This window comes from Conger conger, chromosome 11, assembly GCF_963514075.1.
Source record: "Conger conger chromosome 11, fConCon1.1, whole genome shotgun sequence".
Lineage (NCBI taxonomy): Eukaryota > Metazoa > Chordata > Actinopteri > Anguilliformes > Congridae > Conger > Conger conger.
Genome location: NC_083770.1, coordinates 21,168,725 through 21,422,473, shown reverse-complemented (window position 1 = coordinate 21,422,473; position 253,749 = coordinate 21,168,725). Strand labels below are relative to the sequence as shown.

The window sequence follows — 253,749 nt, the reverse complement described above, 5'->3', positions numbered from 1 at the left end:
GAAATGTGCATTTCCTGTCTCTGAACTACCGTTGAGCGTGTCATCAGAAGTTACCAGGCTGACGTTGGATTGGTAGCTGGGGAGGCGAAAGGGGGTGTGTAAAATTATTTTCCTGTAACAATAGAGCTTGCAGGCAGCTTACAGCATGGATCAGTGCATTGGCCTCTAATCAACACAGACACATAGACCACTTACAGTATGTCCCGCTGCCTCAACTTATCTGCTGTTTGAGTCTGAAGAACTTTAGCAGACAAAAAAACGGTTTCATTCCTAGTGGAAAAAACACAGGGGGGAGACAAATATCTGCTGGCAAAATCAACTAATTGCACATTAATTGCATCAATCATATCAGTCTAATTTCTCCCTATTCATTAAGTTGTATTTTGGATTTGTGTGTGTCTGTGTGCATGCACGCTGTGTATCTGTGTGTGTGCTGTGTATGCTTGTGTGTGTGTGTGTGTGTGTGTGTGTGAGCACACAACAAGACCAGGCAACAAGTTTCATCATGTTCATGGTTTGAATCCACTGGATTCATGTGCATATGTACTTGTGGCCACTTTGTGCCCAACCCCCCCCCCCCCCCACCCCCAGGTTCTCAGCCGGCAGCTCCACCTGTATGTGTGTGTGTGTGTCTGTGTGAGTGTGTGTGTGTGACTGTGTGTGTGTTTGTCTGTGTATGTGTGCGTGTGCGTGCGTGTGTGTGTGTAAAGCAGGGATCTGTTTGCCTTCGCACTCGTACCCAGAGATTGCCACATCGTGTGTGAGCTTTAGCGTCAGGGGCTGGGTGGTCGCCCAGAGCCAGGCTGACAGCTCTCCGTGGTAGGGAGGGTTAAGGGGGGGGGGGGTGTACAGGGGAGATTTGGGGTGACGGCGCCTCTAAAGAAAGCCCCGGAGGGCGGCGGGGGCGGGGGGCGGGGGGGGGACGTGCCGGAGCCCTTCGCTAAGGTCAGCACATTCTCCACACTCGGAGCGTCAGCGGCAGACTCTGCCAGGAGAGACGAGCTCTATTACCCCTAATGAAGCTTCGCCCAGACCTGCTGAGAGCAGCTCCACTGCTGTTCCGCCAGATATACGGCCTCAGCCCGCGGCCGGCCGAGGAGCACCGCTGGCGTAATCAGCTGTGAAAGCGCTGCGCCGCATGAAGGTCAGCCAGCCACTCCCCGGGTCCTGCGCCGCCGTAGCCGTCCACACCGATTCCCGCTTAAAAAACAACATCTCATACAATAATCACGAAAACTGTTTCACATTTAAGAGCTCGTTTCAGCGTGCGACTCCCTCTCTTGCTATTCTGCGAGATATGCGGTACGACATGATGAATATTAATATTTAATTAATATTAAAAGTGCTGGTATCAATTATTAAAATGCCCATCGCTTTCAAATTAATTTCATTAATTATGTTTGAAATTGTAGGAATAATGCTGAGTTAACATTAAAAAAATGTTTGCATTACCTTCTGTGTAATGTCTTCGGGCCCATTAAAGAGGTAAATATTAATTGGATTAATGTCAGAACAAGGGCATGAGGGTAATTTCTATGATGCCCAGCATGTGTGTGTGTGTGCATGTCTCAGAAAAAGGTATGAAAAAATGCCTAAAAAGGTACAAACACTTGTCACTGGGGTACAATACATAATTAATTTGTACCTTTTTTGCTTGTAATAGGTACTTATTAGTGCCCAAATAGAACATTTTAAACTGTATGCTTTCAAGGTAGATTCGGGAAATTTGCTCCTTAAAGAACAAAAATGTACCTCCACTGTACTTTTATTTTATTAGTGGGTGTGTGTGTGTTCAAGTTGCAAATACAATGTGCAAAAAAAACAGTTAACCTTTACAATTCAGAGAGTGAGACTTTTCTCCACTCATTTCAGCTACAAAATGGAGGGAACTGTGCCCGGTGATCCAGCAGAGAGGACTCTGGTTGGGTCTCCACCCTGGTCCCTCAGCACCACGGCTAACATCTTGGGTGGGCCTCCCTGCCCCCAAAACCCGTCTGATTAGCCAATTACACTCCCTCTCCGATTAGTGCACGCAAAACGCGCTAGCTGTTTCACTGGCGTCCTACGACCTTGTCGGATTTCTGCGCTGATCTCCGGTTCCCGCCAACAGGTCGGAATACCCAAGAGGTTACCACGGTACAAGCCAACAAAAGTTGCGTGTGTCTTGGGGTGGGGATTGGGGGGAGGGGGTACTACTTCTAGTGGTCTCCTATGCCAACACATCAACTCTTTAAAATCATATTACACTTGCTAAAACCGAATATAAATTTCCCAGAGTCTCATCAAACCCTTGCGGTGCGGCCCCCTCTGCCCGATATTGGCTCATCATACTTAATCTAGGGTGAAATTTCCTGGTCTGTGGTAAATGACTTGCAGCCTTCGGCAGAGAAGAGGTATTTATTTTGCTCAGGGCTAATGACCTGTCCCTGGGACCCTCCCACTGATGGTTATTTACTAGGGCCCAGATGCTCGGGCTCAAAATGAGTGGTAATGTCAGCAGGGCCCATCCGTCACCGGGCCCCCTGATTGAATCCAAGCGCTCCCATTGACATTGACTCCGTGACTTTTAAGGCCATTACCTTTCCGCCAGAGATGATCACCTCATCATCGCGCCGGGCTGACAGCTGATTAGCAACAAATTACTGACAGGACCGGAGCTCTGACACCAGGGGGGTGGGTGGGTGTGTGTGTGTGGGGGGGTTAGCGGTTAGCCCCAGACGCTCTCCTTCAACGGCGGTAATAACCAGGGGTCTCGGCCAAGCCTTGGCGGTAATGTAATAACTCCATTACGGGCGAACTGAGTTCGCTCCTTCTGTAACGTTTAGGGTCGAGATGGTCTGCCCTACTCCCGATGCTAAGAGCAACGAGTTTCAACATTTTTTCCCAACTTGGAATCAATTTAGGACAGTTACTGTGACCGTTAACATGTTACCGTATGTACATTGGGCAGGTCGTGCAGTTATGGCCAGACTTGGGTCAAATACGTAATTGCTTTGGATTCAAATACTTAATTTCAATGCCTTAATGAGCTTGTCTGGCATATTGGAAACTAGGAAATACTCTCAAAAAGTGCAAACCCAACCGTCTGGTCATTAAATTACATTACATTAATTGCATTTGGCAGATGCTCTTATCCAGAGCGACGTACAATTGATTAGACTAAGCAGGAGACAATCCCCCCCTGGAGCAATGCAGGGTTAAGGGCCTTGCTCAAGGGTCCAATGGCTGTGCGGATCTTATTGTGGCTACACCGGGAATCGAACCGCCAACCTTGCGGGTCCCAGTCATGTACCTTAACCACTACACGACAGGCTGCCCCGTCCCCTTGGTTTGCTCAGTTGCACCATGCAAGATCAATCGAGCACAGAAAAGTATTTGAATCCAAAACAATTATGTATTTCACCAGGTCTGGTTATGACGTCGCTGTGGTATAACTTTTGAATCTGCTTGTATATAATTAGATGGATATAAGTCATCAAGATTCATCTATGGTGAGGAGATAAACCAGCCACACAAATCCCGTTGCACTTCTGAGGCTGTGATTACGGTAGCAGGAATGTTCTAGGGGTGGAACCGTGTCCCCAAAAAGTAAGTGTCTGCAGCCGGTAAGACGGTGACACTGAGTGTGAATAAAATATCTCTCAGCCTGACACATCAAGGGCTGCTCTTAAGCAAGGCTAGACCAGGTAGCGTACGCAGCACTGCCCATCACCATGACGACCCCCCCTTCCCCCTGCCGTGCTCCAAACATAAACGAGGAAACATAAAAGCAACTGGTGTCAGTTTTTGACAAGTCCTACTCTCTTGGACCCGCAGAGAATTCTGGGACATCATGTCTGAGCCCACTCTCTTTTTTGGGGTGGGGTGGTGGCTTGCCGACCCCTGTCCTAACAGCTGTCCGTGTCCCCCCTGGACTGACACGTCCTCCGACGGGCTGACGAGACGCTTCATTTCCTGTGCGGGATTCATTTTTAATGCTTTCGGGCCGATCTGAAGCCCTTTTAATTACAGGAGAGTCCCTCCTCAACAGCCGCACGCCACAGAGGCAGTGTGTTGACAGCTACGGATGCCAGACGATGACACCACTTCCTGCCTCAGCTAGAGGCGGCATGGAAGCGACAGGATGAAGAGGGAGGGGGCAGGTGAGCTCCTGGGGGGTGGGTGAATTTAGTGACTAAACTACACCAACCCCCCCACCCAAATTTTTTACTAATAAAACAGAGGCCTTATTTGTTGTCAGCCAGATACACAGTTGGACGAGGCACTGACATATGTATACTGTGTCTTTCAAACATTGTGCTTCATGTCCGAACTCAGGTGTATGGTAACTGTCTTATTTCCTTCTGTAGGGCAAAAAATAATCCATCAGAGCCTTGCAGAGTGAAGGGCTAAATTAAAAACCCAGTTGGACTCAATAGTATGCGATACAAATGCATTTTAAGCAAACTTACAGAAGTTGCGTAATGGGGCAGAGTAGTTCTGCTGGAGGTTTTGAACTGTTGCCCATGTAGCACAACGAGAGATGTGGCTTCTGCACAGGGTTAGAGACCCAGGTCCCCCAGCTAACTAACTTGCTGTCCTGGAACCAAACACACCTGAATTCTGACCCTAGGGGGACGCCATAACATTATGAGGCAGAAACTAATATACTAACTCATTCTTCAGTTCTGTTACAATTGAATTGTATGCAAGGAAGGCATCCTAACTGGCCAAACCCAGAAATTTAATTTCATGTGTCATTTAGCGGGAGAACCTGGAGGGGTTGGCCTAGACATGGCTCTCGTACGGCAGGTGGGAGAGGGGGAAAAGCCTCACCTGTGACCCCCCATGAAGCCATAAAACGGACTGTAAATCTTTAAACACATTTCTAGTAATGTTTGGAACCTTTTTTCCTCCCAATGTTGCATGTCCAGTCATACATTTACATTACATTTACATTTTAGTCATTTGGCAGACGCTTTTAATCCAAAGCGACTTACTGTACATGACCCGTCCCGCTGTGTTCCTCAGTCAGTTCAGAAGAGTGCACACTTGCACACACACATCCTGGGATGTAGGCAAGGCTGACTGCAGCTACTCAGCAGTTATTCAGACCAGTGGGACCGTATAGTCGAGGGGGATTCATTTGGATGACTCCAAGGGCCCTGACATACAGGGGCCCTCCAAAAACCATGTAATTGTGTAGGGATGGGGTGGCAGGGCCTAATGTGAGATCTGTTCATGGGGTCCAACATCCCTGGTGCATCCCTAATTGGAACCACACTGAATACACAGCCGCCCCATCGACCAGACCAGCTGCTAACATGCTGCGTACTGATTGAACTTTGGTGGTGTTGTCTCTATATGAGCAACCAGAGCACCTCACCACACCACACTAGACCAATCACAGCTCATCACCACACCAAACGTGACCAATCACAGCTCATCACACCAAACCTGACCAATCACAGCTCATCACCACTCCAAACCTGACCAATCACAGCTCATCACCACACCTAACCAATCACAGCTCATGGCCACACCAATCCAGACAAAGCACAGCTCATCACCTCACCACACCTAACCAATCACAGCTCATCACACCAAACCTGACCAATCACATCTCATCACCACAACTACATTACATTACATTATTGGCATTTTGGCAGACACTCTTACCCAGAGCGACGTACAATTGATTAGACTAAGCAGAAGACAATCCCCCCCTGGAGCAATGCAGGGTTAAGGGCCGTGATCAAGGGCCCAACGGCTGTGCAGATCTTATTGTGGCTACACCGGGACTAGAACCACCAACCTTGCGTGTCCCAGTCATTTACCTTAACCACTACGCTACAGGCCGCACCTAACCAATCACAGCTCATCACCACACCAAACCTGACCAATCCCATCTCATCACCACACCAAACCAAACCAAACCAGACCAGACCAGACCACAATCACAGCTGATCACTACACTAAACCAGACCAGTGCTTCCCTAGTCCTGTCTCTATGTTATCAGAGGACGTGGAAAAAGAGAGGCCCAAACATGCCCAAGCGAAACGAGCGATGAATCATTTCGGTTTACAAGAAAATTAATTTTCAGATGGCGCTGCATTTATAGAGTGTGATGTCACGGCGAGGAGCAGGAAGCGGCTTGGATCACTAGTGGATCTGCTATGCGCCAGCTACACAAAGTCCCCGCAGTCTCCATTACCGCCACACACTGGGGCCACTTTGCATCCCCACGGGGAGGGCACAGGAGAGGGCCCAGGGCTCTGCCGGCAGCTCTCTGAGGTGGGTCATGTTGAGGACCTCAGTGATCTGTCCCTCTGTCCAGTCACGCTGGCACGTTCACTGCTTGGCCGGAGCAGGATTGTCACTTTCCTTGAGATGGCAGCACGGCTGCCTTGGGACCAGGTCCACATGGTGAGCCTCCATTTTGTGCTTCTGGTCCAGCCTGTTTTTTTTTTGGGGGGGGGGGGGGGGGGGGTATTGCCTCCCTGTCCCCATTGTAGGATGCCATACCACGCCCCCAACCTCACCCCATCAATAAGTGCTCCTAAAACCAGATGGGTTCATCAATCTTTACTTCTGTGTTCATCTAACTATTATTACTTTTCATTGGATAACCACTTCACATGAGGATAAGCTGCAGCGTACCACTATCTACATTAATGTCTACTATCTACTATCTTACAGATAGTCTTACATTATTAGGCCTAAATTCTGTTCTGAATGGACATTCTCCACACAAAATTCACTAGTCTTAATTGATGTGAAACCGGCCCTATATGATATTACTTTCAGAAAATAAGCTGGCATTTGGTACATTACTACTGTCAGAATAACCAGCTTCATGACAATGGTAATAGTAGAAAGACCTGCTTTTTTGTGCCAGACATAATAATCATATCTGAGACATGACCATTTTACATATTCACTTACTCCTCTGGTGCTGGGATTTGGCTATTCCAACAAGGTGCCTCCACCTGTGGGTAATATGTAGTATGCCATGTAGTGGAGGCAGAACCTCTGGGGGTTTTCAAGACCTTGATACGGTGCTAGATACCATCTAGTTTTTAGGTAAACTAAGCAGTAGGTACTCATTAGTGGTAGGAAAAAGGCAAGCATTGCTGGGCTGAATGGCCTGTTCTTGTCATTATGTTATGTTATGTACCTGTCCCATACAATAACATACTGGAAAAGCCCCAACCGTACACTGTACCTGCTATAGCATCTACCTGTGGGCCCCCACTCTCCCCATTCTCTCCCCCGCCCTCGTTCTCCCCCCCCCCCCCCCCCAGCAGATCATGTGTGTGCTCTGTCCAGACTGATGTGTCAAGTGCGAGATTAACTGCACTCTCCACTTCCTTTTATTTCTCTGTTCCAGGGGCGATGCTCATTTACATAAACAGATAATCCCAGATAAAAATTTCCATTAGACAAAGGTGAAATGGATCAATTTTCTCTGCCAAGATAAATCTTACATTTTACACCGACAGGGTCATTACACAAGCCACATTTCAGAAATAATGTATTTAAAAATCAGCCGATAGCAGCCATTTCCAGCTTTCCAATTACCTTTAAGAAAAGCTTATTCTGTGGACAATAAAGCACATTACCGCACAATATGATACAGTCCATAAAGATCACAGTGTTTGATGAGAGGTTAGAGAAAGCTCAGCATATTTAGGGGAATGTCACAACCCCGTGGTTATCGCTGACGCGTTGCTGTGCCTGCCATGCAAATGTCCTATTACGCCCAGTCCACATAGATTAACAGTCCTGTTAAAAAATAAACAGGTTTTTTTCCTTTTTTAATTTTTTTTCTCTCTTTGCCAGAGAGGGCTGAGGGTGAGTAGATTGACAGCGCTGTAAGGTGCTGCCACTGGTGCGGGGCAGGCAGAATGGAAATCTCATTAGTTCCCTTCCACCCCAATTCACGAAGCCCACTCTGACCTTGAGACAGCCCCCCCCCCCCCCCCCCCTTTTAGGTGAATCAGTACGGGAGCCCTCACGGTACCACCCTGGGTCCGTTTGTACAGCAGACGCGGGCTCGGCTGCATTAGCGCCGCCCCCCGCAGACAGATCCGTACGGGGGCATTCCCGAGGCGGGGGTTCAGGGCCAGCTTGCGTTCCGTGAGACACGCTCCCCCACACCCCCACCGCGGGGCTGGCGGTCTGGAGCGACTGGCGGCGGCATCCAGGCGATCTCTTTCAATCACCGCGGCAACGAGAGGAGGCATCAAAACTTCAGAGATATTAATTCTGCGGCAAGTGAGCCGTAATTACCCATGGCATGTGTGCTGCCGTAGAGCTGGCTCTCATCACGAAGGGAAACAAACACACAGCACAGAGATACAGCACAGAGATATACAGCACAGAAATGTAGAACACAGTAAGATACGGCACAGAGATGTAGAGCACAGAGATACAGCACAGAGATATACAGCACAGAAATGTAGAACACAGTAAGATACGGCACAGAGATGTAGAGCACACAGATACAGCACAGAGATATACAGCACAGAAATGTAGAACACAGTAAGATACGGCACAGAGATGTAGAGCACACAGATACAGCACAGAGATATACAGCACAGAAATGTAGAACACAGTAAGATACGGCACAGAGATGTAGAGCACACAGATACAGCACAGAGATATACGACACAGAAATGTAGAACACAGAGATGTAGGGCACAGAGATATACAGCACAGAAATGTAGAGCACAGTGAGATATGGCACAGAAATGTAGAGCACAGAGAGACAGACAGCACAGAGATAAAGCACAGAGAAATATACAGCACAGATATATAGCACAGAGATATAGATCAGAGAAAGATACAGCAGGAAGATACAACACAGAGATACAGCACAGAAATGTAGAGCACAGTCAGATACGGCACAGAGATGTAGAGCACAGAGATACAGACAGTACAGAGATATACAGCACAGAAATGTAGGGCACAGAGATGTAGAGCACAGAGATACAGACAGCACAGATATACGGCACAGAAATGTAGAGCACAGAGATGTAGGGCACAGAGATATACAGCACAGAAAAGGTGTGCTGTCTGTTACACCTCATCTAGCTAGCCACAGCCTTAAATACATTCAATTATTTGAGTAATTACTGCCTGAAACAAATGCCAAAGATATTTTTTGGGTCTCTGGTACAATGCTATAGTGACAAACTATGACATAGGGGCATGATATATATGCTGCTTCACTGCACACCTTGTTACTTCAAATGGTGGTTACTTCACAGATTGAAAACCATCCATTTTCCATAAGTACTTGGCACTCATATTCTAATTTAAATCTAATCCCAATTCTTTTAGCTGTAAACTTGTAAAAATGAACTCAGATGCATCATTGACAATCCCAGCCCGACTGACTGTGACACGGCTCAAGTGATTTAAAAGGCAAAATACATGAAAAATAACTTGGCTGTGTAAAATGAGATATCATGAACGTTTTATAACCCTGAAACTGACAGAATGACCATCATTGGCTTCCGACGTAGTTTTACTTGAAAGAGTTGCAACAGCACCATCTAATGGACAGACATGGAATATATCGCACAGAACCGCACTGTCAGTCTGAAAAAACGTTTATTTATTGCCGTGCGAAAATATTTTGCTGATATTTTAACGGCCAAAATGAATGGATAAAAATAATGCCTTTTATTATTTTCCCTTTCTTGCTGTCCGTTGTTACTATTATAACACTATTTGATGTTTAAAAAAAGAGAAGCATTTAGGGTACAAAATACATGGAAAATTATTATACCACCCCCTCTTTCTCTCGTAAATTACTGTGTCTTAAAAATGCTGACTAGGTTCCAACTTCTTTGTATGCAGCGAGGAAAGGAAACCTTAGATTTTTTACTGTCTAGTTGTAATAAAAAACATTTCCTTTGCTGCAAAATTAATCAAGTCTAAAGCACAACTGAACTATGCGCTTTTCATTAGACTAAAGAAGGTGGGTAAAAGATGCAGGCCTACAACAAACCGGAATCTTAGAACAGCAAATAAATAAAGAGAACGGCTGGTGGTCCCTCGTGCTATTGAGGGTTTTCCAAACTGGGAGTAAATCACTACCGTAGATTCGTAGTAATCTATGTCTGGCGTAAATAGATGTACAGCGACATCTGCAGGGCCCATTTTCAGCTGCATGACCTACGCAACATTAGACGTTCCATACCGCGATGCGTAGCCTGTATGAACAAAGGGAAGAGCGTTTAATATGAACTACAGTGACCAGTAGAAATTTGTACCATTTTAGCAAATCACCACCATAACCTTGCTCATATTTAAAACATTGCTAAATGCAGCTGTTTTGGGTTTGTTGCAACATGTATGTTATAACTAATTTTTGCTACATACTGGTTTAAGGGCTTAACTAATTTGAAAACCTCTGATTTGGAGACGTAAAATTAGTTGTCTTATTTTGTCCTTTGAAGTAGGCTACACATTTATCACTGTTGTGTTAAAGTATGGTTAGATATTCCAGAAAAGCAATTTTGTGGAACATGATTTATTTGTTGGACTTTTATAAATATTGTAGGCCTATGATTTTGTTATATTTGAAAGAATATGTCTATGTTACTGTTAGCTGGTAGCTATAGTTTTTCCAAGAACAATAAGTACTTAAATACAACAATTGCAGGCACTGTATTTCATTGAAAGAAAGTACATCATAACCTTGTCTTATCATAAAGCTTCTTAAAAGAGCCACCAAAAATGAAAATAAATTAATTTGCAATACAGAACAGAAGAGGATAACTGAGAAGAGCAGGATGTAAGCACAATGTACAATCAGTTTATTATAAAGTGCTTTGTTTGGCATTGTTGGGGGATATGTGCAGTGCTCATACTGTACGTGTTTGCTGAGGTCTGCTGGTCAAGCTTATGATTCAACATATTATTCACAAATGGGGATTTACTTAACTTTGGGCTAGGAGCAAACGTAACATGCAGCAAACAAATATTAATACTGGACTGCACTAATCATGTTCCTGTAGATACCAAATATCATAAAACAATCTGTTTTAATCTCTTCCTTATTGTAAAAAAAAATGGTTTTCCCTTTCTTTTTTTATTCAGCCTCCGGGGAATTATAAAGCCCAAAATCCAGATTTATTTATTATTCACAAAATATATTCAACAGGAAAAAAGTCAAAGGAATGTATAAAGTAAACATGCTATGCTCCTTTCAATGTTGTTTTAAATAAATGGAGCTTCAAAAAAGTGCAAAACTAAAAAGGAAAGAAGAAAGAAATGTGAGCTAGTGTGAGTGGATCATACAAAGACAGGCCTAAATACATAAATAAATAACAGGAAATGAACAAAGCAAAAACATATTATGTAGGCTAATATTTTAAAAATACATTTTGGATAGCATTTTTCATTGGCCAAGCTTGCCTAACTTTTTAAATACGCTCAGATGAATCATCTCCTCGATAGGTTTAACAAGGAGTGAACAAGCGAATAAAAACCATAACCCCAGCCCTACAGTATATGCAATATGTATTCATTGTATGCAATGTGCGTTTATTTACTTTTTTAATTTACAATTTATTGTTCTACAGTATGTCTTCAGATATATCCTTTAGGCCTATGTACTTTAAAATGGTTTTCTCCTTTCTTATGAAAGAAGAAGCTACAACTGACCCTGCTGCCATTTCGTTTCAGCGGCATTGTGGCCAAGTTAGAGACCAACCAAGTGTGTTACTACCAAGAGGGGACGGAAACCGAAAGCAGGAGCTCTCTTGTCAAACGGCCGCTGCACTCACCCGAGTGTCAGCCGCGAAAATAGAACCGTGGCAGACTGCAGACACGATCCAAACAACGGCGCGTTCAGATCGAGTAAACATCGGCTCTCCCTGCGTCTACTTATTTCATTAATCAGGCCCAGGGACCGGAATCAAAGTCGACACCTATCCTATTGGAACAAACAACCGCGGCCTCGGAATGCATTCCCTCGGAAAGTTTGACACGCTCCTTCCACCCGAACGGACACCGGGGACGGAGTCAGTCGCATCTGCAGCAGATGTCGTGTGGCGGAGATTATATAAATAAAGCCAAAGAGACCGGGGGAACGCTGATGGGCCGCGGCGAGGTCGGTGACAGGCCCGCCGCATCATCGCTCGCTACCATATCCGGGGACGACACGGGCCTTGTCAGTTCCGTATTGGACGTATCCGATCGTGGCTGTACTGGACTTGTGTCTTTGCAGGGAAACAGACTGTGGAGGCGCCAGGCCGAGCGGGAGGCTCTTGGAAACATGCGGGCCTGACAGGCAGATAAACAGGCCGAAAGGAGAGCTGTCAGCAGCCAGTAACGCTATGGAAAGAGTCGAGAACGTGAAAGAAAAGCTGTGTTTCTGCATATGGGACTCCAGGAAACACACCACACGAACTGGTCCTGTGAAGGAATAAAAGTTCAGCTGGAAGCGAGCCAGATCAGCCATGACTTTTCTTCTGGGGGGAGGTGGGTGACCACTCCACACCCAGTCCACATGTGTGTGTGTTGTATAATGTGTAGCCCCTATTTTTTATTTATTAATCAAACTCTGGTCAGAGACCTGCTATTTCTCTCACTGTACTAAGCATTAATTATATATCTTGATATTACTCTTGACAGAAAAATAAGGGACAAAAAACAACTATGGGTTTAAAATAGAAATACAGCGTAGATTGTCAAAGTAAATCATATTTCACTGTCTATAAAAGTGGCTGGGCAAAGCATAGTCAACCTGTCCATATGAAAAGCACCATCAGAGTCACGATTTTCAGTCATTTTGATAGCTCTGTCTTTTGCATGAAAACAGTGGGGCCGATGTTTAATCCCTTTCAATTGGGTCCCAAGGCCAGATGGAAAGACTACTGAAGTTTGCACAGCTGAGACCTCTAATTCACAGAGACATACTTTCCTTTCTTTTGGAATGTTCATCATTTTTTCTGTTTATTTTCATAGGATTATCGTTTTGGCTTCCAGAAACATGGGACTACATTGTTGTCATACGCATTATTTGTCAAGCTGTTTCAGACCTACAAACCCTTAAAATTCCTATTTCATTAGACTAATAACTGATGTTGTACAGATGTAGGCTACTACACTCAATGTTTATATTATAGATTTAAAATAAGATGTCATTTTAGCCTTCAAGATTCTGAAAGTTAGTATTTAATGACGAACAGCCTATGTTATCACGCAGGATCATATTCTACATACAGGCTTGCGGGATAACATTAGCTAAATATTAGCCTACCTAAATGTATTTGAGGTAATGCCCAAAAAAACAGAAACACAACAACCTTCAAGTTTTATTCAGACTTGAAACATTGTTTTGATTGGAAGCAGCTAATTAAGATAAAATGTCACCACAGTTAATTTAATGGTGTGAATGGAGTGAGCCTACACTCTCCCCACTTAAAAAAAGAAGCAACTCCCTTTTGCATTAAGACCGAGGGCAGAACAAGTGTGACTGCAGTTCTGCGAGGCACGACAAATCACACCTGAAATATCTGTGAAATGGCTTCAGAAAAAATTGTGTTGACAGCAGTCTACTATACGTTATCCTCAAGTGCAGTACAAGCCCCTTCATTGTCTTCCTGGCAAAATACTGCCCACAGCATTGTTGGGTTGAAAATGGTTAAAATAATAATAAAAAACCACCTACTCAACTAGGGGATGTGGAAAGTCTGGAAACTAATGGAAGTCTACTGGTGGTGTGGGCAGACTCAGAAACTGCATTTACAAGTGTCCCAAATTACTGGAATTCACCCTATGTTGCTTTTTAAATAAATAAATACGTTTTTGAAACAAGCGCAGTCACATATTTGTGATGCTGCTGGCAAATCATGTACAATTGCAAGAGGCAGTACGTGTTCCATTAATATTCATTAAATTACAAATTTATTTGAAATGAATCCATTTTAAATAGGCTATGATGTAGGCCTATATTTACACAAAGCTAAACTTTAAGCTTTAGAGGCGCCCACATAAATATAAGTAACATACAGTATACATACAACACAGGCTAATGAACAAAACGTATTGAATTATGCTTGCTACCAAAAAACGATGTTTTAAGGAAAATATTTGATATTGCCATTCCATTCTGACTATTTGATTGTCAGAATGAACAAGTTGATATTTTTTTTAACCTATACTTATAGCCTACTGTGAATAGGGGCCAGGCGTAAACATTGAACATTTGAACATGTCCCACGTCCAACAGTATGATTTACAAACCGTTTTCTATAGATATGGTCATCCCTGCATCGCAATAGTTCATGATCATTGTGTCTATGCGTTCAAGCATTCAGTAATTTTACGGTTTATGTAGACCAGGGTCTGTCATAAAAGAAAATGTCTACTTTAACGTTACCTGTCCGTTAAAGCCGCGCATAAATCAGACACATCAGTGTTGTAATTGCGTAATCTTTCCAGGCACTCTTGCGAACACACTCAGCTAGAGGGCCTATCACCATGCGCGTCGCAGAAATGATATTAGCTGCCTATGACAACTTGGAGAGAAGCTTAGTAGAGGATTTCGCGATACGTGTAAGATAGACCGCATACTGTTTTGTAATAAGCTGATAGTTTGAAGAAAAATAAAAAGCCATTTACGTACACACAGCTATCCAAATGGCACAGTCGGTGCACATTATGTGCCTAGTATAATAGGAAGGTAAGTTTCTTCTTAGCTAGCTACATATCAAACGGTGGGTCGGTTTTACAGTACTTAGACTAGCTAACAAATTAAAGCTAATGTTAACTGACGTTGTGTACTAACCCAAAAGACGACTGTGGTGAGCTAGGTAAAATAACAAGTCCCAGCGCGAACAATAAGGCTTGCCCGTATAACGTTAGTTAAAGAAATGTCATCTCGTCAGCCGGGTGCTGTGTGTGTAGATGGAATCAGAGTTGTGTTTCTGGTCAACGTCATCAAGCAAGCCAACTAGTTCGAAAATTTACTAGGTAGCTAAGTATTAATTTACGGATCTAACCAGCCATAGGTTTGCGTTGCTGCATAATGTTTTAGATGGAGGTCTTTTGAGGACAAACGAGACTATGTCTGCTGATTTATGCCCAGATCTTCACGATAGCCTGTCAGCTAACATCAACGTTCGATTTGTGTGTACTTCCAGGCTGTCAAGATCCAGGTGTGAGGTCAGTCAGAGGATTTCACCATGCCGCACAAGATTTTAAAGAGTGCCCACTACATCGAGCTGGGAAGTTACCAGTATTGGCCAGTTCTAGTTCCAAGGGGCATCCGCTTGTACACATACGAACAGATTCCGTTGTTCCTGAGAGAAAACCCATACATAACAGACGGGTACAGGGCGTACCTACCGTCAAGATTGTGTATTAAAAGGTGAGTGTAAAAAAAACAAAAAAACACCCTGAATGCATGACAGGTATGTACTTGCCTTCCCTCAGTGATGTTAATCAATGCTAAGGATAGATATGCCTTTGTCAAAGTTACAGTATTAAAACCCTTTCATTAATATGTTGTATTTACGGATGAGGCTTACACATTTGAATAGGTTACTTACGTATCCTGTCTTCTAAGGTTTATAATAGCGGGCTGGGAAGGACAAATTAGTTCAACTTGAGGTATGGTTAAGAACTGTGTGTGTTAAGTATGACGTTAGCACCATCTAGGGCAGTTTTCATGGTTCTTCAGCACCTTCTATGAGGAGTGGAAAGGTTTTGCTTGTTGCAGGCAGAATTGTAATAAAAACAAATGGTAATAACTTCCCTCTTTTAGCCTGTTCATCCTGTCCAATGAAACGGTTAACATCTGGAGTCACCTGCTGGGGTTCTTCCTGTTCTTCTCCCTGGGGCTGTATGACATGACCACAGTGCTCCCAGCCTCAGGTGCCTCCAGAGAGGACTATGTCATCTACTCGATTGGGCTGTTCTGCTTCCAGGTATGTTCCTCCCATCTCCATAGACCCGGGCCAATCATCACGCGTTACTTATTTGGCAGGCAAAGAAGTATGTGGTTTGACCAGATTCACAAGGTTTTCATTTCCCTGATGGAACATTTTGGTGATGTACTACATAATGGTAGAATAGAACATACAGTGTGGTGCAGACATGGTTATGTCTGTTACAATTAATCTGTATGTGATCGAAAGCAAACCTGAACTCTAAATGGGAGTTAAACACGAGACCTTTCTGCAAATTTTAAAGCAAGATTGCTTTTTATTTTCATTTTATACTGTTTATAAATAAAAAACTAAAAAAAGGAAAAGGGCCCTGTGCAAAAGTTTGGAAACCTTTTTGGATTATTCTTTGTTACTTAAAAAAAAAAATACTAAGACCCAGACCCAGGTGATATACAACATACTTTAAACAACAAAGACCTATATGGTTGCCAGAAATAACAAACTCAACACAAAATTAAGTGTCTGAAGTATGCAAAAGAAAACATTGAGAAGTTTTCGAAGTCTTTTGGAACAATGTGCTTTGGGCTGACAAAACCAAAATGTTCAAAGGTCAGTCCAGACATTGAGGTTGAAGGGAGGATGGGTATTCCAGCAATACAATGATCCAAAGCATACCTCAAAATCAACCATTAAGTACTTCCAGGAAAGATGGATGAAGGTTTTGGAATGGCCACCACAGTCCCCAGACGTGAATATTATTGAAGATCTGTGGAGTGATCTCAAACAAGCCGTACGTGCAAGGAAGCCGAAGAATATTTCTGAGCAAGAGGTGTTCTGCCAGGAAGAATGTAGAAAAATTCCAGCGACTCTTAGTTGGCTACAGGAAGTGTTAACAAGCTGTTCTATTTGCCAGAAGAGGAGTTACAAAGTACTAACTGACTGGGTTCCCAAACTTATGGGACTTTATGTTTGTTTTCTAACTTTGCTCCCTTGCTAATGTTAATATACTGAACATTTCAATTTAGCTATTTTTAGCCACATCAGTGTTTGAATAAGGTTTTAAGTAGATCACACTACTTAAATATCTAATATAGCTAATATCACATGAAACCACATGAAACTTCAAATACTATTACAAAAACATGGTGTTGGACAATGTGTTATTTAAACCTTGTTTATGACTAGTTTGCATCTTTGTACGTTGTTTTAGATAAAAGCGTCTGCTAAATGTCATGTAATGACAGAATTCTGCAATTGGAGACAGATTGTGCCATTTTAAAGTGACTGGCGAATAATCTCTAATGGCAGTTGCTTTCCTTAAAAGTGTGTACATTCCTTTGGATTGGACTTTGTAGTAATGGAAAAGTCCTTTATTGACACCAGGCTTTCAGGTATAAAACGTGTTTAGCTCAGGGAAATTTCCCCCGGGTCCTGAAGGGCTGAAAGTTAAGGTAACGGACTGGAGATAAGAGGGGTTTGGATTGACGTGGGGTCTGTGGCACTTAAGCGGTGTGTGTGTGTGTTGGTTTTGGTTGTATGCGCAGGTGTGTATGCTGTGTTCGGTGGGATATCACCTGTTCTCCTGTCACCGCTCGGAGAAGACCAGCCGGCGCTGGGTGGCGCTTGACTACACGGGCATCTCCATCGGCATCCTGGGCTGCTATGTCCCTGGAGTCTTCTACGCCTTCTACTGCAACAACGTACGTTAAGGGCTTTTAAAAAAGAGTTTTACTGTTCTACTGCAACAACATGCGCTTAACAGAGAGTTTTAACGTTCGACTGCAACAATATACGGTTCTACTGCAACAACGTACGCTTAAGGGCTTTTGAAAAGAGTTTTAATGTTCTACTGCAACAACGTACGCTTCACAGAGAGTTTTAATGTTCTACTGCAACAATATACGTTTCTACTGCAACAACATACGCTTAAGGGCTTTGTAACAGAGAGTTTTAATGTTCTACTGCAACAATGTACGCTTAGATGCTTTTAAATAGAGTTTTAATGTTTGAGGTCTTTACATGCTTATTACTACAACAATGTACGCTTAAGGGCTTTTAATTTTGAGGTCAGATGGAACAGCTTTGGGGCATATGCTACCTGTGAGACTGAAGCATTTCTGGCTTCCATCTCCAAAAAGGAAAATGTTACGTGTGTGTGTGTGTGTGTGTGTGTGTGTGTGTGTGTGTCTGTGTCTGTGTCTGTGTCTGTCTGTCTGTCTGTCTGTCTGTGTCAGGTCATTATTGGAAATGAGAATTTGTTCTCAACTGACCATCCTGGTTAAAGAAGGGTTTAGTTTAGTGTGTGTGTGTGTGTGTGTGTGTGTGTGTGTGTGTGTGTGTGTTAAAGGTCCAGAAAGCTCTTTTGCTTTGAGGCCTTTTATAAATGTCTGAGTGCATATATCTGTAAATATCTATTCAAAAATATATTTGGCGGGTTCTCATATCTACCGAGCCTCTTAGTCATCCAATGAGCACAATCACAGCCAATGAATAAACTTGGAGTGGGAAGGTGCTGTAAGGTTTGTAGGAATGCCTTTTAAAAAAACAAACCCAAATAACAGAAGATTGGTATAGTGAGCGCGGTGCTGTGCGTTGTAGAGACTTGGATCTTGGAGGACGCGAGCAGGCGTAGCCTCTTTGCTTCCGCCGGTTCTGTGGAGCTTGGCTGGGCTCTCTCAGTCCCCCGCACGTTGGAACGCCTCCGGTATGGTGCCCCAGAATCCGTGGAAAGCTGCTCCAGTTAAAACCAGATGGCCGTGTTCATAGACCACTCCGCCACTCCTGTTCCCCACCATATGACATTCACACGTGGGTGAGCTGTCTCCACTCCCCCTGCCAAGCGTTTAGCATTGCATTTAGGTGACTACTTAATCAGCCAAGTCCCTCAAGAGAGGCTTTTGTCTGTTTTCATGAGACGCGCAGTGGAAGAGTACTTTCTTTCACGATTTGAAAAAAAAACAAAACAAAAAAAAAATCTATTTTTTTTTCTTTTTTCAACCGCACTCCTTTGTTTTCTCAATTTTGGGACGGGAACGTTAAAACAATTTGGCTTCCCGGCGCATTAGTGCTTCCCCTCCCTGTTTTGGAAATTAATAACGCAACACAGCAATAATAATAGTAGCAGGATATTAAAACAGCCAGCTCGCTGACTTGTACCATTATTATGAAAGAATAAAACTGGTTTAATTTTGTCATGGATCGTTACAGACGGATACGAGTTTTAGAAGTGTGTTTTAAATGAAGGCGACTAAGGAGATAATACTTCATATTGACAGGCCATTCAGAAATACTCATGTTTTTCCTACCACTGAAATGCAGTTATTACTTAGTTTACCTAAAAACTAGATGGTCTCTAGTACCATGTCAAGCCTGGTCTTGAGTTTCTGCCTCCACTACATGACCTGGCAAGATATTCCGTACCAATCTTACCAGTGTTTTCTTGAAGAGTGAAATTTTCTTACCCCATAGGCAAATCTTGAAATTAGTCAAACCCTCGCCCCATTGGCAATATTTTTGTCTTGTTTAACAGAATATTTTGAGAGATTGAGGTATGTTTTGGTTTCTGCAGTGTGCATTGTGTTGGACCCTGGTGCTCTGTGTGTCCCACAGTACTGGCGGCAGGTGTATCTGATCACGGTCCTGGCGATGATCCTGGCCGTCTTCTTCGCCCAGATCCACCCCAATTACCTCACCAAGCAGTGGCGGCGTCTGCGTTCGGCCATCTTCTGCTCCGTGGCCGCCTACGGGGTCATTCCCACAATCCACTGGGTCTGGCTCAGCGGCGGCTTTGGCGCCGAACTCATCCAGGTGAGACGTCCCGCGGTTCCCATGGTTGCCAGGGCAGCCTTCATTAACAGACCGGTTTGGGCGGCGTCCATCTTGTGATGTGTCCTCCAAGCATTGTGCCTACCAGACTGGGTTCAAATAGTGCTGGAACAAATTAAATGATCCCGGAAATGTGAACCCCGCCCATCTGCTTTGCAGGCTCAAATGCACCAGGCAAGATCAATAGAGCACAGAAAAATATTGATTCCAAAACAAATACTATTTGAACCCAGACCTGGCCTACAGAACACATCCCATACACTCTGCTCGGTCGTGCTGCTTCCTCTGTCCGTTTGTGATTCAGTACTTGTGAATCGGCTCTGGTTTTCTGCAGTCCTGGGCGTTCAGACTCTGTTTCCGTTGGCAGGCGTTTATCCCTCGCGTGTTGATGGTGTACCTGATAGCGGCTGCAGCCTTCGTCTTCTACATCTCCAAAGTTCCAGAGCGCTACTTTCCAGGTATGATGTTATTCTCTGGATTGTGTTGAGAAAGTTAGCGTACTGACTTCCTTCAAGAGCAGGGATCATCAGCGCTGGCTGATCCCTTTTCCCCCGCGTAATTAACAAAGTAATAACTAAATTAACATTTAGCGCTGCTGATTGGCCAGACAGTCTTCACGCCTGACTCCCAGGTAAAGAGAGGGTGGAAAAGCAGCAGTTCTCGGCCCTCGAGTGCCGCGATTTGCTGATCCCTGCTCTAGAGCCCCTTGTTGAATCGCCAACATTAATGTCTCACAGCTGTGAAATGTAAAATTCTGCATAGTTGGATATTCTACGTAGATTAATATTGAGGGTTGACGGGAAGTTTTTAATTAAAATGTGGTTATAGATGGAATTGATTAAGTTTCAAAGTTGACTGAATGACTGCGTAGAGTACGCTTTCCACTTGAGCGAGGGGATATGATTGAATTTGTACCACAAAAACTCTTCTGATGTTTACAGGCCAGCTGAACTACCTGGGTTCCAGTCACCAGCTCTGGCACGTACTGGTGGTGCTGGTGTTCTACTGCTGGCACCAGTCCATAGTGTACATCACAAACTACAGACACAGCCGGCCCTGTCCCGATCACTCTCTCCAGCCCTAAGGCTCTGGAGCCAGCCCTGCCCAGACCACCTGCTCCAGCTCCAAGGACTGCAGAGCTAGCCCTCTGTGGGTAGGGCTCGACACTACAGCCCTGTGTGGACTACTTGCTCTATCACCAGCCCAACTGGGACTGCTATTGCCACAACAAGGGCCCTACAGTTAGCCCTGTATTGGCTGTTTGTGCTACAACCAACCTTGCTGTCACCTGACTATGCCCTGCTGAGACAACACCACCATTGTGACATCACATCTCTCCTTTTTCCAGGACCTGAGACTCTGATCACACGACCTATGAGGAATAGGTCTGCACCAGGATTCTACTGGCTAAAGGACACTTTGACACTACATTTCTGAGAATCTAAACATTAAATGTAAATGGACTTCTAAACATCTGAAGAAGCGTGGCTTCAGTCAGTGCGTTTGCTTGAATGTCAGACCTGATGACACATCTATCCTCTCCCAAGTACACAATATACATGGCAGCGCACTGTTAATCCAGCTTTGCACGAATGCGACATTTACATATTCCCCCCCCCAGCCCCATGAACTTTGTTACAAAGCACGAAAACGATTTTTGCTCAAATCCCATTAATATTCAAATGATATTCAATAGCTGCTCTTTTTGTTTTGTTTTGCAAACCGATTTAACCGGTAGGGCTTCAATCAGACAATCATTAGTGAGGGGCATTGCTCTAATTGTAGGCTGCACGTCCGAGGTACGCGAGCGATCCGAAGTTTCTGCATCCCAGGCGGTACGGTACAGAATGTCTGAACATGCTTTGTGACAGTCAGCGTGGTGCTATATGGGCGATACGGTATAAGCGTCCAACACTGGCAGCCAGCCTTTGGATCGCCTGAGCTCTAACTACGGTACCAGGACGGTTCCAAGATTATTCATCACCCTTCTCACGCACTCGCACGCGTGTGCTAGTTCTGTCAGTGTTTTCAACGCCGAGTCCAAAACTGGGCATCTCATTTTTGAACAAGCGAACAGATTCAGAGAACCACTCGCTTGTGTTCATTAATGCGCGCGTTTTCGCATTATCTGTGATGTATGAGCATTATACGATCAAAACGTAAACCAAAGATATCGTCCGAAATTTAATCTACGACCGTGCTTTTAAGCCTGTGGAACAGGAAGCCAAGAAATGTTACATTTATTGCTGTCAATTAGTTTCTTTCTTCGGGTTTAAGGTGTTTTCTTACACTGCAGTAGTGTCAACATGTGGAGTAGTAGAATTGCACATTTCATTCAACATAATTTGTCAGATTATTATTATTTTTATTTTAAATGTCTTTTAGTGTTTTAGAGTATTTTAAATATGTTTGCATTGGTGTTTTCATCGGTTATTTGTAGTAGCGTGTATTAGCTGCACAGTACTGTATAGTAGGGACAGACTAGCTGTACAGTAGCCTATTTATTTCAACATTTGATTAGAAATGGTCCTTAAGGCACTTGCTCTTGTCTAATTTATTTAAAGGAAAAACATTTCTTTTGTTCATTCCTGCTGAATATAGGAAAGTGTTCAACAACAAAGGCTGTTTAGGCTCTTACTGTACAGAGCCTGTTTCATGCCTCGCACCTCACAGTGCAATCATCAGCACTGTTCAGTGTTTGATTTACAAATGGACCAATCATGTGTTGACACTTTTTTATTTTTTGCCTTGATTCAGAATTCATTTTCCAGGCAAAACATGCATGCACTCTGGAGTCGAAGTTAGAGAGAGACTGTTACCCCGGGGATCATCACATCAAGGTCCTAAAGGGCCGAGAACTGCTGGTTTCCACCCTCCCTTTACCTGGTAGTCAGGTGTGAAGACAGTCTGGCCAATCAGCAACACTTAACTGTTCAGTTAATGACAGATTTGAGGGCCAGATTTGAAGATCCCTGCTGTAGCCTTAGACGTTACGCAGTGTATAGAGCTGATCTCCTCAGTGAGAGCCATTGCACTGAGACTGCAGCGCTGGTAGGCTATTCTGTCACTGGTGAAATTATGCGGCTCATGCCTTAGATGGGAAAAGGTTGATTGTTTACAGGAATGTTTATGTTTCTCTCATTGTCCTTTATACATATTATACATATGTATAAAGGACTAAACTTTACACTGTAAAATAGCGCCCGGCTGTCTATCATTACTGTTACTGAAACTTTTTAATGAGCATGTGCAGTGTAAAAATAAACCACATATGATGTGTTATTACTAAGGAGACTTGGATGGTTGGCATTTATATAGTGCCTTTATCCAAAGCGCTGTACAATTGATGCTTTTCATTCACCCATTCATACACACATTCAGACAGGCGATTGGCTGCCATGCAAGGCACCGGCCAGCTCGTCAGGAGCATTTGGGGGTTAGGTGTCTTGCTCAGGGACACTTCGACACAGCGGGGGATCGAACCGGCAACCCTCCGACTGCCAGACGACTGCTCTTACTGCCTGAGCCATGTCACCCCTGGATGTGTTGCACACTGAAAGCAGCTGTACCCCTTTAAGGTGTAAGGTTCTTGACAATCACTACTGGTTCTAGAACATGGACTAGAAAAAAAAAGAAAAAAAAAAGCAGTTCAGCATTTTTAATTTTATATTTGGTGATGGGTCATTTTGTGAATATAACTCACTTATTGGCAAGGTTGGCAGAAATGTATTTTCCATGTAGTTATGGTCCACATTTATTACAGAATGACATTTACCTTGTGGACAGGGTTGTGCATGTGAATCTCGGTGTTGGAGGGAGGGAATAGTCGCTGGGATGGTGCTTGTTACAGTGCTCACTCAGAGCCTCTGGCTCCAGTCTGAGAGCTCCACCGTTGTGGGGACTTTACTTAACGTTTCAATAGTCGGGCATTATCTGCTTTCTACAGAACTGATAAGTATTAGGGAGTATGATTGGCCATTCCTAATTAGTAGGCTGTGAGATAATGCAGCAGGCCTACCCACCATCTAATTACAATTTGCAAAGTGCACATGGCTGCCTTTGTTTAAAAAAAAAAAAAAAGAAGAAAAAAACCTGCATGAAACCTAACTGCTATTATGATAAAAAAAAATTCTAAACCACATTCACAAATGTACAAAGTCCTTAAGTTCATCCGTGCAAACACATTTCTTTGCAGAATGGGATGGATGGCTAGCACCAGAGCTTTTACATACAGACACAGCACCGGTGTGCTGAAAGTACCCCTCAGACAGATGACGGTCCTTCTCTGATGATACTGAATGTGGATGTTTGTTTCGTAAAACCTTCTCCATATGCATTCCTCTGTGAGGAACTGGACTGTACCCAGCCCTATGACAGAAAACCTCCTTTTTTAACGAATCCATCCTCTTTATTGCATTTTTTGACAGCAGTACAACATAAATATAAACAAATGGGAAAAACATGTTACAAGTGTGTAAAAAAAGAAAAGTAAAGCTATCCCACTTCAAGACCCAGTAGGGCTCTGTTAGAAGGGCATAAAAGATAGGATTACTGTATTAGCGTTAATGCGCTAAAGGCTAGTAAATGTACGGTTGCACTGCCAAACCTGAAGATCCAGACAACCAGTAACAGTTTTTCTCCTTTCTTTCAAGTTGCGGAAGCGTAAAATGGGCAAAGTGCACTTGAGTGGCATTGTTTTAATCCAGGAGCTTTTCTCAGCCTCTCATACACCGGTCTGGTGTAAAGGGCGTAAATTAGGTCCTTCTCCCTTTCCGAATACATGCCTGTTCACAATGGTAGTCTGGTTAATCAGCATCAGCGCAAGACATTGGCAGTGTTTGTAGTCCCCTATAACGATGTGGATAACATTTTAATTCATATTGCTACATTAGAAAATTTCACATTTAATCTATGTTTTTGTAATACTGTGATTTTATTTGGTTTAAAAAAAAAAAAAAGATCACAGCAAAATTAGAACCGAGTAGTACTCTTTGCCCACGTTTTACAGCGGAACCATATTAAAATTACAGTTTGTAAAGATTCCGTATTAAAATGTCACTGGTGACCGCTCTAAATGTTTAAGGAATCAAACTAGAAAAATCCCTTTCATTCTAGTATTCAAGAAAAAAAGATGAAGTACAAATTTTCACCACAGCTATTATGTACTGAAATACAAGAGTGCATCTGACTTTCTAAAATGTAAAAATATACATAGAAAATGTTGAGTCTAAATGGGTGAAGTACAATGTTAAAGGCCTAGACTGGATAAATGCACAAGGTCAGCGTAACGGTTCAGAGGTACTGTACTGTGCAGCAGGGCGGGACTTTACCCATAAGGCATTGCGGTGAGAAATTCATCTTATTGGTAGATCACGTTAGGAAGCCGCAATCTACACACACGGAGCTTGGCAGCCACTCGAGCAGTTGACGACGGGGCAAGCTCGTTATCACAGTCCAATCCAAAGACGGCTCAGACACTTCCTTTTAGGTCTCTGATGAACATCTTCAGAACAAAATGAGAGTAAATGCAGCATACGAGGCTCTTTAGCAAACAGGTACAGGCTAAAGGTAATGCATATCCAATTTAGAATAGGTCATCTATCTGTACTCCACAGGATTCTTCCTCAGTCCGTTACGTATTAAAATATCTTTTAAAAAAAAGCATCTTTTAATGCGTCCTCTTCTGGTAAGCCTCAACAGTTGATTTGGATGCGGGCGGTTAGCAAATCACACAAGCCACTGGCCTAGAGGATTCCATCGAGGGGTAAACCGTAGGCTTTGCATAACACCACGATGCGTGCATGTTTGTGTGAAAGGGAGAGAGTGTGTGTGTGTGTGTGTGTGTGCTGGAAGACGGGACATTCACTGTTTGGAAGGGAAGGGTGCGGCTCCGAAAGGGTCTAGCTCCACCGGAGGCTGCTGCTGTTGCGTCCCTCCTTGGACCACCAGTTCTGTGAAGGGCACGGCACCAAAGTCGTCTATTTTATTCCCGTCGCCGAAGGCTCCGTGCAGGGAGCTGGTTCGGGGCCTCCCACTGGCCAGGGCCAGGTCCCCCTGGGGGTGCGGGTGGCGGCCCCCGTCCGGGGGGTGGAAGGGTTTGGCCCCAAACGGGTCCAGCAGGGCGTCTTCAGGGGCCAGGCAGGCCCCTTTGTCTTTGACGACGTCTCCCCGGGTCAGGCTGATGTTCTCCTTGGAGTCGGAGGCGCTGAGGAACTCGTTGCTGCTCTGCGAGTCCCTCCTGCCCACCTTTTTGTGGCGGCGGGCGCGTTCGGGGGTGCGGTAGCTGGGCTTGCCTGCTTTGCGGCCGCCCGTGGGGGTCCCGTGGTGCCGCTTCCCGTTGCCCCCCGCGCTCTCCTGCTTGGTGCGTCTCTGGCGGGACGAGAGCTTCTGGAGGCTGCGCTGCTTGTTCCTCTGCTGCTGGGGGCTGGGGGACTCCTCCTCGAAGGCCGCCGGGCCGAAAACGTCCTCCCTGCTCTGGGACAGGGGCGCCGGCGGGTGGCTGGGCTGGAAGGGGGAGCAGCCGAAGATGTCTACGCTGCCGGGGGAGACGGGAGGGGTCTGGCCCACGGGGGCGTCGCTGCCCCGGCTGGTCCGGGACAGGTTCCGGCTGAACGGGGCTTTGGTGAAGACGTCGAACTCGTCCATGGCCTGCTCTTGGCTCGCCTGCCGGAAGGGGGCCTTGGAGAAGATGTCGGCTCCCTCGGAGGGGCCCGCTTTCGGGGACTGGCCCCCACCCCCCAGGAAGGGTACAGCCCCGAACACGTCCACTTCCCCCCCGCCGACGGGCTCTGGAGCTGCCCCGGTGGGCGAGGCAGGGGGAATGGCCACGTTGGGTCCGGGTTCGGTCGCGATGGCGACTCTCGACGCGGCCGGTTTGCGGCCCGCTGGCTGGCCCGAACGCGTCTTGTCGGCCTTCCTCTGCTCGAGGTCGGAGTCGGAGCTGTGCTTCTCCTCTTCCTCCACCTCCGCCTCTTCCTCAGAGTCCATAAGCAGTGGCCGCTGGCCCAGGTTCTCGGGCTCCGTGTCGTCGGCAAAGTCGCCGTGCTCGCTGTTCAGACCCTCGTCTTCCTCCGGCTCGTCTTCCTCACTGCTCTTGGGCGAAGGCGGGTCCGACTCGAAGTCGCTGTCGGACTCCTCCCCCGTTTTCCGGGTTGGCGGTCCGGCAGACCCGCCCCTCTTGCTGGGTTTGGGCTCCTTGACGGCTGGAGGGAGGGGCTCCTCGAGGGCGAGGGTCGCCGGGGGCGGAGTGGGCTGCTCACCGGGCTGCTCACCGGGCTGCCCTGGACTCGTCACACTGCCACCTACTGGAGGAAACCAGAATTACATATTTATTTTTTATTGAAGTCTTCAGTGTATCATGGAATCTGTTGACAAATACACACGGACATCAGCAGTGTCTTTAAATCCTGCCCCCCAAACCTAGTGTTTTTTGCTGTCCATTTATTTTTCTCACAGAAACAGAAGTATTACAGTGCTGCCACCTTCCTTAATGTGCCCAGAAACATGATGCTTGTTGATTTCATGTTGCCCTTTCACCTGTACAACAGCTTTTGTACAAAGAGGACAAAGAAATACCTCGTAAATCTGACCCCCGCTGCACCCCAAACCCTCATAAAGCATTACTTTGAGCCGTCCAAAGGAATAAATACCCAACACAATCTGCACCAGATTCTCCTTCAGATAAAGAGATCACAACACTAACTCGCCCTTAACATGTTTCCATATGTAAATACGGTCTATAAGGGTCAGGTTCAGGTCAAGAGATCTAAAAATGATCATTCTTAAGATATACATTTTTTACCAGGAAAAAACATTTATTTTGCCTTATTTCAGAAAATCATACAGAAGTATATATTTTCACCATCACAAGCTAAACAATATGAACACAAACATAAAACTTAATGTTCATTTTAAACTGCAGCCCTGGTGATTAAATTTGAAGTTCCAGATTCAGAGCCACACAGATGGACGTTGTATTAACAGATAGAGGTTTAAGGATGACAATAAAGAGCCAGGACGGGACAGCATCGTTAAGACCAGAAACATGATTAATGCTTTGTCGTGAATTGTGTAATGACGCTCCTTAGCCCTTGTAAGTTCTGTAATATGACAGTGGTTTAGCATTAGTCCAATCTGGATTAATTTGACCGCCGATTATTGTACTCCCAGGGTACAACCTTGATGACATTCATGTCAGGAATTTTCAAACCAAACTAATCCCAACAGTTTGTGTGGCATTAAAACAGAAGGGCCAAAGAAGAGAATTACAGAACTCATATGGTCTCAAAGCTGCTCTTTTCCTGCCTTCTCCTGAACTGAGCAGACTCAGAAGCATTCAATGCAAGATGGCAGTTTAAAAAAAAGAAAAAGACAGCATTCTTTTTTTTTTTTTTATGAAGATCAAAGTTAAGAGGACGGCTGAGGTTTTCGCAAGATACAGTGCTCACCAGGCCAAATGCCACATTTAAGCACGATTTCAGGGAAGCAGAACAGTTGGACGATGAATTTCCCCGAATTTAAGTCTGCTCTTGCCAGTCATAAGAGGCGTTGGACCAAAATGCCGACTGTTTTACGGCACATTTCATTTTTTGAAATGAAGCGTAGAGTCATTTATTTTACGACTGCGCTGGACACCAGTAACACATTCCGGTGTGTTTACTGTAGGTGTGTGAGCATATTGTGGGGAATGCTTATTGTTCAGAAATCACACCGGGTTTTGATTTGGATCATTACAAGGCAGCTGCTTTGTATTTGCAAAAAACCCTCAGAACAGTCACTCGATATAACGAGGTGCACGGACTGATTCTAGTCATTACCCAGATGCTTTCACTCACCTACTTTTGTCCTCTGCTTGTGTCACTATCTCTACCCAATTGTTATTTAGCAGACACTTTTATCCAAAAGGACTTACAGTTGATTAGACTAAGCAGGGGCCATTCCCCCTGTAGTAATGTGGGGTTAAGGGCCTTGCTCAAGGGCCCAACAGCTGCACCTTCCAGGTCCCAGTTAAGCACCTTTACCACTAGGCAATAGGCTGCCCAAAATGTATTGATGAACAATTCAAACGAAGGAGAAATTCATTATAAGAACACGTATTGTGCATGTGTGTACGTGGATGGAACGTGTTGTAATGAGTAATTCTAATGGGTGAACTCCGTTTACCCTTTAGAAATGTCACTAAGATCCCTGCCCAATCAAAAGCACCCAGAATTAGAGTGCCACATGAGGGTGTTTATTTATTTATTTATTTTTTCAAAATCCAATGTTTCAATCTAGTAAAATCTGAAATCTGCAACCTGCCAGACCATGTCAAGGGCTTAGTTGCATACAAATATAACATTATTTATGAAAAATAAATAAAATTACTCGGAGGGTCTCGGGCAGAAAGGAGCCCTGCTTGAGCAGACAGTGTTCCACAGCATCTGTCTGGGCAAACCTGCCTAGATTAGTGCAGATAATTACACCCACCCTTCTGCGGGAAACAATCTCAAGCTCTACATGACGGAACATCTTTAATCATATAAGAAGGTCCCAACCTGGAGATGACAAATGTAGCGCGCAGTCCCGCCATGTTCTTGCGTGGCGCGTGATTAAAAGGCTGATGACGGCCTTGTAAGGTGGCGATAACGCGGCGTTCCCCGGCTTTGACATGTGGACACCGCGGCTGATTGGGTCCGCTCTGAATAAGGAGCATACTGACCACGTCCTGCTGTTACCGGCTAACAGATTAGCGACCGTGTGCCACGCTCCGTCCAGCAGCTGCTGTGCATGGTGGGTAGATTTGAACTTCATATGACAAGAGGAGGAAATTAAAGATTTACAGTGAATCAGGACACTGCAGGCTGGTACACATGTACATGAATCAATAATTCATCATATTTATGAACTGGGTTAAGCACCTTTCACTAGTTAAATCAGCAAAGGGCATTGCTTTTCTTGTTTCTCTTATTAATGGTCACAGAAATGGGGGCCATTTTGACCGCACTCCTATCTGCCATGATATGCAAATGAGTTGTGAGTTGAAGCACATCTTGATGGAAGGTCCCCTTTCATTGGGTGCAAGCACATTCTGAAATATAGCTCTTAATCTTTAGAAAAATCAAATGATCAAACAATAACATTTTCTTCCATTTTTCAGGGAAACATTAATTAGTTTTTGGTTGCTTTGCTTATTGTTAATGGGCACATTGCATGCTTCATGAAAATCATGCCATTGCTTAGTCAACCTTTAATAACAGGATTAAGTAAATAAAGTGTGGGAAAGCGCAGAAAGTGCCACATTAGTGCTCATCCTCCATATGCGTATTCTAGGTTTGTGCGTCACCCTGAAACAAAGAGAGTATCTATCTCCTCTCTCAGTATCTCCATTACACATTTATGATCATTACACATTTGGAGAAATGCATCATTACTGGGTGTACTCAAATTGCTTTGCATCAGAATGTATTGTATATATGAGATTTGAAATAGAAGACGGCAGTTATAAATGAGGGGGAATCTCAATCTTGCCTTTTTGCCAATTTCAGACAACCGTTAAGCCCAGGGAACTCTTAACACTCACAATATGGCTACGAAACAACATTAACTTTCTGTAACTTCAACTAACATTGAATAGGTTCAGCATTTCCAATGTGATACTCAACTAAGACACACGTGCAGCCTTTAAGACCATACATTCAAAATACAACCTTCTGTGGTTATTACACATTTCATCATTTATATGTGTATCAGAAACCAACACCAGGGAAAGGGTGAATTGAATCAACAAAGCCGATTACTGCAAGTATATTAAATCCAACTACTGAGTTGCACAGAAAGCGTCCATTTTTACATTGAATGCTTAAATCCCAAAACTCAAAAGCATAATATCCCAATCAATCTCATTTGGATTTCTGTGCATGGCATTCTGGTTTGTGGAGTTCTGAATTTTTTATATTTGTGTCAAATTATGCAGTAGAGGAAAAAGGACAGCCATGTTCACAAAACCATCTTGTAATCATGATATAGTGGTGGGCAGATCAAAATTAATGTTCCATTATGAACAAATCCCATAATTCCAGAGAAAGGGTTTAGCAATAAAATGAACAAAAAGATCTTTGCTTTTGAATATGTTTATTACCAGTTTTTAAAGAAACACATTCAAGATGTACATTATAATACAAGTTTATTTACATAGTGTGTGTCTGTTAAAAACAGAACATCTTATACAACTTATCAGCATCTATTGTCGTATGTACGAGTGGTCACAGCTGGAAAAGTTTTTATGCACTTATGACATTCTTATAGTTGATTCATTGTATACAGAAGCACACATGTGCACACATCTTTTCATATACATGTAGTTGACAGTCATCAACAGTATCTTCTGAAGCGGGTGCTAAGATATTTGGGGGAACTGAACAAGCTGTTGGTAACACACCTGAGGTGAGTGATGTGGTACAGTATGACTGCTCAGCTCCACGCCCATGAATGCAAATTAAACAAAAATGAAGACAATGCAAATGAAAACAAAGATAATAATCTCAAAAGTGTCTGTGTGTGGGTCTTAACCAATCACGCACAACATCTTGCATTAATACGCTGTGTATTAGTGCATTCATTGTCTTAACATTTGTCTTCTATTAATTATTTTTTGCATTTGCATCCAAAAACAAAACTAGGACGTTAGGGGTTCTCATCTATTGGCACAAATCTGCCCACCAGTCCACCATTTTAACAAGACCTTTCTCTATATGGCTGTTCTCCTTCTGTTGTCTTTAAATGTACAGCACATGAAAACAAACAGAACTACCAGGCCTGCAACGAGAGGCTTGTGATGTCACAACTCGAGTGGCCAATGAGATGAAAGAATGACAGAACTTCAGAATACCAGCACAGGAATTCTCCCTAGTTCACTGCCAACTTACCTTTTGTAAAAGGAAAAAAATAAAAATAAAATACATACAGTAATATCAACTGTAAAATCACATTTGATTGTAAAGCTTCTTTTCTGAGTGGAACACACACCCGTGAAAGAAGTGTAAATGAATAGAGGAGATCTGAGAATGCATGGATGATGAGAAATGATCTCCATGTTTGCGAACCCCTCTGCTCTACGTTTGCCTATTGCATGCGTGAGTGTGATATGAAGCTCAACGCCCTAGCTTTATATGAAGCTTGACACGCTAGTGTGATATGAAGCTCAATGTGCTAGCCTTATATGAAGCTTGACACGCTAGTGTGATATGAAGCTTGCCACGCAAGCTTGATATGAAGCTTGAAGCATTACTGTGATATAAAATTTGGCTAGCTAGTGTGATATGAAGCTCAACTAGCCGTGCGCGGATCTATGCGATTGTGCAGCATGCATTGCAATGGAGTGGGAAGCAAGAAGCAGCAGCCACAAACCTGGAGAAGCCTGCTACGGAATCTTCTGCCGTTTCCATGACACCACAGAACCTACTGGCCCCCACGTTACCCCAGTAACCGCAGTTACCCTGAGCCTGACAAAACTGCTTACCAACCACTCATAATAGTTTATCCTCCACACCTCCTTACCAACCACTCCTGATAGTTTATCCTCCATATCTGAACTGATAATAATGAGATTAGGGAGACTGAATCTGCCTGTTGGTTAAGCAGTTGTTTCTTAAACAAAAGCAAATAGAACAAACTGAAATCCGCTGTCTTCATGTCTGTCACGACCGAACAGGGCATTGTTGTGAACCTGGTCACCAGTCTTGATCATTACAATGTCAGTGGCAACAAAATACCTGACACCAATATTAATATAGCCCTTTAGTCCTGTCTGATTTGCTCCTGCAAGCCTTGGGCTCGTTATACCGGTTTGGGTGAGGTCCAATCACTGGTGACTGACATGAGCTGGCCCCTCCCCTGAGGTTGCAGACCCTGACCCAGGTCACATGATAGGGGAGAGGGGGCGTAACCCCCGTGCTGGCTCGCCGTTGAGCCACCTGCCCCGGTGCACAGCGCAAGCCCTTCCTGACTGTGGGTTTCAGCTGCGGCTTTTTAATCAGCATGACCAGCACATCTGTGTCTCCCTCAACACAACACTAATTAAGACTGCCCAGTCCTGCAGTTATACTCAACACAGACTGCAGGTTTCATATAAGAATGACATCTCTAATGTTAAGATGCTGTGTAAACATGTTCAAGTCAATCGGCAGGCGATAAAACACACTTGGAAAGGTTTGCTTTTTATACAGAACGATAAAATGTGAGACTCCCGCTCACATACCCATCAAACTGACTGTGGGTAAATTTAATTTACCATTAAAATAACTAAACTGAATTCTTCACTCATATGGCTCAGTCTATTAAAAGATGAGGAAGAGACAGAAAAGAAAGACAACATAATATTTTTTTTATACTCATGCAAACAACTTTTTAAAATGAAATGCAAGTGAGAGCCAAGCAAGCAAAAGAGCAAATTACCACTGAAAGATGAGCAGCAAATGGCATGAGGCAGAAAGCAGCAAGGACACGCCCCTAAGAGCAAGGCCACACCCTCCTAAGAGCAAGGTCATGCTCCCCTAAGAGCAAGGCCACACCCTCCTAAGAGCAAGGCCACACCCCTGTAGAGAGGTAGAAGCAGGGGCTTAATGAGTGAGGTCTAAGTGTGCACAGTCAGTACTGTACCTTCAAAGAAATGTGCATGGAAGGCAACAACTTCAAGATGGCTGCTGTAAGCACCCCTAGCTTCTTTGCTGTTAAGCTTGAAGTCTTTTGACAACAATGTAACGAGTAACCAAAAAAACATCCAAAAGGAAAGAACAAATTGCCTGAGACTCCAGGTTCTTAAAAATAATATGAAAAAAAGAACACATACATAATATATGAAAACATATACGTTCTATACTCCAAAGCAGGAATCTGCATTCCTAAGACCCATCTCGTTTTCTTCTTACATCCATAGACGCAAGAGCCACTCCCGAGATCAATGACCTGAGAGTGAAGCTCTGAAGATGAGCAAACTGTAACAATGCTATCGTGGACAACGCTAACTTACTGCTCAGTATCGTGTCCATATCGTGTAACATATTTTGGCAGAGAAGCATAATGTTTAACTAAATCTGCCATATTTAGTAACAGGCTCAGCCAGGCTACAGTGCAGAGAGCTCTATTAACGACTGTGAACAACCAATGACTTCCTGTTCTAATCCTGACCGCTGTTTGATACACAGTGTGGAGTTGTGATATTTATATACGGGTATATTTGGTCCGGGTGCTGGGGGTTACTTGGACGACGTCTCGGCCACAGTCTGCGTTTCCGGGAGACGTGGAGGGACAGAGGAATTGGGGAGGGAGGGGGCTGGTCCTTCAGGGGTTGGGGAGGTGAGGAGGCTCTAGAACTTGCCTGGGTTGGCCAGGAAGGGGACGGAGCCAAACGGGTCCTTGGGGGGGGTCTTGAGCGAGACCAGCCGGCCCACGCCCGTGTCCGCACTCGCTGCTCTCTCCACCGGATTCTCTGTGGCAGGGAGGAGAGGGGGTCATTAATTCACTACCCATGTCTGAGTTCTCTTCACACTGCGCCCCTACTCCTCTGCATGAGTACCCTGATCCATTGCCATTTGTTTGTTCACCGGTTTGTCCCTTGTTGTACTTATCTAGTTGTGCAGTTGAATTTGTCTTTATATTATATTTTGCATTTGTATTTGTAGACTGTAGTTAGTCCTAATTCCTTACTTGGCCTGTTTGCCCTGTGTACTGGAAATGGTGCTAATGGCTCTACAACGGTTTCTTTGTGAATTGTAGCTTATCCGACCTGCTCTGTATGTTCTAATGACCTTGATATGCACTACTTTGTACGTCGCTTTGGACAAAAGCGTCTGCTATATAAAATGTCAGCTGTGTGACGTTCCTTACCTTCACCTCTTCCCTTTATTTTTAAACTTGAAAAAGTACCAACAGCACCCCCCCCCCCCCTACTCTTTCTGTGTCGTATGTTCCCTTTATAAAGGCAGTGCGGCCATTTTAGGTTCATTTTATTCCCTGTGTTAATTTTGTGGTCTTTAACAGTGCACAAAATATAATAACCTTCTTATATTTTGTGCAGTATTAAAATGCAAAGAGGTACAATCGTTTGCAGTGTACTTGTAAATTTAAACATACAAATTTGGCTACTCAGATGGTGCACATGTACACACCACTTTAAACTAAAATACAGTACACAGGCATCTTGTGAGAAATAGGTTACACGTTGAGCAGCATAACAATGCAATTAGCAATACATTCTTTCAGTTAAAACTTTCCAAATTAATTAATAAAAATCATGCTGAAATGTGCTATATGGCAGAGAGCACTCATGTTGTTGAGAGGGTTGTAAAAGGTTAAGTGGCTTTCACATGATCAGCGTCAAAATGCTCGACACGGCATCAAGCCATTCAATTCCTATGGAGGGCCTAGTAGAGATCCATAAGGGTTCAAATTGTTTAAACTTTGACCTTGTTTGAAGCTGACCTTTCCATCAGACACAGCCGTGTATGAAGCCGGCAGATGTAGCCTCCCGCTAATTGCAACGCAGCCCAGTCATAGCAGTTTCAATCAGGCTATGCGGCTAACTGAGTTAGCATAGTTACTTTATCCCAAAACGTGAAGAAACTGAGTGGCGCCACAAAGCGGCATCCTGGAAGGATGACAAGTTTCAACATGAATTCCTCCCTTGAGTAGTCACCGCCTTACTTGGCGTTGAATGCAGCGTTTGAGTCTCATCGTGTGAAAGCAGCTTCGGGGTTCGGGGTCAGGGGGAGAGGAAGAGAACGGGGACACTTGCTTGCTCTGAGCAGGTCGAACTCTCGGTCCAGCAGCTCCTCCTCCGTCAGGGAGGAGAAGTTGTCCTCTCCAAACGGGTTCCAGCGGGACATGTCCGGGGGAAGGCTGGCGGGGGGGTGGGGAGGGGTGACCGCCTCTGTGCTCAGGAGGGGGTTTCTACTGCAGAGAGACACGCAACGCACGCACCCCGCACACGCAACGCACGCACCCCGGCACACGCACGCCGCACACGAGCAAACAAACAGACACACGCAGAGACGCATAGAGACACACACACAGAGACAAACGCACACACAAACACATGCAAGCAGACACACAACACACACAGGGACACACACAGAGACACAGACACAGAGACACGCATATCTTTGGTCACACACAGCTCACTGTGAGCGTCTCGTTGCTAAGTAAAAGGGCCTCCAAAGCGTGATGGTTATGAACAGAAACACTCAGATGTGCAGTTTTACTGGTACATGAGGGTGGCGCCAGGGCTGCATGTTTCTGCACTGGGGCACACTAAAGCCCACCTGGGGCAGTCTCAGTTTCCCTGAAGGGGTTAACACATACTGAATTCAACAGAAATGATCTGCGGTGTGAAGTTCTGTTGAACTTTACAGCAACGATTAAACCCTTGAATCTTTCCTGAAGAAAAGAAAACTTATAATAATCATAATTTAGTCGAGTCAATTTGGCAGGAGGTACGGTGGCAGTTCCGATAAGTTTACTTCAAAATTCATTAAGAATATTTGAAAACGCCTCTGTACATCCACGCACTTTTCCCAGGGTTGTGACCCCTGTGGTGCCCGGTAAAGCATGCATGCCCTGTCGCCGAGGTTACAGGATGGAGGGCAATGGGGGGGGGGGGGGGTGTGTGTGGTTACCTGGTGTTAGTGAATGGGGGCTCCGCGGGGGTGGGGGCCGCCTGGGGGGTCCCGGCCGGGCCGTAGGGCCCCGGGGGGGCCTGGTAGTCCAGGGGGGAGGGGAGAAAGGGCAGGGGCTGGGGGCTGAGGTGATGCTGTTGCTGCTGATGGTGGTTGAGATGCTGCTGTTGTTGGTGCTGTTGTTGTTGCTGTACAAACGCTTGTTGGTACTGGTGCATCTGGTAAGGGAGGTCAGAGTCGTTCAACAACAGGGAGACGATACGCCACACTGACAGACTGAAGGCCCATCCGCACGAAGAACTAGAACCATTAACGATAACCAAAACAGTAACAATGTGAGCATCCACACTGATTAAAGATAGCGTTCTGCAAACAGCCATTTTGAACGTGACACCCTGTTAATTTGGATGGATTTTGTTTGGCTTTCAAGTGTTTCATTCATGGAGCTGGAAAAAAATCACCCTGAAAGTGATTCCAATGATATCGTTCATCACTGTCCTTATAGCCGTGGTGTGGACCCGCTATACACTTCAGTTCGAATTTTTATTTTTTTTAAGGATGTATTTTTACAAATATCGTTATAGTTATCGTTCTAGGTGTGGACGGGCCCTTAAACATGATGCATGGGGGGTACGTGGGGTGCAGTTTATCAGAGGCTGCCTCATGATGCCATGGTAATCACTGACAAGGCTGTGGGGTTAGTATAGCGCCCAGCTGCTGCCTGCACCTTCATCTTCATCATCATTCCTGTACTGAGGAATCCATCTGATAACACACACGTTCTGCTCCGTGCTAATAAGAGATGCTAATGCTGCCATACCTAATATTTAACAACTAAGATGCTAATGCTGCTATTCCTAATGGGATATTTGACAGCCAAGATGCTGCTACTGCTATACCTAATATTTAACAGCTAAGATGCTAATGCTGCTATTCCTAATAGGATATTAACACCTAAGATGCTAATGTTCCTAATAGTTGACCACTCTTGGAACTGAAATGAAATTAAGGACAGTCGTAATCGGACTGAAAACATTTGAATGGCCTTCTTATTTACAAAAAGTAAATTAGCACACAAAAAAACAGTTTATTGAACTTATCACTGTTATCTTTGAGCTGCTAACACTGGGTAACGGTAAATGACCCAATTATAAAGCAGAAACAGGAGTAAATCGATAGGGCAGTCCCTGAGCCTTGTTTAACGCTCTCTGAGTAAATATCCACTGTGTGAATTTGAGGAAAAGGGACTGGCTTTTCCCCACAGCGTAATTGCTTCATATGTTGAGATTTAACGGAGAGAATTGGTCAATTTCACCCCCGTTCATACCCCCCCAGGGCTGGGAGCTGAGCAGATTGCAACTGAAATTAAACAGATGGTAACAGTTAGGTGGAAAATGGGCTAGAAACCACTCCGCCTCGACAGCACACAGAGTAGATCCACTCTCATGGTATACGCTGGAAATATCTCCGTATGGAGCTATAGGCAGATCCGAGAAGATGACCCCGCCGTGACCTTTGGAACAGACTGTCTCAGAGCTCTTCTGGTGCCGGAGGATGACCCCCTACTGGGTGCTGGGAAACGCACCTGAGAGAGATGCATTCTGGGTAGTCGCTGGCACGCAAACTGTGCATATGTACGCACGATATGGATGCATATAGCCAGGACATACACTAACGCACAGTTATAAGGCATCTAATATGAGAGAAGCTCCTGTCAGGTCTAAGAGCTTGTGTGCACGCCCAGTTTGTTACTATAAACATGTGTTACTATATTTTCAAGTCAAATGGGGTCAAGAGACAGAGACATATGGGAGAGAGAGAGAACAAGATAGTGTCAGAACAGGACAGTGAGAGTACACTGAAGTAAGAGATAGAAATAGAGATGGAGAGAGTGAGGTAGAGAGTGTGAGAACGAGAGGAAGTGAGACAGAATGAGAGGAAGGGAGCGAGAGAGGGACCGAGGTAGTGAGGGAGAGATAGGGGAAGAGAAAGAGACAGCAAGCGAGAGAACGAAACGGACAGAAAGTGAGACAGAGAGACAGAAAGTGAGAGAGCGAGAGGAACGGTACAGAGAGAGCACCAACTCCTCACAGGCAGAGTCCAGTTCTCACCATGGGAGAGTATGGTACAGAGACAGACATAGTGTAGTTCTCACCATGGGAGAGTATGGTACAGAGACAGACATAATGTAGTTCTCACCATGGGAGAGTATGGTACAGAGACAGACATAGTGTAGTTCTCACCATGGGAGAGTATGGTACAGAGACAGACATAGTGTAGTTCTCACCATGGGAGAATATGGTACAGAGACAGACATAGTGTAGTTCTCACCATGGGAGAGTATGGTACAGAGACAGACATAATGTAGTTCTCACCATGGGAGAGTATGGTACAGAGACAGACATAGTGTAGTTCTCACCATGGGAGAGTATGGTACAGAGACAGACATAGTGTAGTTCTCACCATGGGAGAATATGGTACAGAGACAGACATAGTGTAGTTCTCACCATGGGAGAGTATGGTACAGAGACAGACAGAAAGAGAGACAGACTCGGTGTAGTTCTCACCATGGGAGAGTATGGTAGAGACAGACAGAAGGAGAGACAGACTCAGTGTAGTTCTCACCATGGCAGCGTACTGGGCCTGCTGTTGCTGATAGACGGGCTGCATCATCATCTGCTGCTGCTGGAGCAACTGCTGCTGCTGCTGTATGTGGAGGGCCTGCTGATACTACACACACACACACACACACACACACACACACATAGCAGACACACACACACACACACACACACACACACACACACACACACACACACACACACACACACACACACAGCAGACACACACACACAGTGAGCACAAACTGTACCCCTAACCCTCCCCAAACCCAGATGATACTGCACAGAGAGAGCATACAGCAACATGACCCCAAATGTTCCACAAACACCACCAACAGCATGCCCTGTACAGTGACTATGACCTGCTCCCCGACCCCAAATACAAATGACTGCAGAGAGAGAGCACAACTCGCATCCCTCCAAAAAACAGCAGGAACGTCACACAGCGAGCAGGACCTGCACACAGTAAGCACACCCTGTTCCCCGACCACAAACAGCAGTGACCACAACTCCACCAGAAACTCCCTCACAGAGACTCCTGGGCCTCCGTGGACAAAATCCCACATCTATAAATAGGTACATCTATATCATACGTTCTATACTGCGGCCCAGATATCACACGCTATTTAGGTCACTGTCCCAGTCCCAGTCTCAGGCCACTGCTGTGCTATATTCAAAAAATGAAATAAATTAATTAAGTGTTGTGGCTGTTTAACAGCGTCTGAGTGTTGTGTGGGAATTAAAACGTGTGAGTTAAATATGTGGAGGATGGCACGTAGGTTCACACTGTGTATTCTCCAGGGACCCAATAATGGATTGTTTTTGTTTGTGCGCTCATTCCGCTAACACTGAGGCTATGACTGATTGTCTGAGACGCATCCGGAATAAAAAAAAAGGACTTACAGCCCCATCTGTTGGGCCAAACGGTATTAACCCAATTTCACACCCTAAGGGCCTGCACTCAGACACAACCTTGTTTAAAGCAAACACAGCTCTGTCATGGAGCAGTGGAGCTGTATCCAGGAGCACCAATGACAGACAGGGTCAGCGGTCGCAGGCAAACACAAAATAAACAATAATAAATAAGCACACAGGTTTCTATGTGGGCTCTGACGCACACAGAGGTTTATACTAAATAAGAACACAACGCACTGTGCAAATGAGCCTCGTCTATAACCTCGAGAGATAGGGGTGTGTGCGCGTCTCTGCCTGTTCATACATGTCTGCATGTGCGTGGGTTCGTATCTGTGTACGAATGCAAGTGTATGCATGTGTGCGTGCACGTGCGTCTGCACGACAGAGAGCAAGAAAGTGTGTGTGTCTACATAATAACATTTTATTTAAAGGGTTTTTCAAAACACTCAAAGACACTTTGCAGCAGAAGACAATTACAAAAAGAAAGTGTGCGTGCATGCGCATGTGTGCGTGTGTGTGTGGGTGTGTTTGTGCGCGCGCGCACGTTTAAACCCTTGGACAGTGAACACCCTGATTGTATGTTCTGGGTACACCGATATAGCCCGGCTATGTGAATTGTATCCTGTTGTGAGAATAGTGTATTGTATTGTGTGGTCTCTTGATAACTGCCTCTCCCTGGCTCCACAAGTATCCTCCACTGCCAGAACCTGCAGGTTCTTTCTGTTTAATATACGCCGCATCCGTCATCTCCTGACGGAGAAAGCCACCCAGCTCCTAGTCCAGGCGCTCGTCATTTCCCGCCTGGATTACTGCAACTCCCTCCTAGCCGGTCTCCCAGCGTGTGCCATCAAGCCCCTCCAGCTGGTCCAGAATGCTGCAGCCCGCTTGATCACCAGTCAGCCCAGGTCGGCTCATGTCACCCCGCTTCTCATTGGCCTCCACTGGCTTCCTATTGCCGCACGCATCCGATTCAAGGCCCTAGTGTTGGCATTTCAGGCTGCTAAGGGGACTGCCCCACATTACATACAATCCCTGATCACTCCCTACTCCCCAGCTAGACCACTCCGGTCTGCCAGCTCTGGTCGCCTTACGATTCCCTCTCTACGGGCACCTGGCGGTCGAGCTGCACGTTCACGCCTGTTTTCCGTTCTGGTTCCTCAGTGGTGGAATGACTTGCCTACCACTGTCAGGACAGCAGAATCCCTCCCCCTATTTCGACGCAGACTCAAAACACACCTCTTCAAACTCTACCTTAGTCCCCCCTCCTGATTTACCCCGCCCCCCCCTTCTGATACCCCTATCCCTGCCTAACCGCCCCCCCCCCCCCCCCCAAAAAAAAAAAAAAAAAAAAAAAAAAAAAAAAATTGCACTTATGATGACGACTATATGTTTAGAACAGCAGTCCAGGTGTATTTTTCTAGTTCGGGATGTGATGCTTTGACTTGTGGTAGAACCTATGCACTTGTAAGTCGCTTTGGATTAAAAGCGTCTGCCAAATGACTAAAATGTAAATGTAAATGTGGTGTGTATTGAGCGGTGTTGAGTATGGTATTGTATTGTGTTGTGTTGTGAGTATAGTGTATTTTGTTGTGTATTATATTGTGTCCGGTCATGAGTAGAGTGTATTGGGTTGTGTATTGTGTCGAGTATAGTGTTTTGTGTATTATATTGTGTCTTGTTGTGAGTAATGTATTGCATTACGTTGTGGATTGCATTGTGAGTATACTGTATTGTGTCGTGAGTATAGTGTATTGTATTGTTTGTCATGGTGCGAGTATAGCATATTGTGTTGTGAGTATAGTGTACTGTTTTCCATGTGTCATGTTGTGATTATAGTGTACTGTATTTTGTTGTGAGTATAGTGCACTCTATTGAGCTGGTCTGGCACTAACCTGCTGTAGGTACTGGAGGTGCTGCAGGTTGGACTGCTGTTGATGTGGGAGGTGATGATGCGGTGCTGGGTGATGTTGTTGCTGTTGCTGCTGCAGCTGTTGCAGTCTCAGATCTCCAGGCTGCAGCTGCTGCAGGACGCGGTGCTGCTGACTGCCTGCATGAGACTGCGACTGAGCAGGGAGGTGTCCGTTCCCAGCGGCTGGGCCTGCTTTATACACACGTATCACACACACACACACACACACACACACACACACACACACACACACACACACACACACAAAGAAAACAAAAACAAACGTACACCATGAGAACTGATGGCAAAGCAAATCCAAGAGCACCATGCTAATCAAGAGGCACCTTCAGTTAGTTCATCAGAATATGACAATGTGTGGACAAAATGACTGCTGGGTCCAACTACCCTACCACTTCATGAGTTCAGGTTAGAGCTTTCAGTATTCATTCCTCCATGTTTTTATGGATCAATTTATTTTTACTTATTTGACAGGGACAGTGTACAAATTTACACCATGGACGTTTCTCCGTGTATACCCGACATCAGTCAGGTCAGAACCTAAGGACCTATCTGTAGCCCTCAGGCAGGTTTGTTTAAAAGGAAAATAAAGAAACACAACCTACTGAAATTCTTGCTGAAAGCCCCTTCAGCAATGTGGGATTAAGGGTCTTGCTGAAGGGCCCAACAGCTGCACTAATTTCACTGTGGCTACACTGGGGCTTGAGCCAACAACCTTCCAGGTCCCGGTAAAGCACCTTAGCCACTGGGGTACAGGCTGAAAAAGGGCTGAAATCCTCGCTGAAGCCCTCTGGAGAGCCCCTCACCTCTCTGCCCGTTGCTCTCGGCCTCAGAGATTACATCCATGGTCACAGGGGTGACAGAGTTCGGTAAGGCCGTCACGGTCATCTTCACAGGGGTGACTGAGTTGGGGATGGGCAGCACGTTACTGTTGGCAGCCTTGGGCCTCTGCCTCGGAGCGATCGACGTCTCCGTGGGTCCCACAGAGTCCGTTATCCTGCAGGAACATTCACAGAGAGGCTCTATCTGAACAACCGCACTGCACGTGACGAAGTGAAATAAAACGACACAAGCAGCGAGGACTTTCTGAAACCAAAAACCACTGAGCGATATAACTCAAACCAACACATGTCCACATCCAATATCTAATCTGTAATTTAATGTTTTCTTAATTTTGAAATAAAACAATGAAAACATTTTCCCCCTTAACTTACTCAACTTGATTTTGGTTTGGTTTCCGTTTGAATTCCGTAACTACAAAGCTAATAACACATATTGATGCATGACTTGGGCCAAATCACAGTTCAAAGCACTACACGTGAATCATAGCAAAATATAGCATCATCTTTGACTCATCTGATTTGCCTATCATAACTAATACATTTTGAGCAGTGATGTTAAAACCAAGGTGACGGCTGTCCCAGTAAACAGCTCAGTCATAATGACATAATGACCGACCTGGCTTTTGTCATGTTCTTCTTAGCGGCGACTTCGCTGGCGGTCAGGGGCTCAGGCAGAGAGGTGGGAAGAGGGGAGTTCTGAAGAAAAATTCGAAAACACGAATAACTATCTCTCAGTGGCAGACAACATTGTCTCGTTTCACAATTGAACATTTCTATTTCATTACATTACACTGCAATTATTTTGCTGACACTTAACCAAAGCAACTTACAGTTGATTAGACTAAGCAGGGGACAATCCCCCCTGGATCAATGGGGTTAAGGGCCTTGCCCAAGAGTCCACAGCTGCACAGATATTATTGTAGTTACACTGGGGTTTGAAGCACCAACCTTCTGGGTCCCAGACAAGCAAATTAGCCACTAGGCTACAGGCTGCCCAAGGCACATTTGCAAATAAAGCAGATATTGTTGTTCCAACTGTGTGACTGCATGCTGGTTTCTGTGTTTGAGGATTAAATAAGGTCACCGGGGGAACAGACTTACAAACAGGTTTGGCACGGGACAATCTTTTCCTGCCAACTTGAAGGCAAAGTAGGAGACTTGATAGATGTCGGGCCTCTTCTCTTGATCGGGCTCAAGCATGTAGCCTACACAGCAAACGGGACAGAACAGGCTGAACAATCAGACCAGCAGAGGGTCGAACAAGCTGCAACATCAAGAATAAGCTGGAAACATTCAACAAAGGCTGACAATTGAGACGAAGTTAAACATTAATATGTTGGTTTTCTCTCGAAGAAAAGCTACAGTTTGATAGCTGAAGCAGTGCACGATACATAAAAATTCAACCTCGGTGTTTAACAAGACATGTAATCATAATGATGAACCACAAGGTGGTGCTATTGCTTAACTTTATTTGTAATCTTGGAGAGCCGGAAGCCGTTCTGAATTGAAAAAATACATTTTAGTCATCGAGACAAACTATAGATTTTAAGTTGGTTCCTTCACACCAACTGCAAGCAACCCTTTCTTCATTTTTGCATAGACTACTTGGCTGAGTGACATGTTTTTGAGGTGGAGAACTGTGCCCTCCCCGATTGTTCCAGAAATGCCACGTTTACTTACGGATTAAGCAGTGCAACTTGAAGGAGAATTTGGAATTATCCGGAACGATGAAAGTCCCGTCGCATATGGCAACCTGGCTCTCCCCGAACGGGAGGGAGAAGAAACACAGCTTGTACAACAAGCACCCAAGCGCCTAGGAGAAACACAACAGGAAAACATGAAACACGTCTCATTTCAAGCCATCACATTCACACAAGAACCAAAACGTACAACCTAAGTGCTCCGTTTTACTTGGCAGAGCAGTGCTCCTAAAATTATTATTTACAATGTCACATTAATCTCGGAATTTTTACAGAAGGAAGTTCATGCCACGTTCACGCACACACACCATTTATTTCTGCATTTTCAGATGTCAAAGGGAAACTGGAATTGTTTCAAAAATCCAAAACTTCTGTATTTTGAAAGAGATCGGCAGGAAATGTTACCCAAGCCGAGGCTGTGACCGTTCTGAAGCTGGTTAAGTATCTAAACCGTGCATGGCGGGTGTGGTTTGTGGTCAGCAGGGGGGCAGCCTGTATCCTAGAGCCTAAGGGGCAATAAGTGTAATGTCACCGCAGAGGGTGCGCACTCGGTCACAAGACGAGCAGCGGCCGCAGAGAGACGGTGCGTTATCGGCCTGACGAGGCCGTCTTCAGGGCCGAGCGACGCAGGACAGAGCGGACGACCGGCCGTACATTCCGCCGGGATCTCGTGATGAACCCGCTGTTCTGACTGCCCCTGCCCCGGATACACTCAACACTACAGCTCAGGAGGGTAGGGGGCAGGGGGGGGGAAAATGGTCTACACTGGCGATAAAACGGACTCCTAGCCAGGAAGAGTGAGCATGTGGTCTACACTGGCGATAAAACGGACTCCTAGCCAGGAAGAGTGAGCATGTGGTCTACACTGGCGATAAAACGGACTCCTAGCCAGGAAGAGTGAGCATGTGGTCTTCACTGGCGATAAAACGGACTCCTAGCCAGGAAGAGTGAGCATGTGGTCTTCACTGGCGATAAAACGGACTCCTAGCCAGGAAGAGTGAGCATGTGGCCCACACTGCTGATAAGAGGCCGCTGGCCCTGCTGTAGCACAAAAGGGTCTGCTGGCCGGAGACAGTGGATGACATCACAGCCCTTTCATAGGCTGCCAGCGGCTACATGGGGATTTCTCCTCCTGCTGTGGGGCGACGACAGGACAAAAGGACGGCTCTCCAGCCCGACTGAAACTGCTCTGGATTCACACACATCCAGGGCAGCCTGTAACCGACGGTACATGACCGTGACTCGGAAAGGTGGTGTTTCAAGCCCCGGTGTAGCCGCAATAAGATCAGTACAGCTTAACCCCACATCGCTCCAAGGGGGATCGTCTCCTGCTTACTCCAATCAACTGTAAGTTGCTTTGGAAAAGCATCTTAATAAGAAATTATAATTTATTCTTATCCGTATTTCCATCAGCAGCAGCTGGAACCGGTTTGGCAGGGGGGTCATGTGACCCTCGAGGGCTGCGATAGGTTGTTTCGGCACTGGCTGGAGCAGGCACTGCCAGCAGTCAGTCATGGGTCAGGGCGGGTGCGTTGATCTTACCCATAGATCAGCTTTAGTGGTGATGGCTTTCCCTCCGTACAGGTTGATCATCTCCGGGGCGCGGTAGGAGAGTGTTGTGTACCTGCGGGAAACAGGAAGGAGTCAGGATTAGAGGATTCACTCTTCAAACATTGCCCCACACTACATAATACCAGAGACTCAGGCAACCGAGCAACCACTGCCTAAACAACCACACATTCCTAACAGGGGACACCTTAGCAAACTTGGGCAACACTGCAGCAAAAGGCTATTTCAACAAGCATTTTAATCTTATTATTTGGACTTAAAATCGGATTTATATTCCTAATATTTCTAATGGCATGAGAAAGGTTGACTTATTTTACGATTTGCCAATGGGGTAAGAAAATCTTTGCCAAGAAAACAGAAACTTTTCTTAAATTTATTCAATCTTTTTATTAAAAGAATAAAACACTAGAAGACTTTTTTGCAATGAAACCACTGAAGCACACAGACAGCATGCTAACCAAAACCAATTTGCCATGGCAGAAACTACTCAAGTGATGACCAGTTCCCCCAATCTCCCTGCACTCGAGTCTGACAGTAACCGTGAGACCAGGTGATCTTACTTTTTGATTTCGTCCTCCACCGCAGTGACCCCATCCTTGTGAGGGAGCAGGACTTTGTGTGTGGCACTTCCGAAATCACACAAGACGTAGTTCCCCTGGTCATTCAGCAGAATATTCTCAACCTGGGAGAGACAGGGCCCTGTTACACTCTGCTCATAGGAAAAAGTTCTTACATTTGAAAATCTGAACCGAATGAAGGGTATATAAAGGGTTACACTTCTCAGAAGAAAAAAAGACCAAAAGAAACAAAAAGCTAGGGTTGCATTACTCAAAAGAAACACAGACCTTCTGCTTCAGTTTTCTGTGGAAACAGACTTAATATATTTCTATGGAAAAGTGTGTTTTTACAGTATAGTTTATCTAAAAAAAGAATCTTATCAAAATCTTGAATTTTTAAGTTGGCAATGTCCCTTTGATAGAGAAATCGGAAACCAAAATAGAAATGCTTTAAAAAAACAAACCCAACCGAGCATGAATATCTCAAACTGTCAGTAACACCAATAGCTCAAGAGAAGAGAGGGGTTCAGATTTACTAAAGCTCCCAAAACAGACAAATCCCTGATCTTCCTTTAGCACACTGTTTTAATCAAATACGCAGTGAGAGAAAGTGCTAGAAAGACAATCTCAGAAAAGCCTCCGCCTGAAAGAGACGGTAAGCTCACAGTCTCGTCAGGCTCAGTCCGGCAGTCTCACGTTACTCCAGAAAACATGGGCGAATAACACGCGTTGCTTTCAGGTGGTGAAGACCTTAGAGCACAGCCCTTTGCATTACGCAAGAACGAAAGGAAAAGGAGCGGAAGTCTGCGTACTTACGGCCCATTTCCATCAGCCTCAGAAAGAAGCCAAACTAGAAATTCAATCCCTGTTTGACCCTCGCTACTTTTTCCACATGAGACATGGGCTGACAAATTCATTGCAGTTGAATCCGCAAAAAGGTTAAAAAAAAAAAAAAAAAAAAAAAAAAAGGGGTCTCACCCAATGTCATTACTACAGTTTGGATTCAACAGCTTTCAAGAGTTTTATCATGTAAATACATGAAAATATTCAATCTTTATTTCAAAATCATTTTGGCAATATAGCACACTTTAGAATTACACTTTTATGAAAACATTTCATTGAGTTCTCTTTTCCCAAATTTTCCCAATTCTCAAACCCTATCACACAGGGCTTATGGGCAGACCAGTGAGGAACAGGAAAATGGGTGTTCTCTTCTCAGGAAAATACATTTGGAATATATTACTGAAAGGGATTCTCTATGGCCATGACTTAATATGGAATATGTTAACATTCCACTGTCAAGCACCAAATAATGCATTATTTTTTCCAAAAACACATCAATTTGACCTTTGTATTAAAGAAGAAAATAGAACAGCAGGGATGGCGGAATTGCGGAGAGGTGACAAGGGAAACAGGGTTGTGTGGGTTATTTGAGGCGACAGAGTCTGCCCTAAAGAAAGAATGAAAAGCGATCCATACCTTCAGGTCCCGGTGAATAACCGGAGTCTTGCACTGGTGTAACCTAGCAACCGCCTCGCACGCATCGCAGAAAATGTGCAGGACCTCGGCTTCTGTGAACCCCGTGTGCAGCCGCTGGTTCATCTGCTTCACCACCTGGCCAGCTGTCAGTCAGGGACACGGTCAGAAACGTGTTCTCACGCACACACGCAGACACGCAGACACACAAGTACACGCACACAGACGGACAGAGAGACAGACAGAGACACCAAGGCACACAGACAACACAGAAACAGACACACAGACATCGGGCATCACAGCCCAGTCCGATCCTGCAGGCCTACAGTGTGTGCTGGTTTTCGGTGTGTTTCAGCAGCAGTGATTCATTGATTGCCAAAAGCGTCCACACATCTTGTTCTCAAGGCTGTAATTGACTGCTGGTGGAAAGCCAATCGCAAATATCTGCAGTCACAGCAGCCAAGCAGGACATGTGTTCGACACCCCGGATCTAAAACATCTTTATACTAATATTAGCTGTACACTCAGCTTTAGCACTACTCTCATAAGGAACAATGTAAAATGCAGGCAGGTAGCATTTATGAGCTAGTCAACCAACACACGGTGAAATCTTGAGAACTGCACGAAGCTCATGTCTTTCTCCTTCTCCAATGTCTATGACGGCACGGATCCCTCCTCCCACTCAACGCCGCCGCACATCACGACCTCTGCACAGCTATGGAAACCCAGGCACATGTTCTCTGACAGGCCCAGCTCAAGTCTGGCAGGGTGGGGGGGGTTAGCAGGACTCCACCAGAGGAACAGGGTATGAGGTGCCTTAAGTTCTTCTGCTCCACCAACACGTCTTTCCATAAATGACACACCCTCCCCCTATCACCAAGCGGAGTAAGAACAGGGTATGAGCCGCCTCATGAGGGGTTCTCCTCAGGCTCTTAACTGCTCTATCAGGCCAATATTTTCCATAGCATAAATTACCCACAACCCCCCTATCTCCGTGCCGAGTTAAGCCTGCACACAGCGGAGTTAAACTGCCTCCTATCCCCCCGAGAATCCGTTCAGGCAGGAAATTCCCTTCCAGCTGGAAAAGGGATGTTGAAACGGTCTCCCTCTGGAAACGAGAGGAGCGGGTGAACGTATCTGCAGGCCCTGTGGAAAGCAGGTCGACTGGTTTAAGGCTGCTTACCTTTGCAGTACTCCATGAGGATGAGCACCTCCCAAACACTGTCCCCCACGGCGTTAATGGTAGAGTCCAGGTAGCTCACTATGTTCTTGTGACCCGATAGCTCCTTCTGCAGGGGAACACAGAACAGGACGGTGGAGACAATGCAGCTAACAGAACTGTTAGCCGTGTAGCTGCAATGTTATAACATTGGCAATACATTCCAGTAACATTGTGAGAGCATTTTATATGAGCTGGGTTAAGTTTCCAGCTCTTTTTACAAACTGAAACTGGTATTAAAGCGAAGCCTTTAAAACATTATTACTCGAAGATATATCACGATACCAAACTTTTCAATAAATGATAAATTGCGAATTTTGCAAGCCAGACAAAGACACCCAAAATTTGAAGCTGCCTCAATCATTCTTGGTGAGTCTACTTGTCACCTTAAATGTCCATTAAAGCCCTGCAGTGGGAGTGAGCCTTCACAGCACTGCACCAACTCCAGGGGTGCACTGCACAGACCATAAGGGAAGACCCAGCCTGACGGTCTCCAATGAAATAAATAATGTTAAAACAGCCAGAGTTGTACCGGAATTTCTGAGGTTGAAGAAAGGTCGGAAGCGACAGCGTTATAAAAAACAAAATAACAAAGGAAAGTTTGCCATTTCAGAGGCATGGGTGGCAAGCAGTTGAGATAATATCTCACCAGTTTCAGTTTTCTTTTTGGGCTTCAAACCTGCAATCAAACCTCTTATTGATTGATTACATACGGCCTGTAAAGACCACCATAAAGGTTCAGCAGGGGCTGCTGGTTTGGGGTAGACTCGTGAATGAGCACAATAACAGGGACAGAGGGAACGGAACAGTCCGGAGAGAGACACCATTGTAAAGCCAAGCGGCCGATGCCTCATCACACAGATGCGGAATGAAATGCGATCCCCAAAGGCACACTTCCGCAAACCGGTCCCAACCGCATTAAACAATGAACAGATAAGCAGCGGAAGGACACTTTTGTGGCAGCAGGGAGCCTCATTCATTTGAAGGCTTTATCATAGGGTATGCACTTTAGGGATGCACAAATAATAAATTATAATTTATCTGAAGTGACTTCTTACACTTGTTGTTGTTACAGTCATGTACCTTAACCACTAGGCTACAAGCAGAAATAGGCCACTACGATACATGCGGAAATAAAAAAGAAAGATGATCCCATTTCAAAATCCTCAGCTAGCATTAAAATGAATATTTAAGCGTTTCTCTTTCTTTAGCTTCTAGTTCTAGTTCCCGATTTCTCTCCAAATACGCATTTCACAATTAGCCAACCATATGTAAACAGTCTGTGTTATTCCCCCTATCAATTTCCAGTTAATACAAACATGTTTTTCTACATTTTACAAATACATTTCATCAAACTGGACTTCTGGTTGACGGCTGATGGGGGAATTTACACAGTGCTTGAGCTCACCATAATGGTTATCTCCCTTTTGTAGATGTTCAGGTCCGGGACGTTGTTGACGTACATCCTCTTCAGAGCACACCGGACCCCGCTGTGAGTTCGGGCGAGGAAAACCACGGAGAACCCCCCTAAAGAGGAGAAACACTGTTTACAGACGAGCTGAAATCACATTTCACTTTTCCCTCAGTTTGGTCAATTCTTTATAACAGTACACACATATGGTTTATAAAAATTGTAAATCCTCATTTGACGTTCCCCTCCTCATTTGACATCAGAAAAATCAACTCCCCACCCTTCAAAAGATCCGTTTCACTCGTGTATGTGTCATATCGTGGAAGCTAGGGCTGCTCTAACTTCTGTTTCAGCCAGTCTTTAACACACGCTACTTGCCACCAGGCTTTTTCCAATAATGCAGGGTTAATACCCTGCACTATGACAACAAGAGTTACACTCCTTTCACTTATGTGACATATACACATATAGCAAGGGCAGGTCTGAGGAATAATACTTTTCCCAAAGAGCCAGAGCCAGGTTAACATCATTTCCTATGCGTTCCTTTAACCAAGCAGTCCCAGTATACAGAAAAAAAGACCTTCAAAACAGATTAAATGCATTTTTCAGGAGAAACTGCATTCAGGAGGAATAGACGGCAAGCTATTTGAAAACACATTCCTGAAACATAAGTGTTGAAACTGGGAAGTTGAACTCAGCGATTACTGCACAACATCTGAGATGGTGTTCTGGAGTCTGAAAAGTGCCAGCTGCAGTTACACAACACTGAACTTTTAATGACCAAAATGGCGATAATAATAAGGTCCAGAGAGAAAGCAAGAGGAAAAGACTTGCAACACGCTGGGTTAAACAACTAAACAGGATGTGAGTTCAGAGTGCAGGATAACATGCATGTCCGCTTTTCAACACTCGAGTTCAGGGACTTTGAGAACGGGTCTTCAAAAATTATTCCAGCTACAGGAACCCTATCCGTTTCTGAATCACTGGCTTTACACGTAACCCTGCCCTGGGAGACATTGGGGGCGAGAGGAACCAGGAAGCGGAGGTGGGGTGGGGGGTGGTCAATGCTGGGAAAGATACAGTGCGGAGGGGTCTGCTTATCGTTATGCAAAAGGCCAATCTGCTCCCACCATTTTAATTCCACCCCAACGTCCCAGTCAGACTGCAAGTCCACCACCCGCTTTGTCCATTTGGAAGAAACCAGGTCTTCATTTTCCAATTCTCCGGTCTCTAACCCGCCCAGGAAAGACGGGGCTTCAGCAGATTCCTGTCATGTTTCTCCTGTTACATTTACATACGGCTTTAATGTGCTCCAGCACAGCCAGCTATACGGCTTTATCATGCAGGGTAGAAGCTAGCCTGGCTGAAGTGCTAATGTCAATCACTTGATGCTCATTTTAGGATGTGGAGCAGTGTGGAGATGCATGGAAGGGCTCGCAAATTTGATTTAGCCAAAAGTACAACTCTACTGCAAAGATTCAGGTTACAAAAATAACTCCTATTGATTGAAGGCAGTTAAATGAGCACAGTTCATCACACGGCCTACAATACATTGTACTTTTCTATCAGTGACAACAAGAAAGTGGGAATCCAAAGAAGAACCAGTTCTTCATGTTATGCAAGGCCAAGCATAACAAACACCGAGAGAATCGGAAGCAGCAATGGGATGGTTTCCCATCATGGCTAAAGGGTAAAATGTCCATGCAGCAAGAGACAGGATGAGGGGTAGAACCTTCTGGAAGCCTCTAAGCCAGCGTGACAGGGCGTTAGCCCGTTGACTGAATGAGTACCAGTGCCACTAATGTAACCGTCGCTCCCCGATAGCAGCACTCTGAGCCACAGAGCGACCCATAAAGAGCCAGCATGCACAAAAGGATGACTGTCAAACAATACCGCACTGTCTCCCCAACAAACACACACTCGCTTGGGTTCAGACTGAAAGGCAACAGGGAAGACCTTGAGCAGAGGCACAAAGTAATTCAGTCACAGAACACAAACCACTCTGTATGCCACAAATCGTATATTTATTTTTGCTGACTTAGCCTATTCATCACCAATTGACATACTGTTTAACCAAGCTCCTCATGAAGCTTTGAGAGTTGCAACAGGTACAGCAGAAGGAGAGAGTTGTTGGAATTACTTTGAGTAACATCGCCGCCTTCTTCAGCGACACTCAAGAGTTAAATTACTCTGCAGTCGACACAGCCAATTCTCACCGGGGTCAAAGGTCGGTCTGTAGAAAACTATGAAGAGGCGCTTAGACAGGCCAGTTGGCTTGTGACCATCCAGAACAGTGTGTTGTCACCCTTGGAGAAAGCGTTAAGTGTGAGATTACTCCCCTTGAGCAGGGACCTAGGGTTTAGCGAAGCAGGCTAATCCAGGTCAATAGTCAATCAAAATTGCACTTACAGTGGATTGTGACCGAACAAATCGCCATCCCGAGGAGAAAGCACACTACTTCCCTTGGCTGGAGACCCTCGGGTTTAAGATGCCTCATCAAGTTAAAGTGCAAGTTGGCATACAGTGGTTCATGAGAACTGAAAAAATATATATTCTAAAAGCTTCAGAGTGCTTGAGTGTATTGGCACATGATGAAACATTATGAAATAATCTCCAATCTGAAGGAAGGCCAGAAAGTATTAGATAACTAGACCAGTAACCACAACTATCAAGGGGACTGACATTTGACACATCATGCAGCAGATAATCAGGCTGTTCATCAGAATGAATATCACAGTGTTGCTGTGGGGTGGCTGGTGTGTTTGCATATGGCTTTAAGCGTATCAGTACTGAAAACCTTCTCACAATGATTTGAAGGCAGCCAAAATACCCAGGGGCTTCAAGAGCCACCACAGCACAGCAGCTCGCTAACCCTGTCGCTGTCCCGTGCTCCTCACGGTCCAATCAAATTAGCGTCAACTTCCGAGACGCAGGATCCGGCCCGAGGTACGCAATTTTCCCCATTAGCCGCAGGGAAGATGGCATGGCTTATTCCCCGGATCTCCACACAGAGACGCCTCTTATCAGGACGAGCAGCGACGCTAACAAGCTAAATCTGATCTGAGGTAACTGCGCTGGTTCCGATAATGGTCGGCTAAACCAGATGCAGTTTTACGGAGTCAGGAACATTAGATTTAAAACAGAAATTAATCCTCTTTGAGAGCTCCCCTTAAATGCAGTGCGTACAGACCTGGTCCTAAGAGCTCAAACAAAAGTAGCGACCCAAGAAATGTGAAATGACGCCAGCAAAAGAAATTCTCTACCACTTTCTGACTGACTGCAGTGCCCCGTTTCTTTTTTTTTTTTTTTTCAGATGTCGAGAGGACCATGCTGCACAGGCTAAGACGGACAAAAACTGACCTCCTTTTCCAGGTCCAGAACAGAAAAGAAAACACTGGAAACTGAGGAGAGGAACACATGCATACATGCCAGAAAGAAGTGCTCGAGTAAGAGGAAGTTATGACTTTATCCGTTAGTATCAGGGACTTCCCTCGAGTTACGGTACAGAGATGCTCAGCGACACCAGCTGAGCTGGTCCTGTGACTGTGTGCATATTACGCCATACTGTTTGCCTGAAAACATCTGACTGACACCACGGCCAAGAACCGGAAGAGAACGGCCTGTTGCAACAGTGAATTAGAGAATTCCTACTGTTGAGTTCTCTGCCCACACTACCAATGGTGTACCTGCCCAATCACCCCTACACCCCACCAAAAAATACAAACAAAATAAATCTTAACGTGCAATGTTAATACCTCAGCGCAGAACAAGAAAAGTAAATGATTACTCAGTAATGACTCCCAGGGATCAGCAGGGCTTTAATGTATTTAGCGGCATTAACAGGCTCAAATATGAAAGCTCAAACTTTACTTTCAAGGCACTTTTTCCCTTAATTCCAGGTTTCTTGTGTACTTGTTTTGTAGTTGCAGCTGAAACGTAACTTAAAAAGAAATGAACAGCTGTATCTTATCTTCTAAATCTATGGCCAACTTCGCTCAAAGCAAAAAAGTCCACTCATCTAACTATAAACAACACAAACGGTGGTTAACCTTCCCCTCCAAAAAGTAGCCTACATTTTGAAACTAGCTTTCCAGCTGCCCCACGACAGACTGGGGATTGTAATCTGTCCTGTACCCCAGGAGAGGCAGGAAGGCTTCCACAATATATGGAGCAAAGGGGTGATGAGGTGCATGCTGGGATACCGCCAGCTTTGTTTGAGTGGACGAGCTGCAGCCCTTCAGGCAGAAGTCGTGAGTGTGGACAAGCAGGGGAAAGGGGGGAGGGTCTCTCAGAGGGGCGAGGGGGGAAGAGAAATGATTTTGGGCGGCACCAGCTGTTACCTGCCTGTCTGTGGGATCGTGGCGGACGGGCAGGGGACGGAGAGTCATCGCCGTGCCCGCTGGCTCCCGATCGAGGCCATATGCTGCCAGCACGCATTCCTAATAAATCACCCTGCTGCTGTGGTATTCCCGCTTTTCTCCCGCCCACTCCGGCTGGGAAAAGGACGGGGGGCGTGGCCGAACAAGCCGCTCGTCGTCCACCCAGGGCCGGCGATTGGCCGGTTCATTGCAGGGCTTCGTCCAATCGGATGAATGGTGCTGAGTGAAAGGGAAAGTGTTCTCACCGCGCTCAGGGGCCAGCGGGACAGTCATGTGACCGGGAGACGTGGAGGATCGCTCGCGTGTGCTGATCTAATACAGAACGGCCTGTCCTGTTATGCCGGACTGGGACTCTCACATGACTGGGCAGTCGTTACAAGCTGAAGGCTGCCGTTATGGAGCTCGAAGCCTTCAGTCTTAAATACTTCTACACAAAGCTGCTCAGGGTCCAAGAGGACAGAGCTGAGCATCTTTTCAGCCACTTCATTTAATCAATCTATGAATGTCAGCTGGTCAATTGTTTCTGTGAAGAGGGGTTATCTGAATTAGTTAGCTTTAGGTATTAACCTAGATGGAATTTGCCCTCACGATGGTCATAATCGTAGCTCTGTTTCTCCCCCCTCAACAAACTGCCACATCCTTGTTCTTCAACCAGAGAATTCAGTTAGAATTCAGTTGTGTAGAAGCATACAGCGCTGGGTGTACACGTCCTTTATTGGTGCATATTTTGACTTGACATTTGACATTTGCCAAATGTGGAAAATACGTTTTTAAGATGTAATGAGTGCCGTCCCACTGAAGGAGGGGGGAAGAAATGAACATTTTAGTACTCAACCACCCGCAGTCAGTGAGCGAAGGGGCATTGCACTAATTCAAGCTCCTCCGATTTCATTGGCCTAGAGACGCAAAGATAGCTACAGACGCGCTAAATCACGGAAAGAAGAAACAGAGCAAGCTTCCCCCTTCCGCAGGACCGGAGGCCACAGCCGCTGCTCCGAGCTGAGGAACGCTGTCATCGCTCCGGAATTTTCCTGTCCGGGCTCCAACGCCGAGCCCCATCATTACATCACCAAGCCAAACAACCAGGGAACACAGGGAGCACGGAAAAACACTTCTCCTGTGTCGCCATGGCAAAAACACTGCGGTCCGGGGATGGAGGAGTGGAAGGAGATACCCACAGAGGGATGGGGGATGCCCTGTCTGAAGCGAGAGAGCTTTGGGCTGATCCTTATCGGTCAACCCAGCAGATGTTGTATGAGAGAGCGTGGTGATGTCACCGCTGACAGGGTATGTGCTCCGGCACTCCCCGACCCCTGACCCCCTCCCCCACCCTACCGCTTCAGATGGTACTCCCACACACTCAGTCTCCAGTCTCTCTGCTTTGTAACACACAGCCGGGGGTTGCGCCTCATTATTAAACACAACTCCCGAGCTAACGTCATCCTTATTGTCAGCCCACAACCAGCGTCTCTAACAAGCAATGGATATTTAGACGACCATCAGACAGTGCGTCTGAGAAATGAATACATCTGCCTCACAGGGTGGACAGGCAGCGAGACTTAGACAGGACAAAGCGGTTTCACACACTCACCCAGTCCCCAGTCCCCAGAGGGGCCAGGGACCAAACGACAAGCCTAATGACTGAGATTCTGTCGGCTAGGACTCCTGCGGTCAACCGCAAACGGGCGGAAGCGACCGGAAGCGGGCCGCTACAGCTCCGGCGTGATACGCCGAACGCGAGGCATCTGGTGACCTTGCTCAGTGCTCATCTTCAGCGGAACCCGCGAACATAGTGTGCTCTTCTTCCATTTACGAGTCTGATCCACGGCGGCACAGACCTGTTTGAGCCTCGGCTCATTTCCCTTTTACATCCCACGTTCCTCCGACAGTCGTCTTCACAAAGGACAAGCGGACGAGGCGCAGGGCCGACAGTGGAGAGCTGAAGGTCCTTTCCTTCCTCCCCCAGCCTCCCCGCAAGAGCCCCCCCTTCCATCCACACGCTCTTTCCACAACTTTCTCATGGGAATGAGTCAGGCAGCTGAGGCCTAGACTATACGGTCCTATACGCATTCCTATAGGGGTCTGATGACATGCCGGCTGCACGGCATGCTGGGTAAATCTGGGAACACACCCGACCCCAGGCTGTTCCGCCTCCGGCTTATGAAGCCGAGGATCTCCTCCTTTCCCGGCGGGGAAGCTGGAATGCGCAACAGTTGTATATTTTCTGCAGAGAAAAGTCCACTGCTCCGATATTCAAGTTCTCCAGGTTTTCCATTTTTGTTCCCCCACTGGGACCTTCCTGTAGGGGCTCATTCCTTTCTTGAGGCCTGTAATTCTCCTCATCCCTCCACTTATTTAGACACAGGAAATGGTATTCCTCACGGATGAATTGGTCTGCAACAGATTCCCACCGCTGCTAGTTTTTGGGAACAGACAAAAGTAAATTCAGCAGCACAGGCGAGATATACTGCACTAACTTCAGTCCAGGGCTGCTTGTGGGACACAGCTATAGAAGCTTTACTCTGTAGCCTTGATTCAACAGCTTGCAATAGACAGAAAACGTTTCCCTGAGGAAATGAAAACAGAGCGTGGAAAAATATTTCCACAGTGGAGCTTCCCCCTTGGAAGCAGAAAAAAGAAAAACACTGCAGGAGTGAATTTCCTGAATTCTTCGTGGCAGGGTTTCACACCGGAGAGGTTTGTTAAGTGCTTCCACACGTGTGTCACCTTAAAATACTTCAGTTCACCACCGAAAACCCCGCAGTTTAATTTCAGCAAAGAAGGCAAAATGTCTGCAGTTTGGGCCACCTGATACGGCACCGTCTGCAGGGAACATTAAAGCAATGGAGAAGTGCTTCCTTAAGAGGGAAATGAGCACTCAGAGCTGGGTTTTTACATAAACAAAACCTTGCTTCTAGGAGCCGTCAATCACACCACTAGCCCTGCTCACTCAAACCAAAAGACCAATGAAATGGAAACTAATAAGCCACCTGACAGAGCAAGGCAGGTCCATGATACATCTTTTAAAAACTGACTGGTTAACATCTCCATTGGAAACGCTGTGCTTCTACTACTAGCTACCAGTCTGTCATTGTTGCAGTTTTGAACTTGACCTTGACTTAAGTGTAAGAGAGGCTAAATTAATGCACGTCAGATACGGATAGGATAACAGAGACAAAATAAAAATATACCTTTAAGAATATATAAAAAAGATATTCTACATCAGTAACACAAATATGCTGCCACTTCATTTCTGTGGAATCAATCCTTTAAAATTCCACTCGACTCAGAGTTTTACCAGGAAATATCACATCACAAGGATGAAGAGACTGACTATAAAAGTCATGCTCCAAGAGTCCAGGGGTGGTGACTCTTCACCCTAACCGACCCGAAAAAGTTGTGTGGTGTGTCACCCCCTCCTCCCTCCGTACCATTCAGCTGTTGTCCAGTCATTGGGTGTGTCCAAATGTGTAAATACTGTAGACAATTTCACAAGTCACCACGAGTGCACCGAGCACAACCTTCTGAAAAACTTTAAGTCCCAAATTAGAGAAACGCAAGAATACGGTTCTACACTGAATGAGAATAAGTCTACATTTGCCCCAGGATGGAATGCACGAAGCACAACCTATTTAACCCTTTTGTAGTGTAGGTTTTTTTGGAATGTTCTTTTCAAAATTTGCTTTGTTCCAGATCATGAACTAATGCTAACATACATGTTGCACTTTCCCTTTGGTTCTTATTGTGTGCATACGGCATTATTAAACAGCGGACCATACCTTGTAAACAAATGGCACGTGCATGCAAATGTTTGTGTAGGTAATTTAATGTGTTCCTCCAGGGGGAAAAAAACAGAGGTGGTCTTGTTCCCCTTGTTCTGGTCCGCACCAGAGTGCCACTGCTGTGTTCATACCTGCCCAAATGAACCCCAACAAGGTGGTGATCGCACCAGGGTTCGATTCAACCGGACTAAACACGGCGTGTGTGAATGCACCAGCATGAGAGGGTGGAATGCACAAAGCACAACCTATTTAAATTTTTTATTTATTTTTATTTTTATAAAATGTAAAAAATCCATTTTTTGGGGGGTTTTTTTTTTCCATTAATTGTTAACCAGACCTTAGGCCCAACTCTTACCTGTGACAAGCAGCGATTTCAACAACAATATGATCGGAACACACACGTCTATCTTACAGTCTTAATCACAGTTTGTATATGCACTACCAAACCTATAAAATAGATTTTAGGTCATAAGAGGACATGGTCAGTCTTTTCACACAAGTACTGTAACAGAACATAGAAGACCGTGATTCAGATCAAATAAACCTCATTACGGAGCACTGCAGAAATTCCTTGTCTGGGTGTTTGAACTATACTTGGGCCTCGAGTGAGATCTTTCCTGCTTTTTTTTTCCTGCAAACATGAAAGCACATTTCCGCAAGCCACACAAGGCAGTCAAATATCTGCAAGGAACACTGCTTAATCTGTTTCCCCCTGAGAGTTCCAAAGTTACACCATAATGATGCTCATAAATTTATCTCCAGAGTAGGGCGACAGCCTAAAAATAGGAGCGGGCCTGGTTTTGGTGTGCAGTCGAGAGATTCTGCACTCGCCCGTATCTTCCTGACGGGACCGTGAGATGACTTGTCGTTCTTCTGGAACGTTCCTCGCCATAAATCCAGCGGTGCTCCTGCTCGGGAGAACGTCAGTCTTTGGAAATTTACGGCGAAGGGGGATGCGCCTGGAGATATTTTATCTGGGCTCGCCGCGTTCTCGCCGGGGGTGGTGTGTTTGAAGAGCTCTGTTTGGGGAAATTAAACTCCAGCGCACAAGCGAAGCTTTGTCTTGCACAGATACTGCACAACAGCTACAAATATTACCCACGGGAGGCCATATTGAGAAATATGCTTTTTTAAGACTTAGCCTAAATCCCTTTTGCTTTGAGCATGGGTAATTTTCCAATCACTGAAAAGCACTACAATATCACCCCAAACACAGCGACATTAACCGCAAAGAGGCATTGATAGATCATAAAACACTTTACTTGTGACACATGCACCTTTTAAAAAGTCAGGCAGGAACACACAGTACCAACAACTATGGCAGGCATTGCATACGGTAAACAATGACTGCAGTGGCCAAGGTTAATGTTCACTTACTGTCATACATTTATACTTCCAACGGCTTGTCTCAGCCCAACCATAACAGCAGTGGTCTAATAACAGAATATAGGCCACATGCACAACACCCATAATGTTACCTTATTGGCTATCTGTAAAACAGAGAATTCACACAGGCTAACCTTTACAATTCACAATGGCTGCACTTCCTGTATCTCCTTGTGGAATGGATCTAAAAGAAACTGCAGGTCTTGCAACTTTTAAAAATTGCACAATCAACAGGAACAGAGCTGTAAAACAAGAGTTCCAAAAACTTGTGGAATCATTCAACCACCCCAGGAAACTTTTTGGGATTAGTCCTTAGGTTTTTACCCTTCACTTCAATGTAGTAAAGGATGACACACCCTATATTTACTGCAGAGCCTGGACAGATCTCATCAAGTGCTTTCTTTTGATATACAATACTCATTTTGGCCCAAAATGCAACTGACACCCCTTGCGTACCAATCCCTCAAAATAGTCCGTGGACAGTGTCCGGGAGGGTCTGTTAAACCAGTGGTCCTCACTCCTGGTTCGGGAGAGCCACAGGATGTGCTGGTTTTCGCCTTAATATCAGCAACCGATAAAAACCCAAGAAACCAGGTGAGGTGAGTTAACTGCTTTCACTGTTGAATTAAGTGTGGAGTAACAACGAAACCAGCTCACCACGCAGCTCTCCAAGGCCAGGAGGGAAGACTACGGAGTTACATAATCCGTTAAGTAGGATTGCTTAAATACTGAAATGAAATTAGAAACAAAGTCAGTCGGCTGAATATGCCAACACAAATTCTGGAAAGTTTCTACTATCCAATTGAGAAATATGCAGTCTCTGTCAGCAGCGATTTCTTTTTTTAAACACTGCACAGCAAGGCGAACATGGCCTAGATTACTGTAAAAGTGACTCAAAAAGTCATTAGTTTAAAGGCTTTTTTTATCTGGCAGAGGCGTCCCTTCATGTTAGCATCAAACCCCGCGGACATCTGGGTGGATCGCCCAGGAGACGGAGCGCGAGGAGGTCGTGTGAACCCACCGAATGGCCGCATTCTATCAGACCGCCAACGAACCAGATAAAGCGGTCCCGCTACGCTTTAAAACGGGACCGTGCAAGCCGATGGTGGGATCGGGATGAGACAAAAGAAAAGCTAACAATCCCAAACCCTTGTATGGGGGATGCTCCCTGAGACAAATGCGCGTTTTAGACACACTGGTCCCTGGGGGATCCGGTTGCTTATTTTGGTAAATATCCTTATTACTCAACCCCGGCGCCCAGCCTCGAGCCAGACCCCAGAGGCCAGCGGCACTGCTCTACTGGAGCCAAACGGGCCAGCGTTTATGGGCCTGTTAGAGAGGATGAGACCGATCCGCTCTCTATCCTCAAAGCGGCAGTCTCAGCCTCAGCCCACAAGGGCAAGCTGGAGCAGGGACGCCATGATTGGCTCTGCTGCTCTCACCGTACAGACTACATGTATAACCTACGCATAGACCGACAGACACACACACAACCGCACACAAGGTGGTTTATCTCATCCTCTTAATCTTGCTTTGATATGGCATTTGTGCAGATTTTTTTCAAACGACACTTTACCAGAGGATTGTGATGCAAGTTCAAGACAGAAATGGCATAAAAGGAGACTATTCCACAACTACAGAATGGGGTGTTCCATGACTACCAGTACTTACAATACCACCGGTAGTCCACACACAACACTACGTTAAAAAAATACAATGAAAAGCTACAGGGATTAAATACAATGACACTGCAGTGGTAACAGAAAGAGTCTTGACAGCTGAATGTGTAAAAGACTGTTTTCAGCTGAAGACGTGGAAGTGCTGCTGGAGCTAGCAGGGACTTGAATGACCCACTTCTCACCAGCTCTCACCGTGTTACTCCTGCCGGCACGTGTGAATAACACTCCCCCAAACCTGTGCTCTGTAAAATCCCGCCTCGAAGCGGGTGATCCGCGATGCGCCTCTCCCTGGGGCAGCCTGAAGCCTAGTGGCTAAGATGTGTGGCTGGGCCCAAAGGTTGGTGGTTCAAGCCCCAGAGTAGCCATGATAAGACCTGCACAGCTGTTGGGCCCTTGAGCAAGGCCCTTAACCCCACATCGCTCCAGGGGGATTGTCCCCTGCTTAGTCTAATCAACTGTAAGTCGATTACTCATTTTGATTAAAAGCATCAGCTAAATAACGAGAATGTCTCTCTCTCTTTCCCACAGTCCGTCCCTTTCCCTCCATTTGTCTTTCCCACTTTCCCTGTCTCTCTCTCCCTCCCTCCCTCTCTCCATGTATTATGTACCACGGACGTCTTTGGGGACCTTCAGCGCAGGGGCATGAGGGACCAGGCTTTAGCAGGCTAATGATGCTGGGGGCTGGGGGGTGATTCCCTCTCAGGGCCGGCCCCCGGGGCTCCGTGAGGGGGGAGGGGGGAGGGGGATTAACGTGGGACCCCACGAGCAGAGGGGCACGGGCCGCGGTGTTTACAAACCGTAGCTCACACCACACTGAGCCGGCAGTCTCTCTGGGAGAAATGATAGTGTGTGTGAACGTACGGTAACAGACGCAGGTGTAAGGCACTGGATCGAGGTCTCTGGATGAGACAGTATAAGCTCTGCAGCCACACGGCGAGGTCTTGTTTGTTTTTCTGGGTAAATCTCCGGGGTTTACCCGCCCGTACGACAGGGCCCCAGCCGAACCGATGACGCTGAAACGCGGATCATGGGTCCGAGGAGGACTGCCATGTCTCCAGGGGGATTGGTCTAAAAGCAGGGTGTGTCCATTCGCAACAAGGGAGATTCAAACCAGTTGGTGTTCGGTGCTGCCAGAGTTTTACAAAAATAATTTCAAAATCAGCTGCTCGTTCCGATTGAGTTACACTTTCAGAATTCAGAGAGTTGGGTATTAGGAGGGAGTAGATGTTAGATACTTCTGAGTGGAATGTTCAGAATATTTCTGATAACTGCGGTCCACCCAATTTGAGTCCCATTGTCAAGAATAAACAACTTCACCTTCAAGTCCTGCTGCACCGTGAAGCCTGTTACAGGCGAAATATCACTGGGCAGTAATCGTGCTTAAAACTATCATAAGTACCAGCTTCTCATTAAACATAAAGACAATTGTACTGTAGCTAAAGTTAAATTACATGTATGTTACACATAATGCGAGTTATGTTATTGAACACTAAACTATTTCACTTGCTTTTATGCCAATATTTGGCAGTAAAGGAGAGAATAGCAATGAAGAGATGTCCTCTCCGTAACCCAGTGGAGCAGAAGGCTTGCGCTGGGACTGAGTGAACTCCTGCTGAGGGGAGAGCTCGTAAACAACACTGACCCCGTCCTCCACGCCTGTGACCTCCCACCTCTCACCTCTGGCACACATGTACACCAGAAAAGGTCACTCAGTAGGTGGAGGTTCAAATCCAAGCAGCACACTTCACCTCTTTCATCTGAGACTCTGCTGTGTTTTCCATCCTTCTAGGAGAAATAAAACTTCCTCTCCCTCTCCGTGCTGTAGCAGTTAGCACTCTTGCCTTGCATCTGCGTGCTGTATTCTAGTTTCCATACATGTCAGGTTAGGTGTGCTCCTTGCCCTTGACCAAGGCACTGGCCTCTGAACTGGAGTTGGTCCCCAGGCACTGCGCTGCCCACTGCTCCTGAGTAACTAGGATGGGTCAAACACAGAGGACACATTAGCCCACAGGGTTCAGTAAAGTACATCTCATCTTATCTATCCCTCTATCTCGGTCTCTCTCTCCCTCGCTGCAGATCTGAAGTGAGGCGACTGCATCAGAAGTGTGCCACACTCACCTCCCAAAACATCTGTCCTGGTCCCCCTGTCCCAGAGCAGACCCCTCACAGCTCTGAAACCAGGAGATGAGGTCCTCCAACCACAGCCAGCGGGGGCCATCTTACAGAACATAGCCACGGTTCTGTCACAGCTCAAGGACAACAGAGCAGCCCCTCTTCACACGAAGACCATTTTAACTTCACCCAAATGTAATCATTGCAACAAAAAATAAAACATGGCCAACGGTTTAAGGGTTTTGAAATTAATTATCACAAGCTTTCACACACAGATCTTAAAGACATGGGTCAATCATATCAAAATTGCTTAACTTTAGCCACAGTCCACCACAAAATTATTCCACTCAAAATCATTTGCCCAGAACTGTGTGCCGATACTACCAGGACACAAAGACTGGTCGTGTTCCTTTTAACGGTCAGATCCAGGGAAATGATTAAATTTACAAATATTATTGTATGGCCCTGTTGAAAACGGCACACTGATTCACCTTTTCCTTTTTTTTCTGTATGAAGATGAAGCCAAACAGAAGAACTAAAAGAGGCAGGACTGCAACTGAGCCAATGACCTTCTGAACATCTGACCATCAACACACTGCAAAGGAACTGGCATAACCACTGATCAAAATAGTTCAGCTACATTTAAACATGTTAAAACAAGAAGCTGTTAAGACTTCTCACTACTTCAAGCAATTAATTCTGCTATCCAGGGGCTGCTTTAGACCAACAAATACCCTGTAAACTTTTTTAAAACAGGATGGTAGCACAGTAATAAAAGTTATTTCGGTTTATTTACAAGTCAATTAGGCGTCACGTGGATACAGGTCCTGCAATACTTGTGCCATTAAATGCAGTATTTTCAAAACACACACTGGGGAACTCGCACCGAATGACACGCACGGACAATCGATAGACGTGGGCGTTTTTAGCTGGTGTATTTGTGCTCATAGGCAAACACGCTCCAGGAAGGCATCCGAACAGTCACAAACGGCGCTCTTATTTATTCGATTTTTTTATTCTTGCTGAACAGTCCCGTCGCGGACTCCTCCCAGCGGCGCCTATGAAAAGGAGGATAGCGGACAGCGAGTGGCTTCAAATATTTATTAGCAATAACACAAAGGCACCATGTCTCGCACGGACAATCAAAACAGTAAGCCTGGATAAGCAAACACAAAGCCAGCGGCCTCTGCTCCGGAGCCTGGGCACAGAGCCGTACAGTACCAGCGCTCTTCTTCATGCCGTACGAGGACAGGACAACAGAGACAATCCTCTCATTCATCCCTCATACAGTACGCATCCTCTCATTCATCGCTCATACAGCACGCTGACAGTGTAGATGCACCACGGAAAACCCTGTGGCCCCGGTCCTGGAGACGCAGGGCGTGCTAAGGTCCCCAGCCCTGGTCGTGGAGACGCAGGGCGTGCTGAGGTCCCCAGCCCTGGTCCTGGAGACGCAGGGCGTGCTGAGGTCCCCAGCCCTGGTCCTGGAGAGACGCAGGGCGTGCTGGTTTTTGTTTTTGCCTTTATAGCAGAAACCAATTCAGATCCAAGAAACAAGGTGAGGAGAGGTAACTATGTAATTAACAGCTTTCACTGATCAATTAAGTGCTGAGTAACAACAAAAGCCAGCACACCCTGTGCCTGCATGTTTTGTTCATCTTCCTTCCGCGTGGGGCTAAAACCACTCAAGCAGTGAATCATTGAACAGAGCATGCGAAAAACATCATCGACAATCTGAATCTCCTGGTAATGCATCTTTGAGACTTAAAGCCGACTTAAAGGTGGTGTTAATAATGTTAACTAGATGCAAAAAAACATTTTAAGTATGACCACTGTAATCTTAGAGAGCATCTTTTCCTTCTTTTTCAATGCAGACAGCACTTTTTAATGATAAACAGTCCCATAAAGTCTTCGACAAAATGGAGTCAAGGTTTTCAAAAACAAAAAACTGTACATCTAATGGCCCAAACCACACTCTTATTTAAAGTGTATATCCGTAAACAGCACTGGCAAAACTGAACTAAGCTTGAGCACGCATGTTTGCGTATACACAAACACACATAGCACTCATATTTACATGAAGCATTGGCACCGTTTGAGCAGCTTTGTGTACATTATGTTTGGTGGAGCATCTTTCTGCAGCAGAGCTGTGCAGTCTTACAGCAGTCAGTGTTATCTCAGTCAGCCTGTGGCTCAGGTTACACAGCCTGAGCAGCGCAGAGACCTGCCTTATGGCTGCCTTTTAAACAGGCCAAAAGCTCTATGTACATACACGCGCGAGCACACACACCTACAAACACATGTACACACACATGTACACACACATCCTCTCTTCCTTACACACACACACACACACACGTGTACACAAGCACGCACACACCCTATCTCCCTTATGCACAAACAACTACTTTTGACTTGGTTCTCAAGTCAAAATGAAAATGCTTTGCATCAAAATCCTGTTGACCTTCCATCCTAACATTTTGCGAAAAGCTCAAAAAAAACGTACGAGCGAAGCCTTACTCGGGTACATAGACATTAAACTCATTTTTAACTTCCGTTAAAGGACAGTATAGTTTGGGGGCCAGTACTGTACACTCAGCTAAAGCCACACTGGAGAACACCAGCGTGTTTGTGCAGTCATGTGCACACTGAGGCAGAACACACACAGCCCAGGATGACAGTCATCAGCTTCAGCGCGGCATCAGCACTCCCATAGGGGGAGGCCTACATCGCCCCGCCTCAGTCTCTGACAGCACCACCCTGGAGTCTCCACCTGGACTCATCAGTGGGGCCACTGCTGAGTCAGCGCATTCACAATCATCAGAACGAGGAAAGACGCTGTCGACAGTTACAATCGGGGTTCAAAATGAACCCCAGCCACCAGCCAAAAGCTGGTAAATTTGATAAGTTTGCCAATTCTACTAGCCACTTTGGCAGGTAACCACCCATCACTAGGAGGTCCGGTTCTATTCTAAATATCCCGTTGTCTGGTAAAACAGTGAAATTGGCAGGTGGGTTTTGGGTATGCACCAACCACTGTGGTCCTGCCCTGGTTACAACTGTAGCTCTGAGAAGTTATTTTCTCGGGTACATTTTCAAACTTGTTGCAGTGTACTTGTTTCCATTGTTAGAGAGCAGACCAGCAAGTGAAACTATAATCATAATAATATAATTTCTTATTTAGCTGACACTTTTACCAGAAGCAGCTAACAGTTGATCAGAATAAGCAGGGAACAATTCCCCCCTGGAGCAGGCCTGGCTCAAGGGCCCAACAGCTGTGTGGATCTTATTACAACAACAGGGCTTGAAGCACCTTCCAGGGCCCAGTCATGTACCTCCGGCATGACTGGGACTGGGCATGACGGGGACTGGGCATGACGGGGACTGGGCATGACGGGGACTGGGCATGACGGGGACTGGGCATGACGGGGACTGGGCATGACGGGGACTGGGCAGGGAACTCCTGCAGCAGCACAGATGCAAGTGAGTTTTGCCAACATTTCCAAGAATCTTCAACACAGAAATAGTGGTGACAAGGAAGCAGCAGGTCCGGCAGTGTTCCGGAGCAGGGCGGTGTGTTGACTGAGAAATCAGCAGTGCGTGATCCCATTTACTGGAAGATAGGGAATATTAAGAGAGAATGTTTGCCCTGTACACACACCACACACACCACACACACCACACACAACACACACACCACACACACCACACACCACACACCACACACCACACACCACACACCACACACACACACACCTGGTTGGATCCCTGAGTTGGTAACCTCAGGAGTACAGGGCTAATGCAGATGAGTCAGCAGCCGCCTCTACAGCGGGAAGGGGAAGAGGCTTTCAGGAGAAAGGTCTGCCTATCTGCGAGTCAGACAGAGCAGGGCTGACAGGCCAGTTTCAGGCTGGAGTACCTGCTGACACACTGGTATAACAGGCCCCAGGGGTACTGCAAAGTCATCTTGGGTCCTTTTGAAAGGAACACAAAACAAAAAGCTTAATTCCCTCTATTGAGAAATGCTTGCCTGAACTACCCCCACCCCCCCATCCCCAAATAACCAAAGGGAAATTGTGTAAACTTCAAGCCGGGTGCAGTTATTGTCACCGAGACTGGTTCTGCAGGGGGAAATTCCAACAACAAAAGCACCGGGTCTTCCAGTTTGCAGAATGACAGCAATGGGATGATCGCACCTTCGGGATCAAGCGACTTCGGGTCACGATGTACCGCAGCACCCGCTAAAACCGTGGAAAGGACAGTCAGGGACATACTCTCCTGCAGGAGCTGACTTCAAGAAAAAAAAAAAAAACAACAACTAACTGCCTTCTACACAGATGCATCCGCTGATGTGGAGCCATCAGCTTGTTTCTACATCCTCCTCGGAGAGGGTGTCAGACTTCATTAAGAGGCGCGAGGGGAAACGACCAAGTTCCTGCAATACTGCCGAACCACTGTTTAGACCCCAGGATGAGCAAAAGAACAAAGTAATGATATCAAAGTCATGGACCGGTGTGCCTTTTAAGGCAATTCTCATTCAACACAAATCTCAGGAAGAAGGAAGTTTGAACTCGCTCTTTTAGAATTCGGTCCACAGAACTGTGGTTCGGTCACACTTATGACATCACAGTTGCTTCAGAAGGGTTTAAGGTTCCATGTTGGCTGCCAGCATCTCCCCCGTGATTGGCTCTCTGATGACTGCACGGTCTGGATTTAAACAAGCTCTAGTGGGACAAGGCTCCTTCGAGATGAAATGTCCCACGATTCTCAGAGTACACAGCGCAAAGTCACGCAAGCGGCAAATGACAAGTCCCGCCAGGCTGCGTGACCGAGCGTGGCTCTGACAGTGCATGCAGACCAACTTCCCTGTCCTTGCAGCAAGTGGCACAGGGTCATTGGAGAGCGTAGGCATATGCAGGGCTGAGGCTCTGTAGGGCAGGCCACAGAGGACCCGCTGTTCTTGTTTTTGTCTGAGGAACTGGCCGTTTTGTAACCGACGGGCACAATCAGACACTGCCCAATTACAGAGAAGGTCGGCAGGCAGTGTCAATCTTATCTTGCTGGGGCACGCCTGTGTGTCAAAAGCATAGTTTTTTTGTTTTGTTTTTTTGTCAAGGAAGCAAGATTGTGTGAACAACACAGCACATTGCATGCAGTAGTCTGTCACAAAGGCCATTGAGGAAGCTCATCATGTTTAAAATTATAAATTGGGATTTCTGTTCGGGTGTTTAGGGAGTATGAATATTGAACCTAGTTCTTTAAACCATTGGATAAACAAAATTTGTGATACTACAAGCTGAACAATAACAAAACTTCGTTTGTCAAGCGTAATGGAAACGCAACACAAAATGCAACGACCAAACGCAGCTTTAACCGCTAAACAATGCAACCCAAACCAATCCTGGCGGTTAGATTACAGGAACATTCATGTGAGTCTCAGACTGGTTTCATTACATTACATTACATTACATTACATTACATTACATTACGTGGCATTTAGCAGACGCTCTTATCCAGAGCGACGTACAACAAAGTGCAAATCAATCACAAGAACAAGTGCAAAAGTAGACCTAGAGTCTACATCTCCCAGATGCATTCTGGGAGTGCGAGTCTACATCTCCCAGATGCATTCTGGGAGTGCGAGTCTACATCTCCCAGATGCATTCTGGGAGTGCAAGTCTACACCGCCCAGATGCATTTTGGGAGTACAAGTCTACAGCCCCCATATGTGCATTCTGGGAGTAAACCAACAGAGAAAACCACCAACCCTTGTTATTGGATGGTGAAGAGGAGCCATAGACAGAGTTAGAAGTGTGTAGATGAAGCAGTTAATGAAAGACCATGCACACAGTGGTCGTCAGTGTAAAAGAGTGAACACGTGTGTTGAGGGCGAGGGTGGTGTTCACCAGTAGCTTGTTACTAAACTGGGTCTCACCCCAGTTAGCCTGGACACATCACCTAGTGACCCTTCAGATAAAAACTTTGAGATGATCTACATCACACTTCAGTGTCTTCTGTCATATAAGTAGGTTGCAAGGCGATGCATATCCCACCACAAAGACCTGTACAGTCAAATTATCCAGGGGGAGTAAAACATACTGGAAATAAGTACCCTCAAACCAAGCATAACATACCTTAAAACATACCCACGTACCTTAAAACACTTAGTCCTGTAGGTTAGAACTTGAACTTTTAACATAACTTGAACTCATAGTTTAAACAAAAGTTCACTATAACGCAACACAACTGGAGCTCGCTAGATATATCCGTTTTACGCTAGGAAAAGAGTAGGGAAATCCGCAGGGAAAGAGGAGCCTGCCTAATGTCCATGGGGCAGCACATGAGGTCACCGGGACTGGTTTATCCCATGTGACGAGCCGGTAAATTGGATCAGTTTAAGTCATTAGCACGTATTACGCTCGAATTACTCACTCATCGCACCATATAACCCGAAAGAGCTGGTCATATACATACACGCATTAAATCATTTAACAAACGTAATTCCACAGATTCTTCTGGTACGTTCTCAAACCAGTTTTCAGACCGCGGACATTTAACAATTTCTAGGGGTGGGTGTGAGCAAAAACACGCAGAGTTTATAACGGAGACTGCGACTGTAACGGAGGCAAACATACCTTCAGCAATAAGTTCCTCCACAGTGACCTGGTATCGGCCGACAGAGAACACCTTCCCGATGTAGTTGCCGACTGCGGAACCTGACCCTGATCCGGATCCTCCACCGAGCCCACCACTCTCCGACTTTGGCATGCGAGAAAACTTCTTCATTCTTCTTGATTCAAATGTCTGCCTCCCGGGGAAAGTCCTATAGGCTATCACTGAAAATCCCACAAGGAATTCTGAATGCAACTTCCCCTATCTATTCATCCCGACCATATGCTTCGCCTGCATAGCTATTCTGCAGCAAGCGTGTAACCAGCAAAGTTAGTTAACAGCTCCGAGTGTAAACGCCAGCTAGTTAGGTTGGAAGGTTAGCTAGCGATCACTTGAATGACATACAGTGCAGAGAACCATGCGTAATGCAATATGCGCTCATATGCAATGCATCACAGCATTACACATCGTTTGGGCATTTAGTGCCTTATTAAAACGATGTTTCCACAACTGACGAGTGCTTGCTGAAGAGGAAGCGAGATAGAGCCACGGCTGTATAGCTAGCTAGCAAATAGCGTCTGGGGACACGGCAGCAGTCGAATAAAACACGCGAACAATGCGCGCTATAGGGCAATAAGAAAATATAGCAAATTAACAATCGTACTCCGATATAATAGAATCCTATCACGCTAACGACATTGGTTCTACTGCGCGAAACCGCTACACAAGAGCTCTTTGTTTAGATAACGTTATATACCTGGCTGGGTGGCTGGGTAACTAGCTAGCTACCTAGCTACCTCTCAAACACCAGCCGAAACACCTCCCTCCCCTCTACTCTCCACACGCCAGTACTTCCCCTTTGTAGCTAGCTAGCTAGCCAGCCGACCACACCGCCTGTTAAAATACAGATGCAGGCGAACTGCAATTACGGTGAATGTCATAAACATAACATAACCAGATTCTAGAGATGGATTATCCTCGCACAATATCACGAAGAATCAGTGCGTATCGTGCAGTCCCATTGCTTCTTCCACCCCGTTAAACTTCGAACTCCTGACTCTCTGTACAAATAAGTGGGTGGTTTGGTTTGTTATTACCCAATCCGCCTGGCGGACAACCTACCTTTGGCTTTGGCCGACCCTTCCCATTGTAGCCAGCTAACGATTGGTGTGCCAAGCCTACGTTTAGATATAGCGGCACTCTGATAGGTTAGAAAAAATGACAGTCCGTATGTCGATTCACCTTCTGTTCGGTTGAGAAAGAGCACGAAGAAGAGGCGGTGACAGCTGAAACCACAGAGCCAGTGGGAGTAGTACGATTTTCAGTGATTTCCGTATTTTATTTTCAAAATAACCGACATTCATTTTTTTTAAATCGATGAGAAACAAATGCTCAGCATCTACAATGTTCAACTGAAGTGACTGGTTTTTGAGTTTGCTACTCGGGGACAATAGAATTTAACTTGATCATGTGTAGGTACATTTTTTACATCAAAATCAAGTTGATTAACCAATAATGCCCGCCATTTGTATAACCACACAATAATGAGGCTATTCCATATTTGTCTGTATTCCTTTTCTTATTGGCACAATGAGATAGATGCAAATGTGGAAATAACTTCTCACTCAGTCTAAAATAATGGTTTTGTTAAAAAGAGGAAGATGATGAACAGCAGGGCAGTTGCTGAACTTCTCTTTGAAAACAGATGGGTTTAGTTACACCAAGGTTTGCCTTTTAAAATACTATTCCACACGTCCTACGAGTGATTCACCCTGAAATAATTGGGCTCCCCACATGTCTCAAACCTTATTTCACAACAGATTTCTCAACACAACAGCATACAGACATTCAATTCAAGGGGTGTCAAGATAATCTGTTGTTCAAGTTTAAATTATTGAAACCTGGGAGGCCATGATGCAATATGCAGTTTGTGTAAAAGTGCCTGTTGTCAACTGCAAAGCTGATCGTCTTAGAAATGCTTGTATTTCTCATTTATTTTTCTCCACATGAACTGTCCTACAGCTCTTCTAAAATGTTCTTAAATAATGCAATGCATTTGGCTAACAAAGAATTACATATATAGACACACACACACACACACACACACACACACACACTCAGTGAACACTTTATTTGGTATTATTCCTGTCTGCAAAACTTCTGCTCACTGGTTTTATTTATTTTTTGCTTTTTTGCACCATTTTACACCAGCAAACTCTAAAAACTAGTGTGCGTGAAAATATCGAGAGATCAGCAGTTTCTGAGATACTCAAACCACCCTGTCTGCTACCAACAATCATTCCACGGTGAAAGTCACTTCGAATCACATTTTTCCCCCATTCTGATGGTTGATGTAAACATTAACTGAAGCTCCTGACCCGTATCTACATGATTGTATGCATTGCACTGCTGCCACACAATTGGCTGATTAGATAATCACATTAGTAGATAGGTGTAATAAAGTAAAAATGTTCCTAATAAAGTGCTCGGTGAGCGTATATATACATTAGTTATAAAGAGTACTAAATTGTTGGTTATTGTTATAGATTAAAGCGTGTTCAGAATAGGGTCACTTCCTCTGCACATGGCTGTGACAGAGCTTACATAAGAGATGTCAGAGTCACGTGACTAAACTATGACTAAATGGAGCCCCACTTCAACCCCCTCATAGATCCCATTGTTGGACTGGATTTGATTTTGTCAGTGCACACACTGCCACCTGTTGGTGGATAATTGTCCTAATTTCCTCATCAAATTAATTAAATCTACTTTCAGCACTGTATGGAAGCACTTACAGATAGATGTGTGTGTGTGTGTGTGTGTGTGTGTGTGTGTGTGTGTGTGTGTGTTGCATGTTGCATGTTATGTTGCAAAACTGTACTTACAACATGGGCAGGAACTGTCATACTGTACAACTCAAATTTGTTTTGAGTGTAGTTGTGTTTGTTCCTATGAATTGGCTGAATCTAAGCTTCTTGCACACCTTGCATTTTTACTTTATAATTGTACAGATTAAACAGATAAAAAGATACTCTGTAATATTTCAACCAAATTAGCTTTGATGACAGTTTCAAAATATTTTGAAGAAAATGAAAAATAAGGCCCTAATAGTATCTGTGTTACAATATATTTCCACTCAATGTCATTCACTTCCAGTAATTTCATATTTAACTTATAGGGTTAGAAGTATAATTACTGCATGTAGTGACACAGTATTGAGTGTTAAATAGGTCCAGTGTGCATGCCTAATTGAAATGCTATACTAAAATTTTGCTGCCTTCTCATGAAAACTTGTTGTACCAGAATTTGAATACATTTGAACACAAAGGACATCAGCTGATGTACATTTCTAATTACAGTATTTGGAAAGAACGGAAACAATGTCAGTCCAAATTTACTTTTACTTTAAAAGCTTGGCGAATGCCAGCCTAAGCTGTCTGTTCTCTTAATGCACACTGTTTGAGAAGTGCATTAACTGTAAATCTGTTGCATCAGATTTGTAAGCAAAGACTGTAACGATGTCTCCGAATATCGCTCTTGAGCTTACACAAATGTGACGGCAGTTTTGCGAGGATAGCAGCTTGAGTTGGCAGAGTCTTGCCCCCTTTCCAGCGAGGCTGAGCTGAACTCTGGTGAGTACATCGCTATAATGAAGATCGGCTTCTGCCTTCAGGCTATCCCTTGCCTCAGAAAGCAATGTCTGTGCTGATATTGGGTTTTTATTTATTTTAGAGAGTTTTACTACTGTATTTTTCATTCCCTTTCCTTCTGGTCATGTCTGGAGTCCTCAGGGGGAATTCTAGGGAGAGTCTAGTAAAACAACAGTCAATTCAAGGGTTTTTAAAATTAATACAGCAGCATATTATATGATTACATATCACTTATCTTGTGTGAAACATGAACTGGAGCTACATCACCAGCACTTCTCTCTGTACAGAGAACATCAGATTTGGAGTCAGGGTATTCCTCTTATGCGTAGGGCTCAATCATTTATTTTGTAACTATATCCAAATAATATGTTCCATAAGTTTTAGATTACTGTTCCAACTGAGTAATTATTGGACAAATATTATGGCAGAAGTTAAACCTCCCATTATCCCTGACCATCAGATATGTCAGATTAAACTAGGAGTACAATAACAGCTGTATACAGATTCCACATTCTGAGCTGTATTAGATCAGGTGACTTTCTCAGTGTATCCGTTTCCAGCATATCATTTATTGGTATCCCACTAGAGGTTATGAGAGAATGTGAGAGTGTGTAAAAGCATGACAGTAATAGCCATGTGGCGCTCTCAGTCCGCGTTGTATAATGCAGTCTTTCTGAGGTCAGCCCGCGAGGATGTGAAACACTATGAACTGGAAAACAGCTGTCTCGGGCAACTGAGCGAATGGCATGTGTTTTGCAGTTCACAGATATGCAGGGGAATGAGCCTTTTAAACTTCAAACCTTTGTATAAAGCTGCCATCTGCCTTTCATGACTACATATTGCCTGTAGCCACTTAGGGACTTCATGATATGGGCTGTTGCTGGATTGGCTACTGCCAATGGCAGAGTAATGGTCATATACAACATCCATTTGTGAATTAAATTTCTTTATTTCTGCCCTCTTAGTGAATCTTAAGAACCTTGTGTTGTTGAACACTGTTCTTACCCTGAATGTGACCAGTGACTACCTCTTAATTTATATAAATCTGTGCACACATAGCCTTAGTTAATGGCTTGTATTGATCTCACTGCTCCATTAAAGTGTGCTAATAGAGGTGGGCTTATCAGTCTTCCAGTCACTCAGTGTTTAACAGTGCTAACAATAACACATGGATTACTTCACTTCTGGGCCCGGATGGTTGGCAGTGCTCACTGATGCTGGGTCTATACCCCCAGACCATTCTGCTTGTTTTCGCATTTCAGCTTAAATACTGGGGAGCTCAGAAACGACTCATGAAAATGATTTTCCATCTGGACTTCAAGTTAAACTGCAGCCATAAGATATTTAAATGTTGTGATTATGATCTGGGATTTATGTATCTTTAAACATTTTTCAGAATGTAGAACTAATAAACAGTTTTATGTTTTTTTAACCTACTGATTTCAAGTATATCCTTGAAATGATCTTGTTCTTCTCTGTGAATAATGTGCTATGAAATGCGTTCTGACCAGTTTGTTGTCGATTTCCAAGTTTTCCTACGGCCGTACAAAATGGCGCCATCTGCTGTTCGTTTCTAATTCATGCACTGGTTTCTGTAATAACGCATTTCATCAGAATCACTCTCATGGGAATAAGCTGGTGTCGAAAGTCAGCACATCGTGTCAGCGTACAGCACACGGACACCACAGTCCACAGAAAATGTCTGTTTATTCAACAAGACAAAACCGTGACATTTCCAAACAAAGCAACCCAGAGCATGTGGTTACAGCAACATCCTTTAGGATAATAAGAAATAGTTTCCACTGAGAACTTTTATTTATAGGAATTGGGTTAGATAACTGTACACATAATACATAAACATATTTCATAAAATAGTAGAGCAGAGAAGACAGGTAATATGTGAGACCAATGCATGTGACCAGGTGTGTGTGTGTGTGTGGTAGTCACATTACACAGAATTGCAGATTATACAGCAAAGCCAATTCTCCTTGTAGTAAATCAAACTACATTTTGCACACAGTCCATAAATAAATGCAGCACATATGTGAACAGGTCAGTTCTGAAGTGTAGCATGTTGACAGGCGACCCTAACATTAAACTTAACTCTCCCCTGTGGGAAAAGAGAATTTAGAAAAACATTTAAAATGTGTGTATTTCTGTCTTTAATAATCATCCACAGATCTGCAGCAGGGCCTTTTATATTTACTATTTGCTTTTGCTGCACAAGTTATTATTCTTATTAACTTAACAACGGCAATTATTACATTGGTCTGGAATGGTTGTTTAATGCAGTTTGTTGTTTTGTTTGGGCCCCTAGAATTGATTTTTAAAACAGTTTTAGTGAACTTGTCATAAACAACTGGTGGAAATTATGGTTATTACTCATGTCACAGTTCATCTTAGAGTCCAAACATTTCAAGGTTAATAAGAAAATGGGAAGAATCTGTGGTTTATTTTTTTACTTTTTATTTTTCAGTTAGAAAAGCTGTTAGAAAACATGTTGTGCAAAGATGGACAGTTACATATTAACCAGCAGAGAAAGAACACCGTTGTATTGATCACACCAAAATAATGGCCAACTGTCACACACTGAACAGAAACAAGGTGGTTGAGTGGAGATTTTTCCAGAAGGGGGGAGAAGTGAACAGCTCCACCAAGTCAGAAATCATATGAAACATCAGAAGTGTCGCACACCTCTGTTGTTTATCACACCATAATTTGAAATTAAATTATTGAGTCAGCTCTTGGGAGCAATAAAATGGTCTAATGGTGGAGTTTGGGTTAGTCTTCACCTCCACAGATTATCTTCAGACAGTCCCCGTAGTCACCGGACACGTCTGACTGTAATTAAGCACAATGATCAACACTGTTACACCACAGAACAGCGGCCACACAGCTCTGTTACTGCTCCCACACACCCCTGTCCTGACACTTTAGTGATATATTTGTATATGTATCATCGATCCAACAATTGTGCATTATTACATTATTATGTACAAGATATATACATTACATGATTCAATATATATTTCAAAGGGTATCAATTGAACAAATATAACTTTTTGAAACAGTACTGACAGGCAATAGGTCAGCAGGATTACTAACGGGTTAGGTATGAGCTAAAACATTGTGCTTTTTTAAAATCTTATCTCTGACTAGTACAATAATGAAGCTGGGTAAAAGTTATTTCATTTAATCAAAACCCAGGTATAGCTATAAAAGGTGCCGACATTGAATCTTCAAATGAAGTTTGTGTGAAATGAAATTCTATATATATCCGTAATTAACTGATTGGTTCCTGTGGTAACCAATGAAAAGTTAAATCTATTGTTATTATTATATGGTTCTTAAATCTGTAATTATTTAAGTTCAGGCAGAGATTGTCCCATGCTTAGTCTAATCAACTGTAAGTTGCTTTGGATAAATAAAGCATCAGCTAAATAACAAATTATACATGATAAAATTATAATGATATTTAGGGGCAGAGAGGAAGATATGACTGAATAAATGACAATGGCTCAGGTGGTAAGAGCAGTCATCTGGCAGTCGGAGGGTTGCCGGTTTGAATCTTGCCCTGAGCCTAACCCCCAAATGCTCCTGACAAGCAGGTTGGTGTCTTGCATGGCAGCCAATTGGTGGGTGTGTGTGTGTGTGTGTGTGTGTGTGTGTGTGTGTGTGTGTGTGTGTGTGTGTGTGTGTGTGAGAATGAATGGGTCAATAAGAAGCATCAATTGTACAGCGCTTTGGATAAAGGCACTATATACATGCCAGCCATTTACCATTTAAATGTAAAGGAATGTGTTCTGAGCTGGGACTCTCACCTCTATAGCAGAGTGCAGGGAGCCCTCGTACAGCCGTTTAAACTCCGCCCTGATGTCCAGCAGATCCACCTCTGAGCGGCTCACCATGATTCTGCTCAGAGTGGCCTCGTCTGTACCGCCACCCTGCACCAGCACCAGCACTGGATTAGCACTTAGTATCGCCGTCTCCAACCACAGCCAACAAAACTCACAGTAACAGCGCTCACTTTCACACAGAGATACTCGATTCATTCAGAAACATCTCTCTTCATATTCCTTCCTTACAGCAGAACTGAACCGTCTCACTAAAGCACTTACCTTCATACTCTCATAGAGTTTTTCTGCCAGGTAGGCTGGGACATTCTTAACGCATTTCACTGAAACAGAGAAAGGACTCTTCGTAAAGGATGAAAGATGCATTACATTACATTACGTGGCATTTAGCAGACGCTCTTATCCAGAGCGACGTACAACAAAGTGCAAATCAAACACAATGCCCTAGCTGTATGCAGTTCACTAAAGGTGTATATCTATAGCACTTCCACCACAATGTTACAAATATAGGCTTTACTGGGGTGGTGGGGCCCAATGCCAGACCTTTTAATGGGGCCCAAAACCCTTGGTGGCACCCCTGGAAAAGGGCAATAAAAAAATCTGGATATCGTAACATTCAATTAATTTCCCAATGGTAAGAATAGACACATTGAACTGGAACAGGAACCCCACAATTCATTCCAAAACAGGCTCCTGCAAATCCACCATCGTACCAACAGCCACCAGCAGCTCCTGTAGCTCGCCGGACATCTCTCCCTCAATGCTCTCCTGCAGGGTCTTCCCACTCAGCTTCTTAAACTCCACCAGCGCTAAGAGCAGAACACACAGTCACACAGTCACACAGTCACACCTTATACTCCACCAGCACTAAGAGCAGAACACACAGTCACACAGTCACATCTTATACTCCACCAGCACTAAGAGCAGAGCACAGGGACACACAGCATCACTTCTTATACTCCACCAGCGCTAAGGGCAGAACACACGGACAGTGTCACTTCTTATACTCCACCAGCGCTAAGGGCAGAACACACAGACAGTGTCACTTCTTATACTCCACCAGCGCTAAGGGCAGAACACACAGACAGTGTCACTTCTTATACTCCACCAGCACTAAGGGCAGAACACACAGACAGTGTCACTTCTTATATTCCACCAGCACTAAGGGCAGAACACACAGACAGTGTCACTTCTTATACTCCACCAGCGCTAAGGGCAGAACACACAGACAGTGTCACTTCTTATACTCCACCAGCGCTAAGGGCAGAACACACAGACAGTGTCACTTCTTATACTCCACCAGCGCTAAGGGCAGAACACACGGACAGTGTCACTTCTTATACTCCACCAGCGCTAAGGGCAGAACACACGGACAGTGTCACTTCTTATACTCCACCAGCGCTAAGGGCAGAACACACAGACAGTGTCACTTCTTATACTCCACCAGCGCTAAGGGCAGAACACACAGACAGTGTCACTTCTTATACTCCACCAGCGCTAAGGGCAGAACACACAGACAGTGTCACTTCTTATACTCCACCAGCGCTAAGGGCAGAACACACAGACAGTGTCACTTCTTATACTCCACCAGCGCTAAGGGCAGAACACACAGACAGTGTCACTTCTTATACTCCACCAGCGCTAAGGGCAGAACACACAGACAGTGTCACTTCTTATACTCCACCAGCGCTAAGGGCAGAACACACAGACACACACTGTCACTTGTTATACTGCACCAGCACTAAGGGCAGACAGTGTCATTGATGCGAAGCACCACTCTCGTGTAGCACCCTCCGTACTTTGCTTGTGGTCATACGTGTGCTAATAGCTCTCCCTTGTGGATAATCTTCAGCTTGTGAGTGTGTGAGTGAGTTACAAATCAGATCCACAAGGAGCTTCTCATCTGAAAATGTCATCCCAGGTCCCTGACAGAAGCAAACCTGACTTCTACTAGGCACATTAACTTGCTTCTATAAAAGTTTATTTACAGGCAATAGGAGACCAAAAAAATGCATTGCTATTGCTGTGACTGCACTACACAGGGAATGGGGTTGACGCTTTACTTTGTCTCAGCTGACGTATGCTTCTGTGGCACAGGATGTCGATGAACTTGCTCTCATCCGTTCCCCACTTCTTCTCCCCAGCCTCGTACAAGGCCTGCGTAGGGAAACAAGAAATAACAACGGTCGCTCTGCGGGGCCTCGGAAGATGACGGACCAGAAAAACCTCACAAAACCTTCGAAAACAACCTGTCCCAGACCAACATTCAAGAGGTATTCTACAAGTGAAGGCTCAGTTTGAAGCAAAAACCCGACAGGCAGTACTTCCCAACACTAGGGAACAACAGACGTTCCAGTGTCAGGACGGAAAATGAGAAGTGACAGACCGTGATGGTTAATAAAAATAAACATGAGGTTCATCAAGAAGAGTGAAGGCTGGAGCGAGACGGACACGGCTGTACCATAGCGTCTTCTTTGGCTTTTTCCTCTGGGTCCTCGTCCGTGTCCTCATCTCTCTCTCCCTTTCATGAAGAAAGGATAAACATCAAATAGGAAAACAACATCAATCTTACACCCAGTGAGCACTTCATTAGGTATTTATAACTTACTTATTCTTTACACAGATTGCTGCTGTAGCCTATCCACTTAAGATCTTGGTTGTGTGTTCAGAGATGCTCTTCTGCATACCACTGTTCTAATGCTTGGTTATTTGCGTTACTGTTACTTTCCTGTCAGCTTTGACCAGTCTGGCCCTTCTCCACTGACCTCTCTCATTTACAAGGCATTTTTTGCCTGCAAAACTGCTGCTCACTGAATGTTCTTTTTTTTTTTTTTTTTTACATCATTCACTGCAAACTCTAGAGACTGTTGTGTGTGCAAATGTCAGCCGTTTCTGAGATACTCAAACCACCCTGTCTGGCACCAACTATTTTTCTACAAGTCAATTAGATCACATTTCTTCCACATTCTGACATTTGGTCTGAAAAACAGCTGACCTCTTGACCATGTCTGCATGCTTTTATGCATTTAGTTGCTGGCACATGATTGGTTGATTAAATATTTGCATTAACAAGCTGGTGTACAGGTCTACGTAATACATTGCTGAGTGAGTGTAGATGTACCATGGATGAAGAATTCCAGTAAATGTCTGCTGTTGACTCACCTCAGCTAAGATGAGCAGAGCGGTCCCATATTCACCCGATATTTCCGACTTGAGGTCATACGTCAGTTTTCTCTCCTTTTCTGTAGAGAAAACAAATGTGAAATCCGTCAAACATATTCAGTATGAATCCCTGTAACCGATCCATTACAGCTTCATAAAACAAGACGAAAGTGCTCACCTTCCAAATAGGCAGCAGAGAAGGCATGAATTTGCTCATTGGATCTTGAGGCGAAGATTTCTATTAAAGCACTGTCATTTGTGCCAGCCCCCTGGAACAGACACATGAAACTATAGAGTTATTTAAACTAACAAAGCCACTGTTAAATTTGCTATCATTTACAACAGGGCTACCCAAACCCAGTTCCTGGAGATCTACCATCCAGTAGCTTTGTTTTGGTCGAAATGAACAACTAAGCATTTTCTTACAGTACATTACAGTTATTTAGCTGATGGTTTTTATCCAAGGGACTTACAGTTGGTTAGACTAAGCAGGAGCCACTCCCCCCTGGAGCAATGTGGGGTAAAGGGCCTTTCTCAAGGGCCCAACAGCTGCACTTATCTTATTGCGGCTACACTGGGGCTTGAACCGTCAACCAAGTCAAGCACCTTAGCCACTAAGTTACAGGCTGCCCCAGGGCAGGAACAGCGTTGGGTAGACCTGGTTTGCTAGGTTTAAACATACACCCTTCTCCTCTGACAAAACGTTTCTGCCCCTAGAACTGCTGCTCACTGGATGTTTTTTGTTTTTGCACCATTCTCTGCAAACTCAAGAGACAATTGAGCATGATCAGCAGTTTCTGAGATACTCAAAATGCCTGGTCTTGGACCAAAAATCATTCCACAGTTACTTAGATCACATTTCTTCCCTATTCTGACATTTGGTCAGAAAAACAGTTGAACCTGTCACATGATTGGCCAATTAAATATTTGCATTAACAAGCTGGTGTACAGGTCTACTTAATTAAGTGCTCACTGAATGCACTAAAGAAAAAGAAAACATTATTTGATTATGCTCCTGATAATCAGTTTAAAGACCACTCACCTGCATGGCACGTTTGATCTCGTTGCAGTCGTACTGCGCTGGGGGTGTGACAAGTGCAACCAACAGTCTCATAAAGTCACCCCCCGTGTCTCCTTCCAAGTCATCGACCAGAGCCTGTACATATGAGAGATTGAAGAAATGTCCTACTTCAATACATATGACCAGGACATTGTATAATAACAATAATAATCATCACAATTAGGCGGCATGGATGGTGCAGTGAGTAGCACTGCTGCCTAACAGCAAGGAGGTCCTGGGTTCGAATCCCCGTCGGCCGGGGCCTCTCTGTGCGGAGTTTGCATGTTCTCCCCGTGTTTGTGTGGGTTTCCTCCGGGTACTCCGGTTTCCTCCCACAGTCCAAAGACATGCAGGATAGGTTGATTGGAGAGTCTAAATTGCCCGTGGGTATGAGTGTGTGAGTGAATGGTGTGTGTGCCCTGTGATGGACTGGTGACCAGTCCAGGGTGTATTCCTGCCTTTCGCCCAATGTATGCTGAGATAGGCTCCAGCCCCCCTGTGACCCTGTTCAGGATAAGTGGGTTAGGATAATGAATGAATGAATGAATAATCACAATTATTGGCGACATTGGCTCAGGCAGTAAGAGCAGTCGGAGGGTGCCCTGGGTGTAGTGGTTAAGATAAATGACTGGAACACACGGTTGGTGGTTCGATCCCCGGTGTAGCCACAATAAGATCCGTACAGCCGTTGGGCCCTTGAGCAAGACCCTTAATCCTGCATTGCTCCAGGGGGTGATTGTCTCCTGCTTAGTCTAATCAACTGTAGGTCGCTCTGGTTAAGAGCGTCTGCCAAATGCCATTAATGTAAAGTTATGTAATAAATGCTAACCATCATCATCATAATCATAATCCTAAAAATCAGCATCACCATCATCTACTTTTCCCAGGCTCAAGGTACTTTATACTTAAATCGGTCATTATATGGCAGCCATTTTGTGACATTTGTCAGAGCACAGTGCTCTTACCCTCCCAGTTGCTTCTTCATACGCTTTACAGATGACCTGGCGCTGGGCGTGGCTTCTGCAGGCCAATATTTCAATCAGAGTCTTTTCAGTGGTGCCTGAAGGTAAAGATGTGAAACAGTTACACACAGAGACTGCAAATATAAACCCAGTTTGTGGTTTCAATTCTGGTTTCATTCATTGCTAAAATGACATTGTCAAACAAATTTTTTTCTTTCAACTTTGATATAAACAATGAAAATGTATCAGGCATAGTTAATCTTTTTTCATTTAAAATGGAAGATTACAGGAACAATTCTGAAATCTGAACTGAAATACTGAACTGAAAAATATTTATTTTTTAAGTGCATTATGTCATACTGGAACCATTGTTCTGTATGCAAAAGAACCTTACATTTTTATACAACCCACACTTTTTATTATCATGTCTTAATCACTGAAGTTAGGAAGATTTGTTCAAGCAGGTATGTTTGAGAATGGGCATAATAAATGTTTCATGGAAGAGTTGTCATCAAATATGAATTATGTAAATAATGAGAATATGCTTTTCTTTGTGAGATGTGCAATGTCTACTGAGGAAATAGTCTCACCAGCGCCTTCAATGGCTTCACGCAAAGCCTCAACGTCTTCCTCTGCATTGAAGTCATGTTTGTCTTTAATGGTGCCTCTGTCACCAGGCTGATAAATCATGCAGGAAAAGAGCAGAAGTGCAAACTCCAGGGGTCAGACAGTAAAAGTCCATTTGTTTCTTCCACTCATTAACTCAACCCTGATTTATTTGACTAGACAGTTCTGCATCCTGGATAAAGAATGAGCAAATGTAGCACAAATAAACAAAGATGACTTGTACTTTCTGAAGCTGGATTTTTCACCTCTGAGCAGCATACAGAACCACCAGCTGACAGGTCACTCCCAGGTTACACCTTCCATTCAATATAACCTCAACATTGAAGTAAAAAATCCCAAATGCCAATAAACAATTATAAAGCTTACAAACCAATTATAAAGATCTAATTAATAATTTTGAGTCAACTTATTTTCTTCATTAATCTGCCATGATAATGCATTCACGATACATAAAATGACAAATGCAACAGTTGCTTTGATATCATGAATAGTACACGTAGGCCTATAGCACTCATTGTGGTTTGATTAAATATAGTCGCTGTTAGACTTACCGCTGCTGTAAAAGAGCTGGGCGAGTCAAGAAGACCATCCAGTTCATCCTGAAATTGAGAGAAATGTGGAAAGTGAATGTTCCTCTGCATGGAAATTATGTGGAGTTTCAATTATTTCAATTAGGACATGTGTCGTTCTTAGCTTCTCAACAATGATCCATGCCCATAAGATTATTGCGGGCTAAAATATTTAGAAATGATTAGAAATGTGCTACGGGAACTTGTCATTTTAGCAGAAAATATAACATTTTATTTTAGGCAGAGTACAATAAGACTAGACCTTTTGTAGGCTATATAGACTTACCCATACAGATGCCATTGTAATTGTCGGATGAAGCCTTCGAAAAAAATAATAGAAAAAAGAAACGTCACGTCCGTGTTTTCGGCTGTGTCAAACTACTTTTTTTAAATTTCAAACACTCTACCCTTTACAGCCCACCATTATATTTCCAAAATATTCCACATATTCCATACACACGTTGCAATGGGAAATTATGTCATTGGTTAACCTACTGAGAAAGACAGCAAGTTGAGGCAATACGATACGCAGGGGACATTAGAATCGGCACAGTCGAAAGCCTAAACTGTACTGTATGATATTAAAATGCAATTGTGTATATAGCTACGATTTTATATTATTCAGTCCATTGTGTTTTAGTTGATATTGTAACTGGAAAAGCGATACTCAGACCGTCGGCCCTCTACGCGCAGTTGAAGCATCGCAATTAAATCGCTGATTTAAAGTGAAGGATAACCAACAGCTTTATGACGTCCAACGTCAAATGTTCTATTTTCCTCTCTCTGGCAAACTGGCAAAATAAATCATGGACAATCCTAAATTGGAAGATATGATTTAGTATATAGTTGTTTAAGAATTAACCAGAGAAAAAAAAAACCAATGCATATAAATTAAATCAATGTCACGAATCGACCATTCGCGTACTCCCTGGCTTCCTTACTAAATCCACAACGGAATAAAGCACAACTTTGCAAAGGCGCCGGAAAAGTAAGTAACCTAACTGCCAAAATATAGCTACATTGGAAATAAAGCTCATATTAAGCTCATATTAACTCTCATGCAAAACTTGTCAAACTCTTACCTGTAGAGCGGAGTCTGTAAAACAGGATATCACCTGAGCCACGCCTTTCACAAATATATCGAGTTACGCCCATAGGAAATGCAAAAAAAAGCCTGCACTAAATTCTGATAACCCCAACTATAAAGTGCTGTCAGAAAAATGTATTGAGGTGATTATTATGAAAAAGGACCAGAAAGTGCTAATATTGTATAAAACTGGTAGCTATAGAATTGTTGTTACTCATTTAGACGAACAGTGGGCTAAACCTAAATACGTTTTTTTTTCCCATATCGTACTAATCCAGTGTTTTTCAACCTTGGGGTCGCGACCCCACGTGGGGTCCCGCGGAATTCAAATGGGGTCGCCTGAAATGTGTAGTAATTGATAATTTTTTATCAAGCCTTGGAGCTTACCTAACTGTACATGTATTTCCTGATCAGGGAAAATAAAATGTCACTTTGTGCACTAATCTGGCTACTCTGTATTTGCAACACAGTATAACAAACATGATCAAGAACTAATTCTAGAAAAAAAAAAGTCTCTGGGGTCGCCAGAAATTTGTGATGTCAAAATGGGGTCACGAGCCAAAAAAGGTTGGGAACCACTGTACTAATCGTTTAATATTACAGGCTAAAACTTACTTAATTAGACCAACATTCATTATAGAAGACAATCAATTAGCTGTAGGCCATATGCAATTGGCCTACCAAAGCAAATAAGACTGTAAATGGAGAGATGCTGAAATAGTTCAATGTTTGAAATGACTGTGGTGGTTTACAGATCATGTCTATCCACTGTGCATGTTTGTACAATCAATGAGTTTATGTTTTCTGTGTGTGCAAGGTTTATGCAACAGCGATATGGAATCCTGCTATCAACAGCACCAATAATTTATTTTTGAAATATTTTAAATATGCTTCATTTGGGGGGGAAATGAATTGTGTACAGTATAGCAGCGACACTTCTGAAGGGACAATAGTGACACACAAGTGGCTTGTTTCTAGTTTCACAAACCACAAATCTTTATATGGGATGGAGCTACGCTAATAACTCTCAGCATATTGTGAAAACAGAAATACATTTATTATATCCTTTGGAAAATAATGGATGTAGATATTTGGGGAGTGACAATTATATTTTTAGCCATTTACTTGTGCACTCAGTACACCCAGAAGCTACAGAATATTGTTTCAGAATAGACCACTTATTTTAATCAACCACACTGGAAAATTGTTATAAGCACAACAGGACATTTTGAAAGTGCCATACTTTTAGTTGTGTTTACCTAATAGCAACTCTCCAGCCAACTCGTAAAACCAGCTCGACTTGCTGAAGATACCTATGCTGTGTTGATATGAATGGTCCACTGTTCTTCCCCAATAAAGACGCAAAATACATTTTTAAAAAATGAAGTGGAAAGCATGCGTTTCAATTTTTTATTACTAAAAAGGCACAGAATACAGGCGTCATACAGAATTCATAGCATTGTGCACATCAATGAATGTTAGCACCAAAAATATATATACTGGCATCTTCCGGACCTTCCACTGCCTCAGTGACAGGTACAAAAATTTAGCATTGACTGCAGCCAAACAAATCCCACTGTATGTAATACTCCATACTGCAGTACATTCAGTGCTGTGGAACCATGGGAATCGAAGTTTTATGACCTACAGTGTTCAAAAATACAACGAATGCTTTCTTGCTCAGCACCATAATACTTCCAGCACACGCTGATCATTCGTACAGACGATGGAAATATTTCTTTTATAAATGTACCTTAATACATGATATGAGAGTAACATAATAATACATAAAGCACGATAACACAAAGAGGAAGATGTCTCATTAACATGTTGCTGCTCAGAGATACTGATGCTCATACGTATGTACAAATAAAAGAATAGAACAAGACTGAGGCTGGTTGAGCTATTTTGACAGAATGTAAGCATAATGCCAAGACACAAAAACTATATTCTATTACAGTGGTTAAAGACACAGGTTAAAGCATTTTTGAGCAGTGTAAAACTCATAAACACAATCTACAGTAGTTTTCAAAGTGCAGTTAATCGAAACCATTTTGTTTTTTTATGAGGATTACTTGCACTCATTGTCAGTGTTTACTTTTAATGTCTCATCTTGAAAAATAAAAACTACTTTGGGCAAGTTTGGGAGTTTAAATTTGGATTTACAATAAGCAATACTGCAGGCTTGTTCTTCTGAGCAGTTGCCATGGTAAAATGAATGATGTGGAAAAATGCATTTCTGGCTACAGGACTTCAGTTTCTTGTGGCTGATGGATGAGCGTATCATCAAGTAATTGCACTTCAGTAGGTATTTATTCACACAACTCATCCAGCCGCAAGTGTTGGCACACTTGTTCTGTGCGTAATATTCGCATTAATCATAGTGGTTATATTGTAGTTCAGCAGTTTGAAATGAAATTTGCAACTGGACGACTGCAAAAAAATAAAAAATATCACCTAAGCAAAGATAAGTTACAGTAAAGTGCCTGAGCTACCACAGATCATGGTGATGTTCACGCAGTGATTTTCATGTTAGACTTAGAAAAGTCATTCAATGTCAGAATAGTCTGAAAAGTCTGAATAGTCTTTGAAACCTCAGATTGTACAGTAGGTCTGAACTATTGAAATTACATCAGATCAGGTTTAAGTGGTGTGATAGGCCTTAGTTCTTGTGAGGTAGCTCAGTTGTGAAATGATTACTCTGCATAGCTGGCCAGAACATTTCCCTTTTTTTTTTCTGGTCGTATAAAAATACAATAACAATATCTTTTTTTTTTTTCCTTTCTTAATTACAAACAACGGTAGAAAATGTGGTTCTCCCAAAAAAAAAAAAGAAAGTACTCTCAACTACGATTAGACCTCCGTACCGTCGTTCAAATTGTTGTGGAGTTTGACCTCCAGGTTGACCTGCTTGACCTTGACCCCGTTGACCTTGCAGACCTCAGGGCTCTTGTTGAGGATGTTGACGTTGGTGACGGTGCAGCGTTTGCTGTTCTTCTCCAGCCGGTCCATGTTCCTCAGACATGCCTCCACCTTCGTGTTCAGGGGGTAGTCCTCCGCAGGATCCTTGGGCGGCTTCTTCTTTCCTTTCCTCCGGCACTTCTTGAACAGGAAACAGGAAGCCAGGAGGACCAGAACCAGCAGAGTCAGGGCCGCCACTCCTCCACCGATGGGAGCGCCCGTGTGGGGGTCGAAGGTCGCCGAGGCCTCCACCTCCAGGCGCAGGGTCTTCATGTTCGTGCCGTTCTTCACCTGGTCGCCCTCGTTGTCATAGATGAGCGACTCGTCCAGGGTGAGGCGCCCCGACCGGTCCACCAGGTCCCGCCGGCCGCGCCGCAGCTGATAGGTCAGCGAGCGCTGGATCCTGGGGCCCGAGATCGAGTCTGGGCCAATCACGTAGATCACCTGCAGGTACCACTGATGCCCCGCCTCCACCTGTCAATCAGCAAACAAAGGCAAAGATGGTTTAGCGTAGTGGTAACCAACACTCTTCCTGGAGATCTACCACCCTGTAGATTTTCATTTCAACTCTAGTTTGGCACACCTGACTCTGCTAATTAGCAGCTCAAATAGATCTCCAGCTGTTGAATGAGGTGTGCTTTGGTAGGGTTGGAGTGAACACCTACAGGATGGTAGATCTCCAGCTAACTCAGTAATCCTACTTTGTGAACTACCCCTAAGCCAGTAGTACAACTGGCTTTCTACCCTATAGTTAATTGATCAATTAATACTACCCATTGGCCAGAGATTGAACTCATCTGATGTCAGAGGTTTAAATCAGTCGTGATTAGAGGGGAAGATTGAAAACCAACAGCAATACTGGCCTCGATGGCCAAATTTGAGTATCCCTGCCCTGGTTTAATGCCTAATGTATTTCAGTGACACAAAAAGTGACACAAAACGTGTTGAAAATAATGTACAAAAGTAGTAACACAAAAAGTGTGTTCATATTAATGCCTTTTCTTTTTGAGAATGAGAGAAAAGTTTCACACACAAGACAAGGAGAAGCTTCACTGACCTTATAAAGAGCATCAACCTTCATGGTGAAGCCATCGACCCCAGGCATCGCCTTCATGGACTGCAGATCCAAGATGTCGGATGCAAAGCTGGCGTCAAAGGGAACGTCGTGGAAGTACCCGTCACACACCTCTGGCTGTTTCCGGTCCTGCAAAAACAAAGATGGAACATTCTAGCATCCCCCATTTCATTTCACTGACCATTTCAGCTCTCCTGTCAGTGAAAGTCAACTGTATGCTTCTGCAGAACAGTGATCAAGGTGGAGACAAAAACTGGCTATAAATAAATTACTTAAATGAAATAACTCAAAGGGCAACCCATGTTCTGTTTAGACATGTTTGAACAGGAGGGGAGTGTACATTTCACGGTCTAAGAATATCTACTAGGGTAGTGTTTGTGAAAAGCGGTAGAACCGGTCTGTGTAGTGCAGGAGAAAAGGCCCAGGGCACTTCCTGTTTGTGCGGGCGACAGGTGCATGAGCCGTACCAGCAGCAGGAAGCGATGTTTCAGGTGCTTGTTGGGCTGGATGCAGCCGTACTGCGGGCCCTCGTTGTACAGGGTCCCCGTGGGGTCGAAGAACGGCACATATCCGTCCCTCCCCGTGCACAGGTACACCTTCTCCAGCTGGAGCCTGTAGGCTGCGTTCAGGTTCTGCTCCGGGTTCCACAGCACCCGCCCGTACAGTGTCTGGCCTGTGGAGGAGAGGAAGTGAGCACCTCGCCCCAAACGAGAAGCCAGAACAAGACAGAAAGGGCTGGAACTGCAGATGAACATTAGATTGTTCAGTTAAAAACATTCCAATGACATATTTGTGATCACACACCCAAAAGGGTTAATACCCAGATTAAAAGTTTTTTTTGTGACCTCATCGCAGCCTAGTTTTTTATTTACTTGCACACCATCTAGGTCAGGGATGGGCAAGGCGTGCCGTATCAGTTTCTGGATTCCAGACCAATTCTGCCCTTAATTATATAATTAGCCCAATCATTTACATGATCTGTTATTTTTAGCCACATTCTGTGGCATAAACAGCAGCTGATAAATGTGACTAGAAGTGATTTTATTGTGTACTCATGGAAATGGCAATGGCAGCAAAATCATTCCATTGACTTCATTTGATTGAGCCTTTGCTTGGTACTTACAGAGCTGGATAGATACACTAGCCCTGTATTGGAAATAGACGTCATTCCTATCTTTGGGGTTTCTAGCTGCTACATCCGTTTCATGTCACATACATTAGGATTAACTCCAATAAGACATAGCCTACACAGCTACACAGTAATCATAGCTTTTGCCCAAAAAACTAAAGCTAAAACCAGTGCTATTTATTTACTCTTCCCAAGACATTTATGCAACACAAGCCGCAAAGTCAGACAGTACCAATCAATCTACAGCGAGCATGATGGACAGTTTACCCATAGAGAAGGCCCCTTTGTAGTCCATCTCAGCCATGGACATGTCAGCTGTGGCCGGGTCCATCATGAAGACCTTCTCATTGTTGCAGAGCTGGAACTCTGTGTTCAGGGAGTAGACCACTGGGACAGGACGGTTTGTCTGCTGGAAGGCGATTGGCACCAGGAACCTGGGGGGAGGAGCTCATATTACGAAACTGCCATGTATGTTTTACTTGCTTGTAAACATACAAGTCAGAGGTGCGTACACCTTACGGTATTCCACTGTACAGAGTCATTTTAATTAGCCCTCACATTTATGGCAGGGATCATCAACTCAAATCCAAATCCAGCCGTGGTTTTCTTTCTTTTCTCCTGAGTAATTAGTGCTACTGATTGGCCAGACTGTCTTCACACCTGACTCCCAGGTAAAGGGAGGGTGGAAAAGCAGCAGTTCTTGGCCCTTAAGGACCGTGATTTGATGATCCATGATTTATGGCATCTGACATTTTCGCTACATTTCTTGATTAGCACATGAGCGACAGCCAACGACTGTTCTTATGTCCCTATATGAAGTGTTTTACTGTGATCTAATCCACAAGGGTTGTATACAGCCAGTTAGCTCATTTAGCCAGGGTAATTGGTGAAAACGAAACCCTGCAGACACACCGGCCCTCCAGGACCGGAACTGCCCACACCTATTTTTAACAAGGCAGAGCTTCAGCACGGAGGTGAACTTGAATGTGACTGGACCATATCTGCTGATTATAAGGTTTAGCATTGTCAGTGTTGGGATGTGTCATACTTCTCTGGGGCGTGAGCGGTGCAGGACAGGGGCTTGTCTCCTGGGTCGATCCAGGGCTGGGTGGGCTGTACGGTGCAGGGTATGAGGAAGACCGTGTACTCCCCAGAGTAGTCCTTCCTGAAACACAAAATGGCTGACGTTACTATGGTGACAAAACTGGGCTGAGGACAAAGGTACCCATAAATCTGCAGCTATATGATCAATAAATCCATCAATCAATAAAATGATAATAAATAAGAATTGTTTTGAGCACATTTTCGTAAGTGGATCTCAAAAGTAAGATCCAGATTAGACCAGTGCAAAGCTGTCCCTGACTTCAAATCTTATTTCGAGTTCTAAAACACTTAAGACAGTTTTTCAGTGCAGGGTCTGTCTATCCTGCAGGGGTCAGGGGTCACCTGCTGTAGGAGCTGGTGGCCCTCCAGAGCTGGTAGGGCGAGTCGAAGGTCTGGGCGCTCCACAGCAGCTGCAGGTCGAAGTCGATGCCCCCCAGGTGGTCTGGAGCCATCAGGTGGGACTTATGGCCTGGGAGGGTGTGGTGCTCTGGGACAAACTGACCTGAGACACAGACATAGGGAAAGATACAGCCTCACTCTGATACCTAACACACCACAATCAGTCTGGATGGAAGGCTTCAGATGAAAGAGAACAGTGTATAACATCAGTCAATGAACTCATCAGATTAGATCAGGGCTGTCCAACCATGCTCCTGGAGTCTCTACTATCCTGTAGGTTTTCAATCCAACTCTAACGATGCACACGTCATTCAACAGCTAGACATCTTGTTGTGCTGCTAATCAAGTGTGCAGAATTAGGCTTGGAGTGAAAAACCACAGGACAGTAGATCCCCAGAAACAGGGTTGGGCAGCCTTGGACTTCACAAATGTAGCCTTACCTCTGAATTTGGCGTGAGTTTTAAACTCGATCACAAGCCTCCCATCCTCTCGGATGTAGATCCTGATAATCTGCAGTCTGGCAGACAGAACGCTGTCGGTCTGGATACCTGGCGACAGGAAGAGGAAAGTAAGATATTCACTCACTGGCCGACCAATGAACTGAAGTCCAATCCCAAAAGGGCACCAGAGAGATCATCAGAAGCTTATTAATTCAGTTGACAGCATGTTATTTAGCGACTATTTGTCAGTAATTATTCCAGGCATCGATTTTCTTGACCAGTTATTCCTGGTAGGGTTGTGGGGGGAGTGGCTGGAGCTTATCACAGCATGCATTGGGCGAGAGGCAAGAATACAGCGTGGACGGGTTACCAATCCATCCCAGGGCACACACACCACTCACTCAAACACTCACACATATTTCGACTCTCCAGTTAGCCCACTGCATGAGGAAATGGGAGCATGCAGTAGAAACCCATGCAGAGTAATGATTCAAGTTATTGTTTATTTTATAATGTAAAAACATGATTTTGAGGTTGGGTGTTCAGTGTGTTCTCCGGGGCGCTTGGCCCTGTCTCTCCTCACCGGTCCTCCAGAGCACGGTGTCATAGAAGAAGGAGAACTCCATCTCAGTGTGGTGCTCCAGAGAGGCCCAGCCCCGCGGTGCCGTCACATAGATGTAGGACACGTACAGAGGCACCTGCACCGTGAGGAAGGACTGCGCAGAGTCCCGCACCTGTACGCACACACACACACACATACACATACATACACACACGCACACACACACACCATCAGGAACACGCTTCTGGACACATTTGGAGGTCTTGTTTCATGGAGTACATGCAAATGCAGAGTTTTTGATGTGCCAGGGTCGTTTGCTGATATTCAAAGTTAATACAAATCCACAGTGACATACTGACTCTGATGTCACCTTAAAACTTAAAAATCACTCTGTATAGGTTAAGTAATCTGAGTTTATGTTCCCTTAAATAACTTAATAAACCGCTGAAAGAAAAAATAAACCCAGGGAAAGTGTACGGTTGGTATTCTCTGGAAATAATTTGTTAGAGGAAAAATACAGATGCCTTCAATCTGCTCAACCAGTATCAGGCCTGTATTTCACGGGTTCCAATACGCCAGGCAAGCTCAGCAAAGTGTAGTAAAGTATTTGGAACCAAAACAATTACATATGTGACCCAGAGCTGGACCCCCGCACCTGGAAATCGGCGGTGACAGAGCCCCCGCAGACGTCGATGAGCTCGGTCATGTCGTAGTACGCGTCGAAGGTCCAGATGCAGCTCTTCAGGTTCAGGTGTTTGTACAGCTGGATGGTTTTGGGTTCCCTCACGCCGGGGTTGAACTGGTAGGGCCGGTCGAATCCGGGACCCAGGGAGATGCTGTCATAGGACACGTCATCCAGGAAGCCCGTTTCTGGAAGCAGAGGGACACATGTTTGTTTATTCACTATATTCATGATCGGGTCTCCAGTTTCTATCCAACACAAAATCCATGGAACTGACTGCAAAAACCAAAAAACTAAATCTAGGTAAATCATAAATAAATTTATGTAATACATGGGATTCAATGCAAAAACCAAAAAATAAATGAATCTCCAAAAAAAAAATGATATTACTTTTTTAGCTAATTAAGACAAATACATTATATTGCCAATGAGGTGAGACAATTTGACTCCTTTCACAACTTGCCAGTGGGGTAAGAAACTTTCACTTGTCAAACAAACAGCAGCTTGAAACTAGCTAATATTTTCTATTTGAGATAACAAGATTTTAAGTTCAATTACAAGAGCTAAACACTTAATAAGACAGATGTTTTTTGCAGAATTCTCAGGGACCTTCATTTAAAAAAGGCTTTCTTGATCTTATGTTGAACTTGAAAATATTCTCAAGACGTTTTATTGAGAACTTTGTGCACAACACCGTAACTAGTTTATAAGGGAGATCTCCTCATTTAGGAGACAGAATGTTGATGCACCTGAACTCACAACTGCTTTCTTTGTACAGGAAATATATACCAATGGGAAAAGAGAGTTTGTAAAATTCCTTTTGTTAGTATGTACCAGCGCTATCAGCTCAGCATTTTCAAGCACCCTACTTCAAAATTCAAGCACTTTCTCAGCCTTCAATTTTTTCAAATTCTGAATCAAACACTCTCCGGGGCCCTCGGGATCTGTGAGTATCACATCTGGAGGTTTTAAAAACCCATCACTGCTCACAGCGCTGCTTCCTAAAACACCAGCTCGGCTCAAACAAGCCGGCTTTGCAGAACTCCTTTTGCTGTGTCCGCAGTGTTGCTTGAGCACATAAATTAATGATGGCCCTTTCAAGGTCTGGGAGCTGGGTAATTAAGGGAGCCACGGAGCCTGACGGACCAATGTGTGAGCCAAAATGGCCGCCGCCCGGCTCGACTAACCTGAGATGCCCTGCAGGTCTCTGATGGTGACCAGGTTGGAGCAGACGTGCTGATGGCGGTAGATGGACTCGGACAGCAGGAAGTGCAGGTTGTGCAGGGGCATGGTGGACACGAGAGGGAGCATTCCGTCCTGGTGGGGTATCTGCACCGAGATGTGGATCCTGCAGGACATCCCATAATATCAGGCAACTACATTACACTAAAATAATAGAGGCAAGCACACATCTAAAGTATTTAGCACAGGTGCTAGGTAAAACTACATTACATGACTCATTTTACATTCACATGTTAGTCATTTAGCAGACACTTTTCATTCAAAGCGATTTACAAGTGCATATGTTTCTCAAGTGAAAAGCATCAAATCCATAAATAGTAAAACACATTTAGAGCAGTTACAGCATAACCAAAAACAACAATAAATTGCAAGTTTTTTTATTTTATTTTTATTTAGTAATCAGGGAGGAATAAGGCATAGTCTGAAAAGGTATGTTTTCAGTCTGCGTCGAAATATGGAGAGGGATCCTGCTGTCCCGACAGTGGTAGGCAAGTACTTCCACCACTGAGAAACCAGAAGAGAGAACAGGCGTGAACGTGCTGCTCAACCACAAGGCGACCAGAGCTGGCAGTGTTCTAGCTCAGGTGTAGGGAGTAAAAAGTTCCTCAACAAGTGAAAAGCATGAATCCATAAATAGCAGAACAAGCATGTAGCACAGTCATAAACATAACTTTATATACTTTAATTTATTCATGAATAAGCTGCAATGCTTGCTTATAGTTCTAGGACCACCAAAACACTTATATAATACGTATTACTGCATACTGCATGTAGCAAAGAATGTTGCATACTGATTGTAGTACTGGTATAGTGTGAATAGAAAGCTCTCAGTTGCCCTTTACTCCCCTAGTTATGTACCCTTCTCCTCACTGTCTTTGTCTAGTCCTGCAGTATTAGAGCAGTTGGCTAATTCAGCATTCAGAGGATGTAGGCAGTGGCCCAATGGTGTCCACAGGTTTTGCCCTCCAAATGCTTTAGTAGTTTGATGCAGATGTAGAGGTAAAACCTGTTTGTGAAAACTTCCAAGTCCTCAGAGGACACAACAAATAATTTATCACTGCTTTAAAAATTTAAATGATCTTCCTTTGATGCCGCCTTAGAGCATGTAAAAATATGCGCCATGCAAACCGTATATTCTCCAGAGCTTTCTGCCAGATGGATGAAACTGAACTGAACTGGAAGCTCAGGTCACACACACACATACATACTCACCCACACACACACACACACACACTCACATACATACATACTCACTCACACACACACACACACACACACACACGCATACATTCACTCACACACACACACACACCCTCACACATACACCCCCTGCTCACCTGTTGGGGTGCTCCTTGTGCTTCACATCCAGGTACTTGAGGGTGGCGATGAAGGACTGAGCCTGGAAGCCTCGGGCGGTTCCCGTGGTGACGGGGGTGTGGCAGATGGAGCCCTCAGTGCCGATGGTGACAATGTTGCTTCGGAGCGGGGTGCCAAGATGGCCGCCCTTGTCCAAGGCCTGAGCTACACAGCGCACATGGAAACGGCGGCTGAAGTAGATACTGTCCAGTACCTGTAATGTACAAACCCACACACACACACACACACACACATCAGACACACATACACACATTAGTTCAATTGCATTATCACTGCAACATCCTTTGAGACTGAGCAGCTCCCCCATGTGGCCAGTGGAGTACACTACATGCGTAGCTGGTGCAGACTGAATACAGGTGTTAGCCTGACCAGAGGAATTGGTGTGTTATGCAACATTGATACACCAAGCCAACAGACCTTGGTTAAAATAGTGTTTGTTTTTTCTATTAAAATACTTTTAGCCGGGTGACACACAATAGCCCACACAAATATATCTGCCACACATAGTTTACTGATCTTCCTCCACCCTCTCCCTGACCCACACTCTCAGAAAAAAAGGGTTCTTTGGTTTGTCCTCACAGAGAACCTTTTTAGTTCTTTATGGAACCCTCTCATGATGGTGGAGGAAGTGTCAAAGAATCCCCCCCCAAAAAAAGCAATAAACCCCTTGAACTAGATACTGCAGCATTCTTCTATGGAACCCTTTTTTTCTGAGTGTGTAGCACAGTTTACCCAAAGTTCACTGAACTTCCTCCGCCCTGACCCAGAGTACCCAGCAGGCGGGCTCACCATGTGGTTGACGCTGGTGTAGGGGGTGGTGTCGGTCACCGTCTCGAAGGGCGACCTGGCCCCGCTGGTGTCCGTGGGGGCCGCCACCTCCCAGCTGAAGTGCACCGAGGTCTGGTTGATCCCCGCCTCCTCACACCGCTCCCTCATCACCGAGTATTTGGGGTAGTGAGGGTCACACGGGGTCACGCACACCAGGGGGTAGCCTGGGGATGGAGATTTCTTACTGCCCTCCTTAGATACCTCCTGGACGTTGTCGTAGTCAGACAGGGACACCACCTGCAGAGAACGTACACAGAGAGAGAGGATTCACCCTACAGTACAGCAGCACAGCAGTGTGACATCTCTGTGGCGAAAATGCCAGCCTTAAGCTCTGTTAGCTAATGGCATTCAACACAGGCCAATAAGGTGCTATCTAGGTGATGGTGCTTTCCTTCCCTCAGTGACACCTGAAAAGCAGCAAGACTGCAAACAGCAGGTCCGCTGCAGGTTCAGCTCAGCCAACCACAGATAATGTGTATATACCTCTTCGCATGCAGTTCTTATTTTACTTATTTATACCAAATCTATCGGGAGCTACCTTACTAAGCTAGCTAGTTTGCTAATCTGTCGCTATTAGTTCACCAATTCTAAAAGCAGCTGCCTTCCAGTTGTCACTGAGGGAAGGAACGTAGCTGTCTATGAATCTAATCCAGCTCTTACAATGGGTGGGGCAGGCAGGATAAGACTCCCAGAAGCCTCCTGGTCGAGGATGGTCACTGTCGCCATGGTGATCTCCCCAAGCACTGCCTCCACCGGGTCATCGGGGCCAAGAACCAATGAGAAAGACTCGTGCCACTCCCGGTCCTCATTGGACAGGATCTCCACTTTGAACAGAATGTGGTCCATGCCTGCAGAACAAGTCAGCAAAAACTAGTATTATGGCAGGAAGCTCGAAATGCAATTTCAGGAGTGTACATGCAAGGTTTATTATTTTATTGTTACGGTTCCATGTTATTTTTGGTTTGGTTTCTCCCTCTTGATTTGTTCCCAGGTGGCATGCCGGTTGCCTTGGGAACAGCTGCGTCCTCTATACATTGGTTTACGTTTTGGACTTTTTTATATGTTCTTGATTCTTTTTCACTTAATTTCTGTAAGCCTTTTTCCTTTTTGTGTTTATACATCTACTTTCAGAAACCCATTGTTGGGAGGTGACTGTGGCTCTACTAACAGGAGAGAGACAGGACGCTGACCTGGGTTGAACTTGAGCACCCGGCTGTTGGGATTGTAGTCCACTCCGGACTGGGCCGATCCGTCTCGGGTGCTGCAGCGGATCTTGGAGGTCCGGTCTTGGTCCCCGCTGCGGATAACCTTGATGTTGAGCACCTCAATGCCATCAGGACCTGGGGGCTCCCTCACCTGGTATGTGGCCTGCTCAAACTCGATGGTGGGTGCTGCAAAACAAGAGGAACTTCATCAAGATAAGGTCCTGTGGCTGGTTAAACAAAGCATCTTACGTTGATACTTTTCTTAAAATAACTCAAGATTAAATTCCTTGCACAAAACATTTTCTTGCCCAATGGCGGTTTATTTATGTCACTTATCTCAATTTACTTTTTTTTTCTCCTTATCTTGAATTTAGGGCTTAAGGAATTCAATCAAATCTGTAAGGCATGCACGAAGGTCCTCAGCAACCAAAATAAGGATAAAAACATAAGATACCTCCGACTCAAATTCAAGTCAAATACTTAATTCTTTTGGATTCAAAACTTTTCTGTTCAATTGATCTTGCCTGGTGCAGGTGAGCCAGCCAAGAGCACCAGAAGGAGGGGTTTGCACTTTTTACAAATATTTCATAGGTGTATTTCATACACCAGATAAGCTCAGTAAAGTGTAGAAAAGTATTTGAATCAAAAACAATCACATGTTTGACCCAGGTCTGTAGTATACTATAATCTGTAATACTACACTGGTAATACAAAAGTATAATAGCATTGAGGACGTTTAGACAATATTGTCATTCCCTTTTTCAAACAGACCTAATAGTAAGAAGGAAAGGAAATATTTAAACAGTGTTATAGAATTGCTAGTGACATTGTTCTTGCGAACAAATCAGGAGAGTAGCTAGAGGGAATGCCTGAAGAATGATGTGGAGGTTTTAAAGGCTGGTTTCACAGATCAGTGCAGAGAACAGTGCCTCTGTTCTGGAGACTGACCGTCTTCATCGTTGGTGATGGTGATGGTGGCAATGTCGTTGACGCCCACCATGGCTCCGCTCCAGTGGTCCCCCAAGGGCGTCCCAAGATGCACCTGGAACTCCTCCTCAGGCTCGAACACAGAGTCGTCGTTGATGTGAACAGTGCAGTTCTTTACCTGTGATGATAAAGGGTGCACAGTGAGAACTATAACACCATAACAACTACTGGACTGGGGACTATAAGACTCTACACTGCCCCTAGTGTCGCCAAATTATTTTATACCATTTTGAGGTGAGCCCAGTTTTGTTTGAATTCAGTTACAATAGGAATTTAATCCATACAGAGTAATATGATAAGATCTATCTCAGAGATATGCAATTCTCTGACATGGGCACATACTGCACCAAAGATTTATTTTCGTATACAACTACTGGGCTTGCGCCTCCACACTGTCCCCATAAAATATATTTATACCCAGCTTGGTCTGAATTCTATTGCATCTGTCCAGGATGTTTACACTAGGAATTCTATCCAAACAGAGGAACATTCAGATCTACTCAGAAAATGCTTGTGGTAGGTCATTCTGGCATGGACACATAATGGACCAATCATGGTTATCGTGAGAGCAGCACCTTCTCGCCCTTGTGGAAGGTGATGAGCGAATCATCGGAGTTCCTCCGCTCCTCAAAGTCGTCCATCACCATGGCTGACATCGTCCGTGTGTAGCACCGGACTGAGGATTTGAACGTCAGGTCGCCTGTGCGGATGATGGGAATGTGCAGCACGCCGGATTTCTCTTTCACCGTGTACACCACCTTCTGGAACTGCATGCTGGGAACTGGGGAGAAACGAGCATCGTGTTTCAAAAGCTGACATGTTCAGCTAATATCTCTGTTACTCAAATTACGGTCCTTAAGGGCAGAGATCTGCTGGTCTTTCACCTGCCCTTACCTGAGAGTCAGGTGTGAAGCCAGTCAATCAGTAGCACTAATTGTTCAGATAATTACCCCAGAAGAAAAGAAAACCAGGGCTGGATTGGATTCCAGGGCCAGAATTGAGCTGCCATAGCATTTATATATACAGCGGTTCTTTATGTGTGGAGGTTGGGTTAGGTGGCCGCATCATCCAGTGCATCCTGTGCAAATTCGCCATTTATTTACAGGTAAATAAAACGTAGCTTTCCAGTCTTCTAGGACTGGAAAAGGTAACATAAATATTGACCTAGAACTACCAAATTCTGGTCTAGAATATCCAAATCCTAGTCAAGAACCGCCAAAACCTGAACATTGCTAACAAACGGGAACCGATATTGATGGGATGACGTTTCCATCAGGACAGGTACTCACTGTCCTGGAAGGTGTCTGTGATGACGACGGACGCCTCGAAGGGCTCGGTAAGCACCGCCCCATGTGCAGAACTCAGGAAGACCACAAAGGACTCCGCCCCTTCGATGGTGGGGTTCTGAATGTCGTCCATTATGGTCAGACTGCAGGTCTGTACAGAGAAGATAGGACAATGAAGACACAGCACTTTATACAACAACCCTTCGCCCCCTCATTAACACAACAACCAACCCTGGTTTAAATTCAGCAAGACCATAGCTTGAGCTGGTCAAACTATGTTGAGTATGGAGCTGGTCTGAATTGGTCAACCAGCTACCAGCTGTTTCAAAACCTAGCTTGAGTAGTTTTTTTCAGCAGTAAAGTATCTTACTCGGATATTGAGTACTGTTAGATAAGACAAGACTCAGGGATGTTTGTCTTGGACTCAGGTGTTGCTGCATTGCTAACAATACAAAATACATAATAAGGGACCGTACACTCTCAGAAATAAAGTGACACCGGAGGTACATTTTTCTTCTTCGAGGATCAAGTTTCCGAAATGTACCCTGAAAGTGCGGTCATGTTCTCTATATGTATATTGTACAAATGTATTATATATTGCTGGCTAGGGGTATTTCTATTTACATATAGAGTACCACGCCAGCGATAAGCATTTTTACCTTGTATTTATTTCTGAGAGTGTAGTTACAAAAGTTGTCTGTAGGTCACTTCTGCTTTAAAGTTGTTTGAATGTGTGGCTGGGGAGAGAGATAACGAGGTGCTGGACTGTACCTCCTCAGTCTTCCCTGGCTTGAACTCGATCTTCTTGGAGCTGGGGATGTAGTCCACACCGGGCGTGGCCGAGGGGGGGTCAGAAGGTCGGGTGGCGCACCACACTGAGGTCACCGAGGAGAGGTCACTTCCGTGACGCAGGACCGGAATCTCTATGGTGCCTGGAGTGAGGAACACGATTCCATTTTAACATCAGAAAAGCAGGATACTCATCATGCAGAAGGTAGACATAAAGTACATAGCAATCTGTGTCTGAAACATACTTGTTTACTATTCCATACATAAATTGAACACATTGGAGGGGAAAGTCGTTAAGTAGAACAGCAAGAAAAGTAGGAAAGTTTCTCTAAATGTAGCACTGATGATATACTGTACATATTTCCAGGGTTTCGTTGAGTGTGGGCGTGCCTGAAAAACTGCTCTGTCCTGAAATACTGAATACTGCACAACAAATCCCTAAGCAATTTTTCAACAGTACGGTGGAACTGTTGTAAGATGCCTGCCTGCTTATAGGTAAGCAGTATGTTCAGTAGACAGTACATATTTTTAGGATACAGTAGTAGCAGTTTCTGACACAGTCTGTGCAGCTTCCTCGCTGAAGGTCAGTTGTTTACCTGCGTCCTCGCTGAAGGTGAAGGTGCCGTTGCTAAGGAACACGGTGGAGGCGTCGTTGGGGCCGTCGATCACCACCTTGGCCTTGGTGACGGGGCCGATCCGGGCGTTGTCCGAGGCGTCGGACAGCACCAGCTCGAACTCCTCCGCCAGCTCGTACTCGCTGTCGTCGATGAGCTTGACGTCGCAGGTGGACATGCTCACGCCCGGGCCGAAGATGACGCGGTTATCGCCGCTCATCCCGCGCGACTTGTAGTCCGAGCCCGACTCCAGGGCGTGCAGGCTGCTGCCCTGTGCCGATTTGGGCACGGTGTAGCAGAGCGCCGACACCGTGCTGCTGGTGTCACCTGAGGGGTCGGAGGTCACGGCGTGTCAATTATAAAGCACCGAATAAACGGAATCGCCTGCAGCTCTCAGCCAATAAAGCTAATATCTGAAATTTACATTTTGTGTATGTCTGAGCACAGTTAGATAGCTCAATGTGAAAAAGAAAAATGTTTACGAGCATATTTAAGAGGATATGTAATTTATTTTGCTGTTTTTTTACCGTTTTGTAATTGTGACAATGCTAAGCCATTATCAATGGTTGTTTTTTATTATTTATTTTTTTACTGTTTATTACAGTTGCTTTGAAAGCCTGACAGGAACAAGCAATGAAAATTAGCGCAAGGAAAATGTTGCAGTACACTTAATCAGTTAATTGTTTTAAACAATGTATCTATATGAATATTTGTCTCTCCCTTCCATATAAACTAAACTAACTAAATAAAAATGAAATAAATTCTATCACGGGCCCTATCAGGCTCAGGTCATGTGGCAGCAGATCTGTATTTACCCCAGGAGCTTGTTTAAACACCGCTGTCGCTCCTGAGCCAGCAGAATTTCCCATCTGTGTTTTGAGACTCCGTTCGAGGCTGCACTTATGCCGAGTTTAATGCGAGCGGAATGTGTAATCGCACACTAACAGCTCGCAGGAGGACAGTTTAATGGCGGCGGTGGGCTCTTTAAAGTGTTCAGCTTAGAAAGCAGGGGAAATGTACGCAAAACGTAATTCCCTGTTCCTGCTGATGAGCTGTACCTAATGTATTCAGTCATTGGAGGATAACTGAACACCATACTTCATCAGGACCTAATGTGTTCAGCCATCGGAGGATAACGGAGACTAACTGAAGACCATATTTGTGTTCAGCCATTGGAGGATAACTGAACACCATATTTAGCCAGGAGCTAATGTGTTCAGTCATTAGAGGATAACTGGAAGCCATATTTAGCCAGAAAAGAACACTTCAGAGGGAGGTCCCCCACTGATTTGATCACAGGAAGTACATTTAAAGAAGGCAACTGCTAAATGCACTGATGCATTCTGTCTGTCACACATTCACTTCTGGCCTAGAAAACATACTAATTAGGTACGAATTCAATGTACACTAGTAGCTTTTAACAATTTTGCATAAGAGCATCTTCTGAGTCTCAGTCTTAGTTCAGCACTATAACACAGCCTGAGATACACAGATACCCTTTAGATACTGAAGGGGAACAGAACATAGCATGGAAATAAAAACGTGTCTTTCCAGACATAAATAACGTAGGAATGTGAATGTAAACGGAGACGCCCACCCTTCCTCTCGATGGGGGCGAATATGAAGCCCGTGCTCTCGTTGACGTGGTATGTCTTCTTGTCGAACTGCAGCGTGGGCTCGTCCTCGGTGTCGTTGATGAAGACGTTGGCGCGCGTCACCCGGCCCAGCAGGGCGTACACGGGCATGCTCAGCTCCACGCTGAAGCTCTCGATGTTCTCGAACACCTGGTCGTCATTTATCACGATGGTGCACACCTTCGTGTCCTCACGCTCGTCAAACTGCACCTGGAGCGAAAAAGAATCAAAGTGAAGGATAGGAGTCATCTGCTGCGGGTAGATGCTTAGTTCCTGTGATTATAAATGATAATGCTTATTACTATAATTCCACACTCCTATAATTCACAGACTTAAGGCAGTTGGTGAAGTGTTAAATAAATCCCAATGTCAAATTCCTTATGTCTGATGCATATAAAACATATGAACTCCATATTATCACCATATACTGTAAGGACTCTCAATGTAATGGCTCTATATGATCACCATGTAATTGTTAAATACAGGATGCTATTTTAGAATTCGTAGAGCGGGGATTAAGAATTTGGGGATTTGGCAGATTATTCATGGGAGTCATGTGACACTTATGTAAATAATACAATAATAACAACATGCCGGTTCGATCCCGCCCTGGGTGTGTCAAAGTGTCCCTGAGCTGATGGTGTGTGAGTGTGAGTGCGTGTTTGTGAATGAGAAGCATCAATTGTATGGCGCCTTGGATAAATGCCGACCATTTACCATTTGTTCAACCCTAATTAAAAATTCAGTAAATGAAAATGATATATTTGGTGGTCACAACTGTCTGTGCCTGGAATGTGGGGTAGTTCTTTTGACACTGATATTTCACTGCAGGCCTGACGTTTCTGTGGCTGGGACGTGTTATTTGGAGCGGTGTGGCTGGGCTGTGTTATTTGGAGGGGTGTGGCTGGGCTGTGTTATTTGGAGGGGTAGGGGGGAGGTGTGTTATTTGGAGAGGTAGAGGTGAGGTGTGATATTTGGAGGGGTCAGGGTGAGGTGTTATTTGGAGGGGTAGGGGTGAGGGGTGTTATTTGGAGGGGTAGGGGAGAGGTGTGTTATTTTGGAGGGGTAGGGGCGAGGTGTGTTACAGGTGAGGTGGCCTACCTGCCCAGCGTACTCCACATAGTCCTGCTGCCCCGGTCTGGAGCCCACGCTAGAGGTGGACGTGGCAGAGCCCTGCTCTGTCCTACACAGCACGATGGCGTACTGGTTCAGGTTCCCCGTCCTCTTCACTGTCACCGCCACAGTGCCAGCTTTCTCACTGACATTGTAACTGTGCGCACACAGAACATACAACGTCATATGAGAGTTTTACCAAAGAGATTCAATACACAGCACAGCTGTTCAGCTCTGCCATCATTTCAGTCAGGCTTGTCTGTATGTCTTCATGGCCACACCCTCTCATGCATATTCATAATGGGCCATCAAATCAGAATGCTTTTAGCTTTGACAGTGTCAGATGGATCGTAAAAGAAAATACCAAGTTGAATATCTGTAAAGTAGATAGAATGTCTGTGGTTTAACAGCTCAGCTTTCTGAGGCCCTGAATTGCTCAACTTTACAATGGTTACAATGAACTCTTTCAACCCTTTAACCATCGAATATATTTTTACTTCCTTTTTTAAATTTCCTTTTTTTATTCTAAGTCAGTGTTCTCGTCATGTTCTGCTTTTAGTTATCAGTCGTGATTGTCACATCAGCATTAGAATGTTCACTTACGGACAATCTAATCACATATTTGTGATCGTGCATTAGAAAGAATTCACAACCACATGATGAGACATGATTGCAGCAATGCGTATGCTCCCGTAATAATACTCAAACTCTTCTATAACTGCTAACAGTGCCATGTCTCGTGTGCACCTCGATAAGGTGAAGAGACTGCAGCCCGGGCGGTTGGAGCACTAACCTCTTGTGCTCGAAGCTGATGAGAGACCACTGGATGTGGAAAACGTTGTCGCTGACCACGTTGGGCTTGCTGTCCTTCACCAGGAACTTGAAGTTGTCCATGGTCTCCTGGACGCCTTTCTCGCCGAGGACGTAGCGGATCAGCCCCAGGTTAATGTCCGCTGCAAGGCCAAGGTGCAGAATTAATCCAATGCATACACTTCAGCTCAGAGGTCAGTTTAACAACTGTGGAATGAATGCTGACATTTGAGAAGTTTTTGGTATGCAAACAACACATTTGACAGGGGCGGTCTGTAGCGTAGTGGTTAAGGTAAATGATCGTCGGTGGTTCACCGATGGTGTGTAGCCACAATAAGATCCGCACAGCCGTTGGGCCCTTGAGCAAGGCCCTTAACCCTGCATTGCTCCAGAGAGGATTATCTCCTGCTTAGTCTAATCAACTGTACGTCGCTATGGATAAGAGCGTCTGCCAAATGCTAATAATGTAATTTGTCACTGCCCTCAATTGTATTTGTAATTTTTAAAAATCATTTATTTAATCAGGGGAGGTCCATTGAGAACATGTTTCATTTCGCAAGGATGCCCCAGGAGATACGCCAGAGGGAACAGTTGCAAGTGGGGCGAGAGAGAGAACAGGGGTAAAGCCTCTGGAGCAGGTCAAGGGCCTTGCTCAAGGGCCCAACGGCAGGGTTCTTTTTTCGTTTTAGGGACCCGACTTCATCTCTCCAGATGCAGGTCAGCATCCCTATATGCCGACCGGGGGCTCAAACCAGCAGCTCTACAGTTGCCAGGCGACCACTATACCACTAAGCTACCCTGCCGCCCATTTCTCATAAAACATAAACCAGAACATTCAGAAGAATACAGTCTCTACAGAGAAGACAGGAAAAAGGTCTACAGTGCAAATGCTAGCTAGCATACTATCATTGTGGCTAAAGCTTTTCCCATAGCAACGCTTGTTTCTTAGCGACAGCTCTGTCTCAGACATACCTTGTGTAAAGGAGGTGATTGGATTGCCAGGTTTGAGTTTGGTTTCCAGGAAGCCGTGCTTGGGCTCAACTGTGACCTCATACACTAGCTGACCATCATCCGTATCGGGGTCCATGGTGTGAAGCTCCTTCTTCGAGATCAGGTTGGTGGCCTGGAACCAACAACTCTGTCAATGTTGTCCTATTTAAGGCTGCATTTCCATTAGTAACCAACACTGTCCAGGAGGGGGAGCCAGTGTAACACTGTAACCTTGTACATCTACACGACTGCAGACACCAATTGCATTTTCAAGTCATTCCATGGAAAAGTCATTCAGTTTTTGACAAGCTGTGAATATGCCTGTACGAGTAACAGATTTAGAAAAAAATAAATAAGAAAAATCAGACAAAGCTCAAATGTAATTGTACACAATTGCAACCGCTAAATGTATATTCAACTTTATTTTGGGGGAATTTGGGGAGCTTATTTATTTTAAAAAATATTCAAAACCAAATGTTTTTAATAATGATAATACATCTATTTTTGATATAGTGAACAGTGCTGCTTGAATTAAATCACCATTACCTTATTATCCATGTACTCCAGCCACTGCAGACCGAGATTGGTGACAATACGAGGAGTGCCGTCATCGACCGGAAGAATATCAATCTTAAACTTCTGCGGAGCAGCGGTCACGATCTGAGACAAGACACAGGACGACGGTGTAAAGCAACAAGCAACGCACACACGCAAGGAGCGAGCTAATCCATTCATCTCAGCGTAACTTTAGAACTAAAGAGACGGCTTCTACCGTCACCTAAACGCTCACACAATATCCTGTTACACGACTGGGGGTCTCAACAGCGTTAGTTGAAGCGGCAACTGCTGTAATCGCATTTTAAACACAACAAAGCACTTTGGGTGCCGCCAGTCGACCGCTCAGAAAATATCAGCTGTCAGGTGATTTGAGAATGTGGCGAAGAGCCCTCGGGAGAAAAACTACGGCCGCAGAAAGATCGTGCGGCCAAAACGACCCAGGTGGCGTACCCTCAGAGATCGTAGCTGGGTATTAAAAACAAGCTGAAACAGAAATTAGAGCAGCACTAGCTTCCACAACAGTGAAATGGATCTTTTGTGCCATTTTTGAAGGGCAGGAAGTCGAGCCGCTGTGTAAGAAGGAGATTGATTGGCGGGGAACGAAAAATTGAAAGACATTTGATCAACATGCAGGCCCACTGGTACAAGATGACGTAAAATCATCTTGTTTTCCAGGAAGTGGATGGAAAAAAAACTGGTGTTAAAATACTAAGTATTACAATTTTAGAAATTAATTTGGAATATACAGACGTCTTCATTTGTTTACAAAGAATTGACTAAATGACTCAGTGAATTTTGATTTCAGCTAGTCTTCAAATGAAAAGGCAGAAGCCCAAGGCTGAGGAAGGGCTGACAGTGATATTCGCTCGTTATGAAAGGTGCTCTTCGTCAGGCACCCACACACATAAAGCGCAGGGGACAGCCCAACAATAGCTGAATGAAGCCTTCACACACCTGCCAGGAACCAATTACACAGCCTTGCAGACTTCACTTTCGATACAAGTCATAGAAACGACTAATTGCAAAATCAAAAAAGATTCTATGGGAGAACTAAGACAGATGAATGACTAAATCATTCAGCTTCCTTCTTAGGCAGAACTAACTAATTAAAAAGCCATACAGGTGCCATCTCAGTGTACAACCAACAGAACTGACTAATTAAAATCATAAAAAAAATTAACTGAAATGACAAATTTCTAAGCCGTATAATCTTCATTATAAGGTATACAACTGACATATAATTAATTACTCTGCAAAGCTACACGATATAAGACACAAGGTACAGCAAACAAAAAACGAGTAATTACAAAGCAATACATTCTTCCTTTTTAAGGTAGACCTAAATTCCAAATTGCAACAGATACATGCTTACTTTAGCACTACCCTAAAAAGGAAGCTTGTGTTTGTAAGTAGGTCCAGCTTATGTATGTTAGCATGCTAGCTTTAGGTCTGGGACAGGGTATATAATTTACGACAGAAGGTGAACCTTTTAATTTAACCCCACTTCATTTTAAGCTGGAAACAAGCAAGGTCCGAGTTGGTACCAGTCACACATAAATCTTTTTTTGTAATTTGAGATAAAAATGATAGCACTGATGGTTTGCACTGATGCCTCTAAAGAAGGAGGTTCTGGGTTTGAATCCGTGGGGAGTTTGCATGTTCTTCCAGTGTTCGCCTGAGTTTCCTGCAGGTGCTCCGGTTTCTACCCACCGCCAAACTAGTGTTGCTTTCGTCAACGAAAATTATGACGAAATATCTTCGTCAACGAACCTTTATCACGTGACGAAAACGAGACGAGACGCAACGAAGATGCTGGTCACGTGACGATAACATGAAATGTGTAATGACATTTCGTTGACGAATAAAAACGAGACGAAAATGTGGTTTACAAAATAAAAACTATGCTAAAATGTATCTTAGTTTTTATTATCATTATTTTGCCTGAGCGACGTCACTTCCTCGATCCCAACGAGCGGTATTATTTCATTTCAGAAGATGCAGCTGCGGTGGGTTATCACTTGATAAGCACAGCTTAATAAATAAAGGTGACACAGAGAAAGGGACCAATGGTAGGGAGGGCAAAGTGGAGCTTTAGAATGTAGACCGCTGTGTGTGCACGTGAGCTCGCCAATAGATTTCTCACAGAAAACGTAATTTGTCCACTTTTTTACTTTACAGTAGAGGTGATCAAACTTACAATAACTCAGTGCTAGTGTGTTCTAAGCCTTTACTGGTCCCTGTACGATGTTAGCATGATGTAGCTAGCATACGCGAATAGCACAAAGCCATACAATTTGCTTTTTAACGGCATTTGGTCATTCGAACGATATAAATAAAAGCATTCGATTAAGTTCGACGGCACCGGAATTTTCTGTCGTACCGTCCATAAATGGCAAAAGTCCCACCATAGGATTTATTTAAATCTTTAAAAGTTATACATTTTCTGAATCGTCATTAATTAATCTTGTTTCTATCAGTGATTCGGCGTGATCGGACAGTTCTGTAGCTATGTAAATGACGTCAGATGGATACAGCACTGTTATTTGCTACCTAAACTTTGACGCACGCTCGAGAGCGTTAACATGATTGAAGTCTGACATGTCTATTGTCAAAATCCATTGAAACTATGAAAAAGTAACCAGGGACTTTGGACTTATAAGGCTGGACATACCGAGTACCCAGCAAAAATATTGACCTGGCTACAGTCACACTTTTGACAGTTCGAACTGCCACCAACTGCCATGTATGAGCGCGTGAAGTAAACCAGCAAAAGCTATTGTTGTGTCACCATTTTCGAGCTCCATATACGTAAAGAATGGAATGGCAGTGAAATCTGCCTGTTTTTCGGTGCCGTCGGGGTCCAGCATTTAACATTGATGGAATGCTGGTAAAATGAGCGCTTAAAGCGCTCATTGACTAAAACTATGAGTAAAATGTCATCAGTTTTCGTCGACTAAAACTAGACTAAAATAGTCGGGGACAATTCTGACTAAAACTAGACTAAAATGCTCAGACTTTTCGTCGACTAAAACTTGACTAGACTAAAAGGAGTATGAACATGACTAAAACTAATAAAAACTAAACACAAAGACTAGACTAAAACTAAAAGTAAAATAGGCCGCCAAAAACAACATGTCGGTCAGGGACTACAGGTGAAAATGAACCTCCCTGGCTAATTCTGGTGCATTTACAGAAATAATATTAATGTGCATTGTTTATTAGTTGACTAAGCATGGGTGAATCCCCCAAGGAGCGATGTAGGGTTTAGGGCCTCTCTCAAGGGCCCAACAGCTGCACTGATATTATTGTGGCTAAACTGGGGCTTGAACCACAAACCTTCTAGGTCCGAGTCGAGCACCTTAGCCACTAGGATATAGCACCTAGTCAATAGGATATAGGCCACCCCATAGTGTTTCCTCTCACCTCCTTCCCCCCCTCCTCCACCAGGAAGAACATGTTGGTTCCGTCGGAGACGGTGAAGCTGAACCGGTCTTTGAGCGAGTTGCTGCCGTCGTGGTTGTAGCTGATGCGGTTCTGGTAGATGTCGTCCATGGTGAAGGAGCTGGTTTGGCGGTAGTGCTGACCGTTGTTGGTGCGTTCGATGGTGCCGTGCCGAGGAGCCTGCACCACGGTGAAGGTGATTGAGTCCTCCTGGAGACGGAAACAGAGAAGAAGACGAGGAAAGAGGAAGTCAGGTGACCTGGGTCATTCTCACAATAAAACACCTGTGACAGGTGACACACAGGTCAACCACAGGTCATAACTCACCCAGGTTTCACCAGGTGCTTTTCTACTGGTCCCTTCTTTTTATACACAAATGTCCTTCACTTCAGTCCGGCCACAAAAACCAATCAATTCCCGGGAAATAATATCATAAAAATTTTTAAGTCTCTGGTGCAATCTTAGAAGCCAACAACCCAAGTAAACACTATAAAAACCCTGCCTCGTCTTTTATAGTCCAAACCCATTACAGACAGTACATCTCCATTTCAGTCAGGGCAATCATGGAGGAACCTTGATTAAAGTCATCTCATCCAGTTTAAGAAAACAAGGGGGGAGAATCCTGCCAAGGTAATTATGGGATTTATTTATGTAGTTATTTATTCAGTACAGCTGCAGTCCAATAGAGACAGATCTCTGCTTTGCCTGTGGACCCCACCTCTGTGTCCAGATCGGTGGCCTTCAGCTCAAACTCTGTGATAGTCTTCCTCACGCCCTCTTGCACCCTCATCCCGGGAACTTTGATGAGCGGGAGGGAATCGTCCACTGGTCGGATAGTGATGTAGAAAGTCTGGGAAACCTGCGTGACACAGAAATATGTGGTCACACTCATAAGGGACAAGACTTGGCAATAACTCATTTAGTTGTTAACATGAATTAATTTATGTGCACACAAAATTCACTTTTCATTAGTTTATGTATTTGTTAACTACTAACGAATGTATTGGTTACATGGATATTTTGACATTAGCAAACCATAGGATATACTTAATAACTGTTTTTTATTCCAGTTTGAATAAGTGAATAATGATGAATAACTGAATCTAATGAATCAATGATATAAATACATAAAAAAGCTGTACTGATTGACTTCTCAGTAGTTAGTTAACTACATTCATGTGACCTGATTGTAAAGTGTTACCAAAAATGCTCTGTCCCAAGCAAAAATTACATCGGCCTTCTTCCAGCACTGAGAATGTGCAAGAATGATAAGCAGTACCCCCCTCCCATAAATAATATGAGCATAATGACACAGAGTGCGTGCAAAGATTGAGAACAATACTGTACACCCCTTCCCCAAACAGACCCCTATCACCCCTATTACCTGAGTCACAACAAACCAGCACAGTAATGCTAACAGGAATATTAATAATTCAATACTGGAGCAGTTAGCATAAAGGTTAGACTACTGAGACGTGGTAGTGGGGGGATCACTGATCCAACACAAAATACTAAACTGATGCCAGCGCATATTTTAAATACTATTACAGATGTACAGAGTGCAAATTAGAAATATTAAAAACATGTATTTATGTATTAGCAGGCTAAGCCCCTTGAGACGGCACATCTCATTTTGGAGGGGGTCCTGAAGGGAAGCTTTGCCCTCTCGTTAGCGGCAGGGCTACCTCGTTAGCGCCGTCGGACACGGTGAAGGTGAAGTCGTCGGCGTGCTTCTCCTCCTCGCTGTTGTGGACATACTGGACCCCGCGGGAGGCCAGGTCAGCCTGGGTGAACGTGCTGATGCGCGTCCCTGAAACACAAACGAAATGTGTGCATGACGGTTACGTATAAAACATATTAACCCTTTGCAGAGAAGGTTTTTTTACACTGTTCTATGCCAGTGTTTGTGACATCAGCATTAGAATGTTCAGTTAAGAACATTCTAGTCACATCTTTGGTTCATTTTGGGTTAACGTCAAGAGAGACATAATTCATCTAGCAACTGCTGAGTTTTTTTCTGAACTACCAATTTTAAAAATGTTGTTCATTCCTCTTAACTATAACTGACAATGAAAGATATTCTTTTCATTTATTTGGCTTGTCTCTACTGAGTAACCCTTTTAAGTTCTTTATGGAAGCCTCTGTCATAGAAGTGAAATCTGATGATCCCAGATCCCAAGAACCATTTTGCTGACAAAGAACCCTTGAACTTGATAGGGTTCTTCAATGGAATCACAGGGTTCCTTTTGGAACCACTCTTTCTGAGAGTGTACTTTATAACTGAAAGATAAGGGCTCAGCACTTTTGGGCTTCTATTGAACGGATCAAGTCTCATGGTAGCAGGGCACAGTGATCAGTTTGACTGAGAGCTTAGCAGAATCCTCTGTGGAAAAAGGAGGCCAACAAGCTTATTCCTCAACTTTCAGCAAGGAAATCACCCATATTTACTTCAGCTTTCTTAACTCCTGGCCCATATTATTTTTTTATGAAATATTAAAAACTTCCGCGCTATGCTAAGCTAAATTTGTATCTGGTAGATAAGGACAAAGTGCAGCGCGGTTATCCGGTTAGTGGAATCAGGCCTGGGGAGTGAACGAAAGGCGTAATTAGACCATTATGCATTATACATGGGCCTAATTCTCAAGACACCCCAGGATCTGTAGAGTTAAGTAGCTGGAGTGTAATCATATTTAGATTCAAAGCAGACGAGCCGAATCCCACTTCTCGACATGGGGCTCGGTCACAGCGGATTGTGCACAGCTCGGGGGGCTGTTGGTTTCCGCTCTCGGGGGGGGGGGGGGGGGCGTCTCAGACGTTAGAAAAACAGCACAGCTTATTTCAACGGCACCACCAAGCCACCCGACCTGCCAGAAACGCTAAAGCCAGGAGGGTAAACGCTACTGGAAAAAAACATTTTACTATTTCCTCCGGTTCCCTCCAGTGAAATACCCACCAAGACCCTCTTCATTAAAACCATACTGGTGTATATGAGGGACCGTGGAGGATAGCCACATCACTTCTGCACAATATTTCACCTTCAGAGTTATACATTGATTTAATTGATTTTTGCAGATGGATTTCTACAGGCCTTGTCCCCCAACAGGGAACAGAATTAGACAGAGATGCAGTGATGTCTGAAAATATGAACATTGGCTATGACACGTTTCCTGCCTCTTTCAGGGTAATTAGGGACTTTTGAGGATATTATTGATGCAGGTTGATAATGAGAAGAGGTGCACATGAATGCATGAGTGAGTTGATATGTGTGTGTATGTGTAGGCACAGGCATGTGTTTTTGTGTTGGTGTGTGTGTGTGTGTGTGTGTGGGTATATGTATGTGTATGTTTGTGTGTGTGTGTGTATAGTATGTGTGTATGTGGGTGTATGTATGTGCGTGTATAGTATGTGTCTGTGTGTGTGTGTGTGTGTATAGTATATGTGTGTGTGTGTGTACAGTGTGTATGTGTGTGTGTGTGTGTGTGTGTGTGTGTGTGTATGTATGTGTGTGTGTATGTGTGTGTTGATTGTACTCTTCAAGGGTTCTGATTATCTGTATGTTTACACTAGGACTCAGAACTGTACTGTCCTCTCAGGTCCTCTTCGCACTTATACTTGTGTTTGATTTGCACTTCATTGTACGTCGCTCTGGATAAGAGCATCTGCTAAATGCCATGTAATGTAATGTAATGTATATGTGTGTGCACAGTACCAGGGGAGGCTGCCAGCTCCAGGTGACCCAGTTGGGTCTGCTTGGTAATCCGGAACACCAGCTCGCTGGGCTCACTGTCCTGGTCGGTGGCGGAGAGCTGCAGGGTGGTGATCTTCTTCACTGAATTCTCGTCCAGCACCAGGCCCTTATTCACCACCACCGCCGGGGGCAGCCTGTCCTCTGGGGGGTCAGAGGTCAGAGGTCAAGAGGTCAGCAGCAAAAACAGAGTCGTCTCTCTGTCACAATCATGTAACAGTAACACTTTATTTTACACCCCGTTAATTACCTGGTATTTACTGAGAATGTACAGAGCATACCCAGAGCTATATAAGAATAAAGGTTTGCACACATGACCATGTAGAACACAGGTGCTGGAGATATGCAAAGCCCAAAAAGCTCTGCAATACCACGTCTTGCCGTATTTATGAAAAAAATGACTTGCATTTCAGACATCTCTGTCCTTCATCAGAGTCTGGAAAACTGTTGTACCACTGAGATTTCACCACTGCCCAAAAACTTACGGACTGCACTGTAAGTACTACGTAAATACATTTTACAGCCCATTTCATAGTACTTAACTCTGAGATGAAAATAGTTATTTTGATAGGCATTCACACAGTAAATACTGGGTAATTAACAGGCTGTGAAATAAAGCGTTACCCAAAGCGCTGCGAAGGCTAACGTACCGAGCACGCTGATGAAGAAGGATTGGTCAATAACTCTGTTTCCTTCGGGATCCACGAGGTTGAACTTGAATGGGAAACTGCCTCCTTTATCTCCCTTCTCATGGTGGTACTCCACAAACCCTGAGGGGAAGAACATGCTTCAGAGCTGGGTATTTTTAGCCCTGAATCACTAATTAAGGGTCCACAATCACTGGAATTCTTCATGGTATGACTGCTGACAGATAGTTCTGAACCCTGCTGATAAACACAGTTCAAGCTAGGTTTAGAAACAGCTGGCGACCAGTTCAGACCAGCTCCATACTCAACATGGTTTGACCAGCTCAAGCTAGGTTTTGAAACAGCTGGTAGCTGGTAAATCCAACCTGTTCATAGCTGGAATTTCCACCAGGAACAGTCAAATGTAATATTCTAGACTATATGCTGTGTTTGTTTTACAAAGCACTCGTTGTGAGCTAAACATGTGAGGTTAGCTGGCCTCTAAAAGCTTTCTGGGAAATCTATAACCATCACTATATGTGCAGAACCACTCAGAACATGGCTGTTGGACTCAGGTTAAAAGATTCATGAGCGTAGATGAATAAATAAAACCTTTGTTGACGTCCTCCTGTGTGAAGCTCTTGACTGGCCCTTTGACGGAGATCTGGACCATGTCTCGACCCCGAGACATCTGGAGTCTTCCAACCGAGGGGTCTTTGGTCATGACGTATCGCAGCTTTGTGTTGTCCGAGTCCAAGTCCGTCCCTTTGAGATTTTGGTCTGTGATCTTAGACGTGGACCCTGAACAGAACAAAAACCGCAAACTTCTAAGAAACCACAAATACAGTATATCAATGATAATCATGTGCCATATCATCAAACTCAAAAACGAGAAGAATATGAAATGCTTCCATACAGGTGTAATTTCCCCCCAACTCCAAACACAAATGTTTCCACTGAAGGTGACTGGACAACCCATTTTTCCTGGGACAGCCCAGTAGTTCAGACCCTTTTCATGCATCTAATATATTCTGTGAAAAAATTGATTTTACTTTAGTTGAAGCATATTTTAGTGGGTTTTTCTGATTCTACTTGCCATTATCATAGGTTCTCATTGCATTGCATACATGGTCTTCAAGCAAATATGGTCACCCTACACTTTAGTTACTGTAAGGAAAATTAAATGGTTTTGGACCATTACAGGCATCCTTGTGGCCAGTGCCACACTGCAAAAAAAGTGAAATGCTGGCAGATCTTGAAATTAGTCAAACTGCCTTACCTCATTGGCAATGTAACAAGAAAGTAAAATAAATAAGATTTTATGTCTTTTTTTTGTCACATAAAAGATAAAAGTTTTTTTTTTTTGCAGTGCAGGCTGCATATGACCTCTGACCTGCGGCGAGCTGAAGTCCTCGGTTGACGGTGAGACGCGGGCCCTCGCTCTTCCTGGTTTCCATGGTGATCTGGATCCGGCCGCTCTCCGTGTGAACCCCGTCGGTCACGGAGAAGCGCACCTCATCCGTTCCGCTCAGGCTGTCGGGCGTGTACACCAGGAGCTCGTCCAGGACGTCCTGGTAGGTGAAGGTGGAGCCCTGGGCCAGGACACGCCCGTTCTCCAGGGGCTGCGAGTAGAACTGCCGCCGCCGCAGTTTACCTGCGCGGGGTAACCATGGAAACACTACCTTACACGGCGGTAACAGACAACCGTAAACAAGAGTGCCAAACTAGAAATCCTGTGACCAGATGATAGCATTTTTCAAAAATAATATGTTAGTTTCAAGGTTTCCACCCAGGTATGGTATTGATTTTTCTTTTTTTCCATCTCCATGTAAGAACCCCAATGCTTTTGTTTTCCAGTCTTTGAAACACTCACCTAAGCATGAAGTACGTATTGCTGTATCAAGGCCACTCTTCAGGGAATATACTACTCAATACACCAAAAATGTCAACATCTATTGTTCACTTAATTGACTTGGAGTTTTGAAAGTTTATTTTGTTGTTATGTTTGTGCATACACATGTTTTTTGACTCCATGCAAAAACAGCAATGCTTCTGTTTTCCAGGCCTCATCAACAGCTCAGCTCAACAGAATGAAACACTTATCCAACCATGAAGTACACAAAGCTATTTCTACAGCAGTTCTTTCCCACTGTGTCCATTTCATAACTCCTACAAGATGACCTTAAAAGACTGCTGTCCAACCCTATTTCTGAAGATCTACTGTCCTTTTTTTTAGGACAGTATGTATGTGTTAGCAGCTCAACACGAAGACAAGGAGAAGACAAACAAGGCCCAACACACTGTGCACCCGAGACGCACCGTAGGTGGGCTTCTTGGTGACGGTCAGGACGATCTCGTTCTCCGGAGTGTCACCATCCAGCACGGCCAGGGAGGAGTTGGTGATGACCACGCCCGAGTTCTCCTCCACGTGGATGTTATTGACGGAAATTATGGGGAATGTGTCCTGCTTTCCCTGTTTAAAATGACATTTTTTTAGATAACATGTATACTGATGGGACAGAATCCAGTCAAAAAAACTTAATCGATTGTTAATGTTTTCAAGTGCTTACTGTGTTTTTACATAATGTCAATCACAGAATTTACAATCCTGCATAATGCTGCATTGTGGTATGCTGAAGAACATCTCTGAACACACAATGTATCAAACAAAGTGGACAGGCCACAGCAGCAGCTGTAGACTAACTAATGAAACACAATGATTAAATGACAAATTTAGGTAAGCGTCCAGCACCTGGATGTCGATGTTGACGTTGAAGGCTTCAGTCTGGCTCGAGCCATCGCTGATATAGAAGCTGAACTCATCCTGGTAGTGCCCCACCTTCTGGTGGACATTCTGGACGTAGAAGATGTGGTCGGAGGTGAGGTCTTCCACGGAGAATGGCACATCAGGGCTGATGACGCGAGCCCCTCCCACTGACCTTCCTGTGGCTGCCAAGGAGACGTGGAAAAAGAACAATCAACCAATGGGACCCAACAAAAAACCTTGCAGCTTAAGTACCCAACGCAAAATAATGTCCTGATATTAATAACCAATTGGCATTCATTGTGACTTAAAAGCAGTTGCTAGGGATTTGTTTTTCTTCACAGATTTGCAATTGGATTTTGGGGTGTTGCAATCAGATTTGGTGGAGACAAGAAGTCACACTTGCATTTAATTCACAGTCATAGAGAAATGTTAAAGATAAAAATCCAGGCCAATGGATTTCTCCAAAGCCTGCAGTGTTGAGTCAGTGATATGAATGTCCAAACAAGGCAAGCTGCTGATGTGTCAGTCATGACATGACATGATCATTGGTTCATTCAAACCCCGCCTCCAGACTGACCTGGTTTTGTGTTCTCAATGAAGCCGTATTTTGGTGGGCTGATCAACCAGACCAAGAGCTCCTTCATGGGTGTGTCTGGGTCTGTGGCAATGATATGATTGGCCGACAGCTGCACTCGCCCTCCTTCCTGTACCTGTAGAAATAGTGCAGACATTTTTGTTGCTTTGGCTCTGTACTCCAGCACACCGGATTCCAAATAAAATGTTGACTGTCAGCTTTGAGGGTATTTACTTTACATCCTTTCTGCATTTAACTGTACTTGTAATTAAATCTGCACAATCACACACTACCTTTACAGTGACATAACTACATATCTACATTTTCATGGGCAAGAACAGAAACCCACAGCACCCATATTGTAACCCCTGATACTGGCATGTAGTGCCTGAAAACAGAGGGGTGTCCCGGGGCTCTGCGACGCGCACCCCCCGGAGCTCACCTTGATCCCGCTGCGGACAGTCACCACAGGGGGCTGCTTCGCCACGGACGAGATGGTGATGGTGCACATCTGGTTGTCAAGGCGATTGTTCTCCCCGTCGTAGACGATGAAGTGGAAGATGTCGGTGACCGGCTGGCTCCCTGTGTCAAAGGAAGTGATGTACCTGCCGGGGACAGAGGAGAAAGAAGCTTCTAGAGTGAGTCCACTCTGACACTATAAAAAGCAGTTTTGTTCATAATATTTTACACACGTAGATAGACTGACACACTGTGCCAAGTACAAAAACTTTACTGTAAATGTTTCTGTTCCACGTGTTTATATACTTGGATAATCCTGAATCACTGGTTCAATCTTGCAGATGTGGAAATTTCTAGAGTCAGAAAGTAAAAGTCCTGCCATGTGTTTCTTCCAACTGCAGCCAGCTGATTTCACTAATTGGTTCTACCTTCTGGCTGAAGAATTGTGCTAATAAGCAATCCAGGTGATTAGATCACAATACCAGACTTTTACTTTCTCAACCTGGATTTTCTACCTTTTCTCTCTTGAGAAGTTGCCAAAATGTGGGTAGTATGTTGGTCTCTCTCTGTCTTTCCGTGAAAGATGTTGTGAATTTATCTCAATGGGATTAATGCTTTGTGCTTTCTTCCAGCTGGCTTAGCCACTCTGACAGACACTTCTGTATAAAACATCTAACAGGTACAACACGTCTGTATTTATTTTAAGCAGATGCACTACACAAGCTCATTTTCATCAACATTTGATAATACAAACCCTGAAAGCAACTGAAGTGGGTACATTGCAAGCGTCAGTGAAGCAGTCACTTGTCCTGAGACAACTTCTCTTAAAGAAACAGTGCTTCTTTTTACAGAGAAGCTTATTGCTGGAGCAAACCAGTACTGTGAGACTATCGTTGACTATCTGTGTTGCCCTGGACAACCTTTGTTACCTCCAATTTCTGCAGCTGAGGCCTACAGAGCAATTAAGCAAACTAATGGCACATTAAGGAAATGGAAGACTGTAGTGTTTGATTTTCACATAATTGCTTTGACACATCATTACATCTCTCCATTGGAACACTTAGAATAAATAGAAGTAATCTGATAATTGATTGTCAGATGCAGCATAAATGTATTAAAGGCCCACATGCATCAGCATTCTCTTCCTGGGAAAATCTAGTCCGGCCTGCTGTAGTCAGCTCTCTGTGTTACATTTATCAACGTCATCCGATAATTATGCAAAAACACACGTCATGTCACCTGGGAAATCGTTTTACAAGCAGCCTCGAAAAACAGCAGTTAGACCGTAAAATATGCGTATTTCCACCAAAATTGCAATGGTTTTACTTGGTCAGTATGGGACACAAATCGAAAGCTCCAGGATGATATTAAAAGCTCAAAAACACAGAAGTATGTGTGTGGGCCTTTAAGATTGACCCGTTCAGCCCTGGGACCAATGAGCAGTTTCATCAGTGGTGTACAGAAGACCGTTCAGCAGAGCCACCCGACACAACCTTTGCCCGCTCAACTCAACACTGTTTTCTCAGCCTCCATACCGCACGTCGTTAACGGGCAACGCTGAAAAGCCCAGGAACAAATTCCTTCTAAATAAAACACTCAAGATGATAAGGAAGACAAGCAGGCACAGACATTAGCGGAAGCTCCAAAGAACCAATTTCAGGAGAGGAAAGTAATTACCTTCACCTTGTAGTTGGGGCTGTTGCCACTCTTGTGATTTAATATGAAAATATGTTGGGTTTTTTTTGCATTTGCTGCCATATTTGTCTTAGGAAATGTTCTCAGTTTGACAAACGGTGTGGTTAGTCTGGTTTGCCCCTGCCCATGCAGATACGAGGCGAGGCAGACGGAGGGTTGGGGTTGGGGTACCGTATCCTGTGGCGGTTGATGTCCTCCATGGTGAAGGACGAGTACTCTGTCAGTTCCTCGTGATCCGACTTGGACTTGGTGCGGGTCAGGATGCCGTACATGGGCACGGACACCAGCTGGATTCGGATCTTCTCATCCGGGGAGTTATCGTCCTGCACACATACAGCGTTGTCTTTTTAGTGAAACAGTACGTAATTGTTGCGATTCAAATGTTTGCTTTTTTTGACCTATCTTGCCTGGTACAATTTAACCAACCAACCAGGACCAGAAGGCGGGGTTTGCACTTTTTGGGAGAATTTCATAGGTTCCAATACACCAGACAAGCTCAGTAAAGCGTTGGCAAGTATTTGAATCCACAACATTAATGTATTTGCCCCAGGTCGGGTCTCTAAGCTGAACTCCTGCTCACCACGTAGGCCAGGTGTGTGCGTCGGATGACGGTGCTGCTCTTTTCGGACACCTCCATGGAGAGGAGGGCTTTGGGGTCCTGTCGCGGCCCGTCCCCCTCTGACCCCGCCACCAAAACCTGCACGGTCGCTGTCGTCATGGAGATGCCGTCGGTCACAGAGAATGTCATGGAGTCTTCGTCCATCGTTTCCCCGTTATGCTCGTACTGCAAGATATTCCGGGTGATGTCACTGAAGGAGAAGGTGTCGCCTGCGGACCAGAATTAACACCAATGATTCATGTGAGCAAAAGAAGAGCAAATTTGAACAAAATAAGGGGTGGAGCTTCCATAAACTGTCAGCTACACACTGATGTCAGCCAATGAAATTACTTGTCATGTTATGGCAAAGCAATATTATTGGTTCACAAGACACGATAGCTCCACCCATTCTCTTGTGTGTCAACTGGCCCTTACAACCATTGAAAACAGTCAGTGTGCTGAAATAAAATACAACTTATTCAATTTATTTGTTTAGCGCTTTTTGCAACACATATTGTCACAAAGCAGCTTTACATAAAGCCCAGGCCTGAGACTCCCTCAGAGAAAGCCTAGGGCACAAGTGGCAAAGAAGAATCCCCTGACTGACAGGAGGAGACCATGAGCAGGACCCAGCTCAGAGGGGAGCCCATCTGCTTCTGGCCTACTAACATCAGAAAATAAATATCACAACACTTACCATATATAGGTAAATAAATAAATTACAGCTGCTTTTAGATAGTGTGACATACATTTTGATACATTGCTATGTAAAAGCATCATATTGCACGTGGTTTCCTGAAGGTATAGCATTATACTGCAGTGTACCATTTCCATAAGGATGTGACCTGCCTGTATCCACTCACTACTCACCGTTCACCATCTCCAGCTCTTCCCCAAAGCCACTGACTTTCAGGAGGGACCCATGGAGGGGGGCTTCCACCAGCTCAAACTCCAGCTCATCGGGGGCTGTGTCTGCATCAGTGACTGCTAGCTGCTGGCCACCTACACAACAGACCATTCTGGAAATTAAGGCCTACCCTCTCAGAAGAAAGGGATCCAAAAGGTTCCTCGGTGGCTCAGTAGAGGAACCCTATCCAGTTCAAAGGTTCTTTGTTGGGTAAAATGGTTCAATCTGGGCTTTTCACACCTACCAGGGAGGGTTCCATAAATAACTCTAATGAGTTCCCCTATGAAGACAGGTATGGAAAGACCAAGTTCGTCTGCATTCATTACATTACAGTTTCACATTCAGAAGATGACATCACAGGTGTGTCGTATGTTATTGCTTGTACCAATCAGCAATCAGCAATACAAAGATGGGGCTCTTCAGCATGTGGAAGATGACATCATAAGCAGTTCTCAGAGGAGATGGTGTGGCTTACCTACAGGAGCCCTGCCCCCAAGGCTGACCTCCAACATGGGGTCCAGGATCTGGAAGACTGGAGGCTGCTGGTGATTGGCCAGCAAGTGGATGGCAAAGTCCATCTCTGGAGTCGTGTTCTCGCCATCTGACACTACAACACAGGCACACCGCATTTACAGTATCCCCATCTTTCCTACAGCACTAGCTTCACACACATACACACACTCTCAACACAAGCGCACACATAAACTCAAACACACACATACATACAACCACACACATTCATGTTCACAAGAGCACACAAATAACTTTTATAACAACAGTGAACTGGTAACACCGAAACTGTATCCGTGTTACAGTCCATTTAAGGGTGAAAACAGCTTTTCTTTGTTCATTACACTGGGTGACCTAAATTACATCGACACTTTAGTATTCATTTAGCTGTACCGTGTTAACAGATTTCAGACTTTCAGGCGTATCCATGCAAGAAATACCAAACAGGTTCCAAACCAATAAACGCCTCAAGTGTCTTTAAGGAGAAGATAATGTACTCAGCAGACCTAGGTCAAACACGTAATTGTTTCTGATTCAAAAGCTTTTCTGTACTAGACTGATCTTGCCTGGTGCAAACTGAGCCAGTCAAGAAGACCAGAAGGTGGGGTTTGCAGGTTCAAATACACCAGACAAGCCCAGTAAAGCATAAGAAAAGTATTTTAATCCATATTCAACAATTACATATTTTACCAAAATCTGGTACTCAGATTTATAAGACCAAAAGTGCATCATTCAATGTCAGACAAATATTACAGAAACATTTTAAACAAGCTAGGCACACAAATACAGAGGTCTGACAATGAGGAGATATGATTTATGAAAATGGCTGTGTACTGTGCGACACCAGGGACACCCATTCAAAAAAAAAAACACTGAAAAGGAAAGAGAAGGAGAGAGACCCTGACACCCACCAAAGAGGACACTTCCCACAGAAGAGAGGTATTCTTTGCACACCACAAGGCTGCATGTCATGTCTAGAGCCTTGATGTTCCTCTAAAGAACCATCTATATGCGTGTTACTTAGTGGACTGTTCCCTGTAAATCATTGATGGAGTTTCGCTGGAGGCCAGCACTGCGAAGTGTTGCTGAAGCCCACTTTAAGTTTGGTGTTCAGCTGACAACCATGCTCCGACACAGTTATGCACAGACGATTACAGACCTTTGATTTTCAGATTTTCATATTAATGCACGCAATGGCAATGCTTAAGGCTTTTGAAGAGTATGTTTTTTGGAATGTGTTTTTCTTTTTCAGTCAGAGTTCTAAAACTCTTCAGCTTTCAGTTAGCAGCACTTGTGACATCAGCATCACATATTTGTAAAGGGTTAAGGGGCGTGACTCAAAACCAGAAGGATGTTGGTTTGAATCCCATGTGGATTACCGCAGCGAGACCCTCGTGTATCTCAGTAAATGTCCATCTGTATAACATGTAAAGCGACCCACCCAGGATACACTCATAAATAACTAAACGGCTGCATATTTCATGCGTTTCAGTGCGCTCCATGTCGAGATGAGACATATACATGCCCCTGAGGACAGCCAAAAACAGCAAGTTGATAAGAGATAGTTGCCCGACCGCTAATTAAGTAGCACAACAAGACTTGGGCTGTCAAAACCCATTATGTGCAAATGATCAAAAGCTGAGACTGATTTATTCCATAATTTAATGCCAAGTAATTGCTTTCCATAACTGTACAGACAGAGCCAGAGCAGTCCCCCTCATCCCAACCCTCCGGTGTGTGTGTGATTACCCCTGACAGAGTTTCGCTACGTGTTAAGATGGCCTCATGAAATATTGCTCCGTCTTGCCATTAACAATATGGACTGTGCTTTTAGAGAGGACAAAGGTAGAGTTTCAGAGGGGAGGGGGGAGTCCTGTAGCCCAAGACAGACCCATAAACCACACCAGGGAACATACGATGCGGAGGGAGGTGAAAGGGAAGTCAAGAAGAAGGGAGGGGGGTGTATTAGTTGCCAGGGCTAGAAAATGAGTTAGGGAGGGTTTGTGAAGGGGGGGGGAAACGACCGGGGCAGGGGCAGGGACCACAACAGCCCCGAAGGCGATGTACCTGTGAAATAGAAGTTCAGCGACTCAGGTAGACCTGGGGGGGGATAAAAGAGTGTTAGTCAGGCTCCGAGAGTCTGCACAGAATGCTGAGGCGCCTCTCGCACGCCCAAAAACCGCTGCAGAAAACATCCCCGCTCTCTTTCACCGATGGGATTCGCCTGGAAACTGACACTTTCATGATTCTTTTTCATTGCATCACATCGCGCAACAAAGAATTGCAGGGAAAAATCAATGTGGATAGTGTAAATTCAGCGGCGATGATGTGAAATTAGCCCCTGGTGATTGTGTGAAATTTCCTGTACACGACTCAACGCATCGGTAATCACCCACAGCTCCATCAGGTCGACACCACGTATAGATCAGACGCAAACAAACACAAACAGATGAAATAAAATCGAATACCCGTGATAAATAAATGCCCGGTGTGCAATTTCCATTTTCAGCAGACGAGTGTCACCATTAATGCTGAAGAGAAATCTCCACAATGCTCAGTTTAAACAAAGATACATTTCAAGTCTTCACATGACCTGGGTCATATACATAATTGTTTTGGATTCAAATAGTTTTCTGTACTCAATTGATCTTGCCTGGTTCAATTGAGCCAACCGAGAGGACCAGAAGGCAGGGTTTGCCCTTTCCAAACCCTGACAAACCCAATACTCCAGACAAGCTCAGTAAAGCATAGACAAGTATTTAAATTAAAAACAATTATGTACTCTGATTAAACAGTCATGTATCAGATCTGTGAGTGACCACAGGCTGCACAGCAGCAGTGGAGTGAGAGGATTCTCACCTGTGAAGGAGAACTGATGGAGTTCCTGCAGGTGGGCTGGGGCCAGGGGGGGCCGGTAGATGATCTTTCCGTTGTTGACGTCCGCTTGAGTGAAGAAGCTCAGAGGAACATAGGGCCTGTCCTGGGTTTCCAGAGCACCTGAGACACACACAGGTAGTGAGTCACATGAACTCTATTTTCCCCCCAGGTTTTAGCTGTAATGCACCTGAAATACTTCACCAGAGTGTATTTTAAAACATAAATAGTGTGGATGGCTCCACTGAGTAAATACAATACAAAGCAGAGCTCTTTGAAGTGTCGAGGATATTTTCATAAAGCACTTTGGTGGTATCAGTTGTTTGCACAATGGAGAAGTGTTCCTCTCTCCCCGTATCTGTGTTTAAAAAAGGCCCGTTCTTAGCTGAAACAGCAAGATGAAAGGAAAGATTTATTTAACCTTGTCCCGGGGCTAAGGGTTTGGTGATGTTGTAGACAAGCTTCTCGCTGGGCGTCTCCGAGTCGAGGAAGGAGAGGGCGGAGGGCGTTATCACCGTCACGCTGTCTTCCAGGGCCTGCACCGGGGAAGACAATCATCCGTGAGCACTACCACGAGGCCAGGCACTATGGTGAAGATCTGGAGCTAGATGAGTTCAGCCCTTATGGATAAGCATGGAGAATGTGCGCTTTTCACATGTGAAAACCCTGAATTTCCCATTTCTATATGTGAATTAAAATATTCACATGTGAAAAGAAAATTTCATGTGAACCGGACATTTTCACATGAGATTGGCTTTTTTCACATGAGAAAACACAACATGTGACTTCCAGCTCTTTTATCTCATAAAATGATATTTATACTTCACACATGTGCTTTTTGGATTCCGGGTGTTCACATTTTGCACACAAGCTTGTTGCACAGGGCTGTTTCACTGCCGCGTCTCGTACCGTGATCTGCAGGTCGGACCCGGGGGAGAGCCGGGGAAACCCAGGCTTCTGTGGCATTACGCCGATCATGAAAGTCTGAGCGTCACTCAGCGTGTCCACAGACCCCTCGCTCGACATCTGGGGGAAAACCAACAAAACAATCCAAGTGAAAAGTCATTTTTAACTGCTTTATTCAAGAGTGTCAACGTTTTACTGCTTTGGGAGAGTCAACCTATCGGCAACCTATAGCCAAGTGGCTAAGCTGCTACACGAGGACCTGGGTGTTTGATGGATTAAACCCCAGTGTAGCCGTAAGCAATAAGATCATAGGCCCTTATCCCTGAACCCCACATTGCTCCAGAAGGGATTGGCCTAACCAACTGTAAGTCGCATCGGATAAAAAGTGTCAGCTAATTAACTGGAATTTAAAACTAGTTAATGTGCACGTTAGGCTTTGGACAGAGTCTTTGGGAGGTCGGTGAAAGGCAGCCGTCACCCAGGATCGAAACCTCAACCTGATAACAAGGCAGGCGTGCTACCCATTAGGGTGTTTCCAGACACCCTAATGGGTGTCTGGGCACATCACATTACATTACATCACATTACATTACATTAACAGGGACGTACAGTTAATTAGACTAAGCAGGAGACAATCCTGCCCTGGAGAATGCAGGGTTAGGGGCCTTTCTCAAGGGCCCAACGGCTGTGCGGATCTTATTGCGGCTACACCGGGGATCAAACCACCAACCTTGCGAGTCCCAGTCAGGGACCTTAACCACTACGCTACAGACCGAGCACTGTGGACTTAATCCCATGAAGCCAGCAGGTCTTTAAAGAAATGAAATTGTTATATTACGTGTAACCTTTAAGGGAATAACCAGCCAAATAAAGAGTTTCAACTCCTAGGATTAAAAAAAACCTCCTCAGGGTGGGATTAGCAACCCAAAGTCAGAGGTTATCGACTGTGTCAAACACAGAGTGCGGCATAGATGAATCCTGTTACCGTCACACATATCAGGATCCTCCAGCTAATATTTTAGTGCATGTTTTGACAAATGCTGTTGTGATACTATCGCTACAAATCACACGTTGCCAGCTCATAACATGAAACAGTAAATCACTTCAAACAAAACTGGTATGTACTGGCGCTAATGGAGGAATGGCCGCTCATCTTACTTCAGTGTTGCCACACTTTGCACAAAAGAATCTCTCCTATCGAGTCAATCTGTAGCAAGTTATGACTTCATATGAGCATTTCAGCAGCACTGATGAGCAAACTGAGGTAATGTTCGTGTGCGTAATCAAGCTCCCTTTCACTGCAGTTACATGCAATAACCCTATTCTCCCCGCCAAAGTTAAATCATGTGGTCTATCAAAACTGCAAATGGCTTTAAGCACTGTTCCTTTGGCTGTGTCTCATCACTGTTCTGCCAAGAATAATTAGGGACGAGTTAATGATGCATACAATTACACAATTTGTCAAGAAATAAACGCCAGTCCTACTTCGCACAGATAATCCGGGGTTTAATTCCACTTGAGTCTATTTGCATAAATGCAGAGTGGTGATGTGGTTTTAAAGCAGGAAGAAGAGGGTGACACTTATGTAAGCCAGAGTTCAGACTTTTCCTCACTGCTCTGCGTTAAAGAGTTTTTTGGAATGTCATTTTCTGCAACATTCTAAATCAGTGTTCTAGAATGCCACTTATTTCAATTACCAGCAGTGGTTGTGACATCAGCATTAGAATGTCCAGTTAGGAACATTCTAACCACATAGTACTTGTGCTCTGACACCTTAAAGGGTTAATGAACCCAGCTGGCCCTAACATTCCACCCATGCCGTGGGTCACTGCAGCCTGTATATTAGCCAAGATCCCCCTACTGTATCTTCCACCTGCCTCGTATAGCAAATTCCTTCCAGTCAGGGGATAAGAGTGATGTGGGGGGACAGAGGGGTTTTTGTTTTGGAAGCTCTTCAGGGAGGAAGGCAGCAGTTCTGCTTCAGAGAGGAGGGACGTTCTGTTCCAGGGTAAGGGCAGGGACATCATTTTAAACGGGGGAGGGGGTTAGGGACCTGTTTGAATCCGCTCACCTGAAACTGGAAAGTGTCGCTGGGTTCCCCCTCCCCGGAGTGGCGGTACCAGACGATGCCCTCGTTGACATCCTGCTGGGTGAAGGAGGTGGTGGGCGTGGCGGCTCGCCCGTCTGGCAGCCGCTGCCACCCGTCTGCCGGACCGTCAGCCGGCAGGGTCACCAGGAGCACCACGTCACCTGCACAGGTCCAATCACATTTCAGGAAAATTATCAGACCTGGGCCAAATATCTAATTTGTTTGGCACATGCAAAACCAATAACAATGATTGGTCATGATGTTTGTTTTTCAACACTCATTGGTTGTCTTATTAGTTTTGCACATCCAAAAAGTTTTTGCGTGTGTTAAAAGGTCTTAGAAGTGAGGTGACCCTAGTGCATTGGTTGACAGTCACACAAATACTACGACTGGCATTGCCTTAGATGTTGCAGGTTGAATGCTCACCATGTTTTGGCGATCCTTTGGAGGGGACGATGTTGTACAGGATCTGGGAGTCGCTGGAGCCCTTGTACTCAGCTCTCAGGTATCTCTTAGTGATCTGAACCATTCCGCCCTCACGAACCCAGGCAACGGGATGGGACAGCAAGTGAGGAGAGTTCCCGTCCTGTGAAACGTCAGAAAAGCATAATCGAGATTGCTTCATTTATTTATTAACCTTTATTTATACAGGGTGGGCTGACTGAGCTCTTTTACAGCAACACCCTGTTAATGCTCCCCCAAGTAGCCTAATCTGCATGTCTTTGGACTGGACTGTTGGAGGTAACCAGAGTCCTCAGAGGAAACCCACGCATACACAGGGAGAACATGCAACTCCACACAGAAAGGCCTAGGCCCGGATTCAAACCCAGGACCTCCTTGCTGTGAGATGACTGGCATGCAGTTTCTCTGGCTGATTTAAAAAGTTCAGGTCGGGACTCTCATCCATATTCTCAAAAGCCAGCCCTGAGAACTCCATGTGAAGTTGTATTTTCTTTTTACACCGGGACCCTTTGAGGCCTCGTGCGGATGATGACGTGTGTGGTCTTCATGAAAACCATGTCTCAGCACAAGCCAGAATCGGCACACAGGCAGATAAAAAATCACACAGTCAGCACTGCTCCAGGAGTTCAAAGCGCTACTGTATCACCGTCTCAAAGAACTCAAAGGACTCACAAGGTTACACACAGAACAATATAGAGAAGACGCCTTTCTGTGGAAACACCTGTGAATGAATATCTGTGAATGATTTCATAAGTAGTTGAGGCAAAGCATTGCACTTCAATGATGCATATTCTTGGTAATCTGTGCAGCGCCGGCGGGTCCAGATTATCTCGCCTCCAACTAACTGATATCAGCACCAGAAAGATGCTGTCAGAGTTTTCCTACTCATTTTCCAGGCAGTATAATTTTTCGGGCTTACGCATGCAGATTGCTGCCTTGGCTAATTGGTTTCCAGGTGCAGTCTAATTACTGATCAATTGGACTATCTTATTGGTAGGCGGGCTCTACCCTATATAAGACTCATTGTCCCTCTGCTCTGTGCTTGAGTGTTACATTGTGTTTCAGACACTGAGCCAGGTAGAGGTAGCCGTCAAGGCTGTTTTTTTCATTCAAGAATTAAAGGCGTGTTACCCCATTTCGGGTAACCGTATCAGGTTTTCTTTATAATTTTTCTTTCAAAATAGACTTGTGTACCAGGTTTTCGGTACTATTTTAGTTGGCGAAACGCCAACTAAAATAGTTTCTGTCCTGTTTTCCATAGTGGTTCCCGTAGATTATATTGCCGTGAACCCGAGATCATTTTAGTGGTTCTCACGCGTTCTGTGGGTAACTTGAAGATTCCCTATCCAGTTGCGTCTGGTCCTCCATCCCCGCTCCCTCACAGATGTTGCACGTTCCAAAATCATTTAGAGAATAAAGAATGAAGTAGGACCAGTTGCCACAGACCTTTTATATAGTTGTGTTTTTACCCTCTCCCAGTGGAGCAACAATAGACGACCGGAACGTTTCCCAGGGCCAAGAAAAGCGATCTGTGCTCGGAGGGGAAGAGAAAGGGATCAATCACTGCATCGTTAAGGCCTCGTTACTGAACGGCCTCGTTCATTAATCCGGCCGGCCGGACCCCCTTTGATCCCGGACATGGCCTGGCACCGGTACAGAGGTCTGTCCGCCGCCGCGGTAACCAGGTAAGCGACGGGCGGCTGATCCGCCGATGAATGCCTCGCGCCCGAGCTTCAAACAAAACGCGCAGTCGCCCCCGGATACCGCCAGCCCTCGGCTCGCTCAGCTTTCACTCCCAGCTCCGGAGCTCGACAGAGCGTGAGCGCAGGAACTTTGTCGGTGCCTACAGGGGAAGGTACACCGTCCGGATCAAATAACGGACGAAAAAAAAGGCTGGATTTTGAGCGCAGACAACAGGCTAGGAAGGCACCTGTAATTTGATACAGGTTAATAGGACAACGTGGTCCATAGGATATGTGGTGTGAACTGTGTGTCTGTGTGTGTGTGTTTCATTAGGAATGCAATGAGGCCTGCAGAGAACACTGTATGGGACACAATGGCAGGAACTGGAGAAGACCCAACACACTGCCGCTATCTGTCTAGACATCACCTCCATGGAGGCAGGCCCTGCCTTGTTCCCCTTCCTCTGGCATTCAGAAAGGGTGATAATTAGGGAAGAAGCCATCTTGGCTGACCGCCAACTCCTGCGTCGCTTTGGGCGGCTGGCTCAGCCTCTCAAGAGGAGGGCTGCCTGCTCACCTCCTGTCCTTAGTCACGGTCCCACCTCATTCCCATAAACCCCCAATTTCAGGACCCCTATGGGAAAGACATCTATTCCAAAATATGTCATGCCTTTAGACACCAGCAAAATGCTGAACATTTTAAAGAAGCATAAAAGAAGGGCCTTACGAAGACTGTTGGCATGGATCTGCGGGAGTGAATCATTTCAAATACATAGTGTTTGGGGTGACATGGTGGCATAGTGGTTAGCATAGTGGATGCCTTTGCAAGAAGGAGGTTTGTGGTTTGAGTCATCTCTGAGTGGAGTTTGCATGTTCTCCCCGTGTTTTCCAGGGTTTCCCCCAGGTACTCCGGTTTCCTCCCACGATTCAAAGACATGCAGCCCAAGGACTACAGGTAAAAATTAGCCACCCTGGCTAACTTGGGCACATTTACAGAAAGATAATTCAACTAATAAATAAAATTTGTAAATTAAACAAGGCCTACACCCCCACACTACCTTCTGGGCCACATTGATGTGGAAGAGGAGGTTCTGGTAGCTGTGGCCGTCGTTGACCTGGAGGAGGATCTGGTCGTGGGGCTGTTCGGATCCGTCATGGACGTACCGCACCTGCTCCTTCACCAGCTCTTCCAGCTTGAACTGCGACAGCGGCTGGTCGCTATGGAGACGCACCAGGCGGCCATGTTGGGGCGGGTCCCGCACCATGACGAGCACGTCCTGAGGGTTGTCATCGTCTTCGATCCTCAGCGAATCCGTCTTGATGGGAGCAGCCTCCCCTCGGCCAACCAGTAGGGGTTGGTTGGAGAGGACGTATGGGGCCTATGAGACAGAGGACGGTAAATGGCCTGCATTTAAATATTGCTTTTATCCAAAGCACTTCGCAATGAATGCCTCTCATTTGCCCATTCACACACACACTCACACACCACCGGCGATAGGCTGCCATGCCAGCTTGTCAGGAGCAATTGGGGGATAGGTGTCTTGCTCATGGACACAAATACCCAGGGCAGGGGATCGAGACGGCATCCTTCCAACTGCCAGATGACCACTCTTACCTCCTGGGCAAATGTCGCCCCCGTTACATTAGGGTCATTAGGGTAGGAAGGTCAAGTTAGGTACTGAGGTAACGGCAAAAAAAACTGGGGCCGCACTATGTCTTCCTCTCCTTCCGAGAGGCCCCACTGCTGCCAGGGAATAAATATTTGCGCTGAGGAATATGGTCCATCATCTTGTGCTGCAAGCTTTATGGGCACAGATTGAAAAAGAAAAACGTGGCGTACGGGGGCCAGCTATGGCAAGTTTCCATTCTACTCAGTCAGCTCTACCTGAACTGCATCTAACACCATCCAAGGAGCCGACAGCCGAGCCAATTATGGAACGAGGCTAACTTCTGCTCCTACCGAGATCAAAGCAAGCAGCAGAGACCACCTACTGAGACGGGTATTCTTTAAAGTGGCTACGCATTCGCATAAGAGGAGCACGGATATATTATTCAAGGAGGTTTGTAGCGTATTAATCTGATTTATTTTCCCTCAGCAAACCTACATTGGGACTATGCACGATGGGAGGTCTAATCACACACCTTCCCTTACAGAGTTCTGCTTGTACAGGAGACGTTGCATCAAATTAGACCAAGTAACTGGGTTAAAGGCCTTTGATAGAACCCTTTCTTCTGGTTCTATACCAGGCAGCAGAACAAAAACCCCTCATGTTTTGAAAGAACAGACTAAACTGGCGCATCTCAGAGGCCAAACTGCATGTTCGGAAACTCACGGTGCAGCGCTAAACACGGAGGAGGTGTTAAACTGGGGTCCTGACTCACCGTGTTATTACAGATCCCATGATGCTCATCGCGAAGGGTAGGGGGGTTCCCCGGTGTCCTGGCTAAATTCCAAACATGGCTCTTTGAACCTGCCGCCTAATCATCCCCTGATTCAATAGGCTAAAATATTGTTTATACTCTATCTTAGTTGATGTGCGGTGAGCGTTCTGCCATACAATGGCAGCCGTGCATCACCCAGGTGGGTGCTACACATTAGTGGTGTTTCCCCCGCCTCACTGCAAATATATCACAATATAGTAAGTAGTTCAAGGAATTCTTCTTCTTATTATTATTATTGTTGTTATTAGTATTGAACAGACCTTTATGTCTTGAGAACTGCCCGGCCTCTTGGATCTCAGCAGGTTCAAGCTGTGGATAACTACTGCATGCAGCTGCCCAGCTGTGGCTGAAAGTCTATACCGCTAGCGTGAGTTTGGAAAACAATGAGAAGGGCCCCCTGCCTGCTGCGTGCCACAACAAGAACACTGTTCCACAAGGCCTCGGGCGTCTAAAACCTTTTAACGGCTTCACCTTTCTTGTTTACAGACTGCCCAGGAGGTCCATATTTTAGCCGGTTGCTGTCACATAGGCACTGGTCGGTTCTGCTATGTTTGTGAGGATTGAATAAAGCTTTTGTTTAATGCCTTTTTTATTTTGAGTTTTGGATTTGAGAACACAGCATAAAAATAGAGTTTGAAATGGACCCTTCCCTATGGAAATGATGCTCTGAACAGTGCTCTGCACTCCCAATCTCTATCCCTCGGAAAGCAGATAATTCACAGCTTCACAGTTAGGAAACCAGCTGCTGCGACAAACAAAGAATTCAGTTATTTCCTTTCTGAAATATGTACCCCAAAATATGAGGGAGTCTAGAGATATGGCATAGATATCATGGCCATGTTGAAAGTTGTGTGTAATTGGGAAGCTCACTAACTATACAGTGTTTAAGGTCTTGTTTGACATTATTAACAAGGGATGTGTCACTTTGGAATACTACACTTTGTTCAGTCCTCAGAGAGAAATAATTCTGTTCTGATAAAGCACCCTGCATCTCGCCACTCGAGCTAAATAGCTGAGGTCAGAGACAAAGCCACATCCGTCGAGACTGCAGATGTTGCCGGGAAAATGTTCATCCCCATAACAATGTGCAGGGACATAGAATGCAGTACTATTTGTATAGCAGTGGGATACTTCTCGGCTCAGAAATTTCATGAATTGTGTCAAAAGAGGAAGCCTTTGGATTTGTTGCTCGTGTCGCTGAATCGGTGTTGAGGATTTCTCGCACAAGCACCTGCTAGTGCGTTGCTGACACACCATTGGCGGTACGGCCGAGGAGATGAGTGATGACTCAGGCCGGGAGGAGAGGGGACTATGAGTGTGTGTACCCACCATGCTTCACTTGAGGTATTCTTGCACATTTTGGTTTTTAAATGTATTTGTTGTGACTGATTTTAATGGTTTTATTGTTAAAGCTGGGATCTTTGGGCGCGAGCAGAATCTGGGCAGGAGAAGAAAGATTTTGAATGTATACAGCGAGGAAAAATCAACCCCCTCCTCTTCGTCACCCACGCTGGTTTGACGTTGCTGTGGCCAGTCAGCCTCTCAGGGACGCGCGCCACAATTATGATAGGCAGGTAAGCCTGGCTGAGAGCAGCCCTCATTGGATGTTAGCAACAGGAAGCGATAAAAAACCAAAGTCCATGAAAATCTGTCCTGGGACAGTCACAGATATCAGCTTTTTTGCCCCAGAGCAGGTTAATTGCTAGCTGTCTGAATGCGAAGAGAATTTCACCAAATATTACCAAAAAAACTTGCCCCGGCTTTAAGAGTTTTAGTGTCTACTGTTGTGTTTTATTGTTTCTATCGATTGATTGTATTTATTTTAACATTATTTGTATTGCTTGTTTTATATATTTTTTAATAGTTTAATGAAAACATTGTTTTTAAAAAAATGATGAGCCAAGTTGGGCTGAATGGCCAGTTGCCGTCTAATCTATTTTACGTTTTCACTGTCTGTTGCTGAAAGGGGGAGCAGGTGATGGGGCCGGGTATGGGGGGGTAGGACCTCGTATCTGGTTCCCCCCCCCCTGCTCTTACCTGCAGGGACACAGCCTGGACATTAACTGCCTCCGGCTGGGAGAAGAGCTGCTGGTCACTGACCCTCAGGGTGAAACGGCCGCTCCTGCAACACAAAGCACAGCCAGCGCGCTAATTAGCCTGGAATTAATGAGCCGGCGGGAGAGAAAAGGACAGAGAGAGCGGGAGACAGGGAGAGAGACAGGGAGAGGAGCAGAGATAGAAAGGAGGAAGTGACAGAGAGAGGAAAAGAAAGAAAGAGAAATAGATAAGAGCGCAACAAAGAAGCAGCTAAGAACAGAGGTATGAAAAGCTACAAAAGATGGATAGACAGAGGAATAACCGTGAGAGGAGGAGAGGAGAGAGAGGCATGATGACAGCCCGAGAGAAAAAGGGACAGAGAGCTGAAAGGAGGCTCAGGTCATGACGGAGAGATAGAGAAAAGAATGATAGAGCAAAACAGAAAATAACAGGGCGGGGGGGGGGGGAGGACATTCCTGTGGCGGTTCCAGCGTGTGACCTGATCTGTGACCCCCCCCCACGGGAAGCACAAAGAGCCTCAGCGCGGGAGGCCGCGAAGAGTCAGCGGGGGGGTCTGATTGGCTGAACCCTCTGTGAGGTCATTAAGAACCCTCTGTGAGGTCATTACATTTAATTACCTCTGTGGAGGCACTGGAGCGTTTGACAGGGGATTGGCTTCCTCCCCCGCACCTCCCCCCCCCCCCGCACACACGCTAGCATCAAAAGAAATGATCTTGACTCAGCGATTCCCAGCACAACTCACACCACAGAGGGGGCCAGAGCAGATTCTGATTCAGTCAACCCAAAGTACCTGAGAGCCACACACAGATGGTGCGGCTACAACATTAAAAGGATGCTAAAAACCAGATGCCGCAATGCTTTTCATGAGAAATCCCTCTCTTTATAGGGCCCAAATTCGACGTGCTGTATCATGGTATTGAGTGATAATGTTTATTTTCAATAACTAAAGTTTCAATCTGTATTTTTTTATATAGCATTTGGTACCTAAGAAAAATAAAGCACTTGATTAAAGCTCCTATAAAATAGCTTTGTTTCAAATGGAACTCTGGTACTTGGAGTGCGAAAACTAACTTTTGTGATGACCAGTCACCATGCAAGGCACCAACCAGCTCGTTGGGAGCAATCATGGGTGCAAGTTCATCATGGGTGCACCCATGACAGGGGAAGGAACAGGCAGGCAACCTTCCGACTGCCAGACGACCGCTCTGAGCTAATGTCACCCGCCTCAAGAGATCTGACTGCAGCACCTACTCAGACCCGAAAGCAATTGCATCAGATGTGGATGTGCACTGACCGTCACCAGGAGATTACAAACACAAGAAAAACCTGAATCAGAACAGGGTCCCTATCGAAGCCAGCCACGCATCAGCGCTCTCACTTTGATTTGTCCTTGGCGTGGGCGAATCGGATAGCTTTGTCTCGCAGCTCGGCGAAGGTGAAGGTGTCGTCTCGGGCCAGGCCCGTCTCTCTCCCATTGGCCAGGCGGACCAGCCGGCCGTTGGTCGGGGGCTGGACCACCTGGAAGACCAGCTCCTCCACGGAACCATCCGGATCCTGCGCCGTCATGATCGACAGGTCCAGAGGACTGGCTCCGCCCACTTTCACCAGCAGGGAGCTGTTCACGTGCAGGGAGGGGGCATGGCTATTCGCTATGGAAACCAAGGGATACAGCATAAATTCCGATTCATTTTTAGGTAACATTTTTCTGGAACCCCTCCCAATAAGGTTGACATAACACTGTCAAACATTTCTGTGACATAAGATGGCATAATAGATGATGGCAGTTCATGTCAAATTTTTTTACAGATGTTGTCATCTGTTATGCCATCTTGTGCCAGCTGTTATGTCATGTGTATGGCATTGTTTTGTCAGGCTTTTGGCGAGGGGTTCAAGTAAAGTGTTAAAAATTCTCTTTGAACATTTTTTTCCACACACTCACTATAAGCTAGACAGTACTAAAGGACAGCTAAAACAATTTCAGTAATGGCATTGAGTTGCCTGAGACTGTTTGGCTTTCTCATATTTTATTGCCCTACTGTTACTCTGTAAAGCATCTTTGTGACACATCTTCTGTAAAAAGCGCAATACAAATAATATGTTATTGAATTGAATATATTGACCATCTCATATATTTTGTGCCCTACTCTTACTCCATAAAGTGTTTTTGTAACAGTCTTTGTAGCAGTACACAAATAAAATTGAATTTAACGGAATTGAATATATACACTCTCAGAAGAGTTCCAATAGGCTCTTCTGTGTCTCCATAGAGGAACCCTATCTATTTTAGTTCAAGGGTTTTTTGCTGAGCAACATGATTCAATCGGGGAGCTTTCTGGCCTACCAAAGAACTAAAAAGGGTTCCCCTATGGAGACAAAAAAGCCAAAGAACTCTTCTTTCTGAGTGTATATATGCTTTCATGAAGCACAGAGTTATGTTTCCTTCTTTGGGGAAAGAATCTGAAGAGACATGATTTTTGAGCTGCTTCATTTTAATTCAGACATATACACAAATTCCATACATATTCTTAATAATTAATAACTGTCTTCACAAATTTAATAATGCTGGATGCTTGGACACTGACACAAGCCTAACTTTTATCCCTGTATGACCCATAAACTTTAAATACTTAGGATGTACACAGGGTATGAATATCAATATTTTTAGGTCCACCTGTACACCAGCTAGTTAATGGAAATATCTAATCAGCCAATCATTTGGCAGCAACCCAATGCATAAAAGCATGCAGACGTGATCAAGAGGTTCAGTTGTTGTTCAGACCAAACATCAGTTAACAAGTAAACTTTGTTAGGGCCAGACAGGGTGGTTTGAGTATCTCAGAAACGACTGATCTCCTGGGATATTCATGCATGACAGTCGTTGTTCATGAGAAGTCAACTACCATTAACTACCATAAAATCCCAAGCCTGCCATATGGCACTCTCAATCTTATACCTTTTCAACCAATCGAAATGACTGCGATACTACTGTTTTCAGCCCCTAATAAAACCCTACAAAATTAGCTCACCTTTCTCAATTTGTGGGGATTTGGGTGGAACCACTCAATATTGGGTTTGGGACTGAAAGGGCGAATAAGAGGGGGTGGTGATACCACAGTACCTTTGCAGGCTCTGCTCCTGGTGTCGGCATAGAAACCGTGGCCACAGTCTGCCACACACAGCCCGTTCTTACGGTAGGTTCTCTCACTGCACAGCGTACAGTCCTGGGCCCCCTCGCACTGCACACACTGAGCAGAGCATGCTGGGAAACAAACACAAATTCTGAGCGCAGAACCTGACTTCCTCCTGCTCTGCAGTTTCCTGTAATGTCACTACAGCCCAAGCATGCTAATCGTGCTAAAAGGCTTTGAATTCTGGTCTTGGCTGGTCTCTGGGTACTGGCTCTGTTTTGGGTGGTGGGTAAAATCGCTCCATTGTAAAAGCGATCCATCAGAGGTTTGAACAGAATAAAATACAACAAATTCCCACTTTGTGACAAGGCACTCCCAAATTCAATGCTCCTACCCAGGAATCATTTGTCTATCTGCAATAAATTTTACATATGAAATTACACCCATATAATACATAAACCTATCACCTGTTAATGCTACGTGACCAAACAGTTTTTGAGGCTTTACTCTAAATAACGTGTTCTGTTGCTTATATATGTATGAAGTAATTAAGTGGTAAAACATTTTAAAAAATCAATCACATCTTATTCCTTTAAATCACATCTCAGGGTTGTGCTTTGTCATGGACTATGACATTCCTGCAGTGAATAAAATGAATTTCATTGGCCGACTGGCATAATAAATGAATTTGACTGGCTGACAGGCGTTAGAGGAGGGGCTCACCGGCGCACTGCCATGTAGAAGAATCCAGAAAGTGTCGCTGGCCACATTCCTGAACACACTGTCCCTGGAGCAGCGCGAAGGGCGTCTGGCACTTCCTGCAACGACCGGGGCCCTGGCACTGCTCACAGTGGGCATCACAGCCTGGGCACAGACACCAGGAGAGGCTCAGCGTGCACACACACACACACACACACACACACACACACACTGCAATACGGGCAGCTACGGTCACACACTACACACAAGTCTTTAACCCTTTGAAGAGTAAGTTCTTTGGAATCTTTTTTTTCTTTTTATTATAAGTCATTGTTCAAGAACTGCATTGCTTTTGATAACCAGTAGTGAGTGTGACATTACCATCCTCACCAATTTAGCCATTTTTGCATAACGTGAACATTTACTACCATTTCAGGCATGATAGAAATGTCTTCAAAATTATATTTCATATAGGTACTTACATGCCTTTAGAATACTCATACAAAGTGTCATCTTTCCACACCAAACAGAATGACTTCTGTGGTCTTTGTCATTTTTCTTAACATTATCAAATATAAGCACATAATTGTGATCATAGACCTTAAAGGGTGATAGAATGTCTGGGTAACATTTGATCAGCTGAATAAAAGATTATAAAAGGGATTAAACATTTAAGACTGAAATCAATTATTTGATTGAATCAAAGTTAAGCTAAGTAAATGCCAGGCACTGACTCAGACAGCTGTCTCCATCCTGGAAGGACCCGGCGGCGCAGCCATGGACACAGACGCCGTCCTGGAGGACGTATCCCTCCATGCACTGCAGGCAGTCGGTGCGCAGAGGGCCCCGGCAGGCGTTACAGCTCCAGTCACACTCTGGGAGAACAGGGGGAGAAAGCGACTCAGCAAATTCCACTTTGTTTCATGTCACCCAGGTAGTGAACCTTTCCTTGTCATTCACAGGAGGGCTGCTGAACACAAGCCGGAGAGCTTAGTATGTGTTCCACCTCAAACGTAGGACAACCCCAGCAACTGCAGTTTAGCACAACCACCCCTCTGACACTTCTACTGTCTTAACTGTAATATCCTGTCACCCAGCAGGATGAAGCAGCTCATACGGCCAATACATTCCCTGTTTATACTCCTACTTAAACAGCAGCGTTCACTACCGTAGCAAGCTGAGTTCAGCTTTGGCAAACTCTCTGTCTCTCCGGAAATAAAACTCCTCCTCCCACCCTCCGCGTTGACTTTATTCATCTGAAAATCGAAGGTTCTGTGTATTCGATTTCCCTGTCTCAGTGGCGCTTGGTGCCCAAGCCGACCAGATCTCATTAAGTCTGTGTGTCTCCAAGGGAAATACCGAGCCAGGAGAAACAAAATGGCTGTTCCTTTCTGAGCCCCTGGTTTACTTCCCCATGAATAAGAGCACTGTCAATCTTCCGTATGGAATAAGAAAAAGTTACAACAACTGTAGTACTATCGACTAAGAAGGATAACGTAGAATACAATATGCACTCAAGGTTTCAACCGTGACAGATAAAAACAAAATAGAAAGGATGGCTGACTACGGCAGTTCCATTTAAAAAACAAATGCCAGTCTCCCCAAGAAAATAAGCAACAGCTCGTTAATATGTAACATGCACAATGTAACTGAAGCTTGAAATGAATTTCCAGTTGCAGGAAACCAAAATAAATACTTTAAAAAACTTTAGAATGAAGGCCACGGACTGTTTGGTTTGTCATATTAAGCATACAGTACATGTATAACAAGTCAACGACCATCCATCGGAAAATCCATTTCTAACTTTTTGCTACATCCCACCAAACACTTCAGGTGTCAAAATATATGAGATGGTCAGGGTGTCATCTTAAGATGAAGATAAGTCTTTAGAGTGTCTCCCATCTTTCCATGCAGGCATTTCTGCTGAGCCACATGTGCATAAAATACTGCACAAGAACAATATACGTACTGTGTTATAATATACAATATAACATTAATGCTGACAACGGGCCACTCAGTCTACTTTGGCCCAACATTTTACCATATAATAATGGAAAAAAAAGGAACATAAAAAGTAATAGAAGTATTATTTGTGGTATTCAAATAATTTGCTCTTCAGCACTGTGTCTTGCAATGAACACAGAGAAAACAAATGTTTAGTTATTTTGTAAAACATGTTTTGGTACCATTTCAAGATGCAGTGGTGAGCCACTGCTCCACAGTATACAACTCAATTCCCACTGCACCAGTAGAACAATTACTCATTACAGAACATGTACCGAAAGAAAAATGTGCTTCACCAATGCAGTATATAAAAACCCCTTTGTTGAAACAGCCCAAGAAGCAATAAAAAGATATTAAAGTATCAGTTTACAGTAAATCACTGTGTAAAGAAAGCATAGTCTTCTACTGTGGTTGCGGTACTTCCAATAAGGCCTGATTCATGCTTGATCCACAGCCTCTATATGGAGGGTCTATACAGTACTGCCCAGAGACTCTGTACAGAGATTGCCTTCATAGGTACAATCATTTCAGTCCGTTCCGGATAGCAGAGCATGCTACAGAGACAATATAATAGCTCTGTTTGACCATCCGGATCCATACAGAGCTTGCGGTACGTTAACGCGCAGTTTTTGCTCAGTAGGGACCCTCCAGCAGCATCTCTGGACCCACCGCATGGCCCCTCTGTAGAGGCTGCTGGAGGAAGCGTAAGAACGGGTGTGAAATGGCGTCCGGGGCGTGGTTACCTCGGCAGGCGCGGGTGGTGGTGTTGAGGTAGTACTGGTGGGCGCAGGTCTCATACTGACACTCGCCGAAGAGCAGGACCTTCGCCGGGTCACGGCAGGACGTACACACTCCCGCCAAGTCACACGTCAGACACTGGCTGTCACACGCTGCAAATGAGACCGACACATTTATACAGGAACAGAACTACACGTACACAAATATACACAAGTATATACACACACATACGTACACACACACTCATACAAACACACATACATGCGCATGCACTCACACACACATACACACAAACACACTCCATTTCACACTTAATTTCATCATTCTTAGCATTCGGAGCACTCCTATGCAGCTACTACCATATAAACCACAGTGGACGATCCTCTGAAAGCTAAAACAGCTAAAACAGCACCCACCCCGACACACACGCCCCCCGTCGGCGTAGTATCCCTGAGGGCATCCCGGGACACACTGGCTGGCCGGGGACAGGACCGAGGGGGCGGGACAGGAAGTGCAGGACAGCGGGCCCTCGCCCCCACAGCTCTCACAGGACGGGTGGCATTCTGGGAGAAAAGTTAAAAAAGGAAAAGTACACAATGCACTTACTGCGACCCTGTTCCAGTGAATCACATCAGAAGTCATTTTAAATGTCTATAACCGCCTGCCAAAAACGCTGAAATATGAAGAGAACACAAGTATCACAGTCGTATATTCTGGAGGTCCAGGTGCCCTCTTGGGTCAATTGCTTCCATTATGTTTTTGGAAAACGGGTAAACATGTTTGGATCCGCAAAGTGCCACAGAATTTATATCAGACGTTCTTTGGCTTGGTTGCTTCCCGAAAACATCTTGTGATGGTACTTAAAGTGAAGATCTGCAAATCACAGCAAGCTAGAGAATGGAGGCCTAGTTCACCTCAAAGCACTCAGACAAAAAAAAAACTCTTTCAGTGGAAATCGATACTCTGAGCAAGATCATGTGAAAGACTCTAATGTGATTCCGAAGTTTAATTTAAACTGATCTGATATCCTTGGTTACAGCATATCGAGTTCTGGAAAACACATGTTAAGTATGCACACGTCTTGTTAACACATGTTCCAGTTACAATGGCAATTTCACCATACAATGAAACATTACAATATAACAGACAGTGACAGCCCTATAGAATGTATGTAAACAAGCAATACATTGCAGTGGCTAATGAAGAGAAGTGGGTCCCTGTTAATTTAATGGAGAAGGTTACCAGACCAGACTAAAACTAATTTCATCAGGCAATGAAAACAACAGACAGTTCAATAAAGAATGCATCTGATGAAACTGGTTTAATCCAACTGCAGGGGATTGTGGGTAAATATTGAACTTTAAAGTAGAACACATACATTCCTTATGGTGAATGTTCTTGGCTGATGAAAAAACATTATTGCGGGACAATGAAATGTCAATAATCAAAACATGGGTACTGCACACCCAATCCATAAAATATACAGCATGTATAATATTCTGAAATACACATTTATATTAGCAAAGACATGTGATATTGATTCTCTAATTCAAGTTTATATATTCACAGGTGAATACTGAAAGTTATCCACTACTGATAGCTTCGATACGCTCATGCACATTAAAATGTCCAGTGTTAATTAAACTCTAACAGAGTACATATGAGTCCAATAAGGGTAAGGCTATTGTGAGGGATAATGAGTTTGATAGGGACTGTATACACTCTATAAGAGCTATTTTAACACTGTGTAAGGGTAGAGTAAGGATACTCTGGTCAGACTCACTCCTGCAGGCTCCCTGTTGGCTGTAGGCCTCGGACGGACAGTAGGGCACACAGCGGTCCTTCAGGAGCAGGAGTCTCTGGTCCCTACACCACAGACACACACTCCCCCCATCCTGGCCCCTGTGGGCCACACAGCGCTGACAGTCCCCATGGCACTCTGAGAGAAAGAGAGGGGAAAGGAAGAGAGAGGGAGGGAGGATGACAGAGAGAGAGCAAAGGGAGAGAGGGAGAGGAGGAGAGAGGGGGAGAGCGAGAGGCAGAGGGAGAGGGAATGAGGGAGGGAGAGATCATTTTTACTTTTAAGGTCTCCTTTATTGCACTGGACAAAAAAAATAAAACTGATGTTTGCACAGAGAGAGAGAGAGAGAGAGAGAGAGAGAGAGAGACTTTGACTTGATGTTCTTTAATGAGTCATCTAGTTACAATAACTTGGGCAAAGAGAAAACCAAACACTTGGGCCACACACACCCACCCACAACACACACACACACACACACACACACACCACCATCTATAACAGTCAGGACTACAAAAAACAAAGGCAACAAACTCATAATAAAATAAAAAAATTGCGAGGGAGATGGAGATGGAGAGAAGAGAGAGAGCGAGAACAAAGAGAATGAGAGTTTGAGTGTGAATGAGAGAAAGGGCAATCAGTAATGAGAGTATGAGTGTGAATGAGAGAAAGGGCATTCAGTTCAGGGCTTGCTGTTACTCCCATTAGGCCCACCCTAACAGTAGTGTGAAGACAGCGAGTGGTTTAATCTGCCCCCATCTGAGGAGGGCGCGTCTGACTGACTGTGAGAATCTGTGAGTGAGTCTGGAGGTGTGAAGATACGCATCTGTAGACAGCAACACGCGATGCAGGAATAACAAACATCGGCAGGCATGAACAGGGGCGGCGAAGCATGTTCTCAAAGCATTCTACCACGATTATGTTTACACGTCAAATCTGTGCCAACTCACGAAGTTCAGCAAAAGAATTACAGTGCGTCTGGGCTTCCTGAGAACAAAAACGCAACACGAAACCTGGCTTTTCAAAAAGAAAAAAATAATCTCATTCCTGGACCTGTTCCCTATCCACTTAATGGAGACATTAGGGGTCTGAGGTATTTTGGAAAGCACATTTAATGAAGTCCTAACTCCCCAAATGTCAAATTACATACCTTCTAATTCCTTAATAGCACGTAAATGAAAATGAAAAGTCTGCAACCAAATCTCATTTCTACTTGTAAGGTTATGGCATGACAGATGTTTTGTGCGTTTCTGGAAAAAAGTGCAGGGTTTGAGATATTAATTTCTACCTGCCCAGGTGGGTGTCTGTCTTTGCTGTTACTACGGCCAAAAACAACATCATGGTCCAAAACCAGACTAGAGTCTTGTTTAAATTCCATGATCGTAAAACCAGCAATCTGGAAGCTTCTCAGCATTATAGGTGAATCTGAACCTGACAAAGCCTCACAGAGCAAACATTTGTCCATTCTTATCATATAAGGGTACAGCACGTTCCATTTTGTGGGGTAGCCACAAAGTGTTTTAATTAGCGATGAAGGCATCGATGCTATATCACACCATACCACAACCAGCAGACAAAACAACACGTGCAGAATCCCCCAGAGTAAAAATACACTCACGGCGACACTGCAAATCAAACTCGTTGACACGAGCAGCACGCGTAAGGGACTCGAATAATTACGCCTTCTGAGAGTTTCTGCCACCTGAACACCCTGTCACCGACATATTAAATATAAAATGATGCAAAACTCTAATTAACTTCAGAAAGCGCCATGAACAAACCGGTAGACGGCTGTCTGAAGCCGCCGACAGGGATGAGTGTCTCGTTTCGGAGAGAAGTGGGGGCCGGGGCAGAGTGCGTTTAATAAACAGATGAAAAGAGCGCGATTGCACAATGTTCTAATTAATGTGTTAATGGGTTCTCTTGTTTACATTCAGGGCTGAACATAACGGTAACACCTAAATGAAACGATGGAAAGATTTCCACAGCTTGCCTGGTTCCTGATTCTTTAATATTTAAAGGCAAACTATGCCCTAAATCCATGCTGTGCTATTTTATTGATTCCTCCACTGTTGTTAAAAAATTTTATTTTTCGAAGTTGTGGCTGTATAGATATCTTAGGTGCCTGGCACTGCATCCTAATGACTGAGATGTAGACAGGCAAAAAATCCTAGTTAAGTTCTTTGGAGACAGGCCACACAGCCATTAGTGGCCACCAGTAGTCAAATTTGGGTTTTATAGTCCATCACATTTCAGGTTCAGCAACATATTAGTGCAGAATAGTGCAGTCCAAATGATATTACACAAAATTGAAAAATGGCACCATGGATAACTGACTGCCCTTAGCACCTTGTGAAAATACTACTGACATATTCTGGCACTTTCCACCTTATAAACCTGAGTACACTGTGGTTACACAGGTAGGCTCCAGAAGGAGATGAGACCAGGCAGGCAGTGATTGAGAGCAGCATTAAACTCATAAAGCAGTGTTCCCTGCCACTTCCGTGACTGAGATCTCTGATTAAAGATTTAAAGTGCTGCACTCTGGGGACACAGACTCAAGGAGCATCAGAGTGACTTACATGCAGATAAATTCATTCGACTCGACGCTTTAAACATTTAACAGCCCCCTCCATTCAACAGCTGTTTCCCATAATTCAGCTGCCACACGGGTCACCTTGCAAAAGATGAAGAATCGGTTGATTAGCTTCGAGCAGTCTGGCTGCTACCACCCACCGGAGAAAGTAATCGCATAGTTCCCCACCATTCACAAGGAAACAGATCAACAGATAGAGTCGATCAAACTCAAAATAATGAATAAAAAATAAGAAGAATTTCATAATTTTCCCATTTTTTCCTTCTTCCCCAGAGCTGCAATGTGTAGAGTCCTCTTGTGCACTCCTATACTATAATATTAATACATATACAATACAGTCCTCACAGCACAACAGGAGAGAGCAACAGCAGCACTAATCTGTATCTCTCAGTTGTAATATCTGCACTCCTCTGTGTACTTGAAGTACAGTTGGGAGTAACAATACTTTTGCTAACCCAAGCCTTGCTGGCTTAAATCAGCTAAAACTTGGTTAAAGCACAATGTTAGCTATGTTCTGAAACTGCTGGTAGCTGGTCATTTCAAGCTGGTCATAGCTGGATTTTGCACCAGGGCAGAGCCCAGAGCAATAGTACACACCATCTAATGGACAGGGGAGACTGACGTTTGGACATCTACCATGTAACTGTAGGACTGTGCTCACACCCAACTGGGCCTTAACTGAGCAGACAGGAAGCCCTTAGCGACTCTGGATCCGGTGACACAGGTTTTATAGGTGATCACAACTTCTCAAGGTCCAAGGATATCTCCCGTATGTCCCCTAACTCAAGAGGTAAATCGATCTGACGAGACGCATTCCAGTCACGTCCTGGTATGGAGAAGCTCCCTGGAAATAAACTTTCCTGATTATGAGCGCGGATCTGGCTTCTCTTGGCATGCCCTGAGTCGGTAATGACTAATTTTGGCATGATGTAGCTGCATGTGTTCTCACCAGTGCAATTAATCTCGATTATATGAGATACATTTCTCAAGCACTGCACAGGGCAGTGGCAGCCAAGGCACAAAATGTCAGTCAAGGTTTTCTGTATAAGCAGGAATTAGAGGTTACCTATTGTCAAACATTAATGCTATAGCTCTATCCTGCACTCAATACACATTTTTAATGAACCCAGATCCATTCTTTGTTCATGTTTTTTCTTAATAAAGAGCGTCTAGTGATTTCAGCCATTATCAACATTACCTCAATAAACTACTGGGGAAAAAAAGCTTATGTGGGTATGTACGAAATTAAGGGCAAATACAAATGAGTCAAAGAACACACTATGGGCCTGATTTAGTAAGGCCTTCAGCATATGCGGAACCTTTTATTACACGCAGAACCAATAACTTGACTCATTATTGGTGCAAAGCAAATACCAGTAGTTTTGTATGTGCTAAATGGTGTTGAACAAGTTAAAAGGTCTTAAAAGGCCCTCTGAGTGGTAGCATGGAAATACACCAAGCAGCTACCTGGCTAACACAATGTTCTCACAATGTTACAGGAATGTTTTGCCAATGCTACAACATTGCAGCAACATTGAGAGAACATTAGCTGGGTAATTGAAAGAGTCAGAATCAGACTCATGTGAGAGGGTAACACTGAGCAAATTCATGTATTGTTGGACAGGAAGATAAAATTGATTGAGAGCGATAAGTGTAGTGTTGTTATAAGGGTAGTAAATCTAGATTAAGTAGTTCTGGACCATACAGAAAGTGTCAGACAGGGTCAGGGAGACCTATCAAAGAGGGACCAGTGACCCTGGCATTCTGGGAATTGGTGTTTTGAGTGGCCATGGCCCTAATGAGATGGTACAGATATAAATGGGATCGCAGGCAGGAGAGAGCAGCGGCCTTAGACAGATTAAGATGGAAGGAGAGCATGGCTACTCTGCAACAGGAGTGGTGGTGTGTGGTCATGAAGGCTAAATAAATACAGAGGCTGTTTTTCAGGCTCCCAGTACAGAGCTGTAGGGCATCTTTTATTAACAGAGCTGGCATGAGCACGATCAGCAAAAACATGCACACACACACACACACACACACACACACACACACACACAAAAACACAAAAACACCTATGCATGCACACACACACACACACACAGAAGAAGACCACATAAAAAATGCAACTAAAATCAACTGAATGGAATGTTTGATTCATAACCCCTCTACCCTTCTTTCTCCAAAGGGGCTTATCTTTCTTGTAAGGGGGGGCTTATCTTGGGTGGAGGGGGCAAATTAATTATTCATCATGGTTTTAATCACGGGAAGAAGTGCTGGAGCATTTAAAACACAATAAATTCAATTTCATACTGTTAACTCACCAGGGAGCTGCGCTTTATCACAGTCTATACAGTGAACCCATTTCTCAACCAAGGGGTGGAGGAAAAGATTAGTTCGCTTAAATTGTGGTGGTTACTTCTAGAATTGTCTCGAACTCTTCCCTGAGGGAAAACAGTTGGAAGAAATGATTCATTTTATTCAACAGTTTTCTTTTTTTGGGGGGGGGAAAGAGAATCAATCAGACAAGAAAATTGAAAATGCCAACTGGGGTTTCAAATGAAAAAAAAAACGTTGCATTAAAATGCTGTTGCTGACTTCTAATAAGAATGGAAGATTGGGTGAGTCAGGCAGCCAAAGACTCCTCCATTGTCTGGAGCGGTAGACCGTGTACTACGTGATGAACGAATATGATTCCCCTGGACATCCCGCAAGTCTACTGATGACGAATCACTGTGACTTAATTCACAACTAATGACTGTAATTGTGGCCTAATCCATTGGAAGCCAGAGCTTGCCACTTCTACACAGGCAAGAACAGATAGGGCTCCTTTCTGGGAATGGAATAAAACATAGTTTGTCCCATAAGAGCTAGATTACATAGGCTCTGTCACCGCTCTGGGGTTTTAAACGCTGTTGACATTATAGTGTAGCGTATCATTTAGCTGATTGCTTTGCCAGCTCGGATCACATCAAAAGCCCTCACCTCTCTCATTTCGAATTTCAAAAGTGAGACACCTGTGTTTTCAAAACACGAGGGGGGAAAAAAGAAATGTTTAAGAGCAACGAAAGTGGAAAAATGTGGGCCACTCGACAGTAATCTGATTTTCTTTACTGTGTCAGGACCATGGCGGAATCACATCTGGCCTGGTTCTCCGTCGGAGAGACAGAAAAGCAATTCAGAACCGCCCGATAATGGCTTTCTCTTCAGTTCCCACAATAATAGATGGCTCTGCTGCTTCAGGTAAAGCGCACAGCCCACAGAATCATGGTGTCAAGGCTAACTACACAGCTAGAGAGCAATACGCTTCACGGACAGCTCCGGAAGGTTCCTGCTGTCCAAAGGGAAGCCAACACACTCCCCAAGCCCCCAGGTTCCATCCATTTTGTTCTTTGTGAACAATCTGACATTTCTGTTTTGCTGGAAGTTCAAATTCACAGCAAGCGATGACAACTCATTAGCAATGAATGTATCGATGCTATATCACACCATACCACAACCAGCAGACAAAACAACACCCTCAACCTCAACCTCCATCTTCATCCTTCTTAGAATAGCAGTAATCAGGTTAATACATTGCATTATATTACGTTACATTACATTACAGTCATATTCAGGTATTTAGCTGACACTTTTATCGAAAGCCACTAATAGTTCATGAGACTAAGCAGGGGCCAGTCCCCCCTAGAGCAATGTGGGGTGAGGGGCCTTGCTCAATGCCACAACAGTTGCAATGATCTTGAACACTGGGGCTTGAACCACCAACCTTCCAGGTCCCAGTCAAGCACCTTAGCCACTATGCTACTCAGGTGGTGGCTCAACACGAGTGACATAGACATTAATCACTGTAATAAGGGCAAGATAATGGCCAGCACCCAACTGTGTTCATGGTCTCTAGGTGACTTAAACAACTAGTCCCCCCTGTCCTATTGGCAAGACCCATAGTGTCAAAGTGCCAAAGTTGAAACAGGGGGCCACCTTTTGGGGTGATTCACACATTACCATGAAAAAAAGCTAAATGAGAAGGTCAAGTTAGCATTTACAAGATGGACCAATTCACTGGTGAGCAATAGGCAAATGTTCTGCAGCGGCAGTGCTCATGGGAGATGAGGTCCAAAGGTGGAGTCTGCAGAGTATGCTAAACCTTGCTCTGGACTACACTTCCCTACATGGTACAATTCGGTTTGCATTCCTTGGGCCAGAGTTCCTAACGTTAACTCAGACATGGACAGGCTGGGCAATGTCATTGACAATGTTTCTCAGTTGAAAGAAGTCTCAGTCTTTCGACAGTAAAATATCCAGTGTTGCAGTAATACAACTCTAACAGAGTATGTACATATGGTCTAAAAGGGGCCATTTGTACAGCTGCAAAAGTAAGTGTAAGAGTTGATTTAACACTGAACATTTTACTGTGTAGCTGAAAGACTTAAAACACAGTCATTGACACTGCCAAGACCCATTCATTAGTCAGTGATTGACAGCAAACAATATCTCCAACAATCAAGAAATGTTTTAAGAAGCTCCCCATACTTGTCTTTGAATAGCTCCCACCCAGCAGCTCCCAGTTACTTACCTGCACAGTATCCCTCAGAGTTTAGAAACTGCCCTTCGGGGCAACTGGTCCAGCAGTAACCATCCTGGAGGTTGGCGTGGGGCAAACAGGCCGAGCAGTCTGCCTCGGAGGGCCCTGAGCAGTCACTGCAGGAGGGGTGGCAGGCTGGGAGAGGGGGCAAGGGGGGGCAACTGTCACTCGGCAACAGCACCGAACACAATACTCAAGACTAAGAGCCGCAGGGCCAGGTCAAAGAGAGACCCCATTATCGACCCGCACTGAATCCCTTTAATAATTCATCCCTTGTGTTTAATTCATTCACTTTCAGGACTGTGTTAAGCCTGGTATCAACGCAGTGATGGATTTTGAGCTTTCTCAGCTCATTTCAAACCACTGAGAAACCTTACAGCACACCAGGCATCAGTTGAAATATATGCATTTTGGAAACTTTGGTAAATAACGAAAAATCTCATTTGTAGGGGCTCAACTTTTTCCAAGTATAGAATTGTTCTCACTGGATAGCCTGAATCAATCCTGTTAATGTAGCCTCTGGGACTTTCCACCACAGAGACCCTCATGCCTTTCTAATATACGGATCATATTAAGAACTAACAAAACAGATCCATAACAATAAACTCGGGAGTTACTCTGACACACAGCTAGCATTACGTACACATGGTGACATCTCCAGGACATTTAAATGCCATATACGTAAAATATTACCCCCCACCACAGCAGATGGAGAGATACTGTAAGTGTTGTCGAGAGGAGGAGAGGACGCCACAATGTAGATCATTTAATAATTTAGCATTAGGCACCCATCTACAGAATGCTGTTTCATCACTGCTACCAAAATGAGTGCCCCCTGAAAGTGTAATAGTGGGGTCCATATGCTAACTCGGGATGCTGTGTCCAGGGTGTATTCCTGCCTCTCGCCCAGTGCATGCTGGGATAGGCTCCAGCCCCCTTTGAGACCCTGACCAAAAACAAGCGGGTTAGATAATTGATGGATAGATGGATAGATTAATGGATGAAGGGATGGATGAATTTAATTTGAGTCACATCAGGATAATAACATGAAGTTAACTGAAATCTGTTCATATTCAATGGGTTTTTTCAACAAATCAGCTTAATTTCACTACTTAATTTCCTGAATGGCAGACTCGAAATGGAACTGACAGACCTGGGTGAAATACATAATTGTATGGTGTATTGGAACCTATGAAATACTCTCAAAAAGTGCAAACTCCACCTTCTGGCCTGACTGGTTGGCTCAATTGCACCAGGCAAGATCAATCGAGCACAGAAAAGTATTAAAATCCAAAACAATTACATAATTAAGGTCTGCTGTGTGTTTCATTAAAGTTAAATCAGGATAATAACATGAAACTAATTGATATCCATCCATATTCAATGAGGCTTTTTCAACGAATTAGCTGAATTCCGCAACTTAATTTCCTGCATGGCGGAGTTGAAATGGAACTGAACCAGTCAAACACGTATTTGTTTTGGATTAAAATACTGTTTCTAGGTTTTACTGAGCTTGTCTGGAGTATTGGAAAATCTGAATTATGCTCAAAAAGTGCGAACACCACCTTGTGGCCCTTGGCTGGTTCAATTGCAGCAGGCAAGATCAACTACTGAGGTCAGAACTGAACCCATTCCTGGTTTTTACTCACCGAAACATCCACCGTTCTGACCGTGGAAGCCACGGGGGCATGTATGCAGACACTGGCCCAGGTGCAGGAGGGCTGGGGGGGTACAGGAGGTGCAGTTGAACGCACTCCCCCCGGAACACTGCGCACAGGAGCCATCACACTCTGCAGAGACACATGGAGGTCAGTGGAGTCTTTTTTAAAGCTTCTTTTCTCTATCTAGTTTCTATCATTACATTTTACTTCCACTGCAAAAAGTATTTAGTCTTACTGCATTTCTATTACTTTTTTTACAACAAAAAAAAAGACATGAAAATATTAAAACTGCCAATGAGGTGACAGTTTTACTCATTTCAAGAGTCTTCAGTCTCATTATGTGACTAAAGCACTTGAAAGTTCTTTTTTAAATGTGGCAGACACTTTTATCCAAAGCAGCCTACAATAAGTGCATAATGAAAGTTGTTGGAAGTCTAGTTCACACAGTAAACATTGGCTAAGTCAGAAAAGTTATAGCAAGTCATAAACTGGAACAGAGGTATAATTACAAGAGATATGATAATGATAAACATTAAGATGAAGACAAGTGTTAGACAAAAGTGATAGAAGATTGGGGGAAGGCACATTCTGAAGAGATTCTCTCATGTTCTGCTATCACTACCTCCCACGTTCCACTCAAACCACAGCTACATGGCTTCAGGCCTAAAGGCTTACAGTGAAAAGAAGAAGACCGGCTCAACCAACCTCATGACCTCGCTCAATCTAACTTTGCACCCGCCTGTCAACGCCTGGAGACAGGAGTTATGGCTCAAAAACAAGCCCAATAAGCAGACGGTCGCACCTTCTGAAGGCATCCTCATAACCCCTCAGAGCAGGGCTGGATTTAGACCCCAGTTTAAATCCCCCCCCCCGCCCCACCTCCCACACCTGACAACCTGTCAGGGATACACAACCACAAAACAGCTGGAGGGCGCAGACTGAACCCGCAAACACTCGACTTTTAGGCAAATTAAATCTCGGGCTGCTTTTTCTGCGAACCCCGTCGGCTCAACTCCATGACACCAGACGTCCCTGGCAGCAGCTGTGGTGGAGACAGAGGCCCCGACATCTTTTATGCACGCGTCTGTTTGGGCTGCTTAAGCTGTCACCGGATGAGAAAGGCCTATCTCCAGCTCTGATTGAGTGCCCTACCCCCCTCTTCTCAGTGCTGGGAACACAATTAAAAACCTCCATCTATTGTGGAGAAATAAAAGAAAGGTGAACAAAGTCATTTCTTTTCTTTAATATAATATCTGGTATCTGCTCTCACGCGGAGGCCGGGAGGCTTGGCAGCATATTGATTTCTGCACTTCATGGATGATATTTTTTTCCCTCGATTGACGTTTTTATGGAAACGTAACGGAAAGCCACAGGCTTGGAACGTGAATGGTGCAATATTTTGCTGAGATTCCGTTCGATCTCGTAGAGGAGGGTTTCTTGTAATCTGCTTCTGCGGAGTCTCTTTGATCATCGTGGTGGTGCGACGGCATTCCCCGAGTTTCCCAGGAGGTCCTTGCCAAATACTCTGCCTAAACACAACTTTGGCAAGAGATCCCAAAGCAGTAAGCCCCTGTATTTAGGAAAGCTTCTGTCTCCACAAACAGGTAAAACAAGGAATTCCATCCAAGAATTTCCCCCAGCTGACATTCAATCCTTCAACAGGCAGAGGTTATCCTCATTCCTGAGACATGACTCTGATTGGGCCATGACAGAGATCTGTTCCTGAGACATGCCTCTGATTGGGCCATCACAGAGATCTGTTCCTGAGACATGCCTCTGATTGGGCCATCACAGAGATCTGTTCCTGAGACATGCCTCTGATTGGGCCTTCACAGAGATCTCACGTGTGCATTAGCCTACAGCTCTGAGTCTGGCCATAATAAGGATGTTAAGAGATATCAGTTCAATGTAGGACAAAGACATCGACTGCACTAACATATCTAAAAAAATATTTAAAAAATAAGGAAGTTACATTTATACAAACAATTTGCATAGGTAACCTATATGTATGACTGTATGGATGACATGTTTGGTAATAGGTATACTGTGCTGAATGATACATAGACCACAATGCATTCTGGGAAGTAATTTGCCCTTTTCTAGTATCAGAGTGCAAATGGGTCCTACTGAACCAACCATTAAAGGGACTGTTTACTTTAGTTAAACAGAATTGAGCCACCCTTTCAAATGTTGAGTATCACTGCAAAATCGCATTTGCAGTCAGTCAAATGACTATTCACCCTTCTGGTAATGGCCGGTGAGTGAGTACACACAGACTACACAGTGAGACTGGCAGTTATCTACCAGAGGAATGTGGTGTGGAGAAATGCCAGAAGAAACGCTTGTTTCAGAAAGGTCGCTGTTTCTCTCTGCTCACACCCTGAACTGTATGTAGCAGTCTGTTAAAAATGAACATATCATAAATCATAACCGCGATTCCTGCATAGTGATGCTCTTATAATCCCTGTGGGAGCACAGATACCCTTTTGCAGAAAGCACTGCAGCCCCAGATTAATGTGCAGTTCTCCAAACAGACAGATAAGAGACTGACAGTAGACTACTGTTTAAATTAGCACTCAGGCATGCGAGCGGGGGGAGAAGGAGATGAGCACTATTTCTAAAAAATATTCATTTAATGTTTTACTCATTTAATTTTTCATTAGTTACATTTATTTACCCTTTTATGTTTCATTACTTTAGAAACATTGACATTTCTTGGCACAAACCTGCTGAGAATAATAAGCAAGTCCGGTCGCTCCCTGGAACCCTGACTAATCATTAGTGAGGATGGCAATAATTTCAGCAGTCTTATTCCTTTTAAGGGCTCATTATTAAGCCCAAGGCTTTGGATGGCCCTGATGGAAAAACTGTGGACAATTAGCCATAGCTTTGCATGGCCATGTTATATTTTAGGTCTGTATTATGCTTTCCATAATTACTTGACTGTCAAGAATATATTTTTTAAACCAATGGATATTTATCTATAATTGTATTGTATAGACATAAATATTCACTCACTAAGCACTATATTAGGTAGACCAGTACACCAGCTTGTTAATGTGAATATTGAATCAACCAATCATGTGGCAGCAACTAAAGGCATGAAAGCATGCAGACATGGTCAAGAGGTTCAACTGTTTTTCAGACCAAATGTCAGAATAGGGAAGAAATGTGATCTAAGTGACTTTGACCTTGGAATGATTGTTGGTGCCAGACAGGGTGGGTGAATATCTCAGAAACTTCTCATCTACTGGCATTTTCACACACAACAGACTTTAGGGGTGCAAAAAACAAAAAACATCCAGTGAGCAGCAGTTCAGTGGGCAAAAACATGTTCTTAATGACAGAGGTCAGAGGAGAAGGGTCAGACTGGTCAAAGCTGACAGAAAGGTGACAGTAACGCAAATAACCACACATTACTGTGGTATGCAGAAGAGCATTTCTGAACATACAACGTGTCAAAGTGGATAGGCTACAGCAGCAGAAGACTTAAGTCTAAAATATAAGTCTCATGGATACCCAATAATTGCTCACTGAGTGTATATACCCATCATCTCAATGAAGACAAGGATGGGCATCTACTGGATAATCATCATCATCATCGTTATCACAATCATCATCATCTTTGATATTATCACTGACATCACCATCAATAATGGTTGTCATCATCAACTCTGTGATCAACACATCCATAATCATCAATATAATCATAATCACATTCATAATCATAGCCAGTTGGGATTATAAGCATCATGCCTACCTCTTTTGCCATTTTTCTGATCGTCATAATTATAATCATCCAGACCTGAGTAAAATATGTCATTGTTTTGGATTCAAATACTTTTCTATGCTTGACTGATCCCTGGTGCAGGTGAGTCAACCAAGAGGACCAGAAGGTGAGATTGGCACTTTTTCAGTGTTTCATAGGTTCCAATACACCACACCAGCTCAGTAAAGCGTAAAAAAGTATTTGAATCGAAAACAGTTATGTATTCGACCCAGGTCTGCATCCATCACTGCCATCACTTTCTCCGTCTTCATCGGTTCTGGCTTCATAAACCTGGAGCGACCTTTTTTTGACTGAGTGAAACTATTCTTCTTTTTACTTTGACATCACTACCTTCCCACACCCGGTATCACGGCTGTCTCAGGCACTGACCTCGGCAGGTGTGTTCAGGGTCGGGGTAAAACCGCTCGTTACAGGCGGCTCCGCAGACCCCATACCCCACACGGCTGTTCTGGGGGTGCAGCGCCTCCTCTGGTTTTTGGCAGCGCAGGCAGTCCGAGTGATTGGGGCCGACACAGGACCTGCAGGACGGGTGACAGCCTGGGGGGCGTGGGTGGAGGGGGGGGGGGGGGGACAAGGCTCTCATTAACTCCCTGTCTCTCAGCGACGCAAGAGCGTGTCAGAAAGACAAGCCTCTCAAACCGCCATTTGTCTTCGCCGCGGCGGACAAGCCGGCTCATTTGCATTCAGTGGCAACGGGCCACTTTCCCCAGAAGCAGTCCTGACTGATGCTGGAGGACAGGCCCAAACGCAGCGCAAAATGGAGGCACAATTCCGGCTTTAAGGACCACTTAGCTCCTCAACAGAAGCTTCTGCGGTGCAGTAAACGCTGTTACAATTCCCCAAAGACAGGTTTGCTTAAAAAAAATGGGTTGCTAAAACGGCTTTCTGAGAATTCATTATCAGCTTACTTTACAATTTATAATTTAACCTGCATACCAAACTGGAGCTAGGAATCAATTACAAGTTTAAAGCAAAAAAAGTCAATAAGCATTTTCAAGTGCGCAAAAAGTTCAGAAACTGCGTGGAACAAATCACTGACCTTGAAAGGGCTGTCCTAACAACAACTGGCATCGTACATTGAAAAAGGCAATTTGCCTCCGTTTCGTTATCACGTATCACCAGACTCTGTTCCTTTTTTAGCATTTTTCTACTTTCTAGTTAGCTATTGAGTGCTGCTTTACTGTGTATACTAAAAGTAGCTCTCCAACAGAGTTCCCATGTTGTTAGCATAGCAAAGTAACTCTCATAAGTGCCAAAGTTTCAGAAAATAAGTTCTCCAAAGTATTTTATTCCAATCACCTGGATTTGCTAAGCCAGGCGACAGAAATAATTACTGAAATGTGTTAGAAACACATGGCAGGACTTTGACCTCTGGACTCTTCTACCACTATAAGGTGACTGTATGGGGAAGATGGGGTAGTTTCTTACTTTGACAGACCCCCTCCTGGGAGTATTGACCCTGTCCACACGTGTCCAGACACTGTCCATGGTACAGGGCTAGCGTCCCAGGACAGAGGGTACACTGGGACACCAAGGGGCCGGAGCAGGCCGCGCAGGAGCTGTGGCAGGCTGGGAGAAGGTTAAAGGTCACATGAACTTCAACAGCCAATCAGAAAGCAGCAGCAGCAGCACAAAGCATAAATTAGTTACCATGTCCTGTCAAAAGTACCTCCCTTTATATATTTTATATGAGGCCACACACCCAGTACATAATCGTATGGCTTTCAGCATGTCTTAGCTATGTATCTATGGGACAAGAATTATGTAGCGTGCAGTGAGTATATATATTAATAATGCATACCAGTGCTGTGTGCTGCTCATGAGAGGGTTTACAGCCTTTGGCAATTTATACCATTTTCCGTCAATCTTTAAATATGTGCACTGAGCTAGACGATGACGTGGGATGGAACAGTTGCATACAGTTTTGTCCAGACTTCTTTAAAAAATAAAGAGAAAAGAGGACACCCACCCCTGCATCTGCCATGACCGTCCTTGTAGTTCTGCTCTGGGCAGTGTGGCATACATTTCCCATGATGCAATGCAGAGTCAGGTGGGCATGTCATGCAGCTGGGGTTGTCAGGGTAACAGGTCAAGCAGGATTCATCACAAGCTGGAAAAGAAGAAGTTGGGAAAAGTGAATAAGGAGAGAAGTTTCTATCCATCCATCCACCCGCTATCTAACTGGCTTATTCTTGGTCAGGGTCACGGGGAGGCTGGAGTGTATCATGCGAGGGGCAGGAATAGACCCTGGACAGGTCACAGCTTCACTATATTGTATACATATAAATGTGTATGTACATATTTGCGTGTATATACAGTATATGTGTGTGCATTTAATAGTGAACTTTTAATAGTGTTTAAATTTACATATTAGATTGTTTTGAGAAAGTATTGATTTTCCCAAGTTCATCTAGCAGTGTAATTCCTCTAAGCACAGTTAAATACCCTAATAATAACAGGACAATATTACACTACAAAAGAAAGCAATGTGACACCCCCATCACTGTAGGGTACTAAAATACCGGCGCACGTTAAAACAGGAATATGACTTCAGCTTCCAGCGTGGAGATTTGCACTAAATTCCACACGCTCCAGGGGACAAGACAATCCCTCAGCACCTCCCATCGGCACAATGAGGAAAACCGAGGGAATGACATACTGGGAAAACAGAGCTCATCTGGGATTCAGGTTTTCCCAGTTCACATGATGGGGACATTTTTGGATTGGCGTCTGTTGTCTGGTTTGTGTCTAGTTCTGCATTCACGGTGCGCTGAAGCGCTAGATCTGACGCTGGCACATTTGCAGACAATTATTCATTATGTTTTCTTCACCTACTTAATTAGGAACATTTGTGTGAGACCCAGGGGATGTGCAGGGCTGAATATATCCACACACAATGCAGACTAAAGGGATGGTATTTTGCTGCTTTCCACAATTCCATCTATTGGCTTATGGCTTTGTTTAGAAGAGAGCATAATTAACAACAAAAGATTCTGCCTGATATTTTTAGCTTATTGTGAAGCTACCACATGCACACACACACACTCTCTCAAACACACACGCGCACGCTCTCAAACACACGCGCGCACACACACACATAGAAACACACACACACATGCACGCACACTCTCAAACACACACACACACACACACACTTCCTGCTTGGTAACCTTGACTGATGCAGAGAATGCAGGACTATTCACACACTCACCGTGGCAGGTGTCCTCAGTGGTGTAGAATCCAGGGCCGCATTCCGGAACACAAAGTCCGTCTCTGAGCAGGAGGGCGGGGTCAGAGCATGACTGACAGTCCTGCTGCCCAGGCCCATGGCACGCCGAGCAGTCGTCATGGCAACCTGTGCCACAGAGGCCCAATTCAATTAGTTAGGCTCAACAGAATTACACCAAAAAGAATTGGGGAAAACAAAGTGATAGCTCTTAATATTGCTTAAAGCCAGTTGTGTTGGCTACGGTAGGAGTGCTTGTGCAGAATGTTGAACATTGGGTCCTGATATGCAGTTTCTTCCATACAACAATAGACTAACTTTATCTCACAATTTGACTCAATGTAGTACATTACAGAGAGGGCTTTCCCCCCCAATGAGCAGAACAAAGTTTTTCCAGTTCACATGGTAATTTGGTGGTCAGTATTCACTCCTGGAGTAAATTAGTTGGGCAAAAGCAATGTGTGAGAGTTCAGCCACTTGCTCCTCAGCCCACCTATATTGCAGTAAGTTCTTTTTTGCGTCGACAACAAAACTACCCTCAATGATCCCCCAATTAAGTTCTGAGCGAGTGCCCCCACAAAGTAATTCACTGCACCGGACTTTGTGAGCTGGAATGCCGGCACAAGAGGGAACAAAAGGCCACATTTTCCGAGCTCCGGAAAACCGACCGTCTCTGGTGGAAAGCTATAAAAGTGGCCCTCAGGAGGCAGAGGATAAAGGTCACTGGATAAAAAAATATCCACAGTAACACTTTACAATAAGGTTACGTGAACTGGCTTTAACTAATGAAGTCATTACTATATTACTGAAAAGTTAAGCATTTCAGCTTTGTTTATGTTTTTGTACATGATTAATTCATGTTAACAACAATACTAGTTGATTCAAATTCATGTTGGAATGGAAAAAGTATTTGTTCATCGTTAACTAACTATAAACATATCCTATGGTTTGCTAATGTATAAATATTAATGTAACTAATGCATTAGTCCAAAGATACACTTTAACGAATGAAAACTACATTTCATGCCTAATTAATGTATTTGCACATGAATTTATTCATGTTAATAACTACATTAGCTAACAGCAATTGATTAACCTTATTGTAAAGGGTGGCAGAATCCACAAAGCCCCGACTACACAGCACAGCCGTGTGAAAAGCCCAACGCATGGAGGGATCCCTAATCACAGCGTCCCCTCCTAAAGCTTTCATTATTAAAGCGCACCAGGCACTACGGAGAGATTCGGCACAAGATGGGGGATCCGCTGGCGCCCCCACGAAATTACCCTGGATATTACTTTCCAGGAAGGATGACCCCGGGGCACTGAGGCTTATGGGGGTTTTTGAAAAGGGTGCAATGAATATTTCATTAATATTTATACGTTTTTTCATCAGCATTTGCATTTTGATAAAGTGCGGCGGCTTTGTCTGGGGAGGTCTGTAGTAAGCAGACTGGGTGTGCATGAAGCTCAGCCTTCTAGGGTGTTCCCCCAAACAAATTCAACCTGCATCGCAGCTACAAGACTGATTGACATTGAATCATGACGCGATCACTTTCCTACCTACAATAGACCAGTGTTCTGTGTTTATCAAAATACTGACATCAAATCTAAATTTCTGCCCCACTAATCAATGTCATATCGACCTCCATGACCAACATTGATCAGATGTCTAACTGACATCAAAATGTCTGCCATGTCGATTTGATTGTGATGTGTTTGTGGCATCTCATTGGCTCACAGCCATTGGCTGCAGGCCACTTCTCTTCATGCTGGGAGAAACCTGATGAGTCTGATAAACTCAGCACCAAGACCAGCTGAGTTAATTTAAGATCAAAACAGGAGATTCCCAGGGTTGTTCCCAGAACTCCTAACCCTGACCATATTCCACTGTATCCAGCTATCCCATGATGCTTTGCACATCCACCATACCTCTATAAATAGACAAGAGTAAATATAACAGGGACAATTCTCAGGGAGGAGGGCATAGCAATATCAAAAACAAACAAATAACCTTTGATGTGAGCTTAATGAAATCCCTTTCAAAACAAAAAGTAAAGAAAGGGAACCAAAATAATCTTACTTGAACTTAGCACAACCTCACAATTTACCTCCCACTCTCACTCGGGATTTATGAGTTCTTCTTTATCACCTGCGTGCTCACGGCTGCTGCGATGGATCACCCAAGCCCTCTCTGATATTTATATCTCCTCCATTATCTCCCTCCGTTACTTATGTGTTTTGAAGGCTACAAATGACACGATATTCTCGCATGGGAAGGGAAAAGCAGGAGGCTACGAGAGCGTGAAGCAATTTCCTCCTGAAGGGTCCTGACTGCACAGAGATAATGTTCTCTCCTCACAAGTTCGCCTGGACAAGCAATTTATTTTCCTTTTGGCTGCGTCAGGTTCTGACCAACTTTCTTTCCCCCTGTAACCCCTTTTGGGAGTGGATATGATTTTACATGATACTTTTAAAGCTTTAAAAGTTTTATCAATGTTTCTCACGACAGCAACATAACAGTTTTTACCCTCCCATTTTCCCTGAAGACACATTTTCACCTGAAAGCTCCTTTTAAAAGCTTTCGTGTTTGTCACGGCAAACATTTTGTCACAAATCAGAAGAACAAACAGAGCAAAAAGGGCTGTGGAATTCTGAGCTTTTTTTTTCAAGAGCGCCATTATGTTCAGCCAGTCAACGGACCAGCCAACCGTTACCAACAGCCCAACGCATAGAAGGGTCTTTGGGTGTGGCGAGAACATTAATCTGATGAGCAAAATAAGAAAGTAGTCTCAGCCAGGGCTCTACGCTCATATTTGTTCCGAGGAGCACATGCGCCGTCAGTTAAAATATACTATGAGCACACTAATGTGTTTCAATCAGAAGATGCAGTCCTAAATACATTTCCCAGTTATCCACGCATCTAATTTCAGGAGCAAATTCAATGGCGAAAACATTTTAGTTTTACATTGACACATAAAATCTTATTTATTTAAGTTTTTTGCAAGAAAAAGATGAGACTCATTTTAAGATTTGAAACACGAGTGAAGACAGACATTTTTTTCAGTGTGCTCCTAAAATGGGAGCACTGTAGAGCCTGGCCCTGGCCCACATTTGCCCATGGGACGAAAGCGGGGCAGCACACCCCTCTCTTTACCCACGATTCTGAGCGTGCCCCAGAGGGCCTGGCACCGTGCCAGGGACAGGGCTGCTCTCTCCCGGGATTCCAGCACAGGATGAGGGGAAATGACAGCCATGCCGCGCGAGAGTAGCGTGTTTGAGAATTAGCCGCACCGCGCCACCACCGGGGCAATAACTCAAAGTCTCGTAGGAGCAGGGGGGCAACAGAACACGCAGGCGTCGGGAGGGAGACAGAAACAACGCGCGCGAACACAGCTGCCAGTGTGGGCTAACCCTTACCTCCAATCACCACTTCACTTTCCACTACCCAAAAAATACCATCCACTAGAAAGACATTTCTATCATTGTGGGTTTTCCATTTTAGCACATTTTATCCTCACAGTCCAGTACTTTAGTTCAACTCTGGCCCTCGATTCCAAATCCAGCCCTGGTGTTCTTTCCTCCCGGGTAATTACCGCTCCAGATCGGCCAGACTGTCTTCACAACTGACTCCCAGGTAAAGGGAGGGTGGAAAACCAGCAGTTCTCGGCCCTTGAAGACCATCTGCTGAGCCCTGCTTTAATTGGTTATTTAATGGAGACTACAGTCAACTAAATGACAGTTTTCTTAACATATTCAAACTTTGGTATTTGTGTCCGTAGTTTTGTCAAATTAAATCAACTCTAACTAAAGTTAAATAAAGTTCAGACCAGTGTCCCAATTTTTAATGAGGTGTCCAGTCAAACAGCCTCCCCAAATTGAGAGGGGTACGTCCACCCCAGTCCTCTCTAATAGTCTCCACAAAAGCCCTGGATTTATAACCTATTTGGGCAACATTAACAGATTGGATTCCAATCTCGTGGAGATGTTCATTAAAGTGTGAAATTGAACTACAGTATGAATCAGGTAATTACGTGGAACAGGCCAGGGGACCTGGGTGTGGGCCCTCGAGATGAAGGGTTATTACTGTGCCCTTTTGTTATTCCATTACATTCCCAAATCCATATTCCACTGCGCCCTGGAGAACCGGAGCCAGAAATCAAGCCCGGATTACACCCCAGCACAAATCTTTACACTTCCGTTTTATATTCCGTGTAATTGAATAACTGCTTCACACCATGAACCTGTTCATTTAAAGCCATGATTAAGGGAAAGATTCAATCTCCAAAACAATGCATGGTGTTCACTTAAGTTTAAATTTAAGCAGTGGATCGAAAGTAGCAGTCCTTTCGGTATGATGTCTCACACAATGTTGAGAGCTGTGATAACAGAAATGAATGACGGTGTTGTATTATAAATAAAAATTGTAATTCAAAGCAAGGTACACAGCTCATTTTATTTTGACTGAGTCAGGATGAAATATCTATCCCATATAAAGAATTGCAGTGAACTGACATTTTTGTCCTCCTTCATTTCAGCAAACTACCCGATATCCTCCATATTGAGATGGCCAATTAACCTGTTTCCAGGAAACCAATTCACCTTTGTCATCTGGTAGAGAGGAAGTGACTATGGAGAGTTTCAGTGTGAGCAGTGGCAGGTAATACAGAACGGTAATACTCTTCCTCTATAGTCCGATTCCTCCTGTGATTTCATCCCATTGGGGAGTTTTTTCTAACCACTGTTTGATGGTTTTTCTCTCCACTGGGAAGTCATTTTTTTTTACCTCATGTGCTTGCTGTGTTCTGTCTTGCAGGTCTGGTGTTTGCGAATAGCCTATAGCCTAGTTGCTACAGGGTTGGTGGTTCAAGCCCTGGTGTAGCTACAATAACATACACAAGCTGTTGGGCCCTTGAGCAAGGCACTTAACCCTGCAGTGCTCTAGGGGTGGGTTGTCCCCTGCTTAGTCTTATCAACTGTAAGTCATTTCGGATAAAAGTGCCCGGTAAATAACACATTATTTGTATTATTCTTATTTTCATAGTGATTATTTAATACTCACGCGTGCAGTGCTGCTGCTCCTGGAAGAAGCCCCGCCCACACGCGGCCACGCACTGTCGGTTGCTCAGCAACAGAGCGTGTGCGCAGGATATGCACTCGAACCTGTTCACACAGGTGGCACAGGACTCCAGGCAGGCTGGGGGGAGACAGGTGGTGAGGAAGGTGTCACAAGAGACGGCATCGCTACGACACCCCATGAGCCATACAGCTCATCACTGCCTGTGTCTGCCTGGCAGGAGACCTATAACCAGCCTACCGCTGGCTGTGAGCCCTCTGACACATGCACTGCTAAAAGCGTTTTAGTCTTACGTTTTAGACACTTACGCTCTTATTTTTTCCACTCAAGCAGAACATATTAGCTAATTTTAAGTTACTGCTAGCTTGAAGTTAAATTTTTTCACCCCATTGGCAGATCTTGAAATGAGTCAAACTTTCTCATCTCATTGGCATTAAAAAAAAAAATCTCATTTAGCATTTTTTATATTATACATGTTAAGACGTACTTCTCTCTTTCTGTATTCAAGTGTTCTCTCTGAAAATGGTGGGGTGCGGGCATTTTCAGACGAAACAAGAAGATAGAATGAAGTTACCAAAGTGACTCCAAAAATGTTTTGCCAAAATATCGATGCCTGTGCCGCAATTCCAGTAACCCCCCCCCCCCAAAAAAAAAAAAAAAACTAAACAAACAAATGTAGGACACAAGGGAAGACAGGAGGGAAAATGCACTAGCAGCAATAACACCATCCAAAAACTCCTCGGGGCAGGATTAGGCACTCAACTAGTGATGCCTTAATCCTTCGACGACAAGCAAAGCCCCTCCCTCCTCGGCTGAATTCCAACAACATCCTGGAGTCCCGTTCTGACTTGTTATCTCCGACATCCCCCCCCCCCCCCCCCACACACCTACACATAACACCACACGGTCTTCGCGCGTTTACAGCCCCCGTAAAAACGAGCTGCTATGACCCCTTTTCCGGCCTGCGATACCTATCTCTCCCAGGCCTACATGGTGATAAGTTGTGCCTGGTTCCTAAAACCCACATGGTTAGAGTAGCATGGGCTTGCTCTGATTACAAGAAAGATAAACAGCCCTGAGGGCAATTTGAGAGCGTGGACTGCCATCGATGGCAAAGACAGGGATGCTCCAGATACATCATTATATCACATCCATGCAGCGGACCTTACTTACTTACTTACTTACTAAAGAAAGTACACTGCTCAAAATACAGACCATTCAAAAACAGCCACAGTACTACAGGACAGCATAATTAACACCCTATGAAACATTACATGTGCTAAGAAGTGCTGAAGGCAAGTACTGTTTGTATAGCCAAAAACACGCAAAAAAATAATTCACCTAGTATTTTAGTCTTAAATTTAGACTTAAAATTGTATGTCTTTTATTTCTTTTTGTAAATCAGAAAAAAATATTGGCAATTTGGTGAAACATTTCAAGATTGACTCATTTCAAGATTTTCCAATAGGGTAGGAAAATTTGACTCGCCAAGCTAAAAGTAACAAGTTAATATTTCTTATTTGAGAATGAAACAAAACTAAAAGACAGCAGACGACAGTAGAAGCAGAGCAGGGTGGGAGGGGGCCAGTCTGGTACCTGAGCACACCCTGCCGTCAGGGTAGGTCCCCTGGGGACAGGACCGCAGGCAGCGGCCTCTCAGGAGCAAGGCCTGTGGGTCCTTACAGCTGTCGCAGTGGTCCGGGGTTCCAGAACAGGTCAGACAGTCAGGGTGACAGTGAACTGCAACACACACACAAACACATTTCTGTTATATCCGTCTACCATTATACCTTGCCGGAGGATGGGCTCCCCCCTCCTGAGATTTCTTCCCATCGGGGAGTTTTTTCTCACCATTTCTTGTTTTTTTACCTCACATGCTTGCTATTTTGGGGGTTCAGGTCTGGTGCTTGCTCTTTCACTAATCATTGTCACAGTTTTCTGTAAAAAGTGCTATACCCGTACAAATAAAATTGAACTGAATTGAACTTTCACAGAAATGCATAAGAAACAGCAAAACACTAAGTAGAACGTTCAGCGTTAACTCAGATGTAACAGAGTTTATAAGACTGCAAGTGAAATCAATTGTACTCTATCAGGGTGTAGCTAACTCCATCAAGAGCTGATTTGACGCTGATTATTGCGCTGTCTAGATCCCCAGACACTACCTGTGAAAGCAACTCAGCTTCTTAAAGGCCAACGTTGTTTGTGTGCACATAAAATTTCCATGGTTCCCGTGTTGTATCGCAACTTAAATCCTGCCGCACGGCAAGATTCAGCCAACTGTGAAGAGAGTGGACGCCAACCAATTTGTAACATTTCAAAGGAAAGCCTTTAAGACGTCCAAACGTAAAACATTACCCATTAGCAGCGATATTTATCAGCCAGGAGCATTTCAGATAATGTTTTGCTTTTTAAATTGCGAAACGGTTCCAAACAATTAATTACCAAAGAAAAAAAAAAACAAGACAAGGGCTTTTTAGAGTGGACAGTCTGGCATTTTATCCCGTTCTCGCTGTAAGCAAACCTCTCTCGGATGGAAACACAGAAATTGCTTCTTGGCCGAATGTTCTGGTGCAGAACCGTGCAGGGGGGGGAAACGTCTTGAATTGAGATGCGGAGAACGTTCACCGCTATTGAAAGCCTAATTGCATTCCAGTTGCGGACTGATTATCTGTGAAGTATTCATTACCGACGGAGAACGGGCCAGTTTTCAGCCGAGCCCTTTTCTACGGCTACGGTGAGAAACTGAGCACATGTGTGAAAATAAAATTAATGCTCTATTATACAGGAGATGGCTAATAAATTCCAAAAGAAATTCATGAAGGATCATAAAGAAATTCATAAAGAATTGCTCTGTTATGTGCCTTCCTATAATAGGGGCAGACAAGGTGAAAGAACACAAAGACAATTAAGTTTCTTTTAAACTTTAACCGGTACTTTGACACTTAGCCAATAAGTGCTTTGGGTCAGGAAGTCCAGAGATGGGTGAAAAAGGTTTACCTATTCTTCAATGGACAGTGCAAACTAACAAGTCCAGGGCTGAAAAGCCATTGCTCTGTTTATCTTTCTTTATATATATATCTTTCTTTACCTTTTTTATTTTAGTTTATTGTGTTAGTTGCCCGGAGCCCGTCAGGGGGACTTTTTATTAATTATTTTGTGTTGATGTTGGTGCTCTCTCTCTCTCTCTCTCTCCATGTAGCATACAATGGCGAGCATCCCAGAAGTATCGCATCTCCCTCCCAGGGGAGTCACAGGATGTGTGACCGAGGCATTCCTGCACTTCTCTCAAAAGAGCTGATGAGCAGGATTGGACAGCCGACCCATGACAGCATAGGGGTTAAGTGCTTTGGTTCAGGAAGAACAGAGGATGGTGAGAAAGGTTTACCTTCATCTATCTACCCAACGACCATTTTCTTGCAGTACAAGTATACACACCCATTGAGACATCCGCACACACACAACCCCTGTTTCACAAACAGACAACACACCCGGCATTAATTGAGTCCCTATCAGTGCTTTCTTCATCTTGAGGCAGTTCTAGAAGGTTCCGCTCAGGCTATTAAGTTTCCGCAGTGGCACTGTGGCCGGCTTAAGGAGTTGCACAGTCAGTACTTTCCCCCCAGCTAACTGCACGGAAGGTCACAGGCCGAAACTCAAGTGTTCGGCTCTGAGGAACGAGGGAAGTAAGTAGCCGTGTTATTTAACCAGGGAGAAATCTAAAACCACGGCTTCAGCTCTGTCATAAGAAAGAGGATTAAGACTCGGCGCAGTCTTTTAAACTTTTTTTACGGATTTATTCCGGAGTTAAGAGACTCACAGAAATTTGGGAACACACTGCATATTGCTGGCACGATGCCTAAATAACATCGTCTGAAAAGGGAGATGAAATGGAAAAGAAAGACAAGAAAAGAAAGACAGCTCATTGTATAATTCACGTGTACAGTTAATTGAAAATATGTTAATATTATTACTATTATTATTATTATAGTCACAGTATACTGTATAGAGCAAAACTATCACAACGTCTTGAACTCTTGTACCAAATGTCTTTTCAAAATAAACGTGACAGCCATTTTATTATTTTATTATACAGCCGTTCATGGCAAAAGAACATTTATTTATACATTTATATATATATATATATATATATATATATATATATATATGTTTACCCCCTTGAAGAGTAAGGTAGGTCTTTTGGTAGGTTTTTTATTCAGAATTCTAAGCCAGTGTTCTGGAACACTGCTTTCCATTTCCAGCAGCGATTGTTACATCAGCATTAGAATGTTTAGTTAATTTTGTGACCTCACTCCTCACAGGCTCGCAGAACTCCATTTCCCAGAAGCTGTACTCACCCTGGTGGCATTCTGGGCAGCACTGCCCTTCCACAGGCATTGCCAGGGTGCCCATGGGGCAGGTGGGGCAGGAGCGCTGATAACACGTCACCCGCGAGTCCCGGCACTCGCACTGCCTGCACGGACCCTCCTGCCAGCTCTCCAAGTCCTGAGAGAGCAGAGAAACCATGATCCTGACTACGCTATGCTACCACCACCACATAAATCACAACCAGCCTTCCCATGCCAGAAATACACATAATGGCCTGGTTTCACAGACACAGATTAAGCTTAGTCCTGGACTAAATTGAGTTTTGTAAGGAGAATCTCCAAATTGAATATAGCCTTGGGCTAGGCCTAATCTGCATCTGTGAAACTGGTCCTATTTTATATATCGTAAATGTATTATTCAGATTTTAAAAATCTGATAAAAATTCATAGAGACGTCCAATTGGTTGGGAATATAAAGTCCATGAACAGTATATATATATGAAAAACATATGAAAAATACACAAGAATTGGAGACTTTTCATGATACGAAAAGGGTATGGAAATTGTAGGGTGAAAGCATCCAAAGGTGGTAATTACACTGTATTTGTCATAATAATAATCATAATCTCTATGTATGAGAAATATACTTTCAGCAATTTATACAATGTATACTTATGCATTCTGAAACTACTACAAATGCATTGTCTTTTAATGAGTACGTAAATTCATATTTTGTCTCGTTTATATGTATTCTGGGAACTCACAGCAAGGTGTTTCTGGCCGTTCAGATCTGTCTGTAGTCCCTAAGGAGACAAACATAATCAGGACTGTACACCGCGCCCACACTAGCGCGATGCTAATTTAAATAATGCCCAAAGTTGCTCTGCCAATGTTCATTGTTATCACAGCTCACTGTGTGACACTTAGCCTATTGCTAGGAGATTGAGATTCTTATTACCATTTTAAGCGCTGTGTACGCACTGGTATCAGATGCAGCGGATGCTTATCTTAATACTGTTTTTCCCAGCCTGATGCGTTTCTGCTGATGCGTTAGCCGCTATTCTGTGTCCGTGCCCCCGTTCCCGGGGCGGATTTATGAGATGCGCTGCATAAGCCTGCCACGGTGGCCTTGTAGCCCTCTGAGGATGAGCGCGTCAGCCAAATAAACGAAGAAGAAAAATCGGATGAAAATGAAAAGGCGGAATTTAACAGAAAGCGGCTACTTTGTCGAAGGAGCGCTCGACGCCAAAGCTGCATGAAGAGGAGTGAGCGGTTGACCCCGAAGCTTTGTGAAAGGAAGCGGGAGAACGGTCTCGCTGCGTCAGAAGGAGGCGGACGCCCTGAAGGCTCGTGTGGACGGCTTGCACCTGGACGGCCAGGTTGAGAGACACAGAGATAAATCTGAGCTGAGGTGTGTCTGCCTGCTTTGTGTAAGAACACCTGTGAACACTGTGATTTAAAGCACTCCATCAAAGAACACGCGTCAGAGGTAATCTTCCCATAAATGAATGAAAAATTACATGCCATAACTATGAGACATAAGAGTTATACTCCCCCATATCCCTTATATTGAGACGTGCCCGCAACAGACATTTTTAAATAACATCTGATTTCCTAGTCTGGTGTTTTCGGACGCATCACTCACTGTGAGAACAGACGTGTGCAATTCATTTTATAATCAATGTTAATCAGAGAGAACAGACAATAACCGAGCTTAATGACCTGCACACAGAAACAACAATAGCGAGCACACAGGCATACTTTTCTATTCGGCTGTATGCCATTTACCTCTTTGACTTTCTCCTTGTAGACACAGAAGCTGCTTGCGGTCATGCATTCAGGGCAGCACTTTCCCGGGAGGTGAACCAATTCTTCTCCCTGTTGAAGAGTTTTGAAACGCTGTTTGCTCATTTCCTCTCCGCTAGGCAGCTTAAACAAATGACTCAATTCAGACAATCTCCCTTGGATCCCGACCACGTCAAACCCAATTTACAGCCCGTTTGTGGCTCCCATCTCTAACCTAATTGCCATTCACAGGAAAATCATTGTCTGGGTTTTCATTTTTTTAAATGACCTGGGTTGATTATCCAGGCAGTAGGATTCTCACCAGATGCTTGACACAGGAACATTAATAGAATTTAAATGTGAAATTAATGGAGAAGTATAGTCATAAAAATGAATTTAAAGGTGGATGTTGAATGAGTAAACTAGTCATTCAACAGGATATAGGAATAACTGATAGAGTTATAACTGAGAGGAATAACTGAGAGGGTTTCACAATTCACAAAAGTGGTTCCCATGGGATATTAATAAATAAGCAAGACCATATAAATTACATTCAGCATTTATGGTACAATAGACACTAAGTTCAACATAACAAATATGTATCCTAGTTTGGGAAGTAATGTTTGATCCTATCTCTCTCACTGAGGGAAGAATGAAAAAGATATTCCATGATGTTTATGCCATCAATACCACAACATCAATAAAAATAAAATAAAAATGAAAGGCATTGATTTTTGAAAAAATGTGCCCTCTCCCCACAATTATAGACAAGCCATGAAACTAATAAAGTAATAAACTAATATAGTGCAGAGCACCCAGACAGTGTTCAATACCATTTCATTTAGAAAAGATAAAATGTTATCACAACCAAAACACAAACTAAGCTCCTTTCTATTACAAGCAAAATTATACTGGAAGCTTGCCAAAACTCTAGTTTATCACAAAAGAAAACACAAACAGTGTGAGATCCTCATATCTGGAAATGATTTATGGTTGGTTACCTAATTAATATTTTAAACCTGACAGCAACAAAAAGTGAAAGCGCAATTTCACACAATGTAATTTTTACTTTAGATCAGATGAGAAAAGCGCTGATTGTAATATTCCTTTACAACCACAGTTGGGTGGTGAAATGTTTTGAACATAAAAATTGCATTTACGTATGCCTTTAACAACTCAAATGGCAAGTTTTTCTTCCTTCTTCACAGCACATAACTGAGTCTTGGAGCTGTGCATAAAAAATGGAGATTAAAAAAAAATGTTTTTGAATTAATGATGGATGAAGCATGAATTAATAAAACCATTCAGCCTTACCACCTATATAAGGGGCTAGGGAAACATTTTCCAGTATTTCCCATAATCATGGGTAATGTATCTGGATTTTTGATTTGCTGGAGAAAATGTCTATGTCTATGTCTACACAGCAACCTGTGTAAGAAATAAAGACCAATTGATTGAGTGATTGAATGACTGACAGATTAGTTGGTTGATTGATTTACTGACTGATTGATTGATTGGTGGACTCATTGGTTGAATTTCTGATTGATTAATCGATTATCAGATTTACTGATAGATTGATAGATTCATTTATAGATTGATTGATTTATAGATAGACTGATAGATTGATAGACTGGCTCAGGAGGTAAGAGCAGTTGTCTGGCAGTTGGAAGGTTGCCAGTTCGATCCAGGCCTGGGTGTGTCAAAGTGTCCCTGAGCAAGACACCTAAGCCCTAAAATGCTCCTGATGAGATGTTTGGTGCCTTGCATGGCAGCCAATCGCCGTTGGTGTGTGAGTGTGTGTAAGAATGGGTGAATGAGAAGCACTTTCGATAAAGGCGCTATATAAATTCCAACCAATAGATTGATAGATTGAAAGATTGATAGACAGGTAGATTAATTGATAGATGTATTAATTGATAGACGGATAGATTGATAGATGTATTAATTGATAGACGGATAGATTGATAGATGTATAAATTGATAGACTGATAGCTATATTAATTGATAGACTGATAGATTGATTGATGTATTAATTGATAGATTGAAAGATTGATAGACAGGTAGATTAATTGATAGATTGATAGATATAGATTAATTGACAGATTGATAGCTGTATTAATTCATAGATTAATCAACAGACAGATTGATTGTGATGTGCATTATCACAGTTGGGCACCCTTACCCATGAGCACTCCACCCTGGCGCACTCGGCCCGTTGGCACAGGACCTGGCCCCTCTCACACACGCAGAACTCACAGCCCGTGCCGCTCCACATGTCGCCATGGTAACGGGCGCTGCCCTGGTAGTGACAGGTTCCTTTGGGCACAGCGCACTCCTCACAGCACCGCCCCTCCTTCCGCACCTTCTTCTGGCCCTGCAGAGGAAGAGGAAGATGGGGGAGTAAAGTTTAGGTCAACCTGTAGTCTAGTGCCTAAGGTGATTGACTGGGACCTGGACTTGGTTGCTTTGTGGTTTAAGCCCTGGTGATAAGCTCAGAGCAGCATCAGTACCCTGCTATTAGTGTAGGTATGGGGGTATTAGGGAAAATATGGGGGTATTACTATAGGTATGGGGGTATTAGTGTAGGTATGGGTGGGCACTGACCCTCTCACAGGTGAGGGGGGGGCAGGGCTGAGCGTGGCAGCGGGTCTGTCCCTGGTCACACAGACATGTGGTGCAACTGTCCTTCTGCCACTGTTCACCATGCTGAGGAGACAAAGTAGAGACATGTTAAACCCACACATGCACACACACACACACCCACACAAACACACACTCACACAGGTACACATGTGCGCACATACGCACTAATCCTTTTCTCATAAATATTCCCAGCACACATATACGTTAAATAAAAATGAGAAAGTCTGATGAGATTTGGTGCCCAGGGCACCATCAGGCCAAGAACCTCTGACATCATGGTGACATCACAATGCTACATGTCCCAAAACTGGGTCCCATCTTCTTCTCACATGACTTGAGTCTTTATCTAACACACCTCCTCAATTAATCTGGCCGTGTCTTGCTCTTAAGCAACATACAGGATTTACACGCATGGCGCTGATGAAACCTGATATTAGCAGGACGTGTGTGAAAGAGTGGCCACTCCAACAACAGTAACTCCACCGAGCCTCGGAGCGTACTGCTAACATATCGTTAATGTACCGCTAATATACTGCTAACATACTGCTAACGTACCGGTAACATAAAACTAACATAGCGCTAATATACCACTAACATACTGTTCAACATATAGCTAACATACTGCTAACGTACCACTAACTTACCACAAAACGTACTGGTAACGATACGTTACACAGAAAGAGAGAGGGAGAGAGAGAGAGAAAGAGAGGGAAAGCAAGAGAGAGACAGTTAGAGAAAGATACGAGACAGAACGATAAGGAGAGATTGCGCAAGCTTATCTCAGACCCCTGGCATCCTCCCAACAAACCCCAGGGAGATAAGGGATCCACTGACAAATCTCAATTCACCCCCAGTCCTTTCCGTTCTCCTCTGCACACACACCCTCGAAGCTTGTCGAGCGGTGTGATTCGCTCACTCCCCCATGCCAGGGGGCGGAGGCCACAGAGACTTTGCCCCCCCCCCAAAAAAAGGGTGCTCTCAGAAGCCACCCTCGGGGGCCGGTTCTGTCAGGGCTGCACAATACGAAAATATGCGATATGTGATAAAGTTGTTGCAATAAATAAACTAATTTTTAAGAGTGCACAGTTCTAATGTCTTACTGATTTAGGTACACATAGACCCCAAATAATGAATAGCCTTTGCCCACTGAATTAAAAAAAAATACATTATTTCAAACATGCTTTTATGAAACAAATTGCACATTATGTCACGTTTCAGGTCTGTCTTGCCATGTTTTATGTTTATTCATTTTGTCTTAGTCACGTATTATGTTAGTCTAGGTTCGTCATGTTGTTTAGTTTGTTTCTTGTTACGATTTATTTTCTTGTCATGTCTAGTTATGTTTAGTTTCGATTATTTTACCTTGTTATGTTGAGTGGTTAGCATCTGAGTTCGTTTAAGTATTATGTTTTGATTTATGTTTATTGTTACGCGGACTGGTCACTGTTTAAACATACACTTTTACATGTCTTTCCGCAAACCTTGCATTCCGCCTTTCTCTCTCTCTTTCTGTCATTCACACCCTAATTGTTTCTATTTGTCTATTTACTAAAACTACTAACGCTAGATCATGATTAGAACAAACTGATCATGTGTTCATGTCACCTTACGTTTCTCGTGCATGTCATTTACTAATTTACTAATGCTAGGGCAGGATAGGTTTATTACTAACGATTACTAATTACCTTGTTAAACTTGTCATCCATCGCACCTGTTTTCCATTTCCTTGCTGCGCTTTAACTAATTGTCTACACCTGTCTACACCTGCATTTATAGCCCAGTCGCACTACTGTTCTTCGCGAAGTTGTCTGCCTCTTGTACGTCAAAGCAACGCTTGAGCATTTACTGTCATTGATTACACATTACGATCCAAGCCTGTTACCGACCATCGTTTATTGATTTCTGTTTCGTTGACCACCGTTTTTGACCACGTCCTAGCCTACCGTCTTTTGTACCTTTGCCTCGCTGTTTGTTTTATGGTTTCGACTTCCGCATCGCCCACGACTACGACCCTGCCTGCCGTCCGCCTGTACTTCTGCCCCGCTGACAGCTCTCCTCCTCCCTGCACGTCTACCGACTACGAGTTTGCCTCTTCCCTCGGCACCGTGCTTTTTGTTTGTTTATTGTTTGTATGGCTGGATCTACGTGTATGGACTTTGCTTGTTTTGACTACGCTCCTGGGATTCGTCCCGAATAAAGCCCTGATGGGACTTTATACTATTATTGTTTCTGAGTCGTGCATTTTGGGTCCAATCCCCACGCACCCGTCTCACATTAACAGCCAATCAATGTAACAGAACATGAATTTAAATGAATACTATTCATTGCAGTTCAAGCTGTCTTTTGAGACGTGTTTATCTTGCATGTTCATATCTCGATGACAATGAATATATGATATATCATGCAGCCCTAGTTAAACAGATAGATAGATCATTACATTTATATAGCGCTCTTCTTGACACTCAAAGCGCTTACGGTGACAAGGGGGAAACTCGCCACAACCACCACTAACGTGTAGCACCCACCTGGGTGATGCACGGCTGCCATTTTCAGCCAGAATGCTCACCGCACCTCAGCTGAGGTGGAGAGGGAGAGAACAACATTTTTGCCAATTGAATCCGGGGATGATTAGGTGGCAGGTTGAGACCAGGACACCGGGTTAAACCCCCTACTGTTTGCCCTTGGTTTAACATCTCATCCGAAAGACAAAAGTTACCTTGTACTCCTTCCCCCCCACCAGACACGGGTTAGGCACACACTGGGGGCAACACGTCCCGGGGTAGATCACAAGGTTCTCCCGCTGTGGGAACACACACAAACACACACACAAACACACGTCAGCGCTAGCACTCCGGAGATACATACTTTCCTTTCAATTAAGAGTCACACAGTAAATAAAGCCTGTCTGAAAAAGTGTTTCAGTGTTATAATGAGACTCAAAATATGATATTTCTTTCTCAAGTAGAATATATTGCCTTGTTTGAAGCTGTTGTTTGCTTGCTTGAAGTAAAATTGCCTTACCCCACTGGCAAATGTTGAAATTAGTCAAACTGTCTCACCTCATTGGCAACACCTTTGACTTATTTTGCGGAAAAAGTAATAGAAATAAGATTAAGTCTAAATATAAGGCTAAAATAATGAGATTGACATTGTTTGTTTTTGCAGTGTAGCACTATGGAGATTGGACTTTCTTTTCAATTAGAATCAGCAATTGGCAGGCACAGTTCTGGCTTTCTGTAGTTCTGGCTTTTCTACAGTACAGGATTGTCCTGTATTGTACTGTGTGGGTCAGTACTGACTGATTGTATTGTGCTGTATTTTACTGTATGGCTTGGTGTGTGTGTGCGTGCATGTGTGCGTGTGCGCGTGTGTGTGTATGCGTGTATGTGTGTGCATGTGTGTATGTGTGTGCGTGTGTGTGCATGCGTGTATGTGTGTGTGTGTGTGTGTGTGGTAGTACTAACAGGCTTGCAGGCGACAGGTTGGCACTCAGCTGTGGAGCACTGGCTCTCCCCAGCGGAGCACACACACTTGGAGCAGGGCGTGGGTCTCCACTCCTCCCCATCCCTGTACTCGTGTCCCTCAGAGGAGCAGGACGCTGCAGGAGAGAGGTGAGAGAGAGGGGAGAAAAGGCCCACCAAGAGTCCCTAATTAACACTGCATTACACGCTCAGAAAGACTGGTTCCACAGGAACCCTGTGATTCCATAGAATAACCCTATCTAGTGCAAAGTCAGGCAAAATGGTTCTTTGTCTGGGAGCTTGCAGACTTCACACCTATGATAGAGGGTTCCATAAAGAACTAAAAAGGGTTCCTCTATGGAGATAAGCCAAAGAGAACATTTTTCTCAGAGTGTATACTACTGGCATTCAGCAAACAAACACAGGCACACACAAACTCTCTCTCTCAGGCACACACAGGCACACACAATCACACACACCTAGAATACAAACACTAATCCTCTGCTCATAAAGAATGTGACTCACACAACTTTAAGATTTAACACAGGATCCATTTATACAGCTGGGTTTATACTGACGCAGTTCAGGATAAGCATCGTGCTCAAGGGTCCAACAGCAGTGTCCTACCTGGGAATAAAACTTGCAACCAACTGGGTTACAAGCCCCCTTCTGTGCCCATTATAGCACCCTGCTGTCCTATACAATTTAGGACTGCAGCTCCCCACTGTGCCACTACAGTCATTCAGAGTCTACAGAAGAAGGAGTATTACCGATAGAGGAGCTAAAAATACACAGAAACGGAAAGGAAATGGAATTAAAATGAATCTGACCACCGCAAGAACATACCTACATAACAAGGAATTATCATTATAACTTGTAACGTTCTGCAAGGATGAGTTCATAAGTAGTAATTTACCTATGTGGCAAGAAAGATCACCAAAAACTGTTTGCGTAAACCTCTTTCAACAAATTCATGAAATAATGTTAATTGGAAATTGACGATACACTTCAAGGTAACATCCTTTCATATGTTTTCCCCCAGGTATTAATAGCGGAGCACTGGGCTTCCGCTGAATTCACAAGCACCTCTGCAAATATCAGAGAAACATCAATCAAACCACAGACTCAGACCAACATTCTCCATAATCTTATGTTGAACTACTCAATAAATCTTCCATTTGACAAAATTGGCATCATGTAGTCATGTTTCCTCCAGGTCAGCTGGAGGCTATGCCACAGAGATCATCAACTCCCTAGTTTTCTTTTCTCCTGGATAATTGGTGCTACTGATTGGCTAGACTGTCTTCACACCTCACTTCCAGGTAAATGGAGGGTGGAAAACCAGCAGTTCTCTGCCCTCAGGTTGCTGACCCCTGCTGTACCATGCGAATACCATAGACCACTGCTTCATGCCACCTCTGCGTTATATCACATTACATTTAGCTGATGCTTTTACCCAAGCATGTATTTTTCCACGCGTGGTGACTGTGTGGAATAGCCTGCCCACATGTTGTGGGAGCAGAAACACAGGGGGTTTTCAAGACCAGGCTTGATAAGGTGCGAGATACCATTTAGCTTGTAGGTAAACGAAGCAGTAGGTACACTGTAGTGGCAGGAAAAGGTGAGCATTGCTGGGCTGAATGGAGAGATATTGTCAGGGCTGAATGGAGAGATATTGTCAGGGCTAAATGGAGAGATATTGTCAGGGCTGAATGGTGATATATTGTCAGGGCTGAATGGTGATATATTGTCAGGGCTGAATGGTGATATATTGTCAGGGCTGAATGGAGAGATATTGTCAGGGCTGAATGGTGAGATATTATCAGGACTGAATGGAGAGATATTGTCAGGGCTGAATGGTGATATATTGTCAGGGCTGAATGGAGAGATATTGTCAGGGCTGAATGGTGATATATTGTCAGGGCTGAATGGAGAGATATTGTCAGGGCTGAATGGTGATATATTGTCAGGGCATTCCATCTCACCTCCGCTGCGCACACATTTGGGGCAGCACTCTCCGGCGGGGGTGAAGCTGCTCTCGTCCCTCCTGCACTGGAGGGGGGGGCAGGGCCGGGGGCCACAGGACACTGCACCGCCAGAGCAGGAGCACACCGAGCACTCAGAGGTGCTCCACTGACTGGAGTCCTGAGAGAGGGAGAGAGAGAAGAGAGAGAGGAGAGGGGGAGAGGAGAGAGGGAGGGAGGGGAAGAGAGACAGAAGACGAGAGAGAGGGGAAGAAGGAGGGAGAGAGAGAAGGGGAGAGAGAGCAGAAGAGAGAAAGAGGAATTAACCAGCGCTCAGACAGAAATATTGTTTCTACAGGTCTAATCCACCACATTCTCCCTTTCCTAACTCTTCCCAACAGGGAGAAACCTGAACAGAGCTCCTTACCCTGAGAGAGTTGAGTCAGGCAACCCTCTTTCAGTCATTTAGCCATTTTCTAGGCCTGAAGTTAGTCAGTGTGGGAGGTTTGGCTGGCAGATAGAGCCCTTTCTCACAGTGAGGGGAGGGTTAGGGGGTGACGGGGTGGCAGGTGTTTCTGCTGGGGGTTGGTGCAAGCCACTTGAGTGTAGGGGGGCGGAGGTACAACAGAACCTCATACAGCCAAAAGTGGCTCCTGAGAGGTTGGGAATGCCGGAGCGGAAAGAGCTTTGAGTCAGCGGATAGCGGGAGTTTCAATGGGCGCCGCTGAACAGGGAGAAAAGGGAGTTTGTTTCACACCATCTCTCTGTTCTCTTCTGGTCACCGACGGTAACAGGCGTGTCACTCACCCCGTACACCACTCCTTCCTGCTGACAGGATCCCTGGGACGGTGGGTGACACTCCGGACAGCATTTACTGGGAGGTATTCTCAACCGCTCCCCCTGCCAACACAACCAGGACAATTCCACTGCTGTACACAATACTTTACAATGCACCACCTGAAATCTGCGTTAAAGCTAAAATGATTAAAGTTAAAAATTATTTTAAAAGTGCTAGGACTACAGGTAAGGTAGTTTAGGTGGGGTTATACTGAAGCAGTTCAGGATAAAGCCAAAGAGCAAAACAATGTCAGTGATTCTCAAATATATATATATATTTTAAATTACGACACAATTTTCTTTCACATTTGATTAATGTACCTTTAATCAGCACCTTTTTTTGGGTGTGCATTCTTACTACATTTTCATAATCAAACAAGAGTGGTAGACCACTTAGCAAGCAAGTGCTAGCCAACTACTAGGCTGCCAGCGTTTAGAAAATTAGCATCACAGCAGAACACTAGCCATGCAGCTGAGGTTAGGATCAGCTGTGAATAGAATGCTAATGTTCTGTTGCTAGTGGGCCACTGCGGTGCCTATTTACTAAACACTGACAGACAAACCACTGGCACAGCTGGCAGGCCCAATAGCTGGTGTCCTACTGGAGAAGAGAGCGTTTAGCTGGAAGACCATTTTCCAGAGCATGCACCACAATGCCAGGATACAGGAGATTTAACTCGACAACAGAGCAGGTGTCAACCCTGACGGGACCTGACCTGGCTGCCACAGAGGAGTCTCATTTTGGCTGCTCCCAGCTTACCTTCTGGAAGTCACACTGTGGGTTTTGGCAGTGGGAGGCTGTGCAGATCACGATGTCACTGAGGCAGACACAGTCCTGGCAGGAATCGGGCTTCCATGATGTTTTATTCTGGAAAGGAAAGGGGGAGGAATTAAAGAGTTGTTAACAGAAAAGAAGGAGTAATCCACGCATTTCCACGCAGTGCTTCAACACTTTGCTGAACATGCATAACCACTCCCAGTTTGTAAAATGATTTTGTACCCAAAACTGAGGATGTAAAACTGAGCGTGATTGTTTTTTGAAATCTCTCTTATTTTGTCAAGATGAAAAAAAAACAGAAATGCCATATCAGCCTCACAAGCTTGCCCACTCACTTAACTTGAAAGGATGTATTTTGTCAGACATATTTTAGCCAAATTGAGTGCCTTTTAGTACGACCCTTTTAAAGATTAAACCAGAAGAAGAAGAGTTAAATATTTTAGCCCATGGTGCAAAATGTATCTCAGTAGATCAAGTGCTGTTTGCGTCTAAGATCATCCTTACATAGTCACACACTGACAATGTTATCAATGTCAGCTTTCAACAAAGAGATGTGGGTGCGAGAAAATCGATTTGATATGTGGCCTATTCTGGCCTTGAAAATAATCATTTGTAACAATGTTGACACGTTCTAAAATATTTCACAGTGTGGGTCAATTCTGTGGAAATGAAGTCCACCTGAACTGTAACATATGTGCAATAACTTCTATATTTCATGGCTAACCTTGCCAGCACTGAAATTCTTCACAAAACAGAATCAAAGAGGAATGTTCTACTTTGATTGAAATGGCTAAAACTTTGCATGTGTTAATTTTACTTCAAAGGCATTTTAGTGTAGACATTGCTGATAAAAGAAGTCAGGACAAAGAGTATGTGTACTAAACAGCAGCAAGATTAACGTCTGAAAGCAATAGAAAAAAAGACAAAAATGAGATCTGTCTTTCCTGGGTGTATGCTGGTGGTTTAAGGATGCACTCAGATGCGTCACGTCGATAAGCCAGGGAGGACAGAACAGGCCCTTTGAGATGCACACGGCCTTGTCAACCTCCAGACCGTTCCAGGAACCATTGAGGAAGAAGCCCTCAGGCACACTGGGCCCCAGACCAGACACTGAACTCACTGAGGGTTGGCTCCAGTCAGCTCTCCAAAAACCGCCGAACACGCAGAGCAGAAACAATCTCAGGTGGGTTATAGAAGCTCGAGAAACAAACATTAAATTTCACTCAGGTTTTGTATTTTAGACCTTTTTTGTGAGTATGATTTATATTGTTATTTTAAGCAAACAAGGATATAATAATTGCCAGGAGACAAACATGATAAGAGATGAAAAAGAATATATGTTTTTTAGCCCCTTTGAAGAGTTGGTTTTTTGGAATGTTGTATTTTCAATGTTCTAATTCAGTGTTATGTTCTAATTCAGTGTTTTGGAACTCCATCGCTATCTATTACCAGTGCTGATTGTGACATCAGCATTAAAATGTTCAGTTAATAAGAACAGTCATATTACATATTTGTGTACTTACACCTTAAAGTGAAAAATGTGCGTGTGTGTACTTCTTAAGATGGGAATTGTATTCCAAGAAATTATGAGACTGCATAGGTCCAGACATTAGAGATAATCATTTATAGCACATAATCCTGCTGAATCCATTTAAAAAAATTATATTTCAAATTGCAAACAAGCTGTGTGACTCCATGACTAAAATGTAATGGCAGTTTACTGTATCAATCGAGACATTTCATTAAAACAAGCACTGCCCTGCCGACAGGAACACAATTCAGTTTTACGATACACGGTTCTTCCTGTGACAGAAGATATCGGTGTTATTAAGTGTAAATTAGGAGCAGGATATGATGACAGACCAATAGTAAGGAAGCAAGCCCAGTGTCTGAAATAACCAGCACTAAAGTAACGCCCTCTTCTTGACCCACAGTACTGATGAAGAGACCTTCTGAACTTTAATAGGCTGCTTAGAGTTGTATCCTTACTTGGCAAGCTTGGAATACTATTGCTGGAATTGTGAAATGATACGGGACATCTGATAGGCTACCCACGACCAAAATACAGTTACACAAATATTTTGTGGAATTTACAGAAATAAAGGGCCACATTTTAAGGTCTAAATACAACAAGAGGTGGTTATTATACCTGTTTCTCTGTGATAAAGAGCTTGCTATTGTATGCAGTTTGACTAATTACATTTAGCTACCCATACAGTTTCTAATGGAGACACAATAAAGACCTATTGACATTTTCCCATTACTAAGAAAGTTACACACAGTTGCGTCAGCCGTTCCCAATATAAACGTTCTTCATGTGAAATGCCAGAGTGCAGCGGGGTCCTTTCATTGGGGTTCATATCAGCTGTTTGACCCTGAATTGTGTGGAACAACTATAGCCTTCTGCAGAAAGATGTCCCAAATGAATCTGTAATTTGGCCGCGTTTCAGAGTTGAAAAGAAAATCCCCTTTCCCAATTGCCTTTGTGCCTTGAGCTGGTAATGTTGGTAAATGGGACTTTGCTCAGTTGAACAGTTTCCAGGCTTCCAACACAAGACTTAAAAAGGCAGAATTAGACAGAAACACAGGCTCATGGGAAATCATGAAGAGGTAACAGACACCTCTTGGCTAGTATCACTGGACGCAGTACCTGTATAATGCATTGATGACGTAACTGGCCATTTCTCAGTGCCTGTGCTGTGACCATTACATAAGGTTACGTGTAATCCTGACGTGCTTTTCACCTTCTTACATTTGTTAGTCATCTCACCCTGATGTGAGACAGAAAATGAATGGGAGATTTTAGCATGTGTCATAATATGATGGAGTAACTTTGTTTCATATATCTTCACATTTACGGCAAATTATTCAATATCTATCTGGAAAGATGCTTAACTTTCCAGACAGAAAGAGGCTTTGTTTATCCGTTTGCATTTTCGAAATTACGACATTTCTGCAGTCCAGGTGGATACCTATGCCACTTGAACTTAGCAGCCACTATGCAACATTTCATACAGCACTGGGTATGGAGATCATTTTAGGCCTGCGTTTTATCCCCATCGAGTCCGTTTACACTTAAAAGGCTAATTCAGCATCAAGGACACGTGATTAAATCCTGGATGGCTTCTGGAAGTGAAGCTCCATTATAAAATGATAACAGCATACTGTAATTTAAACAAATACACACTTGCAAAGAGAAAAATGTGAATAGCAACTTCACTGAGTAAATGTTGAAATTAATGTTGACCAAAATGTAAATTTAGTAGAACACTGCATATGATACTGCATGCTCCATCAACCTTCTCTGCAATTACACCCTATTCAGCAGTCATCCAAAACCCTTTCTATGTAAAGTCATTGTTTGTAAAGATCAGTATCTGATTGACTCTGACAGGTAATATCTCAAGGGGAGGGAAAAAAAAGAATCAGTGCACACTGCACAGGTTATATTCGGATCCCCCTTCAAAGGCCCTGAATAGCTGGCATTCCTGGCCGGCTGAACACACTGACATGAAAAGAACATAAAAGTAAGACATGTATATTTGCATACAGTACATGTTCGCACGTATGTGCTTGCCCACGCGTTCACCGTGGTGCTAAATCTTTGTGCGTCCTCGGTAACTTGGTGACACCTCCCTCCCCATAAACAAACAATAACCATGACTTTCTCCTGGACTGAAACTAACAGCGTCCTGATTTAGACCGGCATGTCACGCATGCTTCCGCAGTCAGAAACAAAATGGCAGGGAGCCACTCGTCATCCAGGGTGGCTCTTAATTTAAGCCTTGCGCGGTCCGGCCCGTTTTAGCATCGCAGCGCAGCTGGACTCCACGGAACAAACCGAGCGACAGTGATGGAATGGCAGCGGTGGTAATTCAGTCCCAGCTGAACGTCTCCCTGTGAAAGCACAGCTGCATTTTTAATCGTTTGATTCAGAGACCCGGGGGTGGGATTAACACAGCCCGATGTGCCAGGATCAGGGCCCGGGGAAAGCCTGGCAGTGTTGTATTGTTAGCAGCGGGGCACCCGTCAGATGTTAACATAGTTCGTGACGCTCCAACGGCAGACGGTAAGTACACTACTGTAGTGCTGCAAGCACAGCGCAAGATCAGGATGGACTTCCCGCGAAACGCGGAGGGCTGGACGTGACTTGCCTTCCTCTGGTTTTGACACATTTATGTCACTGGGACCAGTACTGGAGGCAGTGGGAAGCTGCTAATCCCTGCATCGCGCTGCACCCCGTCAGCGCAAAAAAACCTGGAAAAACCTGCCTGCCACATCTGATTTACAGGCTTCAGAGCGAACACCTCATTCTGTCCCTGAGAGCACATAAAAGTGAGGATTCCTTCCAACACTTAAAAAATAATGTTTCTACACCTAAGGTTGCACCGTATGTTACATATAATACAGTTCACTGAGTGAAAATGAGATGAGTCTTATTTAACCCTTATGTTGTCTATGCCACTATGTTCAACAGCAGAGAAAACCCCCTAAATGATCTCTTTTCAAAAGGTTGTTCCTTAATGCAAAATAGATTTGGGGTTTAAAATTAAATTAAGCTGCTTTATTTTAGGGGTTTAGTGAAGGCGGCTCATTTTTTACCCCAAGGGGAGTATACAGAATTTTAAGACTACATAAGGGTTGATTATTATATGGTCCATTTCCTCTTAACATGGATACTACAACATACTCAATGATCATGTGCGTCTTGCCAGCCACCGACAGAACTGACACCCAACATTTATGAGGAAATACAAACATCCTTTTCAGGGGAAGAATGGCTGGGAGATTAGCGGGAGAGCTGTGAAATGAATTCAAGTTCAGGGTCCGTGAGACAGGGTGCGGTACAGTCTCCTGAACAGGGGGGCATTCACCTTTTTCAACCAGAAGTCTTATTACTCGCGCTGCGGGGGGACCCCTGCCAAGTTTGCCGACTGTAATTGAGCTAAAATTGAGCTGGCCTAAAAGTGAGGAACAGCGCGAGCAGCTGGGGCTTTAATCACGGCCGGGTCGCTCTCTCAGAAGCACTAATAAATCTCTGTCTGCGCGACAGCACCGGTGTGGAGCCGTACCTGACAAACACAGCCATTACCTCTGTAACGTACCACAAAACACGTATTGAACTTTTAACATTTTTTACATAATACAAGGGTCTTGGATGACGAAAGAATTTCGCAGTATTGGTATAATAACCATATTTTCTAAAATGTTATTATTATATTTTTTTTATGGAATGTCCCTTGCAGTGTAGGTTTAGGCATAGCACAATATATGGTTCTTGAGATTAAGACCAGAGACTCATGTCCCCTACAGGGGACAGAAAATGAAAGTGCCTGGTCTGGGCTGGATAAGGGAAGCCTGCAGTACCTCACACTAAAAATCGGTCTGGGTAAGCACATCTTTCATCCACAGGCAGGAGGGTAATCAAACGGTCTAAGATTGGAGGGGTGAAGCTAGCGGAACTAGAGGCACCTTTCCACACAACTTTTCACCATATATAAAGAGGCGGCCCTTTTCATCAGCGGCACAGCATGTTATTGCTGCAAATTTAGCGGAGATGTAATTAAACTAAACAAGATTTCTCTCCTCTCGCCTACAATAGCGAAATAGCGCCAGGACAGACTTCCCGAAATCCCATAACTCAGTAATCCAATCTCGCCATTTAGTGAAACTGTAATAAAAAGGAGGAATACATTACGCATTCAATTTATCTGTCTGTGCATCCTCTCTTTTAGATGACTGCTAATGCGAATCAATAGGGGAAAAAATGTTGTTTGAGGCTGGTGGTTTCTTATTAGAATTTTATTGCGTTTTTTTCCCGTTGGAAACAACAGCTGTGTCGAGGCATTGTTGGGAATAAATCCCGAGTTAAGCACATTCAAATGTATTCCATCTCCTGGTTTAATTGCTTTCCCGACCACTTCCTGCAATGTCACACGTTCTTGATGAAATGCAAATTTCTTGCAAGGCAAGCTGTGTAAATGAGCAGGTCTTTTAAAAGGTGAAGGACATGTAAATATCTGTCACTGTTTCCTTCAGAAAGGCGCATTTATTCTGACAACACTAAAACCTTGAATACAAATGCCTGGCACATTTCGATGGTTGAACTTTTATTGCACTGTTCATTAATTACATTATAAAAAGTCACGCCTTTATTTTGGGTGACCTAACCGATCTGTTTGTGTTTGTTTGTGCAGCTACATTTTTTATGTATTATGATTTCCTGTACTCCAATAGTGTTCTGGGAAGTTCTGAACTGATACTGCATCCCCTGCAAATAGTGTAGATATATACAATTGCATTCTAGGAAATAAGGACTAATGCCATCAGATATGATGCAGTTTTAACAGACCTTATAGAACTTAACAGCGATTTTAGATGTCCTTTTTCAGAGATTTGAAAACAGCTAATTTTGTGGAATGTGCATGTTTTGTTAGCAACCCGCTCTGCTACCTTCCTAAGGTATGACTAATAATAGGCTACATTCAGGAGCACTTGGAAACACTGCTCCAACTGCTAAAAGCACAGACTGCTAGATTGCTGACTCTCTTCTAACTTGACTAATGACCACCTGTGACCTTTGACCCTAAGCACGCCAAACTTCCCTGCTGTGTCCCCCCATTCACAGAGACCTCAGAGTCTTTACCCCAAAACCTCACCCGCCGATTTTCAAGACTGGCTTGTGGTTGAGGAAACTGGACATTTCTGGAAAGGGTTTAGCAGAGTGTTCTCAATGATTCAGATTAATTTTTAATCCCAAAGTGGTAATCATTGTTAACCCCAAACATCAGTGCTGCCGGAATGTGTGAAGTTAATATTGCTTTCATACAAATTTAGTCAAGAAGTGAGCTGCTCGTGATTACCAGAGTTTTAAAGGGATCATTCTAGCCTATGTGGTGCTTTGGTGTACTCTATCAGTACTGTAACAGCAATTATATAAAAAATACCCCGGAACATGCTAGGTCTCTATTTTATACATGTAATTTCTTTTTACCGAAGTTAAGAGCAAAGTTGGACTGAATGCCCTGGATACTGACCTCTATTTTTTGTCATTTATCTTTAAATGCCATAAGTCCACAAACCTCTCAATACGAGATTCTGAGTAAAAACTTCAACGCTTCCCTGAAATATAAAAAAAGAGTACAGTATGTAGGCCAAGACATTTCATCACAAGGTCTGGAGCTCGCACTGTCAAATGCAACACAAAGGGAAAATGGCCCTTAAATCACAGTGAACTGAGAGCCAGGCTCATTGAGCTCAATCCATTTCACTATAGCGGAGGTCATGGTCGAAAGGCTTTTCAGTTAATAGGAAATACCTCAGATAGTTCCCAACCTTAATTACCGGTCTGCACCGAAAGTGATCGGCTTTCATCTTCAACAGAGCTGTGAATAGAACCCACCACCCTTTTAGAATGGACGAAAAGTCTGTAAAACGTATTAGTGGGAAAATACACGGGGGGTAAAAAAATGAAGCAGAATATCACTTGCTCCCATGGGAGACGGAAAGAAAGTGGTTCAGTCAGGCAAAGCGTCACTGCGCTTTAACGCAGTAAACCGTAACGGCAGACAGCGGTATTCTCTCCCGTTACACCTGCCGCTCGTACAGAGCTGCACAGTTAAATCACCTCCCTGTTTCACCGCCCCTCAGCTCCAATGAACAACACGCACAGGGAGGGATTTCACTTCGTGCTTAAACTTTAACAAGATAAGCACAGTTTGGGGAACCCTTACAGAAGCCTTTTGGTTGTCAGCGTTACCACTTTCTGAATCCTCTCTTTTGACAAACTAGCTCTGAACCTCAGGTGACCTTAACAAAGGCCGACGGTAGCTGTGAAGAATAACAATAATATTATCTGCATAATATTTTTATATGGCAACAAAATCCCCCTCTATAAAGGCATTGGTGTTTGTATTTATCCCATCAAAAGGCATTCATCTTCTGGTTGCCATTGGCAAACACCTCCAAGGCCTGCCTTGAACCTTAGATTTGAAGCTTTGTGTCTGTTGACAACACTGATAAATTGATCCCCCAAGCCTGGTAGGAATGCTACACGCGCACATTTGCTCATGAAGCTTTGTGCATTAAAAGGAAAGGCTCATGCAGATAAGCTAACGCAACAGCGTGAAGCAGCACACTGTTTGACAACAAACAGCAGCATTAATTATTTATCTCGGAAAGAAAATGAACAAAAAAAATCACTGGAGAAAAATACTTGATGATAATTATATCTTGTTGATGTTATTTCTTCATCTCATTAATGTTTCCTGCAAAGAATGCATTTCGATTTTTAAACCTTGCACATGAAATCAGCCATAAATTATTCATTAACAACAACTGGAAGACCACAAGGTCATGTCAAGTGTCAGTCCTGGTTTATCACCCATTTCCCTGAGACAATACAACAAACAAATAAAATTACAGCCAATTTACCTCGCTGTTTATAACAAATGTGAATCAGGGAAATGGCATTTGTTTAGTATTTCACAAACTCAACCAAACTTTAGAAAGACAAAAGCATTTAAAAAAATAATCCAATGACAAAGTTAATCAGCTGACTTGCAACCCTCCAATTGCTGCCATTGTCAACTTCAATTCCACAAATCTGTGTCTGCTGGTAAATGTCATTTGACAGACTGAAGTGACTCTAATTCCGGCTGGTAGAATTGACTGGAAAGAGTCACGAAAGGTCAAAGGTCAGGGACACAGAAAATGATCCCATACTGGGGTTTGCATACAGGGTTTTTCTTGGCCCAAGAGAAGGCTCATGGAAAGGCTCAAGCAGATAAGCTAACGCAACAGCGTTAGCTTATCTTTAATGAGCTTTAATGATCGTAATCACATGATCAAATTTACCATTTAATCTGGTTAGTAAATTGAACTATACTTTTTATTGGCCTGTAACAATCAGATAATGACTGTATTCTCTTCACCAGCTCCTCCTCATAGACTCTCTTTCTGAAACACTGCTACTCCATGGGCCATATCTGCAAACTGATGTAATTTAGGAAACTTGTTTTTAAATACAGTGCATCCGGAAAGTATTCACAGCGCTTCACTTTTCCCACATTTTGTTATGTTACAGCCTTATTCCAAAATTGAATAAAATCTTTTTTTTTTCTCAAAATTCTACACACAACACCCCATAATGACAACATGAAAGAAGTTTTTTTGAAATTTTAGCAAATTTATAAAAAATAAAAAACTAAGAAATCACATGTACATAAGTATTCGCAGCCTTTGCTCAATACTTTGTTGATGCACCTTTGGCAGCAATTACAGCCTCAAGTCTTTTTAAATATGATGCCACAAGCTTGGCACACCTATCTTTGGGCAGTTTCGCCCATTCCTCTTTGCAGCACCTCTCAGGCTCCATCAGGTTGGATGGGGAGCGTCAGTGCACAGCCATTTTCAGATCTCTCCAGAGATCTGGGATTCAAGTCTGGGCTCTGGCTGGGCCACTCAAGGACATTCACAGAGTTGTCCTGAAGCCACTCCTTTGATATCTTGGCTGTGTGCTTAGGGTCGTTGTCCTGCTGATGAACCGTCGCCCCAGTCTGAGGTCAAGAGCGCTCTGGAGCAGGTTTTCATCCAGGATGTCTCTGTACATTGCTGCATTCATCTTTCCCTCAATCCTGACTAGTCTCCCAGTTCCTGCCGCTGAAAAACATCCCCACAGCATGATGCTGCCACCACCATGCTTCACTGTAGGGATGGTATTGGCCAGGTGATGAGCGGTGCCTTGTTTCCTCCAAACATGATGCCTGGCATTCACGCCAAAGAGTTCAATCTTTGTCTCATCAGACCAGAGAATTTTGTTTCTCATGGTCTGAGAGTCCTTCAGGTGCCTTCTGGCAAACTCCAGGCAGGCTGCCATGTGCCTTTTACTCAGGAGTGGCTTCCGTCTGGCCACTCTACCATACAGGCCTGATTGGTGGATTGCTGCAGAGATGGTTGTCCTTCTGGAAGGTTCTCCTCTCTCCACGGAGGAACGCTGGAGCTCTGGCCACTGTGCGCATTGGGACCTTCAAAGCAGCAGAAATTTTTCTGTACCCTTCCCCAGATTTGTGCCTCGAGACAATCCTGTCTCGGAGGTCTACAGACAATTCCTTTGACTTCATGCTTGGTTTGTGCTCCAACATGCACTGTCAACTGTGGGACCTTATATAGACAGGTGTGTGCCTTTCCAAATCATGTCCAATCAACTGAATTTACCACAGGTGGACTCCAATTAAGCTGTAGAAACATCTCAAGGTTGATCAGTGGAAACAGGATGCACCTGAGCTCAATTTTGAGCTTTATGGCAAAGGCTGTGAATACTTATGTACATGTGATTTCTTAGTTTTTTATTTTTAATAAATTTGCAAAAAAAAAATAAAAATAACTTCTTTCATGTTGTCATTATGGGGTGTTGTGTGTAGAATTTGAGGAAAAAAAGAATTTATTCAATTTTGGAATAACAAAATGTGGGAAAAGTGAAGCGCTGTGAATACTTGTACACTGTATTTGATCTACCAGCAAGATTTACCTGTCCGAATGCAACCATCTCCCTGTAGCTTTGTGTTCTTTTGCGATAGCACCTTTCCTGGTACTGATGATGACACAGAACCGCAAACCACTGTAATGCCGCCATTGCAGTTACAAATTATAGAAATGCCCTGCACACAACAGTTTTATTTATCATTTTATTTCTAAAGTTTTCTTTGTGCCGACACTGGTCAGAATTTTGTGGAGGCAGCACAAAATTGGGTCGAGGCAGCCGCCTTTGAATTCTCTATGCAAGAAAAGCCCTGGCATTCCTGGTGGACTGTGATCTCCTTCTCTAAACAATGTTATGGATAATACATAGAGAAACACTGCCAGTGACCCCCTTCTCAATTCACACACAATAAAGGACTCCTAGAAGTATAGGCAGAAGATATCGACCAATCACCATCAAGTTCTCCAGTGATTGCTGGACCTGCTGTCTGGTTTCCAAGCAAAAAAAAGTGAAGGTAGATCATTCCCATCTCTATTTCAATAGCTCTGCCCCCACCCTAACCCCCCCCCCCACCCTAACCCCCACCCCCCACCCCACCCTCCTCCAGGAAAGTACCCCGGGTAAACATCTGATGAGTGCCCCAGCTCTTGACAGTTTTAATAGACGGGAGAGGAACCCGACACAGGAAATGGATGCCACAGCTTGAAGGCTGAGGCAGGTGGAGACTAAGCGGAATTTAATTCCGCACTTGAGGAGTCAGAACACATGCCGGGCAGTGCCATGCAGTGAGTTTAATGGGCTGTCATGGGAGGAGGGTAGGTAAACTGGAAATGCAGTGAGATTCCTGCCCCCCCCCCCGTTTACCTGAGCAAGCCCAAAAAATTCACAGCACCACACAACTGGGATAATTGTCTTTCATACCAAAATAGATTCAAGATTTATGCTCAGTTTAGCATTTGTAGCACAAATTGGTTAATCTAAATCAAGAACCAGTCACCTCTGAAACCACTTGAAGGTGTTTTTCTGAAACGTGTGTTGGACTGAAAGGGTAATTTCAAGTCACCTGTCCGGCTTACTTTCTACAGTTCATTCAATACAATTTCCTTTTCTCGACATGTAATTGTTAAAGGTGTGTTAAAGTCGTCTCGGCCACCACAGGGAAACCATTTGTGTTCCCAGGAGGAAAAGATACACAATACAGTAACTTAAACACACCCTTTCACACAATTTAACTTAAAAGGGATTGTCCCAAATTACACCTTTCGTTGCATTTATCGCTCAAGGTCATCTTACAGCATTCCCACAAGTTCTTCTGAGACTTTTACAGAATTTAGTCAGTTTGTTTTTTGGTGTTAATCAGGGGAAATCATCAGCGCATTGCCTAAAGGGATTGGTCTGAAATTACACCCATCAAACCCATGTAATGGTGTCAAAAGGAGAACATGCCTGCAGGAACAAGGTCTCCGCCATTTTAGTGCAGCTCAACAGCTGTCCAAGCAGTGATGAGCCCACGGGGGAGCTGGGAATGCAGGAGCATTGTTACCATTTGCCATTTTCCACATCGTACCCCGGGAAAAGAGTTATAAATCTGTTGCCACTGTCAAGCGGCGATTAGCTGGAAGAATCGAGAGGTGAAAATGTTCCCTTTTAGCGTGACTGCATGTCAGACCTTGCTGCCTCAATGGTAATAAGATGACACCGTGGAAAGGTTGACATTCTATCAACATGTTCTTTTCCGCACTACCAGTAATTCTTCAACTGTTCAATTCCATTCAAATAGGCTGACAAGAAACTCTTTCATATCCAATACCATCGATGTCCAGTAATTTCATACATGGAGACTTGGTCTCCCTTTGATAAACATGGATGAAATAAGACTGGATTTCATACATATTTTGCTGAAAAGGCTTTCTGAGTGATTGAGTGGTAGATTACATATCATACGGTTGAATGACTGAATGTTTGATCTCATCGAAAACAAAAATACAATACAGGACGTGCTCATGCAACAAAAACATTGGTTTTATAAAGCTCTTCAGTAATAAAAAGGATAGCAGTTTTCAAATAGAATAATTGATCAGAAAAAGGCTATATCATATCTTTAACTGATCAGGCTGCAAGTACAAATTTGATAACAAGGCATTGCGGTTCCTAAAATGGACTCAATTGTCTACAAATCTATAAATATCCTGTAATGTACATTTAATGTAAATAATAGAACATCCTTTGAATAATTAATGACGATGCCCTGGTTTTGAGCAAAATCTGGCCACAAAAGAATATTAACAGCCCAGAAAGAAAATCCTTGCATGATCTGCTCTTGTGGCCATTATTTCTTCCACTGGAAAAATTAAATTCCCTTCGTAAATTCCCTGCAAGTTTCCAAATCAATACAACACAGTCCTACATTTATCAGAACAAACCATTACTTTCTTTCCTTTTGTTCTGCAACACTGCCCTTCGAATGTCTATACACCAGAAGCCATGCGCCAGTAAAGAGAATAACTGGTAAAAACACACTCGCGTTTAAAGCCAATACTCCACAGCACAGCCATGTCAATAGAATGCTGACTCCCGTGTAGTCCAGATGTGTTTTCTCTGCAGGACTGAACTGATTGGCGAAAGGTTAAATGCGTGAACACTTGAGTGTGGAGTCATCTCTGCACTATGTCAAGGTCTGGGGCAGCTGAACCAAATTACCGCTGAACAGAAATGCATAGCGCAAAGCTTGCGGCCAGCAGTATCTCTCTTTGTGCTGCTCCTGGCAGTGCCTGTCTCTGTCCTGCATAATTATGGAGGAGATTACAGCACAGACAAGACTCGGCTGGCACAGAAACAGGGTAAGGTCTGCCCATGACAGACAGCTACTTTCTACACCAAGTTCCTTTGGTGTAGCTTTTTCCACTCGTTTGGCCAAAGATGTCAAACGTAAGGGTGTCATTCAGCTACTTCCTAGATTGCCGATTCATTAAAACAGTTGGAGCGTCGCCTCACTGAAGGCCTGAATATGCCTGGATATGGGATGATATTTGCCTGGGACAGTGTTTGTTTTGGATCCATCTATTTAAGGTGAGGAGAGGGGTCCCAGGTCACCCAAGGCCGGTGCGTGTAAAACATTTGATGACCTAAGCCGGAATTCTTCCTTCAATCCGTAGGCCTCACAAACATATTTAATGCCCTATGAGAGTCAGCAGAAGGCAAAGAGAGAGACTAGAGAAACTAAACTGTTGATGGTATTCAATCAATGCTGCTCAGCGGCCCAATTTGAAAGCATGTAGCAGTTAAATCGGGAGGCATAGCAATCGCGAGAATTGAAATTCATCAACCCTTACCAATAATCACCGTCAGACAATGACTTTTAAACATATTCAGTTCCCCTGCGTCCTCTCTCAGTGGAGAAAGCAGGTGTTTCCACGCATTTACTGTAATTCCCGGCGCTGTCCGTGTGCAGCCCGCCCTCGCTCTGCGCCTGCAGTGTGGATTATTTTGGTGTTCAGGCTTTCCAAGCATCAGAAAAGAAAAAAGAAAAAAAAAACAGCTGCCAGTGGCGCCGAGCTGGAAACATGTCGTCTATTTTAACTCCGTTGTAACTGTATATTGAAAAAAAAAACACATCAAGAGTGCAGACTCCGAGCCATTTCATCGGCTAGTATAATGGTATGAACTCATACACACACACACACACACACACACACACACACACACACACACACACACGCACTCACTCACACATTTTTGTCAGACAATGGGCACGGACCCAAATTCCTTTCATTGATTAACAGACGCCAGAGCTATGCACAGTTTGCTCCTATCAGGAATGAGGTGACACCTTCTCGCAGATTGGCCTATATTTGAGCAAACACGATACTGTAAGCCGGCTATTTGTGACCCCTTAAAGAAAACAGGGGACATGTTCATACGTCTCAGCCTTACAGTCAGGCCTGAGTTTCCACTTGGGGAAAAAAAACACAGTGTCACATGACGAAACAGTGTTACCCAGTTTCGCAGGATGAAAATTTCATGACTGCCTGCTGTTTTCTGCTCTGCAAAAGGCCCAAACGCTCCATTTTACGGCTGCGGCGTGCAGATAAAAATGGATAATCCTGGCACAAGTTAAACGGGCGCTCCATTTTAACCATTCGCTAAGACTCTGGCACATTATGCCATTCGCATTGCTGTCAACTGGTACATTCATCTTCCTTATGGAATTTAGCCTTAAAGGTCCCATATTGTGGAAAATGACATTTCCTTTACTATGTGGATTATGAAGAAGTTTTATTCAAATATGCATTTAAACGAGCCATTTTGACTGCCGTGAAGTTATGACGTCATAATGATATGCTCATTTGCTTTGGCACGGCCTACCTTGAAGCTGGAACAAATCAAAGTGCTCGGCACAGTCAGTTTTCAGCTCATTTGAGCCAGCCAGCCAATCAGAACAGAGGTTCATCAATAACCCTTCAAAACACAATGACTAAAACAGCCTGTTCTTGGTAAAGCTCATGAGAAGTGCTTGAGAATGGGTATGTAAAACTGGATTTTGATACTTAAAACAATATGGGAGAATATGGGACCTAAGTTCAGTAAGCTTACAAACAAACAGGACATGACCTATAATTACCAATACTACGTGTGTATCTGGCCTTTATACAGACTGCTTGTAAAAACGGAGCATATTGCTGCAGGCTGAAGCAGAACAGGACACATTCTGCCGAAGGGTGTGTTGGCTGGAGGTCTGCTGTGTTTGCATAGATGTCACAGAGCACCACTGAAAGAGAAGCTCCCTGCCATTTTGCCTCAAGCGATTCTGTGAATACTAGCCAGGTACTGAGGTGACTGAATGGGGAACATTAGCAATTCTAAAAATGCAAACAACGGCCATGAAACGTGGGCAGAGTCATGTTCAGAGCTGAACTGGCAGCAGCCTGCAGAGACGAGGAGGAGCTGCTCCTTACAGTAAAGACACAGGCCAGAAAGTCCTATAGAACCACATAAATACAGTATGTGCACATTTACAACAAAAAGTACCATAGTACTGCAATGAGAAATCAGGCAAGAGTTCTTCATAACTCCGTATGATTGTATTGTAAAGTAACAGCTAACCATATCCGTGAACATCACACAGTAAAGCGATGTCTAAAGCTAGATGTGAGGCATGATAAAGGTTTGTAACTGAATCTGTGAATAAAGTAGGTAAAATGCCCCTGCTGAAATCACCTGCAGGCTTAGCAGTTCCAGCAAGGGCAAAACCTTCGGGGGAAGAACAGACTTTCCCTCTGTGAGCCGCCTGGCCTGGCCTATGTCCTTATGAACTAGAGAGAGGGAAGCGCTGAGGTGTGCTCAAATCCTAACCTGCTCTTTTACATTCTGAGAGACTGTGTCTTCTGAATGCCTTTACAAGGCATAAACCCATTCTATAAAACCCACAACTCATCTAGAACAGTCGATTATCCAATTACCACACACTGTTTATGGCATTCACAGGTGCAGCCCTACAGTCACACACAATTATTCTCCTGATAGAAAAGAGAAAGCATATGGCCAGAAGAATTGACTCGGTTTTTAAGTTCTGAGTTTGTCTTCATTATTTTTCTCCATGAAAGATGCAATATTAATCAAAGTAACAGAAATAACAGAGCTTCTTCATTGCACATCAAATCAGGCATCTAAGTGTTCTCCTCCATCCACAAAAACATGAAAACACAGAATCTGTTGGTCTATATCAAGTGGTTCAAAAACTAGCTTGTCATTGAAAATTAGCTCCCAATACGCTGCTAAAAAGATGAAGGAATTGGTCACACACGGCCGTTAAGCACACTGCAGCCGCATGGATGAAATAGCATCAGATAAAGTATCGATTTGCATCGTGATAGATGGGGAGCACAGGATCGCTGGCAGTAATGAAGCCGCTTTCGACACACAGACACCAGATATGACGAGGAGAGGGAGGCTATAAAGTGCAGTGAAATACGGAGCTCAACTAAGTCAGCAGAGCCATAAAGAGGTGCCTGCTGGGATAGGGAGTTCCTGCTATGCACAGGAACAACACAACAGTAAAAACCTGACACTCTATCGGTCTATAAACTACAGACTTTTTAACAACTTTCTAACCCCATTCTCTACTCCTCAGGTTGGAGCAGGTATTCGCGAGGATTGGTGCAATGCGTTGGTGTCATGTCCTCGGTCAGTTCAAGCGGGTGAACTCTAGCAGGAACATCCACAGAAGCATCGCAGCTAGCTGGCTTTTTCAGCTGCTGAGCTGCACAGTAATTAGGACATTAGGACAGAGGCCTGCACAGTTTGTGCAGCTGATGAAGGATGACCGCAGGTACAAGGCTGACCAGAGGGGGTGCTATTGCTGTAGTAATAAAGTAGCGATGGAGACCCTCCAGACCAAACCCTCCTTCCCTGGGATACAATGTGGCCTGTTCTGGAAAGTTTATGGAGCTCCAAGCCCTACTGGTATAGTGAGATGGACTGTTCTTCTTCTGTAGTCCATGCCCAGTTTTTTTCTGTATCTCTCCATTAGCCTTTCATTTTTCTTAGAAATCCTCCCCTCTTATCAAGAGTGTGTTTATAGTTATTGTGTTGAAATAATTTCAATTGAGTAGAGAGTGTTGGGGGGGGCTTCCATTTCATGTTTGATGTTCAAAAGACATTTTGGGACCAGCAAACCGCCTCACCTCTCCCTGCAAAGCGTGGGCACCTCCTAAAGAGCTCCGTGATGACTGGTGAAAGCGGGGGTACCGCTAACTCCCCTGTGTGATGATGTGTTCAGCAGGAATGTGACCCCCCCCTCAGTCCTCCCTCTCCGACAGTAGTGTGCATACTTTAATTACCCCACGTTGTACGTTCAGCGTTTTGGGCAACACATGCGAGAACTCTTGACCTCCACTCCCGACTCCTCCCTGAGCAGAGAGCGTTAAGAGCTGACTCCTCCACCAGGAACTGTAAACAGTGAGATCCTAGAACCCAGATCACAGCCAGGAGGGAGACAGACTTCAGCTGGTGTCAGCCTACAATCTGCTCGGCTCCACAATCAGCTCAGGGTCCTCCTGCATAATGATTTATTGTGACATGTTGCACTTCGATTGCTGCAAACTTCTGAATGATGTATTCAGCCATTGCCTAAAACTCTCTGAAAATATAATGTCGTCCCTTTGGTCATGTTATAAGATCTTGGCAATGTTTCAACAATGTCTATGCAACTATTTTGGCATAATATGCTTATTATTTAAACATACGTACCTAAAGGGCTCTCCAACACTAATGGTCAAGTATGTACAATTATAAATATTTAACTTGTGTTGTGCTCTTGCTTTCAGGGCCAGCTTCATGTTTCATACATTGCTGGCCAGGAATGTACTTCAGTGCCTGATCACTAGTCTACACAACAGAGATATACAAGGACCCCGAGCAGGTCGTTGAGGCGAGCAGATCATCGGCCGACACCGGCTCTTCCATCCCCAAGTCCCTGGACCTGGACCGACAGGTGGTCACTTCTACATCAGTGAAGGAAACCATTACCCCAGTCCTGCGACAGAGCATTCATCCTCTCAGACCACCGAGGGCTATTCTCTAGAAAAACTAAAATCAATACCGTTCCTTTCCAAGCATCATTTAAAATGCATATCTTGCAGGAACTTGAAGTTAAGGGTACCGTTTCTGCAACAACATCACAAAGAAATCGATACGAATTTCTAAACGCACCCGAGGGATAGGGTGTAGCAGAACACACCAAGCACACACTTGGACCTTGCATGGATGAATTTCAATGCTTGGTACAGACGACCAAACATTTTTCTATGGGTTTCTCTTCCTGGACTCCTGAGAGGTCTCAAAGATCATCCCTGGGGACACACAAGTACAATAGCTAGCAACAAACAGGCTACTCTTTCAAGAGCCAATGAATTGAACCGAAAAATGCCCCATAAAAAGACATACATCACTGTGATATACCGGCTAGGATATTCCAGTGCAAGTCATAATCTCCTGAGATAGGAATTGTAAAAATTCCTGACAGTTCTCAGTATTTCCCACAGTGAACACTTGACCAAAGAGAAGGGATTCCTTTCTGAAGGAGAACAGATGCAACTCTCTCTCTCTCTCTCTCTCCATAAACAGACCTGTGCCCCTTTTAGTTAAACAGTGCCTTGGTGCGGGAAAGAAACAGGCATTTCTGTAGCCTAATTATTTTCCAAACCGGCCAAGGCGGATCTGTCCTACATGGGCAGATTATGAGCCCTGTCCACAAAGCGAGGTTCTCCGGAGTCCGAGAGCGTGCAAGTGTGTATCGGGCCAGAAAAATTAGCTAATTAGCGTGTCCCAGGCAGTATCCTGCTGTAAAATCCTGCTATGACAGCTTGACCAGCTTGGAAATTTTGCTGGTCAACCTGGTCATAAGCTGATATAGCTGGGTATGAACTAGTCAACAAGCTAGTGCTGGTAGCTTGTCCGAGCTGGTAGCTGGTTGACTATTTCAAAATATAGCTTGAGCTGGTCAAACCATGACAAGCTGGGAGCTGGACTGAACTGGTGAACCAGCTAAACCATGTTGAGCGGGGAGCTGGTCTGAAATGGTCAACCAGCTGTTTCCAAAGCTAGCTTGAGCTGTTTTTTCAGCAGGGTGCTCAGGCCTGGGGCCCCCTGTGCTGCTCTACAACATGTGCCGGAACCCCCAACCAACTGGCATGGCTGAGCAGCAGTTCAAAACCACTGGCGTGTGTCAACCATGGAAACGGTCGCAAGGCCACAGGGCCGGACCTTGAACCTGCGTGATACGTTTTATGTAGCGGAATGCGAGGCATGCAGAGGGTCTGCTTTCCGTGCATCTGGGAAGTCGAGGAGTCGAGGAGGGATAGACGCATCAATGTTTTAGACACTGCTCGCGCCTCGACTCGCCAAGCCGCGTGTTCCGCGATCCGTCGAAACGCAGAGGCAAACGGCACAGTCACAGATGACATGCTCACTGCAAAATAATTGTCTTAACAAGTGTTTTAGTGTCAGTTAGAAAATACTAGATTCTTTTAAGGTACTGTTTGCTTGACAAGTTACATTTTCTTACCCTATTGGCAAATCCTGAAATGAGTCAAACCTGTCTCATCTGATCTTATGTGTTTAAGGCTAAATGTAAGATTTGAGATTTTCGCTTTTTTGCAGTGCTGGAGGCTGGCCAGATCTCCCTCAACAAAGGAACAGGGTCGAGAGCAGACCCTGCTGAGGAGTTTGGTACCTGCAACGCCAGCACCACTTTCAACAAAAACTACTGACCAGCTTCTGTTACGAGTCACAAATGCCTTTCGCATCTGTCGACTCACAGGAACGCAACCCCCTCTCTTAAAAAAGTTTCCATTATTTATCACATTATCACTCCCCTGGTGTTTATTCTTCAGATAAGATATCTTGAAGTCAGAGAAAAAATGAAATGAAAAAGTAGGCTATACGTACTGATGTATTTGGAGGGCATGCTGTTGAACTATTTTTGCATCGCTAAATCATTTTGAGGGTCGACACCCACTGTTTGTTTCCACTGTTGAATTTGAAATGTATTCCTCAGGCTGGAAGGCATTTTTTTCATGCCCTTAAAGCATAAAAAATATTATCTGCCATATCAGCCCTGTGTGGGTGTAAAAAATTCCAGCTTGACAGATCACAGTTCTACTCCCCTGTTTCAAAGAGCGCCAGAGCTTTGAAATCAATGAGCATCTCAAAAAGGCTTGAGAACTAACTTCAGAGGGAGTGGAAACAGCCAAAACACATTGCCTGTTTTCAGCAGCTCCAGCGGCTGTGGCACCAAACAAAGCCCACCAAAGGTGCGACACAAAATGGCAGTCGTCTCCTCTATGAAGTGACACCTCACTGTGGAAGAAGAAACTGAGTCTGGGACTGAACCAGACCTGGGAAAAATTATTCTAATATTTTTCTGTGCTTGATTGATCTTGCCTGGAGCAATTGAGCCAACCAAAAGGACTAGAAGGCGGGGTTTGCACTTTTTGAGAGAATTTTATAGGCTCCAATACACCAGACAAGCTCAGTAAAGCGTAGAAAAGTAAACAAACAAAACAATTGTGTAAAGTGGCAACACATTAATTTATTTACCATCAAAGTGAAATGTTTTCTGAATATATAATGAAGTGGAAATGTTGTTCCAGTGCATGTGTGGTACATGCGTTAGAAAAGCCAGTAACCAGATTCTCTCCTTCCGTTGCCACTCAACCTACCCCCCACCTCAGCAGGATCCCACAAAGTTCAAAAATCCCTCACAAAAAGCCAGTTACTTACTTACAGTTAACTTAAAAAAAAAATATTATAATGTGGAAATCACCTGTCATTGTGGTAGATATGTTAGTCAGAGTTTCCCCTTGCTATGCCCTTGTTCCTCTCAGCCTCCATGTGACCTCTCCCAAAAAGCCAGCCTCCTCAGACCAGGGCTGAATGGCGTAACTGCATTACTCAGGTAGTGCAGAGACAGGTATTGTGTCTCTAGCAGTGCCGAGGTTCGCTCACACCATGAAGAATGCGGCCCGTACTTGGGACTCGTCCGAGAGACACCGGAGTCCCTTTATACAAGCACCGGGGGGAAAACTAGCAGCGCAAACACAGGCGACATTTTGTACTCTTCACCTTCTTTGTGAAAGCGCAAGAGGTTGAACAATGGGCCCATTCAGGGACCCTCAGACTAATCACTGTAGCTAGATTTTTGGCCATAACTCATCCTCACACACTCTTTTGTGGGAGATACGTAGTGGATTTAAACTGACAAAGGAGCCCCCATTCACCCCTGTGAGCTCTGCCAACCCCCCACCCCACACACCCTTCCATATTATGTGTCTTCCTCTCTTCCACAGACCAGTGTAAATCAGGCATTTAGGGTGTTTTGCTTTCCCATACAGCAGGTGAGAATGACCACTTGTCAAAATGTGACAAAGCTTGCCAGGTGATGTAAAATGATCCTGTTGGGTGGTTAGTTGGATAGCCAATGAGCATGTTCAATTCAGAATGATTTCCTTTGGTTTTTGTATCACTGAAGGTGTATATGTTTTTCAGTTGCTTGATTGTGACAGGTAAATAATTCCTTACACTTTGTTATTCATGAAACCAGGAAATTGGAATAGAGAGCAAACGAATGAATGACACAAACAACAAATTACTACGGGCAACTACAAAACTAATTTGTATTACTTGTGCAATGGGTACATTTTTATTAAAATAAAGACATTAGATTGATTTTAGTTAAACATATAAAATGCCACACTCCAACAAAGACCAGATGAATACATTTAAAGTAGCAAACAACTGCCACAAATTCAAGAATGAGAAACACAACAACAATGAATAATAATTCTGTGGACCCTGTTTTGCAATCATTGTTCAAGAAAAGGCAGGTCAATCTGTGATAGATTTTTTAAAGAGCTGTTCAGAAACCAGACCTTAGCCAAACATCCACTTTTCTCCATTATGACAGAAAATACAATTCATAATGAATACTTTTGTGGTGAAAAGTCTAAGAAATGGCATCTTGGCATTCAAGTGAAAACCTGGCTACATTTGTTGAAAAGTTTTCGAGCCAACCAGGATATAGCCAGGCTATATCTGTGTAAAGCCAGAGCTATATTTGAGAAAACCTCGTCTGTTCATGTCAAAGCATCAATCAACTTAAGATTTCCACACCTCTATGCATCTAGATTCTGGCTTTTGCTCACTGGATTTCCAAATAATTTTCAGTTTTCCTTTTTTTTTTAAGTGAAATATTTATTAACTTAAGAATTTACAGAGAACTATCACAACACAGTCTTCAAGTCAACTGACACTTAACCCTTTAAATACAAGTCCTGCATGGTGATGAATTGAATTCAGAAACAGTAGTAATGTACATTATATGCCTAGTTGGCTCATTGAGGCAACAATGAACAAATATTAAATAACATGGAGCTCCAGTATGCTGAAGACCATCTGTCATGGAACATAAAAGTGAATTATATTGACATAACATTGGCTTGTCTTGCACTTTATTCTGGTAATGTGGTTCTTTATAGTTGGACATCCTGGTGGAAATGATAGAAAACCTTATATTACATAGAACAGAATAATTACAGAGTTTAAATAATATATATATATATTTATACAGATATATATTAATATATAATTTTCACTTTTCCAAAGAGAAAATACTTTGTGCTGAATGTGGACTGTACCCTCTCTCCCAATCCCAGCTCTAATCCATCTGTGTTACGGCAGGGCGGACAGAGGAACCAGAAGCAGACACAGGGGTGTGGAAAATGGCAAGTTTACACACAGGTGATGGGGCAGACAGAGCATAGTCACAAAACAAGCCAAGGTCAAAATCCAGGGGGTCAGTCCAAACAGGCAGAGGTACAGAAATCCACAAAACACAAAGAATAGTCCAGGGAAGCAGGCAGGGGTCAAAACAGGAAAACCAGATAAACAAGGGCAAGGGCAAGGACTCGGGAACAAGGGCAGGGGCAAGGAAACAAGAAGGCTAGAACTTGGGGAAGGAATCAAGGGCTCGGGAACACAAACAGGACAAGACGAACTAGCAGCGTGCAACTGAAAAGGACAGGTATAAATACACAGGGGAATGAGACAAACTAGGCGGGGCATGGGAGTGAGGGCGGTCTAACAAATAAACATCAGGTGAGACACATGAAAGGGTAATGGGACAATAACGAGGGGGGAAACAAAAACGCGGACTGGATTCACAAAGACACACATGTAAAACAAACGGCTCTGGACTAGAGAGTAGACAATGCATAGATTGAAGACGTAGTGATAGTTAAGAGACAGGTGCGAACACTTCGCTGAAACAAATGAGTAATAAGGGATAGCATAGGAAGGCGGAGTTATAGAACAGCGCAGAAATGCTAAGAGATGCGTTAGTGAGTTAGTAACGTGAATATTTCTAAACTATCCAATAAAAGTAATTGTTAGTTAGTTAGACAGACAGTAAGTGTATTAATCGGATTAGTACTGTACAAAACCTAGATTAGTAGTGGTTAGTAAGAATAGTGCTTTACAACATTTAACTATCAAGAAAAAGCAGGAAGTAAGAATCGCGAGTTTAGAAAAAATGTTGAACCCCGAAAACTACCGTAACCACCCAAATAGTGGGGCACGCAGACAGGGGAGTGACTCGACTGGAAAACATTCAGACGCAGACATAACAGGGGAGGACGAGTGCAAAGACTAATGAAAAATAAACAATGATACACTAACACACAGAACACAGGAACATAACAATCTGATCTACAGAATACCCATGAACAGGGCCTTCCTCTGTGGAATGTTGCCCTGAACCAAAATCACATTCAGTTTAAATGAGGAAGCAACACCTGACAGGCTACCCTGAGGAGCCATGTGTGCCAATTACTCATATTCCCCAAAGCTGGATTATCCACAAGTGTGTGTCTGTGCTTGTGTGTATGAGTGTGTCTGCATGCGTGTGTGTATATGTGAGTGTGCGTGAGTTTGTGTGTGTGTGTGTTGTATCTGTGTGTGCATGTGTGTGTGTGTATGTGAGTGTGCGTGAGTTTGTGTGTGTGTGTGTGTTGTATCTGTGTGTACATGCATGTGTGTGTGTATGTGAGTGTGCGTGAGTTTGTGTGTGTGTGTGTTGTATCTGTGTGTACATGCGTGTGTGTGTATGTGAGTGTGCGTGAGTTTGTGTGTGTGTGTGTTATATCTGTGTGTACATGCGTGTGTGTGTGTATGTGAGTGTGCGTGAGTTTGTGTGTGTGTGTCTTGTATCTGCGTGTGGTTGCATGTGATGTTCTATCTCTGTCTCCCACCAGCAATGAATTTATCAGAGGAGATATTATGACTCTCAACATGTTGTCACTCTGGGAAGAAGAGCCCAGCTCAATAGTACATTCATCATGAGCTTTACAGCTGGACGTCCAACAAATAAATCTCTGCATTTATGACAACTGCAAGGAGGCACAGAAAATCTATTTCTTTAGGAAAGTGAACAAGGGATTCTTCAGTACAGCTCAGTCAGCTAGGGTCTTCTATCACAGGAAATGTCCTGTGAATGGCCAAAGCAAATGACCCCCCCCCCCCCCCCCTCCCCCCACCCATTCAACCCCCACCCCATTCCCTTAGGCAGTAGCATAATACAGTCTTGTTGGCGGACAATGAGGAGAATCCCTCTCATAGATCCGCTGTTGTCTGTGGCTACGGTCCGTCTCTCTAATCCTTCCCACACCGCATGGGGTCAGTCATGGAGCTCAAGCTTTTTGCTTAATAAGGCCCTGCTACAGGAGGTGCAGGCATAAGGAATTGGCCAATCACCCTATTTTTTTCCTACCCAATTCTGGAAACCTTTTGTGCTTCATACACTAAGCAGACACCCCAGTGAACATGACGGTGTGAAACGTCAGTAAAAAGTTGCTGTCTATGCGTTCAGGTGAAAAGCTGGATGAAAAATGTTTTCTAGCTGACTAGGACATAGTCAGGCTATATCTGGGTTAAACCTGAGCTAGCAATTGGTCTTTTCAAAACAATGTCAAAAAAGATTTTCATCCCCCTAGACATCTATATTTGGGCTTTTGGCAGAAGATGCATGGAAGATTTTTGAGAACATCTGTTGGCCAGATTTACAAAGCCTGTAGCCCAACACTGGAAGAGGAGGCAAGCAAATCACGCTCTCAAGCAGTGGCCTAATCCCTCTCAGGCTCACTGACTGTTAAAGCACAGAGATAGGGCATGGCAGTCTAACTTAGCCCATGGATACTGATATCGTATCTCACCGTTATTTACAGTAACAGTCACTATATATAATTTTGATCTAATTTAAGGATCGTGAATACCTGCATTTAAATGGAAACACTTAATCTGAAATGACACCATCAGGCTCTCCCAATTTTGCTTACGACTCCAGATAAAGAAACCAATGAAGAGACAAAATGCAGCACGGTGATCTGAATTCTTATACATACTGTACCACGCTGAATAATGCAGCAATGCCAGTAGGCAACCTTTCAGTCAATATACTTTATAGCTTTTCCTCAGTAACTTATCTCCCATATTACCTTCAGCTCTGGCCCTCGGTGTAAAGAACAACACTCTGCTCCCAAAGTCCTAAGACTTGGAAACCATCCACACCCTTGTGTTGGAAATAGATCTAATCCGCCCATGAAAGTATTACTGCTCTATTAAGAGAAGTTAACCAACCAGGTCATGAACCAGGTCATTAAAACCACATTCCTGGCCAATTTCACCTGTTCTGTTCTGTCCAGTCATTTTGACAGCAATGGCCTTGGATTTCACCCCAGGTCTCCCAGGAAGCTAATGAAACAGCACCCAAGTAAATCAAGTTCCCAGAGTTTTGTTGGACATTACAAGAATTAGCTAATAACCCTTTTAAGGGAGACTGTCTCAACATGACTGTGGGGAACATCCACATAAAGTCTACCTCAGGTTCTCTTTCTTATGAACTTTTTTACAATGAGCTTTATTTCAAGAAAGCTTCAAACATCCTCAAAGTTCCAGTCATGTAAATGTTAACTGATAATTATGAGGTGAAGTGATAACTTTAAAGAGCCTCGGGAGCTTTTTAAAAACACTGTTAAGAAAGGCCAAACACCTGGATGTTGTGTGTTTGCAAGGGAGTGAAATCAAGGATGAAAACCAACAGTGAGGCGGTACAGAAGAAACTACGTTGAAAAAGGAAAATCCCTCTCACACGGTTTAAGACCGAAATAAATGTGTTGAGGCAAGCATTTATACCGCTCTGTCTTTTTCTGTGATTATTCCCCTTCTAGGGCCGTGTCCTTAACACACGTGATCTCGCCCCCTGCCACATGTGTCCAGTACTGCCCGTTTCACACAATAATACTAAAGCAAGATGTTAGCGTGTGAAAGGGCAAACCGATGTTTTTTTCTGCATGCCGTAATACAGCACTAAAGTTCCGGGTGAAAAACCCCAGGGCCACACACACTCAGCCTCGGAGCTGCATTGTGAGGACCTTGGCCTTGATCTGAGGTCAGGTCAGTGCTGGGCAGACTTTTGTTGCGCGACCACATTCCCCCGAAGGCTGCCATGTTGCTTAGGGAAAAGGAAGTAATTACTAAAAAGAGCCACGGGCCCTGAGAGCAGTGCAAACTACAGGAAGAATACCGCCATCGTATAATGCTGGCATCTCCTGCACTCCAAAACTAATGGGATACATGACAGGTCTCCCTTTCTTCCGAAAGATTACGACCAAAGGAAGCCCCATGATAGCCTATTTTCTATGCATTAGAGCACAAGGCGTCTGACAGGGCGTTCAGAGAGTGGTGAGAGGGATCAATATTTCACTGGCTATAATCCAAGCCTTCGCTGGTAAAAAAAAAAAAAAGAAAGAGAAAAAAGAAAGAGGGAAAGATGATGAAAGAGGAGCAGGGGAAGATTAGGCTTTGTTTCCGCTGATTGTGGCCTCCGCGCTTCCGAGAACAGGAGGCCCCGGACAGATAAACATGTACTTCCCTCAAATTGGCGGTTTTGCCGTACGGTAAAGTGTACCTTCCAGGGCCGCAGGGAGCGCGTTCCCACAGAACTCTCCGGAACCTAAGAGGTACGGGTGCGGGATTCTGCGGCACGCATGTCATAGAAATTAGCGAGTATGTGGCATAATGACAGATCAGCAGCCCCGCTGCAAGGGCTGTCCTTTCTTTACAGGGCTTTTATGGCTGTTCTTGGGTAAATTACAGTTCAGCCCAGGTTAGCTTAGCGGCACCGAGGGAGGAGGGGGCTATTTTCCAGGTGTTGCTCCATGGCAACAATGTGAGAAGCTACACCTGTAATGAGGTTACGACCAGCAATCACGCCGTGCCTTTTAATTACGAACCAGAAGTGGAGCTGAGAAAGCTTCCACTCCAATACCCCCCCCCCCCCCCCGCCCAGCCATCGTCAGGATAGCAGATGTGCCAAGGAGAGAGGGTGAGGAGGTGAACAGGATGAGGCACTGCCACTCTGTCAGCGTGAATCAACAGCGTGCTGGGTTTCCCAGGAACCTGGCAACCCGCCAGCCCAGACCTTAGCCAGGAGACAGCCAGCACAAAGAACAAGGGCATTCCTTCCAACAAAGAGCATTCGGGACGCCATTGTGCCGCTGAGCTGGTATGGATTGGGGGGGGGGTTTGCAGATACACTTGTGCCCTGTATAAAGCCATTCTTTTCAACAAAATATCAACTTTCAGAAACAAGCCGCCTCGGGAGTGTCAGACTGTTTGAAGCTATTGCTTGAAATTGGCACATTGGCACACATGGAGGTTTCTTATCGCCTTTTTAGAGTTTATCTCTGTTTTGTGTGCAAGGCCACATGTGGCACTCCTGAACAGCCTTCTGAACGTTTCATTCATAACTCAGAACGCCGGGAATAAAGCACCAGGAAGTCCAATTCGCTCTACAATGGGGAACGGCGTGTTTCAGGGGCAGCTGAATTCCTGTGATGGACGTGCATAGCCGAATTGCAACAGCTTTGATTCAACAGATCATTGTTCCATGTTTTTGGCTTCCAGTTTTTTCTAAAAAAACAAAACGAGTTGGATACAAAGGGAGATTATGATTATGCCTTTTGGATTATTGCATTTAAAAACAAACCCAAAGAACGTGGCCAGAAGAGGCAATAGCTTGCATGCATGTCTTTTGTATTTGAGTACACACAACAACCAAAATAAAACATGAAATGTTATCACCGCAACACAGTCAAGCCTCATTCCCACCCCTTAGCTGCGAGGCCCCAACTCTTGAGATTCATTCATGTGCCAAAGCCGTTTGCTATGAAAAGGAGCACAGATTCAACAAAATCAATACTTTGGGCAGTCAGAAAACAGGAGATCAGAGAACACAGTTTAAGATTAAGCTGCTGTTTGCGCAAGTCTTCCCATAAGCCTTCAAAACCCATGTGTGTGTGTCAGTGAATGGGTCTGTGTGTCTGTGTGTGAATTTGTGTGTGTGTGTCAATGTGTGTTGCGGGAGGGGGGGGTTGTGGGGGTTAGGCCTACAACAGAAGGACTATTGAGGCAGTGGGGTTGAAGGCAGATTCTGGAACTTAAACTTGCTTGGGGAAGAGTGGCACGTTCAGGGCCCAGATTAATGATTACTTACTGCCCCTGTGAGCCTGACCCCCCACTCAACCCCCAAATAACCTCAACCCCCCCCCATACCCCCATACGGCCGCCACAAATGGAGGCACACTCTCTGCTGACCGGGGCACTGTGGGGGGAGGGGGGGGCAGACAGCGGGACCAGGGGGGTTATTTTCAGCGTTCGCATGTGAGGAATGGAGGCCGTGTGGGCTCAGCAGATGGGAACGCCGGCTATTATTGTATCCGGCGGGAGATTATTTACGGACGCACTCCACCGCGAGCTGGAATCCATCCTCTGTCCTCTGCAGCTTTCCAAATCTTTGCCAAAAATTTCATCCGCCACCCAACAGCGTTCTCAGGGGGGGGTCCCAATGGCAGTTCATCTGAGGCCGAGGGTGGGTCCCATTAGTCCCCTGTCACAGTTCGAAAAGTACGGAGGGGGCAGGGGGGGCAAGTTAATATGGCTGCTCCATCAACAATGGCCTGGAGTCGGTGAAGTTTACACAGTTCAGTGCTAACGTGCTAAAGAGCAAGAGAGTATCTGAGGGTCTGTGTGGTTATTGAATTCCAGCCCTTCTGAAAATGTTTGCCATTGTGAAACCCTCTCAGCTGTGAAGGGAGCTGACTTGTGGTGACCTTTCAACTTCTGTGGCACAGGTGGTTGGCTGGCTGTAAAATGTGTAGCCAGGCTAAATACAGACATGCTAGCAGAGAGGCTCCCTATATGGCAGATGAAAACAGAACCAAGCGACAATCACGTTATTTTAACAATCACAGATTGGCTTATGGACAGAGAACACAACTTTGAGCTGCACCTACCCAATAAGCATAAGCCTCTCCGTGCTTCGATGTTTGAATATTCCCCCACGGCGAGGGGTTTTGGATAAGAGTCTGGCCAATCTGTTGGTCATGTGCGACCGCTATTATAACAGTCAGACCTTGGATTACGCACACAGAATGCAACTCTAAGCTGTTACATGCCTATGTCCACTCCTCTGTGTCTGAATATTCCCCCAAGGCGAGGGGTCTTCAGAGTTGGGTCAAGCTCCAGGTTGCCATGTGCTAGCTCTCTGTCCCCTGCTGTGTCCAATGTGGGGAGGGGTCTTCATGTAGGCTCACTAAACTCTGACCACCTCACTTAACCCTCACTTTCCACACATTCATTCTCCTCTCTGCGCTGTGTGCTGAAAAGCTCTCAGATTCCTCCTCAAAGTGACACCCCCATGGGGCTGGCAGTAAGGGAGGGGGCAGGGGGGCGGGTGGGTGGAGCTGCCATCAGCCAGGGCTATAACCCAAAACACCCCCCCCTACCGTTTCCCATGCTCCTTTCAATGGCTAACTGGGTTTTTTAAGAAGTGGCGCAAACTTCTCACATAACAATGCCATTGTGAGACTGGCTCTGCGATGAAGGCAAGGTGCTAAAACCATGTTTGCCTCAGGTCGAGCTCAAATAAGATTAAAAAAATGAAGTCCATAATTCGGTGAGCAGAAATCTGATTCTTGAGTTTGCCTTAGAGGGTGGTATCCAGTTTTCAATTAGGAAGCTCATTTCCCAACTTTATCCACTTCTTAGAATATTTTATAACGCAGAGTTAACGTAACTTAATTTCCTACTGTATAACTCATTTCTGAACACAAATCCACATACGCAGTCACAGGGGAAGCTCATCTTACACCTGGATAAGTGCCTTACAATTTGGAGCAGTTATTACATGAATATATACATTTATTGCATTTTTGGCTTCAAACGTGTTTTTTGCATTATTGCTATGTTGTTCTTCACACTCACCATAGGGTTTTCCTTTAAGGTTTAAGATTTGGAAACAAATCTCCTTTAGAGATTAGCTTTTAATACTGGTACAGCACAAGAGAGTGGGACCATTTTGAAGGATTTTCCTATTTACTGCAATTTTTAAATCCAAGCCTAAATTGCAAAATGGTTTCCTACCACCATGGGGTTTCCTTACTAGGCTATGAGAGGGGTCCCATAGCACAGGGCAAACAAGTAAATATTGACCCAGAGGTTCTATAAAACAGTTCCTGTAGAAACATCACAGTTGGGTGCAACTTTCTTAATAATACCCTTAATAAGATCTGTTGGAATTCCTTCAGTCACCACTGTTACCTCTGAAAGAAACCAGGCTCCACAAGAGCTGCACTAAAATGTAAACACCTCATTATGCTGCGTGCAAGCTAAACACAGAACACACTGTAGACTACACTATGCCAGGTGCCCGGATCTATCATTTGATTCAACCAACTACTTTGCAGAGCAGTGTTTCCACAGACATAATCTGAGGAGGGACATCTAACTGAACATCAAGTGTATTAGAAGCACCATGGAAATCAGGGCTTGACCTAATATTACAGTTTATGATTCCATATCCTGTTTCGGGAAGTAAGTGAGACAGAGTTTGTCTGTGGTGCTTAAACTCAAACAGACTGGTGATAAAATTATTCACAGCAGGTTTTTTGACTAGCGGGCAAAAAGCACTCAAAGATGTCTGGTTGTACGCAAAGCTACACAACCACTTCTGTTTTCACTCCAAGTACCAGTAATTGTTTAGCTCATAGAGAATATGACCATTTCTCAGGATACTGACTCATTGGAACCATTTTTACTTTATTCAGTATACATTCTAGTGACAAAAAGAAAAAACTATATTTAAAATGTACATGTAGATGAACAATGGAAGTTTATTTAACAAATCTCAGTGCCTGAACCTATTTACAAGTGCATGACATTAAACGATTGTTCTTAACTACTTGTAATGGTTTCTAAGCCATACTTACCTTATTTAGAGTTCTAACTGTGAGCTTTTACCCAGAATACACTGCACCAAGGTTACACTGCAACATAAGAATGGCAGCCTCAAAAGAAACTGGGACAGTGACTTACATGCTTTTCAATTACACATGAAACGTGTTAGGATCTGTATGTCCCAGAGCTATAGGGCAGAAAGAGCAACATAATGAATGTTTTTCTTTTCTTTTCTTTTCTTAAAGGTGAACAGTTCCGACTTCCCTTTATGACAACTGAAAAAGAGCAAGAGTCTGATGTGATCATCGGGGGTGGGGGAATCGGACGAATCAAACAAGTGTGCACAAACTTAATCCTGGTGACTTGTGGGGCCTCCCACGGGAGAGAGGGCCTTCAACTTCGCCTCAGACGCTCCGCGGAAGACCCCCGGCATGGCAGTGATTTCTCAGACAGGCCCCGTCTGGATCCCCACCTCCTCAGGCTAACATCCGTCTCCCCCTGTCAGCCCACGTCAGGACAGGGGCTTAGGCTGAGTCATTAGAGGCAGAGAAACCAGCGACTGAGACCAGCTCTGGGCATGAAAGTGCACAACAATCCCAACTGAAAATAGTGTGCGGGACTATCTCTCGGTGTGTCACTCTTCAAGTTTTCTGTAAGGACGGCCGGAATGTTTAACTTTGGATAGTTCTACATTACCTTGCTTTAAACTAATAGGTTGCAAAAAGGTTTTTTAAATCATTCAAATGAATAGTGTTCGGGACACTCATTTCTATAATGGCTGTTTTATAATTGTATAATGTCCAGATTAAAAGTTTAACAGGCCCAAAAAAACATTGTTTGGGAGTGGTTTACATCATCAGTCCTATAAACTCTGTGGGGGAAAATAGAATCCCAAAAGCAATGAACCTTTAAAGAGGCCGTAAAGCTGAAAGGGCACCTTGAGCTCAGCCCTGAGAATTACACTCAGGAAAAGCACCTTGATGGATGCGGCATCCATTTATAATTCAGGCTTCTAAATGTCATCTGCTTGTTTTGCATTCACTCTCTCCTACGCCTCTACTCACATTTTTTATTCCTCTTTCATTAAAGCTAACTGAAATCATTCCAGGGGACATTTTCCAGCTCCTACTGATAAGTAAACGTAAAATAATAACAGCCGGGTTTGCAAAAGAGCTTTATTTATTTTTAGAAAGCACCCTAGGGACTTTGAGAGACTTGGAAACTTTGGCAAATGTGCAGTTGTTCACTCATCGGTGAGAGATCACAGACCACCCGGTGGAGAGGACTCCCCATACACAAGGGAATTTACCAAAGTGGTGGTAAACTTTTAATTTTCTTTTTTTTGCCTAGGCCCCAAAAACCACATGGAACTCTTCAGCAAACATGGCTCCTGTGCAGAGTAGAACAGCACCACAACGGCCCTGTGGGATTTCTGCAACAGCTGCTTTCTAAGAGGGTAAGAGCAGCAGAAACGTGGTGGTAAGAATCAGCTGCCTTGGTTCCTTCCCTGGGGAGCCTACGCAGGCCTAGAAGGGCATGCTGTTTGATTGGACTGAAGAGCCCTGAAGTGCCTTAGTTACCTTTTAACGACAGATCAAAGACTGTACAAAGCACAACCAGCAGCTACGATATGGACACAGGAAGAGGCTCGCTGGAAGCACGTTCAAACTAAAACCAGAGGATACATCACCATAAAAGCTACAATTAGGCTGACTGCGTCCCTTGATATTGCAATTAGTGTTTAAGAGAACAGTGGTGCTTTCTGCCAGTTAATTATTTTCCTGTTTAAAGTGGTAAGTTATTGCGATTTGTCAATCTGATTTACCGGTACAGGTGGCTGGGCAGATTTGGAGATTTGGGTGATTTCCCTTGCTTTTTGAGTGCCAGACGTTTTGTTTTGGTGGCCAGCGTGCCTCGGCATAGCAGTGGACACAAAGACCGACAGACAGGAGATAAGCCTGCTGTCTCTGAAACCCTCTTTTAGAAAAGACAGTGTCTGAGGGCACCGGAGCAGGCCAGGAGGTGCAGAGGAGACGCCTCCCTTCCACACCCAGGCCCAGAGACAATGAGCTCAGCGGAGTGTGAAATCAAGCCTCTTAGACACTGGGGGCCGCACAAGATGCCGCTCCCCTTTGCCAGGGTGAAGGGTGCCAGGGACACAAAGGCAAGGGTTCAGCAGAAATGGTGGAGATGAGCCAAAATGGAGGGGCGGTGGGGGAATGCTGTGGTGTGATAAAGGGTGCTGTGATAACCATGGGCCAAATACACAATTGATTTGGATTAAAATACTTTTCCACGCTTTACTGAGCATGTCTGGTGTAGTGGAACCAATTAAATACTCTCAAAAATTGCAAACCTCTTGGTAGGCTCACTTGCACCAGGCAAGCTCAATCAAGCACAGAATAGTGTTTGAATCCAAAACAATTACGTAATTTTACCCAGATCTGGATTAGAGATGAGCCAAAATGGCGGGTGGTGGGGGGGATGCAGTGCGATAAAGGTCATAACCATCTGCAACTCAGTAGACATGTTTTTCCTGGCAACTCAGAAACTTAAAGAGTACAGATGCACCTAGACACAGAAATAGAACATAGATTTCCAAGCAATCAGAGCAGAAGTGAATCCGCCAGGCAGAAACAGCCTGCCCTGGAGGGGATTAGCGTCTTCGTTTGTTTGCCCATTAGCCTAGCTGGGTGTTTGCCAAAGGTTGCACCATTCCAACATTGCTGGCTAGCCTCTGATAGTGCTTAGTACTGCTCCACAGACCAGCACAAACACAATGGCTGTCCACATATGGGCAAATGTTCTGCATCAGTAACAGTGGGAAAGACACTTCTCACACAGAGGTAGAACTTTGGAGAAAATAGCTTTTCTCAGTTTTTGCAAGCAATTAGCTTGTTGTCTTTTCCTCATCCAAATTTCCTTTGAAGCATTTAACTCTTTCAAACATCCAAACGATTAACTTTTGGACCTGTTCAACCTATATGAATAGGTTTTGGTTTTGTCTGTTTTGATTTTGCAAAATAGTCAGGTGACGCAAAAATATATGAAGTGTTTATTGCAACGATCATGCATTTGAAAAAACCCATAAAGGAAAGTCGGAATCCGTAGCCAGCACTACTGCCTGCTTGACGTCATCACTTCCAGGTCAAGTTAATTTTTGATGGTGATAGAGGAAGCTGGGACAACTCGCTGAACTGTTAGAAATCAATAACTGCTAGTAAGGCATTTTCTTATACCACAGCAGGCAACCTTTGTAAAACCTAAACTTGTAAAACTGAGCCAACGCGTTGAGCACAATCCAGGAAACACACTAACACCCAGGGGCTGTTTGCCCAGACAAGCATCTGATTGAGCGACTGCTTCAGGCAGTTTACAGCCTCTGGAAAACTTCAAACACTGCAGCCAAAAAAATCACTTCGGTCCAATTTTTTCAAAGCCCCTATCCAAATCTACACATACACCTTATAGATATTATCAAATAATTATGTATGCTCTACTGGCTGGCAGAACCACTTGAATCTGTATGTTAAATATACACAAGGGTTTAAAAGTGCTGTTTACAGTGTTTACTGAAAACTAATTTTTTTAGTCATACTTTATCTGAGAGCTCATATCTCAGCACATGTATATATATCACATCCTGTATATCTCCCAAATCTGGCATTAGCGCTGTATTGTATATATTACCAGTGGGATTAGAAGCAACTGTTAATATATCTCCTATCATTCATCTCTGGGCTATCATTACTCTTGGTATGCTACCAAAACTGCCAATCAAATATAACTGTACTCTGGCTGAAGTGTTCATCTCCCCTGGAGCAAAGTCCCAGCCAAGCTTTCTTCTGGGGAAATCAATTACTCGGTCAATAATCCTGCGTTTAGCATTTATCACTGTTCCACTCAACAGTCCTTTCTGAACTGTCAAAACATGCACCACTGAACAGTTATTGTGGGTTTGAGCATTTAGCGGTTCACTTGATCACTCCTACTGCCCACTATATTAAAAAATAAAATCAATCACAAGCACAAACATTCCCCAGAGAATGCAAAATGTAAAATAAAATTATGCTAAAATGTGCAAGGAGAGTAACTTCTTGGACTGACATCTAGCAGGAAATCTGCTGCCGCGTATGCAGATACAGTAAATCATAATATTACTTGTTGTTTATTTGGCAGGAAATGTGTCCCACCCCATCCCTGGAGAACTTACAGTCCTGTAGGGTTTCATTTCACCTGATTCTACCAATTAGAAGCTCTAATATATACCCGGCTGTGGAATGAGGTGTGCTGTGTTAGGGTTGGAGTGAAGACCTACAGGACAGTAGATCTACAGGAACAGGACTGGGCAGCCCTGCACTAGCTGCTGAATGAGATGTGCTTTGTAAGGGTTGGAGTGAGAAACTGCAGGAAGGTAGATCTCCAGGAACAGAGTTGGGCAACCCCACCTCCCACTCCCATTGTGTTGTTCTCTGGTTTATACTGATCAGATGATTCTGTCACTACTGGTCACTGTCTACCTTTCTGCAATTATCAGTAAGGTATTTATATGGATTTCCATGTAATGGATTACCACCTATACTGCAATATCTGAAAGTGGCAATGGACAAACTATACTGGCCCATATGGTGTGAAGCGTTGCATTATCTCAATAATACATTTAATTAAAATATTGTCAGTATACAGGCCCATTATTTCCATAGGGATTTCTGGTTTAGTGGATCCTATCTTGGTATAATAATAATGTGATAATGGCATGTTTGCATTTAGATTCAGAGCAGTCACATACTCTATACCCAAGTGAGAACATTAACTATTAACAACAAAATGATAAACACATTCTGCTACATTGGACATTGAAAGTGGTTGTTGTGATAGTCCTACAGTAGAAATATTTTATGAACAAAGCAACTATGACAAGCAAATTAACATTTGCCTCAACATAATTGTATTTAATTCCATCATCAGTGTAAGCATGCACTTCACAAATTACTTCATAATATGTACTATATATTTTTTCAATTACAGTATCTTTACATGTACTTCTTAAATACAGCATATCATATCTGTATTAAAGCAAAAACCACCCACAAAAGTCTAAATCTCAGACAAGGGCAAATAATGACCTACACTATGCACCAAAAGACAAGTTAATGCAAAAACTTGCAAAGGCAGCAAAATGTACAGATCCATTCACATCCAAATCTCTATCTATGCTCTCTCCCCTCTCCCTCCATCTCCCAAAACCACAAGACGGTTTGTGATATTGGTACACCTCTAGAACTGGCCAACTATAGGACGAATGTCCTAGAATTCCCACTGCAGACAAACTTGATACAGTACGCCATTTAAAACGGGGGTGTCCGATCTTATCCAGTGAGGCTGCAGGTTTTTGTTTTAGCCCAGCACTCAGACATCTGACTCTACTTATCAAGGTCTTTATTGAAGATCATCGAGTGTCGCAGCGCTGGGCTAAAACCCAAATCTGCACCCACACCGGCCCTCTCTGGATAAGATCGGACAATTACTTGCAATTACCTGCTTACTTGCAATTCCAGGAATGTGTGCCCCGGAGCACTGATATATTTGAGGTAGTAGTGGCAGGTAGTGCATTTTTTAGGGGGGGGGGGGGGGGGGGGGGTTGAGCCACAGTATAGTAATTGGGGAAGCTCTGACCACTGCTGACTGGCAGAGGGGGTGGTAACAGACACTAAACACACACACACACATCACATATATACACTCTGGCATAACCGTCCTTGGTTCCTCCAGTGCAAAACTGATTCAGTTCCTGAGTTCAGCAAAAAGTTACTGAGTTCCTGAAAAGGTTCCTGCAGTGGAAAAGTGCCTAATGTCCACACACACCTCCGTGTCAATGCATGGCCCTTGAGCATTGGGCTTACTTGATAAACTTCACGTTACTAATAGAGGCAAAAGATAATATTGTTAAGATTGCTGATTATTATTATTGCTTTGGTCTGAGGAAGCCTCCACTTGGCCCTTTCCTTAGAAAGCATTGGGGAAAGGTCACTCACACACCCTGACACTGCCTCCTTCAAAGTATCAGCTTGCTGTCGCTTCACTTGGATCTATGGCATGTTAGGCTACAGCTGGTGCTGTCACCCACTGTCATCCAACCACCTCCTCAGGCTGGGAACCTGCGATTTCCCATAATCCAGTCCTGCTACTGGTGGAATGTGTAAAGTCTCTGCTTTAATTAAGAAGGAAGAACAGTACAGAACAATCAATAATTGATTTTTCCCTTACCACAGCTGCAAAAAAAAAATCTTTCACCCCCACGAGCCAGACGAAAAGACAGCTGTCTCCTTTCATCTGGGTCGGCCCGAGACGAGTAAGTTAGCCAAGGTGAGCGCCATGACTCCACCTCCCACCTATTCTTCATTTTCCAACAGACTAAACAACCGGAGTGCATTTTACGCTCCGCCACGGTCTCTAAAGCAAGTGGAGAGCACAGAGGAGCCCTCTCATCAGCACTCCTCACCACAACCACCCACCGTGCGAAGCAAACAGCCCTACCCTGCCCCTTCTACCCCCTCTGAGGGTGTTTGAGTTCCAGAGTTTGAAATAACGCTTTAAAAATGCCGAGCGTCCATTGTGATAATTCTTGTTTTACTTGACCAGTCTCCTCAGCCGTCCGGATGCTACCTGGCACCCACACCAGGTGTTTGTCTTTGAACTCTGAAGGGCCTGTTCCTGAGTGTGTCCCAGCATGCCCAGGTTTCCACCTGCCGGAATCCCCCCCCCCCTTTGTTCCCACATCGCCGTGGTTACCACAGGGGCCACCGACCGGATGGCTGGAAAGCACCAGCACTCAGTTTGACGACCGTGCTCTTAAACTGACAGACGGGGGAAGTCTCTGCTCTACACTTATGCTACTGTAATTAAGCTCATTACATAGTATCTGGAGCAGGAATTTGCTGCTCTGTGCCCATTAAAAGCCTGTGTACAGTGCTGCACTTCCTCTCAAAACAATGTTCGTGGCTGAGATTTGGGGATTGGGGAAACAACCAGTTGCTTCAAACAGAAACAAAATAACTATTCTCTCGATAATTGCCTTTCTTTGCTTACAAAGGTATTCGTGCCTAAAAGCTATGCAATTACAGACAGGAGCAAGGCATGTTGAAGACAGACACCTGAATGTTTTCATAAACAAGGTACCCCTTGACAGTTCGTTAAATCTTTAATTTATGCCATTGTCTCTTTGGATTACAGCATCTGCACAGAGAATGCATCTGCACAAAAATCTTCTCTGCATTTCCTCTTAAAATCAGTGTTTAAAGACTTTGCTGAACTCTCTTGATCAATGTAATAGATAATTAAATAAAAATCAGGCAACTCCAGAAAAAATAAGTAATTTAAGGAAGAATAATTTTACATTATTCTGAATTACGGTTAGCAGCCTGATCAAAAAAGCAGTTCTGTCTTCCTGTGTGGCAATTAACCTGTCTCCCTGCTTCTCAGCAAATGACTGTGACCTTCTCTGTACTGCTGTAAACCACAATTACCAATCCATCACACACCATGATCTGGTCAACGCTGTTACCATTCACCAAGTCAGCAGCACTGAATTATTTATGGCATGCGTCGAGTCACATAGACCTCAAGCGGCTATTATGAACAGCAATCCTGAAGGATAGTGTATGGGGGAGTGCTATTAGCCGCTGTCTTCAGAGAGAGCCAGGACGCGGTGCCAGAGCATTATCCATGACAAATGACTTGGCATCTAAGTAAATGACCTGCCCAAATTACAAATCAACAGAGACAAGGGTGTGTGTGTACCGTGTGTGTGCGTGCGAGTACGTGTTTGTGTGTGTGTGTGTGTGTGAGTATATGTGTGCACGTTCAACAGACAACAAAGCAGAGAGAAAGTGATCTACCTACCGCATACAGGGAGCCCTGGTAGAGACACGCTCCTGTTGGGAGAAAATGAGCACCATCAGGGGAGAGGCTCCACAGAAAAAACACAAAAATCAGTCCACCTTATAAAAACAGCACGGCTTAATTCATGAGCTGTACGTGGTTCTATAAGGTAGAAACATTCGAAAAACTATTCCTTTAGAACACAGATACTATCAGGGGAATTCCTCATTTTCAGAAATGTCCCCTTTACGGGCGCTGTATGTTCATATCTACGGTAAAGCTTGATTTAGAACCAAATGGCCAGTGCAGTTTTAAACCAGGGCACTGTGGATCTAAAATCTCTGACCTGGACATATCTAATGCCCGCCATAAACCCAGCAGACATGCACACTTGAAGCTACAGATGGGTTAAGAGCAAAGGGGTTAATACCTAAAACTGTAGCCCTTGGAAAGTTATGTGATTGATATTTGTGATGGTGGTGGTGGTGGTGGGGGGAAGGGGTGTATGGTAAGGAGGTCACAGCTTAAGTGTTTTTAAGACATTCGGCTACATTTACAAATGTAGCAACAAGCTCACCACTGCAGTTCACCCAAATTTGATCAGTTCTTCAGTGCATTTTTCTGTACTGTGTGAAGTATAGGTTCTGCTTGGCATGTAGTGTATACTTTGTGCTTCAGAACATATTTTACCTGGAGACAAAAGGCATCAGCAAAATTTGTGCTATTTTATTAATAGCACCTTAACATAAAATACGGCATGATTCAAGACTTCAAAGACTCTGTGATCATGCTCCTCAATTGCAGAGCGACGATGAAAAGACAAACATGCCTGAGTGTACACGCCTGGGAGGAGGTGGACTGGGTGATCCTGAAGGTGCATTACACAGGAATATGTCGGGCTTTGATGGATGAGGTATGGCAGCTGTACTGGAAACTGGCACTACTTTTTATTCATCCATAGCCTCTGCACAAAGGTCACAGACCTAATGTACTTCACCGTTTCTGGGCGCAATACCTTTCACTGATTTCTGCTTCCCATTACAAATGGTTTTATAAAATATTAACTAAGCTACTTGCAATTAAGCTACCGAACATGCATTCAGTAAATCCAGCTAATTTTACAAAAAGTTGCACTTCTTCAAATCATTGTAGTTTTTGGTATCCAAGTAACCGATATTGGAACGCAAAGTGCAGACTCGCAGTTTGTAAAGCTTTACGCATTGCGTGCGCACTTAAGACCTCAGGTGCCTTAAAAGTTAACACTACCATCAAAGCGGGGCTATTTTGTGTCGCTTGTCAATCGTCGGCTATGTGCAGAATCCTGAAGCAGCATTCCAATAAAAGACCGTGAAGCCGAGATGGAGCTGAAAAGATAATTGCGTCCATTCACGGCAACCGCTGAAGTCCGAATGCAAGCTGAATTTTAGAGTGACATTATATTTGAAGCATTAGAGAAATGAAGTTAAAACTGCTAAATCAATTCAACAATCTATAAGCCAATAAGTGTGTGAGCGTGTGTGTATGTGTGCGCGCGTGCGTGTGTTGTCCTAAAACACGACGGCCTTTTATTCACCGCTTTGTCAGTTTAATATCCGTCTACAAAACACCCCATAACCGTGGAAACCATGGAGAAAAAAACTTTATGCCAATCTGTATTTGTTTGATTGACAGTGCTTCGATGCAGAATAGCTGTCTTTGTTGGGACAAGGCATGCAATGAAACTTGTATTGAAATATATCAACGGAATGTCAAAACTAATAGAGATAGCCATCGCAACGATTTCAGGCACTCAATGTTTTTGGTTTTGGATCAGTCTTAACTAAGGTGGATTATTTTGGATCAACTGCATATTGAAATAGCATCACTGGTGCAGCAATGCAAGATATGTCGACTATTAGTAACCTATTAGTTTTCCACTTGGATTTAAATATCGGGCAAAAAAGCTTCTTCTTCGTCTTCTTTTTCGTTTTAGAAGATCATAGTTGAAGGAACCCAATCTAAAATAAATATCAAAATCAATCTTTCGATACCTTCATTATGATATATTACCTGTGGATCCATTTTTACACAGACCATGAATTCGTGTAAGCTATTTTATATTATGTCTAAAACTCGTACAACTATGGTAATGGGGAAAATGTAACCGACAGCACAGTCGATCATCCATGCATGCACTGTAGGCAACTGCACTTGCACTTTGTACAACAAGGACCTATAGCAGACTTACTGCATGCGTTCTTACTGCATGATCCACGAACGAATTCGGGATTATTTTACGCAGCCAATGTTACTGTCTCTACTTAACGAACGCAATGAATACCCACCGTCTGTTTGTCGAGGGATGGTGCCAACTCCGACCAAAGCCACAAAAACGATCCATATATTTGTAAAGCCCATAGTGTTGCCTGAAAAATAGGCTACGAAATACTTCCAGGAGAGCAAAAGTAAACTCGTCTTCTAGAGAGGTGAACTGCAATTCGTACCAGTCATTACTACGCTCTCGGTAAGTTACACAAGTAGCATAATTCGCCAGAAACTACCGGAATCGTGATGTGATGTTTGATATGCAGACAGGGATAATAAGACTGTTAAATTAAGCGCAAGGGCGGCAGGTATCCGCTCTGCACGGTGCCGTATTCCAGAATGCGGTCAACTGTTCACAGTCAACGGAGCTCCAAAAATGGACACATTACTCCTGGACCAAAAATTTAGTTTTCAAAAAGTAAAATTGCATGACCCAAGATGAGTTGTTTGTTGTAATGAGTGCAGTTCAAGCGCCGTCCACTTACGACTGCTGCGTTGCGGTAGGCTAGCGAGCTGTGCGGAATAAAATATAGCTGTAAGCTACCGAAGTCTTGCAGTACCCGTCTGCTTAACTCCAAAGAACGCCCCCCACACACATCGCGGTAGGAGTGATCCTAGCGCAAACTTCTGATGTAGCTACAACTATCCCCTTTCCCGTAAATAAAAGCAAACCCGCACTTTACAGCTCTTCTTCAAAGCGAATAGCACTTCACTTATTCACAAAGTCATGTCTGGACGGATCCAACCATGGGTTACCAACTGCAACAGCCTACATTCGTGCCTCCGAGCCATAGCCTACCTACACTTTCAACGGGGAAAAAAGGCGAACCGTACTCGGGACTCGGAGAAAAAAACATCAGAAGCATTCTCGCGCGGCTGAAGCTGATAATGACATTGCTTGATACAATTATGAAGAACAGAACAAAGAAAATATATTGGCTGTAAAAATAAAAATTTTAAATGCATTTATATTTCAAATCGGACTGAAGACGGGAAAGGGGTGCCGGGGTGCTGAGATTCCTCCAGGTCACGTGGGAGAACCTGATCCTCAGCATGCTTTTGTCCCCGAGAGAAGCGCACTGATCAAAAAGAACCTCGCATTTGAAAGCAGCCCCGAATTCGGGTCAGCAGTGTCAAAAGGGTTTCCTGTTGTTTCTTTATGTTTGTAAAAGGGACATGTGAGATGTTTCACCCGTTAATTCCCCAAATAAATAAACAAATAGTTAGGGTATTCTGTTCTCTTTTGTTCATGCTTCAGACAACAGCGATTAACTTAAAAAAGTCGAGAATTTATCTTACTTTTAACTGCCTTACTATCTGGTCATTTTCCAGTATCAGAGGACTTGCATCTTGATTATGAGTTACGAAACTGTCTCAAAAGTGGAGATAAAAGACAGGCCTCCAACCCTAGGATACCAGTGCCATTCATTCACAGTCAATATTACGGCAGTAATATAAAGGTCTCAGTCAATACATAACATTGATAACATGTTTACACGAATTCAATTTCATCCCGTTTTGGAAAGCAGTAAATGTGAATAACATTAAATAAAAACGTGAACTCAGTTAATTTAGCAACTGCCGTCATCCATGCGTGCCAACTGCATAATTTCGATTTAAAGCTCAAAACTACGGATTTTATGGTTTGGAAGAGGACGTGGGAGAAAACTGGTCTCTTAGCAGGAACAGAGAAGCTACACTTTGCATCCACACTTTTTCTTCTAAATATGTTTGCACCGTTTGTGCATTTCAAAACTTCTGTTAGATAATGAACATCCTTGGTACGGGTAACAGTGGTAAATGAGCCTGTTATGACTGGCTATGTTATTCCACCAGCTCAATTATAAAAGTGACCTGTTGGGTTGGAGGGGTTGTCGATAAAATTGTGGGCATAGATTCTCTATCCTAACCAGATGGTCACCTCTGGCATTCCTTAGTGAGGGAGGTTCCGGCTGGCAGCAAGAGTCGCCAGTGTTATATATTAGCATACAATAATGTTCTTCATAATGCCCAAGGACAAAATATCCATCGCTACTGCCATTGTTCTCAGCAGTGGCACTTCATGAATATTTAGAAACCGCATCTGTGGCGTGGGTGTAACGCGAGTTCACCCCCTCATTCATCAGTGAATCAGCGAATGCAACTCTGGAACATTGCATGTTTCTGAACTTCTGTTTTAGCGAATACGTGAGCACTACTCAAATAGCAGCTCAGTAAATATATGTGGTCATCAACTCAACAAAATAAGACTTGCTCCCATGAGGCATTTCGCCTGATAGTACAGATTTTATTTGAAAACGTGATAGTATTGACCAAAATATTAGAGTCAACAGATTTACAAAGTTAATCAATATTTATAGAATCAAAGAAGACCTCTCCTTGTAGTTTATGATCTCTGCGCACACAATCACTTTCTCTGGCCTCAACATTTTTTTTCTCTTCTGATCATTTCCCCTGAAGGAACATTTGTCACATCCTAAAAACACATCACTTCACCAACGGTCCCATCTTCCCAAGTTAACTGTTGATAAGAACTGTCGACAACATAAATGGCTCAGTATTATATTTCGAGCTCAAGGACAATCTAATAATCCCATATTTTTGCTTCCATGTAGTGTGTCATTGCTTTACATTTACATTTTAGTAATCTGGCAGACGCTTTTAATCCAAAGCGATTTACAAGTGCATAGGTTCTTCCACAAGTTAAAGCATCATTTTATTTTAAAGAGACGAATTCAATATTTGTCTTGTAATTAAATGTCCAAACAAATACATTGATTTGTCTTGCTAAGAACATAAACCTTACGGTAAAAACAAAGACACGGCTGATGTCCTTGGGTACTACACACAGATGAGTGCAGATGAAATTGGCAGTGATTCTTTCATCTGAACAGTACGGACATAATATAAGACACACAGCTATCAATGATTAGCAGATCAGTTAAAAAAATTGGGCAGTCTAGTACACTGATGAAGTTTTAATGTGAGTCAATCAAATTTGCATGAGGTAAATTAGGCATCAATCTAGCAAATGAATCCTAAACGATTCTGAAGCTCCTGTTAATTATCCAATGTATACACTGCCATCTGGTGTTCCACACAAGTACTGCAATGACACAGGAGCAGAGGCAGTAAAATTTTATGAGCAGAAAACAACCCATAACTAATGGACTTAGACACACTCTGCAGTAACGATTTTTTTCCTTCTGCGTAGAAAATACCTTTTTGTAAACTCCATCTCAACTAAGAATATCAATGAAATGACATTAAATCCTCACAAGATGGCAAGTTAAAATTAACTAAAACCATTACAGTGGGATCTACAAGATACAATTCAGGCAAAACCAGCTGATCGGAGTATGCAAGACATCTGGGTATGCCATTGCATGCTATAGTTCATAGAAATGGCTTATTCTGACATCCCCTGGAGTTAAACTGCTGGATAATTAAAAGCTTTATGAAGCCTTGAGATTTCCCCACAATCAGGCAGCCACAAACACTAAATTCAGACAGAATTAAACTGAGGGGCTGAATGTTATTTTGGAAGGGTGTTCCAAAGTTCAATTTAAATTTAGTTATGCAAAATACCCATTCACCAGTCCTGAGTTCAATAAGCAATGCCATATTAGCATATAGTTACCCTTTAACCCTTGAACATCAAGGATTAAATACAAAATGCTTAAAAAATGCATTTATCTACAACATACAGCTACTGTAGTTATCCTTATATGACTGGTTACCTTCAGAAACCTGCAATTGATTGCAAGCACAAGAATGAGAGAAGTGGAATGGTCTAGACAAACTGAGGCCAAGAGTCAATCTCAGCGCTAAATAATTTTCCTGCACTTTCATTACTTTCATTACATCAGAGATGTGCCCGTGGGAACATGAGAAGTGTTCACAAACACAGAGGTCAAGGGTCAATCTAAGCAGAAAATACATTAAATAAGTTATGCTGCTTTTGCTGCATCATCAAATGTTTGAAAGTTGCTCAATTTGAGAGAATGTGAACAAATACTACAGAAAGTAAACCGCATTACTGCCCGTGTAGAGGAGAAACTCACTGCAGGTAAGTAACAGTGCTGTACAACTGTTACGCAAGGGGAGAGGGTGTGGCATGAGAACACTGAAAACATGTGCTGTGAGCTGTAATTGTAATTGTAATTGTAATTATCGCTCTGGATAAGAGCGTCTGCCAAATGCCAATAATGTAATGTAATGTAATGTAATTGAGTGAGCCTTTTTGAAGTCTTGAAATAATGAAAGACCCTGCTCTCCACAAAGCACCATTTCCCAAGAGAGAGACGCATTCGAGTCTCAAACTGCAGAACATAACTACAGAATGAGAACAGGCCATTCAGCCCAACAATGCACACATTTTCCTCCCACTAAAGGTACCCAGCGCTCACGGTCTACCCACAGACTGGATAAACAGAGACTGTCAGAGTTGACTGTAGCTGGGAGTCTGATGTGCAATGGGTCACAGTATTACCCAGAGAGAGGGTTTTAAACAGCAGGGGGTTCTGCATTCTCTGCGTTTTACCACAATGCCAACACCTCCCTGCATTGGTCATCTACAGCCTACCCACACCAGCTGTTCAACAGATACTGTCCTCGCACAATGACTGCAAAATCCAAATGAAAGAATATGGAAAATCAAAGAGAGTGAGAAGAATGAAGGCCACAAAATGATTAAGCTTAAGCCAGAAACAAGCACGAAATTCATAACAGACTTTAATACTTATAATATAGGGAATTTTTACAAAGGGACGCAATGTACAAGACTTGAAACAGTCTCCTCCTCGACACTGGGAAGAAACTTCTGGAAGTGAAATTTCAGGGCTTCGCTGGTCGAGCTGGAAATGATAGCCCTCTCCACAAACGGTCCTGTAAAATCAAGGGGTCAAAGGTTAGACAAGGTGCATTTTGGGAAGAGAGAACTGAACTTCAAAGAGCAGAATAGAACATGTGCTGAGAGGTAAGAGAACCACGTTTCTGAGAATACAGCCGCAAAATCTGAGGTGACGTGGCCGTGTCCGGCTTCTTAAGATCTTAAGAGAACACCTTTCCGCCGTGTGAAAATCTCCTGAATGCTGAAATTCAAGTGTTGATGTGTTGGAGAAAAACTCTTTGAGGATACAAATTTCCTCAGAGAAGTCCTTCCTCAGACTCGTAAATTGATTGAATTTCTGCCATGGTGCCAGACTGACATATTTCCAGGATACCTTACGCTCAGGATTTGAATCAATTTACCAAAACAAACACCCCCTGATGAGCCCTCTTTAGCAGCATTTCCCCAGCTCACAGAAACTCTCAGCAACCTCAGAAACACTTGTTAATTGCCTTTGGCACAACTACATTTCAGATTTTTTTTCCCTCCAACAGTCTCATTAAGTGATGGTTGGCATGAAATCAAACGGAAAACAAATAGAAAAATCATTTAGTGCTTCTATCACAAAAAGCCCTAAAAATAGAACTGCTGTAAACTCAGTGAAACTGAGCTTCTCAGTGTTGGATAATATCGGTCAGTGGGGTGAGAAAAGTCTCTTCGCTCCTGACTGCTCATGACAGGCGCTAATGCGTTTGGGTACCGTTCCTCTCGGTGCTTTCTATGCATTTGCATTGGCGGGGTTATAAGTTTAACCATGTCTCCTGGCGGCATGGTGGTGCAGTGGTTAGCACAGCTGCCTCACAAGAAGGAGGCCAGGCCGACCAGGTCCTCTCTGCGTGGAGTTTCCGTGTCCTCCCCGTGTTCAAAGACATGTATGTATGTCGCTCCTGCCATTGCCCTGGAGCAAGGCACTGGCCTCAGGACTGGAGTGGGTCACCGAGAGCTGCACTGTCCCAATGCCCCAAATGCCCTTTCCTAGCCCTACCACCCTTACTGTACCACTCAGCTGCGTAATATTCTTCACAGCATGACTGAACTTGCCTTTCTACATATGCAAGTGGCTATATATAAGTGGCTAGCGATTGTGAATTCCAAGAAAAAAGGAAGCTAAAAAACAAGTCATGGTGGGAGTGTGGCAGTGTGTCATTATGGGTAAGGGCCTGAACCTATAACCTGACAGTTGCACCACCCTCTGAGGAAGGAACTTAACCCCCACCCTGAAGGAGGACAAAGAGACAATGGCTCTTTTACACCGAACACTGTCCAACTCACCAACAAATGCTTTGCTGGATGATTATTACACAATTCATTATTGTAATCATCATTCTGGCCCTCAAATTCAAATCCAGCCCTGGTTTTATATTGTTCCAGGTAATTAACTGAACAACTAGTGCTGCTGATTGGCCAGATTGTCATCACACCTGACTCCCAGGTAAAGGGAGGATGGAAAAGCAGCAGTTCTGGGCCCGTGATGTGACGATCCCTGTTGTAATGGCTGAAATGTTGAATGTTCTGGTTTAGGTGTGTGGGATACAGAAATGGAGTACGTACCGAAGCTGAGCGGCCTGTAGGTGCACACGTCCTCGATGACGGTCCGCAGGTTGGACAGGATGTGCTCCTTCGGCATGTCCAGCTGTGACAGACAGGAAGTATCCCCGCATCACGCCCAATTCAACACTTCCCCACAAATACAAGGTACATTTATTCTTTTCGGAACGCATTTCCCAAATGTGCCCCGAAAGTCCTGATCCTTCTTGACCTCTCTGCAGCGTTTGACATGGTCAACCACTCCATCCTCTTAGCCTACCTGGCATCTACAGGGATCTGTGACACAGCCTTAGACTGGATTAAATCTCATCTCTCTGGTCGGTCCTCCCAGGTGTCAACCCCTCGCCCCCTTGTTACAGGAGTCCCCCAGGGCTCAGTCCTCGGGCCCCTCCTCTTCTCCATTTACACAGGATCCCTTGGCCTAGTTACCTCTGCTCAAGGCATCTCATATCATTGTTATGCCAATGACACCCAACTCTTTCTCTCCTTCCCCCCATCAGACACACAGGTCTCTACCCGTATCTCCGCCTGCCTGAGAGACATCCAGAGCTGGACGGGCAACCACCATCTAAAGCTCAACCCAGGTAAGACGGAGGTAATCTTCATCCCTGCTCTAACCTCCGATTTTACCATCTCACTAGGGGATACCAGTGACCCCATCCCCTAGTGCAAGAAACCCTGGAGTGGTGATGGACAACAGGCTGTCCTTCTCCGAGAACATCGCTACGGTGACCCGGGCATGCAGGTTCTTCCTATACAACATCCAGAGAATCCGACCAATTCTCACCACCTACTCCACTCAGCTCCTTGTCCAAGCAATGGTCCTGTCCCGCCTGGACTATTGCAATTCTCTGCTGGCTGGCCTTCCAGCATCTGCCATCAGACCCCGACAACTGATCCAGAATGCTGTAGCCTGTCTGGTATTCAACGTTCCCAGACATTCACATGTCACCCCCCTGCTCAGCAACCTCCACTGGCTGCCTGTTATGGCATGCATCAAATTTAAAACTTTGGTGCTCACGTACCAGGCCGTTAAGGGATCAGCCCCTGTATATATTCAATCACTTATCAAGACCTATACACCAGCAAGACCCCTCCGTTCTGCCACTTCGTGCTGTCTGGCGCCTCCCCTTCGACACACCTGCACCTCTCACTCACGACTGCTGTCTGCCTGGCCCCACGGTGGTGGAATGACCTTTTTTTTTTTTTTGTATTAGCTATTGTATTGTTGTAATCGGGGTATTCTAGCTGCCAACTGTGGTAGGCTAGTTTGGAAGTTGATGTATTCTTCAAGGGTTCCGATTGTATCTGTATGGTCACACTAGGACTCGGAACCATACTGTCCTCTCAGGTCCTCTTTGCACTTGTACTTGTGTTTGATCTGCACTTCGTTGTACGTCGCTCAGGATAAGAGCGTCTGCTAAATGCCTTGTAACGTAATGTAATGTAATGAAAGTGCAATAATGTTCTATTTTGGTATACGAGTACATTTTACAAGCAAAAAGTCACAAATTAATCATGTACTGTTGGGTTTGGCTAGAATTTTATGTACCTATTGGGTACCACCCTAGTGACAAGGGTTTGTATGTTCTTAGACACTTCTTAATACCTTTTGTTCTGAGAGGCTTTTGTTTCTTTTCAAAATGGCAACAAATTCCTTCATAGTATCGCAAATCAATTCAAGAGATGTTTTTGCAGCCAAACAGACCGCAAGATGGAGCAAAATGTGAATTTCTCCACTGCTCCTCAGGGCTGGTGTAAAAGACGCAGATTTTGAAAGTGTGCCACTTCAATGATAAATGGTTCTTGGTAAACAACCTCCCGCCTTACACTGACTGTGCATTTCCCTTTAGCTGGTCCACATGCAGCTACATTAAGGCCTTGAGACTCTGTACAATAATGTTATGAATTGGCATCAACTAATATAGTTGTTAACATTTAATTAATTGATGTAGATATACATAAAACCTGAAATTAACTTTTCATTCGTAAATGTACTGGTTGACAACTAACTCATGTATTAGTTGCATGAATAGTTATACATTAGCAAACTATAAGATAAACTTATAATTAGTTAACCATTAACAAATGCATTAACGGTTTTCTTTTTCATTCCAACATGAGTTAGCATTAACTTATGTCGTTGTTAACATGAATTAATGGTGTACAAATACATAAACAAAGCAGTACAGACTGACTTCTCAGTAGTTAGTTAACTACATTAGTTAATGCCAATTTATGTAACCTTATTGTAAATCCTATACCTCATTCACACTTGAGCATGGATGGTTTGAAAGCAGATAGTATTAAAGTTATTGTGCACACTAAGGGTTAAAGCACCAGAGACAGTCAGCTACCCTGTTCACACCATCTATGACTGCCCCCTCAAAAACAGCACACACTTTACTGGGACCCCTGCAGGAAAGAAACACTGAATAATTCCCACTGTGACAGAGAAAATCATATCCGCTTCACTAAAGTGACAGAACACACACCCGTCATCTCTGGATGTCTGTCAGCAGATGACAGACAGACAGAATGTCCCATTTTAGGATTCTCTAAATGCATTCCGGATGACCTACTGTACACTGCGGCAACAGGAAAGGTGGTGTGAGGTCATTACGACAACAGGTCACATGGCGATAATGAGAGAGAATGTGCATGTTTACAGCGCACAGATGCCACCAACGCCACAGAAGAGCCACGCAGAACACAGCAAGGGAAACAATGCACTTTATATTCCACTAGGGGGAGCTCCTGTCAACTCGTTTGAATAACACACTGATGACACTGAGAGCCACTCAGTGGCCCAGAAATTGGAGTCAAAGCCAGGGCAGGTGTATAAACCATAAGTGTAACCTAATGTATTTACTGAGAGGTGTTTGTTGGCTTCAGTATGGCAGTATGCAAGTACACAAGTCTTAGAGGGCAACACATAAAACACAAATATTCACAATCTTTGGTGTCATTGTTCATGTACATGGGGTTGAAAGGTTTAAACACTTTCCTGTGCGTGTATTTTAATCCCCCCTTCTTTTTCCACCTGTCCTCTCTCCTTCCATTGTAATAATAGTAAAGAAAAGGATAACAGTTGGTAGCCAGCTGTGACAATGATACTATGCAAATAAATGAGAAACAGGGGAAGTTGTATAGAAAGTTGTTGACCATTACAAATACCAGATATGATGACAGAGACAGAGATGAGGATGTAGAACAGCTGCAGTGTATTTTTTAACATAAATGCACACAAACTTGCCCTTGGTTGACCCTTGCAGAGAGCCTACCGTAGCTATTTTGGTCACCACGTAGCAGTCTCTCTCCACCACGTACTCGTGGCCCGTCTTAAACAGGTTAAGCATCTTCACGATGTCCACTCCCACCAGCCCTGGAGGGGAAACACAATAGGGTGTAACAAGAGCCTCAAACTGGCCAATGGGTTAAACCCCAAGGTGTGAGGTCACAAATGTGTGATTAGAATGTTCTTAACACAAAATTCTAATTCTAATGTCACAATCACTGGAAATGGAAAGCAAGAGTTCTAGAATGCTGACTTAGAATTTTGGTCTTCCAAACATTCCAAAAAACCTAACTTCACTGATTTAACACAGGGGTTCCCAGCCCTGGTCCTGGAGAGCCACAGGGTGCGCTGGGGTCCCCAGCCCTGGTCCTGGAGAGCAGCAGGGTGTGCTCACCTTTGACAACCTTTGGTTTTAACCTTAAATTGGCAACTGATTCAGACCCATGGAAGAAACAAGGTGATGTGACTTAAAGGAGCACTGTCACACTTGTTTCAGTTCAGCTACTTCGGATGAAATGTGTGAAGGGCTTTTTTAAAATCACCGTCAGTGTAGCCGCCTCCTAAATATGGGGCAAACTTCTAAAGGCAAACACATTCCACGGTTTGGTTGAGAAAGTTGAGACAATTTAGTAGTGTTTTAATAGGGTCTCAGAACAATAGTAGCAGTCATTTTGAAAATGCATAAGGTCGATAATTATACTGAGGATTTTATGGTTGTTAAGCTTGGGACTGAAAGGATTAAGTAGCAGACTGGGTTAAGGGGCGGCCTGTGGTTCGATCCCCGGTTTAGCCACAATAAGATCAATACAGGCGTTGGGCCCTTGAGCAAGGCCCTTAACCCTGCATTGCTCCAGGGTAGGACTGTCTCCTGCTTAGTCCAATCAACTGTACGTCACTCTGGATAAGAGCGTCTGCCAAATGCCAATAATATAACAGGGACAGCCAAATAGGGACAGCCAAACAGGGACATTCAAACAGGGACATTCAAACAGGGACAGCCAAACAGGGACAGCCAAACAGGGACAGGCCCAGTTCCTCACGGATAGTCCAACAGGCCAACTTCCTCACAGACAGTCAAACAGGGACAGTCCCTCATGGACAGACAAAGTACTGCTCGAAGGTCTCTACCTCTCTTGCTCTTGGGGAACTTCTTCCGCAGCTTGTTTTTCAAGGGGGGCAGTTTACTGAGGAATTCTGGCACCGACAGGTAAAAATCAGCCTGTATTTCATCGTTCAGGATCTGAAAACATTTTGATTTTATTTTAAATTTTTTTTAATGTGATTAACTTGCAACAGATCACACAATTATTTTAAACCACAATGATGCTAAAGCATGAAACTTATAACAAAAAAACTCATGTGCCTTTACCCTCTGCTCTTCTATGAACAAACCTAAAGGAGCAGCTCAACGCCCTCTACAGGATCAGCGCCATTAACTGCAGGGTTATGTCATGAGCAGATGAGTCCCCACCCTTCAATTTCATTAGGGCCAATGATTTGACAGCCATTAGTCTCCCGTCTCATCCAATTGCTCACCTTTGGAATGAGCTCCTCCCCTCCCACAAACGTTGCACCGTTCTCAGTGGCTAGTTTGGCCTGATCTGGATCCTGTAAAAAAAAAAGAAAAAAAAAAGTGAAGGAGGTCTCAATGTCTTAACCAATCAATGAACAGATATAACATCACCATTTCTGTACAGAGAAGGTAGCCCAGTAAGTAGACCAGTAATATAGCCCAGTAGGAGCCATAATGCTACCAAGCACAAAGGTGCAACGCCACTAAAGTGTGCGTGAGCGTATATCCAAGATTGCATTTAAAGTGCTACTTGTATTTCCAGGTACAACATGCAGTGTTGCTTATTTGTAACCGTTTTTACATTGGTCAAAAATGTTGCATTTTGAAACAAAAATAAAAACCTAAAATATTCGATAATCACACCAGATGCCCACGTTTCTCATGTCAACATCATGCAACCATGCATCTCAGGATCCCTGTTCTGATCATTTCAAGATTTGAAACATCCCATGCTATAAGACAAGCAGCATAAGCCGGGCGCCAGCGCGTATGACTCGCCTCTGTGAAAAGCACCACTTTGTTCAGTTCGGCCTTGAACGGGTGCGGCAAATGAACCGTGCTCACAAACGTGTCCACCATTTTCTGCAAGAAAAGAAACATTCAAAGCGCCTGATAAGTAGCAGTTGAATGCAGACCTCTTCATGTTAACACTTCAATCTTCTGTTTTCATTCTGAATTTCAATTTTGAATGAAGAGAATGTCTTTAACTTGTGTTATGTACCAGCAACTGAGATAATACAACACAATTCAGAAATTCAACATCTTTATACCCATAGAAACAGGCAGCAATGGCTGCTACAATACAATGTTTAGGAATTCACAAAGATGAGGGTCACGAAACAGACAACTGAACCTATTCAGCATGTTAAAATCATCCTCTCACTTTAATTCTGAATCTTTCCAAGTGAATTCAGTTCATCCTATACTTCAGCATTCTGCTTGTGTCATTCTCCCAGTGGCTTTCCACCATTTCAGAGCTGATGGGGGTACACACACAGACATGTACCCCCTTGAGTTATCACTGTACTATAACCACAGTGGAGATTTAAACTACAAGTTCACTACCATCACATAAAAGAAAGCTAATTGTTAGCTTTAGCCACAATTATGGCCATGTTTTTAATCGAAGGTTAGACATCTTCAATAGTAAAGCTGAGCTCAGCATCTATGAAAACTAAGAGAGATTACAATGCATTATAATTGTGCTACACTTCTGTTTACCTGCAGCTGGTCACTTTTAGAGACAGAAAGCTCTTTGGCTATATTGACTAGAAAAACAGGAAAACAATTGCTTTAAAATAGTTACAGTATTATGCAAGAGGGAAAGGCCCTCATTGCAGCACAAGTGGCATTTCCCACTTACATGGAGCACAACAGCTGCAACACCCGTCAAAACCAAAAACTTTCCACACACAGCAGGATGGAAATCAGTGAAAACACCTCCCATACAGTTTTTTGTTGTTGTTGAAACAAAATATTGAGATTAGGCATATTGCTTTCCCAAGCACAAAGAACACACTCAACTGTCTGGGGCAGCCAGCCCCTGTGACAAACCTTGGCCAATTACAGATGACTGCAAGCTCTTCTTAACCAATCAGTGCAAGTTGATTGTGAAGATGCCACTGTAATTAATTTTCCTGCCAGAAGCACCTTGACCTGGATGTAGAGCTGCCAACAGCTGAAGCCCTTACCTTCTTCTCGAGCGTCATGTCCAGCTTCAGATCGATGTAAACAAACTGCGCGGGGGCGGTGTGTTCTATCTGTTGGAAGCTCTTTAGCATGTCCACAGCCGTGTCGGGGTCATAGACTGGCCTGGGGTAGTGCTTTATTACGTAGACGTCATCCACAGGGGCCCATGCCCTCAAGCCATACGGTTTATGCCGATTTGTGTTGTCAATGATCCTCACCTTCTTCTCCACCTTTGTCTTTTCATCTTTCTTTTCTTTTTTGGCAGGCCTGTGGCAGAATTTTTATATATTTAGTTTTTTGCGTGCAAACCACGTTTATTTTATAATATAAAAATGAAACTGTAGTCTGCATTGAACTACCATATACCACATTATAGTCAACTATAAATACAGGCAGAGTGTGAGTCAATATTAAGAAAATAAATAAAGTAATTAAATTACTTCACAGATTAATTACTTACTTTACTGCAGCAAAGGTCCTGACGGGGAGATGTCTAAGCGCAGTCTGTGAGACGCTAGCCAAAGTCGAATGACAAGGTGTCAACGAGTGTATGTGGCATCCAGTTAAAACTAGAAGATAAAATAAAAGCCATGCAGGTCCCAGACCATTAAAAAACCAGAAAGGTAGAAAAGTCTTAAATTAGCTAGCGTACACATATTTTATGATTGCCGTACCTACATAAATTTATTTTATCATACAAAACAAATACATAAATGATGTAGGCATCATAGGTAGCTGGCAAGCTAGCACTCACAATAAGTTATTATCTAGCGGCATTCGACAATTTCCTGTTACTAAAATGTTTTCTGGTTGTTTTGTGTTCGCTACAGCATATATATATTTGTGACTGTGTCGCGTCAGTTATCCGAGTTAGTTATCTCCTTAGCGACATCCTAAATTAGCAACAGTTGGACGTTTACACCTCTTAGCAGGGTAGCTGGACAGTTAAGACAAAGCGCATTCCCGCAAGAGGCTTCTTAAAGAAGTGACACCCAGTACTTGTATCATGGACTAGATTACACTAAGGAAAAAGAGATAATAGCCACATTAGTTAATTAATCTAGCTACGTGTTTTTATTAAACTGACCTTTTACTATAGTCCTCGTGCAGGCTGCCATGTTTACTCTTTCACGTGTTACATTAAATAGGGTCGTTTGGATTTAAGAACAGCAGGTCTTAGTTCCTACCGCAAATTTACAGTTTTTTACAATCGTTTTCACACTTGTGAAATACCATGTCCACTTTTTCAAAACACTTTAACACATTCACCATATCATTAGACTATGTGAACTAAACTGTGGATATTTTTGCATTGCTTTCATACTAAAGGCATTCAATCACCACTTCTTCCTAAATTCATGAATACCTCTCTCAGTCAATGTTCACAACCAGCAAAAGTTTGTACAAATACAGCAAATTTTGCAGACATTTAGATAATCTGTTCAAAACAATTAACTTTCAGTTCAAAACCCGATACAATTCTGATCATTGTGGAAGGAAATATGCTGCATTTTGGCAGAAAAATGAAACTATATGCTTGAAATACGTAAGACAGATCATTCTGATTTGAGCAGAAAGTTTATTCAATTTATTCATTTTTTTTGTTTGCAGCCTTGTTACCATCTATACAAAAGTGATCATACTTGCATTGAAATGTGCATGTATATAGGGTAAATATAGATGTAGTTGTCACTGAAGAGATTTTTCCGCTATTACTGCTGTATATGTACTGTTGAAACACCTGGCTGTCATTTCAGTGAACAACCTACCCAGATGTTTGTTGTTTGTGCCCCGTTACCACATATACAAAAGGGGCCATCTTTGGATTGGCATTTGAATTCTTTAGCCTTGGTGGGGAAAATGGATGCAGCCAGAGGCAGAGGAAGAAGACTGTAAGCCAGTCATAAGTAACATTTGGTCTCATGCGCTGGTCAGCTTGCTGACTTCCCCCTCCTGGAGCATACATTGTTAGCCCCCACCGTTGGCACACATGTCTGTGGGGGAGAGCTAGAGAAGGATTCTTAGAGGCACCTTCCTTTCTCACATTCCAGAACAGGAATATTGGAGATGGTATAAAGATGTTTCATGATAATCCCAGGTCAGAATATGTTGATGTTTGGTGTTATTCTGATTGGTTCAGTGCGACTGGTGTAATGGTCTAGTTTTTGTAACAGTCTACCGTTGATATCATAACCATTCAGGAGCCGAGTGGAAACTGGGCAAAAGCTGTCTCTGTAGAAGCCATGTGTTTTAGCCCTCTGCCTGGTGGGCCTGGCTGTAAATTATAGATGGGTGACTCACTTTTAGGGCCTGGATTTCGGAGATAAGGAGAAGAAACCAAACAGTCTGGGATGTCTCCTTTCCTTTCATTCACCCAAATCAGGTTTATCCAAAAGGTATATTACCATGAGAGGCACAAAAACATATTTACAGCATAATGCAGTTATCATGAAAACTCCCAACTACAGCATTCATAGATATGATGGGGCGGCCTGTAGCATGGTGGTTAAGGTCAGGAAGGGCTGCCATTTGTGAGGGGCCTGAGAGCTGGGGTTTCAATGTTGTTTAGACTACCTGTTGGGGAGTTAAGATGTATGAGTGGTCCAAGGCCAGTTGGGTCATGGGAAAAGAATCCTCCCGAACATTGGTGACCTCGCTGTGACCCCATACCTGGTCACTTCCAAGGGGGAAGACTCCGGACAATGCCACAGTGCCCTCATTTGGGCACTGCTGCCATTACACCGGTGACTGTTCTCCTAGATTAAATATTCAAAACTGCTATTAAGATAGTAAATAGACCCGGTAACACCTTGAAAACATTGCCCATGTGATCCTTGTATTATTGCATTAAGTCTTATGTAATGGTAACAGGAATTGCATGTAAAATGGATAATCAGGAGGGAAGTTTCATGATAACTGCAACATAATAAAACATAAGGGTAATCTGTTTGGTATGGATGTGATCTGATAAAATCAAGGAATCGGATGAGATACATTTCATACCAAATGGAATTTAATAAACTATAGTTTCAGTATCCCAAGGGAAAACCTACACGTCCTCTCCTGGTAATCATCTCATTTTCCCTACTCAACAACCCCCAAGGGTGGGGGTCTAAATTCCAGATTTGACCACCCCTCCAGGTTGATTTATGGCACTGCCGCCTGGTTTCAAACGTATGATTTGGCATAAAAGCAAGGGAGACAGACCAATCTGGGAAGATCGTATTCGACTTCCCACACAACATGTCTTGTGTATGTATGTATGTATGTATGTGTAGCAGTGGAAGATCGTATTCGACTTCCCACACAGCATATTGTACGTGTATGTAAGTATCAGGAAGATCGTATTCGACTTTCCGTACGGCATATTCTATACTCTGTGTTTGTGTGTAGTCCAAGCAGGCTAGGTATGATTATTTACTCTATCTCTATTCTTACAGTTTTTTACAATCGTTTTCACACTTGTCTCAATACCATGTCCACTTTTTCAAAACACTTAACACATTCACCATATCATTAGACTATGTGAACTAAACTGTGGATATTTTTGCATTGCTTTCATACTAAAGGCATTCAATCACCACTTCTTCCAAAATTCATGAATACCTCTCTCAGTCAGTGTTCACTACCAGCAAATGTTTGTACAAATACAGCAACTTTTGCAGACATTTAGATACTCTGTTCAAAACAGTTAACTTTCAGTTCAAAACCCAATAAAATTCTGAAAAATTCTGAAAAATGAAACTATATGCTTGAAATACATAAGACAGATCATTCTGATTTGAGCAGAAAGTTTATTCAGTTTATTAAATTTTTTTGTTTGCAGCCTTGTTACCATCTATACAAAAGTGATCATACTTTGTAGGGGAAAATTCACAGAACGAAAGATCTCCCTCCTAAAAGCATGATAACCAATCACAAGTCAAAATCAGACTCCGCCTTAGTGAGCAGGCTGGTTCCTCCAAAACTCTCGACGATGTGTGCTAAAAGTTTATCAATATATCTGTATTAAAGTATGATATGTACCCTGTATAGTTTCAAACTGATTAACTGCTAAATTGTGCTAGGATTACACAGTGAGCCCAGCCAGCTGGCAGGGGGGGGGGCCCCGTCTTGAACTGTGTAGACCAAACTGTCAAGGACACGGGCAGAACGAGATATGACTGACCAGCTGATTTCTCCAGGACTCTCGATGTTTTATGCCAGGAGTGTATCTATTTGACCTAGAACATTAATTATAGCTGAGCTTATGAAAACGCAAGAAACCACAGTGAAAACTGTCGAAATGAGAGCAAAGAATGCTACTTACATTTACTCCCTTAGAAGAGAATAATTAATCAAATGTTTAGTATGTCTGTAGATTAGAAAAGTATATTAGAAGTGAATATTAATGAAATGTTTAGTTTGTCTGTGAGCGTAATGATTACTGCTGCTTAGTTCGTCTTATAAAAGCGAAAGATACAGAGTGACGTGTATGGATGACGTGTTAGAGGGAGGGCATCCAGAACTTTCTGAGGTCTGGTAGTTTGCCAAGAGCAGGTGCGGGGTGAAGTGAGGACACGTAGTTGGCAGAATGCCCTGAACTTTGTACAGAGTTGGCAGAGCATAAGGACCGTTGGCAATTTGCCACAATGACGTTGTGGGAGGAGCGTTGGGAGGAGTTACGATAAGAAAAGTGTGGGTGATTTGCCAGAATGAGGTTTTAGGAGGAGTTGTAGGTGGAGTAACTGTGTATAAAATGGGTGTACAAATGCCAGTCGGGGTTCAGTTCTGGAGAGCTGATCTGGCTTTATGCCCGTGTGCTAATAAAGTCTGATTTTCCTGAAGATCTTGCTGCCTGGTGTCGTCTTTTCCCTCGCGAAGATGTTTTTCGACAAATTGAAGATTTGGACTCTGTCGTTTCCTAGACACGACAACTTGCTTTGAAATGTGCATGTATATAGGGAAAAGATAGATGTAGTTGTCACTGAAGAGATTTTTCCACTATTACTGCTGTATATGTACTGTTGAAACATCTGGCTGTCATTTCAGTGAACAACCTACCAAGGTGTTTGTTGTTTGTGCCCTGTTACCACATATACAAAAGGGGCCACCTTTGGATTGGCATTTGCATTCTTTAGCCTTGGTGGGGAAAATGGATGCAGCCAGAGGCAGAGGAAGAAGACGTCGCGGAAGAGCATCAACCAAACCAAGTTCAATTGATGTGTATATTACAGCAGTACTGTGATTTCAGAAGTCTCCAGAAAAAGCAGATGTATCAGTGCACATTTGTCTTTGACTCACTACAGGACCCAGCGGTTACCTCACACAGTCACACAGGGGGGAAGGGGAAGAATGTTTACGCCTCAACAGGAGGATACAATAGTTGGGATGGTCATTGTCAATAACAGCATCAGGCTAAGAGAAATATGCAACAACATAATCGCAGACAACAACATATTTCCAAACATTGACACTACAACCATTCAGGATGAAACAGTTGTACACTGTCCCCTTTGACAGGAACTCTGAGGGTGTCAAGGAGCTCAGATACCAGTATGAAGTTTATGAAGGTATATGTGAAGGTTGGACATGGTATTGAGACAAGGAACAATATGAAGTTTATGAAGGTATATGTGAAGGTTTAGGACCACCACCCACATGAACAGATGTCACTTCTAGATGTAATGGCTGCTGGGTGTATGGACATAACAGTGGAACATATCCAGGGCTGGAAAAGGCACGCAAAGAGATGTTTTCCTCGGTGTATAGCAAGAGATAACATTTGGAGTGATGTTGATGAAAATCTATAGCCAAATGCAGAGGACAGGATGGATGGGCCAGGCCAACAGTAGACTTCTGATACTGATAGGCAGACAATATATGTGCAAATTACTGTATATAGTGAAAATATTGCTTTTTGGTATGTATTTGTTATTGATTGTAATGTACTTTGAGTAATTGATTGTATTGTATTTTTCTTTTCTGAATTACAGTATATTGCACTGTGAGAACAAATGTCAAAATACTGTAAACCCTTTGAAGAATACTGTTGCTTTTGTGATTTGTTTCTTTATCATATATTCTTTTATGTTACATAGTAAAAATGTGGGATTCTGGGATTCCAATATAGTAAAACATTCATTCATTTACAGTTTACTGTAAATTTACCACACTTAGTCATGACATCTATTGTGAGAGGCAAACCAACAGATCAAAAGTTTCTTTAGCTACTTGGCTTGAAATATTTGTGGATGCAAAAATAGAGGAAAGGGAAACATATTTTGTTTGTTTGTTTGTGTTTTGTAGTTCATTGTACATTGAGTGACAAAGTAGTCTTATGGGAGAAAGCATGCGCTATAGTTATGGCAGCAAGAGTCACTTTTGGGTGAAATATTAAGTGTTTTGGTGGTTGAAGTGCCTTTTGCACCAAAGGTTAACTGATGTGCTCAGGTGTGTGTTTCAAAAGCACACTGTGTGAAGAGTTTTGAAAAAGTGGACATGGTATTGAGACAAGTGTGAAAACGATTGTAAAAAACTGTAAATTAAACCAGGCAAGATCAATTGAGCACGGAAAAGTATATGAATCTCAATCAGGCATTACATTGTATCATTCCATCACTTCCTGTTTCACTGGAGTTGGTTGCATCTTGGGGTCACCGCCTCTCAAAAGGAACTGTGAAGTGGCACCTCCATACCAACAAACTATTTGGAAGGACAGCATGAAGACAGCCCTTACCAAACATCTGTATGTTTCCAAACGTCATTGGAATTATCACTAGAAGAGAGTACTATGGTCATATGAGACCAAAATTGAGCATTTTGGCCATACTCACCATCAACATGTTTGGCGGAAAAAGAGGAATGCATACAAGGAGAAGTAGCTACTGTCAAATATGGTGGTGGGTCATTGATGTTTTAGAGATGTTTTGTTGCCAGTGATCCAGTGGCGCTATTTAAGATCAATTGCATAATAATTTCAGCAAAGTACCAGGACATTTTGGAAGAAAGTCTGGTTGTCTCTGCTAGGAAGCTAACACCTGGTCTCATGTAGACAGTCCAGCAATGATACATTAAAAAGATCCAAAGATACATTAAAATCAACACAGGAACCCTCCAAATGTGTTCTCTAAACTTTTCAGAAATAATAGGAAAAGACTCATGGCTGTCATCTTTTCCAGGGGTGTTAAATTATTAAACCAGGTGTGGCAATAATTGTGAAACCTGTTTTTTTCGGGAGAAAATATTTTTTATTTGACTTTGGTTGACATCTTTAATACATAAAGCACAGTACTTTAGTCAGGTTGGAAATTAAAGCATATATCAATATCTGTGAAAGCATATATCAATTGAGCATATTTATCAAGGGTGCCCACTTTATTTCATATTTTTGGCACATACTGCTGAGATTTTGTTGCAGAAAATGTCAGTTTCTTCAGGAAGCATCAGCTGTGGTATCCCGGGTTTTTCTTTCTTTCTGAATTTTTTCTTTCTGTTTTATGTTTCTAGACACAAGACAAATGATTTTAATCTTTCATCCATTCTCAATTTGGTAATGAGGCTGTCAACTGTCAAATCATAGCTTTAGGCTGCTTTGCTCAAGTAGTGTGTGTGTGTGTGTGTGTGTGTGTGTGTGTGTGTGAGTGTGTGCGTGTGTGTGTGTGTGTGTGAGTGTGTGTGAGTGTGTGTACATGTTTATGCTGGCATGTTTACGTGTTTAAACTGTGTTTTTAGAGACATTGTACTTACTCCATCACTGCCTCAATGAGCTGCTGGGTACTTGGTGCTTTCGGATCCAGACAAACAGTCCAACCATTTCTCAGTGTGATTCTGTTGGGGAATAAGAGATGGTAAAAGTGAAATATACGCTCACAGAGCACTTTATTAGGAATATTTTTACTTTATTACACTAACGTATTCATGTGATTATCTAATCAGCCACATGTGTGGCAGCAGTGCAATGCATACAGTCATGTAGATACAGGTCAGGAGCTTCAGTTAATGTTCAAGTCAACCATCAGAATGGGGGGGGGGGGGGGGGGGGGGGAATGTGATCAAAGTGACTTTGACCATGACCATGATTGTTGGTGGCAGACAGGGTGGTTTGAGTATCTCAGACTCTGCTGATCTTCACGCATACTAGTCTCTAGATTTTGTAGAGAATGGTGCAAAAAACTAAAAACAATCCAGTGAGCAGCACTTCTGCAGACAGAAACACCTTATTAATGAGATAAGTCAGAGAATAGCCAGACTGGTCAAACTGACAGGAAGATTACAGTAACATAAATAATCACACATTACAACAGTGGTATGCAGAAGAGCATCTCTGAGCATACAACACATCATAACTGTAAGTGGATAGGCTATAGCAGTAGAAGTCCTATAAATACCTAATAAAGTGCTCTCTGACTGTATTATTAAACAATTCTCAATTATTAGTGGATGAAGATTTAGGCTTGGAACACCAAGTTAGTGTTTTATAGGGTTTTTTTTTTGGGTTTTTGTGTGTGTTTTTTGGGGGTTTTTTCGTTGCATATTCACTTGCCTCGTTTTCACTTTCATATTTCTCATGATAAAAGCCTATTTCAAACGGTGGCCGCCACTCAATAACAATCACCCACACGCTTATCTACTGTTACATTCTTCTTTAATTTTCACTTCTCCACCCCAAGTAAAGGAAATACTGTTTCACAGTCAAGTGCGGCAGGTCGCGTGGGCGGATGGAGCAGCCGCATAAACTATTGTCGCGTTGGATGGCAGTTGATGAGCAACGGTTTATTTCCCCTGCAACCTCGGCTCTCCGCTTCCCTTCTGAGGCGCTGCGGTTAGTTCTCTCCACTCACAGTATCTCGATATGCCGGCACTGCGCTCCCAGTGGGATGATCTGCAGCTGCTTGACCTGGCGAGGGTTGATGGAGGACCCGGACGTTCTCAGACAGCGGCAATTAACACCAGCGAATCCTTCGGTGGGACAAACTGGGAATAAAATGACATTGAAATTCCAGTAACTCATGGGTCATAATCGGGATTATGTGGCTATATGGTATTGAACATATTTCAAAGAATATGTTGGCTTGCTGAGTATAGACTACCCTAAAAGATCACCAGAACCATCTACTTTCATTTATTAAGCTTTATACAGATTTATTTGCATGCATTGTCAAAGTGTGCAGTAAAGTGTGTGAAAAATCACACATAAAACTCACGAATAACTGAATATTTATGTACAGTTTCTTCTTTTATGCAGGTGATGTTAATAAAGCATCTAGATGTAAATATTGCATAATGAACATTACAATTTCTATATGCTTAATGAGAAAAATTGCTTCTAAATGTTTATGAATATGTTATATAATTACGTAATTTAATGAATTGCTGAAATGTGTAGGCTAAAGATCCACAAATGGATAAATTAATTAATGAGAGCAAAATGTCTATATTATACATGTTGCAGTCTGAATTCAATGCTAATGAAAAGTAAACAATAGCTTTGAATACATATTATATGTGAAATTATAATATAATTATAATATGTCGTATTCATATGAAACATTTAACTCATTTTGATGGTTCTATTTGATTTGCAAACCATGTCCGAGAAATTTCACATTTCATAAAAAAAAGAAAAACATACTTGCTGTCAGAATATTGATGGATTTCTTTTTTTTAACCTCTTTTAAGATTAGGAAATGGAAAAACATTGAGAAATTAGACCATATTCTAGCAAATTTAACCACATAAACTTAAAATCTTAAGATTATTTTCCAGTCAAAATAAAAGAAAGACACTGAAAATATAGTTTACTGATTATCTAGATTAGTTTGAAAAAATTTAAAATAACATTTTATTAAAAATTGGCTAAGATTTGATGTCTATGGTGTTACCAACAGATAATATCTATTTACAAACTTCTAAATTACTTTCTGTTGGAAGTGATTGTACAAAGAAGTGGGAAGTCTGACAAGTTTGACCTACCAGGCACTCTCTCATCCCTTTTGTTAAATTTTACAATTTATTACTTGTTTATAACATGGAGTCTAGCTTTTGGATGAAAAATAATACTGAATGGTGGATATTTTATGACTCCACATGTCTTGCTAAAAGGGCTGCATGTTAGCTTTGAAGAAATTAATTATATATTTGCATGCAGTTGTCTTTGGTGTTACTGTCTTTGGTGTTACTGCCCTTCACAGTGATATCACAATAGAGATTGTAAATGTTTATATAGCATACTAGCATAATTTTTATGTTATTTTTTATATCACATGATGATATTGTATAATAAAATATTGTACCATAAGTGAAGGTAACACCACAGACATGAATTAATTTTAAAAAGCAGATTTATTTTAAAAATCATTAAGCTCTCAAATTTGTGGAAGAATAGTGGTAAGATGTTTCCAAATGAAAGACAGTTCATTGAAAGATTATTGTTTCTTGACATTTTATCGGCTGGTTTGCAGCAGTTAACAACGAATCATCCGGATATAAAGAGGTCTCACCATAGAGTGCGGAAAAGCAGACTGCCAGGGCAATGAAGAGGAAGCGAGGTCTCGGCGTCATTCTTTCGGTGGTTTACGCAACTCGTTGTGTCTAGCTCGTGGCTTGGTCTCGGAAGCTTTCAGAGTGAAGTCCTCCCAGGAATTTATAGCTGAAAAAACGGAAGCATTGAAGAAGCTTTTCTTATTTTCCTAATTTGAATAGGAAATGCTAATTTGAATTTGAATTCACTGCTATTGTATATTCATTGGTCAAAACAATTTGGGCGTGGGAGATGCAGTTCACGTTCACATTATACATTTTGGAACAAAAATCATAGGAATATAATCAAGCTATAAATAAAATACCCCTGCCTATAAATACCTATGTACATCCATACATGAGTAAAAGTGATTTAGCATTTGCATACCAAAAAATGCATTTAAGTGTGTTGGTATGAATCATATAGCATTTAATGTGATTATGACTAATGTCTCAAATGCCTTTACTGTTGATGAGCACTGTATATTTTCTTTCTTTAACAATATATTTAGCCAACATCAATTAACAACAAATGTGCTATGTGCATAGCAACAGGTAAACCAACCATTGGAAGTATGAGATGCTTGTTGAATGGTGCTGTAATAACATGTTTTAGAACACAGTGGTCCACCATTCAGAACTTTATCAGGAGCATTTAGTGGTGACCGTGTTATGGGTCATGTTTTCATTTATTCTCAGGAGTAACCTGAAGTTGAACGTGATTATAATTCCAATAAAACTGAATTAAGAGTCCATAATATGCCGCTTAGCCTCTTCTTTTAGAGGCTTCTTATAATTTAGGTCATGATACAAATAGCCTGATTTTAATAACCAAATATAGATAGTTTATCAAAACTCTTATAGAAGTTGAGAGCTGACCATAATAAGAAAAAAACATAAAAGGATGATACATTTGGATTTTGGGCGGCATGGATGGTGCAGTGGGTAGCACTGCCGCCTCACAGCAAGGAGGTCCTGGGTTCGAATCCCCGTCAGCCGGGGCCTCTCTGTGTGGAGCTGGCATGTTCTCCTCGTGTTTGCATGGGTTTCCTCCGGGTACTCCAGTTTCCTCCCACAGTCCAAAGACATGCAGGTTAGACTGATTAAAGACTGTGTGAGTGAATGGTGTGTGTGCCCTGTGATGGACTGGTGACCTGTCCAGGGCGTATTCCTGCCTTTTGCCCAATGTATGCTGGGATAGGCTCCAGCCCCCCTTTGACCCTGTTCAGGATAAGCAGGTTAAGATAATGGATGGATGGATGGACGTTTGTATTTTTCTTGGGCAATTATGGAAATTACACTGTACAGTATGCTGAACATTTTTCAACTATTTTCTGATATGACCAAACCCAAATGAACGTTCACAAACTTACACAACCCCAATACCCTACCCACACATATCTTGTGTCTAACAACACCCTTTAGCCACAACTATACTGGAAATGCACCACAACCTCTCCTGCTGTATTATAGTTGGGTTGTTTTAATGTTAAACATGTAGTGGCCTACATTCACATATTTTAAAGACACAAAAATTACATCTGATCTTTTTAAAGATTTTCAGGCAACCTCATCCTGAAATCGAGTGACCCAACATGGGGTCCTGACCCACAGTTTGGGAACCCCTGCATTATGTAGATTGATTGATTGGATTTATTCAGTAAAAATCAATGTAAGTATTATATGCGTATACAGAAAGTAAATACATTAAAAGCTACAAGCATAACACAAGAAAGTGAAAAAACATTTTTTCATTGTGGTCCATACAAAAAAGACATGTTAACATTTGGTAAATATGGGTAAATATGTGACTATAAAAATATTAGTAAATACTTGAAAAATGGGAAATAAATAAATACTAAGTGATAAATTTGAAATAATATGTGACAAGAGAATATTTGTAGATGCATGAAAAACAAAAATACATTATGACATAATAAAAGGGTTGTGTCCTTACAATTTAGCAATTTATTTAGCCGAAAAAACGTTTTAAACAATTTAAAAATGGACTTAAATGGTTGAGACTGTACATGCCTAGGTAAATCCTTCCATAAGCATGAACTGGTGCATGTGAAGGAGGACTGTCCAAAAGATTTCACAGAGGGTATATACAGTGGTGTGAAAAAGTGTTTGCCCCCTTCCTGATTTCCTATTTTTTTGCATGTTTGTCACACTGTTTCAGATCAAACAAATTGAAATATTAGTCAAAGACAACACAAGTAAACAGAAAATGCAGTTTTCAAATGAAGGTTTTTATTATTAAGGGAGAAAAAAAATCCAAACCTACATGGTCCTGTGTGAAAAAGTGATTGCCCCCTAAACCTAATAACTGGTTGGGCCACCCTTAGCAGCAACAACTGCAATCAAGCGTTTGCGATAACTTGCAATGAGTCTCTTACAGCGCTGTGGAGGGATTTTGGCCCACTCATCTTTGCAGAATTGTTGTAATTCAGCCACATTGGAGGGTTTTCGAGCACAAACCGCCTTTTTAAGGTCATGCCACAGCATCTCAATAGGATTCAGGTCAGGACTTTGACTAGGCCACTCCAAAGTCTTCATTTTGTTTTTCTTCAGCCATTCAGAGGTGGACTTGCTGGTGTGTTTTCGATCATTGTCCTGCTGCAGAACCCAAGTTCGTTTCAGCTTGAGGTCACGAACAGATGGCCGGACATTCTCCTTCAGGGTTTTTTGGTAGACAGCAGAATTCATGGTTCCATTTATCACAGCAAGTCTTCCAGGTCCTAAAGCAGCAAAACAGCCCCAGACCATCACACTACCACCACCATATTTTACTGTTGGTATGATGTTCTTTTTCTGAAATGCGGTGTTACTTTTACGCCAAATGTAATGGGACACACACCTTCCAAAAAGTTCAACTTTTGTCTCGTCAGACCACAGAGTATTTTCCCAAAAGTCTTGGGGATCATCAAGATGTTTTCTGGCAAAATTGAGACGAGCCTTAATGTTCTTTTTGCTCAGCAGTAGTTTTCATCTTGGAACCATGCAGGCCATTTTTGCCCAGTCTCTTTCTTATGGTGGAGTCATGAACACTCACCTTAACTGAGGCAAGTGAGGCCTGCAGTTCTTTGGATGTTGTTGTGGGGTCTTTTGTGACCTCTTGGATGAGTCATCGCTGCGCTCTTGGGGTAATTTTGGTCGGCCGGCCACTCCTGGGAAGGTTCACCACTGTTCCATGTTTTCGCCATTTGTGGATAATGGCTCTCACTGTGGTTCGCTGGAGTCCCAAAGCTTTAGAAATGGCTTTATAACCTTGTCCAGACTGATAGATCTCAATTACTTTCTTTCTCATTTGTTCCTGAATTTCTTTAGATCTCGGCATGATGTCTAGCTTTTGAGGATCATTTGGTCTACTTCACTTTGTCAGGCTGGTCCTATTTAAGTGATTTCTTGATTGAGAACAGGTGTGGCAGTAATCAGGCCTGGGTGTGGCTAGAGAAATTGAACTCAGGTTTGATAAACCACAGTTAAGTTATGTTTTAACAGGGGGGGCAATCACTTTTTCACACAGGGCCATGTAGGTTTGGATTTCTTTTCTCCCTTAATAATAAAAACCTTCATTTAAAAACTGCATTTTGTGTTTACTTGTGTTGTCTTTGACTAATATTTAAATTTGTTTGATGATCTGAAACATTTAAGAAAAAAAAAAAAAAAGAAATCAGGAAGGGGGCAAACACTTTTTCACAGCACTGTATAGAAAGAGAGAGGACCAGATCGGGTCTTGTGGTTGGATGACTTTAGAACAAAAGAGGATGTTCGATATTGGGGTGCTTTACTTTGGATGACATTGTGTATGTGGTTTAGTCTGAGTTGTTTGGCACTGAACCTAATTGACAATGACCTATGTGGGTCCTCAGGGGGACATATAGGAGAAAACAAACTATTTTGTTCTTGGTGGTTTGCAGATGATTTTGATATTTCTTGGTTAGACGAGAGTACCAAGAAACGCTGGCGCTGTACTATTTTAGTGTTAAATGAACACTGGACACTTTACACGGAGAGGTCTTGCAGGGCGGCCTGTAGCATAGTGGTTAAGATAAATGACTGGGACATGCAAGGTTGGTGGTTCAATCCCCAGTGTAGCCACAATAAGATCTGCACAGCCGTTGGGCCCTTGAGCAAGGCCCTTAACCCTGCATTACTCCAGGACAGGATTGTCTCCTGCTTAGTTTAAGCAACTATACGTAGCTCTGGATAAGAGCATATGCCATTAATGCAATATAATGAATAGTATTACTGGGTGGCCTGTAGCGTAGTGGTTAAGGTAAATGACTGGGACCGGCAAGGTCGGTGGTTCGAATCCTGGTGTAGCCTCAATAAGATCCGCACAGCTGTTGGGCCCTTGAGCAAGGCCCTTAACCCTGCATTGCTCCAGGGGAGGATTAGTCTGCTGCTAGGATTAGTCTGCTGCTAATCAACTGTAGGTCGCTCTGAATAAGAGCGTCTGCCAAATGCCGATAATGTAATGCAACAAATCCCTCGGTCTTAATATGTGAATTTTAAATGTCCTCATATTTAGGGTGTTTTTTATTGTTAGATGCATGAGTCCAAACATACATCAAAATCAACAGATACATACAACAAGCATTCAGGTCAAGCATGCACAGTATATTACAGGGTATAATGTTGAGATCTACAACCGTGCATTACAATTTATAGTCTTGAAATGAATGGGGAAAAACAAAAAGAGCTTAATGGTGGGGGGAGAAGTAATCGATTGAACAACAAGATGAACCATAAAGAGGAAGTAAAAAATGTATGTACTGTATATATTAATAATAAAATACGAAGAAAAAGATAGGGGGAAGACAGGGATAGATAATGTAAAAAAGAAAACCAAAAAGGGCAGGTGTAAATGAGGGTTTTCCTCCAGCACTGAAACATGATTGTACTAAATATGGTCTGGAATCCAATATTTATGTTAAGGGAATCCAATGGCCCTATTTATCAAATAAAAATACAACTGCAACCAAAGTCTGGATTATCCACTTTAAAGATAATTTACAAAGACAATTGTTCCATTATAAAATATGGCCATAATAGACATACTTTTGGGCAATGTCTATGCTTCTTTTGTGAATAACCCCCAAAAAGTACAAATCTTGGGCAATTTTATGGAGAATTTCCATTATTGATATCAAAGTTAATTCAATTACCGTGCTGCAATAAGCTATTTTGAGACATTTTTTTAATGTTATGTGTAATATGTATTTGAGTTTGGAAAATGCTCTGATTTGTTTAGTTTTAAATTGAATCAGCAAATTTATGAATGCTTCAGTTGAAGATTTCAGAATTAGGAACAGAAAATGCAACCAAGCAAGAAGGTTGCAAACTAGTCTATTTCCAGATTTACGATTTGGGCTCAGTTTGAAGTGCAAGTCCCGTAAGTAAGGGTAACATTTGGGTATTTACTGTATTTAAAATTGTGGCTAACAACATCTGCACTTCCTGTGAATATTAATTGGGGTGGAATTTCCCTGAAACTGAAAAAAACAATTTTTATTGAACGTTGACTCATGATAATTACCTGGGTGACAGACATTCGAGTAAAAACAGACATGGTGTGAATCCAGAGGCAAAATTCTGCATTTGCATTAGTATGGTATTGGTTAGTATTTCCCAACAGTGAGTACATTTACAGTAATTAAATGTCTTTGGTGATATGTGGTTACCACACATGAATGTGGGAGGCTGCACCGAACAAAGGCTTCATGCTCTATTCATTTTCAAAGTGTAGAGAATAAGGACAACAGAAGAGCTTCAGCTGCTGCTGCCTTCAGTATCATATCCCAGGTCCACTGGGTGGACACGTCTAGGCCAGGCCGACACTCACTTTGACCAATATTACAGTCACACTGAGAGGATGGGTCACGTGTTCATTTAGACTATGTGCTCCTGGCTGTGACCTGATACATTACAGTCACACTGAGGGGATCGCTCACGTGCTAATTTAGACTATGTGCTCCTGGCTCTGGTCTGATACACACTGGCCCTCCAGGGTCAGAACAGCCCTCCCCTGCTCTAAGGCTATTTTGCCTGTCTTTTCCTAAAATGGTCAAATATATTTGCCCTACTTTTTAACCTAAACAGCTCAGGTAGCATTGCAAACCTTCCAGACATCTATCCAGACCATGTTTAGTGCAATTAAATGTTTCAGTGCATGCATACAACATTTTTTGCATAAGATTAGACGCCTCTCTTTTAGAGACTTGCACCCTTGCACCAGAAAAGCTCTTCAGTAATAATCTGACTGTACAATTGTGACTGCATATTACTGCTGACTGCAGTGAGAGTGGCAGCACTGATACCTTGGGAAGAAGCACTGAAATGAAGGGTTCAGGAGAAACACACAGAGCACTTATAAGATTGAAACCTACTAGTGAATATTTACAAATATACACTCACTGAGCGCCTTATTAGGAACCCCTGTTCACCTACTTATTCCTGCGATTATTTAATCAGCCAATTCTGTGGCAGCAATGCAATGCTTACAGTCATGTAAATACGGGTCAGGAGCTTCTGTTCACATCACCCATCAGAATGGGGAAAGAATTTGATCTAAGTTACTTTGACCGTGGAATGCTTGTTGGTGCTATACAGAGTGGTTTTAGTATCTCAGAAACCGCTGCTCTCCTGGGATTTTCATGCACAACAGTCTCCAGAGTTTGCAGAGAATGGTGCAAAAAACTTCCAGTCAGCAGCAGTTCTGCAGACAGAAACACTTCGTCAATGAGAGAGATCCCAGAAGAATGACCAGACAGTAACACAGGTAAACACACATTACAACAGTAGTATGGAGAAGCTGAACACAAAACGTGTCAAACCTCATTGAACCAAGTGGAAAGAATACAGCAACAGAAGTCTTAATAAGTCTAAAATATAAGTCTAATAAATACCTAATAAAGTGCTCACTGGGTGTATATTTTAATATATTATGGACACAAAACCTTTTCTAATGCGTAGCAATCACAACTTACACATGAATGAAATGGCCACAGGTTTGCACTTCTGCATTGATGAAAAATGGATGCCAATGCTGCAGTGAGAGGAGGAGGAAGAGGTAGGGTGAGAGTAAGAGGCAGAGGAGGAGGAAGAGGTGCATGAGGCAGAGCCAGAGCGAGGAGAGCAAACATTTCCAATGAAATCCGGGCCACATTGGTTGACCATGTGGTCAAGCCTGAGGGAGGCTGGGCAGAGTGCAGCCGAATTTGAGCCTCTTCTCTGTTGCTTCCATTGTGTGGACATTCAGAAATGAGAATAGGTAAATAATAGGTTAATCTGTACTTGCATACTCAGATACATACTATGCACATCTTACACATCACTATCAAGAACTATCAAGTCATGTTTCGGTTCTGCAAAATGAAATACAATACAATATATTCAATGTAATTACACTGTTTCATTTTGCAGAACCGAAAGACGACTACCACATGGCGGAGGCAGACAATGTCTATTCTTACCTGAACAAGAGACCACAAAAGTGAAAATAGTTATGGAAAAGAATGCAAATTGATTGCAAGAAATCAGTTCGAGAATAGTTGAAGACCAGGCCATGTAATGCAATATACTTCATCCTGTCTGCTTGTCTACTCTGCACCGTCTCCTATAAAAAACAACCCCAGAACGATGCGTACAGGGTAACTTTTGAGAGGAATTTGGAGAGAGTATAGTACCTCCGTTATGAATGCATGGAAGTTTGTACTACAGTGCCCTGTCCCAAAACATTGTATTGGAGTATTTCAGAAAATGGGAAAGTAGAGAGGGTTGACAATATAGAAAGGCGTTGGGCTGGGAATCAAACTCTGGCTGCCCTGGGGATACTGGTGAGTCTAAAATTCCATCTGCCCTACAGAGAGCACCACAGGGTCATTCTTAGGACCTGCATGATTAGGTATTCATTAGGTCGGCATTACAGGTTTATTTTTCAATTGTTTACACACGTTTTGCGAAACCATACCTCATGTTCTCAAAACTCTAAACAAAAGCCACAATACCATTAACCATGCTGGATAAATCTCTGGCTAAATGAAAAATTTCTGCTAAAAACATATTACCCCTTCTCAAAATCAGATTTTTATGTCAAAATTCCACACACCTACATCATGTCAATAAACCTGACTGAGAACTAATTGGACACTGATTTGCTCAATGTAAAACACTATTATCAATATATTTACTAATCAGTAGGCCTATTCCTTTTGCATTTCAGTGTTACACATACAAACTATGGAAAGTAGCTCATTGTAAAACATGTTACTGTATATTATAAAATATAAAAGACACACCAATAAAATAACAATATTTTTTTTTTTTTCATAACTAATGTAAGCATTTAAACACATGCTGTTGGTATTCAAGGTGTTCTTTATACACAAGATAAATACATATACTGTACACAGTAGACTAAATTATAACTATCAAAATGAGAAAAGGTATTGTGCCAGCATCCTCTCTTAATTATTCCTGTCTGGTCACAGAAGCT

The 253,749-nt window shown here is 43.7% G+C and overlaps 6 protein-coding genes across 12 annotated transcripts; 1 reads left to right on the top strand and 5 right to left on the bottom strand.

Moving 5' to 3' along the window:
- Positions 1–14,442: 14,442 nt before the first annotated feature.
- Positions 14,443–21,189, top strand: paqr3a (progestin and adipoQ receptor family member IIIa). Of its 2 annotated transcripts, none has more exons than XM_061260511.1 (7): positions 14,443–14,557; positions 15,145–15,371; positions 15,768–15,930; positions 17,436–17,591; positions 19,501–19,698; positions 20,084–20,174; positions 20,658–21,189. In XM_061260511.1, the coding sequence occupies exons 2-7, from the start codon at positions 15,187–15,189 to the stop codon at positions 20,798–20,800; spliced, it is 936 nt and encodes a 311-aa protein (XP_061116495.1). In that variant the 5' UTR covers positions 14,443–14,557; positions 15,145–15,186; the 3' UTR covers positions 20,801–21,189. The 2 variants fall into 2 exon arrangements, with proteins under 2 accessions (XP_061116495.1, XP_061116494.1); XM_061260510.1 differs by having other exon boundaries at positions 14,453–14,684.
- A 2,913-nt stretch (positions 21,190–24,102) lies between these two features.
- Positions 24,103–71,638, bottom strand: bmp2k (BMP2 inducible kinase). Of its 4 annotated transcripts, XM_061259714.1 has the most exons (17): positions 71,540–71,625; positions 70,579–70,779; positions 50,603–50,721; positions 49,159–49,264; positions 47,979–48,121; positions 46,503–46,624; positions 45,916–45,997; positions 44,354–44,486; positions 43,775–43,878; positions 43,290–43,369; positions 42,638–42,828; positions 41,797–42,005; positions 38,994–39,098; positions 36,369–36,586; positions 35,489–35,646; positions 34,073–34,183; positions 24,103–27,020 (listed from the first exon to the last, which is right to left on the bottom strand). In XM_061259714.1, exons 2-17 carry the CDS (start codon positions 70,727–70,729, stop codon positions 25,579–25,581), a joined length of 3,474 nt encoding a protein of 1,157 aa, XP_061115698.1. In that variant the 5' UTR covers positions 70,730–70,779; positions 71,540–71,625; the 3' UTR covers positions 24,103–25,578. The 4 variants fall into 4 exon arrangements, with proteins under 4 accessions (XP_061115698.1, XP_061115697.1, XP_061115700.1 ...); XM_061259713.1 differs by having other exon boundaries at positions 70,579–71,638; XM_061259716.1 differs by having other exon boundaries at positions 24,103–27,017; positions 70,579–71,638.
- A 5,016-nt stretch (positions 71,639–76,654) lies between these two features.
- On the bottom strand, positions 76,655–104,348 carry LOC133140130 (annexin A3-like). 3 transcript variants are annotated; one of them, XM_061259737.1, is made up of 14 exons: positions 104,344–104,348; positions 84,726–84,761; positions 84,422–84,469; positions 83,834–83,921; positions 83,247–83,341; positions 82,264–82,377; positions 81,400–81,490; positions 81,222–81,301; positions 80,521–80,580; positions 80,123–80,216; positions 78,773–78,868; positions 78,324–78,382; positions 78,027–78,149; positions 76,655–77,046 (listed from the first exon to the last, which is right to left on the bottom strand). In XM_061259737.1, exons 2-14 carry the CDS (start codon positions 84,738–84,740, stop codon positions 76,987–76,989), a joined length of 1,023 nt encoding a protein of 340 aa, XP_061115721.1. In that variant the 5' UTR covers positions 84,741–84,761; positions 104,344–104,348; the 3' UTR covers positions 76,655–76,986. The 3 variants fall into 3 exon arrangements, with proteins under 3 accessions (XP_061115721.1, XP_061115722.1, XP_061115720.1); XM_061259738.1 differs by lacking the exon at positions 104,344–104,348 and adding an exon at positions 85,522–85,568 and having other exon boundaries at positions 84,726–84,759; XM_061259736.1 differs by lacking the exon at positions 104,344–104,348 and adding an exon at positions 84,935–85,500 and having other exon boundaries at positions 84,726–84,759.
- Positions 86,923–222,391, bottom strand: fras1 (Fraser extracellular matrix complex subunit 1). The gene is made up of 74 exons (XM_061259739.1): positions 221,768–222,391; positions 219,465–219,496; positions 180,218–180,325; positions 179,428–179,520; positions 178,642–178,801; positions 176,660–176,793; positions 175,912–175,995; positions 173,157–173,258; positions 172,735–172,926; positions 170,556–170,645; positions 169,532–169,570; positions 168,798–168,945; positions 166,036–166,179; positions 164,425–164,559; positions 159,351–159,494; positions 158,109–158,249; positions 157,568–157,708; positions 156,509–156,676; positions 152,338–152,478; positions 150,680–150,823; positions 143,499–143,654; positions 142,132–142,278; positions 141,721–141,867; positions 139,708–139,848; positions 138,998–139,138; positions 138,265–138,405; positions 136,525–136,795; positions 135,126–135,210; positions 131,705–132,025; positions 128,929–129,088; positions 128,485–128,663; positions 126,417–126,533; positions 125,929–126,043; positions 125,493–125,630; positions 124,701–124,733; positions 122,599–122,730; positions 122,087–122,218; positions 121,199–121,446; positions 120,790–120,941; positions 118,907–119,069; positions 118,468–118,600; positions 117,876–118,072; positions 117,443–117,596; positions 116,517–116,777; positions 115,736–115,924; positions 115,148–115,267; positions 114,462–114,641; positions 112,438–112,562; positions 111,471–111,611; positions 110,735–110,962; positions 107,300–107,413; positions 106,736–106,886; positions 105,747–105,906; positions 104,942–105,110; positions 103,804–104,050; positions 102,189–102,533; positions 101,575–101,735; positions 100,807–100,954; positions 100,093–100,298; positions 99,479–99,635; positions 98,516–98,716; positions 97,986–98,173; positions 97,287–97,562; positions 96,458–96,690; positions 95,066–95,226; positions 93,852–94,066; positions 93,218–93,368; positions 92,635–92,742; positions 92,138–92,297; positions 91,740–91,856; positions 90,959–91,125; positions 90,030–90,235; positions 89,545–89,691; positions 86,923–88,961 (listed from the first exon to the last, which is right to left on the bottom strand). The coding sequence occupies exons 1-74, from the start codon at positions 221,838–221,840 to the stop codon at positions 88,380–88,382; spliced, it is 12,030 nt and encodes a 4,009-aa protein (XP_061115723.1). The 5' UTR covers positions 221,841–222,391; the 3' UTR covers positions 86,923–88,379.
- Positions 222,392–226,465: 4,074 nt separating this feature from the next.
- mrpl1 (mitochondrial ribosomal protein L1) lies at positions 226,466–235,962 on the bottom strand. The gene is made up of 9 exons (XM_061259531.1): positions 235,834–235,962; positions 235,207–235,315; positions 234,749–235,013; positions 233,556–233,639; positions 233,021–233,092; positions 232,613–232,724; positions 231,471–231,571; positions 228,190–228,271; positions 226,466–226,634 (listed from the first exon to the last, which is right to left on the bottom strand). Exons 1-9 carry the CDS (start codon positions 235,862–235,864, stop codon positions 226,507–226,509), a joined length of 984 nt encoding a protein of 327 aa, XP_061115515.1. The 5' UTR covers positions 235,865–235,962; the 3' UTR covers positions 226,466–226,506.
- Positions 235,963–241,952: 5,990 nt separating this feature from the next.
- Positions 241,953–245,363, bottom strand: LOC133141347 (alveolar macrophage chemotactic factor-like). Its single transcript, XM_061261885.1, has 4 exons — positions 245,228–245,363; positions 243,569–243,701; positions 242,475–242,555; positions 241,953–242,230 (listed from the first exon to the last, which is right to left on the bottom strand). Exons 1-4 carry the CDS (start codon positions 245,286–245,288, stop codon positions 242,161–242,163), a joined length of 345 nt encoding a protein of 114 aa, XP_061117869.1. The 5' UTR covers positions 245,289–245,363; the 3' UTR covers positions 241,953–242,160.
- Positions 245,364–253,749: the final 8,386 nt, after the last annotated feature.

What these genes read in the sequence shown, in the direction of transcription:
- paqr3a (XM_061260511.1), top strand. Translation starts at nt 15,187, where the DNA reads ATGCCGCACAAGATTTTAAAGAGTGCCCACTACATCGAGCTGGGAAGT. An exon ending in ACGCCTTCTACTGCAACAAC is followed by an intron (nt 17,592 to 19,500) that starts GTACGTTAAGGG and finishes TGTGTCCCACAG; the next exon opens with TACTGGCGGCAGGTGTATCT. An exon ending in TCCAGAGCGCTACTTTCCAG is followed by an intron (nt 20,175 to 20,657) that starts GTATGATGTTAT and finishes TGATGTTTACAG; the next exon opens with GCCAGCTGAACTACCTGGGT.
- fras1 (XM_061259739.1), bottom strand. Translation starts at nt 221,840, where the DNA reads ATGGGCTTTACAAATATATGGATCGTTTTTGTGGCTTTGGTCGGAGTT. An exon ending in GCGACACTTTCCAGTTTCAG is followed by an intron (nt 126,534 to 128,484) that starts GTGAGCGGATTC and finishes GTTTTCCCCCAG; the next exon opens with ATGTCGAGCGAGGGGTCTGT. An exon ending in TGTCCGACGGCGCTAACGAG is followed by an intron (nt 111,612 to 112,437) that starts GTAGCCCTGCCG and finishes TGTGTCACGCAG; the next exon opens with GTTTCCCAGACTTTCTACAT.
- mrpl1 (XM_061259531.1), bottom strand. Translation starts at nt 235,864, where the DNA reads ATGGCAGCCTGCACGAGGACTATAGTAAAAG. An exon ending in AGGACCTTTGCTGCAGTAAA is followed by an intron (nt 235,014 to 235,206) that starts GTAAGTAATTAA and finishes ATTCTGCCACAG; the next exon opens with GCCTGCCAAAAAAGAAAAGA. An exon ending in AAGTGGTGCTTTTCACAGAG is followed by an intron (nt 233,093 to 233,555) that starts GCGAGTCATACG and finishes TTTTTTTTACAG; the next exon opens with GATCCAGATCAGGCCAAACT.
- LOC133141347 (XM_061261885.1), bottom strand. Translation starts at nt 245,288, where the DNA reads ATGACGCCGAGACCTCGCTTCCTCTTCATTGCCCTGGCAGTCTGCTTT. An exon ending in TGCCGGCATATCGAGATACT is followed by an intron (nt 242,556 to 243,568) that starts GTGAGTGGAGAG and finishes ATTCCCCAACAG; the next exon opens with AATCACACTGAGAAATGGTT. An exon ending in CTCATTGAGGCAGTGATGGA is followed by an intron (nt 242,231 to 242,474) that starts GTAAGTACAATG and finishes TCTTGTGTCTAG; the next exon opens with AAACATAAAACAGAAAGAAA.
- LOC133140130 (XM_061259736.1), bottom strand. Translation starts at nt 84,978, where the DNA reads ATGTCCCCTGCGTATCGTATTGCCTCAACTTGCTGTCTTTCTCA. An exon ending in TTACAATGGCATCTGTATGG is followed by an intron (nt 84,470 to 84,725) that starts GTAAGTCTATAT and finishes TCTCAATTTCAG; the next exon opens with GATGAACTGGATGGTCTTCT. An exon ending in GGAGCTGCTGGTGGCTGTTG is followed by an intron (nt 78,383 to 78,772) that starts GTACGATGGTGG and finishes TCTCTGTTTCAG; the next exon opens with TGAAATGCGTTAAGAATGTC.
- bmp2k (XM_061259713.1), bottom strand. Translation starts at nt 70,729, where the DNA reads ATGAAGAAGTTTTCTCGCATGCCAAAGTCGGAGAGTGGTGGGCTCGGT. An exon ending in GGAGGAACTTATTGCTGAAG is followed by an intron (nt 50,722 to 70,578) that starts GTATGTTTGCCT and finishes TCTCCTCTTTAG; the next exon opens with GGGGGTTCTCCGTGGTTTTC. An exon ending in CCCCTTCCTGGCCAACCCAG is followed by an intron (nt 27,021 to 34,072) that starts GCAAGTTCTAGA and finishes GGTTTCCTCCAG; the next exon opens with TAGGTGGCAGTGTGACGAGT.